This window comes from Micropterus salmoides, unplaced genomic scaffold (assembly GCF_014851395.1).
Source record: "Micropterus salmoides isolate LMB-PRFRI ecotype aquatic unplaced genomic scaffold, ASM1485139v1 Ms_hic_scaffold_19, whole genome shotgun sequence".
Classification (NCBI taxonomy): domain Eukaryota; kingdom Metazoa; phylum Chordata; class Actinopteri; order Centrarchiformes; family Centrarchidae; genus Micropterus; species Micropterus salmoides.
The window spans coordinates 18,072,439-18,315,968 of record NW_024041039.1 but is presented as its reverse complement, the minus strand read 5'-3'; the positions used below and the strand labels follow the sequence as shown (position 1 = coordinate 18,315,968).

General features: G+C 40.8%; 16 protein-coding genes and 1 long non-coding RNA gene across 30 annotated transcripts; 9 read left to right on the top strand and 8 right to left on the bottom strand.

Annotated features, from left to right (window-relative positions):
• Positions 1–1,543: 1,543 nt before the first annotated feature.
• chmp3 (charged multivesicular body protein 3) lies at positions 1,544–5,378 on the top strand. 2 transcript variants are annotated; one of them, XM_038728393.1, is made up of 7 exons: positions 1,544–1,588; positions 2,111–2,171; positions 2,483–2,662; positions 2,804–2,925; positions 3,081–3,195; positions 3,355–3,495; positions 4,716–5,378. In XM_038728393.1, the coding sequence occupies exons 1-6, from the start codon at positions 1,544–1,546 to the stop codon at positions 3,492–3,494; spliced, it is 663 nt and encodes a 220-aa protein (XP_038584321.1). In that variant the 3' UTR covers position 3,495; positions 4,716–5,378. The 2 variants fall into 2 exon arrangements, with proteins under 2 accessions (XP_038584321.1, XP_038584320.1); XM_038728392.1 differs by lacking the exon at positions 4,716–5,378 and having other exon boundaries at positions 3,355–4,417.
• A 1,391-nt stretch (positions 5,379–6,769) lies between these two features.
• Positions 6,770–16,143, top strand: reep1 (receptor accessory protein 1). 2 transcript variants are annotated; one of them, XM_038728390.1, is made up of 9 exons: positions 7,437–7,531; positions 7,877–8,093; positions 9,061–9,133; positions 9,240–9,316; positions 9,489–9,609; positions 9,986–10,099; positions 10,356–10,518; positions 12,571–12,836; positions 13,954–16,143. In XM_038728390.1, the coding sequence occupies exons 2-9, from the start codon at positions 8,047–8,049 to the stop codon at positions 14,023–14,025; spliced, it is 933 nt and encodes a 310-aa protein (XP_038584318.1). In that variant the 5' UTR covers positions 7,437–7,531; positions 7,877–8,046; the 3' UTR covers positions 14,026–16,143. The 2 variants fall into 2 exon arrangements, with proteins under 2 accessions (XP_038584319.1, XP_038584318.1); XM_038728391.1 differs by lacking the exon at positions 7,877–8,093 and having other exon boundaries at positions 6,770–7,531.
• Positions 16,144–16,201: 58 nt separating this feature from the next.
• On the bottom strand, positions 16,202–18,375 carry mrpl35 (mitochondrial ribosomal protein L35). Its single transcript, XM_038728394.1, has 4 exons — positions 18,255–18,375; positions 17,876–18,041; positions 16,584–16,728; positions 16,202–16,479 (listed from the first exon to the last, which is right to left on the bottom strand). The coding sequence occupies exons 1-4, from the start codon at positions 18,364–18,366 to the stop codon at positions 16,291–16,293; spliced, it is 612 nt and encodes a 203-aa protein (XP_038584322.1). The 5' UTR covers positions 18,367–18,375; the 3' UTR covers positions 16,202–16,290.
• Positions 18,376–19,173: 798 nt separating this feature from the next.
• Positions 19,174–24,653, bottom strand: si:dkey-21a6.5 (laminin subunit gamma-1). The gene is made up of 9 exons (XM_038728389.1): positions 24,468–24,653; positions 23,236–23,409; positions 22,857–22,995; positions 22,651–22,739; positions 22,381–22,444; positions 21,437–21,525; positions 21,196–21,308; positions 20,939–21,095; positions 19,174–19,946 (listed from the first exon to the last, which is right to left on the bottom strand). Exons 1-9 carry the CDS (start codon positions 24,541–24,543, stop codon positions 19,789–19,791), a joined length of 1,059 nt encoding a protein of 352 aa, XP_038584317.1. The 5' UTR covers positions 24,544–24,653; the 3' UTR covers positions 19,174–19,788.
• Positions 24,654–25,138: 485 nt separating this feature from the next.
• cfap99 (cilia and flagella associated protein 99) lies at positions 25,139–29,640 on the bottom strand. The gene is made up of 15 exons (XM_038728387.1): positions 29,260–29,640; positions 29,033–29,177; positions 28,848–28,942; positions 28,633–28,739; positions 28,361–28,538; positions 28,087–28,167; positions 27,744–27,812; positions 27,405–27,491; positions 27,198–27,286; positions 26,743–26,947; positions 26,452–26,593; positions 26,209–26,360; positions 25,914–26,119; positions 25,605–25,797; positions 25,139–25,487 (listed from the first exon to the last, which is right to left on the bottom strand). Exons 1-15 carry the CDS (start codon positions 29,371–29,373, stop codon positions 25,380–25,382), a joined length of 1,971 nt encoding a protein of 656 aa, XP_038584315.1. The 5' UTR covers positions 29,374–29,640; the 3' UTR covers positions 25,139–25,379.
• A 1,484-nt stretch (positions 29,641–31,124) lies between these two features.
• On the top strand, positions 31,125–57,926 carry zfyve28 (zinc finger, FYVE domain containing 28). 3 transcript variants are annotated; one of them, XM_038728543.1, is made up of 15 exons: positions 31,125–31,487; positions 48,086–48,226; positions 50,032–50,111; positions 50,495–50,632; positions 50,809–51,011; positions 51,153–51,242; positions 51,383–51,472; positions 51,567–51,668; positions 51,756–53,279; positions 53,557–53,652; positions 54,136–54,299; positions 54,390–54,506; positions 55,576–55,680; positions 55,792–55,895; positions 56,026–57,926. In XM_038728543.1, the coding sequence occupies exons 2-15, from the start codon at positions 48,190–48,192 to the stop codon at positions 56,155–56,157; spliced, it is 2,982 nt and encodes a 993-aa protein (XP_038584471.1). In that variant the 5' UTR covers positions 31,125–31,487; positions 48,086–48,189; the 3' UTR covers positions 56,158–57,926. The 3 variants fall into 3 exon arrangements, with proteins under 3 accessions (XP_038584471.1, XP_038584470.1, XP_038584469.1); XM_038728542.1 differs by lacking the exon at positions 50,032–50,111 and having other exon boundaries at positions 55,579–55,680; XM_038728541.1 differs by lacking the exon at positions 50,032–50,111.
• A 1,343-nt stretch (positions 57,927–59,269) lies between these two features.
• LOC119910340 (fibroblast growth factor receptor-like 1) lies at positions 59,270–88,132 on the top strand. Of its 2 annotated transcripts, none has more exons than XM_038728901.1 (7): positions 59,270–59,568; positions 60,493–60,588; positions 76,398–76,670; positions 83,981–84,061; positions 84,659–84,943; positions 85,665–86,018; positions 86,581–88,132. In XM_038728901.1, exons 2-7 carry the CDS (start codon positions 60,504–60,506, stop codon positions 87,030–87,032), a joined length of 1,530 nt encoding a protein of 509 aa, XP_038584829.1. In that variant the 5' UTR covers positions 59,270–59,568; positions 60,493–60,503; the 3' UTR covers positions 87,033–88,132. The 2 variants fall into 2 exon arrangements, with proteins under 2 accessions (XP_038584829.1, XP_038584828.1); XM_038728900.1 differs by having other exon boundaries at positions 59,273–59,568; positions 86,607–87,009.
• LOC119910342 lies at positions 61,270–72,985 on the bottom strand. The gene is made up of 2 exons (XR_005445616.1): positions 72,867–72,985; positions 61,270–62,496 (listed from the first exon to the last, which is right to left on the bottom strand). It is a non-coding gene; the product is annotated as an uncharacterized LOC119910342 (long non-coding RNA).
• Positions 88,133–88,882: 750 nt separating the features above from the next.
• On the bottom strand, positions 88,883–95,788 carry tacc3 (transforming, acidic coiled-coil containing protein 3). Its single transcript, XM_038728899.1, has 17 exons — positions 95,676–95,788; positions 93,704–93,869; positions 93,284–93,408; positions 93,158–93,201; positions 91,871–93,065; positions 91,723–91,774; positions 91,474–91,627; positions 91,186–91,244; positions 90,966–91,096; positions 90,748–90,832; positions 90,500–90,628; positions 89,963–90,030; positions 89,823–89,866; positions 89,566–89,726; positions 89,343–89,449; positions 89,140–89,260; positions 88,883–89,063 (listed from the first exon to the last, which is right to left on the bottom strand). The coding sequence occupies exons 2-17, from the start codon at positions 93,866–93,868 to the stop codon at positions 88,998–89,000; spliced, it is 2,706 nt and encodes a 901-aa protein (XP_038584827.1). The 5' UTR covers position 93,869; positions 95,676–95,788; the 3' UTR covers positions 88,883–88,997.
• Positions 95,789–97,735: 1,947 nt separating this feature from the next.
• On the top strand, positions 97,736–112,831 carry kif15 (kinesin family member 15). The gene is made up of 35 exons (XM_038728890.1): positions 97,736–97,894; positions 98,223–98,253; positions 98,542–98,728; positions 98,895–98,971; positions 99,101–99,138; positions 99,237–99,334; positions 99,432–99,611; positions 99,798–100,007; positions 100,102–100,227; positions 100,939–101,061; positions 101,176–101,323; positions 101,486–101,577; positions 101,709–101,918; positions 104,019–104,196; positions 104,277–104,418; positions 104,960–105,101; positions 105,216–105,383; positions 105,476–105,604; positions 105,722–105,827; positions 105,967–106,132; positions 106,217–106,367; positions 107,122–107,207; positions 107,332–107,410; positions 107,515–107,601; positions 107,703–107,807; positions 107,967–108,089; positions 108,198–108,344; positions 108,791–108,886; positions 109,016–109,180; positions 109,418–109,512; positions 111,202–111,268; positions 111,354–111,391; positions 111,524–111,656; positions 112,035–112,166; positions 112,271–112,831. Exons 1-35 carry the CDS (start codon positions 97,876–97,878, stop codon positions 112,343–112,345), a joined length of 4,149 nt encoding a protein of 1,382 aa, XP_038584818.1. The 5' UTR covers positions 97,736–97,875; the 3' UTR covers positions 112,346–112,831.
• Positions 112,832–113,583: 752 nt separating this feature from the next.
• Positions 113,584–152,203, top strand: tdrd9 (tudor domain containing 9). 2 transcript variants are annotated; one of them, XM_038728891.1, is made up of 35 exons: positions 113,584–113,740; positions 126,887–126,969; positions 127,095–127,162; positions 128,786–129,007; positions 130,218–130,340; positions 130,635–130,715; positions 130,792–130,956; positions 131,041–131,144; positions 131,238–131,357; positions 131,588–131,672; positions 131,750–131,807; positions 131,913–132,017; positions 132,091–132,188; positions 132,297–132,428; positions 135,005–135,167; positions 135,354–135,417; positions 135,929–135,992; positions 136,087–136,131; positions 136,690–136,743; positions 141,452–141,568; positions 141,729–141,836; positions 141,995–142,095; positions 142,215–142,385; positions 143,253–143,364; positions 146,003–146,218; positions 148,449–148,538; positions 148,642–148,899; positions 149,432–149,599; positions 150,074–150,144; positions 150,247–150,356; positions 150,585–150,681; positions 150,767–150,905; positions 151,389–151,507; positions 151,601–151,673; positions 151,804–152,203. In XM_038728891.1, the coding sequence occupies exons 1-35, from the start codon at positions 113,616–113,618 to the stop codon at positions 151,900–151,902; spliced, it is 4,008 nt and encodes a 1,335-aa protein (XP_038584819.1). In that variant the 5' UTR covers positions 113,584–113,615; the 3' UTR covers positions 151,903–152,203. The 2 variants fall into 2 exon arrangements, with proteins under 2 accessions (XP_038584819.1, XP_038584821.1); XM_038728893.1 differs by lacking the exon at positions 130,218–130,340.
• On the bottom strand, positions 118,886–124,024 carry rd3l (RD3 like). Its single transcript, XM_038728898.1, has 2 exons — positions 123,711–124,024; positions 118,886–119,554 (listed from the first exon to the last, which is right to left on the bottom strand). Exons 1-2 carry the CDS (start codon positions 124,022–124,024, stop codon positions 119,188–119,190), a joined length of 681 nt encoding a protein of 226 aa, XP_038584826.1. The 3' UTR covers positions 118,886–119,187.
• Positions 152,204–152,487: 284 nt separating the features above from the next.
• On the bottom strand, positions 152,488–172,837 carry rtn1a (reticulon 1a). Of its 4 annotated transcripts, none has more exons than XM_038728894.1 (9): positions 172,349–172,837; positions 164,773–165,516; positions 163,221–163,901; positions 155,262–155,469; positions 155,017–155,155; positions 154,759–154,828; positions 154,336–154,382; positions 154,182–154,240; positions 152,488–153,337 (listed from the first exon to the last, which is right to left on the bottom strand). In XM_038728894.1, exons 1-9 carry the CDS (start codon positions 172,581–172,583, stop codon positions 153,295–153,297), a joined length of 2,226 nt encoding a protein of 741 aa, XP_038584822.1. In that variant the 5' UTR covers positions 172,584–172,837; the 3' UTR covers positions 152,488–153,294. The 4 variants fall into 4 exon arrangements, with proteins under 4 accessions (XP_038584822.1, XP_038584823.1, XP_038584824.1 ...); XM_038728895.1 differs by having other exon boundaries at positions 172,361–172,583; XM_038728896.1 differs by lacking the exons at positions 163,221–163,901; positions 164,773–165,516; positions 172,349–172,837 and adding an exon at positions 160,431–160,729.
• A 66-nt stretch (positions 172,838–172,903) lies between these two features.
• lrrc9 (leucine rich repeat containing 9) lies at positions 172,904–189,432 on the top strand. Of its 4 annotated transcripts, XM_038728888.1 has the most exons (33): positions 172,904–173,389; positions 173,637–173,695; positions 173,930–174,148; positions 174,450–174,590; positions 174,839–174,902; positions 174,994–175,064; positions 176,045–176,227; positions 176,608–176,763; positions 176,913–177,121; positions 177,269–177,400; positions 177,516–177,695; positions 177,839–177,959; positions 178,341–178,476; positions 178,560–178,700; positions 178,790–178,914; positions 179,237–179,422; positions 179,497–179,616; positions 179,785–179,976; positions 180,065–180,190; positions 180,575–180,709; positions 180,867–181,044; positions 181,148–181,368; positions 181,441–181,563; positions 181,666–181,796; positions 181,917–182,025; positions 182,111–182,250; positions 182,805–182,941; positions 183,382–183,599; positions 184,480–184,548; positions 185,375–185,500; positions 186,770–186,959; positions 187,200–187,356; positions 187,460–189,432. In XM_038728888.1, exons 2-33 carry the CDS (start codon positions 173,639–173,641, stop codon positions 187,491–187,493), a joined length of 4,527 nt encoding a protein of 1,508 aa, XP_038584816.1. In that variant the 5' UTR covers positions 172,904–173,389; positions 173,637–173,638; the 3' UTR covers positions 187,494–189,432. The 4 variants fall into 4 exon arrangements, with proteins under 4 accessions (XP_038584816.1, XP_038584815.1, XP_038584814.1 ...); XM_038728887.1 differs by lacking the exon at positions 172,904–173,389 and having other exon boundaries at positions 173,416–173,695; positions 177,842–177,959; XM_038728886.1 differs by lacking the exon at positions 172,904–173,389 and having other exon boundaries at positions 173,416–173,695.
• A 4,248-nt stretch (positions 189,433–193,680) lies between these two features.
• pcnx4 (pecanex 4) lies at positions 193,681–205,767 on the top strand. 2 transcript variants are annotated; one of them, XM_038728608.1, is made up of 11 exons: positions 193,681–193,838; positions 194,780–195,554; positions 195,662–195,841; positions 197,599–198,137; positions 198,265–198,365; positions 199,358–199,480; positions 201,018–201,378; positions 202,950–203,053; positions 203,137–204,242; positions 204,364–204,550; positions 204,719–204,970. In XM_038728608.1, exons 2-11 carry the CDS (start codon positions 194,857–194,859, stop codon positions 204,968–204,970), a joined length of 3,651 nt encoding a protein of 1,216 aa, XP_038584536.1. In that variant the 5' UTR covers positions 193,681–193,838; positions 194,780–194,856. The 2 variants fall into 2 exon arrangements, with proteins under 2 accessions (XP_038584536.1, XP_038584537.1); XM_038728609.1 differs by lacking the exon at positions 193,681–193,838 and having other exon boundaries at positions 194,857–195,554; positions 204,719–205,767.
• Positions 205,768–205,802: 35 nt separating this feature from the next.
• Positions 205,803–212,204, bottom strand: dhrs7 (dehydrogenase/reductase (SDR family) member 7). Its single transcript, XM_038728610.1, has 7 exons — positions 211,979–212,204; positions 210,515–210,667; positions 210,115–210,221; positions 209,632–209,871; positions 207,711–207,833; positions 207,400–207,615; positions 205,803–206,148 (listed from the first exon to the last, which is right to left on the bottom strand). The coding sequence occupies exons 1-7, from the start codon at positions 212,106–212,108 to the stop codon at positions 206,107–206,109; spliced, it is 1,011 nt and encodes a 336-aa protein (XP_038584538.1). The 5' UTR covers positions 212,109–212,204; the 3' UTR covers positions 205,803–206,106.
• A 2,719-nt stretch (positions 212,205–214,923) lies between these two features.
• Positions 214,924–228,886, top strand: ppm1aa (protein phosphatase, Mg2+/Mn2+ dependent, 1Aa). Its single transcript, XM_038728284.1, has 6 exons — positions 214,924–215,324; positions 216,308–217,161; positions 217,269–217,386; positions 218,153–218,264; positions 218,387–218,444; positions 224,043–228,886. Exons 2-6 carry the CDS (start codon positions 216,325–216,327, stop codon positions 224,070–224,072), a joined length of 1,155 nt encoding a protein of 384 aa, XP_038584212.1. The 5' UTR covers positions 214,924–215,324; positions 216,308–216,324; the 3' UTR covers positions 224,073–228,886.
• The last annotated feature ends 14,644 nt before the right edge of the window (positions 228,887–243,530 follow it).

Sequence of the window (243,530 nt, the reverse complement as noted above, 5' to 3'; positions counted from 1 at the left end):
CTCCACTTCAATTTAGGGGGAACTATGATCTTTTTACATCTCTAAATTTATTTTATAGTTACTTTGTCAATGAAGATTGTTATTATTAATAAAATATGATGCTTTGATAAAAAATGTAACTACCCAGTAGTAAATAAGGATGTGTTCTACGTAATGAATAATCTTAACACTCTAAGTGTGTTTATGTCATCATAATTTTGGGGATTCTTACCAAGTCTTACAGTGGTACTTTTACACTCAAACAGGTGTTTTCACTTAGTCTGTTGATGTTGGGTGGAGCTATGCTGGCAATTATTTTAGGTCACCAAACTCCATGTAGCAGGTAGAAAAGGCTTTTTATTTTACTGGGGAAATTTTTCATTCTTTACAGAAATTCTTAGGATCTCAACCCTCATTGCCTCTTTTTTAGTGGAATTTAAGTCATTTCTCAAATCCTTTTCCTTGGAAAAACAACAAGAAAAGCAACAGTTTAAGTGTATTTAAGTTGGCTAATAACCTCAAAACTGTACTCAATGGCCCTGCACACTCACATAGGTTATTTTACTTTGTCTGGTAGGCCTGTGCTGAAGAGTAAAAGCTGTTAGATCAACAAGTCTCTAGCTTGGTTGCGCCTGTTAGAGTGGGACAAATGACATATTAACGTATGTCACTGGAATTTCAATTGAATGTATCTGAAACTGGAGCTGTGACAAGTAAAAACCAAAATCAACGTTTAAGATTACTATTCACAATATCTTTTAAGAGATTTAGTGCCTGGCTATTTATTAATAATCACAATAACACATGAAATCAAAATTCTAATGATGCACTAGAAGGATGTGTTTTCTTATGGTTTATGTAAATTTAAACATTTGTGTTTGGTACATTATTTCTGTGTTGTAACAAAGCTTTTTGGCAATACATCTTATACTATTGGAAAGCCTGTCTATGTCCCTTTAAAATGGTGCCACATTTGTAAGGAACATGCATTTGTGGGATGAGCACCATAGCTAAATAGGTGGGTTACGCCCATGAAAGAGTTGCCAAATCTTCTCTGACAATGCTAAACAGCTATGATATCTTTATGAAATAAAGATATCTTTGAATTTGTGTGGACCCCAGTGAACACTTTAAAGAATTTCAATTATAATCAGTTATAATTTAAAACAGAAACATTTCTGATTGACAAAAGATACTTTTTTAAAAATTATTATTATTCTTGATTAGTCTTACTAGTCAAACTGTAATTATAAATAACTTTGATTACAGTTTTGACTGGTCAGAAATGCATCGTGGATAGGCTACCATTAATGTGATATTCTTTAATATGTTAAAATGGCTCACCATAAACACACCATTTTATTAGCTGTTTGTGTGGCTGGTTCGATTTCAACTTCACTTGTCCTTGTTTCCTTGATGAGGACCAGATGGACTGAATGTTCATTCATGTTTGTACTGAGCCCGATGGGCCTGAGCGAGAACAGGAAGTGCTGGTCCAACAAGCTGAGCTAGCCAGCTAATTTTAGTCCGAAAGGTTAGCTTGGCATTTAACTCAATAATCACGATGGGGCTGTTCGGTAGAACACCGGAGAAACCACCAAAAGAGCTGGTGAGTACCTACTGCTGAAGACCAGGACTGTCTTGGAGAGTTTTGTCCGTTGTAAGAAAAAAACGACAGCGCCTTTTGCTAATCTTGCTAACGTTAGCTGTCAGTTTAACTCACTTCGTACAATCTGTTGCTGCTTCTTACTAACTGAACAGCAGATGTTAACCTAGCTACAATGAGCCGACAGCCCCTTTAATGGTGCCCGGCGGTAACTTGCACGATTTGTACCGTATTTAACCTTATACGTTTAATTGTATGCCGCATTAACAGATCAGCTAATCTTATTTTGGTATCTGAAGAGCTAGCTAGTTAGCACGCAAGCTAACACTAGTCTGTCAGTTATGTCAGTGTAAACAAACAGTGAATGTGTTGGCTTTAGCTGACAAGCTAATGTGTTACTGTTTAGCTGTTAACATTTAAACATAGCTTTAGACTAATGATAAACGTAACCATATGTTAAAATGGGTATTACAAACATACTATAACTGTCGATGCAGTTTGTAATAACATAGTGTGTCATTTCAGATCACTGAGTGGTCAGGAAAAATCAGGAAAGAAATGAGAGTGATTGACAGACAAATACGAGGTAAGATACTGTGACACTACCACTGAACAACTGTAAAGTTAAAAAAAATAAATACATTAATTTGTAATTGTAAAATGTGCATCCAATTAATACATTTGCTTAAATGTAGTTTCATAAATAGTGTGTTATTTCTATCTATCTAAAAACAAATGGAAGAGATTATCACCAACACGTTTTACTAGAGGCAGTGTCTCATTAAGATGGTCAATTTGTATTGTTAAATTTATTACATACTACAGTCAGTTACTTAATTATAAGTTACATATGTTCTTTTTTTCTTTTGTATGTAATGACATGCCATTTTGTTTTAGATATTCAAAGGGAAGAAGAAAAAGTTAAAAGATCCATCAAAGATGCTGCCAAAAAGGGCCAGAAGGATGTGTGTGTGGTTCTCGCAAAGGAGATGATTCAATCAAAGCGGGCGGTCACAAAACTTTACGCTTCCAAAGCCCAAATGAACTCTGTGCTACTCAGCATGAAGAATCAGCTAGGTGAGTTTGGGAGTAGACAAATTTCTGTCATTTTATGTAAAATCCTTTGTGTTCATCAGTTAAACAGTTTGGTCTTTTATCATAGACCTTAATGTTCTGCTGTGCATCATCTGTGAAGAAAATGTACTTGTGTGTTTCTAGCTGTACTGCGTGTAGCCGGGGCCATGCAGAAGAGCACAGAGGTGATGAAGGCCATGCAGAACCTAGTCAAAATCCCAGAGATCCAGGCCACCATGAGGGAACTATCAAAGGAGATGATGAAGGTCAGCAGCAGCAGTGTCCAACATAAAAAGATGCTGTTTGCTTACAATCAAGTTACTAGTAACACTGCGACGGACTCCGATCACCATCTCTCATTATTTTTTTATTAGAAAATGTTGCTAAACCATCACATCATGTACCCTAATTTATCTTTCAGGCTGGCATCATTGAGGAAATGCTAGAAGACACATTTGAGAGCATGGAGGATGGAGAGGAGATGGAGGAAGCAGCAGAGGAGGAAGTTGACAAGATCCTCTTTGAAATCACAGCAGGTGAAGAGATTTGTTAAACTATATCATCACAATACATTGTTACTTTCCTGTTTTGTTATACAGTTGTGGTGTATAGGTTTTCTAAGCATTTAAGTCTGAACCACAGATTTAAGTACACCACACAATAGCTCTGTTTCATGGTTGTATTTTCTTTGTTAGGTGCCCTTGGCAAAGCGCCGAGCAAAGTCACAGATGCCCTGCCTCACATTGAGCCCCATGGAGCCACTGCCGCTTCAGAGGATGAGTCAGAGGAGGACATTGAAGCGATGCAGTCAAGATTGGCAGCTCTGAGGAGCTAAGGTGCGCTGCCACTGTCCTGTCAAAATCCGTTTGCTAAGTCCAACGAGGACAGAGACAATTCTGGTTTCACAGTACAGAGCATCCTCTGCGCTTCATATTATAATTATTCCACATAATCATTTGGGGTTAAATTTTTTGCTACGGCAATTAATGTCTTTAAAATGTTTTTTTTTTTTTTTTTTTTTGTAGAGTGTTTGGTCTATTCAGCCAGAAGAAAATGTGTTTTTGCTTTTTGTCTTTAATTTATCTGGGGTAACCCTAGGTAAGTGTTTATTATCCAAAGTCAAACAGAAGGTTTAAGAAAGTGTATATAATGTAAGTATGAAAAGCCTGCTGTGCCTACATTGCTTCGTCATATTCTTCTGTCCTAAGTTATGGACTGGTGGTGGAGGTTCTTGGGTATTGATGATCCAAATGAGTCATTAAATAGCTGTTGATGGAAGCCGCTCTGAACTTAAATCACATCCTAATAATCACTATTCAGCGGTTGTTTTAATCTGTTCGTATACATTTTGTAAGCAACAGCTGCTCTGTTTAGTGGCAACCAGAAACCTGAAACACTAGAGGTAGTGGGTGGATTTCTCTTTTGAATTGTTGATTTCCTGTACAGTCAAAATGTATCTATTCTATTTGTGGTCATACATGTAAAGTGCACTCATCAGAAAAATGCACGCATACCATCCTTACCCATTTATTTTGCATTAACGTTCAGCTTGTTAAATGTCTGACTTAGTATCACAATTGAGTTCCTTCACAGCAGAAAGATTCAGAGGAAATAAGAAGGTTGGTTAGTGCAGAACCTATGTATTGTGGAAGTGTTGTGTGTGTGTGTGTGTGTGTGTGTGTGTGTGCGTATAATTTTCTATGTGAATGGGGTAAAAAAAGAAGGAAATAAACTTTTAAGAACAAAGGTTGCCAATAACATGGATGTATTTCACCTGTTTCTGCTTTCAGCATTGATCACATTAACTTACGTACAAGATCACAGTAAATACTAAATGTTAGGCTTATTCCAATCAGGAATAATCTTTTAGGAAATCTGAACCTACCAGCTTGCAAGAGCACAGGTCAGAAACTGTACCGCACGGAGAATCTAATTCTGTTGAGACAAACAACTTTTATCTGCGACAGAAAACAGCTTACTCAGCAGCTCTGAAACCAAACAGTTTGAGTAGTGAAGAGTTAAATGACTGAGAGTGCTGCTTTTTGTCATTCTACAGGTCAGGGACTGCAATCTGCCAATAATCAGGTACTGCTGGAGGTGTGACTGAAACTGTCGAATAATTGATTTTATTTTTAACCTGTGACAATTGGAGTAGAATCACATTATGTTGATGTGTAAAGTGTTTTTTTGAAAGAAGGACAAGTAACGTAAAGCTTTAGGAGCAGTGCATATTGGGTATGCTTGTTTTGAAGCCATTCTTTGGCTCTAGAACAAAAGGAAATGGACAAAAGGATTAGATTTCTACCAGCCACAGCCCCCCCTCTGCAGCTTTTGCTGTACTGTAACAAAACCTTGCCTCTGTTCTCTGGCTTCAGTATGTAGGCCAGAGGCTGGACAAAGCAAAGGTACTGTAGCCCGAATGGTCCATGTGTTCTCAGGTTTGGTGACCAGAGGCTGAGAAATGTCATGCCCAGGCAAAATCTCTCCAACGTTTTCATCCAGATTTCTAGTCATACTCTTTTTGGTAGTTTCCCCAATAATCAATAAGTTCAAGTTCAAGTTTATTTATATAGCACATTTAAAAACAACACTAGTTGACCAAAGTGCTTTCCACAATAGACAACAGATATACATGTTGAAAAAGTAAAAAATATAATAAATGTCACTACTCAACTCTGTTTGAAGGCCAATGAATAAAGATAATAAAGATTTGAAAGTGTCAGGAGTTCGGGCTTTCTTATTTAAACAGGTAAAGTATTCTAAAGATTAGGAGCAGCTACTGAGAAGGCTCGGTCACCTTTAGTTTTTAACCTGGATCTGGGGACATCAAGGAGCATCTGATTGGATGACCTCAGTGATTTGACCGGAGTGTGTACATGTAAAAGTTCTGATAAATAAGAAGGTGCCAACCCATTTAAAATTTTTAAAACAAGCAATAAAATCTTAAAATCAATCCTAAAGCGGACAGGAAGCCAGTGGAGCGAGGCTAAAACGGGGAATGTGCTCACGCTTTTTAGTTCCTGTTAGAAATCAGGCTGCTGCATTCTGGACTAACTGTAACTGATGGAGAGATGACTGATCCACTCCAACATACAAAGAGTTACAGTAGTTGAGACGAGTAGTTAAAAAAAATAAATGCATGTATTACTCTTTCAAAGTCTTTGCGTGGTAGGTAGGGCTTGACTTTGGCCAACAGTCTCAGCTGAAAGAAACTGGCTTTTACTACAGAACTAATCTGTTTTTCAAACTTAAAAGCACTATCAAAGATCACACCTAGATTCTTGGTAAACGGACGACTACATGTTCCTAAAGTACCAAGAACATCTATACAAGCACTTAAATCCCCAGGTCGACTGAACACAACAACCTCAGTCTTACTTTCATTCAGACAGAGAAAGTTCTGATTCAACCATATTTTAAGATCTCTCAGGCAGTTGAGCAAGGACTGAGTTGCAGCTTTGTCGTTAGATTTTACAGGTAAATATATTTGTATGTCATCTGCAAAGCAATGAAAGGAGATGTTGTGTTTTTTGAAAATGGACCCCAATGGCAGCATGTACAGTGAAAAAAGCATGGGGCCCAATATGGACCCTTGGGGGACCCCACAAGAAAGAGGGGCAGCAGATGAAGAAAATTCACCGAGGTGAACAGAGAAACTTCTATCCGCCAGATATGATTGAAACCATTTGAGGACTGTGCCCCTAATGCCGACACACTGTTCAAGTCGGGATAAAAGAATGGAGTGGTTAACCATATCAAAGGCAGCAGTCAAATCTAAAAGCACCAAAACAGCAGAGTTTCCAGAGTCAACAGCTAAAAGGAGATCATTAAAAACTCTTAAAAGGGCAGTTTCAGTACTGTGACAGGGCTTAAATCCAGACTGGAATTTTTCATAAATACTAAAATCATCTAAAAATGATTGAAGTTGATTAAAAACCACTCTCTCTAGGATTTTTGACAAAAAGGGGAGCTTAGAGATAGGTCTAAAATTAGAGAGGTTTGAAGTATCCAGATTGTTCTTTTTTAAACACATATATATATAATAAGTGGAGACTAAACTCAGTTGTTAAAGTGAATTCATCATGTAGGCTAAATTTAGTGTAAGCATATGAAGTGGTATAAGGCTCAGATTCAATTTATTTAAAGTGACAGCAAGTGACAAAGGCATTAACATTTAATTAACTTGTTTCTTTCCTTAAAGTAGAGAATCATCTAATGCAATCCCACGTTATAGCTACTGTAATACTGAGGCCCTGTCTTGAACATTGATTCTGAGCTGTATTGTTTTACTTTATATTATTTTAACATGTAGAACTTTTTCTCCTGCCCTTTTTATAGACAAAACAATCTTGCAAATAAGCAGCAGGTTTATTGACAATGAAACTACTTCTGCCTTAGTCATGGTGCATATTTCTAAAAAAAAAAAAAAAAAGTATTTCACCTAGGATTAGTACCTTCAGGATCTCTGGGGCAAATAATAAGGCTGCTGTGGCCAGTCTGCTGGTGCATTATGCTTAATGGGACCTTCGAGCCCCATACTCTCTGCAAAGGGAAAGAGGTGGAGGTTGTTAATGTGGATCCAGCAGAAAGCCCACTGAGTTAATCAGATCATATCACATCTGAACAGACTTTTTGCCAAGAAGACTCATATTTACCCACCCTTTGCTGCTTATCTGTGTTGACTGTGCAATGCAACACTGCCATCTATGGAAAAGAGTTATAGTCCGCTCACTGTTTATCTTGCATCACGTTGCCGCCTGTGTGCGTCCAGACGCAGCCGCCTGTCATCTGGAGGAAACTCCTCCCAACAGACAGCGCGTCCTGTCGCCTTTGCAGCGCAATGGTCTCCTGGATCATCTCTAGACTTGTGGTGTAAGTCATTTTATTATTTACTTCGATATGCTCTGACACAGAGTGGGATAATAATAAATTGTGGTTCCTGGTTATTGAGGGTATTTGAGCCTCTCATTGTGAGCGACGCGCGTTACAAGCCCCCGCAATTTGTCTAAAATGAAATCCGAATCCGAACCAGCGTGTGAGGAGAGGAGATGTCGGTCTATTAATTTTTGACTGAAAAACAGTCCGCATTCCTCAGGATTGTACTTTGTCATTTCAGCAGGAATGCTGAGCAAGGCCCGTATAGACCTGTGTTTTGGCTTGCAGCGCTCAGTAGCCTGCCACTCTTTGTGTTTATCAAGTGTTTTTTTTTTATTACAGACAAAGAGGTGACGTGATTTGCAGAATAGTCTATTATCATCCATGAAATGATAATATGAGTCAGATCCAGGATTCAGAGGCGCCTTTCACTGGCAGAAGCCTAAATGTCACTGAGTGGCGGATGACTGAACAACAGGAGCGGTCTTTGAGTGGAGCTATATTCTCTGTTGATGTCCCATGTTGGAAAAACACAAAAGGGACGGGTCAACCTTCTCAGGTTACAATGCAAGAGTTATTCATGTATTAAGATATGCATATTCCCTAATAGGAATGTAGGCTGCATGAGATTCACCACCAGGATGACATTTATTAAAGTAAGCTATGGCTATTTTACCTGCACAAAGCATGAATCAGCGCTATTGCAAACCGTGTGGATTCTACCAGCAGCAGGCCCAACCTCAAAATAGTGAAGCACTTAAATTTAGATTACAAGATCTTGTTGCGTATCTTTGACTGTTACACCCTGGCAATTCCCAACCTGGTTATGTAGGTCATTTTTGGTCCAGTCTCCAACAGAACGGTTTAGTTGCGTCTCCCACAGATGATATTGCTTGTATATTTTTAGTGTCATAGTGTTTGTGTTTCTAAACTCTGTTAAAGCACTGGGCAGTAGGTTCGAGAGGTGCAACATGATGTAGGTCAGTAATTTGATCAGGTCACAGTCACAGCTGTTGCCTGGCTGTAGCGCTTCAGCAGGGCCCTGAATCTGTCTGGACAACCAGCAGCACAGGTGTCTGCACACAAATAGACATTTAAAGAAAGGGAAGAAAACACATGGAAGCTAATTTTACCTCCTGTTTGAAAGTTATAAGCACCTTCATAGCTTGTTTACCAAATCAGCCAGGAAAAAATCAGTTGATTTAATATTTTTATATTTGGAAGGGAAAAGCTGTTGCACCTTTTCTGATTTCCCTTGATCTCACCTGACAGCCTGTCCATCAATTTACTTATGTGGGGTTCAGCTCAGAGGTCTCATGGACAAAAAATGTGTTTTTATGTATAATTATATGTAGTTTTATGAAGACAGAGAAATCTCTGCTTGAATAATATCCATAATCATGATTTATTACATTTGAAATGCCTTGATTTGAAATGTTATCCATGCACATTTTAAATATCTGTTGGACTGCAGTGTTTGCAATGTTTTGTTTTTTGAATTGATGGGCACATTTTCTGTATTCTAGACTTGTGTTTGGTACACTTTATCCTGCATACTCATCCTATAAAGCTGTGAAGTCAAAAGATGTGAAAGAATATGTGAGTATATCATTTGTATTTTTACTTTTGAAATGATATCAGGCAGTGTCATTTTCATAGATTCTGCAAAGTGTTATGTGTTTCTGTAACTGTTTTTACATTTCAGGTGAAATGGATGATGTACTGGATAATATTTGCCCTATTCACTACTGTGGAAGTATTTACAGATATGTTTCTTTGTTGGTGAGTAACTCAGATATTTAATGTTTATCATTATACAGCTCCTTGATGGAAAATAGTTTACCTCTTGACCGTTGTTGTGTTTATATCACATAACTGTCACTGACTGATAAAGCCTGTTTTCCATTATGCTTTATTGTACCAGTGGCTCCATTATGTTGTGTCTTCATTGCAGGCTTCCTTTCTACTATGAACTGAAGATAGCCTTTGTAGTGTGGCTGCTGTCCCCTTACACTAAAGGGTCCAGTGTGCTATACAGGAAATTTGTTCATCCCACACTTTCCTCAAAAGAAAAGGTGAAAGCTCTTGGATTTTTTCTTTCACCTCTGCTAGTGCTGTTCATGGAAAGGCAGTGTAGACTCTCTGTAGGTTTTAAGTTAGGTTTTAAGTTAGTCCGCATGGTTTTGTGACTAATAGAATTTGAGCTCTGCAGCCTTTTAAGAGAACAAGTGCCATAGTGCAAATTCACTTTTCCACTTATGTTGTTAAAGATGTGTTAGCAGGACAGGAGACAGGAAATGGCATGGTGTTCCTCCATTTTTCATTTCCTTTTTGGTGATAACAGACACAGGATTAAATCAAGATGCATTAAAGAAATCTCAGCTCGGTGCATAAGATGAGTTTCACAATGAAAAATGAGAGATGTTTAGTTGTTTTTTGTCCTTGTTTCAGGACATTGATGACTATATTGGCCAAGCGAAGGACAAAAGCTATGACACACTGGTGCATTTTGGGAGAAAAGGGTTGAATGTTGCAGCCACCGCTGCAGTCATGGCTGCAACAAAGGTAATGCAGACTCTGGACATTTGTATTGTAGTGATCTGGGGGTACAGTAGAGGGTCATTGTAGATAAGAGCGTCATGCTTGTTATGTTGTTTGCTATTCACATAGTGAATTAGGTTTATGGAATGTTTAGTACAAGATCCAGTAGCCTATTGTAATGTTTGTATCACATTATTGATGCCCCTAAAGATGTTCCATTCTCTAACTGTCACACATTGGTGCTGACACTAAAATGAATACCTGGTGTTACCTGTTCTAGAGCCAAGGGGTCCTGTCAGACAGACTGAGGAGTTTCAGCATGCAGGATCTGTCTTCCTATCAGTCTGAACCTGTTAACACTGGCCCTGGCACTACGCAGCCTGCAGCAGCACAGCATCGGACCAGAACTATGATGCGCAGCAAGTCTGAGAGCCACAACAAGGGTGAGTTCATATATAAATAGCCACTATAGACTATACTGACTTAATCCAGCAAGCTAATAGTATTATCAAGGCTCTGTTGTATTCAGAATATCAATTTTGTAATAAAGCATGTTGATAAAAATGGGTAAGGTACTACCTTCTCACATAGAACATCAGCTATGATGGAGCCAACTTAATGCAATAGGAGGGCCTGGTTCGTTTGCGTAAAACAGATTATAATGTAGATTTCTGTCTTCCTGTTGAAGCTTGTTTAAGCTGTCAGATAATGTTTCGTACCTCTGCTTTCCTGAGTGGCCCCATAACCTCAGTCCTGCCTTCCTGTTTGGAGCAGGTCAGGCCTCACAAGCCTGCCAGGCTAACCATCCTGTGATAAAACCCATGTGTAGCTGTGGGGGATTCGTGCCTAGTTTAACATCATGTGGACACAGTTGTTGTTTGTTTTTATCTGGATCGGGTGTCATGTATCTTTCCTTAAATAATTATTCCTTTGTAGATAAATGTAGGCACAACACTTAGACATGATTGTATACGAAGGATGGAAATATCTGGACAGTTAAGGCAAAACTATTAAAGAAAATGGAATTTAGATTACTTCTGTTAGTATCTGAGTATATTCTTGATGTAGCTGCTGTCATTTTATTAATACACTCAATTATGGGTTCTGTAAGTCTGCCGTTATTCTATATTTTTCTAATTGTCAACAAATCCCTTAACAGACCAAAACTAACCATGTTTTAGTCCGTCCGTCTATAATTTCTGACTTTTCTGAGGAGGGATTAAAACAAGGACAGCAGGACTTGATTGAAGATATTTGATGACATTTTGCCTCTCATCCAAGAGGTATCAGTTCTGACTGACTGGCAGTAGATTCCTAAGTGTTTATCATTTGTGGGGTTGTTATCAGGGATGTAGTGTTTGTCGAAAAACCATCCTTCAGGTATTTATGCTCCTTCTCCTGGGACTGGGAAAAAGTTCCCAAGGATGCACTTGGTGGTGCAAGGTTCTGATAACTCCTAGCTTATGCTCCAGAGGGTAGTGAGAGTCAAAGAGGAAGTATTGGTCTGTGTGTGCGGGTTTCCCGTGTACACCAGTGTGGTGGCTCTTGTCCTCTACAGTGTGTACAGCACAGTCTAAAAAGATTAAACCCTCCTTGGATAACTAGACCTGGATGAGAATCTACACAGAGTAGTTCCTGACTTCCACAACTTGTTTGTGGCTGTTCACCCCAAGTCCATTGGTTCCTACTGAAGGCACAAATCTTTAACAGCACGTGACAGATATATCTCATTCAAGATTGTTCAGTAGTTTACCAAAAACCACTGGGCACTGTTGTTTTGTTGTTTTGTTGGAGACTATTTTTAGCTGCGGATTAATACACGTTTAGTACTCTAGTGAGTATTTATGGCAGCAGGATGGTTTATGTGGAACTGACACAAAATAAACTGCAGTGCCCATGTTCATGGTGATGAAGGAACATGTCACCCAGTGCAAGTGTGCAGATCACTGATGTTTTTTAGTAATAGTTTTGGACAACAATGGAGGTCTATCCCATAGCAAAGCTATCAGGCTTGATTCATTGTTGCTTTTGGTCTTTTCAAGGGATTTGCTGACAATATTAAACATATTATATCACAATTAATCAGTTGTCTTTTTAGACTAATGTGACATTTTAATACTCCACTTGAACAATGTTGTTCAACATATATCTTGGCTTTCTGCTGTCATTGCATTACATGACATGAAAATAGGCTGAATTGGACATAATTCTGCAGAATCGGATACTAAAAAGAAGAACGGAGGAGACTCATTAAGAACAGGCTTGTTAGTACTGCAACAGATTGGTTTGACTATCGTAACTTGCTATTTGGCCTCTGCTCTGTGGTCTGCAGAATGATAATGCATTATGACATTGATTTTCATAATCCCCACTGACCAAAATCAGAATCAGCTCCACAGCAATTACACAAAAAGTATTTGCCTTTCAAGTCAATAGAACAGAGACAGGATGTGCAAGTTGTTCAGCCCTTCCACCGACCTCTTTTCACGGTGCAGGACAGGATTTTGACATGACTGAATACGAGGTGTTGGGGTTGGACCAATGGGACTCCAAGGGGTTGCTGTACCAGACCATTTCACCTTCTGAGTCTGAGTCCACACACATTACGCCCTCCTCACTGACATCCCAGTCCTCCCAACCTCCCACACCCTCTCCACCTCCCACTCCTCCAGCTCCGGAGCAGCCTGAGGATGTGGGGAAAGGGGTACAGGCAGCATCAAGCTCTCCACAGCTCAGGCTGAGTAAGAGGAAGGCTCCTGAGGTATACTGCCACATCAACATGGCTGCTCAGCTGCTGCCTGATTCTAATTGCCCCTTGAGAGTGGTGATTTACTCACCCATTCACTAATTCCTACTGCTGTGTAGCTAAATAAATCATCGTGGTTCAGTACTTCTTCTTCTGCAAACTATGGAGAGTTTGGCTGCTAATCGGATTTCTGCACTGATTAAGCTGAATCATGTATTAACTTAAGTGGAATTATTGTTTAGTTCAAATGAATGTGTGATCTGATCTTGCTCTTGTATGATTGCAATTACTCACTTGTTTGGAAAAGTGGCATGGGATAAGTCATATTGACATATTCACATTGAATTTCCTTCCAATGTAGTTCATCTCTGATAATAACTCCTACTTTTGATGTAATGTTCATGGAAATTATTCTACATAATCAGTATCTGGAAATGAATGAGTATGCATTAATGCATTTCAACATCTAATTTCAGTTTGTTTGGCATGGTGATGCTAACTAAATGAAGCAGCGCTGTTTAAAGGATAAGGATATTTTTCTTATAGTCAAAAAATCCCCTGAAAAAAACAAAACCTGATATATTATTATATATTCCTGTGTGTCATAGACAGCTATTAATGTTGGAAAACTTCTAAAAACAAGTAGTTGAGCCACACTGTTGCACTGGGTGCACTGTTCCTTCATTACGATGAACCAGTCCACTGCAATTTATTTAAGTCAGTCCTAGATACAGTATCCTGCTGCCATAAATACTCAGTAGAGCAGCAAATGTGTATTCATTTGCAGCTGAAAATAGTTCTGGCCACATATATCCAAATATTACAGTGCCCAGCTATTTTAGGAAATTGACTCCTTTTTAAAATGAACCTAAATATTTGTGACCTGCTTTTACAGATTTACATCTTCAGTAAGAATCAATGGGTCAAAAGCTCTTTCACAGACAGGGTATGGAAGTTGGAAATTATTGAGAGACAGACTAAAAAATTCTTAGTTTTTGTCTTAACTTGGGATTCGTTGACAATAAGAAAAATACAAAATACCACTAGTCCTGTCCTTTGAATACTGTACATCTCATTGTAGCTATTAACTACCTCTCTCTTTGCTCTTATCCTCATCTGACCTCCCTTCTAGCCTCCTCTTAGAGTCTTAAGGCCTCTCACAAGATCCAGGAGTGCTCTTTCTTCGAACAATGAAGCCATGTGAAACTGTCCTAAAGACTACTCCAGCTGCCTTTGCTGCAAGAAGAGAAAATACTGAATGGCCAAAAGTTACATGACTGAAGCAGCCTTGCTTCAGAATAAGGTATTACCAAAGTGACCTATGATGACCCCTCTATATATATATATATAGTATATAGCTTGTGGCTCATGATTTAAAAAAAATGAGGTTTGAGACATTAAGATAGAACAAATGAATGAATGGGCTCCATTCTGATAAACATTTTGAGTTTGTGGGTAATTGAATATGCATTTATGTATACAGGTTGTGTGAACTTCATCTTTCTGATTTGATTGTTTTTATATATCAGGTAAGGGTAGGCAATCGCATGTGTGTCTTCCCAGTCATTTGTCCGCTGTTTATTAAAACAGAATGTACTGTCACTGAATACTACAGCTGGCATTGAGAGCGACATGGTCAATGTGGGAGAACGTGTTAAAAGCCAAGGATCAAAAGAAAAAGCATGGCTATTCAATCTGAGAAACATCTGTGAGCAGCTCAATCCTGTAATGACAAATTATCATTGTTATCATATTATTGTCAAGGTATTGACAAAAACATAAGACAACCTACCTTGTAGTAATGAAAAGTCAGACAGCAGTGGCAGACAATATTCTGTTATTTACCTCTCTATAAAAGCCTTAAAGAAAGACATAGCAGAGACACATAATTAAAAAATGTCTCCACACATGATATAACACAACTATGTTCTCATTAAACAATCATTTTGTACTATATTTTGAATCCAAAAGTACTGCCCTCAATAGTCTAAAATGGCCAAAAACTGTATAAAACAATAATCATAACAGATTAGTAGTTAATTTAATTAATTAATTAATTTCTTAATCATTAATGCTATTTTTTTCTGCAGTAAAGAAATAATTACTCATGTAACAATCAATAGACCACAGATATATTAAGTCACTACTACAAGAGGTTTTCCCAATGGAGCAGACTGTTTTTGACAATCTACTGTTCAGTTTGTACACACCTTTTGTTCATCACTCGAAAATTTATTTGGCAATTTAAGGCCAATTAGAAATATGTCCCTTTCAGCTGTAGCAAAAATAGGATAAAACATGAATAAGTATTTACTGTATATAAACATGGTTCTATTGTCCATGTTTGAAATCACTGTGTAATGCTCTGCTGTTAACTGAGCAACACTAAACTCAACGATCTTACCTTCTACTTGCTTCTATTATTTTTTAGGAATTCATTAAGAGTGACTTTATCAGTTTGCAGGTTTACAAACTTACATTTAACTTAATATTGCGTGGTGATACACTGTATGTTTTCATCCTGTACTTTACTCACTGAGCCTGATTCATAGCAACATTTTACACATAGTATCACAGTGTTGGTTGTTGATGGGTGGACTTAGGCTGGCAGTAGATTTATCATTTTCATCAGTGTATCTGTATCATTTACGGTGGTTTGAAGTTTGAATCAAAAGCTTCTCAGGTACAACTGTTCTGTTTACACATCATTCACTCTGATGTTGTAGATACACTTGTTATGCACATGAAATGTCCTTTTAATGGATAAATGGTGAAAAAATATGATTGTTTCAGCATTAGTAGTATCAGTGTTGTTAGAGGTGATTTCATTCTATTAAAATTCATGCAAAGTAAAACATAAAAAAATATGTTGCTCAGTAGCAGATTTGTATACTTGTGCGTAGACTGATGAATTCATCATTGCATGATGCTTGTTTTTAATTTCTTTGAAAATTGGATTTCTTAAGTGATTTTCTGTGAAGCTGTTGGCCTCTTCAGACACCTTGCTGGTAAACAATGAATTCATGTTTTGTTGCTTTGTAGAAAGAATATGAAATGTTATAACTATACATACATGTTGGTTATGCATATGAATAAGATGTCTTAGTTACTGATCAATTAGCCACTTTATTCTTGAATAAGAAATTTTGTTCTGGCAGGCCAGAATGTCAAATTACTTAAATTTCAACTTTATTGTAAAGTATTAAAAAAAACAGCAGTTAAGTGATGACATGATGGTTTATGGCTATCAATTTATTGTTCTACTAGGTTAAATGTTTGTTTAAATTGATTTACAGCCATTAAATATTAAAGGAAAACTCTTGACGGTGTGTCATTTGTTTTTGTCTTTTTAGCTTAATACAGCATATAAAAGAAAAGGATAACTTAATACATATGACTTTATTACATATATAACTTTATTGTATTATATTGAAACAGAAAACAAGATGTCACTACATGGATCAACAGATTACACTTTGAAGTTGACCCGATCGTGGTACTTCAAGTATGGATCATTAACAAACCAGTTCCTCCTTTTCCAAAAAGAGGTTGTCATTTTATCCAAAAGCTTGCTCTGTGTTTTGTTACAGAATACATGTTCCCTGAGGCGATTGCGTCTGGCAGGTTTCTTCTTCCACAGTTTCTTCTTGTATCCAGCCTGTTTACACCCAAAAAACAAGAAGTCAGAGTGGCAAAACTGTGTGTTTAAGGTGTAGAAAGAAACATTAATGATTTTCAGTCAGCAAAAAAACAAACTTGTACCTTGCGCCTGATCCAAAGGCCACAGTGCAGCCTCATGAACCTTTCTGTCACTGATTTTACAGTCTTCCTCTTCCCCTTCTTCACACTGTAGTACGTCAGACTTCTACTTGGTTGCTGAGTCAGACTGGGAGTAAGAGCCGATACCCTGCGCAGAAAAGTAGAGAAAGGGCACAACTACGGTTATTTAAAGGTCCAACTCAGTCAAATTATAAAACAACATTTTATCACCTAAGACAAGTAAGCATCACCAGCTGATACAGATGGTTTTAGTTTTGTATGGTCAGGTTTATATATTACTCTCTGAGATTTCTCACTCCACTACAAACACAAAAGTGGTGAGTAGAATTTTGTTTGTGGTGCATAACATACTTATTCAACCACCACAATCACGTAGTTTTCAAGTGAAAAGAAGTAGATTTTAAAGAAAGTATCATTTTTGTTGCACCTATACAGACTGTAATCCCAACAGCAGTTTTAGCTACAACAGTCCTAATCCTACAAATAATCCTGATTCCCCCAAACATAAAGGGATATGTGAGAGGGCTATAGGAGATTACAGTGAGAATGTATTAGTTAATGTATTTGTTAGCAAATAAATAAGTTAAGTAGTAGTAAACTGTTAAATTTTACTAACATTTTCTCCCCAGACGCTGATTCAATTTATCTTTCATTTTACTTTCTCCTTTAATGCAAGAAAATATTTTACACATTGTTTATTGGTAACACTTAAATGAGTTCTAATTTCTGATGCAAAAGTTACATTACATGGCCAAATGTATGTGGACACAATGTTACATACACATATGCGTATTGATCTTGTCATTCAACTGTGGGCTGTAACAGTCTCAACTTTTATGAGAAGGTTTTCCCACAATATTTTGTAACCCGGCTACAAAGATTTGCTCCAATTCAGCCACAAGAGCATTAGCATCCACACCAAAGGTGTTGCATGTGGTTGCATTAAGGGCTCTGCGTAGGCCAGTTGAGTCATTATAAAACTCTGAAAACCATTCTTTGCCAGCTTTTCTTTGAGCACAGATGCATGGACATGTTGAAACAGGAGAGGGTCTCCCCCAAACGCTTGCCCAAAAACTGGAAGCGAACACAGTCAATACACTAATAAAACAAGAGTGTTAACCTTTGGTCATAGCGTAACAGTATCGTGGTTCATGACACAAAAGGGAGACATATGTGTTGCTTTTCAGCTTATTATCAGGTGGTTACACTAATTATTGTTGTTAATATCCACCTGACAGCAATCTGAAAATCAGCAGGCGAGTTCCCTCTTTTACCGTTGTAGGATGTTGTATCGGGGTGTCTGACACACTGCAGCCCGCAGAGGAGCGCGGACAGCGGCTGTGGCGAAGCTGTACAGAGGCGGCGGCTGGATGAGGCTGGAGAACTGACAGAGCTGTGGTGTCTTGGCACACAGAGAGACAGACAGCGGCCTCAGCAGCCCTGTCAGACACAAGGACAACATGAAAACAGATGAGAGGAGTCGCAGTTAGAGAGAACACCTAGTACCGTAGTGACGTGCTTAAAAACTGCACGTAAGTTACGCCCAATTGCTGCAGCAGTTCAGTACATTTAAAAAATGGATACAAGTCTAAAACTTTACGGAATGAGGAGAGTGAAATGAAAAAGTATGAATATCAAATTGAAGGTACACACCAGACACCCTTCTTGCCAAGGCGGCCGCCATGTTTCCTTCCTGAATGCTACGGAGTCCTGTTTGGACAGATTTCATTTTTGTCGCATCCACCGTTACTACTAAATAGTGCATTACTGCCACCTAACAACAGTTTCTGGACGTGTTTGTCTGTAAGCCTTTCCGAAAATATCAACAACAAAAAAATCCAACATTTGACAGCCACTTAGATTAAGATGATTCTTGGGCTACATGTTAATATATCTATAATAACAATCCACTAATTTAAAGTACATAGCTACACTAATACAACACTCTGACAAGGTCCAGTCTGGGTAATCAGTACTTTTACTATTTATACTATTTAAAGTATTTTGTAAATACTTTAAATAGTACATTTAATGTAACAAAGTATTTCTACATTGTATCATCACTAGTTTTCCTTTCACCACTACTATCTGGTAATGAAATATAAATCCTGGTTACAAATAAAATAACACAGACAGTCCTAAAATCATTGTGGAGGTACGTTTCAGCCACCAGCAATTGTGTTATGTACTCCAGTATCCACTTTCTGTGCATGATATCACTCACAGTCTTTTATGCTACTTTCATCTGTATCGGTCTTTCTATGCCATGGTTCTCAAACTCTGTAAACTTGTTTATCTGATCCTGAGATCCTCCTGCTGGACATTTACATAATGTGGAAAGAATTGTTCCGTGCTGTGGGACTGAACCACAGTCTTGTTAAGAGTGACTTCCCTCTTTTCTTTAGTCTGATAAACCTTGCTGTATCCACTGAATAGATATTTTCATGGCAGACGTATATATTGCCCCATTAAAGAAAAAATAAGTAATTTTACTTGTACACTAACAACTTGGCATCCAAGATTAGTTGATTTTTAATTTAAGTTTGCAAAACAAGTACAAACAAGTAAGACATTTTGCTCAAGGTAATACTTTTTATTTATTTTCATTTAAAACATACAAGATAAACTTAAAAAAGCAGATGAAAAACATACAACAGTCAACACGGTGTGCTGTAACCAACTGCATTAAAAACAACAAGGCACCAACCACCGTAAAACCTCTCTGTAACTGTGGAACTACACAAGTTAAAGGAGGCAAACACAATTCTACCAACACAAGTGCAAAGTAAATTAATTACCTCCGTAAAAGAGGCGCTCTTCATAAGAGAGGTTCCCACCCAGTCGAGGCAAGCATCTCATTTTCACTGTTCCAGCATAGCTCTCATTATTCAATACACCAGTGTACAAAAGGAAAGTGTTCATCTGAGTGGAACAATTGTAGCAGTGTCAAACTACAAGAATTCGCAAAAGAGTCAACTTCTGTTCTTTACCAATATATTAAAATGTACCCATAAAAAAGCTGGTGTATTTTCAAAGTACTCTTAAGGCACCAGTCCAGGATTTTACCCCCAGTCTTCAGTTCTTTTGTCTTTAGTTGGGTCACAAGTCTTATTTATGGAGATGAGACTTCAGTTGGTTGTCCTACCAAACTCTTACTGCAGGAAAATTACGCTGGAGGTTCTTTGGTTCACCAGCCAGCATATACAGGTTCTGCATCACAGGGGATACCATAGTATCGACCTTGAGGTCGCTCTTTGCCTAACAATGGAGCTCTGGCTACATTCAGCTCTCCGTCAGTGTCTCGTCGTCGACGTAGTACTGTTAAAATGATGAAGAGTAGAGCCACTGAGGGGCAAAAGGAAAAACACCAGAGGATGTTAGAGTAAATTACCATATACAGTAAGGCTTATTACACATGCAGAAAGAGTTCATTGATTTTTTTATTTTTTTTATTTTGTCCTATATGCGCATGATTTGGTGTCAGTATAAGGGCAAAATCTGTTTCCAGTGGGCAAAAAACAAAAGGATTAGTGTTTCCATGCTGCCAGAGGCCAAATGACCAAAGGAGTCATTGGATTAATAGTCTCTCTGGAAATTAAAGTGTCATATATAATAGGCAAGAAATACACTCCCAGAACAATACTTAGTTGACATGAAATTTGCAGTAAATGCTTATTTTCAAGTCAATAAAAGAGAAACTGTACATTTCAACAACAAAACATTTCTATTTCATTAGTTATACCTGCTGAGTGGACTTATTTTATTCAGAAGTTTAAATAAACAACTTATTTACATTGAAGAAAGTTATAAGAAAAGAATTTAGTATATAAAAAAAGAGCAGTCCTGTACATTTTAATTGACCATTCATTCCTAAGTCACGAGTGGAAAGTACATCAGCGTGAGGTATTTTCCACTCTTAGCAATCCATGTATTATGAGTGAAAAAAAAGCTCACGTTAAGATACAGAACATATGTGTGCCTAATATTATCCAAAGTGAGCTATGAACCATTACTATACCAAACACGTACAATTAAGACTTACTTTAAATGGAATTGGTTTGTGTGTAATCAGATCATATAAATGTGGGACATTGCGGCTTAAAGTTTGTCAACTTTAAAGGCCATCAGTTTAAAAAGCATAACTTAATGTCCAATGCATTTAACATACTGTGAAGTAAGGTTGCATTACAAAAGACACTCTGAAATATCAGAAAAAATATTAATGCAGTTGTACTTTTTAAAGAATTATGAGTAAAAACAAGATTTTATTCGAGTATTTCTTCATGTGCATTAAAAACATAAAGAATTATTGTATGTCTTCCAGCATTGTTACTTACCCCCTCCTCCAATAACTAAAAGAGCAATAGTGACAGGAGCCAATTCACAAGTGTCCCCTGCTTTGCGGAAGAAAGTCTCCATGCAGTAGCCTGGAGCCAAGCTGCCCTCTGGGCAAAATGCATCATTCGGACACTGAATGGGGTTCACATCAGGACTCTGAGAGAACAACATGCTCTGTCATCAAACAACCTCAAGACATTTTTCTAACAGCTTAATTTTCTCTTGTTAGGCAGAGTGTGGGAGTTGTAGTACTCACAGGGCAGTAGTGATTCTCTGGGCAAACATCACAGCTTTCCTGACCCCAGTGGATCTGGAAGAAGCCACTGCTGCAGATTTGACACAAACTCTGATGGGGAGCCTTGTGCATGCCTGTTCAAAACCAGATATCACTTGGATGGATACTCATGCTTCCCCCTTTTTTCCTATTATAAGCTGCAGTACCCATAAACATTAATTATTAGGGCCCTGCAGCTTTAAGTTAGCATCATGTGCATTACCTGGCCGACACGGTGTGCAATCTTTAGCAGCGGTCTGTAGAGCTTCTGTTCCTCCAGGACATGTCTGGCACTGGGTACAACCAGAGGAGCTGTCAGAGTGAAAGGCACTTGTTTGTGTCTGTAAATTGACAAACTATTAACAATTTCATGGCAACCAAAAACAACAACCAAAGCAGATTTAGTTTAAAGGTGTTTTCCAACCCCTAATCAAGGATTTTTGGTTGGTGTCAAAGAGGCAACTAGACTGTCACGATGAAGGACCGAGCCTAAAGGTGAAGTTCTTGGTCTACCAATGGATCTCTCCTTCCAACCCCCACCTATGGTCAAGAGCTTTGAAGGAGATTCCAGTTAGAAAATGCCTAAATCTATTTCCTTCTTTATGTGGAAGGTCCTCATAGAAACTGCTGTCTTCTCATTCCTCCTCCTGTGTTTTGATCAAGATGCCTCAGAGATATCTCCCTGTGGAACTATTCTGTGTATGTCAGCTAAGAGTATAGCTGGAGGGACTATCCAATCTAGCCTGGGAATCTGTATGATCTCCCTGGGAGACCTTGCAGCCCTTAACCTGCTGTAACCTTATCTCAAACTTGGATACGGGATGACATTTTCTAGGGATTGACCTGGTCATCTTGCTCCTGTATCCTCACACTAACTTATATTTCCCCATTTATATCCGCCTGGGCATGATCTTACACACCACTTTTCATACCTTCTGCTTATTAATCAAAGTAGCGACTGTGTGACTGACCTTGTGTGTGTGTGTGTGTGTGTGTGTGTGTGTGTGTGTGTATCTGGCAAACCATGGGATGAAATCATGTGATGTCTGTGGAGTCTTGTTGTTAGATGAAGTGATTTTCCAAAATACAGTTAAAGTTTTGGGGTCCTAGTTACAAACAGAAACAGAAATAGACACGGAAACCTGGTGACAGTCAAGTGCAACTCACTTGCAAAAACTTCCTAGTGCACAGGGTGAACATGAAGTGGAACTCTGCTGCGATGAAAAGAAACCTGAAAGCAGCAGACAGAAAATAACTCAACACGTGTGATTCATGTTTTCTCTCTTAGATAACATGAGATCTCATTGCATGTAAACTAGTAATCGTACATATCTAAAGGTAAATAATTTATTCATTTGAGAGCTTAAATCCCCTTGTTATTGATCTGGTAAAGACATTTATTTTATCTGTCTAATTTCTAAAGCTAAATAAACACACCTGGTGAACAACTTGTGCAAGTGTCTCCACCAGTGTTATTGTTGAAGGATCCAGGAGAGCAGGGCTGACATAATGGACTTCCTGTGAAACTGTGCCATAGTATAAAAATACACAAGAAATCGACCAGTGAAGTAGACAGTAGAGTAGTCAAGACCAATAGAACTAAAAGAACATTGTGAATTTGTTGCAATCATCTGTGTCCTTACTTTGTGTAGAAACCACGGTTGCAGGGCAGACACTGCTGCTGACCAGCTAGGGGCTGATAGAAACCTCTGGTGCATGGCAGACAGGCTCCAGGAAATAGACACAGCCCGGGGTCAGAACAGCACGCACACAGCAGGGTGTCTCGGGAGGAAAAGAGAATCATTAACTTTGACTTTATTGTCCATTCTTACGGTTTTAATCCTTGCAGTGCTAAATTTTAGAGGGTATCTTTTAAGAGGTTAAGTACAGACAGGACAAGTCACCAATACACAAGGATAAGTTAAGATCTTAAAACATTCAAATGTTTCTGTGATGCACGATCGCACTCAAAAAAAGAGTAAACTGGTGGTTTCATGTGAGGTGACAAGGTAACTGACTCACTGTTGTCGTACTGCGATCCTGGTGCACAGGGCTCACAAGTCGAAGTATTGAATGCAGAGCAGCTCGGGGTCGTGCTACTGAGAATCACAGGAGTTGGAGTCAGACTGGTCACATTCTCAATGAGAGTCGTGTTCATCACGGCAGGAGCGAGTGTGGTCTGGCTCAGCACCATGCCTGGAAGCATTAAACAGATCTTCTTCTGTTGTGGTGTCAAGTAGAAATTGATGGCAAATTTAGTCTTGGAGACTCAAGTGGTCACCATAATTGCATCTCCCCTTCTTCTCAGACATACTGAACATGGATCTAGCCTCGGGAACAAACAAAACATAAAGCATTGCAGGTGAGCCATGGACGACTGCCTGCGTATTACCAAGAGGGGAACTTCTTCGTTAAACTAAAGCCGTGATATCTTTAATAAAAAAATAAATAAAAATCACTCCACAAAATCTTAAGTATACAATTCAACATTATCTAACCACTGAGAAAGTGGGGGCAACAGGTACTATAAGCACATCAGCAAAACAGAGCCCATATTGTGGTAGTAATCACATTAGCATGCTTTCTTGACTACAAGCCATCCTTCTCATGAAATGCAATTATTCAGAAAAGAGGGGGTCATGTGATTTCACTGGTTCAGTCTCCTCTGAGTTGGCAACATTTCTCTCTCAAATGCTTTAGACATGAGCCTCTGTTGAACTGGCAGAAAGAAAAGCTGCAATCCTGAAAGTTTGGAAGGCTCAGAGTCAAATGCCAACTGAATTATGAGTGCCTAAAGAGATATTACAGTGACATGGCAGCTAGATGCCATAGTTTAAAATATGATAAGTATTAACCTTAACATCAGGGACAAAAACCACATGAGTTATATTGCGGTGATGGCTGGCAAGGTTGCCTACTAGTTTCCAATTTGGGATAATAAAACATTACTGAACAATAGACTAGGCTATCATGGAACACATTAAGTCAGTGCATTAATTTATTATAACGTTTCATGAGAAGAAAGTTATTTTATCCCATGTGTAGTGTTTTTACTTTGATATAATACGCTTAAAATTGAACTATAAAAGGCGAGTCCACTTTGGAGTCGCTTTAACTTTAAGTGGTGAATTAACATCATGGTATTTAATGTGATCTATCATATCTCAATAATATCTCTATAATAGACAAATAGTGCCTCTGAAAGTGTTTTAAAGCATTGCAGCAGTCGTGCTGCTAGATGAGCGTAAACGTACCTATGAAATAAGAGGCGCATATTCCAAGCAGAACTCCCCGGCAGTCCATCCTCCAGATATTATCACCTATCGACATTACCGAGAACAACCAACAAACAATGTCGGGCTACAGAACCTCATCCCTGACAAGTAGTCGAGTGAACTACAGCGACACAAGCTCGCTGGATCAGACCACTTATTAGTGTCATATGACAAATACACATCATGTGATTTTGCTTTAGAGGGAAAAACTGAGAAAAATGCAGGTAGATCTCCTGCTGTTACACGGAACTGCCAGCAGGGGCGCTACTGTTTCTTATATGGTTCAAATTAATTGTCCAGTAATATTCTTCATGGATAGTTTATTAAATTTCTGTGTCTGTGTCTATGGGACTCAACAGGGAACCTATTGTGACATTACTGTAGATTATATTGTTTTGTAAGTAATATTATTTTAGTTAGATTAGTTCATCATAGTAGAGATTCCATGGTTCATCTGAGTAATGATGAGTGATATTTGTACAGTAACTTGTTACCACAGCATGCAAGCCACAACACCAACATTGATTTGGGGAAGGGACTTTTTTTCACAAGTCACAAGTTGAAGATCCACTTCCCTTTTCATGCCACATTCACAGATAGGTGGAATTTACTTTGGGGAGAAATGAAAAAATAAATGTTGACATTTTTTAAAATTTGCTGGACATAAAAAACACTTATATATATTACAAGTAGACTAAAGTCACAAATAATCATCTTAACAATGGAAATAAATCATAGTGGCACTTATTTTAATACAAAATGTGTCACATTCAGAAAATGGCTAAAGATGAAAAGCTAATTATCTCACAGATTTCTTGCAACAAATATAACTACTAATCTTTCTGATCTAAAATTAAACATTCATAGGCCCGCGGAGCATGTTGCAGATATTTATGTCTTGAGTGTTTCCGTCAGAGAAACAACATAAGGAGCGTCCTTCTGGATCTGATGCTCTAAGCTCAGCTCCAGTTCCTCCCAGCTTTTCTCCTTCAAGCTTTTCTGGCAGAACAAGAAACAGAGTGATGGTAGAGGAGTTTTATTCACTGCCACGGGCATGAAAAATCCTTAACACTAACAAAAACAGACAGAGATTACAAGTGAGGATTTCATACTCACTCTGTCGTGCTTCTCTGTGTGTCTGAGAGTGTGTGCTGCCGCCGGTTCAGAGGTTTTGGCTTTCTTGCTTTCAGTTTGCTTAATTCTTTGGCGCTCATGTTTTTTGTCTTCAAGCTTCTTCTGTAGAGCCAAAACTCTCTCATCCTGAGTCACCGCCTGCTGAAAACGCAGCCTGGCTTTCCTCTCCTCTTTCCTGCAACATGTAAAAACTGTCATGAACATGTGTGTGTGACATTTACGTGTTTGCATATGTATCTTCCCGCATTTTCCTTCTACCATAATCTAGTCAGAGCCAAACATTTTCCCGACCTGATGGCTGCAGCTTGGGTCAGCACTCTCCTGTGGATGTTGATGGTGTCCAGCTGCTCCAACAGCAGTTGCTTCTTGCTCTGCATCTCCTCCATGATGTGCTGCCGTTTCTCCTGCTGCCCTGTTTGTTGTGCTTCCTTCAGGAGGGCTAGTCGCTCTTTCAGCTCGACCAGGGACATCTCTCCCAGCAGCTTGTGGCCTGCAGTCTGACGTGGGACATGACAGTGTCCAGTGACACAAGATGTATGTGGAAGTATGTCAAATGTGAGATGGCATCCATGCTTTCTTCACTCACCTCCGTGTTGTCAAAATTCCTGACTCTAATGTGAGGAAGCGATTCAATAGTGTGGATTTCATGGATGATTTCGAATTTCCTGCTGAGCTCTGCCTGTGCATCCTCTAGTGCTTGACGAAGGAGCTCTCTGCCTTGTTCTGAGACTTCTTTCACTGTGAAATGTGCATGAAATCAATGAGAATGAAAGAGAAATCATGAAACAAATGATCATTGTATTGAGTGATGTCAAAAAATAGGGCGTACCTATACTTTGCTTGAATTTCTGTAACTTCTCTTTAGCTGCCTTTGAGTTCTTGTGGCCCTCTGCCACTTGTTGCACCAAGTCTCTCATTTCTTTTTCCTCCTGCAACCTTTTCTCAGCATATCTCCGCATCAGCTGAGCTGTCTACAAGACACAAAAAATCTTTTAAAGAAACACCATGTTTCATGAATAACTGACATGCTTTTGTCTAATTACCCTTCCCGAAACGAACTTTAAAGCACCGTGTAATATTCTGCAAATGCCAAATAAGTTATCAAGTGACCATTACCCACCTCTTCTTTCTTCTGCTGAGCAGTCTTCTGGTTGCGTTCCATTATGCGTGTGCGGGCCATAGCTGCCTCCTCATAACTGATGCGTCCATCCAGACGCCTGCGCTCAATCATAGCCAGCTCTTCATGAAGGTCCTTCTCACGCATCTCCTTCTGCCACTGTAGGAAGGATGAGGGCTCACGTGCCCCCTCTACCAGACGCTCCATTCTGTGTCACAAATACAAACACATAATGAGTCATGGATTGTTCAAACTGGTTGAGGTCCATTGTCTCAATGAAATCAAGATCTTCTTTGCGAGAGAGACTTGAGAACAGATTACATACACATGACATCACATCAAGAGTGTTCAGTCACACAAAGCTGTGATCACTTGTGATCAAAAAATAAATCTAGTGAAAAAATACAAGTAAATTGTTATTGTAGATCAAGCAATGGCAGGTTAATGCTGTGCTGTACCTTTGCAGCTCCTCCTCCACCCGGCGGTCATATAGTGCCCCCGTCCTCAGGATGGCTGCACTGTTGAGCTTGATGGGCCAGCTGTTACTCTAACAGAATCAGAAAAATACACACATGCCAGTGGATATTATAACTACATTAGTTCATATTTATCACTATCATACTGGGGACTCATGCACTGAGGCATGTGAAATTATTAGATCTCACCTTATTACTGGAAGGAGATCCAGATGAATGAAATGAATTGAACTTGAGTTTTGAATCAAAGTCCTCCTTAATGACAGACATCACTTTCTGCAATACAAATGAGGGTTCGTAAGAAATGTGAACTGACTCTGAGCTGACACTGACTGAGTGAATGTCTCTTATCTAAAAGGATGTGTTGGGATTCAGTTACCAAGAAATGAACATTAAGCAAGTCAAGTTAAGTCATTTATATTTATATAGCCCAAAATTACAAGAAATGAAGAAATCCTGGGAAGCTTTTTATCTATAAAAATAAGGCTGGACATGAATCAATGTATACAGAACAGAAATAGCCCATACCTTGGTGCGTTCAGACTTCTGTGTATTTACACATCTGAACTGTTTCGTATTTGCCTCATAGAGAAGTTCCTTTGAAGAAAAACAGATAGGATGTCATTAGTGTTAGTAATTATATATGCCACTTTAACAGAATTATTTTAGTCGAGCAGTTCAGAATTAAATTCCAAAAAAACAATAACTTTATTATGCCTTTAATCTGCTGAAATTAACTGTTGCATATTCCAGCTGTTGATTTACAACTCTTTCTGTCAAACCTGTTTTTTCTTATATTACATTAATATAACCATATTTTTCCTTTTTAGATATCCTTTTCTGATTATGATGACAAACACTGACATCATACCTCTATCTTTTGATGGTTCTTTTCTTTGATCTCCTCTATAATCTGCATCTCTTTTGGAGCCCTGTATGTGCTATTTGGTACCTACAAAACAAAAAACATTTGAGTGGTGCGTCCATCACATCCTCAACAAAATATACATGACCTTTCTTGTCTATATTCTCATTAAGGATATATCTGTTGGCTGTTACACAAAAACAAAACACGGTACACACATAAACCAAATGTGTGGCAATGTTTGAAGAAAATATTGTATATAACTGTAGATGAGGCTGACTGGTTTTGATTTTTCCTGCTGTGGAATGAGCTCCGACATAGGCAGAAGTGGGGGTTTTGGCTTGGTGAGAGAGAACTCCTGGGTCTCAGTGGTTTTCATTGACACTCTCTTGATCTGAGTCCCTCCAGACATTTTGACAGCAAGCTGGTTCATGAGAATTTCAATCTCAGGGCGCCATCTAAAGGACAAATAGACATATGCTTTTCATCCCTTCTCTTTGAAATAACATTCATTTCCTGAAAAATGTTTTTCCTGTACTCTGCTTTTCTCGCCTTAGCAGAGGGCCAATCCATTGTTTCTCCACATAGGCAGCATCATAGATTTGATTCCACTCCTGTTGTATCCACGTGGTGAGGTTTGTGAAGAAGAAAGTCAGGAACTAAAGCCAAACACAAATACACACACTTACACAGAGGGCACAGTAATGGAGCTATTCATTGCTGGTTATATCCAATGCAACAACACTATCAGAAATGGAGTTTCTCACTGTGTGCATCATCTTGATGTCCAGAGACTTGACAATGTTGCTAAATCTCTGAAGTCCAAGGTCATCAAGAGCAAATGTGGTGAGGTAACAGATAACTGAAGAACAACATAGTATTATAAACGTGTCAGCGATAATCTTGTTTTATTCAGAGCTTGCGTACAAGACTGTTTAGTTCATTAACTTACTGACAAACTGGCTGCGATCACCTCTGGATAAATATTTCACATTCTGGCCATAGAAGACATTGATAACGATGTCCAGTAACTTTTTGTGCTCAGTACATCCAGACACAACATCAAGTACGAACTTCTTATGCAAAGTGTCCATGTTCTGCAAGAAATAATAAATGTGATATTCAGGTGTAAGCACAAGCAGAATCAGGACACTGATCTGAAGCTACAGGCCTACCTACCTGCAGTTCCTGTGAAGCATCGTCCATGAAGTCATCCAAACACTGTCTGCCAGCGCTGAACTTATTGAGCAGCACAATGGCCTCCTTGACAAGTGATCCATAGCTTGGTGCCATCTTATATCGACCTGCTGGTGGAGATTGACAGTCCTAACTGTGGTGAAAAAGATCTTTGCTGGCAGGACAGCCCGCAGAAATAAAGTTTATATTATCAATACTCAAGTATAGAGAGTAAATCTGAATTGTAGGTTACTTCTAGCTGAGACAGACTGACACTGTTACTATTAAAAGATAGACCTATATAAAATAAATGTTCCCAAGAAAATTCACGGAGCGGCTTGTTTGCAGCGCCGACCGTTGCCAGGTTCAGCCGTTGCTTAGAAACACTAATGCAAACAGAAATATATCCCAGCTAAAAGACCTATTAATGAGTAGCCAACCACACAAAAACAGAATACATCAACATTCATTTGAATTAATGAGATGTTTTTTCATTATTACTGGGTTGTTTTGGTAAACATGTACAAAAACATTCTCGGTTTTAATCCATCAGATGCAGATTAACAGTGTGACATCCTGATCCTTTGTTGGCTCCCACAACAATAATTATGACGTAGCATATTGTGACGTCTGTGAGAGCCTTGCGCTGCCTTTATGAGCTGTTGGAAATGTTAAGCACATCACCGTGATCAATGCAGCAAGGAAATACGTGATGATAATTATAACCACATGAAGGCCTATGCGTGGTTGTCACAAATAGTTGTTATAGGGAAAAGTGACTAACTTCACATCAGGGTTTTGAGGGTTTTGTGGCGGAAAAAGCTGATTACCACTAAATAAATCACATGCAAAGTGAGGTTAAATAGTCTCACAATGCATCATCTGATTTCCTCCTATAATCTGATTAACATAAGACGATTTCTATGAGCATGTAAACAAAGTTATTGTGTTGTCAGTCTGTGGTCACAAAATTTGTTTTGAAGAATCCTGAATATTTTAAGTCTTACAGTGCAGGTCTTAGCAGTGAATTGTCAATCGAAGAATGAGTTGTAAGAATGAACTGTCAAGCTCTAGTAGCATATTAGGATAACATGGATAAGAAGTCTTAGTTAGTTTAAACAGCTTCAGTTTCATCAGCTGTCAACTCTGCTGATGAAGACTGTTTGATAAGACTGAATCCTCCAGAACAAGCAAGAGGACCTGTTTTAACAACTCCTGTTTCCCCTGGTGTGCAGAATGATGTGCAGAGTTTCAGACAAGACAGCTGTATTCACATGTATTTGAGAAAGGGGAAAGTTTCTTTGTGCTGACCTCAAATCTGAATAGGATGTGTACATAAAAGCATGATGTTGTGAGATCACAACTAGCCTGGAAGCCAATCATGGTCCAGTATGCAGCATACATGGTTTGCATATAAAGTAGAAGTAATTTTAAGAGTTTTAAAATAGGTTAATCACACTTCTTTGTGGAAAACCCATAACTGATATCATTATTAGAAGTCAGAATCAGAAACAGAATCAGAATCAGAAATAGGCCTAGGCTACCTTATTGTCCCAGAGGGGAAATTGTTGTGTCACAGTTGCTCACATTGCACATCAGGGCATGACGGAATAGAAATAATAATAATATAAAGAAATATATAAATCGAAAAATAAATACAAAATCTAAATAATTATAATTATTTTCTCGAGTTTTTCTATATGTAAATGAAAATAAAAATAAATGTCACCTGTCACTTAGGCTATATTGTCTGGCTTGTTCAGAAATGCGCCCAAACGCGGTTGTGAGCTCGGTGTTTGACAGCAGCACTTGAAGGTATCATTTCCTGGGAAAGTGGGAGGTGAATGTTGTCAACGTGAGTGTCGTCGAGTAGCGCCAGAGAACAGCAGAGCCGTCGGTGCTCCGCTTGTCTGTATCGTCGGGACTTTGGAAGTGGCCGGGTGGGGGAGACGGGCAGCCAACCTCGGTATTCAGCGAAGATGGAAACAAGTCGTTGTTTTCGAATATCTCCTTTGTATGATTTCATAGCTGTATTGTAACGTTTGGGACAACTTACCATAGCGTTACATTGTGATTTGTACATTTTCTGTTTTGGAAACCAGCGCTAGCTAGCTTAGCAGCCAACGGACTGTCAGACACACAGGTACAGCAGAGGAGAGGAGGGGTTGGTGACAAAGGAAGGTGGCGAGGTAACGATGAATCGCTTTCGAAAGTGGCTGTACAAGCCCAAGGTAGGTTATCCTGGCTTCACACGCTGTGTCAGCTCCGCAGTCAGTCAATTTTAATACATAGCTTTGGAGATAGCTAGCAGCACAGCCGACCAGTGTGGCTGGCTAGCCTGATGAGTTCATACACTGCCACACATCTGCTAACGTTAGCCTGTGTTCCTGATGTTACACTGTTTTAACCAGCAGATATCCCTTTGTTGTTGTTATTTAACCTCTAATCAGGACTAACAATGTTACAGCCGGTCAGTGTACACTTAATTACACTGACTCACGGTTGCCTTCAGCTGACATTGCCATTAATGTTTGGTATTGTTGAAGTGCTTTTGTTTTGGTATTATAGTCACAAATTCTCTGTAAAACCTTAATAACAACAAGAACAGCAGTTCTAGTAATAGTGATAAAATAATAATTAAAATGGTAGTAATTTTAATCACAATACTGTCATAATCTTTTAACAAAATAAGAAATATATCCTGTAAAATAGGAAAGAAAATAAAAACTTAATTTGCATTTTAGGGCTGCAACGAATTATTTTCATGAAAGATCCATCTGCTGGTTATTTTCTTAATTAACTGATTAATCATTTGGTGTATTTAAATGTCAGAAAATTGTAAAGGAAATGGCTATCAAAATTTCTGAAGCCCAAGTTGATGAGTTCACATTACCTGTTTTGTCTGACTAATAGTCCAAAGTCCAAAGATATTTACTTTTTTACTTGCACATAAGACAAAGAGAAGCAGCACTGGGCAGCAGAACTAGGTAAAATGTTAAAAAATGACTAATTGATGATCAAAATAGTTGGTAGTTATTTTTCTCCAATTGTTTCAGCTCTGAAGCATTTGGATGGGTTTTATTTGTTTGTGGATTGTAGACAGCACCACAAATTGGATAAGCTGTTGTTAAAACTAGGGCTGGGCAATAAAACAATAACAATAATTATTCCGAAACAATTTTCCTCAATATAAAGATAACAAATGTTAATTAAATGTTCGATTTCATTAATTTAAATAACAAATGAACACTTTTCTATTAAGATATTTATTTTGTTAAGGAAGAAGGACTGAAAAAAGATTGTACTTAATTTGCTCATGCATATTTGTTGAAAAAAGATTTTTATCATTATAATTCTTGTAAATGTTTTACCTTAGATTTGTTAAGTGATCCACCGTTTGGCAAGTATTTGTCATGTTCTGACAATAGTTTAAAACCACAATTGACTGTATGGTTTCTTCAACTTTGACTCTGGAGCCCAAATCTGCCTTTAAGCTTAAAATAAATAATGTTTCGGCATTTATGGCAGTAATTATCAATATCGATTGATTTAAAAAATTTTATTGTCATATCCCCCAGCCCTTGTTAAAGTCAAAACACATCAAATCAGCTGCTACTTGGTCCTAGGATACGCCATTTGTAGGCAAAAACATCACTTTTAGAGCGAGCTATAACAGATGTGTGGTTATTCTTTAAATCAAGCTCAGTGTGGAAACATGCCTGACACAGCAGAGGATGTATTGAAGGCTTGGTCGCCTTGTTAAATGAGCACTTTTATAAATGCCAACTGCAGCACTTTTTAGGATGAATAAATGTGAATATTTCTCCAGGAAAGGAATTGTTGTTAACATTTAGGTTTTAGGAGGAGATATTGCTGCTATACTTAATGTGATGATTTGCACACATGAGAAACTCCTGATTCGTCTACTAATAAAGAATTCTGAGCTTTAGATGTAATATATTCCATTGAAAAATACTTTGCGAAATGAACTGTACTACACAGTATGCTAATACAGCCTCCTCTGGGTACAAAAATTTTATTATTATCCACTGCAGAGCATTTATATAAAAACATGGAATTAAAATAATCTTGACTTTTGATAAAGAGGCTAAAGTTTTCTTCCCTAGTGCATGCACACAAGTCCAGAGCAAGTCGACAGACCTGAATAACATTTTAGTGTGTATAATGCATGCCGTCCTTTCAGTATATTGGCATAATAACAGCACATTAAAGGTTGACTTTGCATCATAACTGCTGTAGATTTTGAGTCTTAAAAGCAGATTTTTAGAAATTAGAAGTTATAAATTGAGGAAGAAATATTGCAAATAGCCTCTTTAAAAAGTTTGTGACCGTGGTGCAGTTCTACGTTTCTTGGCATATAAAATCACACTTTTGCTTTACTTTGAAAGGTTTGTAAACGTGTATTTCTAAATGTCCGTATACGTTTATAAGTCAGTCTGTCTGGTAGTAGAAGACAACTGTGTTTCCATATCAAACAATAATAGTAATTGGAGTGAGAGCAATGTCAGACAGAGATAAAATAACATGCCTGTGATTATATATTATCCACCTGCTCTTTACCGCATAAACGTGCCTGCGTCATTCCTCTTTTCTCTGTCTAACCCTATTTGCTGTCGCAGCATTTTTGTGGTCCATTGTTGGGGTTAGGCCTAAGTGTTGGGGTTCACCAGAGTATTGTCATATTCGTGAATGACTACTGACTTTGAAGTGCTGAGCTATTACATCAGTGCCTTTTCTGCCAAATCACGGCCATGGTACGATTTAATACAATTACACGTCTGTGGGTTTTAAATGACCAGTTCTGCCTCCAGGGGGTGAAGGGAAAAGTGCAAAAACCCTCGGTAATTATGCTGGTCAATATGAAAAGACAACATTAATGAAAGGAGGGTTCAGATCACTTTATGCTCCTGCTACGTAACAGCAGCTAAGCTACAAAGTAGTTTGTCTTTTCCCCGGAGAGAAAATATTTCTGTGATAATTAAAATTTGTGCCCAACCCACATTTTCTGGCATTTATAGTTGAACACCGCATAGTATTGTCATCTTGCATCAACAGTAAGCCATTTATTATTGAACTATGGTCTCCCGGAGATGCAAGACTGTTGAATCAGCATGTTCCCTTGACTGAAGCAGAGCTATTGATATTTCCCGAGCTGCTCTTTACCTCCCAGATAAGTCCCACTGAGGAGGACTTTCTTTTGCCCCTGCTACACAATCTCTTCCCAGTGTATACATAATGTACCGGTCTATACTGCTTGACTCTGCCATCAAAGGGCCAACTTCCAGAAAGAGATGAATGTGTGAGAATGGATTGTCTTGGTCGTCTGTAAGGCTGTGGGGGAGAGTCTGTAGTAGTGAACTCACCTAAAGTAAGGCTATAGTTCTGTAAATAGATTCTTCATGTTCCTTCTAGGTCTTTGAACTGGTTTAGCTAGTTTTGTGTGAATGGTTAACCTCTTTTTCCCAGAATATATAGGTATTTTGTGTCTTTTTATCTGACTGCTCATTGAACTTTGTACATTCAGATACAGGTTTTAGATAGGTGGAGAGGCTTTAGAGAGGGTGAAATCAGGGGGACAGTATTAATAAAAATCTGCTCCATCACACATCTTCACAGTCCCAAACAAAGATGAGACCTGGCTCAGGTTTCCGCGCTATCAAAATGGCCACTGTCTCCTCACCTCTTGTCCATCAGCGGCAAACTTGCAGAGTGACTCATGGCGAACAAGAGAGATGTCAGGAGGCTAAACTTGTAGACTTCTCTCTAGCCTGTGTTCCTCTCTTGGTTGTTATTCCATCAGGCATTCAGGAGCTGACCTTCAACTCCACACCACCTCATCTGTCAGTGTGACGGGCTCACAGCTCGCACCAGGCCGGGTGCACTCAACTCCATCTACAGGATGCCACTAATTTGCCTTTCGTTCCCCCCTCTCTCCACCGGACAGTTTAGTGCGTGGGTAGCCGACTTTCTCCTCCTTATCGAAATGTCAAACAGATATCAGTGTGACAGTGTCAGCCCTTGGCAAGTGTATGAACATAATGTAATGCTAATGTCATGCTTTGATAAGGTCATCCAACAGCTGACAGATCACTGATTCTTAAGAACTTGGAAAAATTACATCTTCGTTTTAGATTTCAGTGAAAAGAAAATGCCTAGAAACATTATAGCCATAAACTAAGACAATATGTAAGATAATAATAATTTTCTTTATCAAACATGCTGCTGGTTATTTTCTTGATTAATGAAATAATCATGTATTCTGTCATAATCATGTCATAAAATGGTGAAAAGTGCAGTCCAAATGCCAGATGCTATCCTAGAAGACTAAGAAAACCAGCAAATATTTACATTTGATAAGCTAGAACCAATGAGGTTTTGGCATTAATGTTTAAAAAATGACTTAAAAGATTAATTTACCAATAAATTGTTGTTAGGAAAATCATTTCAGGTTTAAATACAAGTTTAACCCATAGATATATTTAATGATTTAAGAATTATTATTATTATTATTTATATCTAGAACAATGCTGTGATGTTAATGAAACACGTCAAGGCATGCACGTATATACCATGGCCGTAAATCATTGTCATGCCACCATAAAAGATGCTTTAGAGATGTGTGTCTACTGTCAGAACAAAAACCCAACATGTTGACAGCTGATGGTCTCAACAAAGCAACACATTTTTACTTATCATCCGGCCAGTTTTGCTTCTGTTGCCAGCTGTGTGGGCCCTACTCATCAGTTGAGTTTGATTTTGAGAGGAAATATTTATCTGTCAAGAGGTGGCACTGACACATGGTTAAAACCGCAGTACTAGCTATATACTGTATGTCTAATAAAAAAACACATTTTCAGTAACCTTCCAGGCTAAGAAAAGTACATTTTGTATGAAATGAACTGTATGTGGCTCTTAGTATTGGGTCCATGCTCCTCTTTCAGTTGATACCCATGAACATGATTATGAATTTAAAGACATTTGAAGTTGAGATCTTTGTTCTCAGATAATTTGTTCATCGTGTAGCAAACAATCAACGTACCAAGGACCTATGGGCTAGAGCTGAAAATTAATTTGAAACAATTTTGATAATTGTGTAATCGTCAAATAAGCCAAAAAGGCCACAAACGGTCTGGTTCTAGCTTCTTATATGTGGAAAATATGGCACTTTTCTCTGTTTTATATAATTTAAAATAGAATATATTTGGATTTTAGTCTATTGTTTGGACAAAATTTGTAATTTGAAGACATCACCTTGGGTTCAATGAAATTGTGATTTTTCACTATTTTGACATTTGATAGTTTAGAGATCAAACTATTAAGCGAGAAAATAATCGTCAAACTCACTCTGCTTTAAGTGGATACCCATTAATTTAGCTGCTGCAACAAATAGTCTGTTAATCGATAAGTCCAGAAAAATAATCTGCAGTGATTTTGATAGTCACTTAATACTTTTTCAAGCAAAATTGCCAAATTCCCCATTCCAGCTTCTAAAATGTGATGATTTGCTGCTTTTCTTAGACTTTGTTGGACTGTTGAATGGACAAAACAAGCTATTTGATGACATCACCTGGGGCTTAAGGAAATTGCGATGGGCATTTGTACAATTTTCTGACATTTTCTAGGTCAATCGGCTAATCGAGAAAATAATCGGCAGATCAATCGATGATAAAAATAGTCGCTAGTTGGAGCCCTAATTACCTCCGTTTGTACCATATGAATTAGATGTTATTCTCTTCAATATTTAGGCACTTTCCACCAAGTGATATGTAAGGGACAAATGTAACACAAATCGAAAATTACAGACAAATACTTTTTTTATTGCTGTAGCAGGTTCTGCTGATTTATCTCACCCTCTTGTTTATCCTTTAGTTGTTTATCACTACCCTGGTTTGTTTGTGAATATTGCTAATATGCAAGCAGAAAACAGAGAGCAGGCAAAGCAATTAGGGTCTTGTCTTTGCAGAGTTGGTTCTGCACAGTTGGCACGGAGTCGATGGCACAGCAAACTGCTGAGCAGTGGCCAGCAAGTCTTCATACTTAGCCTCGGTTTCTGGAGTTTGTTGTGCATGTCCCATTCTGCTTACCCACCAGCCACGTGGTAATTGATTTGGTGTCAGCTGCCGGGATTTAGAGAGCTGACCCTAGTACAGATCGAGACAGGCCAGGCGATTGAAGGCCTTTTTAAATTCATTGTACGATTAGGGAATCCGGGCCCACAGTCCAAGGTGTGGGGAAGCGATGATTGAAAGAAAATAGCTGTGGAAGAAGAGTGAGATTTAAAGCTACTGCAGAGAATCAGATAGTCATGATTTTAAATTCCTCTTTTCTGTTGTCACTGATGAAACATGAAGCATGCACTGAAGGCGCCCTTTGTCTACATTATCAGTCTAGCTGTTCTAGGAAAAGCCAGAAAATGAAATGCCACCCCTCCTTCTCTGGGCTCTGTCTTAGCAGCAGGGGAGAATGGGAGAGAGAGGAGAACAGTAGGCCTGTATTTTTAGGATTAGATTTTGGCCTTGGTTAAAGTTGGCAGGAGATAAGATGAGAGGATGTCGCTCTTTAGCAGCTCTGGTGTTTCTCCTTACTGGATTTTAGGGCTGGGATGATGAGAAATCCTGAAGAATTGACAAGTTGAAACAAGATTTTTGATCAACATTGATAATTTAACTGATATTTTAATAGAAAACTGTATGTTTTCAGTTGATAAATATTAAAATACGTCTCACCCTGTAGTTTTCATGTGCCAGCATGAAGAAACAAAAGTAAAATCAGTAATGTCTGACTTGAGGATGGAAGCAACATCTATAAAAGGGACTGAATGGAATGAAAGGATGCAGCTCTTACTGTCACACTTGTTATGCTGTGAAAGAGGATTTGCCAGATAGTGATATACAGTATTTTGTTAAATTTGCTAAAACATAATGAGGGAAAGATGATATGAATGACAAAAGTACTGCCATGCAAAAAAAAGGCAATTTGGAAAAGTGGAAAGATGCAAGCAGATGACTGCTACTTTTTGTTTATTTATGTATTTATAACTACTTATTTTGCTACTCTGGTTTTATGTTGAGATGTCAGTGGAGCAATCCCAGTTGCACAGGCATGTTGACATAAGGGCTGTTGTCGTTTCAGCATCGTCATCGCAATGTGCTCATGCGCAATAGTCACATCGCAGAACACAGCAATGTCAAGCAAGTCTAAATAAGTCAACCACCTCAACTTCTCTGCTGTTTGATACAAAAGGACAACTTGCATGGTTCTCATTTTCCACGACTAATCTACAAAAAAAGTCTGTCTGATGTAACATCACACCACATTTATTCATTTAGCTGACGCTTTTATCCAAAGCGACTTACAATTGCTATACATCTCAGAGGTCGCACGCCTCTGGAGCAACTAGGGGTTAAGTGTCTTGCTCAGGGACACAATGGTGGATGTCTCACAGTGGGAATTGAACCCAGGTCTCCCACACCAAAGGCAAGCATCTTATCTATGTGCCATCACCAGTCGGATTTAAGGATTCTTGGATACACAGAGTTTACTGCTAGTGAGACAAGCAGGCTTTGCATGCACAGCGAACCAGCAATCACAATATTGTTCTTGATCAGTTTATCAAACAGCCAAAATAGGCCCCGCCCCATCAGTTGTAGACAACAACTTGAAAATAAGTGAGGAACAGAAGAAAAACACTGAAACTGTAGATTTATTTGCAAAAAGAAAAGCAACTTTTGTAAACCACTCAGTCATCTGGTGAAAATTGCTGTATTTTTTTCATATGGCAATACATAATTTTCCGATATTGTGCAGTCCTAGTTGACATATATTTAATCTCCACAGACAGCCATCAAAGATGTGTGTTTGCACACACATACACGTACTATTGCTGTATGTAATTTGGGACAGCCTGGGCAATGCCGTCACTGTTTATAACAATGAAAGGTATGTGGACAGAATTAGACTGACGGTGAGTCACGCACATCCTCAACAGTGAAGAGGACATGTGGGTCAAAATTGCATGGAGGAATCATGATAGTGGGTTTGTTTGAGTTTCAGTTGGTTCAGTAAAATTCTTAAATGTTAGGTGTGCCAGTATTTTTTGTCCCCTGGTATTTTTATACAAAGATTGGGGGCATGCATTACCACCAATCTCTTCAGGACTCATATGCTGTCAAGTTGGGGATTTTCTAAAATTCACGTTCCCCTCTTTAGCCACAATTTTAACAGGAGATTCTGGATTGTATAACCAGATTATTTCTTGCATAAGAACTTCCCTGCAGTTGCTGGGAAGAGGGGTGTCCCCACGTGTCACTGCAATACCATCAGGGGATCCTAGACACGCCTTGTAGCCAACCCACACCCCCCCAGTGTCTCCAAGGCCTGTAATGCTAAACCATGTGCCGGGCGCATGCCCAGGTCATTGCTTAGTCCAAATGCCAGATTAGGGCAGCCCTCTGAGAGGAGACAAGCACACAGATTATGCCATCAGTCCAGATGGGCAGACCACTCTGAATATATTGAGTCCATGAACTGAGTTAAGTCTCTAGTTTGCTGTGGAGCCAACTTTCAGGTGGTTAGTACAGAAATACTCTTAAGCAGTCTGTGATTAGTGACATTGATTTAATTGCACATTTATTTAATAGAAAATCTGAGAGCGTCTTAAAATATGACCAGAATGATTGTAAGACAGTTGGAGTTTATCCCTGAAAGGTTGTCATTAATAACTCGGTAGCTGCAGAAAACAACACAGAGGTGAAGAGAAACTCCTGATGCAAGCTGAACATGAAAGGAATGACTCAACAAAGCTGAACCTACTTCAGTATAACACTGCATTCTTAGAAAGATGATAATTTTTATTCTGCCAAACTTAATGTAAATAATGGTTTCCTTGTTTGTTACCAAAACGATTGGCTCGCTCTTACAATGGCTTTTATGCTGAGTTCTGAATAATAAATAAGGTGATGTATCCGGCTGCTTTTTTGCCAGTCTGCCAACTGACTGGTTGAAGCTGAGTGAACTGGTTTCCCCCCTACGATATTTGCCTCTCATCCTTGGAAGGCAGCCAGAAGGCAGCAAATTGAGCCTGGAATAGAGTATGGAGGGCAGAGGCAAGATTTCTCATAAGTCCCTTAAGTGGGCTCAATGTGCACGCACTGATGCTATGGACGTTCATGAAGCATTACCCTGACGGCCTCCATCATCCGCACAGTCTGAATAGAAATGAAGCCCCGAAGCAGCAGCTCAATGAAAAGGCTGGCTTGATCATACAGCAGCAGGCAACTCTCCGTAACACGTTCCAATAAGAGTCACACTGTCATCGCCTGTTCTTGATTTAACGTTAAACAAAAGGGACAGAAATGTCACTGAGTCATTGTTAAATGATGTGATTGAGGGGGCTTAACAGTAATTGTCACTCTGGATGAAGTTGTGGGAGCCTAATAGTCTGAAATGATGGGTTTGTGGCTGCAGTGGATAGAGTTTTTGAGTCATCTCAAAGAGAGGGCAGTCAGGACAACTGACAGCAGGAGTATAACAGGAGAGTGGTACACCACAGGGGACGAGCTGAATCTGCTGAATCATTTCCTCACTTATTCAAGGTAGAGGTGTCATTGGTGGCAATGACACAACTCGCAAGTTCAGAAGTCAGATTTCCAGATGTTCACACATGCTTTTTTTAAAAACAATTTTAATACCATTAGAGAAAAGTGAGGTTTTTCAGCCTCTTAATTTGGTTGTTACTTGTGAGGTTTTTCCCCCCCTTTTTTGTCAACTTGTATTTATTTTTCTGAATCTGGAGGTTTATAAAAAAAAACAACTCAGCTTTTTAGTTGTCATCTTTTCCGCATCTTTTCGTACTGTATACTTGTTAAGTAAATGTCAAGTCCAGTACTTTACTCTGTGTCAACCTATGTTATGTAAGAAGATGGAAACTGACAGCTTGTCTTTTTGCCTGGCATCATCACTTACTCATAGTCCATATAACAAGGTAAATATTACCATTCAATGCTTCGGATTTGAATTTCCAACAAAAGGATAAATCTGTATTTTATGACTTGTATAGCCTCATCTCTCAGACTGCTCCTCTTACTATATGTTAAAGAAGCATTACAACTTTGAGTTTTGCCTTGACCCAGGATTTGGTTGCACCAGCTGTTAAGAAGCTAGTTAGTAGACTTTTGTAATGTGTAAATAGGCTGCTAGGAAATGTATGTATTGCTGTTCTTTCAAAAGCAATCAACTATGTTAACAGGAAGTCGCTGTAGCATTATAAGCTGTACAGTATAACTATAGCTGTTTTAGAAGGCAAAACAATATATTAAACTCCTATAAATTTAGGAATGACGTAGTTTTATTTAGATTTGTATACATGGAGACATACTTGTTAAGAGTTAGTTATATTAATACAGTTTATAATGAGTGGGAAATATCTGAATATGCTAACTTAACTAACGTTAGTTAGTTAGCTCCGTTTTCCATTGCAGATAGTACCCAGATATAGTACCCCTCAATGTAGCTGGTCGTCATAGCGACGCCACACACAACTGCCGCGACGTAATATTCAATGCGACACATACACCAGCGATCCACATACAGCTTTCTCTATATTTAAGGTAAAACGTTTCAACCTATATGAAAACCTTACAGCTGTGTTTTCCTTGTTTGTTTAGTTGTTGCTGCAGTGGACCACCATGGGACCTTATTTCGGAAAAATATTGTACATATTTTTTCCGAAATAAGGTCCCATGAGCCGGAAGCGGAAGTGAGTGACTAGGCTCTCTATTCAGACCAAACGCGAATTTAATCCACGCAACGCTTTCCTCGCGGGGGTTTTATCGCTGGACATCCCTGGAGTATTCACATACAAAGTGATGACGCGAATAAACACAACTCGCCATTACTACAGCTGTATGAACCCAAACTCATTTTGCTGTGATTAAATAGCAATAAACGAATCAAACTGATGCCGAAATAACTACAATATGATTCATGCTTTGCCAGGTCTGTCATCAACTTCTAAAATGTTTTCTGAATGGAGTTCGGATTGATCCGGGCTATGCTATGCTAACTTGGTCACAGTAAAGTACAATGATAGCTGGAATGAAGTTAAATACACATGTTTTCTGAACTCACCAGGTAGTTCAACCTCCTTGCTTTCTTTTCTCCCGGCAATGTCCAGTTTTGTCCGGTTTTTATATAAATATGAAGTAGTGCCAAACAACGCTAACAACACTGGAGCCGGATGTGCACGGAATCTAGCTGCTGAGTAGCTCGAGTGAAGATAAATCAACATTGTAATCCCAAAAACTAAAGTAAAAAGCTAATTTAATAAAAGCGGTTTACTCCTCCCTCAAGCAAATGGCGTAGTTGTCAGAGCATAATCCAGTCCGACTACGGGTGTTTATTTATCCAAAAGCTGGAGCGCTGCTCCCTGCTCCTCTAGCCCAAGTTTTGCAGCTGTCAGCTGGTGTAACAGCAGAATCTGTGACCTATCAGATTCTTTGACCCAAATGGCAAGTTAAGCGCCAGAGGCTTTGTTGACGATGTGAAGCGGTTGCAGTTTTGTTGGGTTTAGGCACCAAGAGTACTTGGTTATGGTTAGGAAGACATGGTTGTTTGGGTGTAGTCACAGCTAATGCTAACGTTGCTACGTGGCTGCGTTTTAATGATTTAATGACCGGGTCTGTTTGTTTTGGAGGGGAGACTACCTCTGAGGTAATTCGGCTCCCAGTAGAACCCTGTCAGGGCTCTGAAGTGGAGCGGACCCAGAACAACTCTCATCAGCTGTTAGCTGTAATGTTAAACACTAGCAGGACTAAAGTTACAGTACGGCTGTGTTAAAACTATAACTTAGCACAACATCACTGCGCTTTAATAACATTATGCTTTATAAAATGTCACATAATTAACAAAATAGCTATATAATGTCAGTCTAGTGACTGTTACCTGACACCCGACCTGCCTCTCATCACTCAGTCTGCAGAATGAACGAAAGACTGAGGAGGACCCATGTGAGTGGTGAACGAGTTGTTCATTCCTGCTTCACAGTAGCTGTCACGTGACAAATGAACGACTCAGACCTAGAGACCCACAGTTGAGAGTCGTGAACTAATCAATTCTGTTTCCTGTGCTGACGGAGCCCATGCAGCTGCCGTGTGACGAGTGAACGTCCAAGAACCTTCATGCATGCCGGAAAATGAACGAATCACTCACTGAGACAACCTGTTCCTCCCGAGTCATATACACGATTAGGTCTTATGAACGAAACATTCATTGAACGACACAACACTATTATGGTCTGAAAGCACCATTGGTATCGCCTCAGCTCACGCGGAACCTCGATGGCGGTGATACGAAAAAAAGGTACAACTTTTCCACAATGGAAAACCAAACAAAGGCGAGTCGGGGCGACTCGAGCCAAGTCGAGCTGGTACTATGCAGTGGAAAAGGGGCTTTAGTAACAACTAATTTCTACGTAAGATGTAGTTTGTGTCAATATAACAAGGCTAATGTTGATCTTATGAATAGTTGTTGTGACCGGCTCTTGGCTCTTACACTGGTGTAATGGGGGTGTAGTAGTAGTTAAAAGATATGACATACAATCATTTGTTTGCTTGTCAGTTCTGACTCATACCTTTTTTACCTAATATTTGATAAATGATTATCCCGTGGTACACCAAACTTGTAAACAATACTTGAGAGCAAGCAGCTCAAGTATTGCTGCCTGTCTAAAAATGAACATTGCCTGCCTTTGACTTTTCCCCCCATGATGCAACGCTGCAGGAATGTTCCCTCTTGTGTGAGGAATGCAGCAGGAGGAGGCTATAGGATGGTGTCTGTCTCAAACACTTCTTTTCTTCCTCCATCAGCGTTGGCCTATATGCATCAGAAATCTCCAAATGAATGGCACCAGTCTGTGTGCTGTGCCTTTGCTAGAAAACGGTCTTTCACTGTCTCCCACTCCTGTTTCCTGTTTGGTCATCCTGACATTTGTATCATAGACTCACTCATTGTCGTGTAAAAGTTCGGTCACATGTGACTCCTGACTGGTGATATCATTGCCTTTCTCACTGTATTTGGATGTAAAGAGAAATACCTCATGGTGGGTTTTTTTGCTTCCCATTAGCCTACACATTCAGAGAAACCCACTGAAATGTATTTCCATTGAAGTAATGTCAACGCAGTGATGAATAAAACCATTTACAGTCTTCTCTCTGATGATTATTTTTAGTTTTGCTATAGTACTGGCTGTCTATTCCCATTCTTCACAGATTATTTATAAAGAACATGTATGTGACCTTGTTAAGAAACAACACTTAAGATGAGTGCGAAACACTTGCTGCTGTAATACAGATTCAGAGTTGCCTGTTGTAGTTTGGATTAGATGTCTTTTCTGCAATGCTCAGCCAATTTATTCAGGAAACATGACATGGCAGAGACATAAAAATTCACACACATGAATTAAATGTGCAGGAGTATTATTGATTTTGCCCTGTGGGACAAACTGGGTTTTATGTCAGCAAATATCTGCTCTACTGGAGTGTCTTTGAGCAAGAACAGAAATGCTGATCTACTCTAATCCAGTACTGTTGTACTGTAACTCGCACTACTGTAGCTCTGAGAATGACACATTAAAGGGCCATAATAAGTTGTTTAAATAAATTTGACTGACAAAAAGGTCAGAAATATTTGAAATTGTCAAAATATTGCCCTCTCCATATCTCAGTCCTCCAAATAACCTTTTAGATGTTTCAAATATGTTTTCCCCCTCACAGTAATAATGCGCAAGTATCCCAGCTGTAGGTTATATCTCTGTGTTTTCTCCTTGCTGTTTGTTTCATTATTAATGAGAGCGAGTGAGGGAACGGCACCATGTATCATATTCAGAGAGAAGCGAGGGCCCACGGGGAGAACATCACGCAACAGGAAGCACTGCAAACTTAAGGGAAAAGGTCCTGTGAGAGGTTTCGGTAAATACCAGCATTCAGTGTGACTTCATGAAAAACACTTCCAGAGAGGCAATGCACGGCAGGCAAACGAGCCTGTTTACCGGTTTTGCTCTCCCATCTTCCAGTCCGCGCAGTCATGCGGTCCTTTTAAGCTCCTGTACCGTCATTGGGTCCATGTGGTTTGCGATGATGCACGTTGGCATGTGGTCGTTATTTTAGAAACCATTAACCTTTTGATCAACGTGAGCCCGACCCAGGATGTGTGTGCATGAGTGCATGCAGCGTTTGATGGTGTTCGTGATTTAAAATAAAATATTTTTTATTGTCTTGTAAAATTTTTATTGCAGTTATTATTTCATTCTAGCTCGGTCTAAGCAATCCAAATGATCAGTTCTTGTGTTTTATTTAAGCATTTTGTGGGTCGGTGTCTCTTCCCTACCTTGTGTGTTTTGGCAGTAGGTGCGCTTCATCCAGCAGCAGAGTGCTGTGCTGTTCTGTCTCCCCCCCCACACACTCACACACTCACACACACACACACACACACACACAGCATGGTGGGAGATAATGACATAAATCCTTTACCATGGCCAGGCTCTCTAATTACACCTATTCTTATGAGGAGATTTCACACTATATTAACCTTTAACTCCTCATGTCAGAATAATGCCATTTTCTATCATTCACTTTTTCATACTTGTTGAAATTTTGTTTATGAATGAATGTGAAATCGTATAACTCCGAGTCTTGTGTTTGCCATAAATCACCATAATACCTTTGCACTTGGGAGAACAATCTGTTGTTAAACTGGCGTTTACAATGCCCTATTTACCTGATACCTACATATCGGCAGCATGTTGCTATATTGTGCTGCTTTCACGTTTGTGCTGTATTGCCTTGACTTGACTGCTCCCTCTGCCTCCCTCTATCTCTTTGTCTCTCAGTTTCGTGGTTTATTTGCAGGAGATTAGGGTTTATATCCCCAAAGCAGAATGTGACTAAAAGAATTAGATTCACTGTAGGGTATGTGCAATTGGAGTTGGTGAAACTCTGATGCCTTAAATACTCCACCTTTTAACACCAAAGTGCTCTGGTTGCACGGTGTTGCTGTAATGAGGAGACTTGCTGTACATAATACGTAATTCATGTGTTGACTTGCCCACAGTTAGAAAACCACCAAGCACAAACTGGCTTTCTGGAGACTGCAGCTATCCATGCCGACACTGTATTTGACTCATGTAGAGCTGTAAACCGTGTACATCTAAATTCCCCCCAAGTACTACACATGGAAACTACTGTAATGAATGAGCAGGGGTCCTTCCCCTGAACAACAAGTTGACCTAATTGTCAAAATAGAGCAGAGTGATATTCCTCTGTCTGTAGTTTCGCTAGATTTTCTCCATGCATGACATCACTTACTACATTTTGCAGCTGAATAATTAACACACCTTATGAGATTAACAAGCAAGTTTTGAACACTGGGGAATTTATTCATATCTCTCACAATTAAACAGGACGTGAGATTCTGTCCCGGTCATCCCCTGATTGTCTCTAGACTTCCAAGTTATTCTGGCCTGGCCTGTGCAATATTTAGAGTCAAATAAAAGTCTTGTTTACTTTGATATTCAGTTGTTACCTCTGTAAATATTGTGTTGTATTGAGATGTAGCGTTGGTCACATGATTTCACGGGCTGTTGGCTCTCTGATATTTGTATTAAGAACCAGTTGACAGTCAACATTTTGTTACAACAGGGCTTTGCTGTGATGGAAGTACCATTCAATAGATCAAAGGTATTCTGAGATACTTTACATTTGAGGGCTTGCCTCAAAATGTTTGGTAATCAGTGGACATTGGCAGAGTTAAAGTTCAACAACTGTAGCTTTAATGAAGCGTAGTGTGTCTATGACTGAGACTCAGAGGACATGAAAAATAGTAATATTTCTTTGTTAATCAGAATCAGAATAGTAATTGATACAGAGAACCCCAATATTATATTTCAGCTTTTTAGAAAGACCTGAAATGAGAACAGATTCTGTCTGGCTGAGGCTACGTGTCTCTTGAAGAAGTCAGAGTGCAGAAAATAAATCAGTCAAGTTTTTTGAGAGTGAATATTCTGCAAACTAGAGCTCCATTTTTTAATTCTCTGGTTTCAGCTTTCCAAATGTGTGTGTAGCCTTTATGCTAGTAAAAGGAATATCTTTGGGTCTTGGGCTGTTATATTTGAAGACGTCACCTGGGCTTTAGGAGACTGTGATGGGCATTTTTCACCATCGTCTGACATTTTTTAGACCAACAACTCAGCAAGTACATTATTGACAGACTAATCGATGATGAAAATAATCAACTGCAACTGCAGCCCTAGTGCAGACTAATGTACGTTGTGGTATAAGATGTTAACAAATAACACAGTCAATGAATGACCAGAGCACACACTCAGTCACACAAAACGTTGGCTGTGTCCGAAATCACCCGCTACTGACTATATAGTGAGCTCGCCATTTTGTAGTGCTGTCCGAATGTATAGTGATAATTATTATAGCCTATATAGTCCACTCAGTGTATCCCAGAATGCATTTTGAAAAGCGATCGGAGTAGTGTCCGAAAGTGTTGTTTTAATAATGCAAGTGAGCTCACTATATAGTGCTCTACATACAACTCCCTACATAGGGGGTGAATGAGTGGGGATTTTGGACACAGCCGTTGAGATGGGGTTAGATTATTTTCAAGCCTAGTCATCACAGTAATTTATGTTTAGATTTTTGTGTTGTTTTGAAATTTCTGTGCATTTCTTTGGCTGTGTTGTTTCTCATAAACAGCGTTACCAGTATTGAAAATGACCTCCTTGTGTCTCTTTGTTTCTGTGAAGAGGACGGACCCTCAGCTCCTAGCCCAGTTCTACTATGCTGATGAAGAGCTGAATCAGGTGGCCACTGAGCTGGACGGCCTCGACGGCAGAAAGGACCCTCAGAGATGTACCCTGCTGGTCAACCAGTTCCGCTCTTGTCAGGTCAGCACGGAGAAACCGGCAGTCATCTTTCTGTGCCTTTCATTTCACTAAGGATACATTTCAGTCTATTTGAATTAGCATTGATATTTCATTCATTCATCATAAATAATACATGAAAATAGCCCTTAAGTGGAGTAAAGCTGGAATAAAGTGAAAGAATAGGTTCACAATTTTTCTAGTAGTCAGCTGCCCAAATGAACATTTAAACAGGTTTTGCTTGTAATTGTTCCTCCTTTTCATACTGGCCATTAAGAGATCCCTCCCTAATGTGCTTCAGTGGCAGTGATGGGGGACAAAACCACAGTTGTCGGTTTAAGGCTTAAAATGAACCCCCAACTTGGATTTGACTCTGAGCCATGAATTCTTATGTTTATTGTAGATTCTTTTCATTCATACAATCCCCCGGTTGGACCATGGTTTGACCTGAAAGCTAAAAGTTGACAACACCATTATCACCCCATTCTGGATACAGGCGTGGTGATATGACTGTTGCCTTACTAAACATTTCTTGGTTGGATTCTTACATCAAGTGGTTTTGCTGATAAGATGAGATAAGTAGACTTTGTTTGGACTGAGCTGTGTGTGTCATGTGGGTTATTAGTAAATGTTTACAGGAGTGGCTTCTTTGGTAAGAGACTTAAAGATACTCTTTACTCTATGCAAAAACTGCTGAATGAAATACAAACTGGGAATCTTAAGCTCTGAATGTACTGTAGGTTATTGTATGTGGTTTTGTATACCAGTCATTCTTGCAGGTCTTTATGTGGTCAGGGCTGAGAGGAGCTTAGAAGGTGATGCTGTGCATGAGTGATGGCTGCCATGCCGCATCATGCTGAGAGAGCTGGAGGTGGTGGAGGGAGGTCGTCAGCTGGCCCGTTGTGCCTTAGCCTCCCTCCACCGCCACAGCGCACAGGGGAGAACCACTTAATAAGGTCATCACTCGATTCCCGACTGTTCTGCCTCTTTCCCCTGCGTCCTTCCCTTTTGCCAATCTGTCACCTTGTTTTTCTTCTTTTTGTTGTTCTGATTCCTTTTTCCTTCTACTTTCAGTTTTTTAAATTAATTTCTATCACCCCAAGTTGGTCAAGCTGAGACTTTTCAGCAATTGGGAATCACTTGCTCTTGTTAGGATGTATCCATATCTAAAAATTAGTCTCTGATCTTCTCACCATACCAGTTGAAAGTGAAAATGTTTAGCGGCAAATTCACTACACTTCAGAGAGGAGTCTTTTCAGTGGCGCCCCTGCTCAAGGGTTTTGGAGAATGAATTAAGCAGCATGATGCCCCAAGAATAGAAGGCAAGTGCACTCAAGCCAAAATTTGCTCTTGAACCTTCCACTGCAGCTATCAGCTCTTATTCATGGGACTCTGTGGGGGTTGCTGGCCTGCTGCTATGTTGGCACGGCTGTTCTTACAGTGTGGCCTGCTGGAACAGGTGAGCGAGTGTGTGTGTGAGATGGAAAAAGATTTAGATGGCAATACACAAGAGACAGAGGAGGAGAAAGGGTCAGAGGTAGACAGTGAAGAGAGAGAGAGCTGGAACAGGCCAGAGTCACTACCTCTGGGTGATTTGAACCCAACAGTAGTGAAGGTTATAACCAGTGTCCCCTGTTGGGAGATGCTCGCAGACAGTGAGGTGGTACTCAGGTGTGGTCAAGACACACACACACACACACACACACACACACACACACACACACACACACACACACACACACACACACACAAACAAACAAACAAACAAACAAACAAACAAACCAGTGGTTAAGCTCTCCTTCTCAAAGCTTTTTAATCTTTCTCCTCAGGGCGAGCAGAGAAAGACGCAGTGCTGTGCCTGACAAGATTACAGTGCACAGTGCAGCTGCGGTTGAGTGAAAGGCTCATTGTAAGTCATTGTTATGGCTGCTGTACATGCCAGCGGCACATAAGCTCTTGATTAGCTCTTGCTGTGTGACACTGCATTTTCACTGCTGGAATTATGGGCTTTTAGTTTAGTGTTTTTATTGAAGGAGAATGTAGCTGCGAGAGCCCTAATGGTCTCATGTGCTTGTCAAATTGTTTTCATTCACTTCCTAATCAATGGTCTTTAAACACTGCAACACAGTGGCCTTATGAAAGAGGTGAAGCTTGGATTATTAACCAGAATTAGTTGATCAAAGGAAACACTGAGGAAATTGTTTTTCAGGAACAGATTTCTACTCACTCAAGTTTGTCCCTCCAGCTAGTTTGCTCAATTTTGTTTTCTGTCCCTCTTGTGCTCATCTGCAGGACAATGTGTTGAACATTATCAATCAGATCATGGATGAATGTATCCCCAACGACCGGGCCAACAGAGACTTCTGTGTCAAGTTCCCCGAGGAGATTCGTCATGACAACTTGGCAGGGCAGCTGTGGTTTGGAGCTGAGGTAGTATATTCCCTTCAGCATAATTATAGAGGAAAACAACCTTGCTCAAGTCCTACACACGTGCATAAATATACCATAGTTCATGGTTGCAATTGTGGAATTTCTTAATCATAATTTTCTCAGTTTAATCTCCTGTACAAGGCAAGGTAATTTATGATGTATGTGTTCCTGTGCAGTGTTTGGCTGCCGGTTCCATCATCATGAACAGGGAGATAGAGAGTATAGCAATGAGACCCCTGGCTAAGGACCTTACTCGCAGCTTGGAGGAGGTACGCAACATCACCAGAGACCAGGCCCTGAGAGACCTTAACTTGTACACGGACCGCATGAAGGATGCATTGCGACATTTCGACAGCCTTTTTGCTGAGTTTGAGCTCAGGTAATTGAAGGACCAGACATGAATGGCAATTGTAGCTACAAGACTAATCCACATTTGTCATCCTTTCAAGGATTATTTGGTTCAACTTTGCCAATAACATTTAACAAAGCCGTAAATGTCTTCTTTTACTTCCATTGCCAGTTATGTGTCAGCCATGGTGCCTGTCAAGTCTCCCAAAGAATACTATGTTCAGCAGGATGTGATTGTGCTTTTCTGTGAGACTGTGGAGAGGTGAGAGAAGAAAAAACATTCATAAAGATTTTACAGCCTATAGAGCACTGCTGACTTCATCTGGAATTTATCAGAATCTAAATAATATATGGAGATAATGTGGTACTTTTTTTGTGTTTTCCTCTGTGCTAATGTCTCAGGGCCCTGACGCTGGGCTATCTCACACAAGACATGATCGATGACTATGAACCCGCACTGATGTTTACAATTCCCAGACTGGCCATTGTGTGGTAAGTGTTGCATGTCCTCTCCATTCTTCCGCCCACTTTTTTTGTTTTCTATTCTCTCCTGTTCTCTTGCTGAATTTTAAATGTATGTTTTTAGTGGGCTGGTTGTGTATTCAGAGGGACCTCTCAACCTGGACCGAAAATCAGAGGACATGTCTGAGCTCTTCCGGCCTTTTCGCACTTTATTGAAGAAAATCAGGTACAGTCTTTGAATATATTAGAGAAATATCTTTTTATCTTTGTAAATTATGTTTGCTATTATGATGTTACAACGATGTTTTTGCAGAGACCTGCTGCAGACCCTGACTGAGGAGGAGTTGATTACGCTGGAGAGGAACCTGTGTATCTCTCAAGACGGGGAGTTGTCCACAGAACAGGGGCTGGCCACAAACAGCTCACCCGCTCCAGTCGAAGAGAATCATTCATCTTACGACCCCATTAATGACATCTCCAAGGGGGAGGGGGAGCAGGATAATCTGTCTCTATTTGTTGGTCCCAGCCAGGAGGAGGAACCAACGGAAGTGGAAAAGGGCTGGGAGGAGGTGGAAACCGAGAGGGGGGAGGAGGATCAGGGCCTGCTGTGTGAGGAGGCAGAGGAGGCTGAGTTGGCCTGCTCCATGCAGTACGATGAGGAGGAACTGGAGCAGCTCCACATGATGGTGTACCGCGTGGGCGACGAGATGTCCACCCTGCTGTCACCTCCCAGCCAGGGTCAGTCCCCGGCACACCATCCCCACAGAGGAGGGGCAGGAGGCTCCAGTGGGGCTTCTAGCACTGAGGCCTCTCCCCGTAGGCACCTGGTGGGCCGGGGAAGGACAGGCATCTATGTAGACGAGGAGGACCGGGTATTTCTTATGGATGACCTGGACGCAGCAGGAGACAGCATCACCAGCGTCTCAAGAGAGGCCTGTAGTTGTGTCGGCTCTCCTTCCAAAGCACCACAGTCTGCTCGTCCTGTGCAGCGCAAGCCGGGACCACGGCCAGACTCTACCAGGAACGGCTGGTACTCTGAGGCCCAGTCAGAACAGCCATGCCCGCAACCACGCAGCCAGAACACACACTGTCCTAATGCAAAGCGTCCTCCTTGCACTGCTGCTCCTGGCTCTGAACCTCTGCCTTACACCAACGGGTGGGAGATGGGTTTGGAGGGGACAGCGTCTGAAACAGCTGAGGTCATCGCCCACCGCATGGGTGGGATGAAGCTGTCTGCCACGGTCATCTTCAACCCTCGCTCACCCAGCTTGACGGAGTTGGCCGTGGACAAGCTGCTGCTGCCGCGGCCCGCTCCCTCTGAGATTGAGCCCTGCGGCCCCCTGGTGGCCACTCACTGCTTGCTCAACTCGTGTGTCTGCTGTGGGAGCTGTGAGGATGGCCACGAGGATGCCATCACCACAGAGACCAGTGGACTCGGGTTAGGCCTCTCCCTGGGATTGGACAAACACTGTAAGACCGTAGCACCCAGTACTGTTATCCAGTCTTCTGCTTGCCGGCTACCCCCGCGAGGTCATGAGCCTCACAGTAAGGACGAGCTCGCCCGGTTGACTCCCCCTTCTTCCCGCTGCTCTGCAGAGACCCTGGAAGAGGATTCAAACTCCCAGCTCTGTGAGAAGTGCCTGGTGGTGGCTCCAGGGCAGGGGGATAACGCTCCGGACTGCGGGGATGGACCTTCTCTGTGCAGCCACCAGCTGGGGACAGAAAACAGGCAGCAGGCCAGTGGAGGCAGTCAGAGGGACAAGGAGATGGATAAGGACAAGCCAGGATCTAAAGACTTAAAGAGGGACACCAAAGAGGACAGCAGGAGGAGCTCCAGGTGCGCTGCGATTATTATGAGTGATTTTACTAGCCTTTTGGTTTATATCAGAGAAATCTATTGTCTCTGGGGGACATACAACCTCAACACAGTCTTACATCAACATAGATATTTGTTTTACTTTTACCATATTTTCATATATTTTGAATTATTCTGTTGCTTTCATCCTTTGTTTCTCATTCTGCACTTCTGCAAGTTGCCTTAATTCTATACCTGTGTATTTATTTTACCATTGTGTTTGTTCTGTACTGTATTTTATGTATTTGGTTGTTTTTAGTTTTCAGAACTCCCCCCTCAGCTCTGTGTCAGGTAGTGACTTTGAGAGTGTGTCGGTCACCACATGTAGTCTGTCAAGCAGTGCATACACTCCCAGGTAACTAATCACTCATGAAAGCATGTGTCACTGTCATATGGTTGTGTTTTTTTCCCGCCCCCACTCTGGTAGTAACTATAAAGTCCTTGCAAGATAGATAAAAAAGATTGTTTCATTTCATTAATTTCCAGTCTTTATGCCGTCCTTTGTTCGCATTCAATAATTATATGTCAGAAGTGTCAGTCACTCCTTCCCGTATGGGCTGCAGGTGACTGCATTACTCCCTGACTGTATGTTTAATTAGACAGATGTTGGAGTATTGATGTCCAGTATATTCAATGGTAACAGCAAATACCTGGCCATTTTGTAGTGTGTATAAGAAGTGGATTTGTTTTCTTTTCAACCTTCATTTTATTTGCTTCATTTGCCATTTTTAATTTAAAGATTAAAACTATTATGGATGAAATGTGAATTGAATGTGTAACTTGTATTTGAAGAAAGAAATAATAATGAACTTGTCCTGTCCCTGTTCGCTCCCTCCAGCCCTGTCAGCAGTCTGACCTCCAGCTCGGGGACGTCAGAGGACCTGGACAATCAGGAGATCCAGCTGGCCCTGCAAGTAGCCAAGATGGCTGCCAGGAACAAAATCCGATCACGCTTCCACAGCAGCAGCGACCTCATCCACCGTCTCTTTGTCTGTATATCAGGTAAAAGCTGTCACACTCTACATTGACCTCCTGCCATCTCTTCGTCTCTCTCGTGCTGACATCCATTATGTGTGTACTGGTATGATGCAGGTGTTGCTGATCAGCTGCAGACCAACTATGCTAGTGACCTTCGCAGCATCCTCAAGACTCTGTTTGAAGTCATGGCAACCAAGTGTGAGCAGGGAGACAACGATAAGCAAAAGAAAGGTGAGGAACATGTCTTTCCCTTATTGATATGATACAGACAGAATTCAAATCTGCCTTAGTGCGAGTGTTTTTATTGGCCCGCATACTCTACACAAATTTCATTGGACATATTGCTCAAAAATATTAAATCTGCATGTACAGATTTAATATTTGTCTGTAAATTTTATGTTAATTGTCATTGTTAAAGCGGCTGTAATTGATACTTTTAATGTATCAAATGACAAAGTGAAAGGGAGCGCTCTTAGTGATGAGCATACAGAGAATTACTACCTAAATATGCAGCTTGCCCCTGCTTTATGGAGCTATATAGTGAGTTTAGCTGGCCAACCACAACTTTACTCTTTTGGTTCACTCTCACTGCTCTCATAGCACAGTTTTCAGCTGCGCTAGACTGCTGTTTTCTGCAAAAAAGCTCCAAATCTTTTTTTACACTAACTGCTCAGCACCAAATGCAGAGAGACACAGTCAGTGACAAGCTAGTGAACATACTGGAATATTTAGCAGCTAAAGAACCAGAGTTGGTAGAGACCAAAAAGAGAATGAATATTAGACTTTCATTCATCAGGTGACCATAACCACGACTCCAGGGGAATAATAATGTTGCTCTGTAACTGCTAGATGTGTTAATGAGCAACCATTTCCTAAGTTCGCCATATGAACTTAAAAGGTGATGATACTGTATGTCACTATTGTGTTCTCAACTTCATTTTGCTGTCTTCAAGGGCCAAAATCAGCTATTGCAGGTTTCACTACTTGATAAATCTGAATAAAATGCTGATCATAGAAAATAATCTGCTTTTTAAAAAATCAGTGTTTGACCCCGAGCTAAATTCATGTAATCAGTGGTTCAGCCCTGCTTTTTTCCAAATAAAATATGTAACAAAAAACTTTTTGAAAAAGTCATCCATACTGTTATATCATATATCACATCTTAATTACTGGAATGTCTTTTCACCTGCCTCAGCTGCACTATATTGTCTCTAACCTGTCCAGAATCAACAGTAATGACAATAATAACAACAATCAATCACACTACACCGGTTTTAGTTTCTTCTTCTATGGTGTCCAGCAGGTCCTGTTCTGCGTAGTGCAGTGCTGGAGGACTGCGCTCTCTGTCAGGAGACCATTTCCTCATCGGAATTGGCAGCCAAGGCCCGGGAAGGCCAGTTCGAAGGTCAGTAAATCCACAAGCAGACCCACTCAGAGTTTGGTTGAAATTTTAGCTTGTTCCTTTTCTCTGCTGCGGACGTACTGATGGTAACTGTTTCTCGTTGGCTCTGTGTAGACCCTCCAGACTGGGTCCCCGATGAAGCCTGCAACTCCTGCATTGCCTGCAAGGCTCCCTTCACTGTCATCCGTAGGAAGCATCACTGTAGAAGCTGTGGAAAGGTACAATGACTCTCCGTCTGAGGGAGCTCAGGTGGCAGAAGTTTAATGCGTGGTTGATCAAACTGAAGTCTCATTCATTGTGTGTCGTCGTCCTATGGATAGTAATTCATACATTACTGTGTTATTTCAGATCTTCTGCTCTCGCTGCTCCTCCCATTCTGCTCCTTTGCCCCGATACGGCCAGATGAAGCCTGTCAGGGTTTGCACACACTGCTACATGTTTCATGTCACGCCCTTCTACAGCGAAAAGGCTGGCATCTAACCCCAGGTCATTGCTGAGAGCACACAGTCCGCCACAACAAGAGCATATGCAACGGACAGATCCACGGCTGTGTACAAAGCAAATGCTGCACGGCTCTGGTAAACTTAATGGTTGTCATCGTACCTACTAAGCAAGGCTTGAGAGTAAGGTCATTTCAGATGACCTAGCAGAGAGACGAGACACACAGCGATGAGTGATGATTTGACCTGTTTCTGTTGCTTATGAGAGACTGGTGTATCACACGGAACCAAAGGGTTTGATTTCAGTGCCCAGCCAACACACACAAATGATTCACAAATGCCTGTATGACTATGGATGTGCAAAAGGGAGAGGGGATAAACAGGCAATAACAGATTTTGATCTGGCATTGTGCAACAATCCTCTGTAGCAGTTTGCAGCACACAATCAGAACAGGCCACCTTGTTAGTTTTGTTGCTTTTAGTGTAAATGAGAGGACTTGTGACATATTTTCCTATGCTTTTGAGAGCTTCCTACATTTGTGCCAGAGCTCCCACGGGACTCGGATTACTCAAAAGAATGTAAGTCATGATAACCATGTAAATAAGGATAATTCTGGTAATAGCTACACTACAATGTCTTCAGTAAACGGTTGCTATTTATATGGGGAGTGGAAAAAAATTTGCACCAGGCTACCACACCGAGTAAAGCAAAAATGAAAAACAGACAGCTTTTATATTGAGATTCCTTTTCATGCTTTTAATGAATGTGTAATTCTGTATCACTTTGTGAAATGGGGTCCAGGTTCTGACAAGTTTGATGTTCACCTTTTGATGGCAATGGGCTGTGCCCCTTGCTTTTACAGTTGCACCGTGGCATGTTAAGTTTTTCTCTGGGGCCTCTGCTGCTCACTGAGATGGATAAAAGGGATTCCTTAGTCATCAACGTCAGGTCTTGAAGGCCACCTAGTGGAGAGTTGACCTCTTTTCGCTCAGTGCTCTCATCACTATGTTGTGTACAATTTGTTCTGAACCAGAGGCCTTCTCAGGTGCTGGCCTACAGACTAAAGGCCGATTTTTGCCTATTGATTTCTCTTCTTCACACTCAATATAGTGCAATATTGTGACTAGTGCAATGATTCTGCACATTTTAAAAGACAACCCTTTGGTATTTAAATTGTAGTTATAGGCCATTTCTGAAGAGAGAAGTTTGATTGGGGTTTACACTAAATTAGTTCCGTCTTCGGCTCTGGTGGCACTGTCAGATAGAAACAGATATTTTGTTCGCAGATGGACATAATTTGCACCTGACTTCCTTTCTGCTCTTGAATCTGCATCCGTTGTGATGAGTAACTTCCATGCTCATTATGTATTACAGTTTGTAGATCTGAATGGTCTGAAGAGGCCAATCTACAAATCTGGACCTTTGAGTGACATCAATGAAATATCACATAATGTCCATTCTGCTCTGACATAAAGCAGTTTCTCAGGCATTACATAATCAAATTCACTCACTCTCATTGAATCTTATTTTTGTCAAAGAGCTTATAAACTCACATTGAAATGGTATGTTTTTTTTCTTTTATAAAGAACAAAAACAGTGAATGAAGCTATAATTACTTTTATGTAAAATACAAGGAATCATGCAGTAATTAAAGGGCAGGATATACTATTATTGTTTCAAAGCTTTGTTTTTATTTTGTAACATTTCCATGATAAGAGCTGTGTGAAATATTCAACAAACAAATAATGTTATATAGTTTTAAATGCGATGTATATTGAAATAAACTACTTTTTCCTGTTTAAAAATGTTGCCTGATAACTTCTCCTCTTTACTTTTACAGAAAAGTGGCATTGAATTTTTGCCTTGAAATGTGTGATTTGTGTCCTGGATTGATCAACCCCACGGCCCAGCCCCCTTAATTTGTAATGTCATACTGATACAGCTCCCCAGGCTTTGAAGTCGATTTCAGTATTGACTGAATGTTCTCCGGAGATGCTCATTTACAGCCTGGGGCTATTTTTGTTACTATTTGTCAGTTCTTTCCTGCCACTTGAGTAGGCAGCGTAGGCCTACTCATCAGATGACCAACACCCTGCTTAACTGAATTTCTGAGTTTTGCTGAGAGTTGGAGTGACTCATTAGAGCTTCAGATTTTTCCACGTAGATAAACTGGCACACTCACCGATTTAAAGAAAGATCAGTTCACTTGTCTTGAATAACCACATCAGCCTGAGAGTTGTTAAATGTATTCTGTGGAGGGAGCTTTCTAAAGAAAGTTTCTGTTACAAAATGGGGGCATGGAGTTTGAAAGATGTGAGTCTTTACCAGACATGGAGGGTCATAGAAGAGACTAAAAATCAGGATATTTAGCCTCAGTGGCATTGAGTTACTATTTAGTTTTTTTCAATCTCTTTGAAATACCCCAACTTCATGAGAATGCCATACAAAATTACTAGAGTAATGCTCAAAGAAAAACACATACAACATACACTACAACATTCTGGACCAGCACAGGAAAACTTCTCGTGATAAGTCGAAAATTTTAGTCTAAAATTTCCTTATATCACAGGTACAGCTGTCAGTACTGGATTAGAGGCAGAAACAGCAATAGGATCCCCATGCTACTATGAGTTAAACAGTTAACCCAGTTAACGTTATGGTGAACTGATCTGGTCAGCACAGGCGCCACTAGGTGGCAGCACTTGTTCATGGTGTGGCATTAAAATGGGCTCTATCGGTTATAGCACAAGGAGATACAGTAATGAACCATATTTTCATGAATTTGCCCTTAAATATTGAACATGTTGTGTTCCAGGCGTGGTTTCTGTAGCAATTTACATCTTCCGAAGTTATTTCTGAGTCTTTCATGCCCAGTAGTAAGTTAATTATTTTAACTTTTGATTTAATCTCACGCAGGAGAATGGCAACACAAAATTTCATTAACCTGCCTTTAATACAGCCATAAGGATTTAATTTAGTATCCTGCTTTAAACTCCACAGTTGTTAACTCTTTTCCCATACATTAAGCTGCCAGCTGTGAGATAATGGCTCTGTGATGAAGCAATTGAGTGAGTGGCTGAGAGATAAAGAGTTAAATGTGTCCGGCCTCTGCAGGCTGTGATTGGTCCTCAGCCGCAGCGTTGGGACTGACAACAAGTCTCCGCTCCGTGCGGACTGGAAAAGTCACTTGGTGGACGGAGCCAGCTCCACAGACTGGACTGAGTTTTTAAAAATTAGCACATGGGACTATAATTGTGATTTATGGAAGAGCCCGGTGTTATTACAACCTTGAATGTGCTATTTTATTTCTGAGACGAGCGCGCGCTGGTCAGAGGTCGGTGAAAAGTCGACCACTGTCACTTTTGATTCATGGACTCAATACGGACTTCAGCTAAAAGCATTTCTGTCAAGAGGCTGACTCAAGGTTGACTTCATTCATAGAATATCCAGGTATGTTATCACCATATGTACACCGGCCTTTACTCCATTTTATTTACATGTATCCTCTGTATGTGCGTGCTTACCCATATTTGACTGTAAGTGAAGCAAAGATAAACCGGTTAAAACATACGTTTTCATGAACCGTTTGCTTTTCAAGACCTCGTTAGCTGTTTGAATAGTTAGCCGACATATATTCATAGCTGTGCTATTACATTAACTAGGACGTCTTAAACTTTACCAGTACCCCAAAACAGTGGTTCTCAAAGTGGGGTCCGGGGAGGGGGTTCCAGAGGTCCCCAACAAAAACGGGAATAATTTATTTTCTTTATAATTCCATCCATAATTAACACAATGACAGAATGTATGAGAACTTGGGGCATGGGTTTCATACACTTTCTATAATAAAACATCTAAAAGCAAAACTCCTAGCAGACAGGCGCCCTGGGACAAAATCTTATCAAACGAGGGTCCCTGGTCTAATTTGTTGGTCCAGTTTGAGAACCACTGCCCTAAAAGACTGTGGACCCCAATGTAAAGCCCCAGACAGACCCCAAACCTGAGTTTCTGACTGCACTTGGACATACTGTTCATGTATTGCCATGGAATTTATTTATTTTTTTTAATACTGGTATTGTGTAATATTCTTTTTAGACCCCACAGACATTCTTGCAGGCCCCAAAATGTTAGAGGAGTCTAGTTGGAAACCACTGAGGTCAACTCAGCAAAAAACTTTGTCCAGCCAAAAGTATTTTACTATCATGAAAACAATGCATTAAATAGTGCAAACATTAAGTTAAATTTTATATACTAAAGTAATATTTTTTTAAATTATAGCATGTGAAATTGGCTTGAACAACAAAACATTTTGATCTGATAGCCCCCTGGATTGCTATGTGCATATACACTGTGTCACTGTTACCATGTGTCTTTCAGATTTAGGGGACATGAAGTTGTCTTTGGACAGTATGGGCGTCCTTAAGATTGTGCTGTTCATCCTTGAGGCTGTTTTGCTGACCGACTGCGCAAGAGGTGAGAGCTGCTTCATAAGCGTTCTTTCTTTCTCACTAACATTGCGTGCATTAAACCTGGAAGGTAATGCCAGATTCACAGTTCATTATAACTCAAGTTGACTGGCTGTTTTCTTGTGAGCATGAAGAAAGTCTCAGTTGGCTCTTAACGCTTTCGCGCAGAGAAGTAAGAGACGGAAAACTTAGAGCTGAAAAATCTCTAAACAGAGCCCAAAATCAACACAGGGCAGGGGAATGAGAGAGGGCAAGCCAGCCCCTACCCCCAGTTTGTGTGTGTTTCAGTCATGGCCGTGTGTGTGTGCGCGCGCACACATTCACTACAGCTAAACCAAACAAACATCATCCATCAGCTTCCCAGGGTGAAAGAACACAAGTCAGTGTAAGAGTCCGGCTCTCCCGCAGCTAGCCAAGGGACTGCCACACATCAGCCTTATGTGTGTGTGTTTTTATATGTGTGTGTGTTCACAACTGAAACACTGAGTGGAGAGCCTTACCACAGTCCACAGCACTGTTTATTGTGCCAGTATCAATACTTTGCTTTATAAAGACAAGTTACAGTGAGCTTGTCAACAGTTCATGAATAACTGTCGAGGCAATTTCTATGATTTCATCCACCATCACTGACTACTGAACCATGTCTGATGCAATCCAGTGGCATGAGTCAAAGACAGAGGCAAAACTTGAAACTACACTCTGGCTTTAATGAGAGAAATATGAAAGTCACACACATTTCCCTGGAAAACAAGCTCTATTGCTCTCTCTTTTTTGTCCCCAGCTTAGCATGGAAGTGAATTCAAGAGGCATCTGATAGGTACAATACCTGCATGTGGCTATCGGGGCTCGAGGTAGAAGGGGCAGGAGTGGGCAGGCTGTGGGTTAGAGGGGGAGATTAGATCTGTGGGTCTGCAGACAATGCCTCATTCACAGCGTGGCAGCCGTGCCTTCACGGCACGACTAAATCAAAAGTAAACAAGACGTGAAGGCTAAATAAGATTAGACAGGCAATTTTGTATGTTTACAGATTAGCAGATGACCATGAAGGAGAAACACAAAGGGATGAGGATGATGGAGAGTGAAGGTCCGATGGGTCTAAAATGATTTATTATCAGACAAAAGGAAGAATTTAAAGCCTGCTTTTCATAATTTGTCTGAAAGTGGTTACAGATGCACAGACACATGAGCAGATATGTTGGCAGGCGGTCTGAGTGAGAAGATTTTGAATGATGCTCGACAATCTGTGAAGTGTAAATATTCCACAGTTCTCCCAGCAGAAGCAGCGATACAGTGACTTCTGTGTTACAGTCCAAATGCAACAGCTTGACTCTGACATCCTATGATATACAGTCAGGGAGTTTTGACTCCAAACTTGTGCTTTTAAAGTGAAGCCAAGTCCGGAAAAGCTGGAAAACTCTCCCTGTAACACTTTAACAATACATGATGACAACTTTGACTTATGTGTGAAACAGTAAAAGCACACTGGAAGTGTTACTTTACTGCTGTTATGCTGAAATTTCAAACAATGTACCTGAGAAGACAGTAAGTTTGGGTGAATGATTTTAAGCCTGTTGCTGTCAGTCATCAGGCGACATCTGACCCTGGACCCCATTCCCCTGTGCCACACACACACACACAGGCATCAACCCTCCCTCTATCTACAGCTACGACTTTGCGACTGGCCAAGCAAGAATTATTTCTTGAGATACCCCCCCCCCCCCCCCACTAGAAACCCCCGCACTTCCTCCCTCCCAGTGCCTTCTTTCCTCCCCCTCTGGTGCTCGGCCACCCCCAGCAGCTGGAGGAGGTGCTCAGTGATGTGTCCCAGTAGAGCCTCTAATGTGGTGACAGGCCCGGGGACCACTGGGCTCCACGAATGCTGCAGCCTCGACATGTGGATCTGCAGAAATGCACCCTGGGAGAAACAGAGAGGCACCAGGTGTGTCAGTTATGCACCAGGACTAGCTAACAATAAACACATATGCACTGAATGTTACTGTTTTGATGCATTTTATTTAGAAACAGGCATCAAATACAGTTTTTGAGCATGTATGCGACTCCGCTTTATTCCGGTTTTCCAGCACCACACACATGTTTGCTTCACCTCTGGAGCCAGCCGGTGAAGTTTAAAGCTTGCAAACTGCTTTGCAACCCTGTTGGAAAATATACATTTTATAGGAGAGTTACATCATGGTTTCATAACAAGAAGGTACTATGAGATAAATTGTATGCCAAGGGCTTTTAAAATCACAAGGCCATTTGGCTCCCAGACAGTTTTCCATTTCCTTTAACCGTAATGAGGCTAGTTTCTCAGTAACCAAATGCCCCAAAGTCCTCTTATTTTTTAAATAGCTCCTGAATAGTAAGAAGGTGTAACAGTGGTGTTCTGGCTCGTGGGCCAAGCTGGTGAGATGAAGGGGGGGAAGAAAAGGACAAAGAATTAGTCTGAAAAAGCTCGGCTCTGCTGCTGTGTTGCCCAACTCAGACTTTAATGCTCCATTTAGGTATGAAAAGTAAAATCAGTTTTGTGTTACGCTTTGTTTTTCAGCCCACACCAAGCAGTGGAACTCAAGAAAAGTCAAACATCGTCTTCCGCTTCAACTCTGTGCGACTCTTCACCACATCACTTCCAATTTTCTGTGTTTTCAAACCAGACAATCACCACTGCCTGTCGCCCCTCCTTAAACATGTCCCCCTTCTTTTTCCCTGCTTCTCTCTGCATTTCCTCCCATTTATTACCAGTGTAAAGTTAAAGGAAGTGAGTTAAGTTATGTGCTGTTGTTAAAACAAGGCATGAGCTGACCTTTACTCCCACCCAGCCTTTCTCAACTCTCCCTAGCCCCTATTTACTGAGTCTGGGTCCATTTGCGGAGAACAATGGATGGATTATTACGTGTGGCGGTCCCACAGGTCGGACAGGGCAGCAGCAATTCATTTTAAACACTCCTCATCGTCTATTAGAGCTCACACTAGACGGGGGACTCTCTGAGGCGCTGCCGTTTAGAGGTGCGTGAGAAGAAGTTACGAGAGTGAATGAGCGCTTCTTTTGTGCGCCTGAATATATGCGTGTGTTTTATTAAGCAGGCTGAAATTACCCTGAGAAAAGTCATGATAATGAGACATCCAAGGAGCACGGGGCAATTTGGAAAACCTCAGAGGTATACCAACAAATATTCCCACTCCGCCTCCTTCTCCTCTAAACCAGGTGGAAGTAATATTCCTCCTGCTATGATCCCTCTGTTTCTATCACGGAAATAATGTTGCCACCACTATAACAATCCATGTTTCACATCTATCAGCACACACGGCTGACCCTTTCAGTTCAGGAGGAAACATTCGGAGAGAGGAATGTGTCAGACTTCACCCCTCCGAGGGGAAAGAAAGGAAAGGGCTGTAGCTGTGATAAGTAGTCATAATGGAGGTCAGTTGGTGTTTACTTTAGCAGGGTCATATAATCCCTGTGAGCAACACTCCCCTCATTGACTGACTTTAATGGCCACTTCAATTAGCATTCATGTGGAATTTCAACAAACCATTGTCTGCTTCCAGTATTTGTCATTTTCAGCTGTATGCTAATGCTTGGATGCACATGAGGAAAATTTTATTTTCCCCCTTTTTTTATTATTTAAGGAAATCTTATTGAATCATGCGAAGGTCTGTGTGTGTGCAAAGCTCATTAGTTTGTTTGGGCAGTTGGCTCTGGGAGTGTTTTTGGACCACACACACTCTTCCTGCTTGCTCAATGGATTTGGGTTCAATTAAATAGAATTCCTTTTGCTCCCGTTAACCTTCACAAATGTGGCTGCTTACAAAATGCACACGGAGGTGCCAGACTGTCACCATTCACATGGTAATCAACTTTATGCGCTTCCCTGGTCTGGCTTGCAAGATTTACCTGGCATATGAATTTCATATTTTGGTTAATTGAAAGCTGTTTAGTGTTAAATAAGCATGTGATGATACTGGACACTGTTAAGACTTCACAGTTCATGCTGCTGTCTTACACCCTTGGCCCAAGAGAGAGTGGACTGAGCAATTGGAAGCGAGCCTGTAGGTGGGGGTGAGGGTCCGCCTCGCTGGAACCTTACAAGTGACCTTACAATAACATTTCAGCTCCACAGTGGGAAGTGTTTGTCTTGCGCAACCCCTCTTACTAAGCCTCCTTCATTTCTCCAGTCCCGCTCTGTTTTCTCTTTTTCTTTTGAGGAGCCAAGTCGTGGGGAGAGACCCCCTCCTCCTCCTCCTCCTCCTCCTCCTCCTCCATCTCCTCTTCATTTGGTGCTCCACAGCTGTTCTGTCAGTCACTTCAGTAAGCGAAATGATGGGATTCCAATTGCTCTCCTCTTTCACCCCTCAACAGGAGAAGCCGTAATTTGTTTTATTGTAGATTTGAACTTGTAGATTTATGATTCGGACGGATGAGTCTGCATTAAGCTGCAGACAGGAGGTGTAGAAATCAAAACTTTTTTCCTACTTTTCTTTCTTCTTTCTGCTTCTCCATGACTTTCCTCTAGCATTGGTTCCTTGTCACCTTGGTATAGAAGCCACCTTGTGAAATAAACAACAAATAAGTGCACCATGAAAACCTTTTGTTGTTTCAGATAAACATATTTATACTGATGTATGCCATGATGGCCTTCAGGATGTTGCTTGGACTGAGCGGGTTTGGACAAGTTCAGTAGTTGTCATTGTGATGTTAGTGAATAAAAGGCTGATTTAGACGGCAGAAATATTATCTGGCCCATCTTACTGTATGTGCTTGTTTGCTGTACTTGCCACAGCCTGCTTGAATCTGTTCTGCTTTAGTCTCATACTGACTTATCAGAATACCAAATCAGGCAGCCAGGAGGTACTTGTTTACATGTATGTCAATGATGAGCTTCCTCTCTTATTTTTATTTATTTTTACCTCTCTGTGCCATCAGGTCTTTTATTGTTTTCCTTCTGTTTATACTTTAGGGAAGCAGTTGGGTGTTAGTCATCTTTATAATTCTATATCAGACATCAATACCTCATTTGAAAAAAAATATTATATAAGTCATAAGTATTTAAGTCTTTGTTTTTTTTCCATCTCCTTCACTCTTTGAGGGTTTCATTAGAAATCAGTTGCTGTCCTGACGAACCCTCAGACACACACACACGCCAGCCCTGCCATTCTGCAGTTAAAAGGTTGATTGAAACTTATGATGGTGGCAACAGCGATGGCTGGCTGGGCCTGAAGAAAAACAAGACAGGGGACAGCTGGGATAAAGAGCTCTGAATGAGGCCTCCGCTGCCTTCGACACACACCCCCGGACCCTCCTTCCAGTTTCTTCCACCATCCCCTACTCGACACCCCTCTTTCAGTTGACCTCCAAAGATCTTAGATGAGACCCCACACAGCTTTGTGGCTTTTTCACTTCCACTTAGTTTTTCATTAGTGATTCTTTTGAGCGACCTCGGAAATTCTTTGTGCATTGTCCCCATTGATTGAGGTTAAAAAGAGTCTGGTCTGGGTGATTGCTTGTCACAGTACGTCAGAATAGGAGTTTTCATTTTCAGCGTTACAGGCTGTCATGATGGCATTTGTTTGCTCCCATTTCCAGCAGCAGCACTCTCTCTCAACCCTGGTGAGGCGGCAAAGAGGCCCTGATTTTTCATTCAGGGGACCTCTGTAATGAATGGAAAAATATGTCCCCGCCTTGACTTGAAGAGTGGAATGGGACAAGGGAGGAAAAATCATTTCAGGAGCAAAGAGTATAATCTGTCATATTTTATAATAGGGCTACTGCTATCCCAGGCTGGAATCCTGTGCCATGCAATGAAACTGATTTGATTTCCTCATGCACAGGGATGTGAGTTTGGGACTTGGATCAGCCCCCAGCCTGGATGTGCTTGAAGTTAGAGGCTTACCAGATGGGGGCAATGCTCCTTTCATACAGTTATTCTGTGTCTAGATTGAATATTAGCTAAACTCATTCTTCTTTTTGTTTATTTTTATCCATGCTAGTAGCCCGACTCTAGGGATGACAGTATCAGCTTTTCAGTTGGTCAGTTGGTCAGTTGGTCCAGACTGTAATATCTAATAACTATTTGATGGATTTCCAAGAAACGTTGCTAGTCCCCGGAGGAGTTGCTTATTCTCTGACTGTAGCGCCACCATGAGGTTGATATTTGTGGTTGAGAGTGAAATGTCTTGATTGACATTTCATGGCAGTCCTATTGAATGGATTGCCATGAAAACTGGTACAGATTTTCAACGTCCCTAGAGGATGAATTAGAAATACTTTGTTATCCTCTGACACATTATCTACTTTTAGGCATTCAAAATTGGATAGTTAGCAGTAGGAAATAAATGGATTCAATAATGCAGTCCTTGCAGCAGGACGTCTATTCTGGTCATTAGCTGCCTGTCCCTGTGCAGGTCACCTTGATAAAAGGACTGGATAGGTCAGCATGGACAGTTGATTAACAATGAGAGAGACAGCCAGACTGGCAGACAGAGATGGATAGAGGGCAGTGACCTTTCTACAGCCGAGTTGTAAGGTGAACCGGGAAAGCACTGAACAAATTGTCACTGTGAAAGGGCGAGTACCACATCGTAATGACAAGCTCAACAACTCCTCGATGACAGATTGATTTGAGACAATATTCCTGGATTGTCAAGAGGCCCCATTGCTGTCAGTGAGAGCTTTGCCAGTTCCTTCACCCCCTCCGTCTGTCTCCCTTGGCTTCTCCCCTCTCTGTCTCGTCTCTTGTCTCTCCCGCCTTTCTCTTTCCCTCACCCACTCCTCTACTAGCCTCTCCCTCCCTCCTGCTCCTGTCTGAATCGCTCCATTCTGCCAAAACACTCCTGCTACATCGCAGTCTGTCATTGGCCCTCTCCTAAAAAGACCTTGTTGACAAAGGTGCTGGTGTAAAGTGCTTCCCAGTGTCATGGAGATTGGCTGATCCTCAGACTGTACACTGGTGTAGGGTTCCTGGAGACGGAGAAATGAGGGGCACTCAGTGCCTGGCTCGGCCATCACCATCATGACACAGATGTGACCACGACACACAGAGACACACATACTGGTCCAGTCGGTGACAGCATGTCTGGCTCAAAACGGTCTTGTTTACAGCCTCTGTGCTTCTCTGCCAGTCAGTAGAACATCTGACCAACGCAAAGCGATGGTGGCTCGACTTAATAAGACATCTGCATCTCATTCAGCACCTCCAGACTGGACTCCGGCTGTGTCAAATGTAGACAGTGAGCCAAAAGCAGGTCGGATAGTTATGTTTTTACCACTGTGGAATGCAGGAAGGTTGAAGGAGGAGGCATGCAGGGAGTGGCAGGATGTACCTTGCTGTTGACTGATCTTGTTCTTGTTATGCATAGCCAGGGTTTATTGTCCAGCAAGCATGCTCTGCAGTAGTTGCTCCCAATGTTTTTGGCAATGTCTACTTGTGGCCCATCATCATCTGTTGCATATGTGCAATATATAGGATAGTACCAGAGTACCACAGTGGGTGGCTCAGGAGGTAGAGTGGGTTGCCTGTTAACCGGAAGTTTGGCAGTTCAATTCCTGGTTCCTCCAGGCTGCATGTCAACGTGTCCTTGGAAAAGATACTAAATTTGTACTTGTTATTATTCGGTCCATTAATTTCTGATTCAAGTACTTTTATAAACAGCTTACAGTTTACAATGTTAGTCTACATTTAACATTTGAAAGTTTGTCTTTTTCTTCGATTGTATTTTTTAGTAAAATAGTGGTTCCAAAACGTTTTGGCTGCATCCCTTTCAATGTCTGCTTGTGATCTCACAGTTTATGGTCTTAGTGTGCAAAGAGTGAATTTTCCTTCTCACATTGTATTATTTGGAGGATTTTTACAGGCCTTATGAGGTATACATCTTCAGTGTTTCACAAGAAAAAAGCAAAACATTTGAGAAAAGTCAGAAAAAAATCATCATAATATTGTGTAAATGAAAAATATCCCACTGTTTTATATCAGTTTAATCATCCATCTCGGGAACTCTCAGATTTATCGTGGGATCTGATTGTTTGTGGTCCCAAACACCAGGTTAGTAATAGCAATGGATTAGAGGAACATTTCGGGGAAAACATTATTATTAATTTTTATAATATTTCCTGCTTTCCTATTTTAGTTTAGTCTAGTTTATGTGTATGTGTACTATATGTAGTTATATAATGTTCTGTTTTGTATTTGTTCATTATGTATTTGTGTTATAAGACCCCCTTGAAAATGAGATGATAATAAATTCAATTAAATTCAGTTCAGTTCTGGGTTAGATTGTCTCACTGCCCGTCTGGGAGATGTAGGGAACCACCAGGAAGCAGTATGTGGTTAAATACTAATCTAAAGTAAGGACTTTAATCTTTGACAGCCTTTGTTGTCGGTGGCATGAGGACATGCAGATTAATGAGTCTGTTTGCCTCTAAACTTTCATTTCTGTGTGTGTTTATGAGAGGGAATAAGAGACAATACACCGGCGGTCCAGAGCAGCCAAACACGTGTGAGCGTTCACACAATGTCCCTTTTAGTGCCAAGTGGTCGGTCCATCTCAAAAACATATCAGACAGACTGTAATAAACAGGTGCTTGTTGGTGCCGTGCTGTGTATTGGAGAGAGAGAGAGAGGTCTGTTTGAGTGAGTCATGTGGCTGGGGCTGAGCCCGGGCCAGGGAGTGGGGTGTGAGATTGTTGGGATTCCTGGTTACTGCCGCCTGGGCCCACCTAATCCCCCTTCACTCCCCCATGCAGCCCTCCTCTCCTTATGAGCTGTGTGTTAAAGGAGGCCTCTCTGCCATCTTAGCCTCTGCTCCCGGCCACTCTCTAAATCAACCCTCTTCTCTTTAACCCTCACCCTACTTCTCTCTCCTCGGCTTGATCTTCATTTCCCTGACCCCTCTTTCTCTGACTCTGTCTGTCACCCTATCTGGCCTTTCTCTCCCTCCCCAGCCTCCCTCCTGTTGCCTCTTCCCTGATAAGTGGCCCTAAGCACACACTCGGCCCCTGTGTGTGCACCGAGCCTTTGCCTAATGGAGTGAGATAAAGCAGCTAGAGGGCCCCTCACTGTGCCCTGTTTATGAGAAGGCAAGACTAGGGAATTACTGACTGACATTCGCATGAAAAGTTATACCACTGAATTAGTCTTAGTGTTTTTTATTTACTAAGAATATCTGAGAAGAGGTGTCTATATTTGTATGTAGATGTCAAAAAGACCTTAGAAACTGTCTTTTTGACATTGTTATTGAAAGATTAGAGCAACATTAAACAGTCTTCCTTAATCTCTATATTGGTCATTCCTGCATTTTCTCTGTATATGTGTGTGTGTATAGTAACATACACATAACCAGAAAGAGATAAAATTAACATTAAACATTAAACATTAAACGATAAAGTCTGTGCTATTCTATATTTTTGTTTATACAAATCCTATGAAAAGACTAAAACAAACAATGCATTAGTTCATATCTCAATCTGACTATCTGTTGCCCTCAGATTAATGCCCCTTGGTTCCAACTAATGTAAATACTTACCGTTCACAAGTATACTTTCAGTGATGTTATTCAAACAGTAGTAAACAGTGCCCTTGTTGGGGACTATTTCTAGGTGCGTTATATCACATACATATCACTCATTGTAACAGTGTGGCTCTTTAATGTAATGTTTCTGGACAGCAATGGAGCACAGAGGAGCTATATGAGGCTTTTGCTACACAGGTAATCATAGCCATAGTGTTGGTCTGGTATTTGTTATGGGACTTGTCAGAAAAATATAAAATATTTTCAGCCTCACCCTTTAGAAAAGAGAGAGAAAAGAAGGCGCTTAAAAGGTAATATTATTAATAATAACCCAAAATAGTGACAACTTTCAGTTTCTGTGCAGTGGTAGACCAGGTAAAACATTGGAAAAGTGGGCTATAAACTGTTCCACTGCAACTTGTATGCACTATCCAGTAATAAGACAACATGGCCACTCCAAAAAGATCATATGAAAGACCTCTATTAATTCAAGTTAAGGACTTTCCATAACGACTCCGTACTTTTCCAGGCTTGTGGAAGTATGGAAAAGTATGGAGTCCTTATGGAAAAAACCCTAACAAAATTAAAAGGGGCTTTTCATGTATTCAAAGTATCAATAAGTTATAAAACTCTCCCAGAAAATGGTTAGCTGAGGCAGTAAGGCATTTGCTTTTTTCCTGAAGGTTTTATTTCATAAAAGTGTATCAATTATTTATGTTGTTTAACGGATGTAGTCTTTTGAGGTGGAGCCTGGATTGACAGTAGCAAGGAGTCTACAAACACACACTTTCTCGGACAGAGGCAGCTGGGGCTGGGAGAAGGCAGTCAAGTTTAATGAAATGTAGCTGAGTTCAAAGGCTCCACAGTAGGGCCTGTTAAGGGTAGGTCGCGTGATGGAGATGTTTCCAGAAGGTTTATGACACTGGAGTAATTTCTCTCTGTTTCTTTCCTGTTCTTTTGATGAGGGGGTCGGCAGAAGCCTGTTGTTCTGGAGTCATTAGTGAAGGAAGCAGAGGTAGATTCACTGCAAACAAGGAGCGACGTTATTCCAGTGATTCTGCTTTAATCAGATAGATTGACTGGAGCATCTTATTCTCTTTACCTCTTTCTTTTTATTCCACCCCCTTCTGCTGTTTCTCTAGTCCCTCATGTCACCCAATAGCTCCTCCTGCACCATTCCCACCACTGAATCAGTTGCTATTCAGCCCACATCAGATGGTGCCGAAGAAAGAGCCATTGTCCCGGCTGGTCTTACCCCTCTCTTATCTATTGATTGGAAAGCTGAGAGGAGAAAATAACGGGTATTGATTACCACGCTGGGTGAAGTTGCTGGGCAGGACGTCTGGAGGGGTAAGAAAAGACGGCATTCTTCACCCTCCGCTGCCCCGCTGCTGTCAGAACAGCCTCCACCGCCACTCTATGTATCCAGTCCTCTTTCACCCTGCTCCTTCCCTCCCTCCCTCACCTCAAGTCCTTTCTTGAACTGCCAAGGTGGCTCTCCCCTACTCTTTCTCTCTCACTGTTTTTTGCCGATTTTTATCTCCGCTTGTGAAATGTATAGCCAAGTGCAGCAGCAGGCTCTGAACAGAAGCTCTGGCCTTTCACACACTCTCCGAGTGGCAGTGTCTCCCTCACCTTTCGCCTTCACCCAACCCCTCTAGTCTCAAGTAGAGTCACTGGCTCCGGTTTTTAGATTTTATGTAGTTTATTTGTAATTTTTTACCCTTCCTTCCTATGTTCCTTGAACATCCATTTTGTTATATTGTTGTATTACACAAGTGGTCCTGAGGTTTTAAGAGATTCATGATACAATATTTCCCTGGTAGCACAGGCTCCATTAAACTTCCTCCCTTATGTTAGAGGTCTGTCTGCCTTGTACGGTCTGCTGAGCTAACACAGTGCTGCTGAGTAGGAGGAAGCATTCTCCAGCTACTATCTGTCTCCCTGCCACTTATCCTTTAAGTAAATATGGAATATTGAAGACACATTCACTCCGATCAGTGTTTATCTTAGTGATGAATCACTACAGTCTGGCATTGTGCAAAAGACCTTTTGATGCACAAAAAATTCTTGGAGATTAAGGACCAAATCCTTTTTATTAGAAGATGTTGTTAGATAGTGTTGTTTGAATACCTGTGTCCTGTATTGGGCATACGGTGTTGCGTGCATTATCAAGTTGTTCTCATTGTGGTTAGTTAAGTTCCAGGTGTTCGCTATTGGAACGGCTGTCAGCAGCCAACCCAACCCTTTATTGACATGTTTGCAATGACTAAAAGGACCAAAGTACTTTGTATGGGGGGAAAATGCATGTACACATCATTACAAATCCGCAGGTGTTTTTTTAAAAGAGAAAACAAATGAGGAGAGAACATTGCTCAACTCTGACAGCCTTTGTAGTCTGTATTTTCTTTCTTTCCCAACATATTTCCCTTCTCGGATGCCTGCACGTCAGATCAACAGTTCATTAACCCGCTCACAAGGTTTTCTTAACAACTGCTAAATTTAGTCTGTATCGCAAGAATGCCTCTTATTGAATGTGCCCCTTTCTTAAAATAATCCATCACCAAATTGAGCAAAGAAAAACAGAGCTAATTCTGAGAGTTGCCAGGCCTCCTCCTCCTCCTCTTCCTGAGTTATGAAAGATTTCTTTCACACATGGAGCTCAGCTATAATAAGGAGCGCCATACCAATGCTGCAATACGGGAAAGCTCATATGATCATGTGTATCATTTTACATTTACAGAGCAGCTAACAATTCTAACAATTTGAGTAAACACTCACCGGTTTGTCATAGATCTGGCAGATTCCCATTCATCACAGCCTCCGTAGAGAACCATAATGCTTAGTTCAGCAACCAGGAGAGAGCCTCTGAGGACTGAAGCTAAAACAGCAGAGAAAAGTGCACCTATAGTATATTTTACCACCATGGTGTCATAACATGTTCTATTCGTACATCCTGAACTATTTATCTCACAATCAAGCTGATTAGGCAAAAATTCCCTAATTCCCTTTTTTCAAAATTGGCTTTCATTTTTTACAGAGAGCCTCTGTGTGGTAGTTTCAACTCCAAGGTTAAGAGAACCTGTCCTTGAGAGGGAGGAATAGGAGGAGGGGGAGGAGCGTCCCTATTGAAGAAGGGATGATGGTCATGCACACAGCGCAAATACTTATAAAGTTATTTAGACAATGTCCTTGATTTCAGCACCTCTTCATGCCTTGTTTTTCAAAAGGACTTCAAAAGGTTTTTTTAAGAGCGGAGATGGAGGGAGGAAATCATTTGTTACACATTCCTCTCACTTGGAGCACCAGCTAAAGCTTTCTGGTCTATTAAGCCAAAAAGCTCAGGAGCTGGAGTCGTCCTAAATAACCCAAGTTCAAGATCACATAGACCTTTATCACAATTAAAGGAATAGTTAGACATTTTGGGAAATACCCTTATTTGTTTTTGTTTGTTTGCTTTGGGAGGTGGTGGTGGTGGTGGTGGGGTTGCGTACAGACCATAAGAGTGGTATCAATCTTCTCATCCAACTCTCCTCAAGAAAGCGCAGAAGCCTATTTCCCAAAATGTCAAACTGTTCCTCACACTCACATTACGTCTACCAAACGTAGACGGAACCTAGCCAAAGTTTCACTGCACCCACAACATTAAGCCATCTGATCATATAAATGAAATTAGTAGAAGGAAGCTTACAAAAACACATTTAAAGAAGGATCCTCCACTAGAAGGCTGGGTGTATAATAAGTGGCGAATGCTATGCAAATAACACTGCAGAGAGGTTTTGCAGCGCACCGTTATATGTTTTTCCAAATGGAAAAGAGCATTCAGATGTTTCCTTGTCTCTTTTTATTTTCTGGAGAAGAATATAAAGCTCCAGATCAGCCGTCCAGCTTCCAGAAATCTTTGTTTGACAAGCAGTACCTATGCTGGATCAGTGTGTTTTGATACTTTGCTTCAGCTGAACCTTTGACATGAATCAGGCCTTGTTTTTGTGTCAGTCCCATTCCATTAATCCAGAAGGAAACACATGGTTGAGTGGCTTGCAGGACCCTAAATCTGAAGAGATAACTGAAGCCTATTTGTTCAAGATTTGACAGAAATGTATTTATGTTTTGACAAGGCAGTTCAGTCTCAGTCCATGTGAGCTCCAGCAGCACCATTCCAACGCTGTGACCTGTTTGTGGTCCTAAAGCAGAGTCTGCAGAGTAAGAAACTGAACAGTGAGCACCTCTGTTCTACTTCTGGTAGCTGTGGAGTGAGATATGGGCCAGCTGACAACAGCCGAAAAAGCTGTGGTCACGTTTTCTCCACAGACATAAACAATGACACTTCCAATTTCCTGTGCATGCTGTGGACCAAGAAAGGCCATCCACAGAGAGGAAAGAAAATTCTGAGCATGTGTGTGTATGCGTTCATGCATGGTTGAGAAAGACAGACACTAAAAGGGAAGGAGGTTTTTCATCGGTTTTACGCTTACAGGTTTCACTTATTTTCCACCGAGTTCTGTGGCATGACTTATAAACCTCCTTTTTAAACTTTTTTTTTTTTGTTGAAAATATGAGTAAGTCCAACATTTTTAGCATCGAGGTCACCGGCCCAGCAATCCAGAATCCAGCCTGCAGCTGAGATGCATCTGTTTGCTATGTGATTTATAAAACCAGATGGAGTTACCTGTGACGCCTTCCCCCACTGCAGCCCCATCAGTATAATGAACTTCTTGTTTACCATATGTGTGAAATGCACCAAAGGAATGTGACTCCGTCTATGTGTTTGAGCGTGTGTGTATGTGTTTCGGGGGGCCATGTGTACTTACCCTCCCTATTGTTTTTAGTGCTACCAGCCCGGCTATTTGTTCTGAGGCATAGACTGTGCTCTGTGTACTTGTGAGGGCAGTTGCGGCTATAGGGTTTGGTTGCATTTCCTCCCCCTCTCTCACTCCTCCAGTCTCCTGTTTCTCTTTGGTGTCTAGTCTGCTCAGTAATTCGGGGTTTTGTTTAGTTTTTGGTGGGAGTCGGGGGTGGTTAGTTGAACGCCTGGTGCTGTGCAAGCAGCAGCCCAGGCCTCCTAACACCATCACAGGGTGTTTTTGGACCGCTCCACTTCACCAGATCTGAGGGAGCAGACCTGAGCCAATTAAGAGCAGGGAGAACGGGCTGCTGTCTGTCTCTCTGCGACCCGCCCTCCTCATCGCTTTGATCTCTTGCATGCTATGCAAAACCAGAGCTAGAACCACTTTACCCTCTCTGTGCAGATATTGAACGACAGGGCTTGTCCAATTATTACAATCTGGTTTGGACATTTCTAGGTAATCAGACAAAATATGACAAATTACCTCTATCACAATACATCTGTCCACATCCAAACTGTTTTTAGAAAGGTTTTTAGTGAGGATTCAGATATTTTATTTCATTTGCTGATTCCAATACACTTTTGTTTTGCTTCTTCTTCTCTTATAAAAATGTTTTTGCAATGTCACTTGTTTAGTAAATCCATTAAATTTAGTGGTTATGAAGGAGGAGCCTATAAATTAAAACTTACAGTGACAGATTCCTAGCAGTGTATAGATTTATTTAGTTTATGTATGCACTGTAACCTGCTCTACCTCCTGAACCACAGCCGCCTTCCTTTATGTATTGTGGTCCAAAGGGGTTACAAGCTGATTAACAGGAGAAAAAAGGAGGAAAATTCATTCTTGACCTGGAATTGCAGTTGGTAAAACAATCTTCTCATAAGGTCCATTCAGTAGCTGTGCTGGGACTTTTGATCAAATGACATGATCTTCATTAGGAGATGGAGTTTTCCAGATGTCATGAAAATAGGTGTTCAAATTGCCATTCCTACATACACTTTAAGGACTTCTCGTCTATGTCGGCTTCAAAGTTTTGATTAAAGACCCAGAACAGCAGCTGAATGGCGCTTATGGTAAAATTATTTGACAGCTAAAAAAAAGCAAATTTCTGCGCTGCAAAATATATTTATTTTTCCTTCCTTTGTTCTAATCTTTGCTCTTTTTATGTGAACAGGAAAAATCCCTCTTTGACTGAACTGGTCACAACCGGAAGAGGTATACAACCTGTGACAAGGGGTCGCAAGTAGACATTGCATTGTTTGAAAGGGTCATAGGTCACAATGTTGTGAGTCACTGGTCTAGATGATGTTTGATTGTCTGTTTCACCCTGACAAGAATAACATTGTTTTGATTAAAGATGTGGAATACCATCTAAAAATATTGGTCTCTGTTATTGTGGGCTGCAGACTCAAACAAATGTTTTTTTCCCTTTTGTGAAACCGTTATCGTGTTTGTGTGTCCTCAGGACCTCCACGGGTCTCTGAGAAGGTTGCTCACAGACAGACTGCCCGGCTCAGGAGCGCCATTAAGCTGCCGTGTCCAGTGGAAGGAGACCCTCCGCCCCTCATAATGTGGACCAAAGATGGGCGCAACATCCACAGCGGCTGGATCCGTTTCCGTATCCTCCGCATGGGCCTGAAGATCAAGGAGGTGGAGGCAGATGACACGGGGACCTACATCTGCAAAGCCACCAACGGCTTTGGTAGCGTTAACATCAACTATACACTCATCGTCATCGGTGAGTGTAAATGGAGTCATATGCATCACATTTGATAGTCTGTTTAACCTTTTGCTCTGCTCGTTCCTGAGATGAGATTACTGAGGATTGTTAAATGTGGCAGTCTTGTTAAAAAATTCTGTATCTATAAAACGTAAAGTCACCTGTCTGGTAAATAAAACCAGAGACCACGGCGGTGAGTCAGTCTCCTGATTTTTTTACGATCAGACTGTGTCATCTTTTGCCGTGGTGTTTTGAAGCCATAGTTGTAACACTTTCCTGCAGTCAAAAATCTCACCACAGTTCAAATGTTAAAAGACAGCATTACTCACAGAGGTCGAGCTCTAAAACAAGTGGATTTATGGAGGTTTATTGGTTGATCCTCTCATCTATCGTATGTGTTATAGCCCCTACCTCTCCCTGCCCAAAGTCAACAGCGGCATGGGATATTGTTTCATACCACTTCATCCTCTGTGACTCAGTTGGATCTCAAGCTCTTCCTTTTCCTTAGGCTACACTCTGTGGAGGCAAGAGGTCTGCAGCTCCGCAATAAGAAACACATTCAGCGTAATAGTGCCGGTTTGTCTCACAGAACTCTTGAATGGGGCCTGGAGGATTAAGCACAGTCTGAATGAATGTGTTACTCGTTTGTGCATGTGCATATAGCGCATTTCCTCTGCGCTTGAGCAGAGCATGATGAATGAGCGGAGTGGAGCGTGAAGGCTGTGTTTAGTCTAATTACTCTAAGATGCCTAATTAGGGCCAGAGTCGGTGCTCTCTCTCTCTCTCTCTCTCTCTCTCTCTCTCTCTCTCGCAGGAGAAGCTGTAGCCTGGTCTTCTGACAGCCAGGCTATAGAGGACGGGCCATAATCAGGCAGATGTGGAAAACACAGAGCAGAAAACGGTGCCTAGTCGAGACTGAAGTTTATTTTAGGGTCCCACTCAATATGAAGTTCTCATTGAGTTCAAAGAGAGGGTGTCTGCTGATTGTGCTAAAATGAAAGGTTGGAGATCGAGGCACCGAGCCAGCTATAATGTCAAGGTCCACACTATAGTTGTGCTATTTAGTATTAAAGTCAGACGTGGCTATGTCTGCGTCTACATTAAACTTAAAGGGCATTCTGAGTTTTTACATACACTGAACACGTCTTTGTGGAACACATTCAGAATCAATCATGTGATGGATAACAACCAGCATGTCATTTTAAATTTGTTTCAAGACTCTGCCACAATCCTTGGTGCACTTTGATGTGATGGAGTAGGTCTATTTAATGTTTTTCCACTGAAGAAAGTAAATATAGATTCTTTCAAGTGGGGATTGAAGTCTATGTGAATAGAAACAAAAAGGAAGCCAGATAGAAATCAAACCAAAATCTATATGGTCACAGTTCTGATGGCCTGTTCAGGAATGGAGCTGTGATTTCTGCTGTGCTTCTGTTGAACAGTAAATTAAAAAAAAATGCTGTCTCCAAATAGGTACATTGCCTTTGCCTCAACTTTGAGTAACACCTTAAAATCTATCAATGGTCAACAAGAGTGAAGGTCACCATTTCTGACACAGTGTAAGACATTCAAGCAATTCAACAGAAGTATGTAGCATTATTATCAGGTACTTGGTCTTTCTTGTCACCTGTTTTAAAAAATGTTTAAAACAGGTGACACTGTTTAAAGAGAGTGTTGCTGGTGGTGTTGTCATTTATTATTTCTTATAAACCAGAGGAATAGAAATTTGTTTTGGCTGTGACAATCTTAGTGGTCTTTGTAAGCCAAAAAAGAGCTTGCACAAACATAAGAAAATACAAATAAGGGAAAAGGGCCACAAATGTTTCCCTGACCACTGGGCTCTTTAAACATGTGAGACAGCTTATTTTTCTAAATAGATTATTGGTCTGTGCTGTAGAGCCAAATACTGTGCATGCATGTGGGATTCATTTTTGGATTTGAATATTGATTAAAGGCTGAGAGATACAGAACGATGATTTTGATAAACGAAAGCCAACATACACACTCGCACACACACATACAGGAGACACACACAATTAGTCAGTTAATCTCATTGATAGATAACAACCTTTCCCCCCGCTGGTGTGTTTATGTGGCAGATCATCTGTCTGGTTTGGCTTCTGCAGCAGTGCGACTGAGTGAGAATGAAGACTTCAATGAAAACAGTTTAAGGCCGCTGTGATGAAGCTGGCAGGGATCGCAGGGAGATCAGTTCAACCTGACTGCATGCGTTGCTTTACTCCCACTCTGATTACGTTAGGAGAAAATACCATTGGAAGTTCAATCATAAGTCTTTCTTGGAAGCATATTTCCATGCGATTTTTATCAGGAGTGTTTTTTTGCCCTTTATGGTGTTACCTAGAGACTTTCTGGCCTGACTCTTAATCCTGATCTGGTTTGTTCCATTTCCTCCTTGTCCTCTGGTGGTGGTGAGTGCATGACAGACCAACTCTAGATACTAACGGGCAGTCTGCATCTCACAAGGACACCCCTCCCCCCCGCCTCTTTCTGCGTTCTTGTCCATCATCCCATTAGGTATTGGCAGGCCATCATCACAGCGTTTGTTTTTATAGATAATTGTTCCATCAGAGCTGCACTGCATTCTGGGTGCCTTTTTGCCTTAAAAGATTAGGGGCCACAAAATACTTCCAGGATTGAAGTCAATGTAATACCGCCAAATAGTCTGCAATTATCATGAGCAACACTTTCCATTAATGTTGAATCACCTAATTGTTAGCCATTTTAATTTAGTTGCATGCAGTTAACTGTATAAACCTGCTGGGAGGCCTATTATGTTGCTCAAAAAGATCAGAGAGAGAGATTATTTATTTGAAATACTGTAAATGAGGGGTAGCTCCCCACATACAGTATCCATCATGTCAGTTTATTATTTTTACTGGATCACAGAAGAAAAAAAGTAAGAGAGGCAACTGCAGTCTGTAATAGTGCCGGTCAGGGGGAGAAGGGTCGACGAAATCCTGGCAGCTGTTCAAGTTCAAGGCTCAGTGTGGAGAGCATAACTTTTTAAACATCGCTTGGGACCCAGAAGAGAAGCCAAGCAGAAGAAAGACAGTAAGATAAAGAGACAGCGAAGATGTGGGTGAGAGAGTGAGGGGTTCTGCAGAGTGATGTGAGGAGAAGGGGTGGTGGGAGGGGTGGTCCACTGTAGCTGGAGAGATATCCCTCCTCCCATCTGCCAGTGGACAGCCTGTCCTCCCCTGAGCTATCTGAAGAATCTGGTCAGTCAGTGCAACATGGCGCCTCCTCAATCCCTCCAGCTGGCTGTTTGGGCCCTGTTTGGGGTGGTCTCTTGACAACTGGCCCCATCACCTCTCAGCACCCCCACCAGGATAGGCCGATGCGTGCCGCAACCCTCTTCGTCCTCAGCTGCTCAGGCTACAGCAGGCTTCACATGAGCATTAACATGGGATTGTCATATTAACATTTACAGGATTGGATTTTAATGTTTATGTCTACACAGATAATATATTACAGGGCTGATACAGGGCTGGCAGCGCTCATTCTATCTACATGGAGATGTTGGCTCTCGTGGCACATTTTTCTTTTCACTCCTCTCCGGAGACGTTGTCAGGCCAACTGCTGGATAAACTGCCCCGCGTGTGACGGATCACATGTGGTCGCTGTTTGGAGATTTCCACAGTGTGATGCAAGACCACTGCACATAACTTTCCCTGGACATTACAATGTCCCCAACAACATCTGGAGCCCATTGTGCCCTCAAATCATCAGGCCTTTTCCTGTGATTCAGCTGGCACAGGAGGCCAGGGGAGAGAGTGCGTAGTGGCCTGTTTCCTGTGGCTGGATTTGTGAATGAAGTGGGAGGGGATGGCGTCAGACCCTAAACACTGTAGCGAGGTCATGAATGGATTTAAGTTGTATGGAAGGAGGCTGATTGCGTTTTAAACAATTTGATACTTCCACTTGGAGCATTTGCTTGCATAAGCATGGTCTTGAATCATGACTCTTGTAATTGAATTTCCATTCGCATGAAAAACCTTTGATTTCATACAGTACAGTAATCACTGATTCCATAATAAGTTGCAGCTTTTATTTACTTTCCATTACACAGGAAAAGGCCTCTCAGTCACTCTTCACTAATCCTTATTGATTTTATTTTATTTTTCAATTTTCCAAAAATAACAATCATTTGGCAGCCACGAGATGTGCTACCTCACCCCTGTCTGCAGTCTAGTGAGCCAACATTGTGTAAAGACAATAGTGGCAAGGCATAGCTTTAACAGGACAGACATATAAAGAGTGCCATTGTTCCCTAGAATCGCCAAAAAGTAGAGAGGAAATAGATTCAGGGGGAAAAAAGTCAAAAAGAAAACCCCGGTAGTGTGGGACCAAGTTCTGTTTGGATTGGGAGGTTCAGGAACCAGGAGGAATGTGGAGAGCCCAAGTGAGCAACAGAGAAATATTTCTTCCAGTGGAGGCTGTTTTTTAAAGGAATGGGTTATTATAGTTGGCCAGTTAAACCCCTTCAAATAGCCATGACATCATGGCTGGGCTTGGTGCTGCAGGGGACAAACAAAGAAGGGTTTGTACCCAGAGAACCCTAGAGAGCTTTGACGGTTTCGGGGGGACTCGGAGGGAGGCAAACGAGGGGGTTAGAAGTCACATCTGGTCTATTTACCTGACCCAATCAAACCCTGAGAGAGGGAATCAAGCGTGCCAAACTGCATCTAGAAAAATCCAACTTGAGGCCGCATTGAACATGAACTCAAAAAGAGGTACGAAAGGTACAGAACAAGCTGGTAGTTTTTCCATTTTGTTTTATTAAAAGATACAGTTCACTTGGCCTTTACATATATACATATATTGTGTCTTTCTTTCCCTTCCACTTTGAGATGCTAAGAATGACTTTAGACTATCGTATCTAATGCAAAGCAACACCTCAGTGGTATCATATAAAATAATTTAACAGCAGTGCTTCTGCTTAACGTCTGGCAGATATTGGCGAGGAACCTGAACTGCTCTGTTAATTCGTCAATGCTTAACTCGAAAAGTCGATACGCATCACAAACTGTCGATTAAGTTTCACTCATTATACTTTCTCTAAGCCCTGTCTTAGCTCCGCTGCATGATGTCAGCCAATGACATAAACTCCACAGCTGTCTCCTGGAACTGGGCTTATGAAAACTGATCATATTACTTTCAAATGTTACAGAGTATGACCCGAGCATGCACCCCGCTTAGAGGAGCCTATCTGTAAATGCTAAATTTACTCAGATAGAGCCAAGAACGCTTTTCTGGGCCTGTTGGTCGCTGCCATATGAGCTGTGACAGAACCAGATTCTAAAATATTAACAATATATATAAACTGAAACATGCTTTTTTAGTGATTTAAAAAGCACAAGGTTGATAATAAATTACCGTTTAATGCTTCAGATTAATGTCAATGCAATATATACATGCAGTACATTACACACCTATGGGCTAGCTTTTTCTGTATAAACAGGAAGGAAGTTGAGTGTGTAAGTTCATTTTTGAACTTATAAATAGTAGTTTGAATAATCTTAACTTAAGGTCTACTTAACAACTTTTGTCAGAGCTTGAAAATGCAGCTCAAAGCTCCAGAAAAAGCCATAATGTTTCAAATCTGGTCTTAAAGTTGGGGAAAGAAAATACAAAAAGTTGTTCTTTGACTCAACAGCAGCTGTTTGGTATCATCAACTCAAATGGCCTTTGTAAAATAGGATCAACTCAAATTCACCCACCATTACCTGCCTTTACAACCTTTACTTCATTTACTGCTTGGCGTTTAAGTAATGTTAATTATGGCCGATATTATCGACCGATATGAGCTAATTGCATTTAATCGGCATCAGCCGTTTATAACAGCAGATAAATGACAATTAGAGTCAGATCCTTCACTCGTGTCATGGGTGTTGCATAGTTTCCCACCAGAGGGCGACCAGCTGCAGCTCCCCTGTTAACAACACTGCCTCACCTCAAAAACCACAGAAGAAAACAATCAGCTGACCAGAGTTTACCCGAGCTTACACGCAGCATGTAGAAACCAAATACAGAGAAGGCTGTGTGAGCGGTGAGTCGGTCTTTTGTCACGTTAATTACATGATATAAACATGAATAATAATTATAATAAAAACAGACTCAATCACTTCTCCTCTCCTGAAAACATTCATGACTTGCTAACCCTCCCGTTTTTCACTGCACTCCCCTGGCTTCCAGCAGGTCACAGCAGTTTAATGTTACGGTATCTGCTGACAGACGTAACTGTTGATTTATTCTGAAACAGTGCGGCAGTTCTAGTGAACGGTCCACATTTGTCTGTAGTTCATCACTTTTAATTATTCTCTAAAATCAGGTAACGTTACAGCAGCTAACGCTGCCTGTTGCTAAATTAGCCACAAAGCTAATGCCGTGTTTATCAGTGGAGGAGCGCTAACGTTAATAAGCCGTTAAACTATAGTTTCTGACATATTCTAAATATAGCTGCCAGCTGCCTGTCTGCAGTTAGTCAGCGTGTCTGAAATTATTAAACCAGAGCGGACATGTAAATAAACATGAGCTGAACAAGAATCTAACACGGCTTCCTGTAACTCCTCTATTTGTGACGTAGTAGATGTGAAACACTGTAGTCAGAGCCGTAATGGCTCTGGTTGTAGTTATAACGTTAGTTAAATGACATCTCAAAGTTGCAGGTCCTCGTTTGTAGAGTCATGTTATATTAGATGCATTCAACAGCAGCTCACTTTATCATAGACGCCATGATTTATACTGATGGTTTCACGTAGCTTTGGTTAGAATTAAAGAGTGCTGGTAAAGGGATGAACCAGATGTGAATGTGCTACATTGAAATTATGGCAGATTATGTGTAAAGTGAAATACACATGCTTATTCTCTCTCTGTTTACAGATGGCTGAAAAAGTTGCACATTCCAGCAGCAAATATTTATTGATGTGCAATTGTTTACATGTTCACTTTTTGAGACTGTAATCTATTTTATTAACATAATCCATTTAGGAAAAGGTTTTATAGCCCACATACATACCAGCTTTCAATATCAGCCTGTTCTAAGTGTATTTTATACAGTAAAGGGGTGTACTATCGAAATCATTCCCTAAATCTAAATATCGGCTCATAAATCGGCTCTTTTTCACTTTAATATCGGCATCGGCCCCCAAAAACCCGTATCGGTCCGGCTCAAATTTTTAGTTTGTTTGGTTTTACAATAGTTTCAATTCTGTGCTGCAAGATTTCTTTTATCTTAACAACCAACACCTTGCTGTTTTGGTTGGCCCTCAACTGTTGACAAACTGTTGTCCTGCTGTGTTTAACAGATGACTCGGGTTCTGATAAAGCTGGACCTGGAGCAGATGATGCGCCACAGTCTGACCCGGGCACAGACACAGAAAAATTTGGTAAGAGCTCTGTTGGCAGGCTATCAGTGATGCAGTTGTAACTCAAAGGACCATGTCAGTGGTTTTGCATGTTTTATCCTGTTTGGAACAAACACATGCACTTGACATCACAGATAAATATTTTGCAAATCATGCTGCTGTGTTTTTAGATTTTTCCTCCAGACAGCCATTTGTTCCCTTTAATCTGTGAAATGAAACTTTTAGCTGACTCCTAAAACTTGTTTGAGTCGTGGAATCCATTGCAGTGAACGTCATGTCTGCATTTCAATTATGTCAAAGTGACATTTTTGTTATTTGATAACGCAGTTTAAGTGCATTGCTTTATTCTGCAATGATATTGCAACTTTAATAAAACACAATACAGGCTTTACTGTGAAGGATTAGACAACTAGTTCCAATAATCTATCATTTTATTTTCATGCTATATGATAAGAATCAACAGAAAATGGTCAGCAAAAGTGTAAAGTACTGTATATATGTAGTTAACGAGCTAAAACTTGCAAAAACACTTTAAAATGAGGGTACACTGCCAACTCCAGTCACGTATGCGCACTCATAAGTTAAGTAACTAAATGTTTCCTCTTCTTTCATCTAAAGTGCGTCCCCGCTTCACACAGCCCGCTAAGATGAGAAAAAGGGTGATAGCTCGTCCTGTTGGCAGCTCGGTGCGGCTCAAATGCATGGCCAGTGGAAATCCTCGACCGGACATCGTGTGGCTGAAGGACGACAGGCCGCTAACGGAGCAGGAGGTCGGCGAGGGCCGTCAGAAGAAGTGGACTCTGAGTCTAAGGAGCCTGACGCCAGAGCAGAGCGGCAGATACACCTGCAGGGTCTCCAATCGGGCAGGGGAAATCAACGCCACATATAAAGTTGAGGTCATACGTGAGTATCCCACAGAGAGGCTGAGCTGTACGCATACCGAACATATTCACCTGGAAATATTAAAGCTAACAGACGAGGCAGAGGTAATTCATTTAAATGATTACTGCTGTTTGTGTGGATCGTGTTTGTGATCTTTTGTACAGTGCTGCGGGGAAATTGATAGTGTAGGAAGAACTGTAACCTTTAAAAAAAACACAAACAAAAAAAAAAAAATCTTCTCTCTGATGTACCTATTCCTGACGTGTGATTGCGATCAGCAGGTCTTATTCATATCCTTGCTGCATGGATGAATGTGCTTGTGTAATCATGTATACGAGAAGCATATTGAGGAAGCAGGCTTGAGAGTGAGGGCTTGTGCCCTGGTGTTTGCACAAGGGGGGGGAGAGTGAGGGAGAGAGAGAGGCTGTTCAACTCAGAGACCCTCCACCAAATCTGGAGCTGATTAAAGTCCAGCTGTCTGCCAGACCCACTGCGTCCCCCCTCCCCCCCCCCCCTCCCATGAGAAATGTGTGCTGTACAACCAGGAGCAAAGAAAGAGAGGAAACTAATCACACATACTTCTTGTGTTACATGTGGTATTCCTCCCTCCCTGTCAATTCTAAATTATAAGCCTGAGGCTAACAATGGTATGTACAACTAAGACCTCTTCTATGCACAGAAGGGCTGTCATGTCAAAAGATGTTTGTGTGTATCTTGACAGTTTTTCTCTGTGTCTTTGCAGAGAGGACAAACTCTAAGCCTGTTTTGACGGGCACCCACCCGGTCAACACGACGGTCGACTACGGAGGCACCACGTCATTCCAGTGCAAAGTGAGGAGTGACGTTAAGCCCGTCATTCAGTGGCTCAAACGCGTGGAGTCCAACGAGGAAAATCGCTACAACTCTACCATCGAGGTGGGAGACCACCGATTTGTGGTGCTGCCCACAGGGGAGGTGTGGTCACGACCCGACGGCTCCTATCTCAACAAGCTGCTTATTACCCGTGCCAAGGAGGAGGACGCTGGCATGTACATCTGCTTAGGCGCCAACACCATGGGCTACAGCTTCCGCAGCGCCTTCCTCACTGTGCGGCCAGGTGAGGCCTGGGGAATGTCTGTTTACAGTGCAGCACTGCCACAGCAGCAGGATGTGTTACAAACATACTGCAGAGCAACTAATCAGCAGCTTGGACAAGGATCTGTGCTACCATTTTGGATATTTTATGCAGTTGTTTATTTTTAGGACTCTTCATTAATGCATGTAACACAATAACATCAGGGGAATGTCAAAAATGAAATGAAAGCGAGACCACATACATGTCAGAAAAATGTCATTAGGTCAGATGACAAAACAATGTTAACAAACCTAAATGTTTTGTTGTCACCTGTTTTATATCAGTTTTTGAAATATTATTCTCCACCAAATAAATAAAAACCTGTCAAATTCACCAGGCAGGGAGATTGAAACCTGTCTCTGTTCAAAGATTAAAACAATTTTTGTTAGGTAGGTTAGTTAGTTAGGTTTGGACTTGTTGTTCGGACATTTTATTACCTAAATATTGAATACAATTAGTTGATAGTAAAACTGATTATTTGTTTCAGGCCTTCACATGTGGATTTAAACAAACTAACGTTTAAAAGTTGGGACCTTGTTTTGAGATCATTTTGGCCCTCTTCTTTTGCAGACACGGAAGCCTCCCATCACGACCATGTTCTCGCCAGCTTCCAGCTCCCTCCCCTGGCCTGTCATCATTGGCATCCCTGCTGGAATAGTGTTCATCTTTGGCACAGTGCTGCTCTGGTTCTGCCAGAGCAGAAAGCACTGTCCCCCTCCCACCCCACAAGCTGCTGCCGCACAGGTACTGCCGAGCTCCCACCGGCTGCCGTATCGAGAGCGGGAAAGGGGCTGCATGGCTCCGTCCTCCAGTCCAGACAAAGACTGCTTTAACTATGAGGAGTACCTGGCACAGCAGCAGCTCCTCCTCGCCCATGGAGGGTCAGCAGTCCCCCCTAAAATCTACCCCAAAATCTACACTGACATTCACACACACACTCACTCCCACGTGGACGGGAAAGTGCATCAGCATCAACACATTCATTTTCAGTGTTAGCCTCAGTGCCAAATATCACCCACTGACTGCTCCAGTACTTCCGCGGGACAATGAGTTGTGGACTGAACAGCGGCTCCTGAGCGGCAGTCACCTGGCATTACTTTTCTTTTTTTTTTTAACTGTCGGACTCTTGTCACAGCTGGAGATTGCCGGGAGTGTGAGCACATGGGGAAAAACAGTGGCCAGTCATACACACTTTGTGTTTGTACATCCAAACTTCCATATTTGGTGCTTATTTTTTACCTGACTGATTCTCACACCACTAAAATCCACAAATCCTTGTTGTGCACTTAATACAAAAAGGACAAGGACGTTTTTGCAGCGTGTGAGTTTAATCGCAGCTATTCAGGCCAGCTTGAATTTTGCAGTTTCCTACTTGAGGTGTAGCTGAAAATCGAGGTTAGCTTTCACTTATTTAGCTGCTGGAGCGCAGGAGCTCTGTGTGTTCTGCCTGGTAATGAAGATGAAAATGGTACTCGAGATTTACAAAAGGGGCTGACTGAATGCTCCTACTCAGGTTGTCCTTTTGTTTGTTAAAGATGCATAACATTTGGAATGCTGACCACTATCCTTTACATTACTTGTCTCCATCCCTCACTTTTGTCCTCTGTTAAAAGTGAAAGAGTAGACTGGTTTTTTATAGCATGCAAACCTTGCCTGAGACTGCAAGGGATGGAAGAATTGTTTCCATGTTAACTGAATTGGTCTTCATTATCATTTTAACTGAGCATGTTGAGGTAAACCAGCAGGTCTTTTTGGCCTCCACAGTTTATGAAGCTGTAGGCATTTATAATCAAATTGAGTCATAAATATTTAATTTATTTTGCTAAAAAAAAAAAAAATGTATCAAAAGTTTATTTTTAAGAGTAAGGCGTTTTACATATCTATGTAATGTTATTAAAGTATACAGTATGTATAGTACATTTTGAGTACTTTGCCACCCAGTTTAATCAGTTAGTACATGCCAGTATTTAGGTATATATTTGTATGTAATTGGTATTGTTTGACAATCTTGTATGATGTACTCTGTTCAAAGCTCAAAAAACTAAGTCATCTAAAGTCTGATTTGGTAGTATGATTAAATGACATGAAACAAATTAGTCACATGCTTCACGAAGATTAATGCATTTGTTTGCAACACGTGAATATTCAACGGCTGCAGTCCGCGCTCACCAACAAAGGCATAAAAGTCCTTGTGAATAAGAGCAACAGTGGCTGGTACCTGTCATAACATAAGGGGGTGAGTGAAGACCGGTTAACTTTCTCCCTATGAGTGTCTGCTGAGGGTGACACAGAGGGCAGCAACCAGAGGGACAGAAGATGCTGGGATCGTGGGATGAATGACCAAACAGATACCACAGACACAAGAGCAGTCTCAGTCCCTTTTTGGATGAGTGATGGCCCCTGCAAGACTACACCGAGTGACCAGCATCTCTTCCCATTTAAGTGAATCAAGCCCCCCCCCCCATTCAACTCCAATCTAGGTAGGATTTCCTTTCTCCGTTTAGGAAGTGCATTGTTCTGCTACGGGAATGTGACAGGACCCTGTGATTGCTCAGGAAAGAAGGGGAGCATTGTGTCAGGTGAGCTCTTGTTTTGTTGTAAGCATGGCAGGATGGGGATGAGCTTTGGCTCCAGACAGATATGGGGTGAGTATGTTGAACAGCTCCTGTGTTTAAAGTAGAAATCCTACACAGAACAAACATTTTATAGGCTTCAAAACGGCCATGCGACTTCCATGTGCATTAATAATGCTTCAAATCCAAAACCCAGATGACAAGATTCAAAACATTAAACACTGCCCCCTAGTGGTTTGAAATAATGCAGAAATTAAAAGACTAGTCTAATAATTACCACAAGTCACTTAAACTTCTTTATTAACTTTTTACAGTATTATAAGAACATGTATAAAGACGAACCTACTACACAACAAATAAAGAAAAAGTACAGAATTTACAAATTAGCTCAACCCTTCTGAACTTTGTTGATAAGGTCATCACAAAGTTTGGTTAGCTCTTCAACCTCCTTCTCCTGTAAAAGAAAAAAAGATATTTTCTCATCTTCAACACCTCTGCAAATCCATACCATCTAATTAACATTCACTCACCTTCTGGTCCAGGCTCTTCTCCAATGACTGTGTCTTCAGCTGCTCACGACGCAGCTGCGCTTGAAGTGCAGATACCTCAGCCTTGAACTTGGACCGCACCTCGGCAATTTCTCCATTTGCACTAAAGGTGAACAATAAATGTCAGTCTGATGCGGCAAGTCTTACAATTTACACCATTAACACAGGAGAGTCAGATTTCTTACTGGCCAATTTTCTCCTCAGCGTGGGCTTTAAGGGTCTGGTAGCGCTGCTCCTCCTTTTTGATCCGTGCCAGATAGTCCTGAGCACAAGCTTTCAGCGTCTCTTCATTCTGGGGGGGAAAAAAAACAATTTACCCATCAAACTGACACAGCTTTGTTAAAACCTAGAAATGTGTCACGTATGCATTTGTGGTTCACAACAAGGGTAGTATTCATATTCTCTAACCTTTTTGTAACCCTCAATAACATCCTTGTACTTCTCCAGTCTCTTGAAAAGGTCTGAGAAAGATCTTTCCATGGCGTTCAGGTCACTGGACACTTGATCCTTCTCCAGCAGGGCCTTATTGAGCTTTGCTTGGGACACCTCCCTCTCCTTTTCTTGGTCAGCTGAATAATACAAGAAAATTGAAGAGCTCTTTTTAATACACCACTATGTCAGAAGTCCCTCAGTCTGTGACATAAAAATAATTTATATTAACTTACCCATCATTTTTGCAATCATGAGCTCAAATTCTGCAATTATTTTCCTGTTTGGGGAAAAAAAAAAAAAAAAGGTGTCAAATGTCTTGAAACATTGATATTAAATAAATGACAAAAACAAAATTAAACAAAGTACAGCTCACCTCATTTCTTGACCATCGTCTAGTAGCTTTTTATACTTTGCACTCCACTGCTCCTCTTTTTCCTTTGCCTATTGGAAAAAATACACCATTATCCTGGAGTCCATGTTTAAATTGGTGTCCTTTTAGAAAAGATGTTAGTTAATAGCCTTTTCCAACCTACACTGTTTCAAGTCAGGTGGCAAATCTCATCACTATGTGCCTTGTCTGTTCCTCAGGTTTAACTATGGATGTTCACAATTGTTATGAAATATTGATCTCAGTAAATGACTGAAGACTCTAAATAACTGATATCTGATTAAGAAAAAAAGATTAAGCTGATCGTTGACATTACCCATTTAATCCATGAATTGACTGTAGTTAAATCAGATTACTCTGAACTGCTTCAGGGATTGTTTGAAAATCCAATCAACAAGGTCTAGACTAGTTGTTTCAGTCTGTATAAACATGTGGTGTTCACACACTTCAAATGCAAAACCTCTTCAGCTTTTGGAACGACTGCTGTTATTCAAATCGCAAAAGACAGTGAGCAGGACATACTTCTGCCTGGACCTTGGCGATTGCTTCATCCATGTCTTTCTGACTGTACTTCAGCACTTCAATAATGGCATCCTCTGCGTTTGCTGGCTGGGGGAAAGGAGGGACGAGGCTCTCAAGGATTGGACGAGGCTAGATGACAGTAAATAAATCAAGTTAGGAGACTTAGCAAGGACGCACTGAATATTGTTTCCAAAAATAGTGGAAAGGCATTTCCACGTAGTTTCCAGGTACAGTCAATAGTGGCTTACTGGTGCTGTAGCATCAAACAGTTTGAAATAATCTTTTAGTGGTCCATTTGCTCTCTCTTCTTCCGCCATCTGTGGAGTTTCAAGCCTGAATGGGGGGGGGGGGGGGTTGAAATGGTCAAATTTCAGACAAATTTAATTTTGTTGTAGCAGAACAAATTCTGCTCCAACGTCCAGTGACAGCAGCAATCACAGTAAGTGAGAACAGAAGTGGTTCATACTGTGAAACAAAGGCAACAGGGCGGGGGCCGTGGGTCTGAGCGGCTGGACCTGCAGACTTCTTTGGGCTCTCTCTCAGGAGGGGGTCAAATTTAAGGTACAATGATTGTTTCCTCAATGCAGATTCCTTAAACTGCAGCAAGAGATTTAAAATACGTTTAGGTTGTGCATTGACCAAAGAAATTTGTTATTTAAACACATACACACAAAGTAAGCACTTACACTGCTGGACCCAAACTGTTCCAGGTAATCGAATTGGCCATCGAAGTCATTGGCCATGACTAGATATAAATATCACAGGTTAACATCAATGAGCTTTCCATTTAATGATGCTTCACAAAGAACACATTGAACAATGACACATTTCTGCAGGGATATATTTTCTATGAAACCATACACCAATACCCCCCCCCCCAAAACAATTTCTAAACTCAAATTTAAGGCAACCGAAACATTTACAGATCCTTGTAGAACTAGACAAAATAGAGTTAATGGCCTATATTTACTTACACATAGCTCCAGGAACAAACTCGTCATTGAATTCTGACAGGCCGGTCTGTGACGTCTGCTCAGGCTGACACAATTCAGAAAGCTCAGGACTCTCCTTGGGTTGCTTTGCTTCAAGTTGCTTCTCGTGGTCAGAGGCAGCTGCGAGTTCAACAGTCTGTCATTCACACAGTAACAAAAATGTTTGTGAAAACACAACCAAAGGAAAGTAAAATGAAAAGATGTATTTAGGTTTGTATCAAAGTGCATTACTTCTCCTACTGCTCCAGGGTTGGGACTGACAGCTGGGACAGTCTCTCCAGTGCTACAGAGGGCAAAAGCATACAAACTTAGTGAAATAAAGTGTCACTGGATGTAAACGCTTGATACACTCAGATAAAAATTTAAAAAATTAACATACCATGCTGGTGATGCTGCAGGCTTGTCTGTTTGCTCTGGAATGGAAGTTTCCATGAGCACAGGGCCAGCTTTCTTGCTGCACTTTGGAGAGTTGCTCATGATTGTTTTTGTGCCGAAGGGATTGAAGTTTGGGTCGTCAAATTTGTCAAAGTCAAATGAGTAAGACGCTTTGGGAACCGGAACATCATCAACATCAGTAGCGGCTGGCTTCGCTGGAGTTTCTTTTGGTGGTCTGATGTCACACGCCGGCTTCCCCACCTTAGATTTTAGACCAGGAGGCCTTTTGCCAAATTTCTTTGGTGGCGGTTTCTGTGGGACCTCACTGCCATCATCAAAATTGATCTCAAGCATGACTGGTCCTTCCTTGACTGGGGCACCAGCTGGCTGCAATATGGATTCAGCAGCTGATGGTTCCGCTACATTAGCTGAAATTGGGGCCTCTGCAGCTATGGGTTTCACCTCCTCAGGCTGAACAGGAACATCTTGAGCCAACTCAGGTATGTCAACATCTTTGGGTTTATTTTCCTTTATCTGTGCCTCCTCGACAGGTGGGGTACTGTCTGGCGTCTTTCTCCCAAGGACAGGGGAATTCTGTATTTTAGAGCCACCGGTTTGGAAAGGATTGATTGCGTCAAGGTTGTCAAAATCCAAGCTGTAAGAACCTTTCGTTGGTAGCGGTTTATCTTCTACAAAACTGCCCAAACAAGTCGTTGGCAGCGGAGCATCTTCTACAAAACTGCCTGACACGTTCGTTGGCAATGGCGCATCTTCCACAAAGCTGCCCGACACTTTGCCTTCACCAACATCCATCAACATTTCAGCAGGTTGTTTTTCATCAGGTGTGGCAGTGTATGAATCATGTTCCTCGACCGCTGGGAGCTTCACCACTGTGACCACACTGCTCTCTGTGGAGCTGATGTCGGCAGAGACGTCAACCAGCGAGTTTTCCACAGATGGGGAGAATGGGAGTGTCTCGTCTAGTGCAGACTCTATTTTGGCGGCCTCCTCCAAGATATTCTCTGGTTTGGTGTGTTGAGGCACAGTTTGATCTGTAGAGGTTTCAACAGCAGGCCTTGGAGAGAGGAGCATCTTACTAGACCCCTGAAATGGATTGACTGCATCAAGGTTGTCAAAATCCAGCTGATAGTCTCCTTTGCTTTGTATGGGCATGTCATCATCAGGATAAGATGACAGTTCTGAGGAAAATTCAAGAAGATCATACATTTTTCAACATTCAGACACATTCAAGGAAAACAAAATGTATATTATATAAAGATAGGTCAATTACCTTGTATGGGTTCACTAAGCTCAGTGGCATCTGGTAGCAAAGTGCTGTAAAAATAAAACAGACTGTTACTTAAACTGATCAGTCATTTCACTGGAGGCATTTTGCAGTATGAGAAATGTTGCTTACTTTGTTTTATCCAAATGTAGGGACTCCATTGCTTTTGCACACTCGTCCACGCTTGTCATCTTCACAGAATTGGGAGATAGAATTCTTCTACTCACTGGGTCTCTTCTTGGAGTCTGAAAACAAACCTACACACAAGTAAACTGATCAGTACAGTAAACGTAACCTAGATACAAGGTGATCTACAGGAAAAATAAAAATTTGATAGGAAAATAATATCCTAAATTTACATATGGTCAAAGTATCAAATAAAAAGGTGTCCAGTGTTAAAAAGGTGCAACAAAACTAAAGAACACTAAGCTGGTGACACAACTGTATAAAATGTTCAGCCAGGTGTCATTATGGTGTGAAAAAAAACAAACAAACAAAAAAACTAGATGAGCAAGGAAACGACATCTAAAAAAAAGTAAGCCGGTCCTGTACCTTTGCGACCTTTGGCACCGTCTTACTGGGTAGGTTCTCTGTCTGACGCAGGATAGAGGGCCTCCCTGTCGGCTGATCCAGGGCAAAAATGTCATTGATTGTGCTGTTCTGCTTTCCTCCAGGGTAGACCCCACGATTCTCATCATTCACATCAACAGAACTCATCCTGTAAAAGCCGAGAGACAAACTAAGTTACAGGGCTGGATTGGCCTGACTACACTCTGAGGGAGGCGTCATCCTGAAAGCTGCACCCAGTTGATAAGACACTTTTACTGATGTGTGTAAAAATGATGTGCACAGATGACAAAGTTAACAGCAGCATCAGAAACATGTCTGCCAATTTACGTATGTTGGTAAATCTTGGTCTGCATGTGCCTATAATTTTTATTTGTATAATAAGCTCCTTCTTTAGATAAGTTTTTTTTTTTTTTTTTTTTTTTTTTTAAACAGAACAATTATCCCCTGAGAGTAAAAAATAAATAAATTACAAAGCTGTTAACTACACAGGCAATGATGCAGTGTGCTAGGCCGACCTGCTGGCCAATATTAGCTTCCTGTAGATATGTTAATATCAGACTAATAACCAATAAGTAACAAGAAATGTTAACACAGCAATGCGAAAATGAGGTTGAGGTAGAAACAGTAACGTCATTATATAGTTTGTCCACCAGAGGGCACTAACAAGTTTATTTTATTTACTGTTAAATGTCTAGTTCACCACATATCTTGGTCACAATTGTGATCAATACATACATAATGTTGTATTGGCTGGAAACATTTTTTAATTATTTAAAACTCAATATATCTGATGAAAATTATATAATATCAGGTTTGAAATATCTGGTTTTGATCAGGCAAAATGAGAAGAAATGCACGGGTGAATGACTTGAGGCACCTGAAACTAAACCTTTTTTACAGTATACATTTTCACTGAAACACAGGTGTAATTAGTTACATTACAATGACTTTGTTCCATGTTTCACTAAATCATGCTAGTGAGCAAGCAACATTACAATGGCGTGGAAGTGACAAAACTTACAATTACATGTTATGCCAGCCATCGTCCTTTTTATTAATGACCTGTGCTTTTCATGCTGTGACATGTCAAAATGTCTGCTATGAAAAAGGTCTATTAAACAATAATTGGTGGAATGACCTGAAGTCAGTGAAACACTTACAAGGGATTTGAAAGGGATGAAATGATTTCCAAGTGACTTTCTGCTTGACTAATGTGCTTCAAGTTTGGTCTAAGAAAGTTTTTAATAAATAACGTTATATGACAAAGAGTCAACGCGGGATTTTTAGAATAAAGCTAACGTTAAATGTTAAGTACACACACGTCAATTATGACAAACATTTTGGTCCTAAATAATTACATAACATTTTTGACTGACTTTAACGTTATATGTTGAGGTATTAATATCTGCAACTAAGTGAGCTAAGGCATTTCTGAATCCAAGGCCAAGAACAGGTTGAATCACAACATAACGTTATAACTTCACACTTTAATGCAACACCGTTAGTGAATGACATTTGTCTTAACGTTATTGTCTTGGGACCAATGTCGCCAACGTTTTCATCCATCCGTTAGTTCTAGCTAACGTTAATATTAACACCCAACGTTAGCTTTCAAAGGCCAAAACATTCAACGTGACTGTGCTAAGGTTACACTAATGTTAGTCATTACCAAACGTGCCAGACGTTTGTCATAAAACCCACAACCAATTTTGACAATTAAGTTAGACTAATATTATTAACATAACTAACGTTGGCATTGGATGTTTACGTTAAATCAACAACAAAGGCTAACTTACGTTTGCTAAGCTAACTGTTAACGTTAACATTTCTTTTGAACGAACGTTATCTAAAGTCAAAGTAAAGCAGAGGGAAACAAAAAACTTGGGATCACATTTTATATACAGAAAACAGCAGGATATACTAACTATATTATCATCCTATACTGACCACCTACCTCAATAAAAGAAGCCGAAATTAAAACGGCTTTCGTCAACACATTCAACTGCTGGGCGACGGAGACGCTACGACGTAGTTTTGAAAAACCCTCGCCTGCGCCGGGTGACAACCGTTTGGAATTTAAAAGTCTTGAAACGCACCAATAACATCGCCAGAAACGTTCAAATGTAACGCGCTTCCTGGTTAAGCATCCAATCGCGCTAAAGAGCGGATATGATCCAATCGACGACTGCGCAGAATGGGTCAACAAATTAAAAGAGAATAAAAGATAATACGAAAGGCAAGATAATTGTTTCGGCAATTAGCTAAACGTAACAGCTACAGTTTCCAAGCTCAGCGCACACTACGACAAAATCAAAACTGTACCGACAGTTTTTTTTAACACTGGCTTTTAATTACCGTCAGACAATGAGATATGAGGTACTCTACGAACCGCATTCAAGTTTGATTTATGTATTGACAATATGTGCGAAACACAAGGCTTGTTTATCGCATTAGCAAAGTGATAACATTGCGTAAATAACACGACAATAAACCTATAATCCTGTTGAATATATAAAGGAAATTGGTTCACTGCATTCATTGCTTTTTATGTCAAAACCAACGTGATTTGGTTTAGAGGCATTGAATGTGAAATGGAAAGTAAGGGGAGGGGAGGTGGAGGCATTTATTATTCCTTGTTTAGAGGAAGGCCACTGGTCCCTGTGTTTAACTAAGTTTAAACTAATTTAAATTCATAGCTCCAAACAAACATAATCAGGAAGTGTATAACAGTATCAGCTGTTGAAACCCTAAAATACCACAAATTATCTCAGCAATTTTGTCAGTGGCAATTAATTATGGTCTGTCTCCCTGCTAGACATCTTACCTAGTTTCAGAGAGCCTTTGTTATTGGGGGCCAAGGTAAAAACAAAATCTATGTATCTATTATGTCTATATCCCCACTTACACCACCTGCGTTAATACTGACTTTGTTATTAGTTAAAATTGACTTTATTAGTAGTTAATATAACATTTTATGCTTTATCAGTTATAAACTGGTATAATACATATTTTTTTTAAAAACTTGGATGTCTACAGGATTTCTTATGTTTGTGTATATCAATTTATCAACTTGGAGGAATTTCTTCAATAGACTGTTTGAAAACATACCACAGTAGAAGGCTGCTGAGCATTTGACCATTTAGGTACTAAACAGCAAAACTGGCTTCATGGCTCATATAGTAGTTCAAGCTCTGGACCTCAAGACCCAACACTCTTTATCATGAACAATAAATTGCTAAATGTGGGAAATGTGAAATTTTAACACTGGATATGTGATTGAACAGGAGTCATTCTTCTGGGAATGGGACGGGAAAGGAGTATTTTTATGGGAGTGGGATGGGACGGGATTGGTAATCCACTCCTGTGTCACCAAGGGCAGATATTTCATGTCACATCCTGTTAACACTGTGAAGTTGAACGTCTTTGACGACAGAAAACAGCGTGTTAACACGTCGATTTTGGGTTCTACCACTCCATCAGTTTCTGATCCTGTCCTGTCATGAACAGACTTTTGAATAGATTAAAACACCACATTTATGTTTAGAAATAAATTCTTATAAAACAGAGACTGAAAACACACCTGTAGAGTAGTGTGAGTCTGATTTTCTACACTCCGAAATAATATATAATTATATTGTAAAATAAACACTGAATTTGTGGCATAAAGGTTTGTTTTATTTAAAAAATAACAAGTGAAATCAGCAAACAGCTCTGTTTAATTCTAATCGGGCCTCTGTCATGCTTATGTAGGCCTACCCTGCTTTATGCTTCCTATAGGTCTAGCCCAATTCTGGATTTAATTGCGATTGTAATTTCGATTTAATAGAACTGATGTAATGCCTGTATTTTCTTTCACTGGATGTAGACAGTAAAAATCACCTACCATCGACCATTTAAAATAATTTCACCCTTTCAGAACTCTTCAGGAAGTCATGATGTTGCACACTCCGGTACAGTAGGTGGCGGCTGTGGTCTGTGGTCCGGTATTAAACGAAGAAGAACGAGAACAAGAATAGGATGAAGAGAAGAAGAAGACGACGACGACGACGGGGAGACCTGCCCGCCAATTTGGAAGATGTAAACAGTGTCGTCCTTTTTTCGTCTGCTGTGAAACAAAGTACATTTTACCTCAAAACGTCAAACATTTGTGAACAATGAATCCCAGTGGAAAAGGTAACGCACTAAATTCATATGTGTTTGGTTAACAAACTAATGTGCTGTCACCATGCCACAGACAGCTACATTTAATCAACATTCACTGTTTTTTGGTAAGCTATTTAATCTTTTTACATACAGTCTATGTATTTAACCTAAGTTAGTCGGAGTCAGCTAACATGACTTACCAACTCTTTAACGTTACTATCTTGACCGTTTTAAACGCGCAGTTATATTAACGCTGTGTTTACTGACTAACGATACTAGTGTTTATAACGTTTAGCTTTAGGAAGTCAAACTATCGGCTAACGTTAAATAAATGTTAATCTTGTAATTTTGTTGACAGGACCCGCCGATTCATCCCAGCTTGCTCCCAGGTAATGTAGTAACTTTAGGTCACTTTGCTTACTTCATCCAAAAAAAAAACGAAAACCAAATATGTACAGGAAGTTATCTGTGTGTGGATACTTTTTTCTTCCTAAGTGATTGTGGGTTTGACTGTTGGGCTAGTCTTTCTGTTTGGACTGAGGATACATTCTCTTCACACAGTGGAATAAACATTTCCATGTCCTTCAAAGTTAATGAGTAGCTGCAACATTAGTAAAAACAATTACCTGCATGATTTACAAGTGTTAATGTTTTTCATTTTATTCCTGGTGCTACAGCAGTGATAGCGACTCCATCAAAGTTTTTGTGCGAGTGCGACCTCTGACCCAGGGTACTGGGCTGACCACAGATGGAGATCAACATCTGTGTCTCACAGTCACCTCCCCCAACACCATCCGTCTGCTTTCAAAACCAGAACCACGGACCTTCACCTATGATCATGTTGCTGACATGGATATATCTCAGGTTGGGAGCACATGGTTATTGTATTGTCAACGTACCAGTGACATGGGTTAAACTAACTTGAGTGACTTAATAGTGACCTCGTTTGTCAGTGTGGGATGTAGACTTTATGACTCATAATGTTGGTCCTGGTCGGTGTGCATAATCTTTATCTGTCATTCTTTAACAGGATTCTGTTTTCTCCATTGTGGCCAAGAATATTGTTGAGTCTTGCATGAATGGATACAATGGGACAATATTTGCCTAGTAAGTGGTCTTTATGTTGTTTAGGTACAGTACAACATTTTCAGTATTTTAAGGCATGATCGCTCTGCTTTGTGCTTCTTGTGAAATGCCCATTAATTTCCTAATTGGATCCCTCTCTTGCTTCTGCAGTGGGCAAACTGGCTCAGGGAAAACATTCACCATGCTTGGTAAGATTTCAATATGTTGATTATATTGTGTACTACAAATTGTTTAAGATCCAGCAATAGAATAATTGCAGTGACAAATTTATTCTCTCTCTCTCTAGGACCATCTGAGTTGGACAACTTCACAGATGAACTAAGGGGGGTTATTCCTCGAAGTTTTGAGTACCTGTTTTTTCTCATCAACAGAGAAGTGGAAAGGGTGAGCTGTAACATTTCGTAAACATGAAAGTCTTGTATACCAATATTTCATATTTGTTTTCTCATGAATCTGGTCTTTTGTTCTTTTTCCTTTAAAGTCTGCCAAGTCCAAGAGTTTCCTTTGCAAATGTTCATTTATTGAGATATACAATGAACAAATCTATGACCTTCTGGACACAGCCTCAGCCAGCCTTTTCCTCAGGGAGAACATCAAGAAAGGTGTATTTGTTGAGGGAGCTGTCGAGAAGTTTGTCAACTCAGCTGCTGAAGCCTACCAGGTATAAATACTTTGAGGCCTTTTACTTGAATACTTTTTGTGTCATAGAAGGTTATTGTACTATGATAGATCGTAACACTTGTGTTCCTATTCTATCATAATGTAAAAAGTGTGTGTGTGCGTGCACATTTTTCTTTATTAAGCAATGTCAAATTATTACAGACTGGTAATCACATTCTATGCATAGGTGTTGTCAATGGGCTGGCGTAACCGACGAGTGGCCTCCACCTCCATGAACCGCGAGTCTTCCAGATCTCATGCAGTGTTCACTATGACTTTGGAGTCCAAAGAGTCCATAAATGAAGTGGTGAACATCCGAATGTCTCAGTTGAACCTGGTAGATCTGGCAGGGTCTGAGAGGCAGAAAGACACACACACAGAAGGCTCCAGACTCAAGGTGAAGCTTCGTACATGAATTCAGTCTCATACTAAGGTACATTTATTATTTTTGCTGTTGCTAACAGTTGTTGTATGCATTGCTTCTCTTTCAGGAGGCCAGCAGTATCAATCGCTCCCTCATGTGTCTTGGTCAGGTGATCATGGCACTGGTTGATGTGTCCAATGGGAAGAACCGCCACATCTGCTACAGGGATTCTAAACTCACCTTCTTACTAAGGGTGACTGTTTTTAAATGCAAAATACATCCTAGGTGTGGCTTTGAAGGGGGAGTGTGTTGCTTTGTATCAGTGTGGAGTTCTTCAGTGGAATTAGGTGGTTTGTTTTCATGTGAAACATTTGTAAATTACTTAAATGTAATTATTACATAAAATACACATTTTCATGTTGCAGTTCTGTCAACTGAAACCGCCATGGATGTTTGTCTTGGGAAGAGATTATATAACTCACATTCAACCCGTGTATGAACTCTTTGAACAAATACTGGTTGTGTGGGATGTGAGTTGGTTTAAATTAAAGCTGGGGTAGGTAAATTTGGAGAAACTATGAAGAGACGGCTAGATTTTGAAAGTAAAATCCCACCCCTCCCTTGAGGCCTTCCTCCAAAGCCACTCCCCCGAAACACATTTTCATGTCCAGTGATGCTGTCTTCACGTGCTCCTCGGATGGTCTCACATCCCGAGTTGAAGTCATTCTTCCGACTTCAGTGAGAGTTTTAAGTTATGTGTTTCTGAAATAAGTTGCCTACCCCAGCTTTAACAAGAAGCAGGATCAGTCTCGTACACTTGAAGTATTGAATTTTGCTTCACATTCATTCATATCAGTTCTTTTTGCTTTGGTATAACACTTGTAATATTACATTCAAAGATGTGATTGCGCTAATATAATTTCTATAGGAATTAAGCACTGTAACAATGTCATTTTTATTTCAGGACTCTCTTGGAGGAAATGCAAAGACTTACATCATAGCCAATGTACACCCCGGTTCAAAGTGTTTTGGAGAAACTCTATCCACCTTGCAGTTCGCCCAAAGAGCTAAGTTGATCAAGAATAAGGTATCTGTCAAACTCAACCATATAATCTATTAAGACAGCCTTGACTTAACCAAGTTCTAGTGATTTAAAAGTTAGAGCACTTTTCATCCCTGTGCAATTATTCTGCTTTGCCAGGCCATTGTCAATGAAGACACACAGGGAAATGTGAGGCAGTTACAAGCTGAGATGAAGAAGCTGAAGGAGCAGCTTGCACAGGCACTGGCTTCTCAGGCAGTGCACTATGGGAGAGATATAGCGCCAGGAGGACCTGAACTTGCAATGGGTAACAATACATGGACCGAACATATGTTAACCTTAACACCCACACATTAAAAAACATTAATGTATTAAACACAGAACCTTGGGTTACTGTATTACAGCAAAGTTACATGTTTTAAAGAAATGTTTGCTGCTACGTAAAGTGTAAATCCGCTCTTCTCATCAGGTCCACCCATAGAAATTCAACACGATGTCTCATATAAAGCAAAGTTTATGGCAGCTGTTCGTCTGTGGAGGAAGCGAGAGGAGGAGAAGAGGGTATGGGAAATGTTTTATGTTTTTTTTTTTTTTTTTGGCTTGGTCATGCCGTTGTGGAAATGATGATGCTGCTGCTGTGGTGAAATAATGTTTGCACAGGGAAACATACACTAATGGTTGACTACACTCAGGTGCTGCTCGAGAAAGTGACTCAGCTTGAGGAGGCCTTGACGCAGAAAGACAAATTCATCCATTCCAGCCGAATGATTGTCAGGTTTCGAGAGGACCACATCCTTCGCCTTGAGAAAAAATTGAAGACAGGAGATGGCTTACTGTCAGACAAGGAGTCTCAGGCTCTGATTGACCAGCTGAAAGAAGAGATAAAGATCTTGAGAGATCAGGTACAAAATAAAATACCTTTTGAGCACTTATTAACTTACTGCTGATGTCTAAATGTCTGTATATGTCTGTGTGGATCTAGTGTGGATGTTGTATAGTTCATATGTCCAAAACATATGACGCTGAAGTTGCTGCAGACAATTCTAATGACATAATTTATTTCCTCTAAAGAACAAAATTATAAAAAAATTAAAAACTTTTGTTTTTGCCGCCATTCATCATGAGCTGAACTCAAAGATCTAAGACTTTCTCTATGTACACAAAAGGCCTATTTCTCTCAAATATTGTTCACAAATCTGTCAAAATCTGTGTTAGTGAGCACTTCTCCTTTGCCGAGATAATCCATCAACCTCACAGATGTGGCATATCAGGAAGCTGATCAGACAGCAAGGGTATTGCACAGGTGTGCCTTAGGCTGGCCACAATAAAAGGCCACTAAAAAATGTGCAGTTCCATCACACGGTACAATGCCAAAGATGTCCCAAGTTTTGAGGGAGCGTGCAATTGGCACGCTGACTGCAGGAATGTCCACCAGAGCTGTTGTCTGTGAATTGAATGTTAATTTCTCTACCATAAGCCGTCTCCAAAGGCGTTTCAGAGAATTTGGCAGTACATCCAACTGGCCTCACACCCGCAGACCACGTGTAACCACACCAGCCCAGGAGCTCCACATCCAGCATCTTCACCTCCAAGATCATCTGAGACCAGCCACCCAGACAGCTGCTACAACAATCGGTTTGCATAACCAAAGAATTTCTGCACAAACTGTCAAGAACCATCTCAGGAAAGCTCATCTGCATGCTCGTTGTCCTCATCGGGGTCTTGACCTGACTGCAGTTAGTCGATGTCACCAACTTGAGTGGGCAAATGCTCACATTTGATGGTGTCTGGCACTTTGGAGAGGTGTTCTCTTCACGAATGAATCCCGGTTTTCACTGTACAGGGCAGATGGCAGGCAGCGTGTATGGCGTCGGGTGGGTGAGCGGTTTGCGGATGTCAATGTTGTGGATCGAGTGGCCCATGGTGGCGGTGGAGTTATGATATGGGCAGGCGTGGGTTATGGACAACAAACACAGGTGCATTTTATTGATGGGATTTTGAATGCACAAAGATACCGTGATGAGATCCTGAGGCCCATTGTTGTGCCATTCAACCACGGGGGCAGTGGTGGCCCAAAGGTTAGAGACTGGAAGGTCGCTAGTTCAATTCCCGGACCAGCAGGGTAAAAATCTGGGTGTGGAAAGTAAACCAAGCTTGCCCTCCCTCATTTACCACCACTGAGGTGCCCTTGAGCAAGGCCCATAAGCAACAGCAGTGGAGCTGCTTAGTGGCCAGCAGACCAGGCTGGTTGTACTGGGCAGGCTTCCAGGTGTGAATGTGTAACCGTGTGAATGTGATGAGGGCCTTCCTGCAAAAGAGAGGGAGGAGAGAGCTCTCCCCTGAATAAATAAGGTTAAAAAAAACGATCTTCACCACATGTTACAGCAGGATCTGTACAATTACAATTACTGGAAGCTTGTAACATCCCAGGTCTTGCACGTATACGACAGCGTGTTCCAGCAACTTTGCACAGCCATTGAAGAGGAGTGGACCAACATTCCATTCCAGGACACAATCAACAACCTGATCAAATCTATGTGTTGCACTGCGTGTAGGCAAATCGTGGCCACAACTGATACTGACTGGTTGTAGACATTGTCCGATGGAAATTTTGTAGACATCGCCCAACCCTACCCCGGACCCACCCAGTACAGTGAAACTGCACATTTTCGAGTGGCCTTTTATTGTGGCCAGCCTAAGGCACACCTGCTGATCAGCATCTTGATATGCACACCTGTGAGGTTGATGGATTATCGAGGCAAAGGAGAAGTGCTCACTAACACAGATTTGTGAACAATATTTGAGAGAAATAGGCCTTTTGTGTACGTAAACAAAGTCTTAGATCTTTGAGTTCAGCTCATGATGAATGGGGGCAAAAACAAAAGTGTTGCGTTTATAATTTTGTTCAGTGTAGTTGCTTACTCTTAAAGATGCAAATGATAGCCATAAATTCCCAAATGTTGCATCTGTTCAACACCATTTTCTGTGTACTGCGCTTTTAGGTTGAACATCACCCAAAGATGACTCGATATGCAGCGGAAAACTTCAGTCTCAGAGAGGAGAACCGTCAACTCCGCTCTCTTGAATCGGTGGTGGAAGCTGAAGAAGCTGCAACTCAAGTTGCTGCTGAGCTCGATGAGACCTTCCAGAGGGCTATGGAGGCAGAAAGGCCCACAGAGAGTAAGATAATTATCACCTTCATCATTTATTAAAAATTAAAATTACATTATATATCTCAGTAAACTCATGTTGCTCCACAGTTCCAGCAGCCTCTTCAACCTCTGTGGCTGCAGATACTGTCTTGGCCGCTACAGCTGAGAGGCTGAAGGCTCAGCTGCTTCAGAAACAGTCTGACCTCACAGCCGCCCTGCAGGCCTTTGAGGAGTACAAAGAAATCACCAAGTAAGGAGGCTATTTAATGAATAAACCTACTCTTAATTATACAATATTCACATGTGCATTAAAAAAGCTTAGCAGATGTTTAGGAACAAGCCCCTCCAAAAGCTAGAAGTATATGCTATCATAGAATCCAATAATATCCAAATAGTAGAACACCTTTGTGAGCACACAGTGTACAGAAGTTGTGTCAATAGTTGCTGTCTGCACAGTGAAATAAGGAAATAGATAAGGAGTTTATACCGTTTTATAATTTGAAAAGAAAAAGGGTCAAAACAATATCTTGCACAGGTCAATATATTTGATAGTGTTTTAGACTTTTTCAACTAACTATTTGTCTACATTAGATAATTATCTGATTTCTTTCTTCAGGAAGAAGGAGTTTTTACTCAGACCACTAGAATACGCTACCTTTTTCTGTTCATCATAATATGGATTCATTTTGGGATGTTAATGAAAGACGCCATTTTTTTAATGTCTTTATAGGCTTATAAAGTACATTTTTGCAGAGCTTAATGTAGTTTTTGAATGGTGCTTTGTGTTCTAGGAAACAGATGTCTCAGCTGGAGTCTGAGAAAAGATACCTTGACAAGTCCAACTGGCATTTGGAAAACATTTTGGAAGCCACACACGCTTACAAGAACCAGGAGGTCTCTGAGCTGAACAGAATTCACGTTGAAACTATAAAGGTGAGTGGATGTTCGAAATGCAGATCAGTGTGAGGCAAATTATAATTATGCAAATTCTCTAACAAACATTGTGGAAAATAATTCCTTTTATCCTTTAAATATCAATTCTACCAGATTCTCACCACGCCCACCAAAGCATACAACTTGCGGTCCCGTCTCGTGCCTCTCTCTAGCCCAGACCACCTGAATGGGACAGACAGTAATGCAGACGACATTTGGGCTGAGCAACCTCCTTCAGACATGAGTGAAATGGCCTTGACTGAGGAACTACGTCAATTACAGGTAAGGCATTGTGGATTATCCCTTTTTTAAATGTGTGTGCAAAAAACACAAAGTCCTCTGATTGGCTCATACCTTCTCTAATTTATCATCAGGAGCAAGCTAGTCGTGTCCAGACACAGCTGAATGAGGAGGAGCTGAAGAACAGCAAGCTGTTGCAGCAAATTGCAAAGCTTGAGGAACAGATCACTGTGCTATCACAAGAGTCTGATCGCAAGGATGAAGTATAATTTCCTCATTTACAATGTTGTCTTATAGAAATGTATGTTATGTAAATGTTTTATTTGGTAAATTTGGACAAACATGATGCTCTTAACTTAACTATTCCTAATTGTTCTCAGCTACTTTCTACTGAGCGAGCTAACAAGAACAGAGATCAGCTTAGCCTCCAAGTAACGGTCAGTGAGCTGCAACAGAGCCTTCAGTCTGAACAGCAAGCAGCAGAAGGTAAGGCTCTGATCTTTCTCCTGTGTGTTGTGATGACCTGTGACTAATCACCCGCCTGGACTTTTGCTGGTTTTGAACTTGGAGGTTTCTGTCAGATGGAATTGGGATATGAGTGACTCTTTCTTTCCCCTCCTTTCAGTGTTAAGGAGTGAGATCCGGGATCTACGCCTGGTGCTGCAGTCCTCCGATAAGGAGCTGGACGCTGTGAAGAACGAGCTAAGAGATAGCCAGAGCAAGCAGCAGAGAGAGATGAGCCAGATCTCAAACAACCTGATCAGCACACAGCTCCAACTTGACAAAGTCCAGTATGCATAAGTCTAATACCTCTGCATTGTGACTTCCTAATCTGATGTGTTGATGTACCAACAACTACCATGTCTTCATTGCAGGCTGGAGTGGGAGCAGCTTCTGGAGCAGCATCGGACACTGCAGGATTCATTTGACCAGCTGCAAGCTGAGGCCAGGTTTGAGGCTGATCAGGCAAGACAGCAGCTGCAGGACAGGCAGCAGGAGATTGATCAACTGAAGGCACAGCTCATGGTTAGTGGACTCAAACTCAATCAAACTTATATGGCCATTTTTATGTTTGGTTCACAGCGAGAATTTTTGGAGGACTACTTTTGCATTTCTTCACAATGTTTTGTGCTTTACCTTGCCATAAATTTTGAGTTCCCTCACAATACTTTGCATTTCCTCGCAATAATTATTTGTCTTCTTTTGCTTCGCTGCTCCCAGTGCAATGCCCTGGTATGGATCAGCTCAATTAATTTATTTTGAACTGGGCAATATTTATGCTGATATAGTACTACTGCTCTAAAGGCATGGTTATGTAGTAAGCGAAACTTAACTAAAACAAATTCTTAGGTCAAAAATTCTCTCCACAAGAAAGCAGTACGGTGATCTGCAGGATGCTTTTGATTTCATTTAACAGTTCCTGTACTCAGGACAACTGCAAGGATACAGATGGAAGTATTCTAAATGTAGAGAGTAAGGCCTACGAGTCAAAAAAGAGGATGCCCACTTGATTTTGTAAGAGCTGGTGGAGGAGGGGTTTCACTGAGGAAAGAGAGAAGTCTCCAGAAGTGGAATTACCTCTCAAACAGACTCAAACCTTTTGGCATTTGTGTTAATGGGTGCAAGTCTTTTCCTTAAAGAAAAGTGTTGGGAGGTAACGCAAAACATGCGTGTGCAAGAGAAGTCAAAGTAGTTCTGCAAAATATTCTCACCGTGAACCTTAGGGGGTTCCACAGTGATCTGTTAACTTTCTAAATTTTATATTCTTGTATATTTATAGGAATTAAATAATTCTCTGCAGACTGAGCAAGAGCGCACAACTACCCTGACCTCCCAGTTAAGAGAAAACAAAGAAAGTACATCAAAGTGAGTTTTGCCATCCATGTTTTCTTTTTTTTGTTTGTTTTTGTTGTTTTAAACAGTTTGAAACATTTAAAGTAACAAATATATATGTATATATAAAATGAGTGACCTGGATGTATGCTTTCAGGGAACTTATTGAAACTGTGGAGCAGAATACACAGCTAAGGAAACAAGTATCAGACCTGGCAGCACAAAATCAGCAACAGGTCAGTCTTAAGAACATTATGCATGATTGAAAATTATAACTATTTGACATTAGAGTTATTGCAGCTCAGTGGCTAAACCTGGTTGTCTGATTTTTGTTGTTAAGGCTTCCAAAATAGTAGATGTTGAGCAAACTCTAAACTCTGCCAAAGAAACAATAAAAGGCTTGGAGCAGAAGATTGAACAGGACAAAGTAAGCCGACGTGTATAATTCTCTCACATTTTGTATTTCTCCCAAAATATTATTGCAGTGTGTCTGCTACCCCACTGAATCCCACCTGTGTATTTTGACAGGATGTTGTTTTAGATCTGATTAACCAAACCAGAGACCTACGCTGTGAGCTGAGCCAGAAGGACCAGACCATTACCCACCTGTCTGAAGACATCAAAGACATCACAGTACTTTACTCTGCCTCCTATTTCACCCCATTTGTTTTAAATATCTTCATTGCTTGCTGTAGTTACCTTTTCCTTTACTCTACCACCTCATACTAGATATGTTGTAATGTTTCAATCAGTCAGGGCATGTTTAAAATAATAGTGTCATTGCTCTTGCAGGCCAAGTACAATGCTGCCTGTCTCGAAAGGGAGGATATCAGAGAGCAAAACTCAAAGATGCAGGCAGAAATCTGTGACCTGAAAGAAACTACAGAAAGACGGGTAGCATCCAACAAAATAGAGGTACGTTTGATCCTGTTGAACACCTCTGTTCATAGATTTTTTTGTTGTTGTTGTAGATTTAAATTTTTTTTTACCTAATTTATTAATACACATAATGTATGTCTTCAGGTTGAGGTGCTGCAGGAGGAGGTTGCTTATGCCACTGAGGAGGTTGAGAGACTCACTAAGGTTTTAGATGAGCAGAACAGCCTCCTCCGAGCTTCTCAGGAGCAAACTGCAAAGAAGGACGTCATGATACAGAATCTACAGCAGAAGGTAAAGTTTATTTTTATCATCTCAACACAGAGCAAACAAATAATCAGGAAGAGGGGAAAAAGTCTAGAAGTTAACATCTTATCAAAACAACTGATTACTAGGGCTGACCCCCAATAAATGCTTTGATGGGCGGAGCCTGATTCGACTGTCAATCTCACAGTCGAAGCTTCGCAGTGAAACAAGGATCATGCCATTTTGGCGTTATGGGGGTGCTAAACGTCTGATTTTACATAGAACTACCAGTTTTCTCCCAATAAGTTAATATACAGCCTATTACAATATATATTTCAACGTTTAATGCTGTAAATAAACATGGAAAAAGAATAAAACTTTCAATAATCGACTATCCATCGACTACGGGCAGTACTTGACGATTCTGATTCAACTATGTAAATCCTTAGTCAGGGACAGCCCTACTGATTACCAAAACTCTCCTTTTGTACCAGGTGCAACAACAACAAGAAGCTGTTGAAAGAACAATCAGAAATGGAAGTCTCAAACCCCTTGTTGAGCCGACATTCACACCTAAATCAATGCCTCGGGTAAGACTTGTCTGTGGTTAATTTGTTCTATTCTCCCTGTTGTTCTGTATTTATTTTTGTTTCATTTGTAATGAGAAATGCACCATGTGTGAATCTGTTTGTTATTTCTTTATTTGTCTGTTTCTTAAGACGCCCTGCACTCCAGGAAGCTTCAGCAGGGACCTGACCCAGGTGCTGGAGAGCCAGGAGAGGGAGCTGGAGAATCGACGCTCCTCTATGATGACCATGGAGATTCTTTTAACTGAGCTGAACTCCGAGAGGGCTGCCAAGAACGAGGAGATCCGAAGGCTTAAGGTAAAAGTTAAATTAATCTATAGCCTTTCATCATTGGACTGAAATATTCATTTATTATGGTTTATAGCAGACTCTTCTGCTTAGTGTCTCTCTTTTCTACTCTAGACTAGACTAAAAGATTTCAGGTTAAATCACTGTATTAAGAATCATTTTTTATATGACATGTTCTAACGATCTTAAGCTCTTAATTAGCTTTGAAGTCTGTCTGTATTCTGTTTGTAATTTCACTGTGTTCAGATGCAGCTGACCGAGAAAGAGATGGTCCGAATGGAGATCCAGGCTTTACTTGACCAGTTTTACACCAAGCAGAGGCAGAATGGAAATAATAACGCGTTGAGTATATTCATCCAGTCATTCATCCATCCACTGCACTAATATACAGGTGCTGGTCATATAATTAGAATATCATCAAAAAGTTGATTTATTTCAGTAATTCCATTCAAAAAGTGAAACTTGGATATTATATTCATTCATTACACACAGACTGATATATTTCAAATGTTTAGTTAATTTAATTGTGATGATTAAAACTGACAACTAATGAAAATCCCAAATTCAGTATCTCTGAAAATTAGAATATTACTTAAGAAAAAGGATTTTTAGAAATGTTGGGCAACTGAAAAGTATGAACATGAAAAGTATGAGCATGTACAGCACTCAATACTTAGCTGGGGCTCCTTTTGCCTGAATTACTGCAGCAATGCGGCGTGGCATGGCAATGATCAGTCTGTGGCACTGCTCAGGTGTTATGAGAGCCCAGGTTGCTCTGATAGTGGCCTTCAGCTCTTCTGCATTGTTGGGTCTGGCGTATCGCATCTTCCTCTTCACAATACCCCATAGATTTCCTATAGGGTTAAGGTCAGGCGAGTTTGCTGGCCAATTAAGAACAGGGATACCATGGTCCTTAAACCAGGTACTGGTAGCTTTGGCACTGTGTACAGGTGCCAAGTCCTGTTGGAAAATGAAATCTGCATTTCCATAAAGTTGGTCAGCAGCAGGAAGCATGAAGTGCTCTAAAACTTCCTGGTAGACGGCTGCGTTGACCTTGGACCTCAGAGAACACAGTGGACCAACACCAGCAGATGACATGGCTGAGTGATGGCCATCACTGACTGTGGCAACTTTACACTGGACTTCAAGCAACGTGGATTCTGTGCCTCTCCTCTCTTCCTCCAGACTCTGGGACCTTGATTTCCAAAGGAAATGCAAAATTTACTTTCATCAGAGAACATCATTTTGGACCACTCAGCAGCAGTCCAGTCCTTTTTGTCTTTAGCCCAGGCGAGACGCTTCTGACGCTGTGTCTTGTTCAAGAGTGGCTGAAACCCATGTCTTGCATACGTCTGTGCGTGGTGGTTCTTGAAGCACTGACTCCAGCTGCAGTCCACTCTTTTTGAATCTCCCCCACATTTTTGAATGGGTTTTGTTTCACAATCCTCTCCAGGGTGCGGTTATCCCTATTGCTTGTATACTTTTTTTCTACCACATCTTTTCCTTCCCTTTGCCTCTCTATTAATGTGCTTGGACACAGAGCTCTGTGAACAGCCAGCCTCTTTAGCAATGACCTTTTGTGTCTTGCCCTCCTTGTGCAAGGTGTCAATGGTCATCTTTTGGACAGCTGTCAAGTCAGCAGTCTTCCCCATGATTGTGTAGCCTACAGAACTAGACTGAGAGACCATTTAAAGGCCTTGGCAGGTGTTTTGAGTTAATTAGCTGATTAGAGTGTGGCACCAGGTGTCTTCAATATTGAACCTTTTCACAATATTCAAATTTTCTGAGAATTTTGGGGTTTTCATTAGTTGTCAGTTATAATCATCAAAATTAAAAGGAATGAACACTTGAAATAGATCAGTCTGTGTGGAATGAATGTATACATTATACAAGTTTCACTTTTTGAATGGAACTACTGAAATAAATCAACTTTTTGATGATATTCTAATTATATGACCAGCACCTGTATACCTGATCCTCCTTTGCTGATGGTTTAAGAAAAATTTATTATGTTCTCTTATAATTTTCAGTGAGGAGTTGAATGACGCCATCAAGCAGTCAATGCTTGCAGAACTACAGGAGGAGAGGGCAGAGAAGGTTTGTTTTGTTTATCTGCTGGTTTTATTTTTTCTCTTTATTGAATAATTAATGTAATATTTGTTCCTCTCTCGTTTATTAACAGAGCAAAATCATGCAGAAGCTGTCTGACACTCTAAAAAGGTAAGCCCCTGTGGTTTAGTAAACTGATCAGTGGTTTGTTATAACATGTTATTATGATCCTTTATTAATGCTTGACAATCACAAGCTCTGTCTTTGTTTTGTTTTTGTTTGTGTTTTTGTGCTGTGGATTAGGATGCAGGAGCAGGAGTCGATGTTGGCCCAGTCTCAAACCTGCGTTCAGGAGCTGACCACCGAGCTGAGAAACCGCTGTCTAGAGTTGCGAGAGCTGAACCACAGGATACAGGATGAGGAGAAACTAATCCAGGTCGGAGCTCTACTCAGTGGATGAGGATACCTTTTTATTAAAGAAAGCATTTTGGGGTTATGTTGTGTTCAACTTTGGCTAATTGGAATTCAGCCATCATTAATTTCATTATTTACACCACCTACTGTGACATGGCAAAATGTCTTCAGTGAAAAAGGCGTATTAGAATATCTTGCAGCATTTGAGCAACAGTACAAAACCTAAAGAGATTGCGTTTACACAATATGAAAACAAAGAGAAGCTGCAAATCCTCACACTGGAGAGGCTGGAACCAGATACTTTTTTTACTTGAAAAATGAACAATTGATCCATAATCAAACTTGTTGCCTTTTCAATTCTTAGTTGTTTGACCAATCAAAAAATCTTCTGTTTTTACAGGAGAACGAGGTTCTCCGAAAGCAGAATGTTCTGCTATCCGAGGAGAACGGAAAACTTGTGGGGCATAAGAACCACAAACAGAGGATTGAGTATCTGGTGAAGCTGAAAAAGGACAACACCAAACTTCAAGAGGTAACCAAAATTTCTGCTATCGTCAAAGGATGATTCTCTTTGATCATGTGAATTCCATTACCACATCATGTCAATCAACTTTGTGCGTTTCTTTTGTTTTAAAGGAAAATGAAAAGCTCAGAACGGAGATAACTTTATTGCGAGACAACACTACATGTCCGCCACTGGAGATGCTGTAAAGCCCTGATTTTTAATTGTTTGAATGGAGGTGAAAAGACGTTGGTTTTTAAATTTCTTATTGTTTTTTTTTTTTTTACTTTATGGACTTGGTCAACTCTTAAGTACAAAAACATTGTGATTCATGATTTCTGTTCTTTTTTTCATTCAGGGAATGTGCAGTAATGATTTTACTTATGACGTGTGTTCATATTATTTACGGATCTTACAAAGTGTTGCCTAGAAGGGATACTGTATCTTTACATTGATCTGCTACAAAACTTGTTGGGTTGCTTTGGAAGGGGATAAGTTAGTTTTCGGACTATGTTGAAGTTCCAACAATATAGAGCAGAATAACATCTTAATGTGAAAACTGAACATTTTTATGTTCAGAATCTTTTAGGTGCTTATATCTGGTGCTGTGACTGACCACCGAGTTGTACCCATGGTAATGTGTTTGTATTTCCCCCATCATACTGAGGTGTATAGTAAATGTCTTTTAAGCATAATGAACATTTCTCTTTTTTAAACTGTAATTAAAAATATTTTTTGTACCTCTAGTAAGCCTCAAGGTCTTGCTTCATGTTTTGTGATGTTTTTCCCCTGAACAGTTAGTTTCTCAGTACTTTATCTCATCACAAAAACTTGAGAAATGTGATCCAGGTCTTTGGATAGTTACACGTGGTAAATCAAAAGTTGGTTTACCTTTAACGCACTAATAGTAGATATGACATTTGTTACATGCATGTGCTATCAGTGATGGAAAGTACATTAATATATTCAAGGACTGTACTTTATTTCTACTTCACATCAACAATGACTGGATTTGACATACAAATATGATCCGTTTATAACATTTAATGTATTTTTATAGGTTAAATTGTTACATAGTTAAACATTGCTCCACCTCGACCAACTGCAATAGTAAAGTACTGCTTACATAATGCATGATCAAATGATATAAGGTATAGGGGCCATTTAGCATAATGAGCACATTTACATCATCTTGCTATTACTTCTATATGACCATTTATATATAACATTTTTAATGTGTATGTTTATAGTGTGGAATTGCTACTTTTTCCTAAGCAAGTAATTACAATTATTTTTTCCACGAATATATAGCAGAATAAAAAAATAAATGAAATTTCTCCTCGTCTTCGAACCGCCAGGGGGCAATGTACAACATATTCCTCACGTGCCTCCATAGACTGTATATAAAGAGCGTGCCTCACGCGCTTCAATAACCTGGTGACGCGAGTGAAAAATGTAGATATTGTTAGCACCTGCATCATGAAGAAAGTCTTCACCGCAGAAGAAATTTCTGAGTGGTTCACCTCGGGGACGACGTTTGCTAACATTAAACTCACAGAAGAGGTGGTTGAGAGACATTTGGATGAGTCGTCGAAAGAGACCAGGTGAGGTAACGTTAGCTTAAAGTTGGCTAACCTCATGCTAACTTAGCATCCTTGGATCTTACCTGACCCGTTAAATTAAAGGAAATTGTTTCCAGCTACAGGTAACACCGTTTTTATCTTGGGTAAGTTGGCTAATAAATTGCATGTATTCACAGTCTGGGGGACGACGGTCATTGGTCTGTCAGCTAACTAAATGGTAGTGTTGAGATGCGCCCAGAATTTTATATGGCTGCCACTACCTAGTGTTAGTGGGTCAAAGTAATAGACTTAACGTTACAATTATTAACTTTACGTAGTTAACTTCTTTCCAATAAGCTTTAAATATCAACTGAGGTAAGTTTTGTGTGTATTTGTATTTTCAATTATGTTATTTTTGGATACTGCCTTCAATCTAAAAACTCTAAGGAAGTGTTCAGTTATTGCCACCAAAATTAACACAGGATAAAAGGTTTTAGAGCTTTAGCCAGGATTTTAGAAGCACTGACATCATGAGTCCTCTCCTCCTCACTCATAAAGCCAGGAGTTAAAAAAAAACAAAAAACTGCACAGATTTAAATACAAATACCCTCCTTGTATAAATTTTATAACTAAAATGTACAATTTCCCATTAAATAAATGACAGTGACATAACCTCAGTGCAGCTATGGTTTGTTTAAACTTTCACAATTTGCTATAAATTTGGGAAATTGTTGTACTTGGCTACCAAAGCAAATCAGTGGCTCCAAAACTAGGCCTTGTTCATACTGCCAGCCCAAATTCCTTTTTGGCACATCCAGATTGTGTCAAGATTTAAAAAGTCAAGGCAGAAATTAAAAACAGTCCCCTGTAAAATGCGATTTCTGCAAATCAGATTCAAGCCACATTTTACGGTGATCTGAAATGCGATTCCAATCAGTTTTCTACAAATGTGTCTCTGTCTGGACCCTTTGGCTGCTCAAATCGGATTTCAAAGTGTCCATTGCATCACTTGCACTTCAACGCAACGACCATGTCAAATCCAGGGTGACGACATGCATAATCACGAGCAGAATCCAATGCTGCGCGCTGTCAAGTCTCGTTGCAGAACTCCTCTGTCTGGTGTGATAGTTGGAGCCTCAACTTGACAGTACGATTGGTTGGAGGGTGAGATGATGGATTAGGGTTGGGCCGATAGATGATGCCATTGTTCATGGCAAAGTCCTTATAGGCAAGTCGTGCCACTCGGCAGCCATCTTGGCAACGCCTCCGGGCAGCTATTTCGGACTAGAACAGGCTCCTATCTGAATATGGTGAGATAGCCAGGACATAAAAACAACATGACTAGAATCAGCAATAAAATCTGATAAAAATCGCTGACAAAGTTTGACGACTTTACCTCAAAATAAGGTTTAAAAAGCATTTTTCCCAACCAGTTATATTTCTACTTTCTACAGCTATTAAAAGAAGACTATTGACTTTCTAGCCATCCTTGGCATTAAGGGTTTTCCCTATAGATAGTTATACTGAGGATTCTTAAAGTGGCATGTCTCCTCTATATAAGGTCTCTGGCGATGGCTGACAGACATCACAATGTTTAGCTGGCATCGTGATTGTAATGACACAGCCTATGAAACAACTGAAACCAACATCTATACTCGGTGTTCACTGTTGCTTTACCTGGTTTGAGACTTGTAATGTAATAGGGTTCCAAGTTTTTAACCGAGTGAAGTCCCTGCAAGTCAACATATGCAACATAAGACAACACCCCCTGCGCCCTCCACACGATCCATCATCATCCATCCTGATGTTTCATTATAGAAATCGTCCGATGGAAAATTTGTCGACATTGCCCATCCCTAGTCTGCTCCTCTGACTTTATCCATCAGCAGTATGTTTTATAAAGTCGCTGAAAAAATACAGAACAACCATGATCTATATTCACGGCGGCAGGTGCGCCGCATGCCAGCTTGTTAATGACATAGCCCATCAAAGGATAGAAACCAACGTGGTACCGAGTGACATCTGCACTTGTTTGTTCACTGTTGCTTTAACTGGTTCGTGCTTGTAAGATGTCCACGTGGCCGCGTCTTGTAGCTATGGCAAGCCATTAGTGCCAAAAAACGTCACTCTTGTAGCATGTTTTGCCAACAAAACGGTGTTTAAAACGCCGTTTTGTTAACTAAACAAACGGCGTAAAAAACGGCGTTTTGTAAAATGATAATGAGCTCCGCCCTGTGGATTTTACAGCCACTAAATTTGAAGTGTTGTCACCCAATCAGTACAGAAGAAGAACAGACCACACTAATTCAGCACTGATCTACTTTACTGTGATCGTAGGCACCTAAAGGCAGGAAGTAACCACAGACAAGCATCTTATTATGCATCTTATTATTTAGCTTAGCATCAGAAGGTATGCTTTCACAGAGACTTCAGGTAACCTTTCTCAAATATGTCCATTTCGGGGGAAAGAAATGCAGCGTTTTTTCAAAAACCAAGTATCTTAATAGCCTGCAGATGCCTTTTCAGAATCAGAATGAGCTTTATTGTCAAGTAGTGTTTTACACATACGAGGAATTTGCTGTGGTGATAAGGTGCTACATGTAGACAAACGTACAGTCAACATAAATAAATGTGGAAATATATAAATATGGAATAAGATAAGTTTTTGTAGCAACTTGTATAGTGTAGTGTTTTGGGGTAACATAAATATTATCGCAGGAGTCCGGAAGGATAGCTTTGGATAAATAAATAAAAGCCAGGGAATAAATGACAAGCTGTGTTTTCCCTGAATCGACTGAAACACACGTTTGTGTCAGGTTGCCTTTGGCCTGGATTTAGGATGACATGGTAAAACAAAGCTTTGTAGAAACAAGGGTAGGCTCGCTATCAATACTGCACAGACTGAAGGGCTCATAAAAAGACAAATGAGGCTTAAACTGTTCACTGATGACCATGTAAAGATAGTTGTTCCACTTATGGTGATTTCTTACTTTCTTTGTGTTTGTATGTTCTATTTTAGGAGAAACTTTAATCTGACAGTGATGATAAATAAAAAGCCAATTAATTATTTATGTCAAATTTGATCTAAAATCATCAATCAATAGATGTTACAAGCTATAACCTAGAGTAGCTAAATATTTTTAGTAAATGTAGTCAATTTACTTGATCAGTCTGGGACTTGTGTTGAGTTTTTCATGCTTGTCTGTGGTTACTTTCTGCCTTTAGGTGGCTACGATCACAGTAAAGTAGATCAGTGCTGAATTAGTGTGGTCTGTTCTTCTTCTGTACTGATTGGGTGACAACACTTCAAATTTAGTGGCTGTAAAATCCACAGGGCGGAGCTCATTATCATTTTACAAAACGCAGTTTTTTACGCCGTTTGTTTAGTTAACAAAACGGCGTTTAAAATGGCGTGTCAAAATAAAACGGCGTTTTTCGCGCCGTTTTATACACAAAACGCCGTTTTAAATGCCGTTTTGTTAGCAAAACATGCCACAAGAGTGACGTTTTTTGGCACTAATGGCTTGCCATATGTAGCCCCCAAACTGACGCGTCTTCTAGGGGTGGGAGAAAAAATTGATTCTTAGATGCAACGCGATGTAGACAAGGAAGATTCTGAATTGACTAATGTCAAAAATTTATTATTTAAATCTTAACTGATAACGTAATGTTGATGGGACGCAAAAGGCGGAACTCGTGAAATGCACTAGGGCTGAACGATTAATCATTTTCAAATTGAAATTGGGAATTGAAAGAACGCGATTAGCTAATTGTGAAGGTGGCGATTAAAATGTAGGTAAATTATACAGCGCATCTGACCCGTTTTGAACAGTCATTAACTCACACTGAAGTGTTTCAGCTGCGGAGCGTTTAGCCTACATGTTGTTAATTTGATATTTTGTGTGCTTCAACTATGGATAACCGCTCTCTGTGAGCCTGTTCAGTTCCGCTCTCTGCAGGCTAACGTTACATATCCACATGGAGCATTTCAGAATAAGAGCGTATTGCCTGTCTGATTTTTGCTGACTTGTTCAGATTTTGCTTAATTGTTCAGTTGTCCTTGATTTTTGTGCTTCTACTGTGGTTAAGTAGACTATGTAGATAAATTGTCTTTTTTTTGGTCTGTTTTAACTGTGTTTATTGTTGATGTATGATTGGGTGATGTCTGCAAAGGGTGTTTTATTTTGAAAATCGACCAGATTCTCTATGCCGTTCTGTGTCTTACTTCCTGTCTGGTTTATCTGCTCTGTGCTGCTTGACGCGGCTTCAGTCAAAAATAGACTGGAAGTGAATATTGAACTTTAGCAAAACTTCAATAAAATCGCCAATCGCTTGTCGCAATATCTGGCATAAAAATCGCAATTAGTTTTTTTTCCCCCCAAATTGTTCAGCCCTAGTGTGTACATAACAGAGACCAGTGTTCCCCCTATAGTTGGCACACCACCGCTGCGGAATGACTAACCACCTTACAAAAATTTTACACAATCAATATCAATGCGTAAGTAATGATTTTAACTCGCACACTGTGTGAGCATGGTGACACAATGCTTGGCTAGCTCCCTGTGTGGAGAGAGAGAGAGAGAGAGTTAGCTGTAAGTTTAAGTCTGGTAGTAAACGTGGAGTGTAGGTCACAGTGCGTCCGTAAATAAGTCTGTAATGTTGATTTCCCCAACTGCTGTAAATGTGAAGGCGGTAAGCGCTAGCTAACCTCTTCCCTGTGCAGCACGTTTATTGGCTGTTATGTAACCTTAGCTAAATTAGTAACGAAGTAATGTTAATTAGCTCAGCTGTATGTCATTACTAACATATCTACTTGTCAAGGGTTGAGAACATCAGGTACAAGCTTAGACTAAACTGGTGTACAGTTCTGTCCTGTATACATACTGTACATCCTGCTAGTTATATTTCAGTTTTCTGAGGAGTCAGACAGCTGGTTGTTAAAGAAATAAAGGTGGTGACCATTTAACTGAAGTTAATGAAGTAGGGATGCAAACTAGTCCTTTTAAGCTAATTAGGAGATATTTCTTTTTGATTTTAATGCACAAATGTTTAGTAATTATCCAGAGATCCTGTATAGAAAAAAAAAGATGCGTCAAGATGCATTGATAATCGTTTTATAATCGCATCACAGCCCTCTGAATTGTAATTGAATCAAATTGTGAGGTGCCAAGAGATTCCTACCCCTAATGTCTTCACTACTTGACAGTATATCTTTTGAAATACATGCCCAACTGTACAAAGTCTATCTGAGGTTTGTAATCAGGACTACAGAACCAGGGATTTAAACGATCAGGTGCTGAACTAGTTCTTGTAATGTAACAGTTCAGTACATTGTCCACCTAGCCTAATGTTATCTTCACATTTTTGGTCACAAGCTATGATGTATCTACAACTACTACAAATAACCAAGTTAACTTGTCTACGGGTGTGAATTCTGTTTTTCCCTGTGTTAAACACAAGGCCATGGATGTTTTGAGCAGTGTGTCCCCTCACAGTGTTGTGCTGTACACCTCTGTGGGCCTGAGAGGAACTGGATAGTAAAATGGAAGGTCCCAGTCCCTGTTGGACCCTGTGAAAGAACTGGATCGCCGCATGGCCCGGTCCACATACCCGGAGATTGTTGGGATCTCCTGCCTTGGGTGGCCTCCACAGTTGGGTACAGTGGGTACGACAAAGCCCTGTTTCATTTTGTAGTGGCTGGTCCAAGCCTCCATTTGTCGTGCCTTTGCTGACTGCACTAAGAGGTCGTCCTCTTCTTCGTACTCCTTTTGGCTCAGGAAGTCCTTCAACACCTGCTTGAAGACAGACGCCAGCTCCCAGGGCCTTATGTTGTTAGTGGCAAGCACCTCACGAAACCTGTGAAGGATGCAACCCATAGAGTTAAACACTTGTTGAAGTAACAAGGATTTGCAAAGCAGTGATATTTTCATTTGGCACTAATATATATTTCAGCCATCGCAAAATGTAAGACCTGTATGGTCTTTCAGCTGTTGAGATATAGTTTCAAGTAGGGATGAAACGATGGTACCACGGTAAAAAAGGGTGAGTTAGCTTTGGTTTGTCTCTCTGACTTGCTAACAGCGTGTAAACTGAAGCTCTCAGTGTTGCTGTGTGCGTCGTGTGTTGGCAGAGTCTATTCGTCCACTGCACATGATAACTTGTTGCGCAGTTTAGTCAACCAACCAGCATCATCTAGAAACGCTACAGACTCCTCTGTATTCATGTCAGTTTTAGGGCTCATTAGTTACTATCACTGTCTTCTAAAGATCTTATTTGTTTTCATGTAATTGTCCACGGGGTTCTTGTATTACCTATATAATATAAAATCTTGATAATGCACACTTTAGATGATTTTTAAATATTCACCAAAGGTATTTCATGTTAATTTATTTTTTTATGCAAACAAAATGGCAATAGTATTGTTTTATATAAAGTTTTCAATATAAAACCTTTTCAGTATAAACCTTCCACACATACAACAACCAAAAACCCTGGTTCCCAGCAAAACTCAGGCAGCTTCGTCAGACCAAAGTGGAGGCCTTCAGCGGTAGAGCCCGATCGATACGTTTTTTTTGGGGGCCGATGCTGATATTAAAGTAAAAAGGAGATGATTTTGACTTTTAAGAATGATTTGGATAGTAGACCCCTTTTACTGTATAAACTACACTGGTATGTATGTAGGCTAGAAAACCTTTTCCTAAATGATTATGTTAATAAAATAGATTACAGTCTCAAAAAGTGAACATGTAAACAATTGCACATCAATAAATATTTGCTACTGGAAGGTGCAACTTTTTCAGCCATCTGTAAACAGAGAGAGAATAAGCATGTGTATTTCACTTTACACATAATCTGCCATAATTTCAATGTAGCACATTCACATCTGGTTCATCCCTTTACCAGCACTCTTTAATTCTAACCAAAGCTACGTGAAACCATCAGTATAAATCATGGCGTCTATGATACAGTGAGCTGCTGTTGAATGCATCTAATATAACATGACTCTACAAACGAGGACCTGCAACTTTGAGATGTCATTTAACTAACGTTATAACTACAACCAGAGCCATTACGGCTCTGACTACAGCGTTTCACATCTACTACGTCACAAATAGAGGAGTTACAGGAAGCCGTGTTAGATTCTTGTTCAGCTCATGTTTATTTACATGTCCGCTCTGGTTTAATAATTTCAGACACGCTGACTAACTGCAGACAGGCAGCTGGCAGCTATATTTAGAATATGTCAGAAACTATAGTTTAACGGCTTATTAACATTAGCGCTCCTCCAATGATAAACACAGCATTAGCTTTGTGGCTAATTTAGCAACGGGCAGCGTTAGCTGGTGTAACGTTATGTGATTTTAGAGAATAATTAGAAGTGATGAACTAGGGAGACCGTTTGCTAGAACTGCCACACTGTTTGAAATAAATGTACAGTTGCGTCTGTCCAGCAGCGTAGTTCTCAACACCCAACTACCGTAACATTAAACTGCTGTGAGCTGGTAGGAAGCGGGGAGATGGCAGTGAAAAACGGAAGGGTTAGCAAGTCATGAATGTTTTCAGGAGAGGAGACGTGACTGGGTCTGTTTTAATTATAATTATTAAAGTCATGTAATTAACTTGACAAAAGACAGACTCACCGCTCACACAGCCCTCTGCGTGTTTCTAAATGCTGCGTGTAAGCTCCGGTAAACTCAGCTGATCAGCTGATTGTTGTCTTCTGTGGTTTTTGTGGTGAGGCAGTGTAGTTAACAGGGGAGCTGCGGCTGGTCGCCCTCGGGTGGGAAACTGTGCAACACCCATGACACGAGTGAAGGATTTGACTCTAGGTTTCTTTTTTAATAGTCATATATCTGCTGTTATAAACGGCCGATGCCGATTAAATGCAATTAGGTCATATCGGCTGGGCTCTTTTCAGCAGTGGGGGCAGAGTCCTGTATAACCAGGCCAGGAAGACACTGACTTAAGAGATCAAAGCAGCAAAGAGGAGCTACGCTTGAAAGCTAGAAAACGGCTTCACAACCAGCGACCCTGTGTCAGTGTGGAGACACTCACGAACTTCAGGAGACCATCCCCCAACACTGCTAGTACTCAACGACTTGCGGGCGAGCTGAATGGTTTTTACTGTAGGTTTGAGAAGCCCACAGTCACACCTCTCCCCCCACTCAAATAATCACCTTCACCCACTGCCACGCTGTCAGCCCCCACCCTCTCTGACCCCTCACCTGCACTCATAATCTGTGAAGAGGAGGTGATCCAACTCTTCTAAAGGCAAAAGATCAGGAAGGCTCCAGATGGTGTGTCTCCATCGTGGCTGAAAATCTGTGCAGACCGGCTGGCCCCCATCTTCACACGGATGTTCAACAGATCACTGGAGCTGTGTGAAGTTCCCTCCTGCTTCAAACGCTTCACAATCATCCCGGTGTTGTGACGATCTACGCTGCCTTGTAGAAATGCTACCGTAGCACAAATCGATAGCAGAGTCTATCGAGTCGCTCTAAACCTGCCCTCCATTGAGGACTTGTACATTTCCAGAGTCAGGAAACATCATTTCAGATTCATCTCACCCCGGACACAACCTGTTCCAGCTTCTCCCCCTCTGGTAGGCGCTTCAGACCACTGTACACCAAAACCAACAGACTCAGGAACAGTTTCTTCCCACAGGCCATCACTCTGATGAACAGCTGATTTCTGCCTCACAGTGTCAGGAACAATTCCTGTGCAATAACCCAGTAACTCTGTCTCTAATCAGCCACCTGTTTATTGGTTACCACTTATTAATTATTCATCAGTTTCTATTTCAGAGCTCTTCATACTGTTGTTCTTATTGTCATTTTGTATATTGTGTAATCCACCTACCGCATGTACACAACACCTGCACATAATGTCTGGGGTGGTGATGGTGCAGTGGATAAGACTCATGCCTTTGGTGTGAGAGACCTGTGTTCAAGTCCACTGTGACAGATCAGTGTGTCTATTCCTGCATCCTTTGCACTCTGCTCATTGAACTATTGTCTCAATATGTCTATATATGTTTTTGTTTAGTGTGTGTGTGTGTGTGTTGTTTATACTGTAGCCTGTGTGGGATTTTAATAGTGTATTATTGTAAGTAGGGCTGGACAATATGGCCAAAAATGTTATCACGATAAAAACATTTCATATCATTCGATATCGATAATTATCACGATATATGTCAAATCTTTATTTCTTTCAAGTTTAAAGGCAGATTTTTGCTCCTGAGTGAGAATGGTTAATTATGTGGTTAAACTTTTCTTTATGGTCAGAATGTGACAAACACTTGATGCCAAACAGTGGATCACTTCACAAGTCTGATGTAGAACATTCAAAACTATTATCTTTTTCACAAATATGATTAGTTGATATTTTTTCAGGTCTCTTTTTTTTTTTTTTTTTTTTTTTTCCAACAAAATAAATATTTTAATATAAAAATTAAGTGCTAATTTGTGATTCAAATGAATTAAAGCAAATATTTATCGACGATATATTGAAGATTTATATATTGTTATTGAGGAAAATTATATTGTGATAATTATCATTGTTTTATTGCCCAGGCCTAATTGTAAGTAAGCACATTGTGAGCAATGTACAATCAAGAGACAAATTCCTCGTATGCGTACACATACCTGGCAAATAATGCCACATTTCTTACTAGTAGGTCATAGTGCTCAACTCCTCTTTTTTTGTTGTTGTAGTTTTTTTTTAAATATCATCATTATGCCTAACATACAGAAGGTGAGTGGAAACCCCGGCAGTCTGGCTTCATTCAGTCTTACTGGGCATCCTTCACCTTCACATGTTCGCACCCTAAGTCGCCTGCCTCTGTGATGGTAACACATAATGGCTTTCTTGGCAGCTCGCCCAGCCTCCCTTCCCCTTTGGGCCTTCTCTGCTTTGCCTGCTGTCAGGCTTTGTGTTGATGCAGTAACAGCTAGCCACTGCTGACAGCATACTAATGTGAGGACATAAGAATGCGATGGCCACTACCAAACACCTGGAGAGCACGGTGGCTGCATGGATGGGTGGGATCTGGGCACACAGGAACTCAAGCTCGTGTAGCTCTGATGTGGGGATGAGGGTTCGTAACCTGGGGTACTTCTGAAACCAGCGGAGACCCAGGGTGCTGTGGGCCAACCTGTGCTCCTGCTCCAGCTCCCTTGCCAGCCGCTCGCGTTCCTCCACGTGCCACAGGAGCTCTCTGATCAACATGCGACTGGGTACGACCTCTGAGGTCTTTAGATGTGTCACTTCATCCGGAGCCTGCACGCTTGTTTCATGGGACCATTTCATCCAGCTGAACAGGGGCATGGCAGTCACAGCAGACAGTCCTGCAAAACTGTAGAAACAAGAATTATTTGTTATTCTGGATCGTGAAGTCTTCTCCCCACAGCACTATTTTAATATGCTGGAGTATCTGTTCAAACCATAGACTGTATATAAGAAATGGACGTAGTCATCGTGACGTCACCCGTTGGTTTGTGGACTGCCGTTTTGAAGCCTCGAGTTTGGCCGATAGGGCGCTGCCATGTCGAGTTTTTGCAACCAGGAAGTCCCGGAAGTGACGATACGACGGAGCTAACGGCCGTATGCGGAGCTAGCTAGCTTGCTTAGCTAGGTGCAACTGTAATTCACGTTAACTGTCATTTTAACTGGGCTGATAACTTTGTCTAGAGAACAACAGTCTTAAAACTAAATGTACTCACCAGAGAAAGTGAACAGCCGACTCCTAATAAGCTTTTTCAGCGGCGCTGGTTAAATTTACACAGTACCGAGGGTACGAGTCGGCCCTAGCCTGATTGGCAGGTCGTTACCATGGCGACATGCCAATCATAGATAATCCCACCCTGAAACATACTCTGCTTTGTGGTGTATTTTATAATAAATGGGACCATAATTTACTAAATGAACATCATTTTGTATTGAAGACTTGAAACTAGCGACTGAGACCATAAACTCATCAGGAAAGTGTTTACTGGGGTAATTATTCAGCTGAGAAGTAGGGTAATTTTCCCATTATTTCTAATGGAGCCGGACTTCTTTTTGCAACCAGAAGAGTCGCCCCCTGCTGGATTTTCAATAGAATGCAGGTTTAAGGGACTTCCGCATTCGCTTCATATTGTAGACTGGAAGCTTCCTGCTCGGTTCAAACTGAGAGTTACTTTCTTTCAAGACAGCCTTCAGTGTGATGAAGGGCAGATTAAGCAGAAACAAAACAATCTAACATAAGAAAGAGAAATGGAAAAGTACAAAATCTTGGGCTTGTACCGAACATTGGGTCACATTTTCAGCTTCAAGGACCACAATGAGAAATAAGTGAGACCTCAAGGAACTGTTGATTCTCATGTTATCCATGACTGTATAGATAAAACTTTAGGGTTGACAGTGAAAGATGATCACCCCATAACCAAGCTGACCGCTGGTCCCTGCATGATGGGTGCTCTGATTGCCTTCAGTTCAAGTCCAACTAGGTGAAGGACCACGTCCCAGCTGCACGTATTTAGCTTTTTATCCCAGACTGATGATTCAACGCAGCTTCCACCTGAGATTCAGATGGATTACACAGCCTGCAGGGTCAGAGGTCAGCCTCACAGAACACAAGTTGTATGTGTGGCTTCGCACATCGTAAGATTTCTAAACAGGGCTTTTCAGGTATCTGATTTGATTCCTGCTCAAGGAACAACTGTCAGTCTTCCAGCATGTGCAAGATGAAGTGATCACAAACCTGGCTAAAAATTTAAAAGAAAGATCAGTACTTACAGGTGAAAACTGCACCGCTGATGCTTTTGTGAGATATTCAGAAATTGTGCAGAGATGCGCTTTTCACAGAGTATAGCCTCCAGCTCCTTGTCTCCATGGATCAGTCCACGTAAAGTTAATTACTTTACTTGCTGTTGACTCTGTCCCGTAGTACCAAATGCCATCAAAGGTGTAAATCACTTGTCGGTAGCAGTCCTCCAATGTCTTTTTTTTTGTTGGATGCGGTTCTCCTCTTTGTGCTGTAGTTATTGTCTTTGCCTTTTCATCCCTCCCACTGCTCCTGTCATGACGACTTTTTCCAGGAGAGTTAGTCACACACTGCTAACTGACTAAGAGCTGTCACCTCTGCTCTCCTTTCACCCCACTCTCCTCTGCGCAGTGTGCAGCTTTGTTGTAAGGTCAGCTGCTTTGTAGCTTGCACGAAATGTGTGCATTGGAGAGAAAGAAAGAGGGCGAGAGTGCATGTGTGCGCACGAGCCGTGGGTTGTGTTGTATTTGAGCTCCTCTTAATACTGTCAGGGTTTGAGCCTGCTGTTGCGATAAAATCCACCCCTCACTAAGAGAGAGCGAGAGGCCAGAGACAACTGGGAATGCTCTCCCGGGTACTGTGCTGTGGGCCTGGTTGAGCTGACCAGAGGGAAAAATGAGAGGAAAGTTTCAAATGGTAGCAGAGCTGCTGGTATGTTCACCCACTGTGAACTCTCATTTGAAGTTACTTTTAATGAGATAACTTCAGTGTTTTTACAAGTGATTATAAAACCACCTTCATTTCTGAGAGTTTCAATATTCTCACGTGTCTGCTAAGTGGAATAGCATTAAATACAACAGATGCAACTAGGGAGAGGATACCAGCACAGCGCCACAGTTGCTGCATGAATCAAAAATGATCGAGAATCGGAATTGCACTTGATTAAAGCTGCTTTAAAGTTCAGCCTCTAACTTGCCTGCCTGAGAAGCTGAAATCAGAGAATTCAGATGTTTGTACTTTAAATAAAAAGACTCATGATTAATGGATTATCAAAATTGTTGGCGATTAATGTAATGGTTGACAACTAATTGATTAATTGTTGGACGTCGAGTTGTTAGTTGTTAGACACCTACTTACCAGTACATGCAACAGAATCTTTATTTGGTGATTGTATCTTAATTACCACAACACTCCTCTTATAATTCTATAAATTGATTAATGGTCTGTTTTTTTTTGTTTTTTTTTTGTTGTTTTTTTAATGTGAGGGGAATCGGGGCAAAAAGGCAATTCTTACTCATTTTTAGTAAAGTAATTTGTATTTATATAGCCCAAAGTCACAGCTTTGCCTCAGAGGGCTTTTTGTCCCTAACAGGTTACTGCGGCTTTATTGCAGTTTGTTGGTTATTATTATTATAAACCGCGTAATCGCTTTAATTTTGTTTCAGCCCATCAGAGGTTCCTGATATAGGCAGCCTGAAAAATGTCAAGTCTGATGGAGGACGTTTCCAAAAACCAGACCCTGCAGGAAGTGAGTATTCAATTTTGTGTTAGCTTATCTTGTCCTGCATCATACTTGCCTACATAGATATACAGGACTTTTCTGCCCATAATGCTTTAACACGGTTTCTTATGCAATTGATCCTGAATCCTTAGGTACTGCTCCTCCTCCACTTGCCACCTACGAGTACCCCAGTTTGCCCATAACCAAAAACAGACAGGAGGTACAATGAACCATCCATTCACCACATACACCCAACCACCAGGGCTCGAGACTAACGGCGTCCTGTCGTCCTGGGGACGATAGAAAATGTGTTTGGGACAAAGAGAAATATTCTGTTGGACGCCTCTAGGACGAAAGGGATTGTGTAGGCCTATGTATTTATTTATTACGATCACTTAGCAAATGACAAACTGAACTGACGGAGCGCTGACTACAACGGAGGCCGTCTTCTCACGCTGTTAGTACAGTCACGCCAGACTCACACAGGAGGCTGGCTGCTCACTTGTTCCCGCGGTACATGTCCATTGATTCTGTCAGTCACGAACAACTTGTTGACCTCTCAATCGCGCTGTGTAGGCTAGTGTCAAGCGCCACACATCAATCTTGTCACGCAGTGAAAAACAAATCTATATTGTGACAACGTCGACTAGCAACGAGAATCATCTCCACCCAGCTGATGCAACTCTGCATACGCCGTGATCCTAAAGAAACCCGCACGTGCTGAGGCGCAAGCAGGAGACTCGCTGGTAGAGTTTTGCATTATAAACATCTAAAACCTGAAGCACAATCTGGCTCTGTTTGGAACTGTGAGCTGTACTTTATCGGAGCTGCAGAAATTAACATGAGGATTTGCGCTGAGATGTCTGCCTGATCACAAGTGTTGGTTTCAGTTTCTACCCCGGCGAAGTGCAATGCACTTGTTTCATTCAGTACAGTCTGAAGTGGAGCACAGCAGAGTATAGGACAGGTAGACTTTTAAAAAATATTATGAATTCTCATTAAATAACGATGTTAGTCTCAATATTATATTAATATTTTCTTCTGGACATGTCAGAGAACAAAGATATGTGAGATTCTGAATGTGCAGAAAATCTGCTGTAACAAAGTCCAGGAGTTTATAACTGAAGTAAATAATTTATCATCAAGAAAAAAGGTGCTCCAACGGATAACTTTCCAGTTTCGTTTATAAATCTTTTTGTTTGATCAAGCAAAATATATTTTGTAAATATTTATTTTATCAATTTATAATCATTTATTGTATCACTAACAACTATAGAGGATAATTTTTTGGGACGCTTTACATTAATTTCAGGACTGTTCAAATGGTTTTTCAGGACGGTTACAGGATGGAGGTGAAAAAAGTTAGTCTGGAGCCCTGCCAACCACACAGCTTGATGGTCTCAAAGTGCACTCTTCTGAAATACTTTTTCTTTTGGTCATGTTGGGAGTTTTACTGCAATTACCATTATGTCCTCAGGACACTGGTGCACTTAAGCTTTATGGTTTGCTCAAGATGACCTCAGTGTTTTTTTTATTGTGCAGAACAAACGCTAACTTTAAATTCACTTGTCTAAAATTTTCTGTTGACTAATAAAGAGTAGTGTGTGTATATTTTAGGAGCTCATGGTGTCATTTAAGCTGCACTTTCTTAACGCAGATTATAATGTGTGAACTTTCGGTTACAAATCAGCTTAGCACATCCATCTGCTCTACAATTTCACAATTATTTTTTGTATTTCTTTAATATTTCATTGATATGGTACCAGTGGGCAAATGTTGTTTTAACTGTGTGTGTGTGTGTGTGTGTGTGTGTGTGTGTGTGTGTGCGCGCGCCTGCTTCCAGCTGATTTCTCTTGTAGAAAACAACTCTGTAGTGATCATTCGAGGAGCCACAGGCAGTGGCAAGACCACCCAGCTGCCACAGTTCATTCTGGACCACTACAGTGAGAAAAATGCCTTATGCAACATTGTGGTCACCCAACCACGCAAAATTGGTGCCACCAGTATTGCACGATGGGTTGCCACACAGCGGAAGTGTACCCTGGGTAGTCTGGTGGGATATCAGGTTAGTGCAACATTTAGAAAGAATCTGATTTACTTAAACTGTGCAATTCAGATACATATGTGAGTCTGTACAAACGTTCTTAGCTCCTACCAAAATTCAATTTTTGTTTTTTTAATAAAAAGGACAGAAAAAAAAAGAGTAACGTGTGCGGACATCACATAGCATTGGTGACTCTGAGCTGACTGAGTATTGACCTGTATGGATTCACCTTTGTTAAGACTATGCACAAAAAGCACTCACTGCATCTCTCTCACAACTTAAAAAGTGTTTGTATGCATGTATTAACAAGCCCTGTGTGTGTTTTTGCTGGGATGTCAGGCTGTGTGGTGCAAAATTCAGAAACAACACATCTAATAATAACTGTTGTCTCCTCCGCTTGGTGCAGACCTCTGGAGTTAAGGATGATATCACTGACAGTGGGAGCAGTAATAAACAGTTGATGCTTGTAAGAGATATAATGCTCAAGTTATGTAGCAGAACCTGAACAGTGTGTGTTCTTTATTTGTGTACCTCGAATGTGCTTTTTAATTTTGGTCTGGATTTGCTGTAAGATGGAGGCTCTTTACTTGTTCCCTTTGTGATTTTTTATATATATATATTTTTTTTTCTTGGATTGACAAAGTCGTGCAGTCAGTAAATGGAAAGTTCTTTTTTGCTCAGAGTTGAATCGGTGAACCAAAAAGTATTTCCCTGAGGTTGGACACAGGGTAGCAATAGATTTTTATTACAGGTCACTGGTATTTTCTCCAAGACCAACCAGCCATGTTGTCAGTGCAGACATTTTAAGAGAAAATAGATGCCTAGGGCTACCTTTGAAGAATTGTCGTCTCCTATTATTCTTTTGAAGCAGTAGAATAACAATATTTTGTATTAATGAACAGGAAGCAATGGCTTAATTTGCCACATTAAAATTGTACAAAATGCAGAGTTTTTATTGTATGACCATAGAAAGGACACTAAAACATAGATGGTCTGGCACTGCAGTGAGCTGATGTTTTCAGATGACAGAAATTTTGGATTATGATCCTCTTGTAGAGTAAAACCATAAAAGGATGTCCTCTACAAATGTCAAGCAGGTGCCTTATATAGACTAGCCAATTCCTACAGTGAGAGTGCTCAAAAGAGAAAAATATCATGTTTAGTGCCAAGTAAAAAGTATGTGTGTTATTGTCCAGATTTATGAATACAACAAGGCATATTCGTGTTTCAGGTTGGACTGGAGAAGATGGCTACTGAGCATACCAGGCTTATCTACATGACTACAGGAGTGCTGCTGCAAAAACTGGTTTCATCCAAGTGCCTCACAGAGTTCTCCCACATTTTTGTAGATGAGGTGCATAAACACTAGGGAGATCATTTTAATGTACATTTCACTGTTAACTGGTTAACTGTTGGCTTTTTTTTTGCAAATTTTTGGTTAATGGCAAAAAAATACAGTTCCCTCACATGATCTTGGTTAATTGAAGTTTATCATTTTATTTAGTTGTTGTTGATTGTTGAATTGCGTGTTAAAAGTGTTTTTGGTTTCATCAGTATTATGCTGCGGTTCACAATTTCATTTGAGTTTCAGGTTTCATTAAGTCCTGTGTCCAAGTTTAGCCATTTAACTACTCTGCCTTTGCCCAAGGTTCATGAGCGCACTGAGGAGATGGACTTTCTCCTGCTGGTTTTGAGAAAACTTCTTCAGTCCAACTCTCCTTATGTCAAGGTAATCGCAAGATCCCGTAGAAATCCGTCCTACGGAATCAGTTGAACTCTCAATCATAGGATCAATGTTTTTTCAGATCATTCTTATGTCAGCCACCATTAACTGCAGACAGTTTGCTGAGTACTTCAGCACCACAATTCGGGGCAAGATTAACCCAGCCTACGTGTTTGAAGTGGAGGGGGCGCCCTATGCCATTGAAGAGTTCTATCTGGATGACCTCCGCAAACTGTTTCCATACAAGGTAAGAAGATTTTAAATGTTTGCTGATGCTACACCTCAGTATTGAAGCCAAATAGTAATTATGTGAATTTTGTGTTTGTGTTAGGTTGAGATGCCTCATTTAGATGACCCACACATTTCAGTGGAGGTATACAATCTTGCCATCAGTCTCATTCAGGGCTTTGATGAGATGGAGGGCAAAGATTCCAGGTGAGGCCTCAGTATTTTTAACACACTTGCTTTAACTTATAGGCAAATAAATAATCAAACAAGTAATTATCATGTGTGTTGATGTTTGAGCAGCAATACAGAGAAAGGAGGTGGCATGACTTCATCAGAGCGGGGCAGTGTGCTGGTTTTCCTTCCTGGTATACATGAGATCAGCTATATGCAGGAGGCCTTAGCCAAGCTGGTCCACAAAAGGTGAGCTATTGAGTTTACATCTTTGTGTTGAATCTTTCTCTGTAGCTAATACCGATTGTCTTTGTTGTCTGTTTTGCTGGCTTCCTTTTTTGTCCCGTTTTGTGTAACAACAGTAATTAGAAGCGTCTCTGAAATCAATATTTCTTGTTAACTTGTGCTACTTTTTACTTGACTGACTTGATGAATGTTTAAATTTACCGTTTACTGGTGAATGTGCTTCTGTTGTTCAGATTGCAGGTTTATCCTCTCCACTCCACTGTAACTCTGGAGGAGCAGAACGGTGTGTTTCTGTACCCTGTCCCTGGATACAGGAAGGTAAAAGACATTTATCTTTCTCTGTCTCACATGTGTTCCTACTACCTGCTGTACTGATCATCTCCTTATTTTAACAGGTCATCCTTTCCACCAATATTGCTGAGAGTTCGGTGACCGTTCCAGATGTCAAATATGGTGGGGTTTTCTTTTTTGTCCTCAGCTTGGTTTTATCTGTTGTCTTAATGTGTATTTTGTGATGAAGTTTTATTCAGTCTTAATTCTTTTTTTTGTCAATCACAGTGATTGACTTCTGTCTGGCCCGTCACTTGGTCTGTGACCAAGATACAAATTATCAGTCTCTGCGTCTCACCTGGGCGTCCAAAACCAGCTGCAACCAGCGTCGAGGTACAATACTTGCAGCACACAACTTGACCTAAAAAGTGCAAGTATCTGTACACTTATTTCCTCTCTCTGTCAGGTAGAGCAGGTCGAGTGTCTAAGGGCTACTGTTACCGTCTTATTACCAGAGAGTTCTGGGAGAATGAAATCCCAGACTACATGATCCCTGAGATGCTGGTAAGAGACTGTGCAGATGACCATATATGTTTTATCTTTTTTTATTCATGCTACAATGACCCTAATTCGATAATCAATCTGTGTAATACTGTTTGCTTTTTTTTTCAGCTTGCCCCGTTGGCCACCATCATGCTGAAGGTGAAGCTGCTGGACATGGGAGATCCCCATTCCCTCCTTTCCAAAGCCCTCTCACCCCCCAACCTTGATGACATTGTGAGGACAGTGCTCCAACTCAAAGAGGTAAGTAATTGCAGATTGATATTCTCCTCTGAGAGCCATTAACGTCTAGTCAGGCACTTATGAAAGCGTGGCTGTAATGATGTATTTGGGTAGGCAGCTGACCTAGAGCTCTGTCACAGTATTAGACCAGGAGTTCTCTGACAGGAGCTTTGCGTCAACGAGTGTTAGCATTGTCAAGTCTGTGAGGGTAATGAAGGTCAGTGCAGTATGGTTATGTTTGTGTAAGGAGAAGAAAAGTGGAAGAAGTTTGTGTTAATTTTGGTTTATTTATATTACTGACAAAATATATACAGTGAGGAAAATAAGTATTTGAACACCCTGCTATTTTGCAAGTTCTCCCACTTCAATCATGGAGGGGTCTGAAATTGTCATCGTAGGTGCATGTCCACTGTGAGAGACATAATCTAAAAAAGAAAATCCAGAAATCACAATGTATGATTTTTTTAACTATTTATTTGTATGATACAGCTGCAAATAAGTATTTGAACACCTGTCTATCAGCTAGAATTCTGACTCTCAAAGACCTGTTAGTCTGCCTTCAAAATGTCCACCTCCACTCCATTTATTATCCTAAATTAGATGGACCTGTTTGAGGTCGTTAGCTGCATAAAGACACCTGTCCACCCCATACAATCAGTAAGAATCCAACTACTAACATGGCCGAGACCAAAGAGCTGTCCAAAGACACTAGAGACAAAATTGTACACCTCCACAAGGCTGGAAAGGGCTACGGGGAAATTGCCTAGCAGCTTGGTGAAAAAAGGTCCACTGTTGGAGCAATCATTAGAAAATGGAAGAAGCTAAACATGACTGTCAATCTCCCTCGGACTGGGGCTCCATGCAAGATCTCACCTCGTGGGGTCTCAATGATCCTAAGAAAGGTGAGAAATCAGCCCTGAACTACACGGGAGGAGCTGGTCAATGACCTGAAAAGAGCTGGGACCACCGTTTCCAAGGTTACTGTTGGTAATACACTAAGACGTCATGGTTTGAAATCATGCATGGCACGGAAGGTTCCCCTGCTTAAACCAGCACATGTCAAGGCCCGTCTTCAGTTTGCCAATGACCATTTGGATGATCCAGAGGAGTCATGGGAGAAAGTCATGTGGTCAGATGAGACCAAAATAGAACTTTTTGGTCATAATTCCACTAACCGTGTTTGGAGGAAGAAGAATGATGAGTACCATCCCAAGAACACCATCCCTACTGTGAAGCATGGGGGTGGTAGCATCATGCTTTGGGGGTGTTTTTCTGCACATGGGACAGGGCGACTGCACTGTATTAAGGAGAGGATGACCGGGGCCATGTATTGGGAGATTTTGGGGAACAACCTCCTCCCCTCAGTTAGAGCATTGAAGATGGGTCGAGGCTGGGTCTTCCAACATGACAATGACCCGAAGCACACAGCCAGGATAACCAAGGAGTGGCTCTGTAAGAAGCATATCAAGGTTCTGGCGTGGCCTAGCCAGTCTCCAGACCTAAACCCAATAGAGAATCTTTGGAGGGAGCTCAAACTCCGTGTTTCTCAGCGACAGCCCAGAAACCTGACTGATCTAGAGAAGATCTGTGTGGAGGAGTGGGCCAAAATCCCTCCTGCAGTGTGTGCAAACCTGGTGAAAAACTACAGGAAACGTTTGACCTCTGCAACTGCAAATAAAGGCTACTGTACCAAATATTAACATTGATTTTCTCAGGTGTTCAAATACTTATTTGCAGCTGTATCATACAAATAAATAGTTAAAAAATCATGCATTGTGATTTCTGGATTTTCTTTTTTAGATTATGTCTCTCACAGTGGACATGCACCTACGATGACAATTTCAGACCCCTCCATGATTTCTAAGTGGGAGAACTTGCAAAATAGCAGGGTGTTCAAATACTTATTTTCCTCACTGTACATTTGATTTCATATCTTTCAAAACTAGGACACGAAGTGCTTCACAGTTGAAATAGAGCAAATATTTGTAAAATCTGGGAATTTGAAATCCTAGATAAAACCGACAACAAGACAAAGGCAGTAAAGCCTCATAAGCAAAGTCCAATCCAGCTTTAGTCCTGGGGTTTTAAAATCAGTGGAACGATTTCTGGCTGAGGATCTCAGGCAAGCCTCTTGCTCATAGGCAACCAGCAATTCAGCAGTGTGACCAGAAAGTGTGATAAATATAAATAAATAGTCAATAGGAAAAATTCATCCATCGTCAACCGCTTATCCTGCGTACAGGGTCGCGGGGGGGCTGGAGCCAATCCCAGCTGACATCGGGCGCAAGGCGGGGTACAGCCTGGACAGGTCACCAGTCCATCGCAGGGCCACACATAGACGAACAACCACTCACGCTCACACTCACACCTAAGGACAATTTAGGGGAACCAATCAACCTAGCCTGCATGTCTTTGAATGGTGGGAGGAAGCCGGAGCACCCGGAGAGAACATGCAAACTCCACACAGAAAGGCCGGGGCCATGTTTATGTTAATATAAAAATTCAAACTGTTGTTTTTGAGGGAAGGTTTTATGGGTTGATTGGAGGTATAAATAAAGCCTGTTGTTTTGACCCTAGTTGGATGTTTTATTCTGTAGATGGGTGCGCTATCTGCAAAAAGTGACGGCAGGGGTCAAAATGCAGATGGCGAACTAACGTTCCTGGGCCAAGTGCTGGCCCACTTGCCTGTGGACCTGTATCTTGGGAAGATGATCGCCCTGGGCCACGTCTTTGGCTGCCTGGATGAGTGCCTCATCATAGGTCAGTCTATCATTGTGGTACTGGAATGGACCTCAGTTACTGCATACGCATGTCATTATGGTTGTGAGGACATAGCTTGAACAACAAATCTGTCATGACTGCACTTTTGTGCATTTGTTTATGTGCATGTAATGTGTTTTTTCGTGGGCTGTTTACACAAAGTACAATAACATTTCTTATCCTCAGCTGCCTCGCACTCTCTGAAGAGTTTCTTTGCCATACCATCCATGCAGCAGCTTGCTGGCCACAGGTGAGTCACATCCAGCAGCTGCACTGACTCACAGACTGCCAAGCTGTCAGTGTAGATAATTTTTGACATTATTTGGGACATTTTGTCATGTAACTCCATCGAGTTCAGACGTCTCTGTAGACTATTGACTAATTTTAACATCTTTAGTCCCATCACAGTTTTGTGGCTAATGAGATGCTTTGCAGTAGCTGAGATGCTTATAGTCCAAACATACAAAAGAATGACAAACAAAGTGTGTTGTCATTACAAAGGCTCTGTCATAGCATGTCTACCTATTCATGCAATGTGCTCATTAAATCTGTTCTTTCCTTTTAGGATATATGTTTTAGCATGTTGAGCGCAAATAGTTTTTCTGGCAGTGCCAATATATATAGGCCTACAAAGCCCAGATTGCAAACCTGCAACATGTTTTTTCACTATCACTATAGAGTACTAGCAGGCCAGAAACAGAAATTGGTTCAGTGTATTGTGTGTTTTTTCTTTGTGCACTGAATAATATTTGTTATTCCAGGAGCAAGTTGGCCTTTGCCCGCGGCACACCAAGTGATTCCATAGCTTTTGTCAATGCCTTCAAGGTAATGTGTTTGATGTAAGTTGTGGTGTTTGATGGACATACATATATGCCCGCAGTTGTTTTTAAAGCCCTTCCCCTCTGTCTCTTACTGTTAGGCATGGCAATCCTCCAAAAAGAAAGGACAGCTGAGACACCCAAAGGTGAACCAAACAACCAAACATGAGCTCACTGAAAAAAAGCACACATTTTATTATTATTACTATTTTTTTTACAGGTTGAGAAAAAGAACAGTCTGCTACTGTTGTTATACAGCTCTTGACAAGATCAGCATTGAAGTACACACAATTGTTCAGTCCCACTGGTAAAGAATTAAAATAGCGTTGTTAATAACATTTAGCACAACACTATGGTTTACAGGGCATTTCCCAAGGGGAAGGAGATGAGGGGGTGTGTGTGTGTATGTATATGTATGTGTATATATATATATATATATATATATATATATATATATATATATATATATATATATATATATATATATATATATATATATATATATATATATATATATATATATATATATATTCTCTCATCTATTCAGATGGTTTATTAAATTTAAAGTTTATTAAATTTCTCTTCAGTTGGAGAAAAGTCTCTCTTCCTAGGTTAACTATTTATTAGAGCTTTTGTTTTGGGCATTACTAATGTGTTTTTTTGTAGTGTCATGTTTTTTTGCCTTTGTTGCTTTCTGCTCTTAGGACGAGTTAGACTGGGGAAAGGAGAACTTCATTCAGATCAAGAGGATCAAAGAGGTACAGAGATGAAGCCCCACACTAAGGGATGTCTTTGTCATCATCCATTCTAGTGTAGCATTAGTGAAGTCTAGGGCATTAATCCTGCAGTTTGTGGTCTTGTGTTTTCTGGACCTGAAAGTTTTAATGGAAAGAACTGAGTTTGTAAAAAAAGTTATGTTTATAAACTCAGTTCTTCATTCAACGTTTTACATAGTTAAAGGGACTATATAAGTTTTTCAATAAAATTAATAAAATTTCTTTTATTGTCAATGGGCTCAAAACTCACTTAGAAATGAAGGACACGCCTGTTTTCTCCGTTGCTTGCATCACCCACTATTCTGCTTTTAATGTGGGGACTCCGGGTTGGATTCAGCCCTGTGCGCGCTCCCGAGCCTCTCTCAGACTACAGCGACAACAAGGTAGCTAACGACACGCAGTCCACTAACACCATAAAACAACCGGCTCACAGCAAAACACAGACTCCACGCAAGGATACAGAAAAACAATAAAGTTTTATGTGCTGAAACCCATCAGACCAAACAGGTTCAGATGATGTTGAGTAAGAACAAAGTGAGCATTAGTAAAGCTGGAGAAACACCGAGAAAGTCACATTAGCTCGCCAGCTAATGCTGAGCAGCTGCTAATGTTATCCGGTGCAAAGTTATATTGCTTTCCACATTACTCCACCAACTAACCTGACCCATGTTACTGTCTGGTGTACCACTGTTGATTTAGCCTGCAAGAAAGGATGCAACGGTAAAAAGCAAATGTGGAGCGAATTGTTTACTAACGTTAGCCTATAGTGATGCAGCCAGCTAACGCTACAGTAAAGTTACTTAGTTACTGCGGTCTTGTATAAGTCACACAATGTCATTATAATATTCAGCCCAGCTCACTGCCCGTTTCGTTATCATCCAATACATTTAGCTGTGTTGACATTGCTGAGCCTCCAGTGAAAGATACACAGATAGTAAAGATAGTTGCTGAAAGCAGCAGGCGAGCTAACGCTGTAGCACGTCGGCAAAATGCAGTAAATGTACCGTGATCATATAACGACAATGGATTAGTTCAACCTGCATCTGATAAATCAGTATATTGGACACTCGGGTAAACTCCAACTGCAACCTTAAAGTAATAGTGTGAAGCTGTCTCCCTGTCTATCTATAGCCGCTGTCACTCTGCCTTTTTTCCTGGGAGGATTGTGTCGATACGCACTCGCTGCGCTTAATGAAGTAACGTTACTGAGCCGGTGTTGATCTGCCTCTGAGACGGGAACGTTGAAGTAACAGAGCCTGAACATGTCTGAGTGAAAAGCCAGAGCCTGCATGCTGGTGTTCCTGCATTTATTGTATGAAAATGGTTGTGCTTCGAATAATGCTCGCTCATGAGTTCAAGCGAGCACGCGGACGAGCATACGCCTGGTAGCACTCTTAAAACCGCACCGCTAGTGGCCGCTGGAAACTCCATAATGCCCCTTTAAATCAGGAAGTAGATATTATTAACAATTAAGTTTAAACTTGAGCTGTGTACACTATGTTCTTAGTTTTGTAGTGCGTGAATTTCAACAGGGTAGTGTTGTCTCAAATCAAACACAATCACAAAGTTTGAGTGATTCTTCTTTTTGGCCAATTGTAACCGAGCAGATCAGTATGGCCAGCATTTGACTGTGATTGTCATCCGCCCAAATATCTGTTGGTTTGTTTGTTTACATTACTTTAATTAAATATTAATAAAAATTAACATACGTGTGTGTGAAATCGCAACAGCTGCAGCTTTCTCAGCCGCTATTTTCACTAGTTGAAAATAGATTGGTGGTCCCTCCCCAAAATAGTACGACAAATATTAAATAAAGTATAAATAATTTTTGATAAATAAGAGCCAAATGTATAAAACTAGAAAATATTTTTTTAAATATCTGATTATTATAAATTATAGAGTACTACTACTAATGAACATTAATTTAAATAGTGTATGTATTGTGGGGGCCAGCGAAAAAGAAAATACCAATATAGTACTACTTCTAAAAATAATAATAATACCATATATCATCTCTCATGTCATTTTTATCATGATACTGATAAACAGGGCTCTCCTACATAGGCAAATGATTTAGGGCTGTCCCCGACGAAGGATTTACATAGCCGAATCAGAATCATTAAGTCCTGCCTGTAGTTAAAATATTCTTTATGTGGTTCATCAACGGTGATATGCGTGTAAATACAGTCATGGACAAAAGTGTTGGCACCCCTGAAATTTTTCCAGAAAATCAAGTATTTTTGACAGAAAAGTATTGCATTAACACATGTTTTGCTATACACTTGTTTATTCCCCTTGTGTGTATTGGAACCAAACAAAAAAAAAGACGGCAAAAAAGCACATTGGACATAATTGCACACAAAACTCCAAAAATGTGCTGGACAAAATTATTGGCACCCTTAACTTAATATTTGGTTGCACACCCTTTGGAAAAAATAACTGAAATCAATCGCTTCCTATAACCATCAATAAGCTTCTTACACCTCTCACCCGGAATTTTGGACCACTCTTCCTTTGCAAACTGCTCCAGGTCTCTCATATTGGAAGGGCGCCTTTTCCCAACAGCAATTTTAAGATCTAAGGTGTTCAATGGGATTTAGATCTGGACTCATTGTTAGCCACTTCAGCACTCTCCAGTGCTTTGTTGCCATCCATTTCTGTGTGCTTTTTAAAGTATGTTTGGGGTCATTGTCCTTCTGGAAGACCCACGATCTCGGACGCAAACCCAGCTTTTTGACACTGGGCCCTACATTGCGACCCAAAATCCTTTGGTAATCCTCAGATTTCATGATGCCTTACATACAGTCAAGGCACCCAGTGCCAGAGGCAGCAAAACAACCCTAAAACATCTTTGAACCTCCACCATATTTGACTGTAGGTACTGTGTTCTTTTCTTTGTAGGCCTCATTCTGTTTTTGGTAAACAGTAGAATGATGTGCTTTACCAAAAAGCTCTATCTTGATCTCATCTGTCCACAAGACGATTTCCCAGAAGTATTTTGGCTTACTCAAGTACATTTTGGCAAACTGTAGTCTTGCTTTTTTATGTCTCTGTGTCAGCAGTGGGGTCCTCCGGATAGTTCGTGCTGACACTGATGCACCCTGAGCCTGCAGGACAGCTTGAATTTCTTTGGAACTTGTTTGTGGCTGCTTATCCACCATCCGGGCTATCCTGCGTTGCAACCTTTCCTCACTTTTTCTCTTCCGTCCACGTCCAGGGAGATTAGCTACAGTGCCATGGGTTGCAAACTTCTTGATAATGCTGGGTACTGTGGACAAAGGAACATCTAGATCTCTGGTGATGGACTTGTAACCTTGAGATTGTTGATATTTTTCCACAATTTTGGTTCCTCAGACAGTTCTCTTCTCCTCTTTCTGTTGTCCATGCTTAGTGTGGTACACACAGACACACAATGCAAAGACTAAGTCAAATACTCTCCTTTTTATCTGCTTTCAGGTGTGATTTTTATATTGCCCACACCTGTTACTTTCTCCAGGTGAGTTTAAAGGAGCATCACATGCTTGAAACAATCTTATTTGTCCACAATTTTGAAAGGGTGCCAATAATTTTGTCCAGCCCATTTTTGGGGTTTTGTGTGCAATTATGTTTAATATGCTTTTTTTCCTTTTTTTTTTTGTTTTGTTCCAATACACATAAGGGGAATAAACGTGTATAGCAAAACATGTGTTAATGCAATACTTTTCTGTGAGAAATACTTGATTTTCTGGAAAAATTTCAGGGGTGCCAACACTTTTGGCTGTGTATGTATATATATATATATATATATATATATATATATATATATATATATATAAAATAAATAAATAAATAAATATAAAAAAATTAGGTCCATTCCAGTACCACAATGATATAGGAAGCTCTTCCCATGAATTATTTAATACTACATAACTGTGTACAACAAGGACATGCAACTGTGTGTTAGATACTTGTTCAGCTCACGTTTATTCGAAAGTCCCCTCTGGTTTATTCATTTCTGACACACCGACTGTGACTAGAGACACTACAGTTTAATCGCTTTTATTATTTTATAATTAATGTTAGCCTCCTCCACTGATAAACACGGCATTAGCTTTGTGGCTAATTTAGCAACAGTTATGTTGTACACTGCTGTGAGCCTGGAGAGGGCAGTGAAAAACGGGAGGGTTATCAAGTCTGGTCTCTGAAGAGGAAAACTGACTGTTTGAAGAAAAGTGGACTATTTTATTATTATTTATTCAATTACATTGACGTAACAAATGACCAACTCACCGGGAACACTAAGTGTGAGATCAGAGACCAGTACACTGCGGTCTGCTGATGTTTTGTTCTATGGTGCTGCAGTGTTTTGAACAGAGGAGTTGCAGCGCACCATGTGCTGGTAAAACTATGCAACACTCATAACATCAGGGAATGATCAGACTCTCTGTTTATCTTTTTTAATAGTCATATATCAGCTGTTATAAACACTGATGCAGATATATCTGCAGGTAACTTATGTTGGCTGATAATATCTGCAACAATAAATAGGTCGGGCTCTATTGATGATTATAGCCTTTTGATGCACAGTTTACTGTTTTGTCATGTATGGCTAAACATTTCAACTTCCTCTCTTAATGAGCTAATATTTTGAAATTGAGCTGTTTGTTAAATATTGTGGCTCAGACTTTCTCAGCAGTTACTCACTGTTCAGGTTGCAGAGCTGTATAATGACCTGAAGAAGCGTGTGTCCCAGTTCAACATGCATGTCCCGGAGAACACTCAACCCATGGATTACACCAGCACAAACAGGCAGAAGTTCATTCTTCAGGTTAGACTCACTGCTGCACATTGTGGGATGTACATTGTATATCAAGTGAAGCTTTACAGTGTACACTTCCATCCAGTCATCACTGTGAATGAATATTCAGCTACCGAATATAAGCACCTAAATATTGGTTTGTTTGAGGTTGCACCTCTCTCTGTCTTAGGTGGTCATTGCTGGTGCATACTACCCCAACTACTTTCTCCAGGGGGAAATAGATGAGGACTTGGCCTCCAGAGAGTTGAGTGGCTTCAACCCCAGAACAACAGTGATGGTATGACCGATAGTGTTGGGAGACGAGAATCGATTGCTGTTGGATGTTTTTTATTGATTGATACTTTTCCGTTAGTATTACCGTCTAAACCCTGACGTGGCCTCTAGTATGGATATAGTCTTTTACTTAAGAAATAACAGACCGCATGTTGTTTTCAGATGAGGAACATCCCCCCATACAGTTTCCTGTATTACAAGCAGCTGCAGTCTCTGTTCCGCCTATGTGGACAGGTCAAAGCCATTTCCTTTGACAGCTCCAGGTACTGAAGGCAACTGTAGCAAATCCGATCTCTTTTTTTAATCTACTGTAAGCATTTTATTTAAAGAGCACTCAAATGGACATGTTCATAATTGTCTGACTCTGTGTGCGTTTTCTCAGAGCATATGTGGAGTTCTACAGGACATCTCAAGACGCAGGGGTGCTGCCTGAGGTGTCCCTTGCCCTCCTCCTGGCACAGCAGAATGCTCCCATGGAGCTTTCTGTCTACCCCATTGAACAAATAGAAGTGTCTGCTGGGAACAGAAACATAGCTCACATGAAATATGCACGGTACGGCTCTACTCACACATTATGTAAACCAACGGTCTTTCCATATCTGAGTGAAATCAGTTGTTGCATAAAATAGAATTTGTTTCAGTGACCAAAAAAATAACAATAGTACGAAGGTTCAACTGTGTCTGTCTTTTGGGGTCTGAAAAGTCCCATTCTTGATCATCTTTTTGGAAAGTAGAACCCCATGCACCACAGGCTGCACTGGTCAGTGCCTCTGCACTGAGCCTTAATGTAATCTGACATCCTAGCACTCTGCATGACTGCTATCGCTTGGACTTAGAGGGGGGAGGTTTTAGGCAGAGGCAGCTTCTTCCTATCTCCCTCTGGGAGGTGGGAGATGGGATGACTTTGGGCATTATTAGCTATCCAACAAGAATATAGCTCACCAACTATTCGCTCTGATTACTTTCCTTCAACAGTGATATTTCCAAGTGCATAAAACTTAAAAAATGTTTGATAACCTCACATAGATTTTATATTGTGTGTATTTGGTCTAATTTTTAAAGCTATGCCCAAACCAAAGGAACAGGAGTGTAGTGTAATAGAAATGCTAAAGCACACTATAGCATTCTGTTAGCAAGACACAGGCACTATCCTAATACTGATTCTTGCAGTCTTGTTTCATAAACAGTGCTTGGAAACATTGCATAGATAACTGTGATCTGTAGTAATGTTTGTTGGTTTTTATTTTTTTAATCTAGGATACCTTCTAAATACTTGCCAAGCACCTCTGTTAGAGTCTTTGTAGTCTCATTAGAATAAGGTGATGTTGTGACAGAGCAGCAATAAATACAGTTTCCCCCCGCGCACAGTGAGTACAGTGAGAGTAAACGTGCACACAACATTTAAGTTAATTTCTTGCAGGGTGAATGTAGACTTCCAGAGCCAGTCTGTCTGCCCGGTGGGAGTGGTGAGCAGCACCATTGACCCAGACAAGCTACCCCCCAACCGCTTGTTTGTGGTCAACATCACCGAGGTCAGTCCATTACTTTTAACAAAATGATACTAAAAATGTAATCAACTTTAAAACACAGAATATTGTGGAGTCTGCAAAAATGTATACAATTGGGGTTTTCCCTAGCATTGTAAGTTTTTTGTTTTTGTTTTTTTCTGTGCATTTAAGCCAAATGCACAGAAAAAACTATACGGCTGTGTTTTAAGGTCATTCACGGCGTTGCTTCTGTCCTCTGCTCTGAGTTTGAGATGGGGCTCAGCGCCTCCTGTGCACACAAACACACACCCTCACATGAAAGTTGCCATGCTAGCAAGAGCTATTCACTTCAATAAACTCTCAAGTGCAACCACATCGTCAAGGCGCAAGCTTATTGAAGACTTCATGGCTGTATGGGCGCAGTCAGATATTCCGCTCGAAAAATTTAAAAAGCTAGTCCGGTCAAGCTTTGTAAAGAAGGAGCGCTGCCCACGTGAGAAAAGCCTCCGTCAGACGCACTTATCGTCCATGTGTGAGAGCATATGTAGGCTCCGTGGGAGGAAATTGTCAGTAGTCAAGTAATCTATTTAACAGAGGACAATTCACAATACATGTATTGCAACAATGTATTCACTGTGAATTGTAGTAGTATTTTAAAGAGGTGGTATTATGCTCATTTTCAGGTTCAAAATCTTTTGGGGGGGTTGTACCAGAACAGGTTTGCATGGTTTAATTTTCAAAAAACACCATATTTTTCTAATACTGCACATTGCTGCAGCTCCTCTTTTCACCATGTGTGTTGTACGCTCCGCTCTTGAGCTACAGAGTGATGCATCTTACTTGTACAAAATCTTTGTTGGGAGTTGCACATGGGCAGTTCCCAGGTAAGGACTACTAGCCAATCAGAAGCAGAGAAGGGCGGGTTGTAAGAAAGAAGACGCTTCAGACTTCAGACCATAACCTAGCAGCTGGTATAAGTTACTCGTCCACAACCACACAACATCATTGTTCCACATCTTACCATAAACCACTACAAAAATCACCATATTTCAACTCAATTTTACATAAAAATTGGCCAAACAATTTGAATGTGTTATCTAACGTTTACAACAACTCCGCACTTGAACAGTCTGTGACGTTACATTGCTGCATTTATTTTAAATATAATTCACAACCAATAAAGCATACTTACAGGTTGTAATTGTGAATTTCCAGGCCGTCACAGTTGCATCGTCTTTTAGGACTAAACGTTGAACTGTTGCCGGTGTTCTGACGATCTCTGCTGACTTGCCAAAAAATGCTACCATAGCGCAAATTTATAGACTGGACTCTACTCGGCCCTGCTCCGTTTTCCATTGCAGATGGTACCCAGAGATGGTATATAGCTTGTCGTCATAGCGACGCCACACACAACTGCCGCGACGTAATGTTCAATGCGACACACACACCAGCGATCCACACAGCTTTCTCTTTTTTAAGTTAAAACGTTTCAACATTCCTCAGATTGTAAAGACAGATATGATACGGTATGAAAACCTTCCAGCTGTGTTTTCCTCTGCCGTTGTTGCTGCAGCAGTCTGTGTGACGGTGGGAGCAGAGGGCTCTGTGAGCGGGCGGCTGGCCGGCCTCACACGCTCCTCCCGTGGGCTGGCACAGGCATCCGCCGCAGCCACTTGCAGAGCTCCTCAACTCCGACAATATTCAAGCACATTTTTGTACTGCCATCACTTCTCGTAAAACTGTCAATATTCAAAATCTACACAGTTCTCACCTCAAAACTGCTCAGAAGTGGATTTAGTTATGAAATTCCATACGAAAACTGTAAAATATAAAACTTTCTGTTGCTTGCCTGTCTGGCGCACACAATGATGATGCAGTGAATAGTGGATATTCTCTCTGACCAATCAGCAGTCTGTCGTCTTTTCATGTTACATTTTAGTATCCCTCAGCTCGCTTGGAAGCAGGTACAGGTACAACATTTCTACAATGGAAACCCAAACAAAGGCGAGTCGAGCCAAAGGGCCTCCGCTCATACTAGCTTGGTTTGAGGGAGTGCCTGACCCTGCTAGCCGCTTGGCAAGCTTTATGACGCGTTTTCATTGTGACGTCACAAGTAAAGGAAGTGAAGGACTGGACTACAAACGAGCTGTTTTCAAACCGTTCAGAGCAGAGCTTTCTGTGGGAGATGGGAACTCCCTTTGGGCTGGACTTTGGGCTTTTTCAGGTTGCAAACCTGTTACATGCACAAAAAAGATATGTAACTCAATAAAGGAGAGGGAAAAGGCCAAAAAGCATAATACCACCTCTTTAATACTGTTGCAATGAATTTATTGTGAATTGTCCCCATAAATATTGCACATACATTTGAATATTTCTAGATGTATATTTGCATGAAACAAAACAATTATTGATTACATTTTTTATATTTTCTTATTGAATTGTTGAAATTGTATTCATCCACCACATTATTTCATACTTTCTGATGACAAACTGCTTAAATAAAAAATGTAAAACACAGAATTCAGAAAAATTAAAACAAATCACGGAATTTGGGGGGCAATTTAAACAAATTTAATATTACCTATTAGACATGGTCTATCGAGCTATATTTCAAAAGCAACATGTGTTTCTGACAAAATGTCTGAATCTTCATTAGGTGTTTCCTTTCTTAACTCTGCTGCAGGTGGTGGATGTGGGTCATTTCTGGGGCTTCCAGGCAGATGAAGCTAGCTTGGAGAGGCAGCGTCATTTGACAGCAGAGATAAACCAACGTACGCTGTGTGCTTTAACTATGTCACTCTATCCCAACCTGCTGTGTCTGGCTCCTTACTCGGAGATCAATGACTCGAGCTTGTTCTACCGTGCCAAGATCCTGCACATGCGTGGCAACACAGTAGAGGTGAATATTGCTTACACTGCAGTGCTCTGGTGAACATGTGATTTTTCTTGGAAAAAAAACAAATTTGCTAAAATGTCTAAAATCCTGTTTTCACTTTCTGTCATTGCCTGGGAACCAGACATATCTGCAGAGCTCATATTTATTTGCCCTGACAGATGCGTCTGGTCCCTCTCCCATTCAGACAGATTTCCACCTGCGTCCGTTCCGGCCAATAACTAATATTTATCGAATATAGAGTGGGTTTGATACGATGACTGACAGGAGCGTCACTGGTTCACATTTGAAAAGTTGCTCTGGTTGGTTGGTTGGTCTGGACCCACCTCAAATGTTTTCAGAAACATATTGTAGTGTACTGTTTAGCTGTAATTTGAGAATGTTTGTGACCAAGAGCCATTAATTAATTTTTTGCTTGAAAAGGGACCAAGCAGCACCCCAACTTGCATGTGTCGCTATGTCACAGGTTTTATTGCTGATAAGTTGTAGGTCTATCCAATTTCCTCCAGAGGCATTTTGATCCAAACCCGTTGATAACCCTCCTTGGAAATCTAAAATCAATTATGGTGCATTAGCGTCACGATTTGTGTGGTGAGGCAGGTTGATGGACCCAAATGCAGACACGGGAAGCTGGCAGGAACAGTTCAAAAGGTTTATTAAACCAAAAGCGAGCACAGTTACATTTGAGTGGCTAACAAACACAGTCCAAAAACAAGGTGATCCAACAGAAATCCAAAATCCAGGGAAACGGGGTGACACAACTAGTAAGACAGGCTGGCCGGACAACACACAGCAACATGGGACAGAGTGTGTGTGTGTGTGTGTGTGTGTATATGTGTATGTATGTGTGTGTATATATATATATATATATATATATATATATATATATATATATATATATATATATATATATATATATATATATATATATATATATATATATATATATATATATATATATATATATATATGCATGCATGCAAAAATATCATTAATAGGCCTACTGAGTCGGACTGTCACTTTACAATCACAGGTCCATGAGGAGCCTAAACTACAGATTCAGATTAGAATCTGGTCGATTTTAATATTTTCATCTTCAGTTATTGCCACCAGCATTTAGTCCTGTCAGGTTCCTGCTGAATAAACAGGCCTGTAGCTATTTAAAATCAATAACAGGCTATAGGAGAATTCCAGCACTTTTTCATTCATTAAGGAAATTCCAGTCTGGTAAATAATGAATGAGCAACGCTTTATAAAATTTAATATTGTTAACGTATCAATCTTCGTTTTGGAGCCAATCATGGTCCGCGTTGGCACGCATTCATATTTCTAGCTCCACCCGATTTAAAATGGAGGCCCTGCCTTTATTTACCCGTTGCCATGGTGAATCGTAGTATCGGAGCTCCACTGATGATGGCTTTTTTTCCATTCCCACGCACGCACTTCCATCAGGCTCAACATACTCAGAGTTGACTGAACTTATTCTGATTGGAACCCAGAGTTTGACAGCTCAGAGTTCGTCAACCCAGAGTTCAGGTTTACACTCAGTTTGTTGAACCTGCTTTCTGAAACAGGACCCAGGAACCGAACCTCAAAACAGGAAACATGACAACTGACTGACGGAATGGAGTAGGGAACAGAGACGGAACTGACTGGGAACAGGACAACAATAAACATGGAACAGAACAGCAAATAAGGGAAATACCAAAACACAACAGACTACATAACAGATACTGGATAAAGGACAACAGACAGAACCGAATCCAAAACTCAACAACTCTAAGACAGATACTGAACAGATCAAAATAACAAACACTAAAGTACACGGACCAGGAGTAGATACTAAGACATTAACTGGCAGACTGGGAACTAAGACATGGAACCAAAACACAGACTAAATAACAGATGCCTAACTGATAAACTCAGAACTAAACGGAACAGATAACAGGACTAACATGCAGATACAAAACCAAACCATCAGAATCAAAACCATGCAGTGAATGCAGTGTAAAGTCTGCAAAAAGTATCATAGGCCAGAACTAGTGAGATCACGTGTTTTGTATCTTGTTTTCATGCAAACAAGTGAGCATTTTTATATTTAAAAGAAATCAAAGTATCAAAATGCACTGATATACCAAAGAGGTTACCTTAATGTCAACCTCTGACAGCAATATGTGATAGCAATTTCTGATGTTATGTCATGTACCAGAGACTAGGATATGTTGTTGTTCTCCAGGTGTTCTTCTTGGACTTTGGCAACACAGCAGTTGTTGCCTGCAGCAGCCTCAGAGAGCTCCCTTCGGACCTCCTGTCTCACCCATTCCAGGTAGCAAAGTGGCACCATTGGTCAAAATATTAATGCACACTTATCTGTTCCACTGTTGAACTGTGAACAAACAGTAACCCACAACACTTGCTTGTGATCTTAGGCTCAGGAGTTCCAAGTCACTGGAATGCGTCCTTCAGCTGAGTCAATCATCCTGGGGAACCAGTGGAGCAGTCGAGCCCGCGACCGCTTTATCACACTGGTGAAAGGCCGTTCACTCATTGTGTCCCTGTACTCCATCCTCCATGGTGTCATGCATGTGCAGCTGCTCATCAACACGCAGACAACAAACACCAGCATGGTAGACATCTTGGTGCAAGAAGGACATGCTGTGACGGCTGAAGAGAGCTTCGATTCCAAGGTGACACAACGGCTGTGAGCTTAGGTTGTCACACATGAAATGTATTGTGTGCAATATAGAAATAAATCATTCATAACATATCCCTTTTAAGCTTAACCTCACCTAAATATGTCCTTTTTAAATGCTTGATTAAAGTTTTAGTTCTCTTCTTCAGAGAGAGCAGTGGCTATGGCCTGCTTGAATTCATATCATATATAGTGCACTCTTTACGTTTTCATGACAGCATCGCAACATCCATTGAAACTCCTCTAACCAGACCTGCAACCTATTCAACTTAATCACTGTCAATCCAAACGCTTGAAGCTTTCAATGGTACCTTTTGTACTTGCAGTACTGATTTTTACCAGCAGATGTTGTGGTTGGTTGCTGTGAGCAAAATTGCTTTGGTTTCACTGAGAATAAAAGCACAAATCATAGTGTTGATTGGGTTTTTTTTGTGCCCAAGGTGACAACCATACCAGCCCTGATTCAGAAAGATCCATACCAAACCTGTGTGCCCTTCTGAGTCTGGATACTTTACTTTTGTTTGCAGCAAAACCATGACGCACTGATGTCCATGTACAAGGACAAGGAAATGGGTACATACATTGCCAACGCTGCCAGCAGCTCCTGGAATGATCGCAAGAGAGAGGAGAAGCAGCTCATTGACAACCTGCTCGCCCACTTTTCCAAGAGCCGCCTCTCTTACTCCAAGACAAAGGCAAGATACACTGCAGCTTACACAATACTTTTTATATTATATTCATACTAACATCTTAAAAATAGTAAGATTGTATAGTATTTTTATAAAACAATGTTATAAAGTGCTTTACAAATAAAATAAAAAGCAGTAAGAAGGATTAAAAACAGCAACAGAACTACAATCAGTTAAGAGAAAGCCTTCAGATTGAACTGGATCTTGAGGAGGAATTTAAAATAGGACACAGACTCGAGTGTGAGAGATGCTGATATATTGGTATTGGGGGGATGATGGCATCACCTCCACATTGTCTGTTGCTCTCACTTTGTCCAGGAGATGGAGCCGTTTCAGTGGCTCAGTTTATGTGTTGGTGTTCATTTAGAGGCACACCCATTCTGTCTGAAACAATGACAACTACAGCTGTGAAGCACTAGTCTGGATGCATGAGCACATCATGTGAAGTGTCTGACTGCAGCCTTCCTTCTAACATCATAGGTACATCTGCATGGACCAAACAGTCCTAATAAGATAAAGTTCCACAGCTTGAGCAACAAGACACACTACAAGTAAGCATTGTGTTCACTAAGACCAAATTTAAACTTTCAGGCTGCAAATGCACCTCCACTCCCCCCCACCCCTCCATTGCTAATGAGTTTGTCCTCTTGCAGGACTGTGTGTATAGAGAGAAGCAGCATCAACTCCTTGGCCCTGAATGAAAACCCTCACTACAAACATCAGAGGATGCTGGTGGCAGGGACTGTGTCAGTCAACCCCACAGGTACCAGATACAATATCTCCTCCATAAATGCAGATATTATATATTAACAAGGAATCAAAATGATTCTATGCAATGTGAAAGTGGTTGCTTGAATTTACAAACAAACTGTCAACCAACTCTGCAGTCCCTTTATAAGGCTGTAAAATGTGAGGGAAACATGTTTTTCACATTGTTCTTCTAAATGTCCAATTTGATGATTGCGGGTTTAAACATGAGGCTGTGTTGCAGGGACACGGATTCTACTGAGAGATACCACCCTCATGCCCGACATCCCGGGACTGCCTGCACTCATTACCATGCTGTTCACGCCCATCATGGAGTTGCGGTTAGTCAGACTATCACTGTGCACCTTAAAGGCAGCATAATCAAAAAACCCATGTTAATATTTTTTCCCCCTCAATTTTTTGTAGCACTGATGAAGAGAGGACGTGCTACACTGGCGCCCTCTGTGGCTTGGGCTGGAACAGTCGAACACAGGAGGGCATCCTACCTGAGCATGACATCGAACTTGCCTTTGACGTCAAATTTGATATTGAAGACATCACTGAGGTAACAGCTGTCAGCAGAGAGACGGATGTGTTGTGATGATCGCGGTGATGAAGTAGGCAAAAATTCAGATTGGTTTTCCCAGAGCCCTTGTCATTCATTGATTTGATCTTGAGATTTGACAGGTGATTCGTACCGCTTCTCCTCAAGATTTAAAGAGTAAACTTTTTTCACCTCATGCTCTGTGATAAAAGTTGCAACACCTCCTTGAATGCTGATAGTGATTGAGATATATGGAGTTAATGTGTTGCTTCAAAGTTTTACTGACATCGAGCTATATTGATCTTTTAATGGATTTTACAAATTTTTGATGAACAATTGTCTTCAGGAAATCTGAATAAGATTTCTAGGATATCTTTAAAGATCATGATGTGTGCTAATGATCTACAGCACTGGCCTTTGGCTATTGTTGCAATACTTTAATGCCAGTATTACATGATATAGCATTCTTTTTTGTGTATTACTGATTAGTTCTGTGTTTTTCAGATAAATGCTTTGCGAGTGGCTATAAACCGCCTGGTGTGTGGAGGGCCCTGTGGCACTCTGCATTTGGGGCCTGACAGGATCAGCCACCTGCAGGAGGACTGCCAGGACCGCCTCATAAGGTCACTTCCATACACCCACAGAAATCAGTAACAAGTTTAAAGACTGGTCTATGTGTATGCAGCCATTGATCGGTTTGTCATTATGTAATGCAGACTGTTCACCAAGTCACCGCCAAGGGAAGCTGTCACTCCAGTATACTACGAGAAACTCGAGAAATGGAATCAGGTATGGTACAAGATTGTGTTCCTGCAACGATTATTTGATACTTTTTGTTTTATCATTAGCCCTGTTACGTGCTGTTTTGTGAGCACATTTTAGCTTTGTGTTTTTTAAAGTGTTTGTATTGAACCTGCAGGTGGATCCTGCTCTGAAGATGGGTATTGTTGAGCCCAGAAGTGGAAAGACCACAGGTGTTCTCTTCCAGCTGCATCCGGTCACTCTCCTCAACACTTAAAAAGCCACTGGAAATGCATTTGTGTTGAAATGAAACTGATTCTAGTGTTTTACTATGAGCAGTTGCCTGGAATTTTAATTTCATTATGTTCAGAGGAGTATTTTTTTTAAGTTCAAATGTAGCTTTCAGCAGCCGAAAAATCCTCAATTCTTTCTTTGTCGTTTGCAGCCACCAGTGGAGTAGTTATTCCCTTTAAATAAGTCGCTGCTCATAAGAAATGTAAATGTTCTGAGATTTGTCCTGTATAGCTCTTTCTAACAGCACTTCAGCAGTGGGCCATTAAAAATAGTGCGCAACAGATGAGGCTTGTCAGTCAGTCTTCATTCAAACACAGTCTCATTGTGACCCAGGAGTCAAGTTAAATTTGTCACCACAGCACACACACATACGCTAAACTCCTACTACGAGATGAGAGGTGCATCTGTGCCAGAATTCACTGGCTGATATTTATAGCTCATCATTCCGGGTCTCCTATCCAAAGTTTGTCACCTCAAACTTAGCTGTGGTGTCATACACAAGCTCATCTTCACTGACCTGAAGATGTCTTATGAATGTGAACTCATCAGTAAAGTGGCTGAGGAGATGTTATACATCAAGGTACATTTATTTTTCTTATTCTTGTAATTAAATACATAGTGTAAGTGCAAATAGTTAAAGAGTCCAGGGTCTAAAGAACTACAGAGTATAGTTGAACATAGTACAAAGTTGGACAGTTATTCAAACAAGCTAAATATCACCAGATACTCCTTGTCTTCATAGTAGTTGTACAACAGTACCTAAAACATGAGCATGTGTATTGTTGCTTATGGTTATACAAAAGCAAAAACCCTACAATTACCACATCTAAGACGCATATTGTTAAATTATTTTGTGCTTGAAAACACCAAAAGGAGATCATTTTTGATATTTATATATATTGACATTGACTGAGAGAAGCCCTGTCTGCTAACTCAGAAACATGAAGCAGTATTCAACATTGGCAGCAGAGCACGTCTGTGGGCATTTAGCTTTTTTGTGCCAAACCATACAGTTTGTGGTAAGCACTGCAAAGCAAAAATGATTTAAAAACTGCACAGAAGATATCAAATATTATTTACCCAAGGCTCGACTTCATGCACTTTATAATAAGCAACACAAAAAAAGTCAGTTTCCTTTTTTGTTTTTCGAGTTGTGTACTTATCTACCTAGAAACAGGATTATGTATTTGTGACTGTGTGTTAGTGTTTAGACTGCTATAGACAGGGTGAAGGCTTCTCCAGTGGATGCTTTTAGAGAACACCAAGATGACACAGCACTACGCCCCACAGATGACGACCAGGCTCTTCAACGGTGAGCGAGCTGCCTGGCTCTGAGCTGGACTGGACTGTCAGCTGCATGGTGAGACAGACAGGTCTACTCCTCCTTCCTCTTGGCCCCGGGGATCTTTGCTTGGATCCTGTACAAGAGAAACACACTTAAATACCACAAGCCATTCATTCTAGATTAACTTGTGCTTATTTTAACTTCCTGCTGTTTTTGTACTCGCTCTTTTTATGGCAGTCTGTAAAACCAACAGGTCAAGTTTTACTAAAGTTGGAAAACTGATGATCAGTCCAAAAACTGCAGGCAGACATTTTGGCATCATCTGACCCTTGAGACACCTACAGACAAACTTCACTCTTGAATTTTCTGGGTTACCACAGAGCTGATGAATATAGACTATTCGGTTTCAGTCTGTTAAATTGAGTAGTTTGTCATTTTTCAAGGTCTCAGGCAAGGAAACACATTTCTACAATGCTTTCTACTCTGTGCAACATGTTTTAATATTTTTAATAGACTTGATTTTCCAAACTGTTTCATTTGTGAATTAATCTTGCAAATTGGATGATTTGCTGACCACAAATGCTCATTTTAACAGCGCCCTGCTTTACACCTTCACAGTTGCACACATAAATACCTGAAAGCTGCCCAGTACAACTGCAGTCTCATCAGCTGGCCACTGAGCAGCTCCAGTTGAGATGTAAAGGTTAAGTGCCTTGCACAAAGGCACTTCAGTGCTTCTAATCAAGGAAAAGCAAATGCTGCTCTTTCAGTTGTTTGCCTCCGACAGCAAGACGCAAAAATGTGTGACCATGATGAAAACTGATCTGTAACAACTCCTCATTGTATTTTTACATTTTTATTTAATATTGAACAGGGAGCACTGCTTGATTTCCTCTGGTGTGGCTTGTGCTTCAACAAGGTGCTTGAAGCTGCGTTTCCTCGTAAATCGTAAGTGAACAAAAATGGCAAACACTCACTTCCCCACCACAGAGTTGACCTGGGTCCGTATTAGTCCCACATATTGATCAATCTGTGCCTGAAAACAGAAGGAAAATGATGGGTGTAAATAGTAATACTGGACAACATTTCTTTAACCAGGGTTGACTTGACTTATGAAGCTGAAATTCCTACCTGATGTTTCTCGTACACCACGGGCATGGTGAACATGGAGACCACAGCTGTAGAGGCACGGAGAGAGTAATTATTCTAAGTATTCTGCTCAAACAGTAACACACTTGTGTCAGCAGGGCCGCCGACACTTATCTAATGTACACTGGAAAAGTAAACATAGTGTTCACGTTCGACAGTAAAGTAAACCTGTCTAGTGAATTTAATTCTGGCATAGTGATAAGGACATGCTGTACTTTTACATATGTATAATATAGCTTTGCTATATGTATCCTGTTCATCAAGTCTTCTGAAGATTACTGAATCTTTGACACACAAAAGGACTGAAATGCTGCAGTGGTGTGTGAGTCAACAGCAGTGCTGGGAAGTTTGTAGTCGTCGATAAAATGGAGCTGAGCGAGAGCTCTTGAGTCAGGAAAGCTTCACCTAGGATGAGCAGTGTCAGGCCGTTGAAGAGAGCACCCACGTAGGTCAGCAGCCACATCAGAACCGCAAACTGAAACACACGCAGACGTGACATGTTTTAATCTTTCTAACCTGCACGCCTGACTGTATATATTCATCTATTACCTGATTACTTAATAATTGGCCAAGCTGATCTCACACTTTACCTGAAGTAACTGACAGATATTGTCATCCCTTGCTAGTGATGCTAAAAAGGCAACGAGTGAGTTTGAGGCAAACCTTCAAGGAGTCGACCAGATCTTGTACGAGGAACAACCTGCGGAGCTCCTTCATACAGGTGTTGGTGTACAGCAGGATTTTGTCAGCATATTTACTAATCTGGTCCTGGGATAGGGCGAGATCAATCTCCAGGTAGGCTCTGAAAACAAACACAGGGACAGAAACACAGACAAGACCCTTCAGTATGCAGACCTTTTAATGAAATCCACAAAGCGCCTCATTCAACAATCTTCCGTTTTACCCACTTGAAAGGATGTCCTTCATCGGTCTTCTGCACAGCCTGCAGTACAGACTTGTAGATCCTGAAGCTGATGGTGGCAGAGAGGGCTGCCAGGGCTAAGTAGGCTCCGACACTGACCACGCTGAACTGGGTCAGGGAGAAGAGGAGCAGAAGCACGCTGCTGAACACGGCCCCCGACTGCTTCACATTCCTCCAGTAGAGCAAGTCAATCGCTGTGGGGAGGACAGAAGAAGGACAAACGGGATAAGAAGACACAACCAGCATGACCTGACCTCTCACTCTGCATCATGCAGGCCTGGGCATCTATGGCTGTATCAAAGTTGGACTAGGCTGCTGCACACTACACACCATACATTTGGGTCAAATATCTGGAAGCTGTTCACAACCCAATGTCCTCAGAGAGCTTTGGCTGTCACGTGATCCTGTTTTAACCCAGCTTCCTAACCTAGCTTTTCACTAGGTTAGGGGGAGCTGTGGAGCTGTAAGGTGCCGTGAAGGTGTCTGAGTTTCTTTACTCCTATATATAGAGTGACCTTTGCAGAAGATAATAGCTTACTCTTACTTGTCGAACGAATGCCTCAGTCTGTGTGTGTTGCCACACTCTGGACCAGTGGGACTTCGTATTTACATCTGATGTGTACTTGCACCTGGTCTGGTCTCACACGTATACAGACATGCATACAAACCGGCAAGTGAAACCGCATTACACTGAAGGTACAATTGCACTGCCTGCTCTCAGAACAGAATTAATGATTGACCTATAGCTCGGCGAAGGCAGTAGCAGAAATAGAAGTATTATCAGCAGTTCACAGATAACACTTCAATGTGACCTGGCCAAACAAGCAGCTCTGTGGTCAGTGATGAAGGATGACGATGCTTTCAATGCAGTGTCTCGTCAATGCAGTGAAACATCCGGATTCCTCCAAACCATCCCGATCACACAGGAATAAACAGTTGAAATATGCAACGCCATCATGCCTGCAGGCACTTGTACATCTTGCTGCACTATTTTCCTTCCATCCTTACTTTTTCCTCAGTTCTTTGGGTGGTGGGGCCTGTAATTCAAAGCCACTAGCAAAGATGAGAGACAAGCGATAAGTGAGGATTAGACCAGTGTACCATTACAGCTCCAGAGGCCGACACGGTCTTCCTCTGGCAGTCGTCTGTGTCGGCTGGAAACATGGGCCCGTTTCCATGAGAACTGTCGCTTGCTTGTTTCACCTCTGCTGAACCAGCTGCCTCCCCCACCACCTCTGCAAGTCTTACTAGTACTACTAGGGTTTACCGATACAGGCACCTGGAAATCATTCATGTCATGTAGGGAGGAAAGCAGAACCAGTGTGTTTAATATAAAGTTAAGAAGAGAGAATCGCTGCGGTGGTCTCTTGGGTGTTTTACTCTTCCTCTCTGAGTTGCCCGCCAGCCTGCCTGCTCTAATTTTAGCTGTGGAGCTGTGAGCAGCATAGTGATGACGGCCATCTTTACTCTCCACTAAAAGGTATCTTTGGATGCCAAAAAGGCAGGCTAAACCTGGGAAGCTGAATAACTGTCATTGTGGCATTGTGTGCAGAGTTAATCTCTGCTACACACGCTAACTGTTCCTATACTGTAAAATAACACATGCACCATCTGTCTTTTCTCTCCAGTATCCAAGAGTGACATACAAATCAGACACTACCCATTCAGAAACAGTGGGAACAGGATCCACAGGCCCTAGCAGCTGTACACGCACCACTCCCCACAGAAGACATTGTTGATGCCACCACTGACAAACTGTCTATATGGCTACCGATTTGAATGGAGATGCTCTGACAGACAGGCAGACAGACAGGCAGGCGCAGGTTGCACATATAGCAGCTGTAACAACACACAGGTAAATCAACAACAGACAGCTCTGCTAGAGACATGGGTTGACCGGCGACAGCGACTGTGCCTTGTGATGTGCTGCACTGGCTGCACGCAGACTGAAAAGCTTTAATTAGTGCAGTAGAAACTTGTACTGACCTGCGGCTCCCATGGCTGAACAGGGAAAGAGGCAGCTGCTTTATCCACAGACAAAAGGAGAGCACTGAAGGGGAAGTCCCCCCTGCACAGGAGGGGAGGGGCCATAGCCACACCAGCAAATCAGCATCCGCCTGTGCATGGGGACTGAGGGAGGGAGGGGGGACGTCTATGGGGTGCGGTTGCCAAAGAATCACATTGCAATCCAACACACACACACTAACACACATATACCGTTCTCTCTTTCTCTGTGAGCTCTTTTATGCTTTTAAGCGCAGCCCCGCTGACATGTGACAAAGACTGCCAGGCAGCGACTACAATAAAAGACAGCGTATCAAAATGGAAAACAAAACCACAGTCCTTTCTATGTGTAAAGGTTGCGTCATCTGACTTGAGCGGCTAAAGAAGAGACGACTGCTGTAACATTGCATGCTAATAAACCATACACACTGTAGACATCTTGTACTGCTCTGTGGCAAGGATCTGCTGAGCACCTGCCTGATGCAGTTACCATAGTTACCATGCTCCATTTTCTCCCCGCCACTCATTGAGAGATGGAGAGAGGGGGAAAGGGAGGGGCTGGAAGAGGGAGGGAGGGGGAAAGAGCTTTCCTTTGGGAACAGAGAGAGATTCATTTGCTCCGAATCTGGGGAATCAGCAGCACATAATGTGTCCCCACAACCCCACATATGAAGACAGCCTCTCCCTTTATTGTGCAGCACAAAGGGACAATGGCAGGTTTCACACGAGGCCAGTTAGTCGTCAAGAAAATTATAAAAACTATGTGTGTAAAGGGCTTAAACTGATAGTGTCTAGTTAGTTAGATAGTTAATTGATAGTGTCACATTATAAGCTCAGATTTGTCCAAATTTGAGTCTGATTTCTGACTGAAAGCTGCTAATTTCTGTTGCGCTGCTTGTTTACACTGGATGACATTTCAGTTGTTCACATTTAATTAAAACCATAACCTGATATTAATTTATAATAAGGCATGCACCAAATATAGAAAATCAATTTAGGTTTTTGACCGAAGCAAAAGCTGAACTGCTTGCGTGACAGTATAATCTAGGATAGGCAGAATCATAGTACAGAGGAGGCACAAATGCAGCCTGCCGAGCTCTGTTTGTTTATATGACTCTCTGATACTCAACACGTATACCGAGCAAAAACCAGAGCAAAGATTAACACCAGTGACAATAATATGAGCCCCCCTCCCCCTTTTTTATAGTGAAACTAGTTTAGCCTGACCTCATTAAATCACTGAAGACATCCTTGTGGCCTCAAACAAGCCATCAGTCGGAGTGAGCAAACATGCGAAGGGACTTCTGCTGCCAACAGCTTGATTCAGGACTTGAGTCTCAGACTTGGAACTTTGGGGATGATAACTTCAGATTCTTTGATATAAAATGGTATGAGTTACTTAATTTGGTAGAGCTATTGCAGACGGAGATATCTCAGCAATATGACCGCTTGTCCAACAGAAATGAACACCAGCAAATTGGACCAGTTAAGAAAAGCATTTCAAACCAAAACAGCACTAAAATGGAATGCTCCAGTACCACTAGCAGTGAGTAAATCGTACTGTGTTATGTCAAAAAAATCGGACCTGTAACTCTCTGTCTGAACAAAGTTTGATTCTTCTTCTGCCATATAGCAACCAAATAATTATTTAAAAACAACAGCTAATTTAATGCAAGTCTTCTTAAATGCACAAAGCTGTGTACACCACTAAATATGCAATGTACCACAGCAGGCAGTATCTAAGGTTTGACCAGAGTTCATGTATTTGAGAAACTACTAAAAAAAATGTGATGATCAAATATTGTCTAAAGCTGCCATATTAATAAAGCAAAACATCTGTTCTCCATCTTCTTATCTATGTGGGTTTGTGACACATTATGTCATATTTAAGAATGCAGATTTGATTAAGGCAGCCACATGATTGGTGTACACAGTAGTGCAGAAGTATGTTTTAACTATAGCATGCATTACAAAAAACCTATTGGCTGTGTGTCATCTTGAGTCCTGTAAGTGCATTACTGAATTTTGGATGTGTCTGCATCATTGTTTGGTCATTCTTGAGTAGCTTGGTGACAGTGACTCAGTACTGTGATGAGGATGACTAAACACAATGCCCACAGCTTCAAGGTGAAGTGGATATATTCAACTGCATAAAGTATATCTGCTCAATTTCATCCTTTGTTGCGCTAGATGTATCAGCTTAATTTGATACGTTCCTAATGTTGTAAACAGATCCCATCAGATATCATATTACACAGTTTCAGACTTTCATCTGGACCAAATTAAATGAATAATGACTCAGTAGAATAATGACCAATGGAGGAGAGGGGGGGGGTTATCAAGGTTATTTTTACAAGCACATCCACAATCAGTGACTGTTATGGTCTCTGTTGGGATACAGTAAGCACTTCATCCATCTTTTTATATTGCATTGTAACTGCTGAGCCTGAAAAGATGGCAGATAATGACCAGTGTGGAGGAAGGGGCGCCATTTTCTCTCTTGGCCCCGTGTACGAGCCCTTCATGCTATGGAAACAGACAGACGGAGGATGCTCTTCTCCGGCCCAGTCTCTGCAAGGTGCCATGGCAGCCGATGTAATAGGGCTGATGTAATCAGGATGGGTGCGCCCTGGTTACCATGGAAACAGTCTGTCAGATCTGTCGGGATGCTTGGACTGCCTCGTTACACAAAAACAGAGCATACGCCATATAAAACCAGCTCCCCTGCACGGCTGCGAAGTGGGGAGGGTGATAACAATGGCACCCCTTAGTCCACAACACAACACTGGCATCCATATTAACATGCACCCAAAACAGATGGCTTCCCAGCACGCTGGTATGTATACGCTTATTTTCCAAAACACCCACCAGCGTCCCCCCTCCTCTTTGGTTTTTATTTTCGGACGCACACACATGCAGCAGAAAGGATGTGTCATCAGGGCGTGTCCATGTGAAAGGAGGCGCAGGCAAAAAGCGCTGTTTGATTCCCCAACACTTGACAAATACAGTTAGATGACAAATGTACACATGCAAAGCACACATACACACATTCAAGGAGACACATCTGTCATGAATATTTAACCTACATGCAGAGATAAGTGTCACAGCCACAGACAAACAGCTGAGTAAATCACAGTAAACACATCAGTACCCTGGCCCTTCCAGCCGCTCCAGGAGCTTTCCTTCTTGGTCACGTCTGCAGTGGCCTGCATGCTGGTGATCAGTTATGTCCCTGTTCTCTTTCTCTCTTTGTCTTTATGGTCTCCGTTTTCTTCTTTGTCTCTCTCTTCGGTAGCACCGACTCACTCACTCATCCCAGAAAGGCATGAATGGTCGAAAAGGATGCGGAGATGACGGGGTGGGAGGGAGTAAAGGTTTCCAATGTGCTGCCGGCTCGCGGAGCACACAGACTGATGCTGTGGAGCAGCACTGGCTAGAACAGAAGGAGCTGGGAAAGTGCGTATGTGTATGTCTGTGTGCGTGTGTGCTGGGGGAGGGGGACGGGGGGACGGGGGGGGGGAGCAAATTGTAAACACCATACCACAGTTGCTGCAGCAGCAAACCATCCATGCAATGATTAAAAGCCTAGGGGGGTGAGAGGGTGGGTAGTGATCGTTGGGAGGCTTAGCTTTTGTCTTGAAAGGGAAGGTACACTAGCTTTCACAATAAAATCCCTAACAGAGCCTCAGAACACACTGGTAATAGAGTGGGGGTACAGGCAGTGGGAGGGTTATCCCACATACGCTTTGATGAGACACCAAAAGCATTGTCATATACTTTCTAGCATGGCTTCCCTCGTAGTTTGTTTGTAACAGAACCATATTTATTGGTGCAATAGTAATACAGGCTACAAATATGGCATGTTACTGCAGTCTGTGCAACCTGAAATTAGTCATTTTAACAGCCTGACGCCATGTTGCACACAAGACAAGGTGCAATAGCAATGTTTTCTAAAGGATGAAAATGGTTGGACTTGAGGCCATGTTGCTATGGAAATATATGGCAACCATCCATATCCACTGTTCTTGATTTGCACAGATCCATATTTAAGGTTGTAGCCAGAGATTCAAAGAGCTCTTTCCATTATGACTCACTGATGATTGAAGAGGCAAAGTGCTTGTACTTTAATAATTCATAATGCAAGACACCGGGCATTAAAGCACAATGCTCCTTGTTTAGCGCCCACTGGATGTGTTTGTGCTTTACGATTTCCTCCCTAGAATAGATTTGTAATGCAAATAGAGCTGTAAAGAGACCTGCGACTGAAAGGGCAGGATGCTTAAAAATAAAAAGCACTATCACTTAGCAGAAAACAATGACTTCATAGTTCGGGGCTAACATAATTTTTTTACCCTATCAAAGCTTTTAGACCTGTCCCCTTGGTCGCCCCCCCCCCCCCCCCTTTCGGAGTCAACCACACCTCACACCTGCTGCTCACTGCAGCTTTGACGGGCTTCATTGCCAATACCAAGAGGGAAAAAATGATTTCTCTGAACCAGACTGAACATGCGCCCTCATCACTGTTGCTATGGCAACTGATGTGGAAGTGCTCCAACTGATGAAAACAAAATCTGCTGGTCTTCAACAGAGCAGCAATGACAAAGGTACACTGCACCCTCTAGTGGTGGAATAAAACAAACATGTGACCTGCTTTTTTTTTTTTTTTTTTTTTAGCATTTCCAGAACCTTCTCACAGAGTAAACAAAACAAAGACAGTCTCTTTGATTTGCTATTTAATCACACTACTTTGAAATATTATAAATTTCTAATTTCTAACTATTTACCTGACTTACTGGAAGAGGGTTCACAAGTAACTGGGAGTTTCATGAAACCCATCTACCTGTCTCTTTGGAAGCTACAGAGGAGCCAAAGCCAAACAACATTTATTCAGATAAGACTTTTTCAGCTCTGTAACTATGTGAAATTCAAGAGGAAGCCTTCAAACCCTTAAGTAGGAGTGTGCCCCAGTTTTGACCACATAGGATTGCGTAAACCCACTTTTTACAAGGACAGAATGAACAGCCAATAGAAGTCAAAATACCCATCCAACATCAAATGTGGAGCTTAGACAGCATTAACATCTGTTGACTGTGGGTAGCATGTCTGACTTATCTAATCGCAGAATGATGTAAGGAGCCATATGACGTAAAGATTCAAATCAGTTTTTTCATTAACATCTGCAATTCCATAATTTGTGCTGTTTGAACTGAAAGCAGAGAGAGAAGTTTAACTGTTGAGTTTCAGTCGTCATGCATTGCCATAAATCTGAATCGCTGCATCCTCACTCTGGCTTTTTTTTCCCATCAAATATACCACCAGAGGGAAGCAGACCTTTAGGAAAGTACAACACAAGCACTTCCCACCCCTTGCATGCTAACATACACACACACACACACACACACACACACACACACACACACACACACACACACACACACACACACACACTCAACAGTGGAACATCCCACCTCTCTCAGCAATCCTGTTTACTTTCCCGGCCTTGTCAACAAAACAGTGTCAAAGCACACTATGCAGTAGCTATCAGGAGGTAAACAAACACTGCGTTAGTGATTTGATCAGAAATATGCTGTCAGTAATTTTCAAACAGCTTTTTAGCCCTAATATAGATATGATGGGGAAGGTTAGGAACACAAATGCACATGCACTAGCTCTTTCATTTGGGCATGAATACAAACAACACTACCTGTATCACAAGCTGACAGCGCTATTTCTGAAGAACCAGTACCCAAGATAGTAGCTTATAAGCCAAGGTGAAACCACTGCAGCAATGAAAAGATTACAGACATGTTTTGTGAAATCCTGTTACATCCACAAGGAGGCAGTAACAATATAAACTTTTACATTTTTGTTCAGAGGAGAAATATGTATTACTTAGATGTTCTGGTTAAAAAAAAAGGAAATCAAGATTTTTAAGACTGACCTTTTTGTTTACTGAAGCCCACCAGGAAGGCTGAGGCGGCGGGTTTTCCTAGGTCTCCTTTGCCCTCATTTGTGTGCATATCGTCCTGGTGGGGCCTCTCTGATCGCACCTCTGGGGGCACGGCCGCAGTGGGGGGCTTGGGCTTGCTGGGGCGATCCTCCTCTGTTTTCACTGGGGTCTTGACCTTGTCTGTGATCAGGGGCTCGGCTGGCACCGCCTCAGCCACGCTGCGGGGAGAGACGGCACTGGGAACCAGGGGAGAGGGAGGGCTGACTCCCTGTTTGGGGCCACTGAAGCCCTGCTCTCTCTTTGGGCTCTCTTCAGACGCAGACTCAATGAAGAGATCACTGTCAAGCTCTGCCTCTCTCTCCTCCCTCAGAATGCTGTAGGCTGTGGGTGGAGCGTGGTTGCCGGCCAGGCCGAAACCACCCTTGGCGACTGGGGGATTGTCAAAGGGGTTGTTAGGCTGGCTGAAAGTGCCCTTGCTTTTAGGCGGCTGGGCAAATGGGTTGCTGCTGGCCTTTGGAGGCTCCTCAGACACCAGCTCAATCTCTGAGTCTCCAGACTCGGCGCTGCTGCCGTCATGCTCCCTGCTGCCGGCTTTAGTGCTCGGAGTGCATTTGGAAGGTGCAGGCTTCACTGCGTCAGCCTTGAACATGTCATGGGAAGGGAATTCTTTTTCTGCTCACAAAGAAATGAAGAGAAAAGTGGGCATTAGAGTCTTCATGCACATCACAAATTCAGACAAACAGTATCTGCATGCTTAAAGCTGGACTGTGTAACTTTTGAACAAAGAAATAACACAGTCCTCCTCTTACAAAGGAAATATTGACTTCATAAGCAATAAAACATCCTCGCTCAATTAACTTTTCAATTGTTTTTACTTGGTCTGATGAGCAGTAACTTATAGTGGTTAATATAAGCTAATGGTAACACACGTTAGATAGTTATTAATGTATAACTGAGTCAGTTTGCTCTACTTTTGCCACTGCTACGTAGTCTCACTTTTAAACCTCAGAAGTCGAATCCATTTTTACCAATTTTAGATTCGCCTGGTCTCCTTGTATGCTAATGCTTGTATAACATCAACCCTGTAGTGCACAATAAAGTTATATATATGTTTTCAGGACAGCTTAGGCTATTAGAGTCTGTATACTGCAGTGACGTCACATGAATGTATTCATGTTATATGACCATAAAGACAAAAAAAAGAAAATTGGAAATTGAATCTCACGAAACTGTATTCAAATCACTGTCAGACAAATGCTGAAGTAGCTCTGACTTAATGACATTCATTATCTGACATAGGGGTGGCCATTTTGACAATATTTGTGTTTTTGTGTGATTTTTCTGCAGTAATGTGATGAGGTTTTTTGATTTGTCAGTTATTTAATTCACTTGATTAGATAAAATCTCAGTTGATTTTCCAGAAAATTTATAATACTATGATATATACTCATTGCAGTATGAAATTACATATACCATGATTCAGTACTTTTTCACCCACTTGAATATATGAGTACAGGTGTTTCTGTGTGTGTGCTGTGCCTACGTGTTGGTGAAGTATTGGGAGTGGAAGCAGGGCTGTCGTCCTCGGGCTCCGATAGCGTCACAGTGGGAACCCCCTGTAAGCCCACACTGAGGACATTTTCACGCTCAGACACAGTGACTGGAGGGGGTTGTTGCTGCAGCTCAGACTTGGCAGTTGGTGGCTTGGACTCGGTCAAGGTGATCTTCACTGGGCTGGCCGTCTGCGGGGTGCCACCCAGGTTTCGGTAGGAGCGGTAGTCTGACAGCTCTTCATCAGATGGCTCCTCCACGTAGGGGAAAGAGTGGGAGCCCAGTGCTGGACCTAGGTTTTCTTCTTCCTCTTCATCATCCTCATCTCTTCCTGGGTGTTTATCTAAATAGCTGCCCATTGAGTCACGACCAGTTGAGCCTTTGTCCAGCAGGCTGTGCAGAGCATCCTGGTGCTGGTCACGGCGCTCATCCCCATGGCTGATGTCCATGTAGTTGTAGGATTCTGTCTTATCTGAACCCAACAGAGATTTTGGCATGTCGTCAGCCAGGTTGGAAGTCATCTTGGTGTTTGAGCTAAAGCTATAGGAGTCGCTGGAGAAGTGGTCCATGGCAGAGGAGCCAGAGGAGGGCTTGGAGGGTTTCAGGTCATCCGACAGATAGGAGGCCTCTCGTCCCGACGTGAAGCTCTGATTTGACATCAGGGAAGTGTAGATATCACCATCATCATCATCATCATCATTCATAGGCTTCCTGAACAGGCAAGACGTGGGGTCATCTACAGAGAGAGAAGTGAAACTCAGTGAGGTTATACACACAAAAAAACGATAACGATGAATGACAGCACTCTCTATGTTGCACTGTGTCAATCAGCCTGTGCCTGAGCTGTGTGATTAATGAAAACATCCAGTTAAACAAGGCTATGCTTCTGCTGGCGCTACTGTCAGGGAAAGGGGCCGTGGCACTGTGAGAGCAGCACAGTCAGACTGGGTGCTCGGCTGTGAGGATCAGTGAGGCAGCAGTAACAGAGGGTACTTGTACCCGGTGCAGGACAAAGGGGGATTGTTCAGACCCCCCAAAAAACACAGTGCCACAACCAGAGTCTGTTCTAAATCATGCAGGCAAAGGGCTTTCTCTAGTCACATCTCGGCTCTATGATCACTAATCCAGCGCCTCTCCTGATAAATTAGAGTCATGAGAACGAACACACAAATACAATATGAACAACATATTGTATGTGCAAACTAGCATCTACCTCTCCAAAGCTTAAATGGCTTCAGCTAGGCTAGGCTATGCATAAAATATATCGATAAACACTTCACGCTCACTGCATCCTGGTATTCAACACATGCAAAGCTAAAATAACAATAACCACAGCGATTTTTAGTGTTACCAAGAGTAAGAATTCAAAACAGACAATAGTGTTGGTGTTAGCAGTGCCTTTATGTGTGCTCTGCTGTAAAATATCACTCAACATCTCATTGAATAGTTTGCTACAGGAAAACGTTAAGGATGCTCATGTTACATATGACTTGCAAAACAGGAAGAGGCGGACTTGAAAGAGATGTTATTTAAAATCGTCAGAAGTCAAGGTCAAGTCAAGTATTCAGATTTGTTGACTTAATGTCCAACTCGGCCAACAAACACACTGCCTCCTTTTCATACACAAATACACAAGCATAAACACAGTACCCACACACAAACACATACTATATGCTCATATTTTTGCTGTACTGTGTATAACTCAGTTTATACTTCCACAAACTGAGCTCCTCCTCCTGGTCTCGAGCCCTGCTACTCCCAGGGCAGAGGTGGTGCTATAAATAGGCTGGGTCCAACTGCTGGGCTGGATGAGGGGGGACAATTTAAAAAAGCAGCCTTAGGGTTAGCTCTGGAGGATGCGGACTGACAGAAGACCCAACAGGTCAGGACGTCCCGTCCCTCCCTTTGCTTCCTCTGAAAAGCCCCACCACCCTTCCCTTCTGCTGTCCTTCCTACTGCTGCTCCCTTAGTCATTAACAATACATCATACCGCAGTACAATGGCATAAACACTACACACCATGCTGGGACACAGCTGGAGGGGTTACGTGACATGGAGGAACAGCAAAGCAGGCCCAGACACTCTTGAGCTTCAGATTATTTTGCATTTAATAGACTCAAATGTCTTATCAACATCTGAACTGCCCGCAGATCCAAACAATATGCAACATAAATGGGCACAGCTGTTGAGCCAAGTTCATTTCGGTGACGTGAATGCCCTTGATGTACTGCTAAAGCCAACGTATAATCCTCTTAGTGTACTACCAATCGTATAGGTCCCATTAGCAATCACCCTGGCAACAACATCATAATCTAACACTCACTGATTCACTGTACAAATATATACTGTGCAGATGTGGGAAGCACTCAGGGCCACTACAAACTGGTGAGGAGAGGTGATCTCTGGAGCTGTGAGCTGCCAGTTATCCTGGTGACTGTGGGCAACACACACCCCCTCTCTCTACCAACCCATTCAACATAACAACACAGATAAACTCACCAGCAGTTGCATAAGGCAAGTGGCTGGATGCGTTTCTTTAAAAGCCATGAGGGCAGTCACTCTGAGCAGGTACTTGACAAAGTCAGGCTACTTGGTGTGTTAAGATTGAGGACATATTGAATCTGCTGATATGGCGTAGCAGCCAGACACCAGGGGGCAAAAAAACCCCACAAGGCTGAAGCAAATGCTTTGCTTCGCTTTCAGATGGGATTGGACGTGACAACAGAGGAATTCTCAGCTCACACTGCAGCCACACAACATAATCATGTCACTGAAAGGATGGTGCAGTTACATAAATAGGTCCTGGTGGATGTGCTGTGAAGGGGCAGTCCTTTTGTTGTCCCCCGTGCAGCCAGTGCAGCTCCGTAACTAAAGCAGCCTTACAATCTGTGCAATGCAAAAGCATGGGCTCTGTATTATCAGGCTACAGACAAAACTTGTGACCATAGACAATATCAAAAGACCCAGAGTTGCAAAATGAAAATATTACCACTTTGAAATTAAGGGTTTCCCAAGTTGCACGTGGAACTCACTGTGCAGCAGTGTTTATTCCCTTACTGATGGACTGCCATTATTCAATGTGGAATAAAATTGATAAAGAAATGTCATACAAGTTTCCTCACAAACAGCTATGTTTGCTATTCTCAAGAACAGATTGTTGTCTCAGTTCTTGCAGCCACGAATCAAGTGTAGACAGAAGCAATGCTGCTGGTTCCACAACCCACTACAACAACAGGCTCCACTGACTTTCGAAGGAACAATCCCTGTCGGTCTGTGATGTCCAAGCACACACCATCCCAGCAGGTATTCAGCTTCACTTTTAAACATCTGTTAATCTCTAGTGCACTGTAACAACTCCATTACTCCATCCGTGACCCTCTCGACTGTGGTGTTACCTTTCAGGAGCTCTCTTTCACTCCATGACCTTGTGGAAACCAATCCAACAAAGTGTGCTCCTCTTTCAAAGACATCTGTGTCTTTGACCTTAAATAATGTTCCGTAGCTTTATTATTTTAGGTATAAACTGCGCTTTGTTTAAGAAGATAAAAACAGAAATTGATTGTGTAAACATGGATGACGCGAGACTGGGTCGGCTGTGCACATATTATGAAACATTCAAATGAGTTACTTGGAGAAAGCCAGGGAGAAGAGAAAACACACTCTTTATCAGCGTAAAGTTAGGTTTGCCTGGTAGCATTTCTTTCTTGTGTTATTTGGTGAATATATTTTAAAATAGATTGTACTGGGTAGCAGGAAGAATGTATAGTGAAAGTGAGGCTTATAGGGAACCAATCTAAATGCAGATGGTGTCATTACTCTATAGCCATCACAGTGTGCAATCCACATTTACCTGTCTATTGCCACTTTAACTGAAGCGCCACTCTCACTCTTTAAAAGCTTTGGTTGTGACGTTTATGTTCATGTATCGATTGCAATATCCCTGGATGAACAAATACATGAATACTAGTCTCTAACTACTATCCCACTTCAATGTTAGTAAAGAAGAAGAAAACAGAGAGCACAATGACAGTCTATACTACGAGCTGAGGTACAACAAAACTACTTGCAGAGGTCGATAGGGGAACAGCTGTGCTGAGGGATTCAACTGCTCTGAGCTGCATTGATCCAAGACAATGAGGACATACAATTACTGTAAGAAACAGTGGATCCACCACTCAAGGCCACACAGGACAAATGTTGTTCCATCAGCCTTTGTCAAAGTCAAAAATCAATGTAGAGACAGTTTAAATAAAAGATAATCTGTCCCCATTCAGATTCTGAAGCCATGCTAACGTACCGTACCTGTCTTCCACTGTATTGATCAAATGCTTGCTTGGATGGAGCTTTATGTGTGAATAGAGAGGATGTGGGAGGATCCAGACTGGGTGTATGCGAGCTGTCTGCTTTGGGTCAAAGCTTTCAATTTGGTGTGATTTTGGATTGGCATTTCACTTTCATTTTGCAGACAGAATATAGCTTTAACGAGTACAGACGCAGGATGGAAGACAGGCCTGCGTAGGCTACAATAACCAACACAAAAAAAATAGATGGACTACTTATAAGTGTCTCTGCTGATATTAGCTCGAATCCCAAGATTAGTTTTGCAATACTCTGCTCAGGGATTACTCTATGCCCACAGGCAATGAAGCTGGACTGAGGCAGTAAGATTGTAAGCATAGCATCATATTTCACATGCTGGCTTTTAATTGTTTTCAGGGTAAACACAGGGGACCAAAGCACATCAGAACGTATGATTTATTAATATAATGACAGCAGTAATGCCTTGTTATTGTCCCCTACAGTGGAGCTTTTTGGGTTTGGTCTGTCGCGCTTTCATCTTTCCTTTTATCCCTCGGCATTAGCTAATTGGTCCTGGAGCCAAATTAATGAGACTGGAAACCTGACAGGTATGACGTAGGATGAGCACTTGGGCCCAAATCATTGTTGAAAGCAGACACATGACTATATATTGTACACGCTTTAAGTCTTATTTAATTATGTAAGATACTGAATTAAAACATATCTACGAAGGAGAAGACAGCTCTTTGCATTTCCAGATTTTCCCAGACAGTCCGGCCATTTGAACAACTATCGGGTTTCTCATCACAGCCTCGCCTCTCTTGCCATTAAGCTGCTCCCCCCTCCTCCACCACTGTATTATCTTGCATCTTTATCATCTAGTCTGAAAAGACCGAGCACTGCTTGGCCCCCTGGGAACAGGAGCAGCGCTCTCACCAGCTAAAGACACAAATGCACTGTGTTGGCTTATGCAGTTCGGTGGAGTTGACTAAGTGCTTTCTCTATCTGAAAGATATGGGAAAGACTCAGCCAGACATATGCTGTCTCATCCTTGTCTCTGATGATATGCTGAAACGGAGAAAGCCTCGAGTCTAATCCACCTATCAGGGACTGGATTGTGGGAGAACGTTTCTCATGACTGATGCACTTTGTCAGAACATGATAAAGTTATACCGTTACAGAGAGCTTTGTGGAAAAGGAAGTTGTCACTGTTTGTGTACAATATGCACTTAGTTGTTTTCTTCTATGCCAGAGAGCAGTGGAGGCTAGCAGACACACCATGTGGTGAAAAACAAACTTGACTGTGGGATTTTCACAGAACACTTCATGGTCACCGGTCATGATGCGGCAATATCTTCCACAACTTTCTTTCTCAAGCTTCTTGAAACCTTCATAGGATGGGAAACTTTGGAAGAGAAAAGAGGCTACACTGTTCTGTACTCTCTGTGATCCAAGGCTAAGGTTCTGTCCTGTGGTATTTGAATACTGCTGAAATCAGCATTATCGGCGTCCTGTGGGTAGATCACCGTTGTGAACAAGATTTAGAACAGGCATGGATCGATTACATAGCGAGGCAATTCTAGACATCTTGAAGAGATACTATTTCACAGTTGGTAGCCTACTGTTCAAAGGCCACAGTAAGACAGAATCTTTACATTTCCAAAATATGAAATATAATTTTGTGATTATCCACCAGCAAAGCAGAGAGGGAAAGTTTGTTTAAGAGGGGGTTGCTGGAAGTGAATGTGTTTGACAAAGATGTCATGTCTGGTCAAGAGGAAAATGTCCACTCTACCCTGCTAGATGTGATGAGATCTGCACTGTTCCCACCAAGAACATAAGTGACAGAGTAGATTACTTCACTATTATGGACACGCCTCAGTGGGAGTTATAGCAATGAGAGACAGACAGTCTTCCTCTCTTAGGAATCAAAACATCATCTGTGTGTGTGTGTGTGTTTGTGTGTGTGCACCTACACAAGTTTGAGCTTGTCTGGCACACTATTATGAAAGCAGAGCATGTCTTTTGTTTGTTTATTAGTAGAAAAGTTAGGCCAAACATCACTAGCCATTATTCATTTCACATATTTTACGCTCATTCTACTTAAAGACAATCATTTTTAGCTTTAGTAGGTTATGTAAATTTTGCAATGCCTTTTTTTTTCCATTTAACACTTTTAGCTTTGGATGTTAAAGTTGCCTCAATGCATTGTCCAATTATGCTCTTACTTAACGGATTTACAAAAAGGACTTGTTTTTTTCTTCTTTTTCTTGTTTTGAACCAGCTGCAGCCAGCTAAAAGAGAAAGGCCTGAACTGGGCGAGAGAGGGAGGAAACTAGGCGTCTTTTTAAAAAAAACATCATCTCATGAATTTTTCAGTGAATCCCTGAATGAAAGTGCAGGGTTCTAGTTTTGCTCACAGAGCAAATAGTGAGCGTTGCTACTTCGGGATTAAAAATAGCAGCATGAGCAGAGCTGTGATGAAGAGAGTGACGGACTTAGAACTGAGGTCTGCATGATGTTCCCACAAAAACACTGCCTCCAGCATCCAATAATATCACTATATCATCAACAACACTGAAACAGGCATGAAGGAATCCTGTCATCATGCAGGCTACTTAGCAGGACAAATAAAATATTTTGTTCAGGCTTTTACCCAGTCACTGCCTATGAAAGCTCGGGAGCTTAGGCCTGTTATCTATTTATTTTTCCCTCTACCCCACCATCTCAAGAATGCAGGTCTTTTGTCATAGATATAGGCCTACATGTGGGAGCTAGTAGATCAGTTTTGCCAGTGAACGCACATAAGCCATTCAAAGTTCAACAGGCTATTTGTTAATGCATGCTGCTTCCTATCTAAATTCTCCCTACAGACACAAATGTCATCAACTAAAGAACTGTGTAGACTACTGGGCAAAACACTGGAAAATATTTGATGTTTCATAACAATTACAGGCTAAAGCTCAAACCAGTTCAGTTTTTAAGATGTCTAATACCATTACCTTCAGCATCACTGATGTGACATCTGATTTAGCCTACTATCATCCTATGGAAGTTACTCGCATGCACCTTTGTTTCTGTGTTTTCAAGCCCAGAACTTTTAACTCGGCTGACAAACAGGCCGAATGTCGTAACCTGGTCGTAACGCTGAATCTTTGACTAACGGGACGCGCTTCTCTCGCTGTATTTACACCTGAATACCGATGAGGGTTGAAATCAAACGTACTGTGGATGAAATACTATTTATTGATAAACATAAAAGACTTAACTGTTCGGTTTACCTGTAGATGCAGTTCCCATAGCAACGGGAGGCCTTTTCCCATCGTCCTGGAAAGGATGAAATTGTTGATCCAGGTCGGCCGTCACCTCGCCGCCTTTCGGCTTAAAATCTTCACGTAGCTCGTCGAACTGGGTCGGTGTGTTCCCAAACAGGCCGTTCCTCTCATAGTCATCCCCAAACCACCTCCCCTCCGAGCCTAGCTCCTCACCGGGCTGAGCAGACATGCTTTTTCCCCCTGTTATCTGACTTGGTATACTAGCTACTATAGGCTTCTTCTTCTCTACCGTACACCGGGGGTTTGCTGGATGAGCGGTGGCAGCCCTTTGCGCTAGAATGGGTGACGGAGACAAACACAAAACAATGCAGCTCCTGGCCGGCGTCTGTCAACTGCGCCCGGGGTTTGTAGAAGCCACAGAGGAGGCGGTGCGGTCGGTCGGGGAGCGAGAGGAGAGGAGTGAGCTTTATTGTTTTAGTTCACTGCTCCAACGGTGACGTCATGGTGTCCGCGAGGATCGGGGTTGGCACTTTTATTTGGGGCAGAGTCAAACGTATGAAAGGCGTTTATATATGAAGTGTTTGACAGTGACCGAGAGAATGGCAGCACAATGATCCTTGGCGTGGTGAAACAGGTAGCCTGTAGCACACACAGTGACTCCACAGATAAGTCAGTGAAATTGGACGCATGGCCCACAGGGGAGCATAAAGATAGCGGCATTACAGGTCAATAAAACGAAATTAAAAACGACAAAAATAGCTAGAATTTCAAGTGTAATGTTTTATGAACGTGTGCCGATAAAATACAGCAACATTTCATGATACTGTGGTGTGAAAAAAGTATCTTGCAGTGTGGCGCCGTCATGTGGCAGCTCAAAATATCATTAGGACCGCAAAGGTTTCAACATGGCTCCTTAGCAACCAGACGCTCCTGATGCCAAACATTGCTGAAGTCAGATGGGTCACAGGGTTAGTGTTTGAGCTGATGCATTTCGACGTGGAAAGTAGTGTTAATACCGAGGTATTTATAACTGAGGTGAGCTAACAGTTCCAGTATCTGCACCTAACGTTAGCTAGCTGGTAGCATAACTTTAAGGGGAAGTTAGCGTCAGTGTGTATGCTTACTAACCTCAGTTATTTAGTTACTGTGCTTACACTATCTGGTAGACTAATTGCGGACCTTTTCTTTACTTTCCCAATAAATCATCAGTATAAAACAGAATGTGTGCATTTTAAGGGCACCTTATTTAACTATTTAACTTTAGCTTTAGTATATTTCACAGTTATGATACAGCGTGAGAAACAAAAGTGCCGTGGTGATGAGGAGGTGGTCAAAGAGCTGGTGAGTATATGAAATTCACATTCATTTGATCAAAATGATAGATGGTGTCTAGGTTAAAATCCAGTTTACTGCTTCCAACAATTGAATGCAATGTATAAGCTATATGGAGGCCTATTTCATTTAATTATCATTTTAATTTATCAATGTTCACTGCATAATAATTTGTCCTGACAAATAATGATTAGGCCTAGCTAAATGTAAGTTATTCTGTCACATTAGCTTTTTTTTCAACAGTGCATGGCCAATGGAGTGTCCTATGAAAAAATTGCACAAGAAGGAAGTAACATCAGCTGCCTGGAGATCTTCTTCTCTGGTTTTCCCCGTATGGTTGGGCTTTCCTTCTTCCCAAGGCTTTGCCAGATTACCATAGTGGGCCAGAACATAAAACACATTGAAGGATTGGAGGGCTGTCCTCTGCTTCGGGAGCTCTGGGTAGTCCAGTGCAATTTGACAGTAAGTTTGTTGTGCCGGTAATATCTCTGATCTAATTTCTAATCAATACTAGCCCTGCTGATAACAATAATATACTATGCCTTGAATCATTACAGTCCACTGTGTTTTATTTTGCAAGTGACTGCAACTGTTCTTAAACCTTACACACTGTAATCACAATTTTACCCTCTGTGTCATGTGATTACAGGAAATCATGCATAGTTTAAGCAAAACAGAATCCTGTATTAGTGAATTTTACAGCATATGTCATATACAGTATATATATAAACAATAATTTCTCCCACCTTCTCTTTTTTTGCAGGGAATATCTGGATTACAGAATTGTCTACAACTAGAGAAACTCTACCTTTATGATAATCAAATCTGTGAAATAAAGAATTTAGAATTGCAGATCAACCTAGAAGTCTTGTGGCTCAACAATAACTGCATAACTCAGATACAGGTTTGAATTGTAACTTGAATTAATGAATTAATCTATCTGTTTACATGTTTATTATAAAACATTATACAATATGTGTTAAACTGTGAATTTTATTTCAGAATTTCAATTGATTTTTCTTACCACAACTGCATATTTAGACAATTTATCATATCAGTAAATAAAATATGACTGTTCATGTTTTATCAAAGAAGCACACTCCCTTTTTTGATCAGTTGTTTTTGTTATGTGTGGTGGGATTTTTTCTAAAGGGCTTGAACACACTTCATAACCTCAAAGAGCTAAACCTTGCTGACAACAATATTGAAAAGATTGGTAGGTTTTTAGAATTATCTGTATTTTCTGTGTCTAGTTTGAGAGTTATTAGAAAAAAATAATAATCAAATAATTTTCAACTTCTTCTAAGGGCATTGCCTTGATCCTAATGTCAGCCTTCAGAGTCTTAATCTATCCGGGAACAAGATCAGCTCCTTTAAGGTAAGATTAAAAACATAAATATGCTTTTCAAATTCCTTCTGTAAAAAAGTTTTCCTACGCATTTTGTAAAATCTTGATTAAAATCCTTGGTCTGAAGAAAGGGCATTTCCAAATTCTTGTGAAATGTTGCGGTCTAGGCCAGTTCAGATTTTCAATCAATTCTACAATGGGCTGGCTGCATGAGACCTTCACTGAGGTATTGAGCAGCATAATTTCACTGTTTGTCCTTCTGGATTCAATGATATACAGTCATGATTACATCTATTTAAAAAATGATCTTAAAAGACTCCAAGAAGATGTTTTTATTAATATGTAGGTTTGTGTTAGTCAATTATGCATTTTCGACATAGCTGTTAAGCTAATTCAAAGCATTTGAGCTGAGTAAGAAACTGAGAAAGTTTTCTGGCTCCAGCTTTGATTGGTCACCTCAGATCATATTCCTGTCATCCACCTTTTTCAGCTTGGCTTTAAAGAATGCAACTATTGTCATTCAATGCACAAAGCGCCCTAGCATATTGAAACAAATGTGGAATCAAAGAAAAAGTCTTTGGTCCTTTGTCATTAAAATGTGACATTTCTTTCAGTGAGTATGTAGGGGGGGGGGAAGAAGAAGTTACAAAAGAAGTGTTTGATATTTAATGGAGTTTGTCTCATATTGACACTTCCTTTTCAGTGGGCAGTCAGTAAGACTTGCTGCAGAGGCTAGGCACAAATTTCATTTTTCTTTTCATCACCAAGTTGAAGTTGCCATAATACATCTGATTTGTATATATAATATAAGCTGTACTAGCTCTTTATAATTAGTGATAAGCAAAAATTACTGCAGCATCAATTTGAATTATGAAAAGAAATGTCTTGTCTCTCTAGTGGTTTTCAAATTGTTCTGGATTTCTGGAAATAGTGTTGTTTTTTGGGCACAACCTGAGCCTTAGTATTATAAGAAGCCCTATTAATGAACTAACCTGTGTGTTCTGTAACAGGAGTTGACCCTTCTTGAATGCATACCCCATCTGAGAGAACTAGCACTGAAAGACCCAACGTCAACGCCAAACCCAGTGTGTCTGCTGTGTAACTATGCTACACACGTTCTTTACCACATGCCAGGCCTCCAGCGACTTGACACCTATGACGTCTCAAGCAAGCAAGTCAAGGAAGCAGCTGAGGTATTGAGAAGGCCAGCAGGACCACTAATTAAGCTCACCTGAATTCTCTTGATTTACGTCCGTTGTTAATGATTTTGTTGAATTCCTAACTCATTAAATTTCCCATATCTCATACATATTTCTTCTGCATTTAGTTTTTCCAGTGCTTCAGTTGAGTTACAAATCATATTCATAATGAGTGAGAAATTTATTCCAAGACATGATTTCTTAATACATTACCTAAATTCAAAGTTCTAGATATCTTATGCATTGCATACGCACATTTCTTTTTTATTTAGCTTGACACATTTAAAATCTTTGGAAATCTTATTTAGGTATTTATTAACAAAAATGAGATTCTGTAGGTTTGAACTGTTCCTATCAAACATTTTTCCTTTTAGTCCACAGTAATGAAGAAAATGATGTACTACAACATGCGTGTACGTAGTGCTCAGAGGAACCTGGCAGAGATCCAGCTCAGTCTGATAGAGAGGAAGAAAACTATGCTACAGTTACCTGAAGAATGCATCAGAACTCTCAATCACACCTTCAAGAATGTATGTACAATCCTTGAAACATTTTTAAAAATATTTTAGCAGCTGTAAAACAAGAATACAATATAAATTGTTTAGCTGTAATCTCCAGCTGCAGGTTGCTGTTATTGTACACAGTTATGAGAGATGTTTTCATTTGCATGCATACCTAGCTTGAACGTGAGCTTTCCAAGGTGCCAGCTAGTTGTAAGAAGTCTTCCTGTACTTTGGACGATGGATCGACCCACCTGGTTGAAGGGTCAGCCGTCAGAAGAGACCCAACCGCTGACATCAGTCGTGATCTAGCCATGGAGCGCAAAATACTCAGCAAGATTGAAGCACTGAGGGAGAGGCTGGGGCTATGGATGAGGAGGCTGGATGAGTCTGTATTTTTGAAGATACAGAGATATTTTATAGTGCTTTATACAATTCAGTCTCATACTGTACAGTACATCTTTCTACATTCAAGCATCTGATTAAATAAACCAGTCCTAATGTGAAAAATGAATGTTCTTTCTTCTATATTCAGGATTGAAGCCTGGTATGAGTGTGATTTGGCCCAAGCCACAAACATGATGGAATATACTGTCCAGTTCCTGTTGATGGAGCTAGAAAGTGTTGGAAATATTCGTTTGGAAGAGGGTTTCTCCACAGACCCTTGGTGCGTACTTGGTATTATTAGTACAACTACAACCTTCATGAAATTTACAGCTACAGAGGACAAATCAAAAGCACACTTCCCTTAACTCATATTTTCTATGTTATGTACCCTACAGGTTTACTTCCTGTTGCGACCTCCTGCTTTCCAGATTCTCTCATTCAGACTTTAAGGTTTACAGTATTACTGGCATTAAGATCAATAGAGTTATTCGCATCCACAACAGGGCTTTGAGGCTTCGGTTTGAGGACAAACTTCACACCCTTCTAGCCAACGAAGAGTCTGGTGTCTGTTCACAGTAAGTTAAACTAAAGTGATATGAAAAGTGATAATAATCGTGTTTTTACCAATGATTTACAGACATTTTAACATTACTATTGTCATCATTGTAATAGTAGAAGGGTTGTTAATTTAGTTTGGAACTAATATAAACCTTTCAAGCAGGAATTACAGACGTCGGCTGGAGCACTTGTTCTACATAGCTGACTCTGAAAAAAACAGTGAGAAGGAAGACATTTTGTGCATCGTAGAGGAAGGCTTCAAAACAGCCCAACAATATAAGGTGTGTACACTGCTGATTTTGTTTGTTCCATAATTCCACCACCCCTCAACCATCAATCCCATCACCAAGAATTCCATTGAGCATTAAGAGAAAAAATTAAGCTAGTAAGTCACAGTTTAGTCACGTCACTACTTTATAACTGTATGTGTAAAATAATGAACAGCAATTGCAAGAATTTCTACAAATTGTGTTTGTTTATTAAGCAGAATGCTTTGTATAATAGAAGGAAGTAAACGTTCTGTTACTCTGAAATTGTAACTTGTTAGAAGTCTTAGTTGGGAATACTGTGGTCCTCCTTTTGTATACAGAAATAACTACACATGGGTGCTAACAGAACAGAATCTCATCATGTTGACTTTAACTATGGTGATTTTGAACTAGGCCTTGGACAGAGAGTGTGCTATACCTTTATCCAATAGCCTGAGTGTAACCGAACAGCCCAGAATAGAACATGCTCTGCGTCAGGCCAGCCAAGGCGAATCCAAGCACAGTAGAGATACGATACCCTTCAGGCATGGTGAGTTTTAAGAAAAAAACTCCCCTCAGCTGTGACTATTGTTTTTTTTCTTAATAGCTAAAATAAATTTTTTTTGCCTATAGGTCAGATTATTGTTTCCAAAGTATTCGTGGGCAACAGCATGCCTATCCGAGAGGGCGAACCAGTGGACAGAAGCATCTATCCCAGAGCCCACTCTGTGTATCGCAATGTGGACACTAAGCACAGAACTAAAATAAGTGAAGGTATGCAGTATATCAAGAGGCATGCAAACAATTATTTTTCAGTCAGTATTTATGCAATGTCATTGCATCTCTATGTGTTTTTCATTCAGAGAGACCCCGCTCCCCCAAAACTCACACTGGTCCCGAGTGCAGTTCCCTACGAAGACAGTGGTTTGTGTTTGACCATGAGCTTGTCCTGCCTGAGTACATCATATATTTTGAATACATCACTGGGGTAATTAATTCATTGGTTTTGTTATTTTATATCCCAGAACTCCACAGTCCATTTCTATAAAGCTTTAAATTTGGCACAAATCAAAGTAAATAAAAATTCAGCCAGTCATGCTGAGCTCTGATGCAATCAAAATTTAGTAGCATGGCTTTTAATCAATACTCAGATATGATAAAACATTTTGATTTTTGTGTCTCTTTTGTAGTTGCGCACTTGTTTTACAATTTAGTTTTATTTTACTTTATTTTAACACCCACTACAAGTCAGTAATTATATAACTACCAGCCAATTCTTTGCTTTAAACCTTTTGACATGTTGTTACTAGGGTCAAGAACATCCTGCATTGCTGGGCCAGAACACAGTCAAAGATGATACTCCCTCCAATGATATCAACCTGGACAAGGAAGTCCTCGATATGGAACCTGTGCTGAAACCACAGCCCAAGTTGTTGAGCCTGGATGACAAAATTCTGCTCAATGTGGCCAGAGCCAACATTCTCAGTCAGATTACTGTAAGTATTCTGGCTTTTCAAATGACAGCTTCATACACTTACAAAGAACTAGCTGCATTGTATTGAATCTGCAGGTGCTGAACCTTCATGGCAACAGTCTGAGTAAAATAAAGGAGATTTCCAGCCTCACAGCTCTGCGGCATCTTACTATCAGCTTCAATGAGTTCACACGCCTGGATGACCTTTCTCACATGGTAAAAGAGACAAAAATACAATAATTGAGCTTAAACTAAAAACTGCCTCTGTAGTATTGAATGAAATTCTGTAGTGGGGTGACACATAATATGGAGAGACTGAAACTGTATGGACCATATTATAAAGTGGAAACATTTAACATCTATTGTCTGTTAACAAAATCACAGCCCCACCTTGAGTTTTTGGATGCTAGCTATAACCGCCTAGTGACCCTAGAAGGGCTGAGGGGGTTGGGACAGCTCAAACAGCTCGATGTGCGCTGGAACAACTTGACCAAGGCCAGAGAGGATACGGCTGTGCTGAGAAAACACACACCTGCTCTGCTAAAGCTTGACACCCGATACAACCCCTGGAACAGGGTGTGTGCTGTTATCAAATAAAATCAAATAAGGTGCAGTACAAGTCACAATGTGGACGCATACAGTGAAGCTGTTTTCCTTTTTCCAGCCTGAAGCAGTCAAAATGACAATACTGGGTCGTCTAACAACCCTCACACACCTGGACGATATGATGGTAGCAGAAGAGGAGGCTGCTGATGCTGTTCAGATGGCTGCCAGATCCAAAATTAACCAGGTGAAGATCTTAAAGATACTGTTGCTTTGCTATATAGTCTGGATGAATGAATGCAGTGATCAGTAAATCTAAATTTGAATTAAAACAAAACAGTATGAAATAAATGGAACATCCCATTTAATTAATAAATCATTTTTGTTTGTGAGAACCAGTTTCAGTCCTCGGCCCATTTCATGTTTAATTATGAAAATTATAATTGGGATATTTACAGCATGTCATGTTTTCTTGGAGATGGATCAAGTTTGCATTTAAATGTAGATTTATTATGTAAAAATAAGTAGTAAGTCACTCCCACAAAGAACGCAGTACATTATGTGAACATCTACCTGTATATTTCAGGACATACTGTAATTAAATCAGACCCGTTGACACTCTTGCTTGTAGGCATCTCTTCTGGCTCACTCGCGTTATAACAGTGACCGTCCCCGCCGTCTCAGCCTGCTTTCAACAGCCCAGCTCCTATGTCTTCTCAGTCCTGCACAATGGGGCCTTAATCTAGAGCTTGACTGGACTGCAAAGGTGAGCTACATCCATGTGTGTTTCATCGTAAAGGAGTAATTTCTTTAAATGTTTTGTGAAGTGTTCGGAAGAGTGTAATTGTAATTTAAATTGTAATACATGTTTAAAGGTCATTTATACTTTTTTTAATACATTTGTCACCTTAAATTATGACTAGATCACCGCTCTGAACCTTGACAGCCAGAGGATTTCCAAACTGATCAATCTGAATAAGCTGGTCAACCTTCGCTGGGCCTCCTTTAATGATAATGACATTTCTAAAGTGGAGGGTCTTGACAGCTGTTTGAAACTGGAAGAACTTTCCCTCAACAACAACAGCATCAGCACACTCAGTGGTTAGTCACGCTGTCAGCTTGACAATGACGTTGGAAAATCAACATTAAGATCTATCAGAGACCTCATTGTTGCTGTGCCTGTCTTCAATCTCTGTTTCTCCAGGCCTACCAAAACTGCATTGCCTGAACAAACTGAGTGTAGATGGGAATCAGCTGTCTAGTCTGGATGCCTCAGTCCTCGATCAGCTGCCCAACCTGTCCTTTTTGTCTGTGGAGAAAAACTGTATCAGTTCCCTGCATGGCATCCAGAGAGTTCGCTCCCTTCTTGAGTTCTACATCGGCAATAACCACATTTCTACATCACAAGACATCTACTATCTGAAGGTCAGTGGGAGAGAAATTATAGTAGGTTTCAGATTTTGTTGTCTGAGCTTATATACTCCCCTTTGTTTTCAGGGATTGACAAACCTCATCATTCTGGATCTTTATGGGAATCCTTTATTGGAGAAACTGGAAAACTATCGGATTTATGTTGTGTTCCACCTCCCCTCCCTAAAAGCTCTGGATGGCATTGCAGTGGTATGTACCAACAACGGCAACCAGTCAAACTTTTCATATTATATTGATATTGTAGTGATGATTATATCCAGTGTTTTGTATTTGCTGTTGTTTTCTTTCTAGGAGGTAACTGAGTGTGAAAGTGCGAAAGATATGTTTGGAGGAAGACTAACCCCTGACATGGTGGCAGAGAAGCTGGGCCACTCAAACTACACAGACATCACCTATCTCACCATGCAGTCCTTGTCCATTAGGTAATAGCCTGGCTTTGCAGACAGATGAACACAATGAGCATGGTTATAGTGATTTACAATGCACAAAAATTAGGTGTTGAAAAACAAGCCTAATTGAAAGTGTGTTTTTTTCCGCCACAGGATGGTTGATCTGTCTCCAGCAGACCTGTTCTGTAGCCTACGCAGTGTCAACTTAGACCACAACAACCTCACTTCGTTCACGGGCCTCATCTATCTGCCCAACATAAAAGTACTAAGTACACTTAATTTTTAAAATCAACAGGCTGGCTTGAAATGCACCTCAGCCATTATTATTTCCTGTGACTTCTTTACAGGCTCTGTGTCTGAACTACAACCACATTGAGTCCATCCTGCCCAGACAGAAGACTCAGGCTCATCTGACAAACAGACAGATACTGTACAGCAAAGTTCACTCCAGTGGTTACGGCCAACAGACCCCATACAAAGGCAAAGGGTAGCTCTTATCTCAGTAATTGATTGTTTTTACATTTTACAATGTTAGACTGTTGCCAAGTGTCAAGTATGAACTTCAACTGAATGTTTAACCATTAGGGGGCAGCACTGACCAGCCAATGTATGAATTCTGTTGTGGTGTCTCTTGACACTTGTCACAGTTGTTTCCTATAAGCCCTTATAAAATCTAGTTGTAAACACAATTTCAAAATATTGTAATTTGGTTCAAAATAAGTTATTAATATTAGTAACTTTAAAAGATATTAATATTAAGTCATTTTATTTTATTTTCTAGATATATTATCACTAAATAAACTGAATATTGAAATATTGGTCTATCTATAAGTTTCCGCATTGTCAGTATATTGTGAGAACAATGATATAATCTTCCAATCATATCTTCCTTTTATAGAAACCAGTGCTGGGAAAACCATGCTTTTGTTTACCCTGACTGATGTGAGGTCTGATCAGTTAAATGAGGCAGTGCATGGGAGAAAGATATGCTTATTTAAGTACAGAGGTTTCAAACTGTCAATCTGTGACTGTGTGTTTAAGGGAAACTGGGCCCACTGGCAGTCTGGAGCCACTGATGGGCAGCCTGGAGGTGCTGCATTTGAGTCACAATGGCATCTCCAATATGGCCAATCTGCAGCTCAGCAGGCTCACCAATCTTAAAGCACTCTTCCTTCAAGGTATGTATGGTTGACACACAACTGCTCCTTCACAAAGCCTATTAAATGTGCAGTGTATAGAGCCTGTGAAAAGGCAAGCACTGAGAGCAAAGTCTCCCAGAGACCTTAGGCCAGGTGGGAGATGAGACTTGAAGAAAAGAACGGCTGACTTTCTTTTCAACAGCTTTTGATGGCTTTTGATTGAGTTTTGCTTTGTCAGGGTGATTTGTCCCACAAAGCCAACCTTACTTGTCCTTTCTTCCTTTTTGCTTAGAAACCTTTCGAAGCTTTCTCTGTAATTTCAGTGTCTTTTACAACAGGGCCAAACAACAAATACCTGGCAAATGTTTTTATATATTTTATATTGTGCAATTTACTATCTTATTTTGTTTATAGAAATATTAGACTTTTGTTTGATATATATTTCCATTGTTTTGATAAGGTTTTTTTTTTATCCCTAGGTAATGATATCAGCCTGGTGGAAGGACTGGAGGGGCTTCACCAGCTCAGAGAGCTTGTGCTAGACAGGAACCGGATCAAAGCTCTGGCCGAAAACTCTTTCATAGCCCAGAAGGTCCTGCTAGAACTGCACCTAGCAGAGAACCGGATCCGGGAGCTCAACCATCTAGATCCTTTGACTGAACTCCACAAGCTCTTTCTTGGCATGAACAAGCTGCAGGTATTGTCCTCCAGCAGCACTAGTCTCCTCACATGATGGATTATATTAATGTTTATATTCAGATTTTTAATAAAACTGCATATTCAGAGTTTCAATTAAACTGCATTAATGTTTCACACCACAGTGATTTCCTGAGGTGACTGCCAAGGTCACAGTAAGCTTTTGTGCAGTTTTTGATTTACCTCCAAATTTTACTGATTGGTTCATATGCAAAATGTGTCAGATGTTTAAGAATGTATTTTATTCAGTGTGCAGCAGTATTATTTTTCCCTGCATTTGCAAAGTAAGACATGAAGTATAGTAATCATGAGTCATTAGCACCCCGCTGTGGCATGCGAGGGGTAGCATTAAGGAGAATCAAGTTTGATTGAAGGTCAGGGCCGTGTGTATAAAGAAAGAGGTGAACAATCAGGACAACGTGTAATCAGCTTCTCAGTCTGCATCTCCTTCTCACCCATGGCGAGTGATTTGCACTTTTGTTGCCAGTTCCTTCTTCCCTTCACTTCCTTAATGTTTTCATGCATTCAATTAAGACATAAAGTACAGCAATCATCCCAGAACAACAGTTGTCACTGTGGGGGTGTCTTTGAATCACAGCCAAGTGCAACCATAAACCTGGGAACGACAGAAAACACCCTCATTCCCTGTTGCGTGCCCAAACTCTCTCATGAGATTAATGAGAGCTCACACATGTAATCTCTCCCATCAGCTGCTTTCATCTTCCCTACACCAAAATTATGAAAGGTTCAGTCATGATGTCATGCGTATGTCTCCATTATCAACACACAGCAGGCTACAACCAGTGGGAAAGAAAAGTTAAATGTCGGGGGGGTGAATGAAAAAGAATTTAAGGTAATCTTTGTTTCTTTACTTTTTGTAGGACATCGCAGAGCTTGACAAACTAGAAGTTCTTCCTTCGCTGACAGAGCTTTCTGTTGTTGGCAATCCTGTGAGTGTTATAAGTATTATGTTGTGTAACGTTGCATTGAAAACAATGAGTTTGTTTTGCTATATCACAGGACACTCGCAAATGATCAAAAGCATGCTCACAGGCTTAATTTCTCACCTGCACAATCCAAAACACCATCCCAGTGTAACTGTGGTTCCAAATTAAGTGATTACATGATGGGCCATCTGCTGTCCCTTAAACTGGCCGGCATCAGAGACAAATCCGTTGACCAAATGGCAGGGCGCTATTGGCCCGGTTGCATCACCCATCTGGAGCTCATGGATCAGGCCTGAGCAGAGCCTGCAGCCCAGGGCCTCCCAATGCTCAGCTGTGGTAGCCTCTGTAGTGCTCGACCCCATCCCCCTTCTCTTCCCATAGGAGAGGTTAATCTTGCCAGGGGGGTAGAGGCCAACAGCCACCCTGGAGACAATACCTCCTGCTGTTGACAGCATGAGATCACTACATCACCCATGTTCCCTAGCTAAAGTCTGTCTCCTCCTCTCCACTGGACATCCATTGGCATTCACTCACAACTTAATCACAGCAGCAGTGTCCTATAGGAACATCAAGTTCTGTGAGTGGACAGGCTGAATTTGTATCCTATCCAGAGGGTGCCCTCAGCTGGGCACCAAGCTATCGGCTGCTGTCAGCTGGGTCACTGGAATAGCTGTTAACTACGTTGGGACCCACATAGCATCATATTTATCCCAGATGTCTCAAGGCAGGCTTCACTGAGGCTCCACAGTTAAAATAGCTGGATGCTAGTTAGGGTCAGGATATTTTATCACCGGGTTGTTTTTTATCAGTTGTTTTTTTTTTCTTCCAGGTGGCCAGACATTCTCTCCACAGACCAGCAGTAGTGCTTCGTCTGTCCCGGCTGCAGGTCCTGGATGGAGTGATGGTCACCCTTGAAGAAAGGACCAGGGCTGAACTCCTCAGTGCTGATCCCTCAGTGAGAAGTGCACACAACACATTCACTCAGAAATCGTCACTGCCATTGAGTCATGTCAGGCTGAAAATGTCTGCATTTAAAACGTGGATAATTTAAAATGTGATTTAAGTATTTTTAGACATAATAATGTTTCGACTAGTTTAAGGGCAACAAAATAATAATAAATCATGGCGTCAGCATTTATCCACCATTCTTTTCTTCCTGGCAGTGTAGAGAAGGCTTTTAAACACCATTTAGACACTTCAGGTTGGGACACAAAATTGTGCTGAGGAGAGCGCTGGGGAGGGACAAATAACCTCAATTTCTCTAGTGTCCTGGCTACAGCCTTGCATAAATTTAGTACATATAAAAAATTAAGATACTTATAACACATTTGTTAGGAAAAAGGTTAGTTTGCAAGAAAGGGATCTTTCATTCCCACGCTCGCTTACTCTACTTCAGTATTTCAGTATGAAACTGTCAACATTGTCAACAACAATTTAACAAAAATCTTGTGTGTGTAAAAGTTCATAATGGATTTTATTGTGTTAAGATGAAGTCCAACTGAAAGAAACTAAATAACAACAACCAAACTGTAGCCACCAAAAAAAGTGAAAAGCCTGGATCAAACTCTTTCAGTCTGACTGATTTGATGTTCACGTAATGAGAGAGCAGGGCAGTAATTCTCCTGTAGCTCTGAATTAAAAGCAGCCTAAGCCTGCTGGCATCATCCTGCTGATTAGATGAAATGTGCCCGGCCGATAATGCACCAGTGGATTTACTCCCTATTAGCCAGGTCAACACGACCCCCTCTGCTTATTAATCGTAGATGTGGAAATTGCAGAGCAGAGATCCTGGGTTTTCTCATTAAAAACACAAACACAAACCTCCCCCTATCTGCCATCTCAGTTGTCACTCTCAATTTATGCCTGTGCCTACTTTTGTTTGAATTTAAACATGTTATTGATGAGAAGTAATTACTATTCCCCTATAAGATGCTTATGTATGTGGAACAACAGGCAATTTAATCACCAATCCTCTGCCAAGTGTGTGGGTGGAGTAGATACACTGCAGTGACAGTAGCAGCCATAAGAATGTAGAGAAAAAAGTAACAGTAACAGGGTTAGGATGCGTATGTCCGTGAGGTCAGACATTAAGTTGGCCCTGGAGGCACTGAAGGGATCGTTTTTACACATTATCTGAATATCTGCTTATGTTTTTCAAACTAATCCTGTCCTGAAGTATTACTTCTACCTTCCTCATGTTCCCTATTTATTATTTCTCATAAAGCCATGCTCCCAATGCCCTGGAGCTTCTTTTCCTACCACTGAAATAAACATACCTGGACTGCTACCCCTCATGCCTCGAAACAACCCTCTAAGAGGAATGAGTATAAGTGGAGGACTGCAGAACTTTATCCATGGGCACGATATCCTGCAGGGTAACATGGATGAGGTCCAATCTCATTACACATACAAGCGTAAGTGTGACATTTCTCCTCTCAAAAATCATTAAATTTGATAAATGTGATGTGCATAACAAGAAGTTTTGGATTGACACGAACAATCTTTTCTTCGAGTTCTAATACCCTAATAACGAATACTTTTTTCATATAACAATGTACCAGAAGACTGTTGGGTATTATGATGTCTAATGGTTCGACACTCGTATACTTATTCCTGCTCTCAAACCCACATCTTTGTATTAATTCCCAATTCAGAAAAGAAGCCCAAACACGGTAATGGTTCTCGAGGCGGCCAAACTGACATTACATTTAGACACATTCGTAGAACAGGAAGCAACCTGGGAACCACAGGTCTCCTTCCTGATGGGAACAGAGTCATCGTCATAAATCCCAACCAGGAGCAAGACAGCAGGTTGGTAAATTCAAAATTCAAGACATGTAATTGCCTTTAAAATGTGAGCGATCTGATATTATTATGAATACACTTTGACTATTTCCTCATACTTATATTCCAGGTTTCCAAATGGTGGCAAACCCCCACCCATGTAGCAGCCAGAAGAGGTGGAGCATACACTGATACTGGTGAATCAATACAAGATCCAGAGGTGAACACATGCGACAACCATGACTGTGGTGTGGTCATACATCATAGTACTTTAGGACATATTTTGAAAGTGTTTTTTGTAAGTGGGCCTTGATGTATATGGGCGTCTGTATACGTCTGTAAATTTAGATTTTTGACATAGCAAGAAATAACTTTCTGTTGCTGTTTACATATCAATAAATCAACTTTGCATCTCTTTGAATTTTAGTGTAAACTAAAACATGTTTGGGGGTTAAAGAAAATTAGGCTACTTGAAGGTTGTATGTAGTGTGTCCCTTTCAAATGCATTTATAATGACTGTGACCTTATTTTCTATCCACATATGTGGATCACTAACCATGGTAATCTGAGGATGAGAGGTTTTGGTGTCATTTCTACTGCTATCCCATCCTTGGCCTCAAACAAGTGAAAAAACACCCACAGATGTAATGGCGTGTGAGGGTGGCATGCTGTGTCTATTGGGTCAAATGCATCCCCAACAAGTGGATAATCCAGCTTTAGCACACCTCTCTGTGGACAATAATCTGCAGTCACTCAGATAAAGATGTAATCTTGAATGAGGTCCAAATGGATTTCAGAGATTGTCAGTTTCATCACGTTAGCCTCTTTTCAAAAACCCCACTGCAGTTTCAACTAATAGGCAAATCTTGTGTGTTGTAACTGAAAATGAACCTACTCCACTTGATATTTGTGATGTTAGTTCTGCTGAACATGAAATTATAATCCTTCCTGTCTTCCTGGCAGTTTAGTCTAGTAGTCCTGCGGTTAACAAAAACACCAGTGTGAGCCTCAAATGTGGAGGGTACAGCCTGTAGTATGTGATCTAAACCCTTTTTTATTCTGGCATCTCTAAACTGATTATTGTGAGATGAAAACCTACATGTGAAAAGATTTAAATATGACACATATTCCTATCCATCATCCTAGGCTTAAATAGCTAGAAAGAAAGTCATTTTCACTGTCATTGTGCATACTGTTATCTATCTCAACAACTTGTCGTAAAGTAAATTATTGTTTTATTTAACTTGATACCTGTAGTGTTCATAATACGTACTTCTTAAAAAGACACAACATAAACAATTAAGTTGGGACAGTTCTGGGAAATATATTTCTAAATTGTAAACAGCAGCAAAAGCAGAGAGTTTATTTTTGACCGGGAACACGCATTCCAAAGGACATCACTCTGAATCCATTGAAGCCAGAAGCAGCAACATTTTCTTTCGTAATGTCCACCAACCTGAACTATGAACTTTGCGGATCAGTGGTGTGAATGTGACCACTAGGTGTCCTTAGAGCTCCATTAGCTCTCCAACACTGCTAATCAGTCCTCAATGAATTTACCACCTGCCCTGTAGGTAGCAATTTACCAGTTGAGGCGGATATGTGTGTGTCTGCGGTCATTTTGTATTTCCTGCCAGTGTAGCCTTTTTTGAACACGTGAGGCAACAGCCAGCTTGAGGCAGCAAAAGTGAAAAGCTCTCCCCAAACAAGCTCCTCTAATGCATGTACTTAACTTCACTTAATTTGTGTTAATTCCCAGCATTAAGCGGGGCTAATGACTGTGCAAGTGAGTGCACTGTCATTACCTTGCTCTGCCTGACAACGAATGGCAGCTGATGAACTCACATAAAAAAACCACTCTAATGCACAGATTTGGGGGCTCAGTGAGAGCTCTCTAATGCATTAGGTATTGCAAAGGATAATTACACTTTTTATATTTGTGTACGTTATCTGCAGTATGGATGTGCTAGAAGTATAACTGTCTTTATTGCATTTGTTTTCCTGTGTGTAGTGTAAACTTCTTGTTAGCATACTACTTCATACAGTATCTATCTCTTTGCATATCTGTCAGTATTTTTCACATTAAAATGAAATCAGCATAAAGACTGTGAATAATTCATCAGTTCTGAGTGAACCCAGATGCACTGCTCGTTCTGTCTTTCTCTCTCCGTCTCTTCGCTACTTCATGTGAGTAGACCACATGGTCCGTAGCTGGTTTAATGGGATGGAATGTGACAGGTTATGTTTTCATCTGCCTGATATGGAGCCCGGCTCAGGCGGGAGGGAACGAGGGGTTGAAAGAGAGACCGAGAGGGTGGAGAGGGGGGAAAATGAGTTGGTCTCTACAGTTGCAGTCTGGATTCATAATTAGACATGTTTGTGCTTGTTGTGAATCAGTTATAGATGATGCTCTTTCCCCCATCCCCACCAACACACACACATGCACACACACACACACACAGAAAAACACATGCTCTGTATGGGGCCATTACTGCTGGTCCACTAACTCCCTACATTTGCTGTGTGTGTGCATTCAGAGCGCCATTAGTCCAAGACTCTGTGAATAATTGCTGAATAGACCATGTTTTCACTGCTATCTACTCAGGTTCTAGTGTCGGTTGATGTTGTGGGTCAAATGAGAGGGATGAGGACATTGATTGATGTATGATGCCAAAGACAACTCTTGTGCAATACTTATCAACACATTATGTGCAGTATGTGTAATGGGTGAACAGCATTAATCTCTACATGCATTACACATTTACCAGCTCGTATTAAGTTTAGAAGTGCTTTGGTAGAGGTTACAATTACATCAAAATCATCACTTGACATGGAATTGCTGTTGTAAAAATGAAATGTTCTCTCCACATTTGGCTGCTGATGGCAACCAACTGCAGGTCATCATCAAAATATAAATTATTTTGTTTTCTAAAGGTACATATTTAGTCCCGAGTTCATTTTCCATCCCTGTGAATCCTGTATTCTAAAACAATCTTGCCATATTGCCTCTCTTGAAATCTGTCAAGTGAGTTATTGTTGTCGTTTGTCATTTTCCTGTAATTTGTTTCCTGTGAGGCTCCCTAGAATAAAGAGTGAATGAAGAAAGTGATTGGGAAAATACAGATAAAAGAATGTAGTGAGAGTGACAATTAGAATGAAAGGAAAATGCTTTTATTTTGTGTAGACATTTTGGAAGAGTGCACGCCTCACATTAAATCTTAACTGCTATTCATTGCTGGACTTGCATGTGATTTATCACATTATTCCTATCGCACAAAGCATGTTGCGTGGTTAAAATGCCAAAATCAAGGTAACAATATCCAAACAACAGATAAATACCCAATTTTCTTGTAAATTTAATGGGAATCAATTTTCAGAGCACCTTCAGATAGTCTGCTTTTTTGTTTGATGATATGTGCATTTGTGTTTCTCCTTTAATGACTGTCAAATCTTAATTCAAGTTGATATTCTTCATCAGGAACCTATAACAAAAACGAAGCAATGAAGGGAGTATTACAGGGTGCAACACATGTTGTCGAGAGTGACGGGCTTTTCTGTTGTTATGGTTTATTGTGTCCTACACAGAGCAGAAATTGCTTTTTCAAGATGACAAGGAAACACAACCTCCTGCCCACCCATATCCCCAGTGAAGAATAACAACAACAATTTAATCTCCTTGGCTCCAGATTATTATTGTTCTTTGTGTTTATATTGTGGCCTTTTTAGTTGATCACTTCATGATCCTCCTTTTTGCCCTCCTTTTCTCTAAGTAAATCAACATTTTGGAGAGGCAGACACTTGACCACAATCACTTTCATTATATTGAAATAATAAAATACTTGTAGGATTTGCTCTTTTGGTATTAAGAACACGATAACAAGGATTTAGAATGTAATATTAATATTTCTAATCCTATGTCAGTTTATGGGGTCAACTAAACTCATTAGATTTGGGATTTAAAGATACTGGCAAGAAAGAGGTTGAAAATTTATTCAGGTTATGGAGGATAAACAACCCATTGGGATGTGTCTTTTGATGTAATTATAATTGCAAAGAGGGATGGTCTTTTCATTGATCAGTGAAAAGCATGTTGGAGTGGTAAATCCTTTGTTATTTATTGAGGGCAGGCATTTACATTTTTCTGTTGACTCTGTAGTAATGTAGTTTTGTTAAGTTTTCATACAGTTTCTAATGATGTGAGTCCCACTCATACAAAAACTGACAATACAGTCTCAGGATGTAGGCCTACATGGGGCTGACAGAACTGGTTTATATGTCTATAAAATATCAAATATTGTGAGGGGAGGTGGCTCAAAAATACGCTGGATGTTCACAACACCTCATGCTTCATGTTGGTTTAAACCAGCAACAGTGAACACAAAAGCTGTGCGCGTCGCTCCTGAGCGCGTGCCAAAGTTTTTGGCCTCTTTCCGCGCGCCATGCGCAGTTGGGTCACTCACAGGTCTGTAGGCCTACTACACAGGTGAAGCAGTCTGTCTAAATCGCAGCATCATAACATATGCACATGTTGAATATAAACCAGTGTGTTACTGCCGCTGTTGTCGTCGTTTTTACAAAACGTCTATGAAGATTCTCAGTCATCCAGGTCATAGTTATCCAACGAAGGTTAAAATCAAGGGCAACTGGACTTGGTTGAAGATACTGGAAGACGTTTCGTCCCTCATCCAAAGGACTTCTTCAGTTCTGACTGACTGGCAGGGAAACTCAGCTATTTAACCTCAGTGGGGTCGTTATCCCGGGTCATCGATACCGCTGGTTCGTTAGTGTTCCTTGTTGCTGTGACGACAGTCGTTACAGTCTTTAAGACTACCTGTGGCCAAGACTGAACGACCATCGTTGGTATCTTCACCTGAGGTCAATAGGTTACGTTTGTTGAGTTTCCTGGGAAGTGATGAAAGGACAGCATTGTAAGTGGGGGATAAGTGGTGGCGTAGACCCCCTCCCCTGTTCAATGACGGCTTCTCAACCCTGGTGTAGATGGCTTCCTTGACACCTCTTTCAAACCATCCATCTTCTCTGTCTAAAATGTGCACCTGGTGGTCCTCAAACGAGTGTCCTCTGTCCTTCAGATGTAAGTAGACTGCAGAGTCTTGACCTGAGGAGTTGGCCCTTCTGTGTTGAGCCATGCGTTTGTGTAGTGGTTGTTTTAGTCTCCCCAATATACAGGTCTGTGCATTCCTCACTGCATTGGACCGCATACACTAGATTGCTTTTCTTGTGTTTGGGTGTGCGGTCTTTGGGGTGTACCAGCATCTGTCTTAGTGTGTTCTTGGGTTTAAAAAACACAGGGATGTTATGTTTGTTGAAAATCCTCCTGAGTTTTTCTGATACTCCAGACACGTATGGAATCACAATGTTGTTGCGTTTGACCTTCTTTTCCTCCTCCCCTGTAGTTTTGTTCTTCTTGGATCTTGTGGCTGTCTTCACAAAGGTCCATTTAGGGTATCCACAGGCTGTAAGTGTCCCCTTCAGGTGGTTCTGTTCCTTCTCTCTGGCTTGGGCGCTTGTTGGTATGTTTTCCGCTCTGTGGTGCAGTGTTCTCATGACCCCTAGCTTGTGCTCCAGTGGGTGGTGTGAATCGAAGAGTAGGTATTGGTCTGTGTGTGTGGGTTTTCTGTACACCAATTTGCAGGCTCCTGTCCTCTTCAATGTGTACAGCGCAGTCCAGGAAGGCCAAACTGTTGTTGTGAACATCTTCTCGTGTGAACTTGATGTTACTGTCCACAGAGTTGATGTGTTCTGTGAAGGCTTGCACTTCCTGGCTTTTAATTTTGACCCAGGTGTCGTCCACATATCTGTACCAGTGGCTCGGTGCTATTCCTCTGAAGGAGTTGAGGGCTTTATTCTCCACTTCTTCCATGTAGATGTTTTTACAAAACATACTCTTCACATTATGCAAACTGTATGTCAGGTGTGCGCATTTGATTTGGATACAAATTGAAGCTTGTACAGTCTCCCAGATCAGCAACATTGACCTTATAATCATTTTAATGTAGCCTATTGATGATAGCTGTTCATTTCGTTAAGCTTTTGCAAATAATTATATACATAAAAATATGTAGAAAGCCTATATTTTGTTTTTGTTTGGGTTTCACCAACCCACCACAATTTCTGAGAGATTTCGCACTTGTAACATATCTAACATGGGTTTGTGTTGTTCTCTTTTGTATTAATAATGGTGAGTGTGTGTGTGCGCGCGCGTGTGTGTGCGTGTGCGTGCGCAGTGTTTGAAGGGGCGAGGTGGGTAGTGTTGGGGCGGGATATGTACGTTTCAAGCCAATCAGTGGACGCGCTCTCCTCTTGTCTTGACTCCTATTGGTTACAATCTGTCTGTGTATCATGCCGAGGTTGCTTGGCTTTCAAGCTGTTAGCTTGCAGCTAATATTAATGCTGGCTATTTGCTTTTTGCGGCTGTTTCACCATAATACAACCTACATTGTCAAATACTACACAAGGCGTATCTGCACTCGGCTTTTCTTCTGTTAACGGTAAGTTTGTCTTACACCAGTGACAGCGCAGGTTGCCAACCTGCTGTTATTTACCTGTAATAGCAAGCTAACGTTAAGTTAGTCAAGCTGAAAAGACTTGCTGGCATCGCTAGCTAACAATAATATAGCTAGCTAAGGGAAAGAGACAAGAACAGTTTCAGAGAGGTCCAGTAAAGAATTTACGTTTCGCTAAGTACCTGGTTTGATTACATTAGGTGTGACATGAAATGTCCGGTTAGCAGCTTGAACAGGTTAGCCCGCGTTAGCTCATCCACAAGCTACTGCTGTTGTGTTTTCATGGCAACTCAGCTGTTGCTCATGTCTTGTATCTCATTTTGCCGTAGTACGAAAATTCGTGACTCTGTTATTAACACGTCCCATTTTAATAGAGACTCGTTTTATAAGGTGCTAACGACAATTTCAAAATAGTTAACTCACTGAGAGTTTCAGGGATGCGCTGACAACGTTATGTATCACATTGTTGAAGAGCTTAGGAGATGCCAAAGGAGTTAGGCTTTTCCAGACATGTCTGGAAGTGTCTGTAGTAGCCAAGTTGATTTAAAAAATATAATTTGTTTTATTTAGGAGTAAAATTAGATTAACAATACAATTTTAGATATAGGAAGAGTTGCTCATTAAATTGAACCCCAAATTGCAGTGGTCCAAGTATTCTGTTTATAGTATGACAGCTGTAAGAAAAATTATATTCTCCTGTGTTTGAAGAGTTCTTAGGAATTCCAAAGTTATCAAAATGCAGGCAGCAAATATATATTGCTGACTGTATATTGCAGTTCAAAACTTGTATTATTCACTACTGATTTAACTCCAATTTGTGTATTGTTACAACACGAGAGGCACAGACAGGGGCTACAACAATGAGAATGACGTACTGTATGAGTGCATCTCGAGTTTGTTTGGTAATAATTATTCCTCCATTACAGATAGCTTTGTTGTGTATGGGATGATGAATGGACACCCTCCTTCAGCTGTGTGGAGATGACCTGCCACCCCTTTGGGAATGGTCAGAATGGGGCCAGATGTGCCCCTTCTTAATGAGTACAAGCAGGAGTTCTTCTGGAAGCGTTTCCCACAGACAGTGTTGGGGGGTCCACGCTTCAAGTTGGGCTACTGTGCCCCACCATATGTGTATGTCAATCAGGCAGTCTTGTTCTTGACACCATGGCTTTTTGGGGGCATTGGTACTCTACTCTGCCAGCTGCAGCTGCTTCAGGAGCTCCACGCCACAGTGCTGTCTGGTATGCTGATGTTCGGGGCTGCAGTGGGTGTCCAGGCCCTGGCATTGTATGCTGCTCGAAGGAGTGGAACAGTGGAGAGACTTGGTGCACCCAACATCCTGGTTGATGAAGAGGAAGTGGAATTCACCCAGTGTGTCAGCCCAGAGACAGTCCGATTTATTGCCCCTGGAAAGAGGTTTGGGCTGAATGTGGTGCTGCATACAGTGCTAGCTGGAGTGCTCTGTGGCTTTGGGACATGGTATGTATTCCTTGGCAGACTGACTGCTCTCTACGGCAACATTGGTGTATCCCTGGTCGTCTTTGTGCTGAGTTGGGTGACACTGTGTATAGCTGAGTATTCCCTCATTGTGAATACCGCCACAGAGACGGCCACTTTCCATGCACAGGATACTTATGAGATCACCCCACTCACCCGGCCCCTCTACATTTTTATTTTCATTGCTGTGGACTTGGCTGTTAGGTGAGCATCACCACTGTCTGATTAATTGAGAAATCCTCTTATAGAATGCTACTGTATTTTACAATGCTTGCTGCCATAATAAATCTCAATGTCTTACTCCGGTTTAGGTTCTCAGGCCCAGTCCCTGATCTCCAACTGGCCAGCCAGGTTCTCCATGTGCTGTTCCTCTTCCTACCTCTGTTGTGGGCGCTAGGTATACTGCCTCCCTTGGATGCCCTGCTCCTCTGGGGCATGGAGCAGGTGCTCGTGTTTGGCTTAGGAGGCTCGCCCATGTCCAGCAACCTCAGGTACATATTTAAAGGACATGCTTGGTGTCAATCAAAGGTTTTACACTGATATTTACAAATGTTAATTTTTGATGTCTAGATGTCATAAACTACATAAACAACCACAACATCTTTGTAAATTACACTGGTGGACCAGTCTATGCCTTGAGATTTGAATTTGTATTACTATTACAATTTTAACACTCGATCACATTTACTAATTTATAAAATGAATTTATGGGGATCATTTCACCACAAATTTGAGCTCTGATTTCCAACATAGTATTTTATTAATATATACCTTGTTTCCATGCACATAATTAAAAATGCGTCCAAACTACATATAAATCCAATTGTAATGTGAGTCACTTGGAAATCAAGTTTTAAAGCAGTAGCATTGACAGCAGTTTTTGTTCATTCACATCCTCGTGAATATACACTCACCTAAAGGATTATTAGGAACACCTGTTCAATTTCTCATTAATGCAATTATCTAATCAACCAATCACATGGCAGTTGCTTCAATGCATTTAGGGGTGTGGTCCTGGTCAAGACAATCTCCTGAACTCCAAACTAAATGTCAGAATGGGAAAGAAAGGTGATTTAAGCAATTTTGAGCGTGGCATGGTTGTTGGTGCCAGACGGGCCGTCTGAGTATTTCACAATCTGCTCAGTTACTGGGATTTTCACGCACAACCATTTCTAGGGTTTACAAAGAATGGTGTGAAAAGGCAAAAACATCCAGTATGCGGCAGTCCTGTGGGCGAAAATGCCTTGTTGATGCTAGAGGTCAGAGGAGAATGGGCCGACTGATTCAAGCTGATAGAAGAGCAACTTTGACTGAAATAACCGCTCGTTACAACCGAGGTATGCAGCAAAGCATTTGTGAAGCCACAACACGCACAACCTTGAGGCGGATGGGCTACAACAGCAGAAGACCCCACCGGGTACCACTCATCTCCACTACAAATAGGAAAAAGAGGCTACAATTTGCAAGAGCTCAACAAAATTGGACAGTTGAAGACTGGAAAAATGTTGCCTGGTCTGATGAGTCTCGATTTCCGTTGAGACATTCAGATGGTAGAGTCAGAATTTGGCGTAAACAGAATGAGAACATGGATCCATCATGCCTTGTTACCACTGTGCAGGCCGGTGGTGTTGGTGGTGTAATGGTGTGGGGGATGTTTTCTTGGCACCCTTTAGGCCCCTTAGTGCCAATTGGGTATCGTTTAAATGCCACGGCCCACCTGAGCATTGTTTCTGACCATGTCCATCCCTTTATGGCCACCATGTACCCATCCTCTGATGGCTACTTCCAGCAGGATAATGCACCATGTCACAAAGCTTGAATCATTTCAAATTGGTTTCTTGAACATGACAATGAGTTCACTGTACTAAAATGGCCCCCACAGTCACCAGATCTCAACCCAATAGAGAATCTTTGGGATATGGTGTAACGGGAGCTTTGTGCCCTGGATGTGCATCCCACAAATCTCCATCAACTGCAAGAAGATGCTATCCTATCAATATGGGCCAACATTTCTAAAGAATGCTTTCAGCACCTTGTTGAATCAATGCCACGTAGAATTAAGGCAGTTCTGAAGGTGAAAGGGGGTCAAACACAGTATTAGTATGGTGTTCCTAATTATCCTTTAGGTGAGTGTACATTGTGTTATGTGGGAAACCAGTCCTCATCTGATTCTAATAGTCCCACTGAAAGTGTGAGAGTAGCCTGTGTATCATTAGCCCTGACTTTTTGTGTGTACACTGCCCCACAGACTGCTGTCAATGTTTGGTGCATCTGCCTGCGTAGCTGTTTGTAATTACTTCATCCCGTCAACGCTGGGTGTGGTTTTCTTCTCCATCTCTATGGGATTTCTGATGAGTCTGGACCTGGGCCAGATTGGCACACTCTGTAGAGGTCCCAGGGCATCCTTTGGGGACCGTGGATTTCGCAGAGGGGGGTCACCACCTCCTCCTCCTAGTTCCTTTGGCTGGAATCTGGGCTGCAGGGAGCTGCTGTTATATTTGAGCCTGCTGCTGGTGGCGATGACAGAGGCAGGGCTGTTGCATCACTTCCTTGGTTCAGCTCAGTCCCAGAGCTGGGTTATGGGACCCCAGGCTCCTGTCAGCTACCTCCTCCTCGTACTCTTCTGCCTCTGCTGGGCCCTCAGAGAGATCCAGGGGGCCTATGTATTTGGAGGGGTGCTCCTCAATCCCCTGTACCCTAAAGGCATGTCCAGTGTGCAGACTTTCAATCAGAGGAACAGAGGATTATACGTTGCTGCAGCAATCAGAAGAGTCCTTCTTTATCTTGGTGAGCTTTTTATAATGTGTTTAAGTCTGATGTTCTCCAATCTTAACATCTCTCTCAGGTGTGAAAACAACAGTACTATGTGTAAGAATGTGTTTTTGACCTGTACTTACTGTGTTTTACTTCACAGTGTCTCCATTTGCAATGATTGCTTTCCTGTCTATGGACAAATCTCTGCAGCTGCTCCACAGTGCTTCTCTCAGTGTGGGATTCACACGTGCTTTTAGAGTGGTATGCTCACACTCACTCTTGCTTGCAATCTAAGTAGCAATGTGAACATAACATCCTGTAAATAATTATTACAGTGAAGCCCTTCTTTTTAAAGTAACTCCAAGCAGATTGTTCTCGTGACCAAAAATAATAGACCATAGGTCTTTGATAAAATAAAACTAAAAAGTATGACTTTGAAAAATATGCCTTTGCACAATTTCCTTTGTTTTCTGGGATGTCCGTCCCATTTCTGTGAACGCAATATCGCAGGAACGCCTTGAAGGAATTTCTTCAAATTTGGCGCAAATGTCCACTTGGACTCAAGGATGAACTGGTGAGAATTTGGCCATTTGGCCACTATTCAACCCCATAACTCAGGACCTGAAGGGGAGATTGTGACAATATTTTACAGTTGGTCGGACACTGAATAGGTGACACTTTTGACTCAAAGGTCATTGTGACCTCAAAATAGGTTTTTAGCCATAATTTTAGGATGAATTGGGCAATTCCAGATTTCACACAAGTGTTGACAGGGACGACACAATGAGTAAACAGTAACTAACAAAGTACAGGCTTTCCATCTCTGCCTTTCACTTCCTGCCTCATTTTGAATTTTGTGCGTCATCGGAATCACGTGCCTGCAAACAGCGAATTGGAGTGTGCCTAGCTAATCGTGATCCAGTGAGTTTTATCTACACTTCATAGAGAGGATTCGCATCTAAAAATGCCAGGAGAGAACAAACCTAACCCTTTGTGTAGCTATACTCTATAAGAATCTGTCTTTACATAGAAATCAAGTACATGCGTACCTGTAGCCAATACATCTATGATAATCCTTCATTAATCTGTTAAAAAATGTGTATTAACTGGATCCATACATGTGTATCATCAATGTATTGGTAATTTCAATTGGTAATTCTTGTTTTTAAAATGAAATGTGATCCCAGAGTGTGTTCTGCTTTATATTATGCCTGTCATGCTCAGTACACTGGTTGCTTTTTGTTGCTGTGCAGGTGTGGCAGAGTTCAGAGGATGCTCTGCTACAAATGGTGGTGGTGGTCTTAGTGCGGTTTGCAGCTGGAAACAACATGCTGCCAGGGTGGGACAACCTGGGCACTGGAGTTCAGCTTCTTCTGGTGACATTCCTTTTCCCTTTATTTTCACCCCATATTAGATCTTTCTACATTGTATGTCATATCTGCTGAGGCTTAAAGGTACAATATGTAATTCCTGGCTACATACTCAAAACAAATAGGGGGCAGTATTTCACCTTGTGGAAGAGTTGCATTATTTACTAATCAGCGATGGCGCTGTTCAAGATTGTGTAGATGCGTAATAAACTTTCCAATCTTGCCTCATCTCATACCAGTAGTGCCAAGTGCTTACCAACTACTAATTGTAACTAACAGCAGGGAAAGAATACACATCTTATAATCTTCAGCTGTGATGTCAGCCTATAGTTTACATTATATCTTGCTTAGCTTTTTAGCAAGACCACAGTAACAAGAAAACAGCCACGTCAAATCCATATATTTCCATTTGGAATGTTTTTCAGTTGTCATCATTAGTTGCACTAAAGATATGTTTCTTTAAGTATTCAATGTTCGATGTTACGTAGCAGAGTTCAACATCAAAACGCATCTCTTTACTCGTCAAGAGTTAGCCACCCCAATATTTACTCATTGTACTTCTTTTTATATTGCTTCTTTTCTTTCTCGTGGAACGTGGGCTGTAAGTAAACTTGAAAGCGATCGATAAGCCTTCGGGTCAGCTCTACGTCTTCGTCCTCTCATGTTGGACAGTGGACAGACTGGACGCAACAGTGACTCACTGTCACCTCGCAAAGGCACAAGTTGTATTTTAACTTAGGACAGGTCTGCTTTAAAGCTGCAGAGCTGCAGTCTCTACACTGTACATACTTACACTGTACATTTACAGCTAAACTGAGGCCTGAAGGGTTAGGGTTACAATTTTGGATTTATTCACATACTTATACTTACTATAAAAAGACCATACTTTAAAAAGATTTATTAAGTTAATTCTTTTGCCATTTTTATTTTCAGCGTTTGATGTTGACATTTATATCATAATAGACTGTATTATGATAGCACCCCCATATAGCCAAAATGGCATGATCCTTGTTAACACCTATGCGAAGATTTGACTGTGAGATTGGCAGTCGAATCTGGCCGCCTATTGAAGCATCAAATCTTTGACAATTCGATTACACTCAATTTTACAAATCAAATCATTCGATATCGATAATCATCAAGATAATTGTCAAATCATTATTTCTTTATATCTTATTTATATCTTCAGTATGCATGAGTAAATTGAGTGAAATCTTTTTTCAGTCCCATTTCCTTAACTATATAAATATCTTAATAGAAAAATGAAGTGTAAGTAAGTAAATTTGTTTGTGATTCAAATGAATTAAATGAAACCTTTATTGAACATTTGTTATATTGGGATAACTATCATTGTTGTTTTATTGCTCAGCCCTAGGTTATCGCATAATAAAATAAATAAAATCAAGTCAAATAAAAAGAGTGAATGAGGCACACAAATCACTCCATAAACACACTATTTATTACACAGACGTCAGCTGATAAAACCTGATGGAGGTGCATTGGGTTAGTGCTCTTCATGTTGGCCTGTGTGTTTCTGATCCAGGTGGGCCTCCTAATTGACAGACTGACCCAGTTCCTTGCCAAGCTAAAGTTCACCCTGACTGTGTTGGTGACATCTTGGACAGAGAAGAAGCAGCGCCGTCAGTCAGCTGGAACTCTCTTGGCTGTGAACGCCACCCTATGCCCACTGCTGCTGGCGGTGGTAACCCTGTCTGCCCTTCTCTCTGCCCCTCTGCTGCCCCTTTTCACCCTGCCTATCTTCCTGGTGGGGTTCCCCAGGCCTCAGCGCAGTTGGCCAGGCCCCGTAGGTACTGCCTGTCCCTGCCCGGACTCAATATTCTACCAGCAGATGAGCGGAAGTCTGGCCTCTGCTCTGAGGACAGCCTTTGCAAGAGGGTCACTGGGTTAGTTGTTCACGCTTGATATCTCCTCTGTCTATGGTGTCTTCAATTTTAATCTTTCTCAAATGTTACAAGTAAACAGTGTTTACTGTTTTAGCATTCATAAGATCTGGAAATCTATCTGAATATTGGATTGTAGTGTTAATTGAGAGCTCAGTGTAAGTAAACTTAAGATAATCTAAATAATGCTGAAAGGATTTATTTTTATTATGAAGACGATCTCTTTTTGTTTGTTCAGTCAATTAATAGCTTGCAAATGTTTATTAATATTAAATACTTGAAATTATTAATTGATTTTCAAAATATTTTGGAACATCTTTAATTAATTAACTAGTCAATTGGATTAATCAAACATTTCAGAACTATATCTAAGGTTAAAGGTGATATTACTCAAAATCTTTTTAAGTCAGTTGCATACAGTATTTAATTTTGCTGATTTTGCTATTTATAGCCCACAGCAGTACACTCCAGTCTACAGAGCTCCAACAGGATTAGAAATAAATAGATAAAATAATATAGTTTTTTACTACAATGTGTTTTGACTTGTGCGATAATTGCAGTGACGGAACTTTCCTATAGGTCAAGTAGGGATAGTATGAAGATCAGAGAGAATTGCACCATCACCTCATATGGTTTAATAGTAAGAGGAATGTTGTTGTGAGCAGCTCTTCCGAATTGCTGGCAGTAATGTGAGCTTGCATGATCCAGTTAAGCTTCCTGTGAAGTGACCCAAAAAAAAAAGCTCTGATCTGTATTCATTACATCCAAATGTTTCCGCACCATTAACCATGTAATACTCTTAGGCCAAATGGAGCTGCTGCAAGGATTTTGTTCTGTGCTCGATCAGGAGGGAGCAAGAGAAAAAATGGTGCAAATAGAGAATCATTATTTATGGATTGATGACTCAAAACTGAATAAAATTGCTGAGGTGATGTCATCACTCAATCTTGTTGTTTTTGTGAGCTTGGGATGCTGTGGCTGTGATGTATAATTCAGAATAAGAGCTTGTTAGGTTGATGCTCGCAGTCTAACGATGGTTTGAAGTGTTCTTTTGCTTTGCTCACACTGGGGGCCGTGTAGCAGGAAAAGGGAGTCTGCCCAGCGTGTCACTTCCCATCATGAGGTAGCGGCAGAGACTATTCTGAGATGTCGTTACGGGGCATGACATTATTTAGGAGCCAACTCAACTTAAAACAACAGCCTCCATCACCTTGCCATTTCTGTTCATCTGTGTTGAAATAAGTGTAAACAATATCCACAAGAAGAGTTTTTAAGACACTAATGGAAGGCTAAGGCCAAGAACATATTTAATATTTAGATATCTGTTCAGTCAGCCAGCTTAAACCATATCATGACCTTCTTGTACAACTGTGATGGTACACGTATCCTTCGAGCTCATCCTGTAGCCATGTTATCCACATCGTCATGCAAAATAAAAAGGTGCACTAAGAATCCCTTGCCTGTCTTTGTTACATGATGTACATACATTGTGTGTTTCCCTTACTTATTACAACATCCCATCTCTTCACATTTTTCATGCATGAATGACTGATGATTTTCTCCCTCCTTTGTAGGTTCTTTAGCCCCAGGCTCTCATTTTCTTGGCCGCTTTCAGGACCGTATGGTTTGGATAATGATCCTGGAGAGAGGATATGGCTACTGTACAGTCAACATTAAGGTACTGTATCTTTCTGTTTGTCTATTATGAATCAATGCAGTCATTGACAGCACGATTACATAATGTGGTGTCGTTTGCCACAGGGTCTGGAGCTACAGGAGACGTCTTGCCACACAGTGGAGGCACGGAGGGTGGACGAGGTGTTCGAGGCCGCCTTTGAGCGCCCTGAGAGGCTTGGCTTCACCCAGGGCTTTAACATGCACTGGGGGAATGCCCTCACACCTTGTGCTGCTCTTTCAGTGCGAGTCTACTCGGATGCCCGAAATGTGCTTTCTGGCATCATCGACTCTCATGACAACTTGAGGAAACTTCAGGATGACTTTTTGAAAGCACTGGTCTGGTTGCTCCTCCGATATTGTGTGCAGAAGCATAAAGGATTTCTATGGAGCAGTGAAGAGGGGTCAGGGGTTGGAGGCAGGAAGTCTCAGTCTTCGCAGTTGGCCCAGACCACTTGTAACCAGCCACCGGAGGCTGTCATAGTGGAATCCAATGTGTCTTCTCTAAGGTTCAGACAGGACAGCTCCAGTTTGACCTCCTTTGGTGATTGGTCAGATGAGGATGACTTATTTGGACCACAACCAGCCAGGCGGACAGTGGCATTAGTAACTGCAGAGGCCCAGCCTGGACATACAGCGCTGCAGACAGGGGCCTCTCTGCCGGGTTCTGTGGAGATGGACAGTCTTTTTGAAAATATGGCGCTCTCGGCCCTGCAGCCACTCCAGCCTCTGGGTCTGGGCATCGGGATGCCAGCAGTGGACAAAGGCCGTAACCCAGAGGTCTTCAGAGAGAGTCCCGGCTCTCTCCCGCAGCTCAACTTCAGCTGCCCCCAGTCGGAGTTATTCAACCTACCAACAGGCTGGAGGACAGCACCTTTGTTACCAACACGCTTGCTGCAGCTCAGGCCTTTGTTTCCTGAGGACTGGTTTCGGTTCGCCTTGGGGCGCTTTGGGCCTGCTGTGCAGGGCGAGACCTCAGAGGACATGACCAAGGCCCTGAAGGAGGATGAAGCCTTGAAAGAATTGTACGCACAGGTTTCACTTTCATGTCTCATCTCACTGGGGGCAGAGACCGCCTTCACGAGTCCCAGTTACGTCTACAGACTCTATTGTGGAGATATACCATGGACGGAAGGACTTGACTGGCTCTCCTCAAGTAAAGAACTTTACCAGCTCGCGCTTCGTGCTTTCAGGTAAAACTGGCAGTTACAGAGTTTCTAGGTTTTGTATTTCTGGTCGTAGAGGGTATTTATAGCAGGAAAATAAGATTTATATTTAATTGAATTCTGCCTCTATGGTTTTGTTCACCTTCAGGTTCAGTTTCAAGCTGCTGTTTGATCAAGCAAGCCTAGGGCCCATTGAGTCCCCTGAGGAATTGTTCGGCACCTTGGAGGAATATGAAAGGAATTGGTACATTGGCCTAGTGACAGAAAAAGGTTGGCACGACAGTGTCCTTCAGGAGAAACCCTTCCTATTCTCTCTAGGGCATGACCTCGCTATGGTAATTCTCACAGTCTACAAAATATAAAAGTACATCTGTTGTTACCGTACCCACAGGTTATTCCAGTCACTGGAATAAAATGAGAGATATTTTAAAAATAGCATTTTAGAGCCAATCTCAGTGAAATGTATGTATTGCATTTGTATGATTGACTGTCCTTGTCTGCAGGGTACCTACACAGGGCGGGTCCTGTCCCTGCAGGAACAGCTGGTGCAAGTGGGCCGTCTAAATGGAGAGGGGGTGCGAGGCCAGTGGGCAAACCTTTCCTGGGAGCTCCTCTATGCTACTAATGATGACGAGGAGCGTTACAGCATCCAGGCTCACCCCTTCATGCTAAGGAACCTAACTGTTCAGGCAGCTGATCCCCCTCTAGGATACCCAATCTACTCCTCAGCCCCCCTTCACTTCCCCTGCCTCTGACCTGTGGCTTCTTCTGCCCTTTCTGCTGAACATACTCTGGAGAGGGAAGAGGATGCTTTTCAGTCGGTACCACCACAGCAAAATGTCAATTCCCGAAGTTACTGGTTTCTTGGAAATTCACAGGGAAAATATAGCAAAGTCAAGAGAAAACATTTGAAAAAACAATTCAGGAGTTTTGTTTTTGAAAGCACTGACTCGCATGATTTCAGAAGAGAGTACTTTGTTTTTCACATTAATTTGACTTTTTTTGTGCTTCATTTCCTGCAGCACAGAGGAAGAAGCAGTGGCATCACCACTGTACTATTGTACATGTTATATCTTTTTAACAGATTTGAACTGACATTGTGGACTACCTCCTAGAACAGCACATTAAATAAAATTTCCCTTTGAACATTTGTATCTTGAAAGAGTCCCCGATCGGGTTCCAGCACACAAGTTTTGTGGGTTGTTTCTTAATGTTTGTGCTTAAAACAAAAGTGAATCAATTTGCCCGTCTCCCCTCTAGAAGACACTTGCTGCCTCTGGTTTTAATGTACCTTTTAGATAAGTTTCAGGCAATTCCCTTCCTTGTCCTCAAAAATAGGACAAGAATTTTAATGTTTTGTTAAGATATCAAGGATGTGCCTTGTGTATGTCTTGCTGTATGTGTAATGTGTTTAGTGCTGTTGTTTTGTTTACAATTCACTTGTTTACAATTTAGAATGAGTTAAATGAATTTTGTCCATAGTCTCTTGTACATATTGTTGACTTTCATATGTGTAACTGTATATACTTATAATAAAAAAAGCTTGGAAGAAGCAATTTTGTTATGTTTCACTAAACAAACAGAAGATTGATTTAAACTCAGTTTTATTAAACAATCAAAAGGTCAATGCAATTGCTTCATTCCTACATGGAATCCTTAACCTGACCAGAAGTTCACATAATCTTAAGCTGTTACACGACAGTAAAATATACAATTTACTTAGCCTCTGAGATGAAAACACAGCAAAATAGAAAGGTATGCATTTTTGTCACCCTGCCATGCCCTGGGAAGAAAGCTCTAAAGACCCCAAAATATTGCAGTAAAACCCCACATCATTTTCCAGGTCAATAATTAGAAATGCAATAAACGTTTCCTGTTGAGGATGTGACTTTCAGGAAGTCTTAGGCTTGGTGAAGTATCCAGAGTCTGCATCCTGCGAAAGAAAAGGCTAGCTGTTAGCACGGATGTTTGACTAATGTAAATGAAATCAAAATTTTAATATTTTTATTCAAACTTAAACTATCTACACGTACTGCATTCTGGTGAGATTTGTATATCTGGAGGAATTGTGTGGTGGTCAAACGCATGACCCTGACATTGCCTTAACTCCAGTGACTTCGCTGTTTAGGAATATTGAGTAGATTTTGTTAAGTTGTGTCGGCTCCAGATGCCTTTTTTTTTGTCTCTAAAGGATACGTCACAGATCTTACTGAAGCATGAGCATGTGACGTGCCAATGTTAGGCCAGTTGGAACATGACCTTTCTTTGTGGCCCTCAGCTGTCACCGTCCAGCAGAGGCCAACAGACACACTGGTCAGTCAGTCAGTCTGTCTGCACCGCGGGGAAGTACTCATGCTCACTGTCATACCCTGGCCACCGTCTTCTTATTAGGCTCAAGCAAGGTCAGTAACAGCTGAGCCCCCCCCAGCTGTTAAGAGACAGCTCTGCATAGTGTCTGCCACGTTCTGCTTTATTCAAGTATTTTCAGGCTTTTGACACATGAGAATCCCCCGGTCCCAGGTCTTACGGCGCAAGGTCAACCGAACACAATACTAAGGCAAGACCAAACAAACCGGTCCAATCAAATGCGAGCGCGTTCTGATGGGTTCAGAGAAGAGTGAGCCTTTTTATCTGAATGATCAGGCACACATCTTATCAGTGGGACAGGGAATGGTTTTAAAAGGTCCTATACTACACCTTGCCCAAACAGGTGTAGCCACTTTTTTGGCTAATTTATTCTCTACATGGGACGGTGTGAATGGCATTTCTCTGACACTCTCTTGTTGCAGCTGTGAAGGTGGGACAACTTTATGAGTACATTAAGCATGGAATTTGGTGACCTCAGCAAACTCGCAGCATAGCTCCACCCACCTTTAAAATAATAGTCTGACATTTTGGAAAATGCAATCATTTGATTTCATGCTCACTCATGTGTCTGTATAATAAATATGTAGCTGGAGCCAGCAGCCAGTTAGCTTAACGAAGAAACAGCTAGCCTGGCTCTGTCCAAAGGTAAAATTCATCTAATCCATGCAAAAACAAGATTTTGCTTTTGTATGTGCTGGACTATTTTTTGTCCAGGCTTGAGAGCAGATAACGGTGGGGTACATCCGTGACAATAAATCTAGCCTATGCTTAGGTTAAATGTGCACCATATTTACTTCCTAGGAGATTATACACCTACCAGGCCAGCTTTGAAATTCTGCACCCTTTTTCTGCCCAACATGTTTGTGATGAACCAGGCAACTGTAGGCGCGTACTGCCAGGCGTAGTAAAACAGGAGGAAGGGCTGCTGTGCGATCCACATTTCCTTGACACCATTGGCGATTCCCACCAGCATTAAATGCACACAGCGACTTGTTGGCATCTTGTATTCCTGATTACCAACTGTGGCCACAGGCTTAAATAATGGGGGGAAAACGGGTTACTGAAAACAAACTACTGAAAGAGCTACTGTGTCATATCACATCCCATGTGTCAAATAAAATGCATTACCTTGTTCAGTTCCTCTGTGAAGGCATTGTGGACAATCTGTGACTGCACAGGCCCCGGACACACTGTGCTGATAAGTATGTTTGGAAAGTCAGTCAGCTCAGTCCGGAGGGAATTAAAGAAACCCTGTATACAATACAGTAACAATCAGCAACAATATGCGCACAGGCCCACACAGCTGTTTTGTTTGTTTTTTTACATGATGATGTTTCTTTACAGGTGAAACTCGAAAAATTAGCACATCGTGCAGAAGTTGATTTATTTCAGTAATTCAACTTAAAAAAAAGGTGAAACTAATATATTATATAGACTCATTACATGCCAAGTGAGATATTTCAAGTCTTTATTTGATATAATTTCGATAATTATGGCTTACAGCTTATGAAAACCCCAAATTCAAAATCTCAGAAAATTAGAATATTACATGAAATCAATAATAAAAAGGGGATTTTAAATACAGAAATGTCAGCCCTCTGAAAAGTATAATCATGCATATGTACTCAGTACTTGTTTTGGGCCCCTTTTGCATGAATTAATGCCTCAATGCGGCATGACATGGATGCTATCAGCCTGTGGCACTGCTGAGGTGTTATGGAAGATCAGGATGCTTCAATAGCGGCCTTCAGCTCTTCTGCATTGTTCAGTCTCATGTCTTTCATCTTTCTCTTGGCAATGTCCCATAGAGAATCTCAGGTCAGGCGAGTTTGCTGAGCCAATCAAGCACAGTAATCCCATGGTCACTGAACCAGGTTTTGGTACTTTTGGCAGTGTGGGCAGGTGCCAAGTCAAAATGAAGTCAGCATCCCATAAAGCTCGTCTGCTGAAGGAAGCATAAAGTGCTCTAAAATGTCCTGGTAGACGTGCGCTGACTCTGGACTTAAAGCACAGTGGACCAACACCAGCAGATGACATGGCTCCCCAAACCAACACAGACTGTGGAAACTTCACACTGGACTTCAAGCATCTTGGATTTTGTGCCTCTCCATTCTTCCCCCAGACTCTGGGACCTTGGTTTCCAAATGAGATGCAAAATTTGCTCTCATCAGAAAAGAGGACTTTGGACCACTGAGAAACAGACCAGTTCTTTTTTTCTTTAGCCCAGGTAAGACGCTTCTGACGTGGTTTGTTGGTCAGGAGCGGCTTGACAAGAGGAATACAACATTTGAAGCTCATGTCCAGGACCCGTCTGTGTGTGGTGGCTCTTGATGCAGTCACTCCAGCCTCAGTCCACTCCTTGTGAAGCTCCCCCATACATTTGAATGGCCTTTTCCTGACAATCCTCTCCAGGCTACGGTCATCCGTGCTGCTTGTGCACCTTTTTCTTCCACACAACTTTATATTAATGTGCCTTGATACAGCACTTTGAGAACATCCAACTTCTTTTGCAATTACCTTTTGAGGCTTTGTCAATGATGGTTTTCTACACAACTGTCAGGTCAGCAGTCTTCCCCATGATTGTGAATTCCACTGAACCAGACTGAGAGACCAATTAAAGGCTCAGGAACCCTTTGCAGGTGTTTTGGATTAATTATCTGATTAGAGTGTGACACTTTGAGCCTACAATACTGAACCTTTTCACAATATTCTAATTTTCTGAGATTTTGAATTTGGGGTTTTCATAAGCTGTATGCAATAATCATCGAAATTATATCAAATAAAAGCTTGAAATACCTCACTTTGCATGTAATGAGTCTATATAATATATTAGTTACACCTTTTAAGTTGAATTACTGAAATAAATGAACTTTTGCATGATATGCTAATTTTTCGAGTTTCACCTGTAAACTAATAAAAAGTTAAAGAGAGATTAACAACTTATTGGCAATCACTGTCAGAGGACACTGGACAAATTAAAACAGAGAAAACAAACTACTTCACTTAAACTCTCTCTGGTCCAAACAGTTGCTATCTGTATTTCCTTCACCTGAAGAGCATGTTTGCTGGCAGAGTATCCTGTTGCCAGGGGAGCTCCAGCGAGGCCAACGACGCTGCTGACAGTCACAATGCTCCCAGTGCCTTGCCTCGTCATGTGAGGCAGCACCTGCTTGGTGATGGAGACCGTACCCAGGAAGTTGAGCTCCATCAAGGCCTGATACACATCAACACTGGTGTCCATGCACAGAGAGCGTTGGCTTCGGCCGCCATTGTTAATTAGGATATCAATCTGAAAAGGAACGAAAAAGTGGACAGAACTAGAGAATGGCAAATTTCTTTTCATACAATGCATGGACAGAATAGTTTGTAGGTAGTATAATAAAAAGAGAACAAAGTAAAAGTGAAAATGTTAAGAATTGAATACAAGGCTAAGAGGGTATGTATTGTGTAATCAAATAGAAATGTTCTTGTTGCAATAAAACAAGTGAGGAAAAAGCACTGCATTATAAAACAGCAATTGCAGTGGCCTTACATGTCCAAAGTACTGGACTGCAGCTTTTGTTCTTTCCTCATGCGACGTCCTCTCCAACAAATCAAGTGGAAGAACAAGAATATCTTTATCCTGGAGGTCGGAGCACTCTTGAGAAAAAATAATAATTCAGTTGGTCATATCTGAGTAAGGCTTATCGAAAATTAAACAAACGCAGGTGAAGTACTGAAACAGTTCCAACATTTACTGTGGGTCTGAGAAAGACGGCTGACAGCTAGAAAAAGGAAAAATTCCTAAGGCAAAGTATTAAAAATGTTATTACTGTGTTGTACTGCAGTGTTGCACCTGAACTCAGAGTTAAAGAGGTTATGTTAAAGTCTTGATGAATTTTAGCCAGGCCATACAACCTCTTACCAAAAAAAAGCATAAATAAAATATTTACCTAAACAGCAACGTTTCACCCTATTTAGCTCATCCTCACGTCGAGCAGACAGGATCAGACGTGACCCACACCTTGCCAGCTGATAAGCCAGCTCCTCCCCAATACCACTGGACGCTCCAGTGACCCACACCACCAGCCTTTTCAGCTTATTCTCTGGTTAACAAAAAAACAATTCATCTCATTTGATCAACTGTCAACATTTCATGTCATTTGCTAGGTCTGAGACTGATCCACATCAACATTTTCTTAAAAGAAATATGTGGATAAATATATGGATTAGACACCACCTTCCAAAGAATTCCAGAAGATACCCAGAATTGGTTTTTTGCTATATTGGAAAAGATCAGGCTATGACCTAGTATGACTGTTGTACTGGACAATTTAACAAAGCATCCTATCGCTATACCCTCACTTACTACTAATTTTGTTAGATTGCGTCATATCGAGCTAATAAAGCTTTCCTTAGATATATGGGGCTCCATTAAACTCTTTTTCCCCCCAATCCTTGACAGTGATGGAAAGTAACATTTAAAGTTCTGAAGTACTTTTACTTTGCTTGTCTATTTCCTTTTTAGCCACTATATACATCACTACATTTCAGAGTACATTATTTTACCTTTTACCACATTTATTTGACAGCTATAGTAACTATTTGCTGTGAAGATTTTTTTCATGGAACCTTTTTCTATTTCTAAAATGGTAAATTCCAATAGAATACAAAACAGCTAAAACTTGTTTAACCTTGACCACCTACAACAATGAAATGCTTCCTACACATACTCCATCAGTAGCTATTATAGCCCGACCTAAAAGCTAAAGAAATCTGATGATGACATCTCTGCTGATATTATTATCATCATTATTTTACATAAACACATAATGTCAACAAACTATCTGGATACCCAGAAGATGTTTTGTGGGACATTTTACAGTTAAAAAATAAACTTGTCAGTGCTCTTTGCTGGTTAAACTGTGTAATGGTGACACTGATAATCCAAGAATATAATATAGCTAATAATATAACACTGACATTCTGCATAATGAGTACTTTTACTCTTTATACTAAAGTAGCCTACATTTTACTAATAATATTTATGTAGTTCACTTAAGTATAATTATGCATGGAGGACTTGTATAGTACTTGTAATAAAGCAAAATATCTGGATACACTGGTCCTGTTATGAAAACGTGTGTAAATCAGTCCTAGATATGATTACTGTACATATGAAAAGTGGACCTTTGAAGAGCTCAGAGGGCCATCATGTGAGGTATAGACATGGGTCAAACGTGAAACGTTAGCTAATTATTGTTTAACGTATGTGTAACTGTTCTAACGTTACCTCAAAGAGGGCTCATCAGAGAATACAGCCATTGTCACTGGCTGTCCCCATCTTATCATCTACCGCACACCTTTCCTTGTTTGTGAATAAGAAGAGACACGAGGATATGGTTTCAGAAACTCACCTGGCTTGTGTCCCAACAGACTTGCCCACAGCAGAGTGAAGTCTGCGTCCGCGAAAATGAAACACAGGACGTGAATAAGTAAATAAAGTGGTATAAAACACCACAGTGCGGAAACGATGCAACAGTCCATTTGCTGAACGATGATGAAGAGACTTGTGACTGAAGTTGAGCAGCTCCTACTGTGTGAAATCAAGCCTCTATAAAACAAAACTGCAGCTAACGGATATTACGTCACTTCCGCGCTGATATTTTCTAAATTAAAGCTCGGCACCAGCTAAAGAAGATACATTAACATTAATGAAGGGAGTTCCATGTTTTAAATGTTTCACTTTAACCAACAAATGATGATTAAAATTGGCATCCAGTGGATTTTCTACTTTAGCTTCTCTGACATAAGATACCTTTTAGTCTGGATTTCTACACTTTCAGCCATTGCCAGTTTAACCAACCATGGTACCAGGTTAAAAAAAATCTAATAATTTAGGAATGTGCATCATGTAAGCCAACTTCAGCTAAAATAATAAAACTAGTCTTAAAATAAGAGTTAGGCACTTATTAATGTCAACTCTTTTCCTTCAGTAGTTTACATTTCCATTCCCAGTTTTTGAAATCATACTATATAATGCAGGTTTGCCAATAAATCTCCAACCAGTCAGTCAGGCTATCTATCTATCTGCTACATGTGTTTTTAATTTAACCCTCTTGAGGTTCAGAAACCACCCTTTTTTTCTGTGGCGGATGTCAGCATTTTGCAATAATGAACTTCAGCCATGACGGTTACACAGTGTTACACAGAAACTTGTTGGTTCTCTAAAAGTGATCGTTGTTTCAAAACAAAATTCTCTCTCAGAACAGAGACAGAGAACTAAAATGTGCCAAGCTCAGTCTCACCATGTTAAAATGTGTAGCAGTGCAATACACAACAGCATCAAATAACCAAGAGAGAGATGGAAACATTTGTCCAGGTCCTCTTATGTTGCGATAAGGAACAGGTCATCAGTGAATGAGAAGCTTAAAAAGGTGACTGTGACATTGGGTTCTATTAAGAGATGTACAAATCGTTCTACAGCAGAATCATGAACATTTTATTATTCCATAAGGCATATTTGGACAATATGAAACATTAAGTCTGTAAAGTAGTGGTTGTTTCACCTTCATCATCAGTTGTGTTTCTTGGCATCAGGGATAAAGACTCCTGTATTGAGCATTTGATGAAGAAAAAGGCAGTGCATTTATTTACAATTTTACATTTAATTGGTGTAGGCCATATAGTTGGCATTGCTTGTTATCATCTAACAATGCGGACACTGAGGTAATTTCCTCTTTTTTTTTAGGGGGGAAGCTGAGGGTTTAGAAACCAAGAAGAGTTTATGTTCTAAAATTAAAAATGCACACATGGTGGTTAATTTACACCATAAATTTGACCACCTTAAAGCAGACAAAAAAGGAAATACTGAAGAACTACATTAGAGTATCAATACTGATGCTTATGCAATACCTTATTTAGGGGACTATAAACATGTTTTGACTATTTATTTTTCCCATTTCACAAAATATATTACACTGTTCAATGCATCAGTGTAATCAATAGAAAATTTTACCTAAGCGAACAAAGGTTAAAATCAGGAAATATCTGATCAAAGAATCAATAAACAAGCCTAAGAAAGTAAAACTGTACTGGCAGCTGGAATGCAATACCTATATTCATGTGATCCTTTCATGTGTCTCTATATTTCCTTGGCCTTGTGTAGCAGTCTTCACTGATGAATTCTGTTCATCTATTTAATTTTTTTTACCTTGAATTTTTATCCTTTATAATTCCTTTTTTGTATAATTTTTCACACAAACTTAGAAGCACGCCACATTGTATTACACTACACATTTTACTGGTATGTGGCAGATATACCTTATAATGCTTGAAGCCAATCCACTTGCAAACCCAATCAATACATTGTAACCATAGTGCACCCAAGACACAATTTATATTTTCACCAAGGTTACATTTAATGCTATTACAGATCTGTGACATGATGAGTAGGCACCACAAACAAAGCTCTCCATTGTATTGGGTTTGTGATCTCAGAAACTGGTGAACAAAATTAATCTTTCCATAGAGATAGACAGATGGAGAATAGCCTAACTAATATTTACTCAAGTAGCCTACTACTTTGAGGTACTTCCAGTTTCTGCCACTTTATACTTTAAGTCCACCATTTTTAGAGGGAAATATTGTACTTTTTACTCCAGTAGTGGCAGATGCTTTGTTTAAGATTAAACCAGTGGTTCTCAACATTTTTAAAAGCAGTGTCTGGTGGGGACCTCTTTGTCATAGGTTTCAGTTATCTATAAGTTGTGAGTAGTTTCCACCAAAGAGACATTTCCTGTCCTCTCAGATGGTTCATTTAGATAACTGCCATGACCCCTCATAATTATTTTGTGACCCTTTGAGGGGACTTGACCCCTAGGTTTGGAACCACCAGACGAATAACTGATTTGGGAGCCTAGCCACAGCTCTTCAGGGGTGATGTCATGTTTTCGAGTACGCAGCCAGCAACATCCGGGTCCTTTCAGCGTCGCTCTCGTGGATATGTTAAGGGGACCTGGATGCAGCGTTCAAAGGTTCAACATTCATTCCTATTCCTAGTCTTGCATAAGAGACTGTTTTTGTTCACTCCCTCGCACACACAAATGGGATTAAATATTGTAATCACACGGCTCTGCTAGACTTCCCAAATGGTATTAGACTGAATGGGCCAACTTCTAATAATAAAAACAGTATTTTCGGGTGGTTTGTGACGCTGAGAAGAACTCTATTCACATTTTAGCAGCCGCCCCTTTTCCAAATGATTGTGTTTGGGGGTGATTTTTAGGCTGGTGTGGGTCACGTGATGATTCCGGAAGCTGTAATTACCCAGTTCAACCACTAATCGCTTCTCAGCCCAGCGTCGTTCGTGGGGGCTTCCTCTGTGAAGCTAACGTTAGCTAGTTAGCTGTCAAGCGGTCTAGTGGAGAGGCTGGGACAGACGCTTCAGCTTCCCCCTGGCTTGGCCCTACAAAGCTCCGACCCACACATTCACAAGGAAATCTGCTAGACTATACTTTAGATCGCCAGCTGAGATGATGTAATGCACTACGGGCTTACGCAAAGAGGGACCTCCGCACTTAAAACAATTTGTATGCATTGAGTCTTGAGTGACGATTGCTCATTGCTAGCTAACTGGCTAGCTAGCCTAGCTAAACCGCTGCAATCCCCTAGTCGGTGTACCTCTCTGGTGTGTACTGCAAACAGCCAGTTATTGTCACTGTCGTAGCTTCCGTTGCTGTCACCTGGTATTTTGGATATTTGGTAAGTCTTAAAATTAGTTTAATCAGCGACGGTTGAGAAACGCTGGGCAGTTAGCTATCGTAGCTGTGTTAGCACTAGTGGTAATACCTTAGCAAGGCCGAGGGCTCTCCTTCCCTCCACACAACGTTAGCAAACCCTGGAAGAGGGAGGCCTGTCAAAGTTAGCTGTGAGGGACAAGGGTCAAGGCCCGAAATCAAGGCAAGGCTGTTTGTTTATTTGGGTTGCGATCCGGACTTGCCAAAAAGCTAACTTAACCGTTAATCCAACAGCAAAAGCTATCGTTTCTGAGCATGGTCATGAACCATAATTAGCATACCATAACGTTAGCATTCGTGCTGGGTTTGTCAGATCTAAAATTGTTTTGTAAGGTGGTTATCGAGTAACTGGTAGGTCGGTTAGCTGACGCTAGCTCTGCAAGCATAACGTTATAACGATAGCTTTTTACTAATATTACCTCGACTACCTATTGTGGTGAAGTGTTCTGCATTGCGAAGGTCAGAGATATGTAGCCCAGCGGTGAATTCATAACACGATTAACGCTGAAGAACGAAATTCATATCATTACATTTACTGTTAAACTTGATTAGCCAGTGGTTTAAGGGCATTTCAATCAGATCCACACAAGCAGTGTTCCCAATATGTAGTCAGAGTGTGTACACAGGTCCACTATTTTTAGATTAGAGCAGGGGGGCTGAACTCAACTCCAAAATGCTCATCTTTTGCCACAGATGGATGAATTAGGGGATCTGTTTTAACTTTAATTAATATAGAAAATTGCATCCTCCTGTTGAGCACTAGGCATACAGTGTATATATGTTTATTTCCTGGAAATTATATACTTTCCAATATACCATTGCAGAATAACTTGATTAGAAACTGAACATTGCTACTAAGTGTTTAAATTATTGGCTATATTGGAAAACATTACATTTATGATATCTATTTAACTAAATATCCTTTTTTTATTTTTATTTGTGTTACAGGTCTTAAGAACGACACAATGGGTGCATTTCTGGATAAACCAAAGATGGAAAAATACAATTCCCGTGGTGAGGGTAACAACCTGAGGTATGGCCTGAGCAGCATGCAAGGCTGGCGGGTAGAGATGGAAGATGCACACACAGCAGTAATTGGTCTGCCTCATGGTCTCGATCCCTGGTCATTCTTTGCTGTTTATGATGGGCATGCTGGCTCTCAGGTGGCCAAGTACTGCTGTGAGCACCTGCTGGAGCACATCACTAGCAACTCAGACTTCCAGAGTGCTCTGCAGGAGGACCCCTCTGTGGACAGCGTGAAGAATGGGATCCGCACAGGATTCCTGCAGATTGATGAACACATGCGAACCATCTCCGAGAAGAAGCATGGCGTGGACCGTAGTGGCTCCACTGCAGTAGGGGTGATGATTTCTCCGAGTCATATCTACTTTATCAACTGTGGTGACTCACGGGGACTCCTCAGCCGAGGCGGAGCTGTGCACTTCTTCACACAGGATCACAAACCCAGCAACCCTCTGGAGAAGGAAAGGATCCAGAATGCCGGTGGCTCAGTCATGATCCAGCGAGTTAATGGGTCCCTAGCTGTGTCTCGGGCTTTGGGAGACTTCGACTACAAGTGTGTGCATGGAAAAGGCCCAACAGAGCAACTTGTGTCTCCTGAGCCCGAAGTTTATGCAATAGAAAGATGCGAGGGGGAAGATGAATTCATTATACTAGCTTGTGATGGCATCTGGGATGTCATGGCCAATGAGGAACTGTGTGACTTTGTCAGGTCAAGGCTAGAGGTGACGGATGATCTTGAAAGAGTCAGCAATGAAATTGTTGACACCTGCTTGTACAAGGTATGGCATGTACACAAAACCTAAATTGCCAATTTGTTCACACTTGTGTGTTTTGGTGTCATGGTTGATTTACACAACCTCCTTGTTTGTTCTTTATTTATCCACAGGGAAGCCGGGACAATATGAGTGTTGTGTTAATCTGCTTTCCTGGGGCCCCAAAGGTATCTCCAGAAGCGGTGAAACGGGAGACTGAGCTGGATAAATATCTGGAGGCCAGAGTAGAAGGTAGGGGATCAAATTTATATTTAGTGATTAGTAGACCAATATAGAAAGTGGGATATTGACATAATCAATAATTTTCTTTTTGGGTTAGGGTTCAGTGTAAACCCAATGTTTTGTTTTTTACATTAGGTTTTAAATAAGGTTTGCCTCATTAACATGTAGGCTGATGGGAAAACACAAAGTTTGCATGCCACAGCTGTGTAGAGCCAGAGAAACATGCAAAAGCCTGTCTGACGCAAAGCTTGCTTTTTCCTATGATTCACTTATGGTCAGAGAGTGTCTACAGTGGTCAGGAGGGGAAAACAGACATAGGCAAACACTAGAGTGAATACCTAGAGTGAAATGTAGGTAATCAAATGTGATTGTAATGTGTTATACTGTGCATAGCATCTGGGGGATCTTAAATGTCTAATGCATTTTAATTAGGTTGACGTAACATCTCAGGTTTATTCTTAATATACGTATCAACACTTCTTGGCAAGACTGTATGAGCAGTGTTCGGTGTATTATATTCATGCTGAAAGTTTGTAATGTTGAAATACCAAGTTTAAGACTTCCCATCCAGTCTCTACAGTGAAAGAGCAACTGGCATAGCAAGTTTTTGGCACTGCTCTTAACGTCTATGCTTCAATCTAGACCAACCACTATAATATAATCTAACATTATATATATATATATATATATATATATATATGCACATATCTGTCGGGTGTTTCTAGAAACACTCTTGTACAATGATTCAGAAGAATACAATTTTGTTTTCCAACAGAGATCATCAAAAAGCAGGGGGATGAAGGTGTTCCGGATTTGGTCCATGTTATGCGGACGTTAGCATCTGAGAGCATCCCTAACCTCCCTCCTGGAGGAGAGCTGGCAAGCAAGTGAGTGAGCTTTGTGGTTAGAATTGATGACAACCTCACAAACAGTGACTGTGATTGTCAGCACTAGTGTTTATTTATTGAAAACTAACATCTAATATCTTTATACTTTTTCTTCCCCTCAGACGAAGTGTTATAGAAGCGGTGTACAACAAACTCAACCCCTACCGAAGCGATGACACAGTGAGTATCCCAGCTTGGCTTTGATCTCCCTGCAAGTGTGCTTGGCTTGGAGTATGCATGCTTTTTGACGTGTGACCAGCAAATTATAACCAATCTCATCCGTGACACCAGTCTTCAACAAAATGGAGCAAGATAATAGGATTGACTCTGCAATGACAAAAGGCTCAGTTTCGTACCACATGGGCTGCGTTTCGACCAAAAGTACCTGGGACTTTTAAGTCCCCGGATCTCTTTTCAAGGAACTAAAAGGTTCCTTCAGCCCATTGTTGTGTGCATTTCCACCGTGGTCTAAAGACCTGCAAAGATTAGGCAAATTAACCAGCTGACATAGGCCTATACACCATACAAAGTGATGCACAGGCATCATTATTTGTAACCACTATCCACAAGCAAAATTTATAAATGAACATGATATTTGATTGGAATATATTGAAAATCTATAGGCTATGCTTGACTATTAAAAACAGCTTTTTATGTGTGGGAGTATAATGAAGAGACACACGATAAAGATCGTTACAAATTTAATAACAAACTGGATAAAGCCATCAAGTTCATAAAATGACTCCAGCACAGAGAAATAAACAGAAAAATAAAGCTGCGACAGTTTGGAAGTTAACTCAAACATTTACAGCCTCTATTTGCACCGAACTGAAGCACAGAAATCCGAGTTGATATTCGGTGCGGTAGATAACGGTCGTTAAGGTTCCAGTGCCGTATTAGCACCGGGTCTGTCTCTAGCTACCCGTTAGCAAAGCAAAGCCAGTCTGTCACTAGCCTATAGTGCGTTGGTCTCTTTTTTATTACTTATTTCTCTGCATTGAGTGACAACCCTCTCAAATATAAGACACACAAACAGAACAAATAAGTCTCAGATTCACTCTGTAATTGCAAAATTATTGCTTACTTATTGTGACATGATAGCAACTCTTCTGTGATAATGCAACTTCAACTACGATCCAAATTAGCCGAATGTCATGTGTCTTATTCAGGTTTTTTCTCGAAGTTGGCAGTAACATATCAAAAGTTTTTAATTAAATATAAAGGAGTAATAAGAATTGAATCCTTACCGTTAGCTCCTTAGGCACTGGATGAGGTCTGCTGCTCACTCGGCTGGAAAATGACTCTAGCGGCAGCGCGCGTCAAACACGTGTTCCACGACAACACTAGGCTGCCCACAGATGCGCCTGCCTAATAATCGGCTTGATATACTTGGATATTGGCCGATGCCGATTATGTGAAAAAATGCCAAAAATCGGCCGATTAATCGGTCGACCTCTACTCTACTCGCCCATTCAGAAATTCACTGCGACACCTTGTTTCAGTGTTTCACGTTTGTATAAAGATGGACTTTGTAATTTACTTTTTACACATTAAATTATTTAGTAAATCAGGGTACCGTCATAAAGCCGCCAGGCCCCTTGACTTCTTCTGTATTATGTGGTGCAGCCTGAAAACCAAAATAGACTAAAATAAGATTTTCTTTTATTCTTTCCATGGAGAAAGTGAAATCTTAGAAATGTTTGCAAATGTACTCACTGCTATGAACAGTTTTCTTTAGGTTATCACAGTTATTCTTCATGAAATTCCATTTCGAAGTTTTGCCCGGTCTACCAAAGGACTTTGACATTCTTGTTCTGAGGCCACTCCATTGTTGATTTTGCTGTATATATATAAGTTAGGTGTGTGACGCTTTACTTTTGCGCAGTATTTCACAGTTAAATATATTCAATGAGATTATGTGGCTAAAACATAGATTTGTTTATCAGTTTATTGATTATGCCGTAAGGAGGAATGAATGACCTTTTCCCACTGTTTGTTTGTATTCATGTCTTTTAAAGTGCAAATTTAAATCTCCAGATTCTTCTTGATAATTTGGCCCCATTCATTGTTAATCCTGTAGCTGCTGCTGTTGCTGCAAAAGGCCACACAGTATCATACTGTTAGGACCATGCTTGATAACACGTAGCATGAAGGCCAAATTATATTTCTACGTCGAGTCTGCGCAATTGCTGACGGTGTAGGCTCCGTTCTGTCGTGAGCATTTATACTTGGTGACTGTGTCGCTCTGCAGTTACACTGCCAAAACGCTAGTTGGCTGTGGTCTTCCTATGTCCCTCTGTGTTGAGTTTCTTCTTCTTCATTGGTGTAGGCTACTAAAAACAGTGGTGACTCAAACTGAGCAGATCATGTTGCAGTTGGAGCTGATCGATTCTGAACAGCAGTTACTTTTTATGAAATTACTAAAACGCAGAAAAGAGAGAAGGTGTCAGAGGAGACCGAGAGAAATCGGTCGAGGAAATATGATGCTATCTAGCTGACCAATCACAGTTTTTGCAGTCTGCGTTGCCACGATGTGTAGTTACAGTTTTGGGGAGGTGCATGTCAGGCTTACGGCGTAGATTCAACACAGAAGTATAAATTGACCTTTATGACTAAAGAATTCTGTGATCTTCTCATTAGACCTCAGATTCTTTTGGCCTTGCGCTGTGAGTCTTCACATGCCTACTTTTCAAACAATAGACATTCTGTCATACAGCCCTGTTGTTTTTGTATTCTTTTTTTTTTTTGTTTTGTTTTAGTTTCTCCACTGACATCTCTCATAGCTCTCTTCTGTCGTCTGGTTGCTCAGTTTGGATAGAGAACCACCTTTTATGAAGTATCTGCAGTTTATAACATTTTATTCTATTAGTAATGGAGCCTGCTGTGCTTTGTAAAATTTCCGCACTGTAGAAATCGTCTCATATCCTTCACTGCATGTATCCATCATGCTCATTCTGTCTCTTAATTCTTCAGACAAGACCTTCACATTAATAGGTAATGTTTTGCTGAGTATAAAAGATATTCACCATCAGATGTGAACCCTTACGATGATCTAGATCTGTGACAAGAAATCCTAATAGCCCATTTTTAACTCATGCTGCAGCACCACAAAATGCAGAAAAGGTCTGGGGGTTAGATATATCATTAAGGCTGTGTAATTGATCACATTATTCAGTAAAATTGGAGTGGTTTGTTAACAGGGTTTGGGTCATTCTGGCGGCAGTTAGTATTATGTAAAAGCACGCCGTGTAACTAAAATCTCTAAGAAAGGATGTCAGACCAGTCATAAATACAGTGTCTACAGAAATACAGTGATAGGTGCCAATGGGTCACCCCAGCTGAATACTTTTATTGTTTCTTTGTATGTAATCGGTGACTAACCTTGGAGACTCTGTGGCATTTTGCATTACCTCAATGGGGGTAATAGCTATGCCTGCACGAGAGATATTCACACGTTACAACAACTGTAATTCCAATGGGCTGTTGTCTTTTTTTTGTTAAAGTTGTTGTCCACAACAAAGAAGTGTCAACAACAGAAGCTACTGTACCTCAGGGCTGGATTGTGTGGGCGGGCTTTCAAAAATTTTTTAAATGGGGCAAGAAATGTAGTTTGAAACATCCCTTACTGCTTTTATGTCCAAAAAAAACAAACAAACAAAAAAAACACTAAGGACATATGCATTACATAATTACACGTTGGAAGTTGTTTATTTGTTATATTTATTACCTATTTGTTTGTTTGTATTTAGTTTGTTGTTAGTGTACGTACACACAGTCCAGTGCACCCAAATCATTTTTTACATCTGCTTCATTCTAATTTTCACTCACATATGTGACAAAATGTAATTGACATTAGGTCCACACAGTAAAGAAGTCATTTGATGAGGTTGATTTTAACTAATACCGTCATTTAAATATGCCCTGAATGGCCCAGGTACCGTTCTTTGGGATTGGATATTAAACATGATCGTCAGTTATGTATCCTGCAGGTAGTTATGACTAGTCATGTTTGAAAGTAGATGAAATATGTGCATTTCCATCAGCTGGTTTGGAGCGAATTAACCAGGCTACAGCAAGCGTAGTTATGTATCGGCAATATCGGCAAGACGCCGTCAGCGGAAACAGCTGATCATGTGAGTTACAAGTTCACTATGTCAGAACTTATTCGGTAAAAGTGTTTCCATCTCCCATTTAGCGCATTAACTGTTTCTCAACAGATGCAAAAACCACCTCGAGCGACCGTAAATTTTTTTTTGAGAAATTTGGGATTTTTTTTTCCAAATTTGTCCGTTTCAATCAACCTTTTCTAATGCAATACTTGCATACAAAATGTGCATAAAAAAACGCTGATGGAAACACGGCTACTGTTTAGAGAATAATGGCCATTGGTTCTCATTCAGTAGTACATGCGTAAAAATGTTCTTACTTTGCGCACAAAATAAATATGATTTTCTTCTTACCACCGTGCGTTAGTCATTCTAAATTGACAGACGCATGTCCACTATTTGCCATCAGCTTACTGCCATGCCCTTCTTTTCTCTATGCCCCTAAAGCACAAAGAGTTTGACATCTGAAGAAAGAGAAACTATACTGTCTGAGGTGGAAGCCAGAAAATACACATTATAGGTCAATAAAAACAAAGAAAACCAAAACTGTTACATTTCTCTATGGACACTCTCATATACACTACATTTACAGTTGAATATTTTAATTATGACAATAATTGATGAGGATGAAAATGTTTCACTTGAATGGTTATTTTATAGATTTGGCCAATGCATTACTAAATTAACAATTTGAAATATTTCTTTCTCTTAAAGCCATTATTAGAGTTAATGTGGTTTTAATATGCTCTGCATTTAGTTAAAAGGTACGTGTTTACGTTGTCTAAGACAACTGGGCCTTCATCATTGGTGCGTACACACGGTCTGAGGCAGTTCTAAATTTGTTCAGAGTATGAACAAATTCGGGTAAAAAAAAAAAAAAAATACTGATGAATCACAGGTTTCTGAGATTCTGTGTTTGTACATTGTTTGCATGGTTCAAGCACAGATTTGTCCGTACATGCTGTTTGTGAATGAAGCCCATAGTGAGTATATGCTTCAGCTCTTAGCGTTTAGCTATTGTACTAAATGAATCTTCACATTTATGCCAAGTTTATGTCTAAACTCTTAGTGGGGTCATTAGGTTTACGTTAAACAACCAGTCTGAACAAGTTCAAAACATTATCATTCACAATCAAACTCTTTTTGTTAAGAGTTGTCAAACAGAACCACTTCCTTACCAACCTAAAACAACCCTAAACCTGAAACAGAGAAGACCATTAATGAATCATTTTGTGAAGTCTTGTGTATCATTCGGTTTGTATCTCATGTTCATCTCTTGCTACACATGTATTTTAGAGCCCAATTCCAGTTCTATGATTTGGTTTGGTTGCGTGTTAAGTAAACAATGACGCACAACAAGGTGGCCTTACAAGCCAGAACAATATTCGACACCTTTCAGCCAATGATAAACTTGTGTTTCGTAAGGCAATGGTATGTAGTTATCTTCTATACTTGACTTGACTTTAATCACTAGATTATCTGTAAAAGTATTGACAGTAGCATCAAAGATGTTGGGGGAAATAATTTAGTTGATAGACAATTATCTATCAACTCCTTGTATGATTTTTATTATGTGTCAGTTTGTATCATACATGCTTAAACCTGTCCAGCTCTTGATAGAGATCTCGTGGACGAGTCTGAAGGGTTTTTCCTTCCTCTCTCTCTTATCAAGGACTCTGCGTCCACAGACGACATGTGGTAACACAACCTCCTACCACTAACACAGCATAGAGTTTACAAAACCACCATCCTCTCAAGACCCCCAGCAGCTCAGCTCAGCAGTCTGTCTCTCCGTCACTCTGAGCTTTTGGTTTCTAAGAAGGGAATTTCATGGGAGGAGGAGGAGGAAGAGGAAGAGGAGTTGCATGCACACAAACCTGGAATAGTGCAGCACCAGTCCACTCTGGAGTTCAGGATCCCCACCGTCTTGTCTCCCCTTTATGTTCACCACCTTATTACTCTCCTCTAAAGTAATCCATAACAAGTGAGTCCACAAGGTTTTCTTTCTTTTTGTTGAATAATCAGCTTAAGTAGTAAGATTTTGTTGCTGTAATTAATTTGATTCACATTTCCTTGTGTGTGTTTGTATATTTCTGTTTTTGTGAAGTGCAATTGTCCTGTACAAACAGCCTGTATTTAATGCAGCTTGATTTTAAGTTAAAAAATGAAAGAAATGAAAAAGAGAACCTTTTATGCACTATCTGCCTTTTCCTGCTCTTCTGGAATTGTAACAAATGTCTATTCAGTGAATATTTCTGCTTGTCCTCCAGGCACAATATCTCTGCGCTTTTACTTTTTACTTTTATTTCTTTTCTTTTCTCAGTTAGTCTATGCTCCTTTTTAAGAAACGGGTAAATTGTATAGTTGACAGCACAGTAAGCTCTCTATATCAAACCATTTAAATCCTAATTATTTTTTTCCATGTGCTTTTTTATTGTATTTTATTTTTGTAAGTGGTTTTCTGTACGTGCTCAAATAATAATGGCAAAGTGTTTCACAGTCATTTTGGAGTTGTGAGGTGAAAAATAATCCTTTAAAAATATTTCTTTGAGGCAACTGATGAAAAAACACCCCTTTTAACATGTTTGTCTGTGCGAATAGATACTTGCAAGCGTGCGTGGGTGCTTGTGTGTATGTATGTGCGCACGTGTGTTAGTGTAAAGGCAGATCTATATGTGCAGCTCTAATTTAGATTAGAGACCAGGTTCTCCTGATGCTTACCCATTGTCTGTCCCCCCCCTTTCAGCCAGTGTTCCATATCAACCCAACATAGACTTTAACTACTACTTATTCCTAAAAGCTATGGATAACAAAGTTGACATGCTGTTATGCTGTTTGAACAACTTCAAGCTATGTATCGGATGTATACTGTAACCTGAGAGGATGCGAGTAGTTTAATTTGCCCATGGTGTACAATAGTTTGCAGCTAGTCAGGTCTTGACTAGTTTACACATCTATTGTGTTATATTTAAATATCAATTTCTAAACATTCAATGTTACCAGTGCCCGCTGTGGGTGCCATATGATTTATGATCACTTGTTTCAGCTTTATGACAGCCTATGCCAAGTTTTTTTTTCTATGTGGTACAGATATGTTTTTAGCTTCTGCCTTGAACATCTGAAAATTAGACTTATGAACAGTTTAATCACTGACTATTTTAGAGAAAATCACCCATTACCAGTCTGATAACAGGAGAAATGGTGAACTCTATAACTTTTTACCCCACATGGTCGGTCTTTATTTGGACATTCAAACCAAGAACAAATCTGCTAACTGCAATGAGTTCTCGTGGTTGTATAGCACCTTTGTTTGTTTTTTTAATATTCCCATTGGCTTTGCTTATCTGAAAACTCTCCACCATGGCACCACAAGCCAGAGCACAACACAGTATAGATCTGTGTGTTGATTTCTTTTAGATAATTTCCCCCTCTGAAGAGATGAATAGTCACTGGCTAAATCTGTATTTAACAGACACATACAGTAGATATATTTCTTAAAGAGAAATGGTTTTATTTCAGATTTATATTCTGGCATTTGTTTTGTCTAAAATTGCATTGTTGGAAATTTATGCATGTCTATATTTTTGACTTAAACTTTCAAGGAATAAATCATGTCGCTTCATTTAGTTTTTGCCATGGACAAAATGTGATTCTGCTTTGTCTTGGGATGGTTAGTTAAATTTTGAAACAAAGGTTACCCTCTCACTGTGGTGTCCCTCTATCAACACTGAAGGTTTCAACGGTCTCGTTTATATAATACACAATAATAATGTACTAAATATGTAATACAATTATCAAAATGACAATCCTAACTATTCCACCACATCTAAGTTTGCGGTGGGTAGCAAATTAAGTCTTTAACTAAACAGACTTTAACTTTGACTCTAATCCTAAACTAGCTGCTTTCTAATGAGCTTTTGTGGCAAAGGCCAAAGACCACTCAAATTATGTAATTGCAAAGTCTTCAACATGATATAAAGGAGAACCTAGCTGTAACCCTGTAAAAGATGTTAAAAATGTTAAGCTATTAGACAGTGATGTCAACTTTATTTTATGTTAGTTTGCATTTAAAGGTATTCTGTGGAGTTTTTCACCACTGGTGGTGCTGTAGAAAAATGACAAGGGTGAATAAACAGACCAGACAAAGCACGGGGTGACGTGAAACGCACTTCTGACTGCAGGGGGCAGTAATGTGTATATCAACATTTGGTGTCATTGTAATGGGGCATAAAACTGTTAATGAACCAATAAAATTTTGAGCTGATTTTAAAAGTGCAGCTTTAAGTGAGGCAGGTAATACCTTTGGACATGTTTGTTAGGCCTTAAAGACACACACAATGCGTTTTGGTAAGAAATGTTTGAATGTAAACCTACGTGTGTGTTTACAGTGGAAACTCTACAGGGTACCTTTTTAAACAGTATTGTATTTCTACCACAAAACTTATCTATAACGTGTATACCTACTAACAAAAACTCAAGTCAGTGTATTCAATGTGTTTGAGAGAGAACTAATTAGTATGTATGAAATTGCCTTTTTTTTTCTGAAAATATTTAATCTGTAAGCTATTTAGTTTTGCGCTGCATTGCTTTTATTCGTTAAGTGAGTGCATTAAATGTCTAGCTTATCAGTTTTCAGAACCCGGCTGTGTGTCGCAAACCTGGTAGGCATTGATGACTCTTAAAGCAACATTTCATGCAATTTTTCTTCAAGCTTAATAAGGATCTCGAGGTCATCACGTCCCTGGACTGTCCTGCATTGCCCCAGAAATGTAACATTTTAGGATGTGGCCCTGGTAAAACGACACTGGTTGATTACCCATTTCTATAACAGACTTATTCCACAGAATGAAAAATAGAGAAATTCGTTTTTTGATATTGAAAAAGCTGTAGCCGGAACGTTAGCAGATATTGACAATGGCTTGGCTGTGATTTGTCCCACCAGTATGTTTTATTTAAATGTCAAATCCCCCCCCCTCCCCCCCCCCAACAAAAAATGAAATGAACAAAAAAAATCTCAAGCATCTATTCCCCTTTCTGTTTATTTTTTGTCCATGAACTAAAATACCTCATAACATTTATAGGAAGTGTTTTTGTTTTGTGTTATGTAGATCCAAACTGAAAGCAGTTCAGTTTTCTTGTGCCCCCCCCCCCCCCCCACTTAGAATTTTAACACTGATCTATTTGAGTTAAACCTGTGCTCGTGTACAGTATTTGACTGAATTGTGCTGATGTGAACTAAACAAGTAATGATTAAAGTGGCTACTGCAAATAACAACTTATTTTACTAAGTAGGAACACTATTGGCCTTGTCATATAAGCTGCCCCCCCCCCCCCCCCCCCCAAACAAACAATGCCCTCAAATGCTCCCCTGTGTCATATCACCAATTTAGCTCTAATCTAGAATTGTAACGAGAGTTCAGGGTTTTTGAAATGTGAGAGATGTGAGGAAAGTAGGTGTGACTACATGACAATAGTCATATGCACTGATCATCTGTATAATCAGCTTTTTTCTTTACCCTTTTTCCAGAAAATTGTTATTGTAAAAGATAAGAATATAAAGCTATTTACAGAGTTACCTTTGGTTGCCTGGAATGCATCCTGTATATTCTTGTACAGAGGACTACCTGGCAGACGTTGAAAGAGATTTTAAATGCTTGCACCCTCTTGTACATATTGATGTACCTCGGTTGTGGCGTTTACTGTGTGACCCTTAGCAGTGGTGGTTTGTTTGTCCCCCCACTGGGCGCCTGAGCCTCACTTTGCTGACATTTTTCAGCTGATAAATAAGCTCACCGATTTGCCTTACCCAATCTCATGTTGCCCCCTAAAGTACTTGTTTGATAAAACACTATGAGGAGGAGTGATGATGCTGACATTACACTCTTATAGATTAACAACTGTCCCCATGTTAGGGTACTTATCAACAAAGTGACTTTGTCCTGGTTATTACAAGGTACAACTTTTCAACCGTCGCTGGTTTGTATTCTAATTTGTTTTCCATGTTATCTTATTGAATCTCGGTCTTGAAAGTGTATTTAATTTTTCACTGCAGATGATGTCATACTTTTAACAAATGCAAGTGTTTTGACATGGTAACCTCATGGTAAATGTGCATACATACATTCATGTCTGCTATATTTATGGTTACATTCAAGAATAGCTTTAGAGTGCTGTAGATAAGTATTGTCAATGTTGATTCAAATGCTTCTCAGAGGCCTCTGTGAGTGATTTTACAAAGTTCAATACCTGTATATTTTGTATTATGTTTTAGCTCCAAAGGAATGGCAGAAAAAAAAGAAAATGTTTAAAAAAGCTTTGTTCCCTGAACTAAATTGTACTATTTGTGTTGTCGATTGAACAAATTGCATTCCTTGCTTGTGAATTGATGCATTTCTCTCCCTGCTCCTTAAATCCCCCCTTCTTTCCCTCCTTTCTTTCATTTTTTAGCCTTTGAAGTTTGAATAAAATTTCTAGTTTGCAGAATGTATTACTAAATAAATGGGTTGTCATCTTGTACCTCTCATTTCATCAGTTTTTATCCGTTTGGGCCTGTTGCACAAGTTAAACTTTCTGTGATTTTAAAGAAAAAGACTTGGGGAAAGCTACATTATATAACTAGTAAGTATAAGGGTATCTCCACTGTAAAAGCCAGGGCTGAATGGAGGATATAAAACCCAGACATTATAGGATGAGTTATATAAAAATGATCTGTTGGTAAATGCCACTTGAACACGGATTACAGTAAGTTTCAGACACATCTTATTCACGGGGCAGCAGTAGCTCAGTACATAAATCCGGTTCAAGCTCTACCTGGACCAGTGAATATGGAGGCGGGCTGGTAGCTGGAGAGGTGCACCTCCAGGGCTCTCCTAAGGAAGACACTTAACCCCTAACTGCTTGGGGCGCTGCGGTGTGGTGATATGTACAAGTACCATACAAGTTCATGACGCTTGCAGCTGTTCTGATGGTCTCTCCAGAATCCCTAAGGACAAGTCTAATATCTGGGATGAAAAAATACTTTGTTTGCTGTTATATAAAAGATTTGCAACCTGATTCTCAAGTTGTACCTTGTTTTTGTTTTTTTTTGTTTGTTTTTTTAATCCAAAGATGGAAGCTGGAAATATGTCCCCAATTTGTAAAAATGTTTTTACAATCATAGTACAGTTGTATTGATATATTTTTATGTTTCTTTCCAATATTCTACATTTTTAGACAGTATGATGCATTAACATTTGAGCTAAGACTGATAACAAGTCCGTTTATCGTGAAGTGGGCAGAATATTATCTCATCTAGATATTACGAGAGTCCCTAAGGATTCTGGAAATACCTTCAGAATTGCTGTAAATTTTCTTAAATGAACTTCCAGGTTTTCCAAACATCGCCAGGTTAATATTATGGCATTATGGTAATCTCAGTGTGCAATTTAATGCTTCAGCTTGTGTACAGTTATTAACAAGCCCTGTCATTGCTGCATGTTTTGAACCCCATGAGCTTTCCAAAAGCACAGACATGTTGTCGACTTATCTGAGAGAATCAGAGTCGTGTTTGTCTGCCTGCCTTTTCTGTCAGTGTGCAGTGAATGCATGCAAGGGGGCTTGAGCTCAGAGGATGGGTCAAGGCAGTCCACGGCCACTAGGATTAAGAACCGTGGGAGGGATTACTTTAAATGTCAACATAATGTCATGAGCAGTGTTAGAAGGTCAAACGTTCAAACGGTGCTCAGTGGCGAGCAGTTAATAGATCAGGTAGAATTTGGATTGTTGTGGCTCCTGTGATGAATTGACTAGAATGCTAAAACAAGCAATGTTGGGAGATGTTTTTGTGTGTTATATAAAGATGCTGAAGCAAGGTTAGGTTTATCATGCCGTTTGAAGTTTGTTTTGTCACTCCCAACAGCTATTAATATTGCTTAATTACATCTAAGTGTATATTTTACAGATCTTTTTTAATTCTCAATGTGTGTGGGTTTCTCTTATTAGAACAAAATGTCTCCCATGGTATTTCTTTCTCTTTTTACTCAAACTCAAACAGCATCCTAATCAGGCAGCCAGCTAGCCAGAGGGGGGCAGTGTTAATGGCTAAGATGGATTAAAACACCAGCTGTAGCATTTACACTCAGAAAAATAGTCTTCTTGAAGTTAATTGCAGGAAACAGTGAGTGTCTACTTATTAAGTAGATGTAGATGACAGCTTTTAGTTGCATGAAATAACAGCATTTAACACACTCCTTTAAGGTGTTAGTCATGACCTCCTGAATATTGTGGCACATTTAGCATCCGAATGTTAGCTGTTAATGATCATTGCCACTGTGTTGTTGCACTTTTAACTTCTTAGCATTAAATGTGTCCCCTCTGTTGCTTCGGGAGTCGTCTCTATCAGCTAATGTTGTATTAGATTTATATGTACTGGAGAGAAGAAGACATGTTAAAATTGACAAAAATCATAACTCTCATCTGAAACAAGCTCGTTTTATAAGCACTTACACCCCCTCCTCCTTTGAGCCATTTGCATGTTTGAACGGCACAAAATGTGACTCATTAGATCCCGCGCCACCTGTGCACCCCTAATGAATCATGCTGCCCTCATATTCCTCCACATCAAAAAGGATAAAGCAGCCTCGTCTGCAGAGGCCACCGTCAAATGGAGCTGGCTCGTCATCTGCCTGCCATTGTTTAGCGCATGTCATGCTCTGCTTCTCATGGCGGAAAAAGCCCATTTGAGCTTGACTAATGCAGCCATGCAGACGCAGCAGTAAGAGGTGGGGGTGGTAGGGCACACCGCATACTCTGTGTGGATGGTCTCTGCGCTGAGGTCACTGAGCTCCACATTTGCTAATTTGCTTTGGAGTGCACTTGGAGCCAGATTTTCCAGGGTTGCTCTGCGAACAAGAGGGGACTTTTTGATTGAGTTAAGCACAGGGATGGGATGTCTCTGACGGGTGTTTCATGGATAAGGTGCAACAAAATTTCTTCTGTTCTCTATTGCATCTTCTTCTTCCTCCTCATCCCGCACCCGCCATGCTTTCCTTCTCCATTTCCTTTTTCTGTGAGTGTTCTTGTTGCCCAAGGTCAGTTTGTCACAGAGAACACCAGCTTTTCTCACTTGGTTGCAGCGATTCGATGATTGGTGTGTACAAACAAGCATATCAAGCAGGGATGACGAACCCTCCCCAACCCCCCTCACACCCTCTTCCCACATCAAAAATGTCCGTCCTGCTCTCTCTGCTACAGCCCCCCCCCCCCCCCCCCCCCCCCCCCTCGCATGAGGTGGGTTACACAAGCTGCTGCCCTGGGAATCCCGGGCCAGCTCATTATCCTGCACCCCTGAGATACTGCTTGCTTGTAAATTAGGGCATGAAACGACGCAGGGTTGTTAGAGAGCCTCAGATACGCTCATTAGCATCAGCACCTTTCCTTGTTAGAGCCTGTATCAGCATTCGCTCCCACCACCACGTTGTGTCCTGTCATTCCTCCGCACTGACTAGAAGGTTTAGGATTAATGTCAGCTCTAGCCAGCAGGTCAGCACTGTTGTGGTTCAGATACGTGACTGATTGATCAGTGGTGGCGGGAAGCCGTGGAATTCGTTGACAGCTGCCCACTATCCCCACCGCTCCTATCCATATTTCCTTGTGTGGAAAGGAGAGGGAAAAATACTCAGAATAACCCATCTGGCAAGTGGCTGACTAGTTTTGTGTCACAGCTATGGGGGATGGACAAAATTATTGAAACCCCTTCTATGGAACATGGTGGTCTATAGTAAACCCATTTTGTTGATTTTCAGTGTGTTTTCTTGATTCTAGGGGTTGATTAAACTTGATCACCGGTTTTTAGGTGACGCACCAGCAGTTCACGCCGTCACTATGCGGCCTCCATGTGTGTTTCTTTGCATTGCCCTGAAAATTAAGTAAACAGGTTTGTCAGACAGACCTGGATTGAAGGGGCAATTGCATCAAACCCAGTTAACTCATCAGTTGTACAGTTTGAAATGTTTGATAAGGTCTTCTCTGGCTGTGGATGGAGCTTTTCAAAGTCAGAAAAAAAAATTACTTTTCTTGTAGCTCCCTGTGTCATTGTGATTTACACCTGAATTGCTGGTTGATCGCTTGACTAAACAGCAAAATGATGTATTGTGGCGAGTGGAAAGTCCTACCGCAATTTTGTACACCTGTACAAACCGTGTCTGTACGACACAGGTTAAATGTTAATGGTAAGGTGTCATGTCTCAACGGTTAGGCAGTACTAAAGGCTTACAGTATTTGTTCAGTACCTTTGTTGCTGTCTTCTGTCAATCCATACCAGCAATTTTCTTTACTCAGTTTGTAAAGACCAACTATTGTCCTCCTTTACTGTGAAAATGTATGGACTGGAAGCAAATTGTGTGCAAGCCTTTTTTTATTTCCAGCATGCCTTCTTGTCTGTCACTGGGCTGTGGTGTGATGTACGTGTGGTGTGGCAAGATGTGAACTCTAGGTGTCTTGTCATTGCTCCATTGTCAGCGGGCCCTAAACCATTAGTGGCTTCTTTTTTTTTGTTTTGAAATCGTAACTTCACAAAATGCCCCCCCCCCCCCGTTTTGTCTTCTTCATCTTCTTTGCATACTGTCTGACATTCGGTAGCATGCAGCCCATGGGCAATTGAGTCATGCCTCCCGCATGCCATCACTTCACTTCAACTGTATCTATAAACTTCACTTCATCTGCATCCTGCTCTTCTCCTCCCCAGGACCCAGACATCCTCTTCTTCCGTGGTTTCAGCTAAAACAAGAACTAATCAGAGGATTTCAAGCAAGCAATTTGTTGCCTTGTATTTGTCCGTCTACTCTTACGCCATCATTAATTGAAGGGGGTTGTCATCCAGGTACACATGTACACATTTGATATGCCCAACAAGTCATTCTCCATATCATTTTACCCACTTTAAGATGAATGTACTAACATCAGTCCAAACAGTGGCTGAAATACTAATTTAAATAATGTATTATATAATAATAATAATATAGGACACCATGCAGGGATGGACATTTACCTGGTCCTCTATCATGTGGTGTATATGATGATGATGATAATTTGACTGTAGGATGGCTGGCAGCTAGATAGACGCATCAAACATTGGGATTCTATAAACCTCAGTAAAGCGGAAAATCATCACTGGATAGTGATATAAAGATGCCCTGACATCCTTAAGGCCGCTTTATAAGTTTTTTGAGTCTCCATTGCAAATTCTGTGTTTCCAGCATTAACAGCATCCTCATGGCCCAGCCAGAATTAAGGAAACGACACCTGCAGCGTATGGTTTGCCCCATGAGAGGGCTCATACTGCAACTGGTTTACTCCATATTCTGACTGGCTTAATGTTGTCTTCTTTCTTTTCAAGAACATTTTTAATTACAGTAACATTTTTGTAATCATAAGTCACACTTCAAATAATCCACAAAAGATTTGATATATTTAAATCTACAAATAATGTCAGTGTATGGAGGGACGTTTTACTATTATCGTTGGAGACTTTAGAATAGCCTTTGCTGCTAAAAGCTTTATTTTATTGTATTTTTTTTCTTTTGCACTTCCTCACAAGCTACCTTTGTGTTTCTGGTCAGATTAGAGTATGTGTAAATGTCCATCCCTTTATCCCACACCAGAGTCAGTAAACCCCATTTCAAAGCAGCCAATCCAGTAAGTGCAGTTGGGACATGTATTATTTGCTGCTACTCTCCATAGCTGCAGCATTAACTATAGCAGCTGTGTTTTCCACTGCTGAAAAATCTTTTGACATCAGTGTGAGGCCATTTAAAAACTCTTTGTAATCACATGGGCATTCACATGTACTGTAAGGTGATCATTTTATAGTACTGCTTTTTCAAAGCCCTTTATCCGTGCTGTTAATATTTAGGAATCAAAAACTGAGGGCTGAGCTCCTCAGTTTTTGCTGGTCCATCACACAACTCTGCGGTGCTTTTTTGTCATTTACTGACCTCAACTCACAACTCTTCACTGAATAGTCTGTGGTAAACAATAGTTCTAAGTTAAGTTGCTGGTACTAAGGTTGAATGTCCCCAGAGGTGAACAGGTAACACTTATGTTTAATTCCTGCTGTATGCCCGCTTATTATTTAATCAACACAGCCTGCGGGGTCAGCACTTACACGTCCAAAAGTTAACTCTGTACTGTACTGTACTGTACTCTATATATCTCCAGGCCATGTTGGCGCCCTGAGGGACTGAGAGGAACATCTCCTGTGTCTTGAGAGAGATAGCGTTTTTCTGTGCAAAATGTGTGTCCACGAATAAAAACTTAAACGCAGCTGTCACTGGATTGTATGTTGTGTTATGTGAAGGCCTTTGTCAGCATTCGTAGCCGTCTGTTTTAGTTCAACACTGAGTTAAGATGAGTTGACATTTCATCCTTTTAGTGGCAACTAGGAGGTGAAGTGCCTTCAGTGTCTTTCTCTCTGTCAGTATCTACCACTGTGTCTCTTCCTACTTTACGCAAATACACTCATTCTCATATAACACATTGCAATTAGCTTTAAGCAGAGCACAAGAAAAGAAAAGGTCGAGAACTGAGCAGCCTGCCTACGACACATGTATGTTTTTATTGTGTATAAGTACTTAGCATAGACTGTATAAAAGTACTGGAGAAATAATAGGCAACACTAAAAGTCAGCCTTGGAAGACTTTTTGATGCAAATCAGTGAGCTAAATAGTTTTTTAGGCTTATTTGAATGTATATTCTCATACGCCACACTGTACCAGCATATTCCATATAAACGATGTGTTCTCACAGCCAGCATATATTGTACAAAACACATATTTCGTGTCTTTTACTGTTTTTTTTATTACAATGCTACAAGTTATCACATTTGTCAGATAAGAACTGAATGCTCACAACATCTATTTAGTCACATTTTGGCTTAGTTTTTTTAAGTAAAAATATTTTGGGCAGGGTTTTGATTTTCAATTTTGTAATGAAAAATCAGTTTCTTTAGTAAGGTCAGACTAAAGTCAAGCCCTTGACACCAGGGACTAAAAAATTCATTTCATTTGTTGAACTTAAATAGCTTCATAGTGTAAGACCAAGATGTATATAAATCTATATAGTTTTTTTTTTTATCAGACAATGACATGTTTATCAAGGTCTTTCTGAATGGCAAGGCTAGAGTGTGGTTATAGTTTCTTACCGCAAATCTTTTCAGTCTTGCAATTATACCTATTTGGAGTTGGAATTGGCAACGTGGAGAGGGGGGTTGTAAAAGTGATATTTATTCAGTAGGAAACTTACCTTAATTTTGTTTCATGCCTTTAGGCAAACCAGAAGCTCAATGTAACATTTTCTCAGATTTCCAAAACTTTACAGTAGAAAAGCAGATAGATGTTTCTGTGGCTTATTTGAACACACAACTTCAGTGTAGTATTTGTTCTTTTGTGAAAAACATTCATCCACTTGCATTTCCCATACAGACAGTGATTTCTATTCTATTTTGATATTTTAAACTTGTTCCTTAATTGCATCCAGCTGAATCCAACATGACATTACTGTTGCATGTTTTAAAATCTGGACCCCGGGAATTTTGAAACAGATTATTTCATTGGTCAGCGGTTGTTAAATTTCATATAGAATTCAGTTTTCTAGACTTTTCAGAACACAAAACAAACAAAAAGTGCGCCATATCAACAATACAGAGAAGTAATAGCATTTGCACATATGTTACCACAAAACTTTGATTGGGGGTATTTTATGTCACTAGATTTACTTTTTAACAAATGGCTCTGAAAACCAAACTCAAGGGCAAATTAAAGCATTTGGATGGTGAACCTATAAAGGGAAGCATACGGACAGAGCATGACTTCCTATTGTTCTTCTATATTCTTAGTATAATAAAACTGCGTGAGTTCATGGGGGGCGGCCTGTGTTGGCAAGAAATTCGCCACCACTCAGCCACCCGCCACACAGCACAGCCCTTTTTCTCTCTGCAGCAGCAGCAGCAGTCATTGAGGCATCCTATGACTTTCCTGCCCAAACTGGGAATTATTTTGTTCCTTAATGGCGATCACTCGAATTTGGCCGCAAGCTTCTTTGCTGTTTTTGTGAAAAGGTTTCCTCATTCACCACTATCCATGTGAGGAAACTACTATTTTGGGGCCGTGCCTCAGTTACATAAAGACGCACGTGTTATTGCCTTGTCTGAGCCTTACACACAAACACAGTTCATCAACAGGTGTCAGAGGAAATGTTTTTTTCTCTCTCTCTAGAGAAGGATGTTACGTTTGGAGTGTGCAGGGTAAGTGTGGGAGAACAAAAGTTGCTGGCAAGGGGCATTCAGCCTGCAGGAGGATTTCCTCTCTCAGCAGAGGAAAGGAGAGAGGGAAGCTTTGATACAGCTGGTTGTGCAGAAGCATTTATACAGCTGAATCAAATGCACTTGTTTTCTCTTTTATAAATAACCTATTGATAGTGACCAGTAAAGCTTAAAGTCATTTGCAAGAGTAGAATAAGTTTGAATGAACCCTCCTTTTTAATATTCACCTTCACATCTTGTTTCTTATATATTAAAAAATCTACAGATGGAGAATAATGTTTGTAGGTTTTTTAACAGCACTTAACCTATTGTAGTCTGCTTCTTAAAGGCTACAAAGTGTGTCTTGTACAATGAATGGTGGTTACAGACGCAAGAAATGTACTGCATATGCGCTGAAAACTATTCATGTGAAATCTTAAAATGTACTTTAAGGGTTAATATTAAAGTTGCAGGTGTGACTTGAATTGGGGAGGAAGATAATGGGGAAGGCAGATGAAGCCATATTAGTGGTATGTTGATTTGTAATGGTTTTTCTTTAATCTCTTTGATACCTTTTCATTTCAGTTGGGATGCTTGGCCTTGCCATCAGCCATATTTTATATATTTTTTTCCCAACATCATGCTGCAATCCCCTTGAAGGATGTTTTATGTAAAACATGCTTTTTGTACCCTGGAAAGACATTTAATCAAGATTAACCTTGGTGTTTTAGTAGCCACTGGTCTAGCTTTGTGAGGTTTCATAATGGAAGACAATTAAGCACTACTTTCAGTGCTGAGGATCTGCTCTTGTGGGGGGAAAACAAATTTATAGCAAGATTTTTGGCAGGGTTTTCAAGAATGAGCAGCAGCAAAAAAACAAACACCCAAAGCCTGTAAGCTGACTTTTCTGCCACATTTAAGATTTTATAAACCTTGCTTTGTATTAGGGGGGAAAATAATAGCCTAATAAATAATCTGCAAAACGTTCTCACTTTTAATAGAACAGAAAGTTATTAGCTTAATGCGGATGTTTTTTCAGAGCTGGAAAAGATGGATTTTTATTGTTGCCAAGGCCGGTTGTGATTAATAATATTTGTTCATTTAGGTTGGCTTTTATTTCGATTTTTTACAAGTAAATTGAAACATGTAACTTTTTTCTGTCATGGCTTCATGCTCCGCGCCCTCAGCAAAAAAAATAAATAAAAAACTTACAGGGACCCTAACGTCATCCTTTAAAATGATCTCTTTTTTTGTCCTGAATACTTCACCTTTTTTAAATAAAAAAAAAAACTTTAATCAGTACTTGTAGCAGCCATTAGCCTGCTGGAAATGTGGCAGCAGGGGAGCACTGCTCTTGTGAATGTTCATTCATGGTTTTCAGAGCATGGCAGACTCGAGTATCCTCACATTGTCCGCTAAGAAAGTGCAGAGAAAATAGTTTTCCTGGGTGGTCCGACTCATTAATACACTCCGCACTTCTTGATTTACGGCTCACAGTTCAACTGCTGCCAATTAACGTGAAAACACCAGAAAAAAAAGAGGAAAATACAGAGAGGGGGAGGAGGCCAATGAGTTTCCTCCACATAACTGAGCCAGGATGACCCAGCCCTCCACATCAAGGTAGGACTTCAGAAACTATTACGAACTTACAGGGCAAGGCCAAAAGATGTAACAGTAGCCTACCTCCTTGACATGTAAGCTACTTTATTGCTAGTGCTATGATATTAGCTCTGGTGAGGCCTGCTTCAGCTCCTTTAAAACTAAACTGAGGTCTTGAATCTTATTATTCTGTTTTAATCACATGACAACATTTTTGGTACTGTATAACATATTTATACTATTTTAATTTCATTACTTAATGAGAAGAAAATTAGCCTACAAAACAAGTAACTTAGGCTAGATTAATTCTTCAAGGCAGGTGTATGGGCCTCAAAATTGGCCTTTTAAGAATATCACATCATTATTTCGTTTTATTTTTTAAATGGATGCATGTGTGCTGAACAGTGTGTGTTTCTGTATCATAAATGGATCCAGCCAGTTTATTTATTTATTGCTAATACTGCTACATGTGCTAAAATACTCCTCCATAAATCACATGACAGAAGTCACATCATGTGAATTATAACTAATAAATTCAAATTCAAGGAGGTCTTATGCCTAAATAAAAAGATTTACCATAGCTTTATAATTGCATAAGTCATAGCTAAAGTTTATGTTTCTAATTAAGTAATACAACTTGACAGATTTGAGTAACATTTGGTTGCTGATATGCTTTATTTCAAGGTTGTAAATTTCATAATCAAAATAAAACACAGGTGAGAAATATTTGATTTTTAACTTTTGCAACAAGTTCCTCTGAAGACAGAAATCCACTGAAATCACTCGAAATTGTTAATTAACTCCACACCAACGCCTTGAGGACAATCAGAGAGGAAATCATTAAATACTAAAGCAAAGATATTTGCCATATAAAAGGCATAATGCAACATTTTAATCTTATAATGACTTAATGTCAGTCATTTTTATCATAGGTTGTTAAATTCTCTTTACACCACTGCTAATCCCTTTATTTTTTTGTTACTGAGGGTGAAAGTTACTGTCTGCACTGGCCGCTGTCGTGTTGTGTCTCAGTATCTTGTAAAGTGATTACTTTCTTTTTGTTTGCTTTTTCTCCCAGTAATATCTGCAGCCTCCTGTTGGGGTCGTGCACTGTTGCACGGTACCCTGTGACCTTGTCAAAAGCAATCACCGCGGTTAACACACGGCTATAGTTTTCCTCTCATCTTAAGACATAATTTCTTTAATTGGTGTCAAAGTTGGGATCCTTATGGTGAAAGTCCTGAAAATCCCACGCAGACAAACACGCTCACTTGTTGACACTTAAAAAAAAACAAATGAAAAAAGGCCTTGTCAATGTGGTGCTGAAACCTGTTAATCCATAATGTGTGTGTGGTGGTGGTGGTGATGTGGGGGGTGTTACCGCAGGCCCTCTAGCCACTCTAGTCTGACAGGATCCTTCAACTTAAGTCAGTCCCATCTGACCCCCCTGTTCCATCGTTCCTTTATACACCTGTTCAGTCCCTATAACACAGACCAAGTTGGTGATGACAGAAGATTTAATCTCACAGTCCTTAAATATAAATAAAAAACTTGAGGAAGAAATTTATCTCATCATGGTGTGTGTGGACTTGGGTGATATGTAAGGCTGAAACTAGCATTAGCCTATCGATTCACTTATATTTTTCTGCCTAGATTGACAGATTAATCATTTAGTTTCTTTAAAAAGCCCAAAGAGACTTTTTCAAATTGCTTGTTTTGTCCAAAACACAAAGTTATTCAATTGCAATGCTTTAATACAGAGAAACTGCATTTGCAGAATCCTCATTTGCAGAAGCAGGAACCGGAGAAAGTCTGGCATGTTTCGCGTGAAATAATAACAAATCAACTACCTGTTTATAGTGATAAACGACATATAGTGTGAAATGATAGAGATTTGTCAATCAGTATTTTGCTTCTTTTTTTTTTTTACCAAAGTAGTTAACATTTTAACATCTCTGGTTGGTAAAGGCATTGTGGGTAATGTTGCAAATCAGTGAATATAATGTAAATAAGTAATGTAAGTATTTTATTTGTCAGGTGTTTAATTTACATATAGCCAAAAACACACATTCCCATTGCTACTATCCTGCAATAAATCCTACTGTCCTGAAGGTTTTAATGTTGAGTTTTTGTTGAAAATGAGAGGGGCTGATTCAACTGGATGATCATTTTGAAGGATCTAGTTATTGTGTAATAATGAGAGGTGTTTCTAGTATTTAGTCTACACTCACTAATTTTATTTGCAGTGGACAAAATATTAGAAATATTAAAAACTTTGATTGTAAAGTTGTCAACGGCTCTCTAAAACAGTTTCACATAATAACATTCATGAAAAATTTACTGCAGTTGTTTTAGCTCGTACCTAAAAAAGTGGAAACTGAGTGTTTATTGCTCTTGCAGTGTGCAATTGATATAGGCTACATTAGACTAATAGTTTATCCATATCGTCCAGCTAAAATGTTTGAGTGATATGACGATCATCAGGACAGCAGTGAATGACGGGTAAATCATGAAAGCATGCTGGAGGATGTTCTCACAATCCATATAATTCTATATATCCTGTGAGATTCAATAACAGGCTAGCGTTTCAAAACATCGCCATTTTGAAACGGCATGTTATTAAAGTAGTGAAACACTGCAATTTGGTTAGGTTTCGGCAACAAAACTGCTTGGTTAAGGTTACGAAAAGATCTGGTTCAAAGTCGGGGTTCTCCTCCATCCTGCCCAACCACCTCCTTACTCAGGCTTTTGTGTTAAATATCATATAGGCCTACCTCCCTTTACCGTCAAAAACTGAAGCTACAGGGCTTCCCCCAGTGCATTGAACTATGACGCTATATGGATCCCCAGTGCCTTACAAACTGACGCTGAAGGGTCTTGACCATGCGTCTATATGTGAGGAGTCGGGAGTGAGAACGGGTAAGCAGAGGTCAACCCTGTTTCTCCTCACCTGTGGCTTCTCAGCAGACTCTGAAAATGGGACTGCAACTTAAACCAATTAAATCATGTGATAGTAATCCCGGAAGGATTCAAATATACATCTGCTTCTGACATGAAACATCCTAACATGACAGACCAAAGAAACATGATATTAGAATAACAGGCCTCATACCTCAGCAACAAAATAGTGATGTGCGGATCGATACCGATATTTCCGATACCAACGTTTTCCTCCTCTAGGATCGATACTCATATAAAATGATCGATATCTAAACTCAGTAATTTTATAGTGAGTGTATGTTTTATCATTATCCATTATCAAGTATCTTACTGTCACCAGTATGGTCTAATTATACTCGGTTGATTGGAACTAGTTTCCTATCTATGGCTGACTGTGAAAACAGTCAGGTCTGGCTGTATTTTAGCTGTGAAGGTAATAATGACGCTGTGTGTGATGTGTGTGCAAAGACGGTAAAATACTTTGGCAACACCGCAAACTTCGCTAAACATCTGAGATTAAGTCAAAATAAAATGATTATGATATGAAGTGGCAGTTCTGAGCAGGATATTTTTATTATAATTAAAGAATATGACAGTAGTTTGATGTCTTGTCATTATGCAGCTATTATTTTGAATTGGTAAGGCTACAGCCTAGTCTTTATTTCCCTCATAAATACAGAAACGGGAGGGAGGAGGTCACATTAAACTAGAAATAAAATATGTAAAATGTATTGGTATCGATATCGGCAATATCAGTCTGGGTATTACTTTGTATTTCATCGTATAGGAATTAAGTGGTATCGCACATCACTACAACAAAATAGGTAGATTTTCAATTGTCCCAAAAACATGTGACTGTTGGAAAGTGCCAGTACAGGAATAGGCGCACTGGACCTTAAGTACATTACTTAAGTCACGTGACATAAGTCACATGATGTTTAACATTGTGGAACGTTCGTAGTTTGGTTAGGTTTAAGCAACAAAACGACTTGGCTAGGTTTAGGAAAAGATCATGGTTTGGGTTAAAATTAGTACATTTACATTTACATTTATTAATTTAGCTGATGCTTTTATCCAAAGCGACTTACAATTGCTATACATGTCAGAGGTCACACACCTCTGGAGCAACTAGGGGTTAAGTGTCTTGCTCAGGGACACACAACATTACATTATGTATGTTGAATGTCACTTGACTTCAACGTAACATTATTTAACTTAAAACTTTAAGTCAACATGGATGGACATAATTTGGCATAGTACAGCCTTCTCAAACAACAAACAAACCAACTGGTCTTCAGCTTGGATTTTTCTCTATTCCAGACTTAGACATTCACCTGAATGCTCCTCACCTTTGCCACAGGAGAGCAGTGAGGAGAAGAAGAGGAAAGGCAGATGAATGTGGAAAACACACATTAATAAAACAGGAAATTGAGGGCTAAAAAGTGCAAATAATCACTGAATTTGAATGTGTCTATTGAAGGACTCTTTTGGGTGCTAGCCCGATGCTCCCACTAATGGCCTGTTTCACTGAAGTAGCACCAGGAATGCTAACCTTCTCAATGCTGCACAACTCAGGGCAAGCATGGCAGCCCTCCCATTTGTGTGTGTGTGTGCGCATCTGTGTGTGCCTCGCTGTCATTATCCTTTTCCTCATTCTAGCGTTCTCTCCCATCCTGTAATGAACAGCGTCGACATATTTATGTTTTTGCCAGAGAACACTTGAAACACAAGAGGGGTTAAAGTAAATAGTGGGGAGGTCTTTGGACCATTTTCAATATTTCCCCTCTCTGTGCCCCACAGGGCAAGTGAGGGGTTGCTTCTTTACAATAATCAGGTGACCAGGGGAAAATAGTGTGGCCTTAACAAGCCCAAATTAAAAAAGAACATCATTTTCATTATGCAGTCAAACACAATTACAAGCAAATGTTTTCTCTGTGGAGCTGCCCCTGCTTTCAGGGTCTTTGTCCCTCGCTCCTTAGTGTGTGCAGAGAAAGGCTCCGGTGGTCAATGGGCAGCTGAGTGGCGTGTTCAGCGGAGGCCCACATCCTTAGCCCGCAGCGCAGAATGCGTTTTGTTAGAAGAGCAGCCATACATTCTGAGCAGATTTGTTGAATTAGAGAGCGCAGCGGGAGACGGGGAAGCGGGGGGTAAGTGATGGGGAGGACTTGTTGCTAGGTGACTGACATACGACTGCAGCATGCCAGTTTTCAGTGCTTGGCACTCCTTGTCTGTTTTCCCTTTTATTTTGTATTCTTCCTTATCACCCCCCCTCCACCTCCCCTCTCTGCTCCACCCTCCCATCACCATCCAATTCACTTGTCTAGCTCTTCTTGTTGCTGAAGTGTA

Excerpts from the sequence above, each read along its gene's own strand:
- pcnx4 (XM_038728609.1), top strand. The coding sequence starts at position 194,857 with ATGGTCAGAATGGGGCCAGATGTGCCCCTTCTTAATGAGTACAAGCAG. Across the intron at positions 195,842-197,598 it reads CCCATGTCCAGCAACCTCAG|ACTGCTGTCAATGTTTGGTG; the intron begins GTACATATTTAA and ends ACTGCCCCACAG. Across the intron at positions 198,366-199,357 it reads TCACACGTGCTTTTAGAGTG|GTGTGGCAGAGTTCAGAGGA; the intron begins GTATGCTCACAC and ends GTTGCTGTGCAG.
- rtn1a (XM_038728894.1), bottom strand. The coding sequence starts at position 172,583 with ATGTCTGCTCAGCCCGGTGAGGAGCTAGGCTCGGAGGGGAGGTGGTTT. Across the intron at positions 165,517-172,348 it reads ATCTACAGGTAAACCGAACA|ATGACCCCACGTCTTGCCTG; the intron begins GTTAAGTCTTTT and ends CTCTCTCTGTAG. Across the intron at positions 155,156-155,261 it reads GATGAAGGACATCCTTTCAA|AGCCTACCTGGAGATTGATC; the intron begins GTGGGTAAAACG and ends GTTTGTTTTCAG.
- ppm1aa (XM_038728284.1), top strand. The coding sequence starts at position 216,325 with ATGGGTGCATTTCTGGATAAACCAAAGATGGAAAAATACAATTCCCGT. Across the intron at positions 217,162-217,268 it reads TTGACACCTGCTTGTACAAG|GGAAGCCGGGACAATATGAG; the intron begins GTATGGCATGTA and ends ATTTATCCACAG. Across the intron at positions 218,265-218,386 it reads GGAGGAGAGCTGGCAAGCAA|ACGAAGTGTTATAGAAGCGG; the intron begins GTGAGTGAGCTT and ends TCTTCCCCTCAG.
- kif15 (XM_038728890.1), top strand. Across the intron at positions 98,729-98,894 it reads CTGACATGGATATATCTCAG|GATTCTGTTTTCTCCATTGT; the intron begins GTTGGGAGCACA and ends ATTCTTTAACAG. Across the intron at positions 99,335-99,431 it reads TCAACAGAGAAGTGGAAAGG|TCTGCCAAGTCCAAGAGTTT; the intron begins GTGAGCTGTAAC and ends TTTCCTTTAAAG.
- tdrd9 (XM_038728891.1), top strand. The coding sequence starts at position 113,616 with ATGAAGAAAGTCTTCACCGCAGAAGAAATTTCTGAGTGGTTCACCTCG. Across the intron at positions 131,673-131,749 it reads CTGTCCCTGGATACAGGAAG|GTCATCCTTTCCACCAATAT; the intron begins GTAAAAGACATT and ends TTATTTTAACAG. Across the intron at positions 136,744-141,451 it reads AGATCAAGAGGATCAAAGAG|GTTGCAGAGCTGTATAATGA; the intron begins GTACAGAGATGA and ends CTCACTGTTCAG.
- si:dkey-21a6.5 (XM_038728389.1), bottom strand. The coding sequence starts at position 24,543 with ATGTCGATAGGTGATAATATCTGGAGGATGGACTGCCGGGGAGTTCTG. Across the intron at positions 22,996-23,235 it reads AGGATCGCAGTACGACAACA|ACACCCTGCTGTGTGCGTGC; the intron begins GTGAGTCAGTTA and ends TTTCCTCCCGAG. Across the intron at positions 22,445-22,650 it reads TTGCACAAGTTGTTCACCAG|GTTTCTTTTCATCGCAGCAG; the intron begins GTGTGTTTATTT and ends TGCTGCTTTCAG.
- reep1 (XM_038728390.1), top strand. The coding sequence starts at position 8,047 with ATGTCCCATGTTGGAAAAACACAAAAGGGACGGGTCAACCTTCTCAG. Across the intron at positions 8,094-9,060 it reads GGACGGGTCAACCTTCTCAG|ACTTGTGTTTGGTACACTTT; the intron begins GTTACAATGCAA and ends TCTGTATTCTAG. Across the intron at positions 10,100-10,355 it reads CAGTCATGGCTGCAACAAAG|AGCCAAGGGGTCCTGTCAGA; the intron begins GTAATGCAGACT and ends TACCTGTTCTAG.
- zfyve28 (XM_038728541.1), top strand. The coding sequence starts at position 31,452 with ATGAATCGCTTTCGAAAGTGGCTGTACAAGCCCAAG. Across the intron at positions 51,012-51,152 it reads TTTGCTGAGTTTGAGCTCAG|TTATGTGTCAGCCATGGTGC; the intron begins GTAATTGAAGGA and ends TTCCATTGCCAG. Across the intron at positions 51,243-51,382 it reads TTCTGTGAGACTGTGGAGAG|GGCCCTGACGCTGGGCTATC; the intron begins GTGAGAGAAGAA and ends CTAATGTCTCAG.
- rd3l (XM_038728898.1), bottom strand. The coding sequence starts at position 124,024 with ATGCCCCTGTTCAGCTGGATGAAATGGTCCCATGAAACAAGCGTGCAG. Across the intron at positions 119,555-123,710 it reads GCAGCCACCGTGCTCTCCAG|GTTTCGTGAGGTGCTTGCCA; the intron begins GTGTTTGGTAGT and ends CATCCTTCACAG.
- LOC119910340 (XM_038728901.1), top strand. The coding sequence starts at position 60,504 with ATGAAGTTGTCTTTGGACAGTATGGGCGTCCTTAAGATTGTGCTGTTC. Across the intron at positions 84,062-84,658 it reads CACAGACACAGAAAAATTTG|TGCGTCCCCGCTTCACACAG; the intron begins GTAAGAGCTCTG and ends TTTCATCTAAAG. Across the intron at positions 86,019-86,580 it reads CTTCCTCACTGTGCGGCCAG|ATCATTTTGGCCCTCTTCTT; the intron begins GTGAGGCCTGGG and ends CCTTGTTTTGAG.
- chmp3 (XM_038728393.1), top strand. The coding sequence starts at position 1,544 with ATGGGGCTGTTCGGTAGAACACCGGAGAAACCACCAAAAGAGCTG. Across the intron at positions 2,663-2,803 it reads CAGCATGAAGAATCAGCTAG|CTGTACTGCGTGTAGCCGGG; the intron begins GTGAGTTTGGGA and ends GTGTGTTTCTAG. Across the intron at positions 3,196-3,354 it reads CCTCTTTGAAATCACAGCAG|GTGCCCTTGGCAAAGCGCCG; the intron begins GTGAAGAGATTT and ends TTTCTTTGTTAG.
- tacc3 (XM_038728899.1), bottom strand. The coding sequence starts at position 93,868 with ATGAGTTCTGTTGATGTGAATGATGAGAATCGTGGGGTCTACCCTGGA. Across the intron at positions 93,202-93,283 it reads CTACATTTGGATAAAACAAA|CACTTTGCTACCAGATGCCA; the intron begins GTAAGCAACATT and ends TTATTTTTACAG. Across the intron at positions 89,261-89,342 it reads GCTGAGGAGAAAATTGGCCA|TGCAAATGGAGAAATTGCCG; the intron begins GTAAGAAATCTG and ends GTTCACCTTTAG.
- lrrc9 (XM_038728886.1), top strand. The coding sequence starts at position 173,471 with ATGCTTACTAACCTCAGTTATTTAGTTACTGTGCTTACACTATCTGGT. Across the intron at positions 177,696-177,838 it reads GAGTCTGGTGTCTGTTCACA|CAGGAATTACAGACGTCGGC; the intron begins GTAAGTTAAACT and ends AAACCTTTCAAG. Across the intron at positions 187,357-187,459 it reads AACCAGGAGCAAGACAGCAG|GTTTCCAAATGGTGGCAAAC; the intron begins GTTGGTAAATTC and ends CTTATATTCCAG.
- cfap99 (XM_038728387.1), bottom strand. The coding sequence starts at position 29,373 with ATGGCACCAAGCTATGGATCACTTGTCAAGGAGGCCATTGTGCTGCTC. Across the intron at positions 29,178-29,259 it reads ATGCTTCACAGGAACTGCAG|AACATGGACACTTTGCATAA; the intron begins GTAGGTAGGCCT and ends TATTTCTTGCAG. Across the intron at positions 27,813-28,086 it reads AGAACCATCAAAAGATAGAG|GAACTTCTCTATGAGGCAAA; the intron begins GTATGATGTCAG and ends TTTTCTTCAAAG.
- mrpl35 (XM_038728394.1), bottom strand. The coding sequence starts at position 18,366 with ATGCACTATTTAGTAGTAACGGTGGATGCGACAAAAATGAAATCTGTC. Across the intron at positions 18,042-18,254 it reads CTTGGCAAGAAGGGTGTCTG|GGCTGCTGAGGCCGCTGTCT; the intron begins GTGTGTACCTTC and ends TGTGTCTGACAG. Across the intron at positions 16,729-17,875 it reads CGATACAACATCCTACAACG|GGTATCGGCTCTTACTCCCA; the intron begins GTAAAAGAGGGA and ends TTTTCTGCGCAG.
- dhrs7 (XM_038728610.1), bottom strand. The coding sequence starts at position 212,108 with ATGGACTGTTGCATCGTTTCCGCACTGTGGTGTTTTATACCACTTTAT. Across the intron at positions 210,222-210,514 it reads GGTGAAACGTTGCTGTTTAG|AGTGCTCCGACCTCCAGGAT; the intron begins GTAAATATTTTA and ends TTTTTTCTCAAG. Across the intron at positions 206,149-207,399 it reads AGAATTTCAAAGCTGGCCTG|GATGCAGACTCTGGATACTT; the intron begins GTAGGTGTATAA and ends TTTCTTTCGCAG.